This window comes from Lissotriton helveticus, chromosome 8 (assembly GCF_964261635.1).
Source record: "Lissotriton helveticus chromosome 8, aLisHel1.1, whole genome shotgun sequence".
Lineage (NCBI taxonomy): Eukaryota > Metazoa > Chordata > Amphibia > Caudata > Salamandridae > Lissotriton > Lissotriton helveticus.
The window spans coordinates 1119186678-1119475035 of NC_136069.1; the positions used below are offsets into that span (position 1 = coordinate 1119186678).

Consider the following 288358-nt stretch of genomic DNA (forward strand, 5'->3'; position numbering starts at 1 on the left):
CTTAAAGGAAAACAAGCATTTGCAATGCAATAGGACTCTCAAACCCCACACACACACAACCCCCCACACACAACCCCACACCCACACACACCCCCACCACCACCCCCACACACACACAACCACACACACACACAACCACACACACACAACCACAACACACAACCACACACACAACCCCAAACACAACACACACAACCCCACACATACAACCACACACACAACCACACACAGAACGACAACCACACACACAACTACACCCACACACACAACTACAACCACACACACAACAACCAAACACACAACCATCTATCTATCTATCTATCTATCTATCTACCTATTGCCCTCACTCTATCTATTGCCCTCACTCTATCTATCGCCCTCACTCTATCTATCGCCCTCACACTATCTATCGCCCTCACTCTATCTATCGCCCTCACTCTATCTATTTATCGCCCTCACTCTATCTATTGCCCTCACTCTATCTATCGCCCTCACTCTATATATCTATCTATCTATCGCCCTCACTCTATCGCCCTCACTCTATCTGTCTATCTATCTGTCGCCCTCCACTCTATCTATTGCCCTCTCTCTATCTATCTATCGCCCTTCTATCTATCTATCTATCTATCTATCCATCTATCTATCCATCTATCTATCTCCCTCACTCTATGTATCGCCCTCACTCTATCGCCTTCACTCTATCTATCGCCCTCATTCTATCTATCGCCCTCATTCTATCGCCCTCACTCTATCTATCTATCTATCTATCTATCGCCCTCACTCTATCTATCGCCCTCACTCTATCTATCTATCACCTTTACTCTATCGCCCTGACTCTATCTATCTATCGCCCTGACTCTATCTATCGCCCTCACTCTATCGCTCCTCCCTCTATCAATGTATCTATCTATCGACCTTTCTCTCTCTATCTATCTCACTCTATCTATCGCCCTCAATCTATCTATCGCACTGACTCTATCTATCTATCTATCTATCTATCTATCACCCTCACTCTATCGCCCTCACTCTATCGCCCTCACTCTATCTATCAACCTCACTCTATCTATCTATCAACCTCACTCTATCTATCAACCTCCCTCTATCTATCGCTCTCACTCTATCTATCTATCGCACTCACTCTATCGCATCACCACAGCATCACTCAGCACCACCACAGCATCACTCAGGGGCACCACAACATCACTATGCGCTACCACAGCATCACTATGCGCTACCACAGCATCACTGAACACCACAGCATCACTCGTCGCCACCACAACATCACTCAGCGCCACCACAGCATCAATCTGCGCAACAATTCAACAACAACTGGTTCAAATATGTTCTCTCAATGTTTCAAGCTTTATTACAAATGTCACATCACAAAAAGATGTTAATATTTCACTTCTGTTCTTGGATTTTAGTCACAATAAAATACACTGAACATAATCTTCACAAAAGTTATTTACAAAAGTTTAAGCTATTGCCATTGTAAATTACAATAACTAATATTTAAGTATTAATTATTTTTAAAAAATTAAAAGTCATTGTTATTTCTAATAGCAATACATCTAAGTCACGAAAATACAACACATATTGCATTAAAAATGCTATAGGTGTCACATTTGCGAAAGTTATAACTATTGGCATTGTAAATGACAAAGCTATTAATTTCGCTATTTTCAAAACCAACACATACATAAAAAAATTGTCATTTACAATACCAATAACTCAAACTTTCCTGATGCGAGACCTATTGCATTGCAAATGCTTGTTAATAACTGGCAGGGACCTAACTGGACTATCGGATCTCATCCCTCAGCAATATCGCTTCAACCACCTGTGATCACCAAACAGAAACCAATAGAAAGGTGGAAATTGCTGCCACAATGGACCGGTTAATAACCGGAATCCGGCCTCGCCCCGATTTGGGTCTTGGTGGCGTAATCATTGGACCCGGGGGAAAAAAAAAAAAAACCCGGACACTCAATGAGCCCAATTCAGTAACTGCCAAAACGCTCTTTTGTTTGAGTTACCAGACCTACCCAGGTCTTATTTGGAAACCAACAGTGCAGAGGTGTACCAGTCATCAATAGTGGGAGGTAAAGGTCTTTCCATTTTCTACATATCTCCCGTCTAGCAAGCAACATAGAATAGAAAACTAACTTCTTTGCCAAACTTTGGACCCCATCCAAGATACCAAAAATCACAAGAGGGAAATCAAGTACTATATTCGAGTCCAAAGATGATGACAGAGTTCTTCTTATGGCCACCCAAAATGGGGACAAGTAGGGGCATTCGAAGAACATATGGGAATCAGAGGCAGCCGCCAGGCCACACTTAGGGCATGCCACCACACTCCCATGAGCGAATTTCGAAAGCCTAAGAGGGGAATAATAGGCTCTATGGATTGTAAAGAGGTGGTTTCTGCGTAGCCAAGCCGGTTTCACAACATCCCATAACATTCTGCATGATGAACTCCAAAGATCTTGTAGATTACGATCACTCATAAGTGGAGACCAAAGCTCGTCTGGTAGTAAAAATACGCCATCCATTTCTTCCAAGATCAAATTATACCATGATGAAATTTCCTTCCTGACGGGAGGTTTGTCTACCAAAAGAGATATTAGATAGCTATGCCCTCCTAGGGGAAGTTTGTTTGCTCTGGTCTGCCGGGAAGTATATGCACGGGACCAGCTGGATATTTGCATATACTTAAACCTAGCAAAATTTGGGTCAATGATATTTCTCAGGCACTCCCAAGGGAGCAATTCCCCCATCCAAGAATAAATCGCTCCATACTACTAACCCGGCTTCTTTAATCGGGACAGCAAGACTGTCCCTCAACCAAGCCGGACTCTCAGGAAGATCCCATAGCGGGGTGCTACTACCGTAGTACCCTATTTTAATAGCTTTGGTTAGCTGTGCTCACATTTTAGCCATCCCCTGTAGGATCTTCAATTAGATTTTTTTGAAGAACTTAGGGTCCCCAAATTTAAACAAAAAACCTGATTGGTTAACACCCTCTCCTTTAAGCAAAGTGGAGTACAAGAACCCTACCCCATACTCAAGTGGATTCTTTAAGAGCATTCTGGCGTCGGACAGCTGGAACGCCCATGCATACGTCTGGAGGTCTGGGGCTGCAATGCCCCCCTTTTCTCTACGCCTCCTAAGCTTCTTCCAGGAGATCCTCGGAAGATGCTTACTCCAAATGAAAGAACTAATGTCAGCCTGTAGTTTTTTTTTATTAAGGATGGATCAAAATATAACGGAATAGTATTAAATAAAAAAGAAATCTTGGGTAAAATAGACATTTTGATTAAATTAGCCCTTCCCAGTAACGATAAGGGAAGTTGTGCCCACGACTGCAGCAGTTTATGGCATTCCTTTGCAACAGCTACAAAGTTTATATTGGCAATCTGATTAATGTCCTTAACAATATCAAGGCCGAGATATCTCATCTTATTACCAGGACGAATTGTAATACCAGGTGGAATCTGATCTACATTCCATACCATCATCTTGGAGGCATTGACCTCGTATCCAGAAACCTCCCCAAACTCTGAAGCCACCCTGAGAACTGCCGGGAGCGCCGTATGTACCTCTGACGTAAACACAAGAATATCATCGGCGTACAGGGCCACCTTTCTCTCCCATCCTTTATACATGAACGATCTGATGTTAGCATTGTCCTTTAAGCACTGGGCAAATGGTTCAATGTATAAATCGAATAACAACGGGGAGAGAGGGCAGCCCTGCCGGGTTCCCCTCGAGATGTTCAGTGGCACAGTTAGAGCACCGTTAACCAGAATACAGCGTTGGGGTTCCGATATAGAAGGCCAATTGCCCGCCGCAGTCTTCCACCAATATTGAACTTGGCCAAGGCCTCCGACAGGTACACCCAGTTCACCCTGTCGAAGGCCTTGGTTGCATCCAACGTAAGGACCGCCAAGGGAAGGGACTCCAGTAGAGCTATATCAATCGCCCCAATCAGATCATAAGTTTGTTCGTATAACTGTCGACCCTTCACGAAACCCTTCTGGTCAGAATGTAAGATCCCAGGAGCCACTAATGCGAATCTCTTAGCGAGTACTGTAGCAAAGATTTTGTAATCCATATTCGGGATCGATATAGGTCTATACAAAGTTATAGAGGCACTATCCCAGGATACTGGAGGACGAATACCATCCTGTAAGATTTGATTAAATAGTACTGTCAGGAAGGAGACTAGTTCTTGCTCCAATACTCTGTAAATTTCGTCCGGCAGACCATCTGGCCCCGCCGCCTTCCCCTTCTTCGCATTTTGGATGGCCTTTCTGACTTCTTCCTCTGAGATTTTACTATCCAGGAGCTCACTCTGCTCAGTAGATAGAGCCGGAAGGACGATTTGTTTCAGCCATTCCTTGATATGTTCAGGGTCAGAAATGTTATCCTCCTGATAAATGGATTGAAAAAACTCTCTAAAGGCCTGTCTTATATCAGAATCTGAGGACAGTGGAACATTATTGACAATTGAATCGATATTATTACTGGTCCGTTTTGGCTTTCCATGCCAATAACTTCCCTGCGCCTTCACTATATTGAAAGTGGGCGATCTTACTGGCCTCCCACCTTTCTTGGATTCGCTGATTTAAGACTGACCTTAATTGGCCCTTTAAAGAAAGTAACTTGCTATGAAGAGGCGTCAGGATAGCATCCGGGGAAGCCAAATTGGCATCAATATCGAGCTGAGTTTTAACTATATCTGCTTCGACAGAGGCCACCGCCTCCATATACTCCCTCCTTCTATAGGACACCTTAGATGTAATGAGACCTCTCAAAAATGCTTTTAGAGTGTCCCATACAACTCCATTGTCTGCCGACCCCACATTTACCTTAAGAAAATGCTGAACTTCGATTTTAAGGAACAAGACATCATCGGCATGAGAGAGTAAGGAGCGATCAAATGTCCAACTCCTAGCTGGTACATTGAGAGGCAATGAAAGCTCCAACACTACAGCCGAGTGGTCGGATAGGTGTAAAGGAAGATATTGAATATTCTTTACAGCTTCAACTACACTACGGCTTATTAACACAAAATCAATCCGAGATTGATGGTGGTACTTATAGTTTCTAAATGAAACACCCTGCTGTCTGCCTGACCTTTCCCTCCAAATGTCCACATACCCGAACTGTTTTATTGCATTAAGCAAGAAAGTCCTAGATTTTGAGGGGATCCGGGAGCGATTGTTTTGTGACTTGTCCAGAATTGGATCAAGTACAATATTAAAGTCCCCAGCAAATATAATTGGATCAGGAAAAGACAGAAGATGGAAAAAAATTGTCTCTAAGACCGAGGGGTCATCTTGATTCGGACCATAATAACCCACAAATGTGAGTTGGACACCCGATATGGTGAGTAAGGCGATAACCCATCTACCACCTGCGTCCACCTTAAAATATATCAACCTTGATTTTAACTGTATTTTAAAAATCAGAGACACTCCCCTAGAGTTCGTAGATTGGGAAGTGGAGACCGCAAAGTCAATCCACCTATTTTTCTTTACCAACACATCTATTTCAGACTGGATCAAGTGGGTCTCCTGGAGAATAATTACCTGTGCGTCCGTATCTCGGAGATACTGAAACAACTTTCTTGCCCTAGGTTTAGTCCGTAGGCCATTAATATTCCAGGAAAATACGTTTAAATTAGCCATAGAAAAAGACCCAGACCACGACTTTTCCCAAATAAGTGCAAAGGTTGCCGTTATACTGTTCTAACCGAAACAGGCTCAACTGCGAGTCATAGAGCACCAACTGATCGTTACAATAAGTGAAGTTACTAAAATGACAAATGAGGAATTTTTTTGTTTTTAGCCCCACCCTAACCCCCCCTCTTGCGCCACACCCTCCCCCCCCCCTCCCATGGAGAACCCTTGGTGTATCTAACCGGATCAAATCCAGTAAATGGGACCCCACTACAAACCCCCACTAGACCGCCCGAAACCTAAACCAAAACTAAAATGAATACCCTTGTGACCTACTTATGTTTGAAAACTACAATGTGTATATAATTGTCTCTTTTTTATTATTTTTTTTGTAGATTGTTTTTATTGCTTGTGATTTTTATTTTTTATTTTAACAACTTCTTCCTTTAATAGCTATATTCCTCCTCTCTACATGCCACTTCTTTATGTTATTCACAGCATATAGTATGAGTCACTCACTAATAGGAGGTCATAAGGAGAATGAAAAAAAGAAAAAAAGAGGAAGAGACCCAACCCTAATTTCTAACTAGGTCCCACTCAACTTAACCTATACAGCAGAAGCCTTATTGCCCAGCTCCAACAAAAGCTCATCAGCCGCCTGAACTGTCCTGATATTAAACATTTTGTTATTATGCATCACTTTTAATGCAGCAGGGAACGTCAGCTGTGCTATTGCTCCTAACTTCCTGAAGGCATCTAGGCGCCTACCGAACTCCCACTGCTTCTCAAGTGTAGCCCTAGCCAGATCCGACCTTATAAGAAAAGAGAACCCCTTCCCCGATAAGGACTTCTGTTTCAGGGCCAGATTAAGAATTTGCTCTTTAAGAGCATACGTGTGGAAATTGACCAGGATTTTGCGAGGTTTAGTCCTTTGTGGATTCCGTCTAAAAGGATCTCTGTGGACCCTTTGAATATCTGTGGCCAGCTCCTCCGATGAACGATCTAGGCTTAGCGAGTATTTCAATAAATGAGACAAACTGTTCAAGCTCTGATCCTTCAGACCCTTCGGGCACATTGAGAATACGAATGTTGCTTCGTCTAGCATTGTTCTCCAACACCTCCATCCTATCCAAAAGGGCCTGATCTTCTTCCCTAAGTTTGACAATAATCTCCTCGACTTTATCCACATGGAGAGACAACACTGCCATATTTTCTTCCAATTTCCCAGTTCTTGATGCCAGACCGTCAATTTCACTGTCAAGGGATTCATAATAGTTCCTTATGTCAGCCTGATTAGCAGAGGACTCTTCAAATCCCCTTTTTATTTCCTGAGACAGAGTGGAAAACATTGCCAGCAAGGACGCGGCTTAAATGCCAGAGGTAGGGTCCCCTAGCATCGGACTAGAGGAGGTGAGCAAAGCACCCTATTGTATGATATCCAGGAGCGGGCCTTCTTCCTCTTCATCCCCCCTCTCTGATTCCAATTTATCTGTAGGATCCTCAGTCCCACCTGCTGCCAGGCCTCCATTGCTACTTTCAAAAATCAAAGGATCTACCCCAACGCTAACAGGTAATCTTTGCTCTCCCTGCGCTCCCACCTCCAGGGATTTTGCACCAACCGAGCTGCAGGAAGCCCTCTCATCTCAGATTCTAGCATTACCGGTGAGCTATCTGCTGTGGGATGAGAAACTACAGATTCTGGGGGCTGGGCAGGCTCAGGAGTAACAGCAGGGGGTAGTGTGGGTGCCGGAATGGAGGCAAAAACGAAGTCCGGGATCAGGGTTAAGGCAATAGCAGGAACGAGGCTGGGGGCTAAGACTAAGGCTGTGTTATCTGCAGTAGCAACTGCCCCATCATTAAGGGCAGCCATACCCTGAGTTTCTGAGAGGTGCAACACCTGAGGTATAGCCTTGAAATAAGAATGCAAAGATGGTGTAATTTTGGTACCTACTTCTAATGCAGTATTAAGGGTTTTCTTAGCCTTAGCCTTTCTTTTGACACTATTTGAGCGTGTGCATTTAGACTTAACCTCTGTTGAGAGGAAAGAAGAGGGTTCCTTATCAGCTAAAAGAGCCACCTGTGTCTTAACCGGCGTCTTCCCCCTTTTCCGAATGTTATTCCCCTTAGATTTACCTTTAGTCTGGTGGGGGAAAGGTTTGAGACTGTCCGTTCCTTCAGCACTCTCCTTGCCGCTCCAGATCCCTCCATGACCTCCACCCTGCCACTGTCACGAGGGGGACCTCCTCAGCACACTGACCCCTCACAGAGACACTGCAGGAAGCGCGCACTAGATTGCGTGCCCTCCTCAGCTCCAGGGCGGCTGAGGACCACTGCCGCAGAACCAGCGGAAAGCCAGCGTAGCACGGTGGATTACAAGCCGCCTCCGCTCCAGTGCAAAAATCGGCACCAAGAACGCTGACAAACGCCGCTGAAACACCGCCAAGACATCCAGGCATAGAGACAGAAGAAAGACTCCCGTCCGGGGGGATGCGACGAAAAGTACTCAAAAATACCGCTTATCCTCCAAAACGTAGCTTTTAAGAGTAATCCTCATGATCCGACCGTTGTGGGGTGTATATGCTCACAAGCACTCAGTCAGGTGATCACCTATTTTCAAGACAATATACTCATTAGGAGTAAAAATCAAGAGGAACACGATCTGAGATTGCGACAAGGGTTAGGTAGAATAACAGAGATGGGGCTGACCGCAGAATTTAAAAAATTTAAATTTGCTGTAAGATCAGTAACACATTTAGGAAAACGAAGTTGGGAAGGATGGCATTACATTAAAAAAAAAAAAAATAAGACTTGGTGAAGGCAGTCAGATTGGCACCTACTCCTATTTTTAAGGAAGAGATTAGATCCTTCCTGGGGCTTGCCGAATTTTATAGCAAGTTTGTGGAGAATTTTGCTACTATAACACATGGGTTACAGCAGCTTTTGAAGGACAGGACGGGATTTATTTGGAATGAAAAATTAGGACAAGAATTTGAATGCATTAAACATGACATTTGTACAGCAGCTCCCCTACAAAGGTTTAATAATTTTGCAGTGTTTTTACTATTGACGCCAGTAGTAAGGGTTTAGGATGTGTTTTGACATAAATATCTTATGATGGCTTCAGGGTCCACTATAGCCTATGCCTCATGGTCTTTAACACCGTCTGAGGAAAAATTATCAGCAATAGAAAAAGAAATGTTAGCAACAATTTGGGCTATGGAAACATTTAGACAAAACCTATGAGGTTCAAGGTTCATTCTGAGAATGGACCATATGCCTTTGGCATAGGTTTTACCTTCAAGTGGCATTATTAAGGCAACTGCCCGGATCGCTAAAATGCCCTGAAGACTGTTAGACTATGTATATGATGTGGAACACTTACCGGGAAACAGGAATAAAGTGGCAGACTATTTAAGTGGATCACTATTACCGCTAGATAAACACTATAGTTATAGGAAGGATGAGTACATTGAGTGGGATGTGGACAAAGAAGATTTAACCGCATGCGCGCTAGCGGTTTTCCCGCTGTGCGCTGGGTTTTTGAAAAACCCGCGTTACATGACGAGCTCAGCTCGTCATCAGCGTACGACAGGCGTACCTCATGACGAGCTGAGCTCGTCATCAGCGTCGAAGGGGTTAATAAAGAGCGAGGACTGGGAAGCAGCTTATAAGACAGATAGCACTTTGTGTGTGTTGAAAGACTATATCACTGATGGATGGCGTGCAAAAAATTAATTGTCAATGGAATATAAAAACTTTTGGGAACAAAAAAAATTAATTATCAATCAGTGAGGAGGGGTTCTTTCTAAGAGGGGATAGGATAATTCCTCCTGAGACTGTGGGAACATATACTGAACTTCTCACAGGAATGCCATCAAGTTCAAAAGGAGAGTTAAGAGCTTATATTGGTGGCCTGGAATAGAGAATGACATTGAAAAGTATGTAAGAGCATGTGATTTTTATGCCAATGCTGACAAATCTTTAATGGTTCTGAGGCCTCCCTTGGGAGAGTGCAAGCGTCCTGACAAACCCTGGGATGAATTGACAGATGTGTTGGGTCCTATTCTACATTCTTGAGGTATGCCCAAATCCGTTATAGTCTTATTGGACTAGTATTCTAAATGGCCAGAGTTTGAGGCATGTGCAAAGTAGATACTGCTACCTTGGTTTCATTCCCAACTAAAGTTTTTTTGAGGGAAGGTATTCCAAGAGCTATTTAAAGTGATAATGGTCCTCAGTTTTCTCTTACAAATGGAAAGGCTCATGGCTAGGAACGGCATTAAAGAAAAAAACACTCCGGTTTATCATCCTGCTGGAAAAAGAGCTGTAGAATGTTTGGACTGTGTTGAATGTGTGGACGACATCCGAGCCCTGCTCGACAACGGGGAAACAGCGGCACTCATCCTCCTGGACCTCTCTACAGCGTTCGACACTGTCTGCCACCGCACCCTAGTTCAACGCCTCAGCAACATCGGCATCCAGGAGAAGGCCCTGGAGTGGATCGTCTCGTTCCTCGCCGGAAGAACACAGAGAGTTCGCCTCCCCCCGTTCCGATCCGAGGCCACTGAAGTCATCTGCGGCGTACCACAAGGATCATCCCTCAGCCCCACCCTCTTCAACGTCTACATGAGACCTCTTGCAGCCATCGCACGCCAACACAACCTCAACATCATCTCCTACGCCGACGACACCCAGCTGATCCTCTCCCTCACCAGGGACCCCGACACCGCCAGAACCAGCCTACATGAAGGGATGAAAGACGTCGCCGAATGGATGAAGACCAGCCGCCTGAAACTGAACTCAGACAAGACGGAAGTCCTCATCCTGGGACCATCACCCTCCGCCTGGGACGACTCCTGGTGGCCCCCCGCCCTGGGCACCACTCCCAAACCAACAGACCACGCACGCAACCTGGGCTTCATCCTTGACTCCTCCCTCTCGATGACCAGACAAGTCAACGCCGTCTCATCATCTTGCTTCCACACCCTACGCATGCTCCGCAAGATCTTCCGATGGATCCCGGCCGAAACCAGGAAGACGGTCACCCAGGCACTCATCACCAGCCGACTGGACTACGGAAACACCCTCTACACCGGAACCACAGCCAAGCTACAGAGAAGACTCCAACGCATCCAGAACGCCTCCGCCCGACTCATCCTGGACATCCCCCGACGCTGCCACATCTCCGACCACCTGAGGGACCTGCACTGGCTCCCCGTCAACAAGAGGATCATGTTCAGGCTCCTCACCCACGCACACAAGTCTCTCCACGACCTGGGCCCCAAGTACCTCAACGATCGCCTGACCTTCTACACACCCACCCGCCAGCTACGATCGACCAGCCACGCCCTCGCCGCCGTTCCACGCATCCGAAGAGCCACCGCCGGAGGATGATCCTTCTCCTACCTGGCGGCCAAAACATGGCACTCCCTCCCCATCCACCTTCAACTGACCCAGGACCATCTCGCCTTCAGAAGACAACTCAAGACCTGGCTGTTTGAACAGTAGCGGACCCCTTCCCCCAAGCGCCTTGAGACCCTCCCGGGTGAGTAGCGCGCTATACAAGTGTTATGATTGATTGATTGATTGTTGTTATGGGCTCTGTGCAAGCTGCTATAAATGCAGGTGCTTGGGGAAAAGAATTAGCTAAAACTATTTGGGCTTACTGTATCACCCTGTTACGGGCATAGTCCATTTAGGATTCTTAGAGGTAGAGAGCCATTCACTAGAGATAATACTGCATGGAGGAATATGAAGTTGCAATGTAAGTGGTCACCATCGGTCGTTAAAGGGAACCTATTGAAAGCTCAAAAAGTATAAGAGTATTATAACAAAAAACATGGTGTGAAAGATGTGAAGTTGTCAGAAGGAGACTGGCTAAGAGTGAAGCTAGAAATTAGATTGAAGAATGGCTGTAGCCGTTTTTTGGAACATCTCCAAGTGAAAGAACTTTATCCACAATCAGCATTACTGAGTGATGGGAAGATTTGGCGCTTGAATAGAATGGCCAAATGTAATAAGGTTTTGTGGTGGAAACAAGGTGATGAGTGTAGAAATTCTATAAGAGGTGATGAGTGGCTGTTGACTGAGGAGGATCAAGCATCAGAGTGTGCCCGTTTAAAATGATATGAACAAACAAACCAATGAAGAGAATATCGATGGAGAAGAAGGTATGGTGCAAGGTAATTAAGCTACTCATGATGCGGATGTACATGTTGATGATGCTGAACATGGAAGTGATGTTACTTGTGGCAAAGATGTACAAATTCCTATTAATGTGGGAAAATCTACTCGATTGGGTAGACAAGTGGCCTTAATCAACAAATACAATGGATTTGTGATTTACTTACAATATTTTGATGGGTTTTAAATAGTTCTACTTCACTTTATGTATTTATTTATTTATTTATTTATTTATGCGATTTTATATAGCGCGAACTTTACCTGAAGGTGTCAGAGCGCTTTACATAGGACCCAGTTTCAACCATAAGGACTGATGGTTACATTCGGAAAAACAGATTTGAAAATTTTTGACTTACATAAGAACCAGTTGAAAACATACGGACTTAGGATTACATGCGTTACAAAAAAAGGTACAAACAGAAAAATTGCAAATGTACAAGAGATAGAGTCACACAAGGAGGAGATACAAATGGATAAACTCTAGGCATATACTAGAGATATCTCTATCTACTTAGGGAGGGGATACACATGGATATAATCTAAGCGTTACAGAGGAATGGTAGAGAGCACAGCGGACTCCTGCATAAACTAGTGATTAGAGTTATCTCTATATACATAGGGAAGGGGTAAGACTGGATATACTCTAAAAGTCACATAGGAATGTATGTAGGTACGCTACAGTTTAATATACATTTTATTTTAATTGTTGTAGTGTTTAAGAGGTAAGATGTGGTGTTGTTATGATCTGTTGTTGGTGGTCATGGTAGATGTCATAGGTATGATGACATCTCTTGGTTTCTAGGGCGGAATGAAGAGGGAACAGTTCTGCCAAGCGTCACGCAACAGGCGTGACGCTCACGCATCTCAGTGCGGTGATCAGCATCACCGCACTGAAATGAATTGTCACGCATTTTGGCACCTGCCAGCCGCGCCACCAGCGGCGCCTGTGCCCCGGCTCTCTGCTGCTCAGAGAGAGGTGCTGGTTGCTGAGCCGAGTTCCCGAATAATTAACCAGACTGCTCTCAGCTCTGTGAAGTGGCTGAGAGCAGCGCTACAATGTGTCTCTGCACTCCAGGCAGCTGTATTGCTCTGGAAACCATGAATGCGGCGCCAGCGAGGCGACGCGCGGTCAATCACCGGCGTGGCACCATGGGGGCCGGATGTTCCGCCGTAGACTGCAGTCACGTCCGGAGTAACTAGGCAGAAGCGGCGGGGGAATCGGAAAGAGTACAGGCGATAATCGAGTCCCTCTCATACAATTGCGGGGCCGTAAGAGGGGGCCTGAATGAACTTGTGCAATGGGCGTATATGGCAGCTGGCGCTCGCAAAATAGACTGCCGCGCATTGTGTGATCCAGACGTGTCGGGATAGACCCGACCCCACCGGTCCTCTTGTGAACTTGCAGCATTTCAGGTACAGTCAGTTATGGCAAAATTATTTATAATTAGGCAGAGCTCGCATGTGCAGACGGCGGCCGCAACTTAACAAATGTCCGCACGCACATGATTGCAGCCAGTAATGGGCTCGTTAATTGCCTTGCGCCAGTCCAGGCTGCTGTAGCCACATCCCGCCCTACCAGCCCACAGCACCACCACCCCCGTGTGTGGAGGACAGGGAATCTGTTAGGCATCATCTGCCCTGCTGCCTCCAGTCACGTGTGGGCTCTTTGTTCTCCGATCCCTTGCGAGTGGCAGCACACTGACTTGGCACTAGTCTCTCAGATTGGTCTGTCTGGTCAGTCTCATCAAGGCCGGGCTTCCGACACGGCATCATCAGAGGGCTGAGGAGGATCATCGCCGGATCCCCGGCGTAGAGAGACAGTGCCTGCACTGGACATAGGACTGTGAACTTGAACAATTAAGTACTTTCTTTGCTCAGCATAAGCACCCTGATAGTACTGTTTGTGTCAGTGTTGTCTTTGTTACCTAACCTCGTTATAATGTCAGCAGCAAGGCGCGCACACTTGGCACTGCAGATCTCATGTGTGATCTAATCTGTGGGGCTGTTCTGTCTCGTCATCCTTCACACCGTAGCAGTGCGGCCCGGGAACGGGCCCGGGATATTATCATCACTGACGATGGGCAGGGGCCTGTAGGTGATCATGCTCCTGGGCAAAGCCATGTGTTTGAACACTGTCCAAGCCCAAGAGCAGACCTTCCTCACTCTGCACCCCTGTGATCCCTTAGTATGGCCCCAGTTAAAAGATTATTACAGCTATCGCCTGGCTCAACCCGTCGTGACTGTCATGCCCGGTCAGCATCAGTGTGCACAGTGTCCAAGTGTAATGTACAGGCAGTGTTCACTTTAAACTGCATAAAAAATACAGAGCACACACTTCAAAATGAAAGACAAGTGAAAGTTAAATATTCAGAAGGCAATATATTTATTTACATTACGAACGCTTTAACCTTTTCCATCATCATAATACATGAAAGACTAAGAAGAAACGTAGCATTTTATTTTGTTTTCTATTTTGTTTTCCATCTGACTGCAATATTATGTCATTCCGAATGTTGTGTAGTGTTACATGAGCTTCAGTCAAGTGCTCGCTGGCTGCAGAGCTGCCCTGTTCTTACTGGCGTTTCTTTGTACTTTCAGTTAACGTTTTCAATAACTCTAATGTGCACTCTGGTATTGTTGTTAGCATGGAAGCTGAGACTTCCAACCAGTAACAAGTGGCCTGTTGTGGACAGGGCTCTCTATGTGTCATGTTGGTTAGTGTCGTTCCGTTTCTGGTGTCTAGCAGCAGTTTTAAGATCTTTATAGAGTTTCTTGTTGCTCAGATGGGTCTAATTTCTAATATTTATATGTTTCCCTCGTCTTCATTTCATGATTTTGCTCGCGAGAAAGTGTCACTCATAGTAATTGAAATGTCACTCCTAATCACAATAAAATTATGAAAATGTCACACATAGCAATCTCAAACCTTGGCAGCTATGAGGGAACCATTGGAGTACAGTTGGTGCCGATCTTGCTTGAGGACGCATGTTCCTGCTCGTCACATTATATGGAATAAAACCTGCTGGTTTGCCTTTACTTGGTGTGCGAATCGTCTAAAAACAAAGTGGAATCATCGGATTGCTACGCTACAAAAATACTGTAAATGTACAATGATTTTTTTTGTTTAAACCTACCACCACTTTAGTGTAGTAAAACATAAACAAGCGGCCAGCATTCTCTCGCATTATGACACGCGTGTGCGCTGCGGGTCAAACTGGCACCGGCTGGCCTCGCCCAGCTCCGCGGACATAGTATGGAGGGAGATGGGGATCCGGAGTCAGCCTCGGCGCTTGAGACCCAGTCCTTCTCCCGAAGGCTAGACGGCTTCCATCAGCAACTTCTTCAGCTGGAAGCGGAGCTGCTGCGTTGGCAGCAGGAGATGCAGCAGGAGCGGCGGCAACAGTTGCAAAGACACCTACGCCGCCTTGATCCCCAAGAGCTGCGGGGTAACCACAGGCGCCATCGAGAATCAGAGCGCAACCAGCAACGCCAAACACAAATTCAACGGTACCGCCTGGGTAGAGTGGAATCCACGCAGATCATAACAGTGCCAGAGGAACAACCCTTTCCGCCGGAAGAACAGCGCCAACCACCAGAGGGCGAAGAGGCCCGACCTAGTGACTCCTGCAGCGAAGAGCGGCTAGACATAAGCGCCGCCTCCAAATCCTAAAGTGCGATGGATGTCAACGAGGGGAGGTATGCAGGGGTTAACAGGAGACATGCGAAGCATGTCCTGCTATCCAAATGTGCATTAGTCAATACATTTTCTGTAATACAGAGTTATATTTATAATTAATAGTTGCAAAATGATGCCGCAAATATATTTATATTGTGGCAGTTTATATTAAATATTTGTCCTTTTTCCTTTGTGGTTACAAAACCTCGTTGGATTGGCGTTTGTTCATGGGTTTTTGCCTAAAGGAAAACGTTATTCTGGCTGTTGAAATGGCTGCTGGTTATGACCTGGTGCACTGGCAGCATCCGATGGTACAGCCATTTTCAGGTCAGGCATGCGCCACTCGTCCAGTAGGCGCGTAGTGAAATTGCCTCATGCAGTCTAGTAGCCGGCAAAGCTCGTGTTCCTGTGTTTCTTGAGCTTTTAGTGTCTTTGGTCGGTGAATAATGGCCGTTTTTCACGATGAGGTGGAGATCGAAGACTTCGAATATGACGAGGAGACGGAGACCTACTTCTACCCCTGCCCGTGCGGTGATCGATTCGCTATTAGCAAGGTACGCAGTGCGTGCCCCCAAGAGAGGGGCCTGACAACCTGTCCCGTCACCTAGTTTGAGGTACATATTTGTAGGACGAAAAGCATAGGGCCTAGTGGACATATAGGGAACAGTTTATCCTGGCGGCCATATTGGAATAGTAATTGTCCCCCAACATTCACTCTGGCACACACTCCTCATCCTTTTCCAACAGAGGTACACTGTTCATGCTTCACTACTACAGGCACACCACCCATCCTGCACTCGCATAGCATTCCTCCCAACGTACTCTCATGCACACTACACTGAGAGAGGGTTGTCTCAACTTGCCCTCACAACACACTGCTTATCTTGATATTCAAAGTAAAGTTCCAGGCCACCCAAAAGAACTCTTAGTTAGAATAGGCCTATGCCTGGTTAACTTGTGATTTGTGGTAACGCCATCTCAATTAGGAGTTTGGCGGTTAACCCCTAATTTCTACAATTTTCTGTCAATACATCATGGCAGGTCAAACCTTTAGGAACATTTCAGGGAAAGATGCCCTATATTTATCGTGGCATGCGCACACCAAAATCTGCATATTATTCCCTTCTTCAGGGATAAACTCCTAGTACAGAGTTATATTGGTCCACTAATGAGGTGTATATATATATATATATATATATATATATATATATATATATATATATATATATATATTCACTGAATAAACCATAGGTTTCAGGCCTTATATAGTTAGGAATTAGCATATAAAAAACCATTGAAATTGCTCCTATATAGTTAGCTGTACTAACTATATTTGGCGCACCCGCAATGCACTGCTGATGATGTCACATATTACATCATTCATGACATGGTCAGTGACATCACTGATGACATCTGAAATGACATCACTGATCACATCACTGATCACATCACTGATGACATCATTCATGTGATAATACGATGCACCTCCTCACACTCTAATATAACCTTTGATACACCCAGTGTTAAATACAGACTACCATTCTTGAAACCATTGACACACCAATACCAGTTACTACACAGGCACTCACTGATTCCTAGGTCTACACACACATCTACTCACTCACCCATACACTCACTCATGCAGACAGTCATCAATACAACACTATCATATGCACTCATACACCTATGCAGACACTCACACACTGCCACTCATCCATGGAGTTACTCACACACCTAGTCAGTCATGTAAAGAATCAACCACACTTCCATTTCCTCATCTATACAGTTATACACACAACACCTTACTTATTCACACATATAATAACACATACTTACTCTCTTATACAATCACTGATACAAGTACACATTGATCTGCACAGAGTCACACACCTCCCAGCCAGCCACACACACACACAACAAATACTTGGGCAACCAATCAATAACCTATATAGCCACTCATATAGCTACTGATCAACACATGCAGCAGCTTACACACCAACAGACATACTGATGCACACATTCAGACAGTTTAGTCACTAACCTATGCATTCAGTAAGACACATTTAATCACTCACTCATACAGTCAGTCACACACCTACTAAATCCTTCATCCAGACACTTATACATCCACTCATTCTTCAATATGTAAAACATATTTAAACTTTACAGAAAAACACAGTCACTGGATGATGTCATTAGTGATGTCATCAGTGATGTCATTTGAGATGTCATCAGTGATGTCACTGACCATGTCATGAATGATGAAATATGTGACATCATCAGCAGTGGATTGCGGGTGCGCCAAATATAGTTAGTACAACTAACTATATAGGAGCAATTTCAATGGTTTTTTATATGCTAATTCCTAACTATATAAGGCCTGAAACCTATGGTTTTTTTCTGTGAATTTGCAAGGTTTTTTAAATGCTAATACCTAACTATATAAGGCCTGAAACCTACGTTTTTTTCACTGCATTTCAAAGGTTTTTTAAATGCTAATTCCTGACTATATAAGGCCTGAAACCTATGTTTTTTCAGTGAATTTGCAAGGTTTTTAAAATGCTAATTCTATTAGCGGATAATGTTTAAATATGTTAATATCCTTGTGGGACCACCTGAGCAGCCCTAGGGATCCTATTTTTGGACCGGAGCAAGATGCTCTCTGATTGTGCCGTATTTCTTGCCTTCTGCCCCCCTGATTGTGCCGTATTTCTTGCCTTCTGCCCCCCTGATTGTGCCGTATTTCTTGCTTCTGCCCCCCTGATTGTGCCATATTTCTTGGCTTCTGCCCTCCTGATTGTGCCGTATTTCTTGCTTCTGCCCCCCTGATTGCGCCATATTTCTTGGCTTCTGCCCTCCTGATTGTGCCGTATTTCTTGCCTTCTGCACCCTGATTGTGCCATATTTCTTGCCTTCTGCACCCTGATTGTGCCATATTTCTTGCCTTCTGCTCCCTGATTGTGCCGTATTTGTTGCCTTCTGCCCACTAATTGTGCCGTTTTTTCTTGCCTTCTGCCCCCTGATTGTGCCGTTTGGCGGGCCTTCTGTCCCCTGATTGTGCCGTTTTTCGTGCCCCTGCCCCCCTGATTGTATTATCTTTGCCAGTGTTTGTTCTCTGCTGGTATTGCCTTTGCCTGTGTTTCTTTGCTGCCGTTATTGTCTTTGCCAGTGTTTCTTTGCTGCCGTTATTGGCTTTGCCAGTGTTTGTTTGCTGCCGTTATTGTCTTTGCTAGTGCTTGTTCGCTGCTGGTATTATCTTTGCCAGAGCTGTGTGGGCTGTGTGGGCTGTGAGAGCTGTGTGGGCTGTGAGAGCTGTGTGGGCTGTGAGAGCTGTGTGGGCTGTGAGAGCAATGTGGGCTGTGAGAGCGATGTGGGCTGTGAGAGCTGTGTGGGCTGTGAGAGCTGTGTGGGCTGTGAGAGCTGTGTGGGCTGTGAGAGCTGTGTGGGCTGTGAGAGCTGTGTGGGCTGTGAGAGCTGTGTGGGCTGTGAGAGCTCTATGGGCTGTGTGCTGTGAGAGCTGTATGGGCTGTGAGACCTGTGAGAGCTGTGTGGGATTGAGCTGTGTGGGATGTGAGAGCTGTGAGAGCTGTGTGGGCTGTGAGAGCTGTGAGAGCTGTGTGGGCTGTGAGAGCTGTGTGGGCTGTGAGAGCTGTGTGGGCTGTGAGAGCTGTGTGGGCTGTGAGAGCTGTGTGGGCTGTGAGAGCTGTGTGGGCTGTGAGAGCTGTGTGGGCTGTGAGCTGTGTGGGATGTGAGGGCTGTGTGAGCTGTGAGAGCTGTGTGGGCTGTGAGAGTGTGGGCTGTGTGGGCTGTGAGCTGTGTGGGGTGTGGGCTGTGAGAGCTGTGTGGGCTGTGAGAGCTGTGTGGGCTGTGAGAGCTGTATGGGCTGTGAGAGCTGTAAGGGCTGTGAGCTGTGAGAGCTGTGTGGGCTGTGAGAGCTGTGTGGGCTGTGAGAGCTGTGTGGGCTGTGAGAGCTGTGTGGGCTGTGAGAGCTGTGTGGGCTGTGTGGGCTGTGAGGGATGTGAGGCCTGTGAGAGCTGTGTGGGCTGTGAGAGCTGTGTGGGCTGTGAGAGCTGTATGGGCTGTGAGCTGTGAGAGCTGTGTGGGATGTGAGCTGTGTGGGCTGTGTGAGCTGTGTGGGCTGTGTGAGCTGTGTGGGCTGTGTGAGCTGTGTGGGCTGTGAGAGCTGTGTGGGCTGTGAGAGCTGTGTGGGCTGTGAGAGCTGTGAGAGCTCTATGGGCTGTGAGCGGTGAGAGCTGTATGGGCTGTGAGACCTGTGAGAGCTGTGTGGGATTGAGCTGTGTGGGATGTGAGAGCTATGAGAGCTGTGTGGGCTGTGAGAGCTGTGAGAGCTGTGTGGGCTGTGAGAGCTGTGTGGGCTGTGAGAGCTGTGTGGCCTGTGAGAGCTGTGTGGGCTGTGAGAGCTGTGTGGGCTGTGAGAGCTGTGTGGGCTGTGAGAGCTGTGTGGGCTGTGAGCTGTGTGGGATGTGAGGGCTGTGTGAGCTGTGAGAGCTGTGTGGGCTGTGAGAGTGTGGGCTGTGTGGGCTGTGAGCTGTGTGGGGTGTGGGCTGTGAGAGCTGTGTGGGCTGTGAGAGCTGTGTGGGCTGTGAGAGCTGTATGGGCTGTGAGAGCTGTAAGGGCTGTGAGCTGTGTGGGCTGTGAGAGCTGTGTGGGCTGTGAGAGCTGTGTGGGCTGTGAGAGCTGTGTGGGCTGTGTGGGCTGTGAGGGATGTGAGGCCTGTGAGAGCTGTGTGGGCTGTGAGAGCTGTGTGGGCTGTGAGAGCTGTGTGGGCTGTGAGAGCTGTATGGGCTGTGAGCTGTGAGAGCTGTGTGGGATGTGGGCTGTGTGGGCTGTGTGAGCTGTGTGGGCTGTGTGAGCTGTGTGGGCTGTGAGAGCTGCGTGGGCTGTGAGAGCTGTGAGAGCTGTGAGAGCTGTGTGGGCTGTGTGGGCTGTGTGGGCTGTGAGGGCTGTGAGAGCTGTGTGGGCTGTGAGAGCTGTATGGGCTGTGAGAGCTGTATGGGCTGTGAGAGCTGTATGGGATGTGAGCTGTGTGGGCTGTGAGAGCTGTGTGGGCTGTGAGAGCTGTGTGGGCTGTGAGAGTGCTACCTGTGTGGGCTGTGAGAGCTGTGAGAGCTGTGTGGGCTGTGAGAGCTGTATGGGCTTTGAGCTGTGCGAGCTGTGTGGGCTGTGAGGGCTGTGTGGGCTGTGAGGGCTGTTTGGGCTGTGAGGGATGTGAGGCCTGTGAGAGCTGTGTGGGCTGTGAGAGCTGTGTGGGCTGTGAGAGCTGTGTGGGCTGTGAGAGCTGTGTGGGCTGTGAGAGCTGTGTGGGCTGTGAGAGCTGTGTGGGCTGTGAGAGCTGTATGGGCTGCGAGCTGTGAGGGCTGTGTGAGCTGTGTGGGCTGTGTGAGCTGTGTGGGCTGTGTGAGCTGTGTGGGCTGTGAGAGCTGTGTGGGCTGTGAGCTGTGTGGGCTGTGTGGGCTGTGAGAGCTGTGTGGGCTGTGAGAGCTGTGTGGGCTGTGAGAGCTGTGTGGGCTATGTGGGCTGTGAGAGCTGTGTGGGCTGTGAGAGCTGTGTGGGCTGTGAGAGCTGTGTGGGCTGTGAGAGCTGTGAGAGCTGTGTGGGCTGTGAGGGCTGTGAGAGCTGTGTGGGCTTTGAGAGCTGTGTGGGCTATGTGGGCTGTGAGAGCTGTGTGGGCTTTGAGAGCTGTGTGGGCTGTGAGAGCTGTGTGGGCTGTGAGAGCTGTGTGGGCTGTGAGAGCTGTGTGGGCTGTGAGAGCTGTGTGGGCTGTGAGAGCTGTGTGGGCTGTGAGAGCTGTGTGGGCTGTGAGAGCTGTGTGGGCTGTGAGAGCTGTAAGGGCTGTGAGAGCTGTGTGGGGTGTGAGCTGTTTGGGCTGTGAGGGCTGTGTGGGCTGTGAGAGCTGTGTGGGATGTGAGGGCTGTATGAGCTGTGACAGCTGTGTGGGCTGTGAGAGCTGTATGGGCTGTGAGAGCTGTATGGGCTATGAGAGCTGTGTGAGCTGTGAGAGCTGTGTGGGCTGTGTGGGCTGTGAGAGCTGTGTGGGCTGTGAGAGCTGTGTGGGCTGTGAGAGCTGTGTGGGCTGTGAGAGCTGTGTGGGCTGTGAGAGCTGTGTGGGCTGTGAGAGCTGTGTGGGCTGTGAGAGCTGTGTGGGCTGTGAGAGCGGTATGGGCTGTGAGAGCTGCGAGAGCTGTGTGGGATGTGAGCTGTGTGGGATGTGAGGGCTGTATGAGCTGTGACAGCTGTGTGGGCTGTGAGAGCTGTATGGTGGCCGTGAGAGCTGTATGGGCTGTGAGAGCTGTATGGGCTGTGAGAGCTGTGAGAGCTGTGAGAGCTGTGTGAGCTGTGTGGGCTGTGAGAGCTGTGTGGGCTGTGAGAGCTGTGTGGGCTGTGAGAGCTGTGTGGGCTGTGAGAGCTGTGTGGGCTGTGAGAGCTGTGTGGGCTGTGAGAGCTGTGTGGGCTGTGAGAGCTGTGTGGGCCGTGAGAGCTGTGTGGGCTGTGAGAGCTGCGTGGGCTGTGAGAGCTGTGTGGGCTGTGAGAGCTGTGTGGGCTGCGAGAGCTGTGTGGGCTGTGAGAGCTCTATGGGCTGTGAGCTGTGAGAGCTGTATGGGCTGTGAGACCTGTGAGAGCTGTGTGGGATTGAGCTGTGTGGGATGTGAGAGCTGTGAGAGCTGTGTGGGCTGTGAGAGCTGTGAGAGCTGTGTGGGCTGTGAGAGCTGTGTGGGCTGTGAGAGCTGTGTGGGCTGTGAGAGCTGTGTAGGCTGTAGAGCTGTGTAGGCTGTGAGAGCTGTGTGGGCTGTGAGAGCTGTGAGAGCTGTGAGAGCTGTGTGGGCTGTGAGAGCTGTGTGGGCTGTGAGAGCTGTGTGGGCTGTGAGAGCTGTGTGGGCTGTGAGAGCTGTGTGGGCTGTGAGAGCTGTGTGGGCTGTGAGAGCTGTGTGGGCTGTGTGGGCTGTGTGGGCTGTGTGGGCTGTGTGAGCTGTGAGGGCTGTGTGAGCTGTGAGGGCTGTGTGAGCTGTGAGGGCTGTGAGGGCTGTGTGAGCTGTGTGGGCTGTGAGAGCTGTGTGGGCTGTAAGAGCTGTGTGGGCTTTGAGAGCTGTGAGAGCTGTGTGGGCTGTGAGAGCTGTGTGGGCTGTGAGAGCTGTGTGGGCTGTGAGAGCTGTGTGGGCTGTGAGAGCTGTAAGGGCTGTGAGAGCTGTGTGGGGTGTGAGCTGTTTGGGCTGTGAGGGCTCTGTGGGCTGTGAGAGCTGTGTGGGATGTGAGGGCTGTATGAGCTGTGACAGCTGTGTGGGCTGTGAGAGCTGTATGGGCTGTGAGAGCTGTATGGGCTGTGAGAGCTGTGTGAGCTGTGAGAGCTGTGTGGGCTGTGAGAGCTGTGTGGGCTGTGAGAGCTGTGTGGGCTGTGAGAGCTGTGTGGGCTGTGAGAGCTGTGTGGGCTGTGAGAGCGGTATGGGCTGTAAGAGCTGCGAGAGCTGTGTGGGATGTGAGCTGTGTGGGATGTGAGGGCTGTATGAGCTGTGACAGCTGTGTGGGCTGTGAGAGCTGTATGGGGGCCGTGAGAGCTGTATGGGCTGTGAGAGCTGTATGGGCTGTGAGAGCTGTGAGAGCTGTGTGAGCTGTGAGAGCTGTGTGAGCTGTGTGGGCTGTGAGAGCTGTGTGGGCTGTGAGAGCTGTGTGGGCTGTGAGAGCTGTGTGGGCTGTGAGAGCTGTGTGGGCTGTGAGAGCTGTGTGGGCTGTGAGAGCTGTGTGGGCCGTGAGAGCTGTGTGGGCTGTGAGAGCTGTGTGGGCTGTGAGAGCTGTGTGGGCTGTGAGAGCTGTGTGGGCTGTGAGAGCTGTGTGGGCTGTGAGAGCTGTGTGGGCTGTGAGAGCTGTGTGGGCTGCGAGAGCTGTGTGGGCTGTGAGAGCTCTATGGGCTGTGAGCTGTGAGAGCTGTATGGGCTGTGAGACCTGTGAGAGCTGTGTGGGATTGAGCTGTGTGGGATGTGAGAGCTGTGAGAGCTGTGTGGGCTGTGAGAGCTGTGAGAGCTGTGTGGGCTGTGAGAGCTGTGTGGGCTGTGAGAGCTGTGTGGGCTGTGAGAGCTGTGTGGGCTGTGAGAGCTGTGTGGGCTGTGAGAGCTGTGTAGGCTGTGAGAGCTGTGTGGGCTGTGAGCTGTGAGAGCTGTGTGGGCTGTGAGAGCTGTGTGGGCTGTGAGAGCTGTGTGGGCTGTGAGAGCTGTGTGGGCGGTGAGAGCTGTGTAGGCTGTGAGAGCTGTGTGGGCTGTGAGAGCTGTGTGGGCTGTGAGAGCTGTGTGGGCTGTGAGGGCTGTGTGGGCTGTGAGGGCTGTGTGGGCTGTGAGGGCTGTGTGGGCTGTGAGGGCTGTGTGAGCTGTGTGGGCTGTGAGAGCTGTGTGGGCTGTGAGAGCTGTGGGGGCTGTGAGAGCTGTGTGGGCTGTGAGAGCTGTGGGGGCTGTGAGAGCTGTGTGGTCTGTGAGAGATGTGTGCTCTGTGAGAGCTGTGTGCTCTGTGAGAGCTGTGTTGTCTGTGAGAGCTGTGTTGTCTGTGAGAGCTGTGTGGGCTGTGAGAGCTGTGTGGGCTGTGAGAGCTGTGTGGGCTGTGAGAGTGTTGGCTGTGAGAGCTGTGTGGTCTGTGTGAGCTGTGAGAGCTATATGAGCTGTGTGGGCTGTGAGGGCTGTGTGAGGTGTAAGAGCTGTGTGGTCTGTGTGAGCTGTGAGAGCTATATGAGCTGTGTGGGCTGTGAGGGCTGTGTGAGGTGTGAGAGCTGTGAGAGCTGTGTGGGCTGTGAGAGCTGTGTGGGCTGTGAGAGCTGTGTGGGCTGTGAGAGCTGTGTGGGCTGTGAGAGCTGTGGGCTGTGAGAGCTGTGTGGGCTGTGAGAGCTGTGTGGGCTGTGAGAGCTGCTCATTTTTCCTACCGGGTCACACTGTGCTTTCACCGGAAGTGAGGTCTGCAGGATTCTAGTAATTCAAAGTGAGGCTGGCGCCGACGTCCCGCGGATACAGTTTCGTCACTCCACGGGTGATCATGGCAGTCATTCCCCATCGGGGGTCGGAGACTCCCGCGGCTCCTCTAGAATCTTCAAGGTCGTGGAGGACTACGGTGGTGGAGTCAACCAGTGACCGGGCCATTTCTTTATGCTGGGCCCGCTCTTGCCAGGTCGACCGCCATTTTGAGAGTTCGGTAGCTACTGGCGATCGCGGGGTCAAATGAGCGGACGGGCTCCACCCTGCCGGGCGAGACGTTGCAGCATGGCCACAGTGGAAGAACCCTTTTCCGGGCGCCTGGAGCGCTCAGGGTGCAGGTGGGAAGCCTCCACCTGGGGAGGCGGGAGAGGCCTGTTCGCACCGTCTCTCCCTCCCAGTGCACCCCACGGCGTCTCGCTTGAGATTTGTTATGGCCGGACCAGGCGATGAGGACGAGGGGGGTGGGGGGGTCGGAGGCATGTGCAAGACATCCCCCCCCAGGGTTGTTGCAGCAATTATACAAGAAAGAAGAAGTGTCCCGTCCGTCTTCGGGCCGGGCTTCCGGTAGATGTCGGCCGGACGCCCCTGGCTCTGGCCCCATGAACGGGTTTCTTGGTTTATTGGCTGCAGCCGGATCCCGTCGGCCTCGGCCCCCCGACCGTTGGTGGCCGGACCGGAAGAGCATGTGGCGGGACTACCTGCAACTCTCAAGGGCCACCGCGGCCGGACTGGGAGAGAGAGGGGAGGGTCGAGGAGACATTCCCCCCCCCCTGCAACTGTTCAGCGTTGTAAAGGCAATCCCCTGGCCGGGTCCCGCTGGTCTCGGCCTCTCCTCCGGCTACACCCTACGTTAGGATCTCCTGGCCGAGGCGTGGCAGCAGGACCTGCCTTATATGGGCTGCTCCCGGCTGGGCGTAGCCGGAACCCTGCCCCACCTTGGAAGTTTCCAGAGTGGGGGCGGATGTTCTACTGACTTGCATTTTCCCTAGTCTATCGATTTTTTTTGGCGTGGCAGGCGGTGGGACAGCGAGGGGTGATTTGGTTTCTCTTACTGTTTTTCTGGTCTCTCACCACTGGCATATTTCTAACGTTTTCTTGTTTCTAGGACATTAATAGGTTTTATCATCACGTTATGTTATCGTTTCTTTGTTCGTTGTTTAATAAAAGTTCATGTTCATCAGTGGCCTACTGATTTTCGATTTCCTATTCTTTTCTTTCCAGGTTGTTTCATGCTAAAGTTTCTGTTAACAGGATACAGTGATCACTTCGTTATTATTGCATATGTCCTTTTCACTAGGGGTGCTCTCTGGTCGGGCCAGATGACGTATGTCTAGTAAATGGTCCGGGTGAAACAGGTGCATCAATCAGTGGGGAGTAGATAGGCATGACAGATTACAACGGGGAGAAAGGTCCGCATTACGTACCCTTTCACTACTTGCAAAGATTTTCCTACATTTATTTGCAAACAGGGAATACCTCCAAAAAGAACTAATTCCCAAACAGTCAATGTTCGGACAATCAATCAATCAATGAGGAATGAAATAGGTACGACGTGTTAAAGGCTTGCGTTACCTACCCTTCACTATCTGCAAAGGGAGAGAGAATATTCCTATTCTTCCTCGTTTGCAGGCAGAGAAGATCCTTAAGAGAACCAACTTCGAACAATTCAATGCTCGATTCAAACAATCAACAAGGGGTACTGTGAACACAAATGAACGCCGCTTATGTACATACGCATTGCTATTTTCAACAGGTTGTTCCTAATGTTTCTATTTTAGCGAGGTCAAAAAGAGATCCCATTAGTGGCCTACTGATTTTGCTCGATTCCTTTTGTTTTTTTACACGGTTTTTCGCTATCTGCAAAGACTAAACAGAGTATTTTGACTCTGTGCTTGTTTGTAAATAGAGAATGAACCAAAGAGAACAATCAATCAAATGGAGAGAGAAGCAGGCACGACGGATTACAAAGGGGGCAAAGGGCTGCGTTAACTACCCTTCACTATCTGCAAAGAGAGAGTACTCCTAATAGAAATGAGGGGTGGGGGGCAGCATTCAAAGCAGATCAGTGTGCATAAACACGAAAATGTTTTTACTTACCACGTACTTGACATTCGACAGCTTATGATATTTGCTATTAAAAAACCATTGAAATTCACTGAAAAAACCATAGGTTATAGACCATATATAGTTAGGAATTAGCATTTACAAAACCTTGAAAATTCACTGAAAAAACCATAGGTTATAGACCATATATAGTTAGGAATTAGCATTTAAAAAACCTTATTTTATTCACACAAAACCATTGAAATTCCATATATAGTTAGTTGCACTAACTATATATCGCGCACCCGCAATCCACTGCTGATGATGTCACATATTACATCATTCATGACATGGTCAGTGACATCACTGATGACATCACTGATGACATCTCAAATGACATCACTGATGACATCTCACTTGACATCAATGATCACATCACTGATGATATCATTCATGTGATAATACAATGCATCTCCTCACACTGTAATATAACCTCCGTTACACCCAGTGTTAAATAGAGAGTATCATTTTTGAAACCATTGACACACCAATACTAGTTACTACATACGCACTCACTGATTCCTATGTCTACACACACATTCACTCATACAATCATTCATACATACAATCACTCATCTTTACAACACTATCATATGCACTCATACACCTATACAGACACTCACACTCTGCCACTCATCCATGGAGTTACTCACACACCTAGTCAGTCCTGAAAAGAATCAATCACACTTCCATTTTCTCATCTATACAGTTAAACACAGAACACCTTACATTTTTGAAACATATACTAACACATAGTTACTCTCTTATAGAATCACTGATACAAGTACACATTGATCTGCACAGAGTCACACACCTCCCAGCCAGCCATACACACACTCAGTCTCCCATACAAATACTTGTGCAACCAATCAATAACCCATATAGCTACTTATATAGCTACTGATCAACACATGCAGCAGCTTGCACAACAACAGACATACTGATGCACACTTTCAGACAGTTTAGTCACTAACCCGTGCATTCAGTAAGACGCATTTAATCACTCACTCATACAGTCAATCACGCACCTACTAAAACCTTCATTCAGACACTTATACATCCACTCATTCTTCAATATGTAAAACATATTTAAACTTTACAGAAACACATAATCACTGGATGTTGTCATCAGTGATGTCATCAGTGATGTCACTGACCATGTCATGAATGATGTAATATGTGACATCATCAGCAGTGGATTGCGGGTGCGCGATATATAGTTAGTGCAACTAACTATATATGGAATTTCAATGGTTTTGTGTGAATAAAATAAGGTTTTTTAAATGCTAATTCCTAACTATATATGGTCTATAACCTATGGTTTTTTCAGTGAATATATATATATATATATATATATATATATATATATATATATATATATATATATATATATATATATATATATATATATATATCCTACATATCCTACTGGCGGTCGCCAGTAGGTATATATAGTTAGGATTTTTTCTCTATGGGATTTTTGAAAATTCTATGTCTAATAACTTTGGCGTTTGTGGACGGAATTGGCTGAAATTTTCAGGAAAATAACACATTTCGTTTCTGAGCAGCCCCTGAAAATTGGGGGGGGGTTCGTCCAGGGGGGGTCGAGAAAAAAGGGGGGTCCCAAAACGTGTTTTTAACATTGAGTTTTCCATAGGGCGGTGTGCCTCACTTTTAGCCCGAACGGCTGAATGGATTTGCACGAAACTTGGCAAAATTGTAGGGACTGGTAGCCCGATGTGCCTTTTGTAGGTCTCAATATATGTGCTACAGTGGATTTTGAGAAATTAACGTTTAAAAAAAGATATATATCTGTAACAGCGGACCGGGCAGCGCTCCAGTACGCGTACTTTTCGCGCAACGGAGCTTTGTGAAGCGAAGCTGATTGGTTCTCCGGCGTCTGTAAACATTCCAAACAGTCCGTAGCGGCCGCCATCTTGTCTCTCGGTAGGATCGAGAGACAAGAGGAGGCCAAAGCGAAGGGGCAAATGACCATAAGGGGGCATAGTAGATCCTCGCTGACCCCCTAGGTTTGATGTGGAGGTTTTAAAAAGGGCCCGCGGGGCAAAAAAAAAAAATAATAATAATAATCGAACGGCTGAATGGATTTGCACGAAACTTGGTAAAATATTAGGGACTGGTAGCCCGATGTGCCTTTGCTAGGTCTCAATATATGTGCTCCAGTGGATTTTGAGAAATTAACGTTCAAAAAAAGATATATATCTGTAACAGCGCTCCGCTTCGCGTAACGGAGGTTTGCGAAGCTGATTGGTCATTCTGTCACTGGGCTATAGTTGGGCTACATCTGGCTGATATTTGGGCTACATTTGTTTTTTTTGTCTCTGGCGGCCATCTTTGGGCTACATTGGGCTACATTGGGCTTCATTGGGCTACATTTGGGCTCCAACATATATATAGGCCAATGTAGCCCAATATATATTTTTCAAAGTTAATTTTCGTAAAAACCACTGGAGCATATATCTTGAGACATAGCAAAGGCACATCGGGCTACCAGTCCCTACAATTTTGCCAAGTTTCGTGCAAATCCATTCAGCCGTTCGAGCTAAAAGTGAGTCCAACCGCCCTATGGAAATGAAGGAAATGAATGGGTAATTTGTAATTAGCAAATAGCTCATCGCAAACTAGGAATGGTAAAGAATCGCTATTTATTCCTTAAAGTTCGCTATTTAGGAAATGCAAAAAACTTTGATGATACATATGGCGGTTCATCTCTAACAAGATAAGAAGCATAGGGATAGATTTATGATGACTGGCGCATCACCAGGGATGTGTTAGTCATTCTGTGCCGCTGTTCCGTCACCTATGGTGTGCTGCATTTACAATGCGGCGCATCATGGGGCAAAAACAGCACAGATGCGTGATGTATCTGTGCCGTAAAGGTGGCGCATTGCTGGAGTTGTATCGCAAGTGTGATGAAGCTCCAGCAAGGGTCGGGGGTGCCCCTGTCGCAGGGTTTCTGTTCTCACACAGAACTGTGGACAGAGGATTGGAACCTCGGCGAATTAGGGTGTCCCAAAACTCACCTTAGTAATCAAAAACCCTTTAGCAAGCTAGGTACAGTGTCACATTGGATATAACAAACTCTCAATGTTTAGACAATCCAGAATATGAACTTATAGTACCTCAGGATACGTGGAACTCATGAACAGTCGGTCGTTATATATTTCTTAGAAACCAGAACATGGAGTTAAGAAGAACACATGTGTATTTGAAATGTTTATTTACTAATGCCGTCTTCTCAGGCGTAGTATCTTAGATAATACAAGTACACATATTATCAGTAGCAAAATTACCAGCATAGTTACTAGTACATAAAAAGCGAATGGTGACAGTATGTTAACATGCTGTAAATGAATAAGAGTTAGCAACACTTATAAGCAGCCCGTTTAAAATGATATGAACAAACAAACCAATGAAGAGAATATCGATGGAGAAGAAGGTATGGTGCAAGGTAATTAAGCTACTCATGATGCGGATGTACATGTTGATGATGCTGAACATGGAAGTGATGTTACTTGTGGCAAAGATGTACAAATTCCTATTAATGTGGGAAAATCTACTCGATTGGGTAGACAAGTGGCCTTAATCAACAAATACAATGGATTTGTGATTTACTTACAATATTTTGATGGGTTTTAAATAGTTCTACTTCACTTTATGTATTTATTTATTTATTTATTTATTTATGCGATTTTATATAGCGCGAACTTTACCTGAAGGTGTCAGAGCGCTTTACATAGGACCCAGTTTCAACCATAAGGACTGATGGTTACATTCGGAAAAACAGATTTGAAAATTTTTGACTTACATAAGAACCAGTTGAAAACATACGGACTTAGGATTACATGCGTTACAAAAAAAGGTACAAACAGAAAAATTGCAAATGTACAAGAGATAGAGTCACACAAGGAGGAGATACAAATGGATAAACTCTAGGCATATACTAGAGATATCTCTATCTACTTAGGGAGGGGATACACATGGATATAATCTAAGCGTTACAGAGGAATGGTAGAGAGCACAGCGGACTCCTGCATAAACTAGTGATTAGAGTTATCTCTATATACATAGGGAAGGGGTAAGACTGGATATACTCTAAAAGTCACATAGGAATGTATGTAGGTACGCTACAGTTTAATATACATTTTATTTTAATTGTTGTAGTGTTTAAGAGGTAAGATGTGGTGTTGTTATGATCTGTTGTTGGTGGTCATGGTAGATGTCATAGGTATGATGACATCTCTTGGTTTCTAGGGCGGAATGAAGAGGGAACAGTTCTGCCAAGCGTCACGCAACAGGCGTGACGCTCACGCATCTCAGTGCGGTGATCAGCATCACCGCACTGAAATGAATTGTCACACATTTTGGCACCTGCCAGCCGCGCCACCAGCGGCGCCTGTGCCCCGGCTCTCTGCTGCTCAGAGAGAGGTGCTGGTTGCTGAGCCGAGTTCCCGAATAATTAACCAGACTGCTCTCAGCTCTGTGAAGTGGCTGAGAGCAGCGCTACAATGTGTCTCTGCACTCCAGGCAGCTGTATTGCTCTGGAAACCATGAATGCGGCGCCAGCGAGGCGACGCGCGGTCAATCACCGGCGTGGCACCATGGGGGCCGGATGTTCCGCCGTAGACTGCAGTCACGTCCGGAGTAACTAGGCAGAAGCGGCGGGGGAATCGGAAAGAGTACAGGCGATAATCGAGTCCCTCTCATACAATTGCGGGGCCGTAAGAGGGGGCCTGAATGAACTTGTGCAATGGGCGTATATGGCAGCTGGCGCTCGCAAAATAGACTGCCGCGCATTGTGTGATCCAGACGTGTCGGGATAGACCCGACCCCACCGGTCCTCTTGTGAACTTGCAGCATTTCAGGTACAGTCAGTTATGGCAAAATTATTTATAATTAGGCAGAGCTCGCATGTGCAGACGGCGGCCGCAACTTAACAAATGTCCGCACGCACATGATTGCAGCCAGTAATGGGCTCGTTAATTGCCTTGCGCCAGTCCAGGCTGCTGTAGCCACATCCCGCCCTACCAGCCCACAGCACCACCACCCCCGTGTGTGGAGGACAGGGAATCTGTTAGGCATCATCTGCCCTGCTGCCTCCAGTCACGTGTGGGCTCTTTGTTCTCCGATCCCTTGCGAGTGGCAGCACACTGACTTGGCACTAGTCTCTCAGATTGGTCTGTCTGGTCAGTCTCATCAAGGCCGGGCTTCCGACACGGCATCATCAGAGGGCTGAGGAGGATCATCGCCGGATCCCCGGCGTAGAGAGACAGTGCCTGCACTGGACATAGGACTGTGAACTTGAACAATTAAGTACTTTCTTTGCTCAGCATAAGCACCCTGATAGTACTGTTTGTGTCAGTGTTGTCTTTGTTACCTAACCTCGTTATAATGTCAGCAGCAAGGCGCGCACACTTGGCACTGCAGATCTCATGTGTGATCTAATCTGTGGGGCTGTTCTGTCTCGTCATCCTTCACACCGTAGCAGTGCGGCCCGGGAACGGGCCCGGGATATTATCATCACTGACGATGGGCAGGGGCCTGTAGGTGATCATGCTCCTGGGCAAAGCCATGTGTTTGAACACTGTCCAAGCCCAAGAGCAGACCTTCCTCACTCTGCACCCCTGTGATCCCTTAGTATGGCCCCAGTTAAAAGATTATTACAGCTATCGCCTGGCTCAACCCGTCGTGACTGTCATGCCCGGTCAGCATCAGTGTGCACAGTGTCCAAGTGTAATGTACAGGCAGTGTTCACTTTAAACTGCATAAAAAATACAGAGCACACACTTCAAAATGAAAGACAAGTGAAAGTTAAATATTCAGAAGGCAATATATTTATTTACATTACGAACGCTTTAACCTTTTCCATCATCATAATACATGAAAGACTAAGAAGAAACGTAGCATTTTATTTTGTTTTCTATTTTGTTTTCCATCTGACTGCAATATTATGTCATTCCGAATGTTGTGTAGTGTTACATGAGCTTCAGTCAAGTGCTCGCTGGCTGCAGAGCTGCCCTGTTCTTACTGGCGTTTCTTTGTACTTTCAGTTAACGTTTTCAATAACTCTAATGTGCACTCTGGTATTGTTGTTAGCATGGAAGCTGAGACTTCCAACCAGTAACAAGTGGCCTGTTGTGGACAGGGCTCTCTATGTGTCATGTTGGTTAGTGTCGTTCCGTTTCTGGTGTCTAGCAGCAGTTTTAAGATCTTTATAGAGTTTCTTGTTGCTCAGATGGGTCTAATTTCTAATATTTATATGTTTCCCTCGTCTTCATTTCATGATTTTGCTCGCGAGAAAGTGTCACTCATAGTAATTGAAATGTCACTCCTAATCACAATAAAATTATGAAAATGTCACACATAGCAATCTCAAACCTTGGCAGCTATGAGGGAACCATTGGAGTACAGTTGGTGCCGATCTTGCTTGAGGACGCATGTTCCTGCTCGTCACATTATATGGAATAAAACCTGCTGGTTTGCCTTTACTTGGTGTGCGAATCGTCTAAAAACAAAGTGGAATCATCGGATTGCTACGCTACAAAAATACTGTAAATGTACAATGATTTTTTTTGTTTAAACCTACCACCACTTTAGTGTAGTAAAACATAAACAAGCGGCCAGCATTCTCTCGCATTATGACACGCGTGTGCGCTGCGGGTCAAACTGGCACCGGCTGGCCTCGCCCAGCTCCGCGGACATAGTATGGAGGGAGATGGGGATCCGGAGTCAGCCTCGGCGCTTGAGACCCAGTCCTTCTCCCGAAGGCTAGACGGCTTCCATCAGCAACTTCTTCAGCTGGAAGCGGAGCTGCTGCGTTGGCAGCAGGAGATGCAGCAGGAGCGGCGGCAACAGTTGCAAAGACACCTACGCCGCCTTGATCCCCAAGAGCTGCGGGGTAACCACAGGCGCCATCGAGAATCAGAGCGCAACCAGCAACGCCAAACACAAATTCAACGGTACCGCCTGGGTAGAGTGGAATCCACGCAGATCATAACAGTGCCAGAGGAACAACCCTTTCCGCCGGAAGAACAGCGCCAACCACCAGAGGGCGAAGAGGCCCGACCTAGTGACTCCTGCAGCGAAGAGCGGCTAGACATAAGCGCCGCCTCCAAATCCTAAAGTGCGATGGATGTCAACGAGGGGAGGTATGCAGGGGTTAACAGGAGACATGCGAAGCATGTCCTGCTATCCAAATGTGCGTTAGTCAATACATTTTCTGTAATACAGAGTTATATTTATAATTAATAGTTGCAAAATGATGCCGCAAATATATTTATATTGTGGCAGTTTATATTAAATATTTGTCCTTTTTCCTTTGTGGTTACAAAACCTCGTTGGATTGGCGTTTGTTCATGGGTTTTTGCCTAAAGGAAAACGTTATTCTGGCTGTTGAAATGGCTGCTGGTTATGACCTGGTGCACTGGCAGCATCCGATGGTACAGCCATTTTCAGGTCAGGCATGCGCCACTCGTCCAGTAGGCGCGTAGTGAAATTGCCTCATGCAGTCTAGTAGCCGGCAAAGCTCGTGTTCCTGTGTTTCTTGAGCTTTTAGTGTCTTTGGTCGGTGAATAATGGCCGTTTTTCACGATGAGGTGGAGATCGAAGACTTCGAATATGACGAGGAGACGGAGACCTACTTCTACCCCTGCCCGTGCGGTGATCGATTCGCTATTAGCAAGGTACGCAGTGCGTGCCCCCAAGAGAGGGGCCTGACAACCTGTCCCGTCACCTAGTTTGAGGTACATATTTGTAGGACGAAAAGCATAGGGCCTAGTGGACATATAGGGAACAGTTTATCCTGGCGGCCATATTGGAATAGTAATTGTCCCCCAACATTCACTCTGGCACACACTCCTCATCCTTTTCCAACAGAGGTACACTGTTCATGCTTCACTACTACAGGCACACCACCCATCCTGCACTCGCATAGCATTCCTCCCAACGTACTCTCATGCACACTACACTGAGAGAGGGTTGTCTCAACTTGCCCTCACAACACACTGCTTATCTTGATATTCAAAGTAAAGTTCCAGGCCACCCAAAAGAACTCTTAGTTAGAATAGGCCTATGCCTGGTTAACTTGTGATTTGTGGTAACGCCATCTCAATTAGGAGTTTGGCGGTTAACCCCTAATTTCTACAATTTTCTGTCAATACATCATGGCAGGTCAAACCTTTAGGAACATTTCAGGGAAAGATGCCCTATATTTATCGTGGCATGCGCACACCAAAATCTGCATATTATTCCCTTCTTCAGGGATAAACTCCTAGTACAGAGTTATATTGGTCCACTAATGAGGTGTATATATATATATATATATATATATATATATATATATATATATATATATTCACTGAATAAACCATAGGTTTCAGGCCTTATATAGTTAGGAATTAGCATATAAAAAACCATTGAAATTGCTCCTATATAGTTAGCTGTACTAACTATATTTGGCGCACCCGCAATGCACTGCTGATGATGACACATATTACATCATTCATGACATGGTCAGTGACATCACTGATGACATCTGAAATGACATCACTGATCACATCACTGATCACATCACTGATGACATCATTCATGTGATAATACGATGCACCTCCTCACACTCTAATATAACCTTTGATACACCCAGTGTTAAATACAGACTACCATTCTTGAAACCATTGACACACCAATACCAGTTACTACACAGGCACTCACTGATTCCTAGGTCTACACACACATCTACTCACTCACCCATACACTCACTCATGCAGACAGTCATCAATACAACACTATCATATGCACTCATACACCTATGCAGACACTCACACACTGCCACTCATCCATGGAGTTACTCACACACCTAGTCAGTCATGTAAAGAATCAACCACACTTCCATTTCCTCATCTATACAGTTATACACACAACACCTTACTTATTCACACATATAATAACACATACTTACTCTCTTATACAATCACTGATACAAGTACACATTGATCTGCACAGAGTCACACACCTCCCAGCCAGCCACACACACACACAGTCTCCCATACAAATACTTGGGCAACCAATCAATAACCTATATAGCCACTCATATAGCTACTGATCAACACATGCAGCAGCTTACACACCAACAGACATACTGATGCACACATTCAGACAGTTTAGTCACTAACCTATGCATTCAGTAAGACACATTTAATCACTCACTCATACAGTCAGTCACACACCTACTAAATCCTTCATCCAGACACTTATACATCCACTCATTCTTCAATATGTAAAACATATTTAAACTTTACAGAAAAACACAGTCACTGGATGATGTCATTAGTGATGTCATCAGTGATGTCATTTGAGATGTCATCAGTGATGTCACTGACCATGTCATGAATGATGAAATATGTGACATCATCAGCAGTGGATTGCGGGTGCGCCAAATATAGTTAGTACAACTAACTATATAGGAGCAATTTCAATGGTTTTTTATATGCTAATTCCTAACTATATAAGGCCTGAAACCTATGGTTTTTTTCTGTGAATTTGCAAGGTTTTTTAAATGCTAATACCTAACTATATAAGGCCTGAAACCTACGTTTTTTTCACTGCATTTCAAAGGTTTTTTAAATGCTAATTCCTGACTATATAAGGCCTGAAACCTATGTTTTTTCAGTGAATTTGCAAGGTTTTTAAAATGCTAATTCTATTAGCGGATAATGTTTAAATATGTTAATATCCTTGTGGGACCACCTGAGCAGCCCTAGGGATCCTATTTTTGGACCGGAGCAAGATGCTCTCTGATTGTGCCGTATTTCTTGCCTTCTGCCCCCCTGATTGTGCCGTATTTCTTGCCTTCTGCCCCCCTGATTGTGCCGTATTTCTTGCTTCTGCCCCCCTGATTGTGCCATATTTCTTGGCTTCTGCCCTCCTGATTGTGCCGTATTTCTTGCTTCTGCCCCCCTGATTGCGCCATATTTCTTGGCTTCTGCCCTCCTGATTGTGCCGTATTTCTTGCCTTCTGCACCCTGATTGTGCCATATTTCTTGCCTTCTGCACCCTGATTGTGCCATATTTCTTGCCTTCTGCTCCCTGATTGTGCCGTATTTGTTGCCTTCTGCCCACTAATTGTGCCGTTTTTTCTTGCCTTCTGCCCCCTGATTGTGCCGTTTGGCGGGCCTTCTGTCCCCTGATTGTGCCGTTTTTCGTGCCCCTGCCCCCCTGATTGTATTATCTTTGCCAGTGTTTGTTCTCTGCTGGTATTGCCTTTGCCTGTGTTTCTTTGCTGCCGTTATTGTCTTTGCCAGTGTTTCTTTGCTGCCGTTATTGGCTTTGCCAGTGTTTGTTTGCTGCCGTTATTGTCTTTGCTAGTGCTTGTTCGCTGCTGGTATTATCTTTGCCAGAGCTGTGTGGGCTGTGTGGGCTGTGAGAGCTGTGTGGGCTGTGAGAGCTGTGTGGGCTGTGAGAGCTGTGTGGGCTGTGAGAGCAATGTGGGCTGTGAGAGCGATGTGGGCTGTGAGAGCTGTGTGGGCTGTGAGAGCTGTGTGGGCTGTGAGAGCTGTGTGGGCTGTGAGAGCTGTGTGGGCTGTGAGAGCTGTGTGGGCTGTGAGAGCTGTGTGGGCTGTGAGAGCTCTATGGGCTGTGTGCTGTGAGAGCTGTATGGGCTGTGAGACCTGTGAGAGCTGTGTGGGATTGAGCTGTGTGGGATGTGAGAGCTGTGAGAGCTGTGTGGGCTGTGAGAGCTGTGAGAGCTGTGTGGGCTGTGAGAGCTGTGTGGGCTGTGAGAGCTGTGTGGGCTGTGAGAGCTGTGTGGGCTGTGAGAGCTGTGTGGGCTGTGAGAGCTGTGTGGGCTGTGAGCTGTGTGGGATGTGAGGGCTGTGTGAGCTGTGAGAGCTGTGTGGGCTGTGAGAGTGTGGGCTGTGTGGGCTGTGAGCTGTGTGGGGTGTGGGCTGTGAGAGCTGTGTGGGCTGTGAGAGCTGTGTGGGCTGTGAGAGCTGTATGGGCTGTGAGAGCTGTAAGGGCTGTGAGCTGTGAGAGCTGTGTGGGCTGTGAGAGCTGTGTGGGCTGTGAGAGCTGTGTGGGCTGTGAGAGCTGTGTGGGCTGTGAGAGCTGTGTGGGCTGTGTGGGCTGTGAGGGATGTGAGGCCTGTGAGAGCTGTGTGGGCTGTGAGAGCTGTGTGGGCTGTGAGAGCTGTATGGGCTGTGAGCTGTGAGAGCTGTGTGGGATGTGAGCTGTGTGGGCTGTGTGAGCTGTGTGGGCTGTGTGAGCTGTGTGGGCTGTGTGAGCTGTGTGGGCTGTGAGAGCTGTGTGGGCTGTGAGAGCTGTGTGGGCTGTGAGAGCTGTGAGAGCTCTATGGGCTGTGAGCGGTGAGAGCTGTATGGGCTGTGAGACCTGTGAGAGCTGTGTGGGATTGAGCTGTGTGGGATGTGAGAGCTATGAGAGCTGTGTGGGCTGTGAGAGCTGTGAGAGCTGTGTGGGCTGTGAGAGCTGTGTGGGCTGTGAGAGCTGTGTGGCCTGTGAGAGCTGTGTGGGCTGTGAGAGCTGTGTGGGCTGTGAGAGCTGTGTGGGCTGTGAGAGCTGTGTGGGCTGTGAGCTGTGTGGGATGTGAGGGCTGTGTGAGCTGTGAGAGCTGTGTGGGCTGTGAGAGTGTGGGCTGTGTGGGCTGTGAGCTGTGTGGGGTGTGGGCTGTGAGAGCTGTGTGGGCTGTGAGAGCTGTGTGGGCTGTGAGAGCTGTATGGGCTGTGAGAGCTGTAAGGGCTGTGAGCTGTGAGAGCTGTGTGGGCTGTGAGAGCTGTGTGGGCTGTGAGAGCTGTGTGGGCTGTGAGAGCTGTGTGGGCTGTGTGGGCTGTGAGGGATGTGAGGCCTGTGAGAGCTGTGTGGGCTGTGAGAGCTGTGTGGGCTGTGAGAGCTGTGTGGGCTGTGAGAGCTGTATGGGCTGTGAGCTGTGAGAGCTGTGTGGGATGTGGGCTGTGTGGGCTGTGTGAGCTGTGTGGGCTGTGTGAGCTGTGTGGGCTGTGAGAGCTGCGTGGGCTGTGAGAGCTGTGAGAGCTGTGAGAGCTGTGTGGGCTGTGTGGGCTGTGTGGGCTGTGAGGGCTGTGAGAGCTGTGTGGGCTGTGAGAGCTGTATGGGCTGTGAGAGCTGTATGGGCTGTGAGAGCTGTATGGGATGTGAGCTGTGTGGGCTGTGAGAGCTGTGTGGGCTGTGAGAGCTGTGTGGGCTGTGAGAGTGCTACCTGTGTGGGCTGTGAGAGCTGTGAGAGCTGTGTGGGCTGTGAGAGCTGTATGGGCTTTGAGCTGTGCGAGCTGTGTGGGCTGTGAGGGCTGTGTGGGCTGTGAGGGCTGTTTGGGCTGTGAGGGATGTGAGGCCTGTGAGAGCTGTGTGGGCTGTGAGAGCTGTGTGGGCTGTGAGAGCTGTGTGGGCTGTGAGAGCTGTGTGGGCTGTGAGAGCTGTGTGGGCTGTGAGAGCTGTGTGGGCTGTGAGAGCTGTATGGGCTGCGAGCTGTGAGGGCTGTGTGAGCTGTGTGGGCTGTGTGAGCTGTGTGGGCTGTGTGAGCTGTGTGGGCTGTGAGAGCTGTGTGGGCTGTGAGCTGTGTGGGCTGTGTGGGCTGTGAGAGCTGTGTGGGCTGTGAGAGCTGTGTGGGCTGTGAGAGCTGTGTGGGCTATGTGGGCTGTGAGAGCTGTGTGGGCTGTGAGAGCTGTGTGGGCTGTGAGAGCTGTGTGGGCTGTGAGAGCTGTGAGAGCTGTGTGGGCTGTGAGGGCTGTGAGAGCTGTGTGGGCTTTGAGAGCTGTGTGGGCTATGTGGGCTGTGAGAGCTGTGTGGGCTTTGAGAGCTGTGTGGGCTGTGAGAGCTGTGTGGGCTGTGAGAGCTGTGTGGGCTGTGAGAGCTGTGTGGGCTGTGAGAGCTGTGTGGGCTGTGAGAGCTGTGTGGGCTGTGAGAGCTGTGTGGGCTGTGAGAGCTGTGTGGGCTGTGAGAGCTGTAAGGGCTGTGAGAGCTGTGTGGGGTGTGAGCTGTTTGGGCTGTGAGGGCTGTGTGGGCTGTGAGAGCTGTGTGGGATGTGAGGGCTGTATGAGCTGTGACAGCTGTGTGGGCTGTGAGAGCTGTATGGGCTGTGAGAGCTGTATGGGCTATGAGAGCTGTGTGAGCTGTGAGAGCTGTGTGGGCTGTGTGGGCTGTGAGAGCTGTGTGGGCTGTGAGAGCTGTGTGGGCTGTGAGAGCTGTGTGGGCTGTGAGAGCTGTGTGGGCTGTGAGAGCTGTGTGGGCTGTGAGAGCTGTGTGGGCTGTGAGAGCTGTGTGGGCTGTGAGAGCGGTATGGGCTGTGAGAGCTGCGAGAGCTGTGTGGGATGTGAGCTGTGTGGGATGTGAGGGCTGTATGAGCTGTGACAGCTGTGTGGGCTGTGAGAGCTGTATGGTGGCCGTGAGAGCTGTATGGGCTGTGAGAGCTGTATGGGCTGTGAGAGCTGTGAGAGCTGTGAGAGCTGTGAGAGCTGTGAGAGCTGTGTGAGCTGTGTGGGCTGTGAGAGCTGTGTGGGCTGTGAGAGCTGTGTGGGCTGTGAGAGCTGTGTGGGCTGTGAGAGCTGTGTGGGCTGTGAGAGCTGTGTGGGCTGTGAGAGCTGTGTGGGCTGTGAGAGCTGTGTGGGCCGTGAGAGCTGTGTGGGCTGTGAGAGCTGCGTGGGCTGTGAGAGCTGTGTGGGCTGTGAGAGCTGTGTGGGCTGCGAGAGCTGTGTGGGCTGTGAGAGCTCTATGGGCTGTGAGCTGTGAGAGCTGTATGGGCTGTGAGACCTGTGAGAGCTGTGTGGGATTGAGCTGTGTGGGATGTGAGAGCTGTGAGAGCTGTGTGGGCTGTGAGAGCTGTGAGAGCTGTGTGGGCTGTGAGAGCTGTGTGGGCTGTGAGAGCTGTGTGGGCTGTGAGAGCTGTGTAGGCTGTAGAGCTGTGTAGGCTGTGAGAGCTGTGTGGGCTGTGAGAGCTGTGAGAGCTGTGTGGGCTGTGAGAGCTGTGTGGGCTGTGAGAGCTGTGTGGGCTGTGAGAGCTGTGTGGGCTGTGAGAGCTGTGTGGGCTGTGAGAGCTGTGTGGGCTGTGTGGGCTGTGTGGGCTGTGTGGGCTGTGTGAGCTGTGTGAGCTGTGAGGGCTGTGTGAGCTGTGAGGGCTGTGAGGGCTGTGTGAGCTGTGTGGGCTGTGAGAGCTGTGTGGGCTGTAAGAGCTGTGTGGGCTTTGAGAGCTGTGAGAGCTGTGTGGGCTGTGAGAGCTGTGTGGGCTGTGAGAGCTGTGTGGGCTGTGAGAGCTGTGTGGGCTGTGAGAGCTGTAAGGGCTGTGAGAGCTGTGTGGGGTGTGAGCTGTTTGGGCTGTGAGGGCTCTGTGGGCTGTGAGAGCTGTGTGGGATGTGAGGGCTGTATGAGCTGTGACAGCTGTGTGGGCTGTGAGAGCTGTATGGGCTGTGAGAGCTGTATGGGCTGTGAGAGCTGTGTGAGCTGTGAGAGCTGTGTGGGCTGTGAGAGCTGTGTGGGCTGTGAGAGCTGTGTGGGCTGTGAGAGCTGTGTGGGCTGTGAGAGCTGTGTGGGCTGTGAGAGCGGTATGGGCTGTAAGAGCTGCGAGAGCTGTGTGGGATGTGAGCTGTGTGGGATGTGAGGGCTGTATGAGCTGTGACAGCTGTGTGGGCTGTGAGAGCTGTATGGGGGCCGTGAGAGCTGTATGGGCTGTGAGAGCTGTATGGGCTGTGAGAGCTGTGAGAGCTGTGTGAGCTGTGAGAGCTGTGTGAGCTGTGTGGGCTGTGAGAGCTGTGTGGGCTGTGAGAGCTGTGTGGGCTGTGAGAGCTGTGTGGGCTGTGAGAGCTGTGTGGGCTGTGAGAGCTGTGTGGGCTGTGAGAGCTGTGTGGGCCGTGAGAGCTGTGTGGGCCGTGAGAGCTGTGTGGGCTGTGAGAGCTGTGTGGGCTGTGAGAGCTGTGTGGGCTGTGAGAGCTGTGTGGGCTGTGAGAGCTGTGTGGGCTGTGAGAGCTGTGTGGGCTGTGAGAGCTGTGTGGGCTGCGAGAGCTGTGTGGGCTGTGAGAGCTCTATGGGCTGTGAGCTGTGAGAGCTGTATGGGCTGTGAGACCTGTGAGAGCTGTGTGGGATTGAGCTGTGTGGGATGTGAGAGCTGTGAGAGCTGTGTGGGCTGTGAGAGCTGTGAGAGCTGTGTGGGCTGTGAGAGCTGTGTGGGCTGTGAGAGCTGTGTGGGCTGTGAGAGCTGTGTGGGCTGTGAGAGCTGTGTGGGCTGTGAGAGCTGTGTAGGCTGTGAGAGCTGTGTGGGCTGTGAGCTGTGAGAGCTGTGTGGGCTGTGAGAGCTGTGTGGGCTGTGAGAGCTGTGTGGGCTGTGAGAGCTGTGTGGGCGGTGAGAGCTGTGTAGGCTGTGAGAGCTGTGTGGGCTGTGAGAGCTGTGTGGGCTGTGAGAGCTGTGTGGGCTGTGAGGGCTGTGTGGGCTGTGAGGGCTGTGTGGGCTGTGAGGGCTGTGTGGGCTGTGAGGGCTGTGTGAGCTGTGTGGGCTGTGAGAGCTGTGTGGGCTGTGAGAGCTGTGGGGGCTGTGAGAGCTGTGTGGGCTGTGAGAGCTGTGGGGGCTGTGAGAGCTGTGTGGTCTGTGAGAGATGTGTGCTCTGTGAGAGCTGTGTGCTCTGTGAGAGCTGTGTTGTCTGTGAGAGCTGTGTTGTCTGTGAGAGCTGTGTGGGCTGTGAGAGCTGTGTGGGCTGTGAGAGCTGTGTGGGCTGTGAGAGTGTTGGCTGTGAGAGCTGTGTGGTCTGTGTTAGCTGTGAGAGCTATATGAGCTGTGTGGGCTGTGAGGGCTGTGTGAGGTGTAAGAGCTGTGTGGTCTGTGTGAGCTGTGAGAGCTATATGAGCTGTGTGGGCTGTGAGGGCTGTGTGAGGTGTGAGAGCTGTGAGAGCTGTGTGGGCTGTGAGAGCTGTGTGGGCTGTGAGAGCTGTGTGGGCTGTGAGAGCTGTGTGGGCTGTGAGAGCTGTGGGCTGTGAGAGCTGTGTGGGCTGTGAGAGCTGTGTGGGCTGTGAGAGCTGTGAGAGCTGTGTGGGCTGTATGGGCTGTGAGAGCTGTGTGGAATGTGAGCTGTGTGGGCTGTGAGGGCTGTGTGAGCTGTGAGAGCTGTGTGGGCTGTGTGGGCTTTGAGAGCTGTGTGGGTTGTGTGGGCTGTGAGAGCTGTCTGGGCTGTGAGAGCTGTCTGGGCTGTGAGAGCTGTGTGGGCTGTGAGAGCTGTGTGGGCTGTGAGAGTGTGGGCTGTGAGAGTTGTGAGCGCTGGTTGGGCTGTGAGAGCTGTGAGGGCTGTGAGAGCTGTATGGGCTGTGAGAGCTGTGTGAGCTGTATGGGCTGTGAGAGCTGTGAGAGCTGTGTGGGATGTGAGCTGTGTGGGCTGTGAGGGCTGTGAGAGCTGTGTGGGCTGTGAGAGCTGTGAGAGCTGTGTGGGATGTGAGCTGCGTGGGCTGTGAGGGCTGTGAGCTGTGAGAGCTGTGTGGGCTGTGAGAGCTGTGTGGGCTGTGAGAGCTGTGTGGGCTGTGAGAGCTGCGTGGGCTGTGAGAGCTGTGTGGGCTGTGGGAGTGTGGGCTGTGAGAGCTGTGTGGGCTGTGAGAGCTGTGTGGGCTGTGAGGGCTGTGAGAGCTGTATGGGCTGTGAGAGCTGTGTGGGATGTGGGCTGTGAGGGCTGTGAGGCCTGTGTGAGCTGTGTGGGCTGTGAGAGCTGTGTGGGCTGTGAGAGCTGTGTGGGCTGTGAGAGCTGTATGGGCTGTGAGAGCTGTGTGGGCTGTGAGAGCTGTGTGGGCTGTGAGAGCTGTGTGGGCTGTGAGAGCTGTGTGGGCTGTGAGGGCTGTGTGGGCTGTGAGGGCTGTGTGGGCTGTGAGGGATGTGTGAGCTGTGAGGGCTGTGTGAGCTGTGAGGGCTGTGTGAGCTGTGAGGGCTGTGTGAGCTGTGAGGGCTGTGTGAGCTGTGTGGGCTGTGAGAGCTGTGTGGGCTGTGAGAGCTGTGTGGGCTGTGAGAGCTGTGTGGGCTGTGAGAGCTGTGGGGGCTGTGAGAGCTGTGTGGTCTGTGAGAGCTGTGTGCTCTGTGAGAGCTGTGTGGTCTGTGAGAGCTGTGTTGTCTGTGAGAGCTGTGTGGTCTGTGAGAGCTGTGTGGTCTGTGAGAGCTGTGTGGGCTGTGAGAGCTGTGTGGGCTGTGAGAGCTGTGTGGGCTGTGAGAGCTGTGTGGGCTGTGAGAGCTGTGTGGGCTGTGAGAGCTGTGTGGGCTGTGAGAGCTGTGTGGGCTGTGAGAGCTGTGTGGGCTGTGAGAGCTGTATGGGCGGTGAGAGCTGTATGGGTTGTGAGAGCTTTAGGGCTGTGTGAGGGCTGTGTGGGCTGTGAGAGCTGTGTGGGCTGTGAGAGCTGTGTGGGCTGTGGGAGTGTGGGCTGTGAGAGCTGTGTGGGCTGTGAGAGTGTGGGCTGTGAGGCCTTTGAGAGCTGTGTGGGCTGTGAGAGTGTGGGCTGTGAGGCCTTTAAGAGCTGTGTGGGCTGTGAGAGCTGTGTGGGCTGTGAGAGCTGTGTGGGCTGTGAGAGCTGTGTGGGCTGTGAGAGCTGTATGGGCTGTGAGAGCTGTGTGGGATGTGGGCTGTGAGGCCTGTGTGAGCTGTGTGGGCTGTGTGGGCTGTGTGGGCTGTGTGGGCTGTGAGAGCTGTGAGAGCTGTGTGGGATGTGAGCTGCGTGGGCTGTGAGGGCTGTGAGCTGTGAGAGCTGTGTGGGCTGTGAGAGCTGTGTGGGCTGTGAGAGCTGTGTGGGCTGTGAGAGCTGTGTGGGCTGTGGGAGTGTGGGCTGTGAGAGCTGTGTGGGCTGTGAGAGTGTGGGCTGTGAGGCCTTTGAGAGCTGTGTGGGCTGTGAGAGCTGTGTGGGCTGTGAGAGCTGTATGGGCTGTGAGAGCTGTGTGGGATGTGGGCTGTGAGGGCTGTGAGGCCTGTGTGAGCTGTGTGGGCTGTGAGAGCTGTGTGGGCTGTGAGAGCTGTGTGGGCTGTGAGAGCTGTATGGGCTGTGAGAGCTGTGTGGGCTGTGAGAGCTGTGTGGGCTGTGAGAGCTGTGTGGGCTGTGAGAGCTGTGTGGGCTGTGAGAGCTGTGTGGGCTGTGAGAGCTGTGTGGGCTGTGAGAGCTGTGAGAGCTGTGTGGGCTGTGAGAGCTGTGTGGGCTGTGAGAGCTGTATGGGCGGTGAGAGCTGTATGGGTTGTGAGAGCTTTAGGGCTGTGTGAGGGCTGTGTGGGCTGTGAGAGCTGTGTGGGCTGTGAGAGCTGTGTGGGCTGTGGGAGTGTGGGCTGTGAGAGCTGTGTGGGCTGTGAGAGTGTGGGCTGTGAGGCCTTTGAGAGCTGTGTGGGCTGTGAGAGCTGTGTGGGCTGTGAGAGCTGTGTGGGCTGTGAGAGCTGTGTGGGCTGTGAGAGCTGTGTGGGCTGTGAGAGCTGTGTGGGCTGTGGGCTGTGAGGGCTGTGAGGCCTGTGTGAGCTGTGTGGGCTGTGAGAGCTGTGTGGGCTGTGAGAGCTGTGTGGGCTGTGAGAGCTGTGTGGGCTGTGAGAGCTGTGTGGGCTGTAAGAGCTGTGTGGGCTGTGAGAGCTGTGTGGGATGTGGGCTGTGAGGGCTGTGTGGGCTGTGAGAGCTTTGTGGGCTGTGAGAGCTGTGTGGGCTGTGAGAGCTGTGTGGGCTGTGAGAGCTGTGTGGGCTGTGAGAGCTGTGTGGGCTGTGAGAGCTGTATGGGCTGTGAGAGCTGTGTGGGCTGTCTGAGCTGTGTGGGCTGTGTGGGCTGTGAGAGCTGTGTGGGCTGTGAGAGCTGTGTGGGCTGTGAGAGCTGTGTGGGCTGTGAGAGCTGTGTGGGCTGTGAGAGCTGTGTGGGCTGTGAGAGCTGTGAGAGCTGTGTGGGCTGTGAGAGCTGTATGGGCGGTGAGAGCTGTATGGGTTGTGAGAGCTTTAGGGCTGTGTGAGGGCTGTGTGGGCTGTGAGAGCTGTGTGGGCTGTGAGAGCTGTGTGGGCTGTGGGAGTGTGGGCTGTGAGAGCTGTGTGGGCTGTGAGAGTGTGGGCTGTGAGGCCTTTGAGAGCTGTGTGGGCTGTGAGAGCTGTGTGGGCTGTGAGAGCTGTGTGGGCTGTGAGAGCTGTGTGGGCTGTGAGAGCTGTGTGGGCTGTGAGAGCTGTGTGGGATGTGGGCTGTGAGGGCTGTGAGGCCTGTGTGAGCTGTGTGGGCTGTGAGAGCTGTGTGGGCTGTGAGAGCTGTGTGGGCTGTGAGAGCTGTGTGGGCTGTGAGAGCTGTGTGGGCTGTGAGAGCTGTGTGGGCTGTAAGAGCTGTGTGGGCTGTGAGAGCTGTGTGGGATGTGGGCTGTGAGGGCTGTGTGGGCTGTGAGAGCTGTGTGGGCTGTGAGAGTGTGGGCTGTGAGGGCTGTGAGGCCTGTGAGAGCTGTGTGGGCTGTGTGGGCTGTGAGAGCTGTGTGGGCTGTGAGAGCTGTGTGGGCTGTGAGAGCTGTGTGGGCTGTGAGAGCTGTGTGGGCTGTGAGAGCTGTGTGGGCTGTGAGAGCTGTGAGAGCTGTGTGGGCTGTGAGGGCTGTGAGGCCTGTGAGAGCTGTGAGGGCTGTGAGGCCTGTGAGGGCTGTGAGAGCTGTGTGGGCTGTGAGAGCTGTGTGGGCTGTGAGAGCTGTGTGGGCTGTGAGAGCTGTGTGGGCTGTGAGAGTTTGGGCTGTGAGTGCTGTGTGGTTTGTGTGAGAGCTGTGTGGGCTGTGTGTGGGCTGTGTGGGCTGTGTGGGCTGTGAGAGCTGTGTGGGCTGTGTGGGCTGTGTGGGCTGTGAGAGCTGTGTTGGCTGTGAGAGCTGTGTTGGCTGTGAGAGCTGTGTGGGCTGTGAGAGCTGTGTGGGGTGTGAGAGCTGTGTGGGCTGTGAGAGCTGTGTGGGCTGTGAGAGCTGTGTGGGCTGTGAGCTCTGCTTCTTTTGTGTCTCGGTCTACCTAGCACAAGATGAATGCCAACACTTCCTGGTTAGAAGTGTTGACAGCCAATGAGCATGCTGCTTTCCTGTGAAATGCATGCTGATTGGCTGCCACTGTCTGTCAACACTCCAAACCAGGAAGTGTTGGCAGCCATCTTGTGCCTCGGTAGAACCAAGGCACAAGAAAGCAGTGAAACAAAGGTGCAAAACACGCAAAGGGGGCAGGGTAGAAGCACCCTGACCCCCTAGGCCTGCTCAGGGGGTCCCACAAGGCCCCCCCCCCGACCCCCCCCCCCCCCAATGTTTTTTTTTCGAAAAATCGCGAGGGTACGCGCACCGTGCCCCCTTTTTGAGTACTACAAGTTTGTTTTTCTGCTTTCCTGTGCCTCAGTCTACCAAGGCACAAGATGGCTGCCAACAATTTCTGTTTTAGAATGTTCACAGACAGTAGCAGCCAATCAGCATGCAGCTTGTACTCTGGAAGGTACAGAGTACAGTAAGTTTACAGTGCACTCACGTGTGCCACCTATAGATATATAATTTGAACAAATTCGATTTTCTCAACAACTACTGGAGGGATTTTCACCAAATATACAAAAGGCACTTCTGCATACCAGGCTCTACCATTTTGCTAAGTTTGGTGTAATTCCATTCAGCCGTACGGGCTGTAGCCGTGTCTAAAGGTCCTATGGAAAATTGCATTGGACTCAATTTCACATTCAATTTTCTCAAAAAATACTGGGGGGATTTACACCAAACATACAAAAGGCACTGCTGCATACCAGTCCCTACCATTTTGCCAAATCTGGTGTAATTCCATTCAGCCGTTCGAGCTGTAGCCTTGTCAGAATGTCCCTATGGAAATTAACATGGGGAAAACACGTTTTGGGACCCCCCTTTTTTCTCGGCCCCCGCTTGACGAATCCCCCCGAAACTTTCAGGGAAGGAGCGGAGCGCAGCGAGGCAAATTTAAGGAAAATTACAGGCAGATCCCTCAATCGGCGCCAAAGTTATTCCCAATAGAATGTTCGGAATTTCCTTTGGTAACTAGGTCCTAACTATATATACCTACTGGCGACCGCCAGTAGGTAATTAATATATATATATATATATATATATATATATATATATATATATATATATACCTACTGGCGGTCGCCAGTAGGTATATATAGTTAGGATTTTTTCTCTATGGGTTTTTTGAAAATTCTATGTCTAATAACTTTGGCGTTTGTGGACGGAATTGGCTGAAATTTTCAGGAAAATGGCACATTTTGTTTCTGAGCAGCCCCTGAAAATTTTGGGGGGGTTCGTCAAGGGGGGGCCGAGAAAAAAGGGGGGTCCCAAAACGCGTTTTTCCCATGTTAATTTCCATAGGGCGGTTGGCCTCACTTTTAGCCCGAACGGCTGAATGGATTTGCACGAAACTTGGCAAAATTGTAGGGACTGGTAGCCCGATGTGCCTTTTGTAGGTCTCAATATATGTGCTCCAGTGGATTTTGAGAAATTAACGTTTAAAAAAAGATATATATCTGTAACAGCGGACCGGGCAGCGGCCCAGGACGCGTACTTGTCGCGCAACGGAGCTTTGTGAAGCGAAGCTGATTGGTTCTCCGGCGTCTGTCAACATTCCAAACAGTCCGTAGCGGCCGCCATCTTGTCTCTCGGTAGGATCGAGAGACAAGAGGAGGCCGAAGCGAAGGGGCAAATGACCATAAGGGGGAATAGTAGATCCTCGCTGACCCCCTAGGTTTGATGTGGAGGTTTTAAAAGGGCCCCGCGGGGCAAAAAAAAAAAATAATAATAATAATCGAACGGCTGAATGGATTTGCACGAAACTTGGTAAAATATTAGGGACTGGTAGCCCGATGTGCCTTTGCTAGGTCTCAATATATGTGCTCCAGTGGATTTTGAGAAATTAACGTTCAAAAAAAGATATATATCTGTAACAGCGCTCCGCTTCGCGTACTTTTCGCGTTACGGAGCTTTGCGAAGCTGATTGGTTCTCCGGCGTCTGTCAACATTCCAAACAGTCCGTAGCGGCCGCCATCTTGTCTCTCGGTAGGATTGAGAGACAAGAGGAGGTCAAAGCGAAGGGGGAAATGACCATAAGGGGGCATAGTAGATCCTTCCTGACCTCTTAGGTTTGATGTACCATTTTGCCAAGTTTGGTGTAATTCCGTTCAGCCATTCAGGCTGTAGACGTATGTAAATGTCCTATGGAAAATTGCATGGGGAAAACACATTTGAAAGTGTTGAAATTTAGAACCAATTAAAATGTTACTTTGGTTTTGTATTTGTGTGTGATGAAAGTTAATTGGTTATGTATATATGTCAAATGAGAGGAAACCACAGCCATTTTGTGATACTACTGTCTGAGGTACATTTGTGAGGAATTTTTGGTGGTGAATTTCTGGTGTTTGATTTACACAGTACTAACACTTTTCCTACTTTTAAAAAGGTGAGTTGTTAATTTGTAAGGGGAACTATGTTGTACACTTGAAGATAATTTGAAAAATGTTTTCTGTTATTTATTTGCAGTCCTTCTGTTATACTAAATACTTGATAAAGTTAGTTTTATATTATGTATTACTAAAAACGATAAATGAAAGTGATTATTTTTTCTGCAATTTACAGCAAGCAATTTCAAAATAAAATGGCTCACAATGAAGAGACCGTGGCAATTTCTTTTGAATTGTCCACTACATTGATTGAAATTGAGAGCACCAATAATGAAATATTGTCACAAGGAGGACATGACTTGTATGATTCCATTAGATTGATTGAAATGGACAGCACCAAGAATGAAATATTGTCACAAGGAGATGACTTGAATGATTCCACTACGTTGATTGAAATTGAGAGCAGCAATAATGAAATATTGTCACAAGGAGGAGATGACTTGTATGATTCCATTAGATTGATTGAAATGGACAGCACCAATAATGAAATATTGTCACAAGGAGGAGATGACTTGAATGATTCCACTACATTGATTGAAATTGAGAGCACCAATAATGAAATATTGTCACGAGGAGATGACTTGAATGATTCCACTACATTGATTGAAATTGACAGCACCAAAAATGAAATATTGTCAGAAGGAGGAGATGACTTGAATGATTTTTTTGATCAATCTCTTGATGGCGAATTTATCGAGTGTTTGGAGACCATAGAGTTACAAGAATCATTATTGGAGACTTTTCATGAGGACATTGCTGATGAGGACATGTTACTAGTTCTTTCAAATTTAGAAAATTCTGAAGAATAAATTTATATTTAGAAATCAAAAATTGTTTGAGACATTATTCATTTTTATTTTTAATTTATGAGGTTGTAGCGAAGTGATTGTAGTATAAAATGAGACTTATAGTATAGAGTGCAACATTTTTATGTTACATGGTAAGTTTACTCATATTTACTTCCCTTCTGCCACTATATTATCTCCAATGTGTATTTGACATCTCTTCTTCATCTCCGGCCTTCTTTCTCTCACTGTGTGTCTCCGATGCATCTTATCGCTGCTATTTTGTGTAATTACAGAAGAGAGTAAAATAAAATAGTTCGGAACGTGAAAAGGGGGCAAAGTAGAGTACTCCTCACCCCCTAGGCCTTTTTAGGCGGTCCCAAAAGGATCAGTTTCTGCTTTCCTGAGAGATTATGGTATGAGTTCCATATACCACAATAACTTGCATTACAACATGCAAGATATCTATCTCCTATTACCAACTTTTGGAGATATTCGCGCTAAGCGCGAATATCTCCAAAAAGTAACACCTGCCCTGAGCAGTTCTTAGCCATGTTATCCAATGGGAGGTGGATAACATGGCTAAGAGCATTAGCTCGGTAATGTATGAATATCGCTGAGTTTTTAGCGATATTCATGCATTGCGGCCGTTTATTATCGCATTTGCGATAAACCTTGATAATAGCAAGGTTTATCTTCGATAATTTCTGACGATGCTTAGTGGTAAAAAATTCGTTGGTAAGCATCGTTAGCGATAAATATCGCTTAACTTTGGTAATATGCCCCAACGTCTGTTAACGTTCGATTCGAAGGAAATGAGGAAGTGTTGAAAAACATTGTCTGCGCCATCTTGCCTTTTTTGAAATGCCACACTTTTGTCGTGCACGGCAGCCATTTTAGATGTCTTGACCAGACCCACTCTCTGCACGCTGTCGATTCGTGGCTCCTCACCCTCGCAAGCATCTTCCCCAGGCACTGGTCACCCCCGCTCTCTGTCTTATGCATGGGCAATAAACCTCCCCCCATCTGCGCTGCTCTTCCCTGAGAATCACACTGTGCCCGCCCGACACCTCCCTTTCGCCCTATTCACTACCGCACCCTCTGACACTCCTCTTCCTCTGTGTCCGATTGTCCAGGCTATCAGCTAGCCCTGCAGATGTAGTTTATGGCCCCAGCTGTAAAGAATCACCCCTCTTCAAAGGAGTTATAGTAGATCAAGGCCACACCCGATGAGATCCGTCACACCACACGTGTTCCTACTATCTGAAAACTATCCTGTATTGTGATTGGGGAGGGGACCGAGCCTGAAGCGGAAGATTCCAGGAATCACTCTTTGTACATCAAAGTTTTTACAATTATGTGTCACATTAAAAATATATAGCACTCCAACAAAGTAGTAGGAATATAAAACTTTAATAACATATAAATATATACAACAAAACAAAAACAGTAAAAACATTTAAACAACGAAGAGACCGTGGCAATTTCTTTTGAATTATCCAATAGATTTATTGAAATTGACAGCACCAATAATTAAATATTCTTGTCAGTAGCGGTCTGTTGTGCGAATAGTTCCAAGGCAGCAGAACGCTCTGAAATCTAGATGGCACGAAAGTGATGTCTAGCAAGTTGCCGCCCAGCAAATAACGGCGTGGGGCGCCGCGGGGGTGAGTGAGTCCAGTAGGCACCACAGCTATTCTTACCGGCATTGCAGAATTACTGCTGGGGACAATGCCTGTGCTGTAGCAGGGTCACAGCAGAAACAAAAAGGATTCTGTTGAAGATGTTGTTGGTTTTCAATTTGAAAACAGTTCTGGTGTCAACTGCTATGTTATTGTAGTGTTTAATGTTTTGTTTTCTCTAGAAAATGTAAAAGAGGGGGAGGCAGTCCAAAGTTCCGTTAAAAGGGCAAAGGAAAGGATCGGTGGTTTGAACTATCAGTCAAAAAGGGGAGGGGGTGCAACAATTTTTCCTACCGGGTCACACTGTGCTTTCACCGGAAGTGAGGTCTGCAGGATTCTAGTAATTCAAAGTGAGGCTGGCGCCGACGTCCCGCGGATACAGTTTCGTCACTCCACGGGTGATCATGGCAGTCATTCCCCATCGGGGGTCGGAGACTCCCGCGGCTCCTCTAGAATCTTCAAGGTCGTGGAGGACTACGGTGGTGGAGTCAACCAGTGACCGGGCCATTTCTTTATGCTGGGCCCGCTCTTGCCAGGTCGACCGCCATTTTGAGAGTTCGGTAGCTACTGGCGATCGCGGGGTCAAATGAGCGGACGGGCTCCACCCTGCCGGGCGAGACGTTGCAGCATGGCCACAGTGGAAGAACCCTTTTCCGGGCGCCTGGAGCGCTCAGGGTGCAGGTGGGAAGCCTCCACCTGGGGAGGCGGGAGAGGCCTGTTCGCACCGTCTCTCCCTCCCAGTGCACCCCACGGCGTCTCGCTTGAGATTTGTTATGGCCGGACCAGGCGATGAGGACGAGGGGGGTGGGGGGGTCGGAGGCATGTGCAAGACATCCCCCCCCAGGGTTGTTGCAGCAATTATACAAGAAAGAAGAAGTGTCCCGTCCGTCTTCGGGCCGGGCTTCCGGTAGATGTCGGCCGGACGCCCCTGGCTCTGGCCCCATGAACGGGTTTCTTGGTTTATTGGCTGCAGCCGGATCCCGTCGGCCTCGGCCCCCCGACCGTTGGTGGCCGGACCGGAAGAGCATGTGGCGGGACTACCTGCAACTCTCAAGGGCCACCGCGGCCGGACTGGGAGAGAGAGGGGAGGGTCGAGGAGACATTCCCCCCCCCCTGCAACTGTTCAGCGTTGTAAAGGCAATCCCCTGGCCGGGTCCCGCTGGTCTCGGCCTCTCCTCCGGCTACACCCTACGTTAGGATCTCCTGGCCGAGGCGTGGCAGCAGGACCTGCCTTATATGGGCTGCTCCCGGCTGGGCGTAGCCGGAACCCTGCCCCACCTTGGAAGTTTCCAGAGTGGGGGCGGATGTTCTACTGACTTGCATTTTCCCTAGTCTATCGATTTTTTTTGGCGTGGCAGGCGGTGGGACAGCGAGGGGTGATTTGGTTTCTCTTACTGTTTTTCTGGTCTCTCACCACTGGCATATTTCTAACGTTTTCTTGTTTCTAGGACATTAATAGGTTTTATCATCACGTTATGTTATCGTTTCTTTGTTCGTTGTTTAATAAAAGTTCATGTTCATCAGTGGCCTACTGATTTTCGATTTCCTATTCTTTTCTTTCCAGGTTGTTTCATGCTAAAGTTTCTGTTAACAGGATACAGTGATCACTTCGTTATTATTGCATATGTCCTTTTCACTAGGGGTGCTCTCTGGTCGGGCCAGATGACGTATGTCTAGTAAATGGTCCGGGTGAAACAGGTGCATCAATCAGTGGGGAGTAGATAGGCATGACAGATTACAACGGGGAGAAAGGTCCGCATTACGTACCCTTTCACTACTTGCAAAGATTTTCCTACATTTATTTGCAAACAGGGAATACCTCCAAAAAGAACTAATTCCCAAACAGTCAATGTTCGGACAATCAATCAATCAATGAGGAATGAAATAGGTACGACGTGTTAAAGGCTTGCGTTACCTACCCTTCACTATCTGCAAAGGGAGAGAGAATATTCCTATTCTTCCTCGTTTGCAGGCAGAGAAGATCCTTAAGAGAACCAACTTCGAACAATTCAATGCTCGATTCAAACAATCAACAAGGGGTACTGTGAACACAAATGAACGCCGCTTATGTACATACGCATTGCTATTTTCAACAGGTTGTTCCTAATGTTTCTATTTTAGCGAGGTCAAAAAGAGATCCCATTAGTGGCCTACTGATTTTGCTCGATTCCTTTTGTTTTTTTACACGGTTTTTCGCTATCTGCAAAGACTAAACAGAGTATTTTGACTCTGTGCTTGTTTGTAAATAGAGAATGAACCAAAGAGAACAATCAATCAAATGGAGAGAGAAGCAGGCACGACGGATTACAAAGGGGGCAAAGGGCTGCGTTAACTACCCTTCACTATCTGCAAAGAGAGAGTACTCCTAATAGAAATGAGGGGTGGGGGGCAGCATTCAAAGCAGATCAGTGTGCATAAACACGAAAATGTTTTTACTTACCACGTACTTGACATTCGACAGCTTATGATATTTGCTATTAAAAAACCATTGAAATTCACTGAAAAAACCATAGGTTATAGACCATATATAGTTAGGAATTAGCATTTACAAAACCTTGAAAATTCACTGAAAAAACCATAGGTTATAGACCATATATAGTTAGGAATTAGCATTTAAAAAACCTTATTTTATTCACACAAAACCATTGAAATTCCATATATAGTTAGTTGCACTAACTATATATCGCGCACCCGCAATCCACTGCTGATGATGTCACATATTACATCATTCATGACATGGTCAGTGACATCACTGATGACATCACTGATGACATCTCAAATGACATCACTGATGACATCTCACTTGACATCAATGATCACATCACTGATGATATCATTCATGTGATAATACAATGCATCTCCTCACACTGTAATATAACCTCCGTTACACCCAGTGTTAAATAGAGAGTATCATTTTTGAAACCATTGACACACCAATACTAGTTACTACATACGCACTCACTGATTCCTATGTCTACACACACATTCACTCATACAATCATTCATACATACAATCACTCATCTTTACAACACTATCATATGCACTCATACACCTATACAGACACTCACACTCTGCCACTCATCCATGGAGTTACTCACACACCTAGTCAGTCCTGAAAAGAATCAATCACACTTCCATTTTCTCATCTATACAGTTAAACACAGAACACCTTACATTTTTGAAACATATACTAACACATAGTTACTCTCTTATAGAATCACTGATACAAGTACACATTGATCTGCACAGAGTCACACACCTCCCAGCCAGCCATACACACACTCAGTCTCCCATACAAATACTTGTGCAACCAATCAATAACCCATATAGCTACTTATATAGCTACTGATCAACACATGCAGCAGCTTGCACAACAACAGACATACTGATGCACACTTTCAGACAGTTTAGTCACTAACCCGTGCATTCAGTAAGACGCATTTAATCACTCACTCATACAGTCAATCACGCACCTACTAAAACCTTCATTCAGACACTTATACATCCACTCATTCTTCAATATGTAAAACATATTTAAACTTTACAGAAACACATAATCACTGGATGTTGTCATCAGTGATGTCATCAGTGATGTCACTGACCATGTCATGAATGATGTAATATGTGACATCATCAGCAGTGGATTGCGGGTGCGCGATATATAGTTAGTGCAACTAACTATATATGGAATTTCAATGGTTTTGTGTGAATAAAATAAGGTTTTTTAAATGCTAATTCCTAACTATATATGGTCTATAACCTATGGTTTTTTCAGTGAATATATATATATATATATATATATATATATATATATATATATATATATATATATATATATATATATATATATATATATATATATATATATATATATATATATATATATATATATATATATATCCTACATATCCTACTGGCGGTCGCCAGTAGGTATATATAGTTAGGATTTTTTCTCTATGGGATTTTTGAAAATTCTATGTCTAATAACTTTGGCGTTTGTGGACGGAATTGGCTGAAATTTTCAGGAAAATAACACATTTCGTTTCTGAGCAGCCCCTGAAAATTGGGGGGGGGGTTCGTCCAGGGGGGGTCGAGAAAAAAGGGGGGTCCCAAAACGTGTTTTTAACATTGAGTTTTCCATAGGGCGGTGTGCCTCACTTTTAGCCCGAACGGCTGAATGGATTTGCACGAAACTTGGCAAAATTGTAGGGACTGGTAGCCCGATGTGCCTTTTGTAGGTCTCAATATATGTGCTACAGTGGATTTTGAGAAATTAACGTTTAAAAAAAGATATATATCTGTAACAGCGGACCGGGCAGCGCTCCAGTACGCGTACTTTTCGCGCAACGGAGCTTTGTGAAGCGAAGCTGATTGGTTCTCCGGCGTCTGTAAACATTCCAAACAGTCCGTAGCGGCCGCCATCTTGTCTCTCGGTAGGATCGAGAGACAAGAGGAGGCCAAAGCGAAGGGGCAAATGACCATAAGGGGGCATAGTAGATCCTCGCTGACCCCCTAGGTTTGATGTGGAGGTTTTAAAAAGGGCCCGCGGGGCAAAAAAAAAAAATAATAATAATAATCGAACGGCTGAATGGATTTGCACGAAACTTGGTAAAATATTAGGGACTGGTAGCCCGATGTGCCTTTGCTAGGTCTCAATATATGTGCTCCAGTGGATTTTGAGAAATTAACGTTCAAAAAAAGATATATATCTGTAACAGCGCTCCGCTTCGCGTAACGGAGGTTTGCGAAGCTGATTGGTCATTCTGTCACTGGGCTATAGTTGGGCTACATCTGGCTGATATTTGGGCTACATTTGTTTTTTTTGTCTCTGGCGGCCATCTTTGGGCTACATTGGGCTACATTGGGCTTCATTGGGCTACATTTGGGCTCCAACATATATATAGGCCAATGTAGCCCAATATATATTTTTCAAAGTTAATTTTCGTAAAAACCACTGGAGCATATATCTTGAGACATAGCAAAGGCACATCGGGCTACCAGTCCCTACAATTTTGCCAAGTTTCGTGCAAATCCATTCAGCCGTTCGAGCTAAAAGTGAGTCCAACCGCCCTATGGAAATGAAGGAAATGAATGGGTAATTTGTAATTAGCAAATAGCTCATCGCAAACTAGGAATGGTAAAGAATCGCTATTTATTCCTTAAAGTTCGCTATTTAGGAAATGCAAAAAACTTTGATGATACATATGGCGGTTCATCTCTAACAAGATAAGAAGCATAGGGATAGATTTATGATGACTGGCGCATCACCAGGGATGTGTTAGTCATTCTGTGCCGCTGTTCCGTCACCTATGGTGTGCTGCATTTACAATGCGGCGCATCATGGGGCAAAAACAGCACAGATGCGTGATGTATCTGTGCCGTAAAGGTGGCGCATTGCTGGAGTTGTATCGCAAGTGTGATGAAGCTCCAGCAAGGGTCGGGGGTGCCCCTGTCGCAGGGTTTCTGTTCTCACACAGAACTGTGGACAGAGGATTGGAACCTCGGCGAATTAGGGTGTCCCAAAACTCACCTTAGTAATCAAAAACCCTTTAGCAAGCTAGGTACAGTGTCACATTGGATATAACAAACTCTCAATGTTTAGACAATCCAGAATATGAACTTATAGTACCTCAGGATACGTGGAACTCATGAACAGTCGGTCGTTATATATTTCTTAGAAACCAGAACATGGAGTTAAGAAGAACACATGTGTATTTGAAATGTTTATTTACTAATGCCGTCTTCTCAGGCGTAGTATCTTAGATAATACAAGTACACATATTATCAGTAGCAAAATTACCAGCATAGTTACTAGTACATAAAAAGCGAATGGTGACAGTATGTTAACATGCTGTAAATGAATAAGAGTTAGCAACACTTATAAGCAGCCACGGGCCGTGGAGGGAGTTACGGTGGGGCGGGGAGGGGGAGGGGCAGGGTGGAGAGGGCTCCACCCTGCCCCTCCCCCTCCCCGCCTCCCTGCCCCACCGTAACTCCCTCCACGGCCCGCGGCTGCTTATATCTCACCCTCCCTAATACACATATTATATTATTTGCTAAAAGAAGGTCTGTTTGTGTTGGTTTAGGGCGTGCCCATACTTTAGTGTCTTAGATTTGAAGGAATCACATCAGCATACACCAGCTCTCTCTTCATGTGAACCGCATCAACTGTTGTGTATGTGTGTTCGGCAAAGCAATATAAAACCCGCCTCATGCCCAGAATTGGCAGAAGCTGCACTTATGTTATGAGTATGAAGTCGTGGAGATCAGACCTCATAACAATTCTGTATCGTGTTGTTCTTGAAACTTCAGCACTCGCTGTACAGATATAGTTTAACAAGCAAAGCAGATAGTAGAGCAATAACATATTATTCTCATGTAAACCACGATGAACTACTAGGTTGAAAGCTAAAGCAACAACTAAGTGTCGTGTGCAGAAAAATGGCGTTTAAACCGGTAATGAGCCCATGCTAACTTAACAAGGTGTAAAGATATCCAGGACCTAGATGACACCTCCCCATGATCCGGAAACTAACTGAATAAGATAATAGAAGTGCCATCTCATGAGAGCAGATTGCAACTTTATATGTGGACGGTCCGCAAGGTAAAACATTAAAAACTAGGAAAATTTAATGCTAAAGAAAAATAAAACAGCCAAGTACTTTATCGAGTCTTAAGCCAATAGGCAAGCTAAATAATAAAAACTTGACAAATAAGTCAATGAATTAAATAGAATAGTATAAACTTTATTCGGATTATTACAATCCATAAAAGCATTACAGTTAAAAATCTTCAATGAGATCTAATTTTACCAGTTAATTTAAAAACAGCAAAAAGAAATTACAGTACTATTATAATTTAAAGGTTGTTCCGATGTCTATATATACATTTTAGAAAATTCAGGACATGGTAACATGTGGCTTCGGTGTCCAAAAGCTGCAAACTCAACATGGCTGCTCTGCATTGTCTAAGACCCCACGTTTTTAGGAGGGTCAGTAGCCAGAGTTTTCGGTGGTCCTGATAAAATTTACAGAACAGAACTGTATGAATGGTGGATTGACCTGATATCCCATCACATGGACACGGGGGTGCATTTGAATCCCAAACATTTGGTGTTGGGAAAACCACCAGTTTATGAAATAAGTTCAGTCTGAATCTTATCAGGAGAAATCGTTCAAAGGTGCCAATGTCAAGATTTAGATAAGGCTGCATTGAAAGGGTAGATTGGACCAGCATAGCATGCTGCACCGACTGTTTTCCGGCTTCTGTCTGAAGTCTCAATTTTGTCAGATGATCCAACGCTCGCTTTTTTAAATTGTCGTTTGCGAGTTCTCCAATTTTTTCGGGATTTAGATAATATTTTTCCATTCCAAGATCGCTAAGAAAGGTCCGGATATAGGCCAGCCATTTGATTTTTAAAGCGTAGTCCAGAGACATTGCGTCCGCCAATATTGATTTTGTGAGGTCGTTTTTGTCTGACACCCAAATACGTCGCCAAAGTAGGAGTGGTTGGATTCTGGCAAGATCTTCAATGTATGGTGCCCCTAATTCTAAGTGGCAGGCGTAAACGGAGGAAGTTTTGGGGGCAGATAGGATGAATCTAAAAAACTTATTTTCTGCGGTTTGCAGAGAAGTGACGTCCGTGTATCCCCATAGTCCTGCTCCATATAAAGCTGTAGATTGACACTTGGCTTGATATATGGTTAGCAGTTCCCTGGGTGGACGTTTTCCTAATTTTTGAGAAAACGACACCAATGCGGCTAGTGCTCTTTTAAAACAATGTTTTCTGGCTTCCACTGCTGGTTTCCAGGAGAGTTTATTGTCTATCATGACCCCCAAATAACAGTATTCATTTGTTGAGTCAATTTTTTGACTGTCGAGGTAGATGGATTTTTGCTGTTTTTTCCCGACTCCAGCCTTCATTACGAAAGTCTTTTTTACATTTATATGGAGGTCAAGAGTTCTCATGAACTGGGAATATCTATTAAGGGACCTTTGGAGTTCACGGGGAGTTTGTGCGAGGAGGACGGCGTCATCCGCATACAGCAGAGCGGGGATCGGGCGATGTTTGGCCAGTGGGAGGTCACGGGCACCCTTTAGCAGCTCGACCTCCAAGTTGTTGGTATAGAGGGAGAAAAGAAAGGGTGCCAGGACACAACCCTGTCTAACCCCACGCTCTACTGTGAAGGACGCCGTCAGTTCTCCCTTTATCCCGTAGCGAACTCTTGCGGATGGATTGGAATAGAGTTCCCTTAAAAAATTCAGGAGTGGTTGGTCTATCCCCATCTGTGCTAAAAGGGACCACAATTTTGTGTGGGAGACACAGTCGAAGGCCGCGGACAGATCTACATAGGTCATATAAAGTTTTGCTTTCTTTGCATGCACATATTTTCCGAAGATTATTGATAAATTTAGGGCTTGTTCCACAGTACCTAATCCTTTTCTGAATCCGAATTGAAGATCGGATAGGACACCTCTTTCTTCCGCCCAGTCCTGCAGTCTTTCTAATATCACTCTTCCTGCTATTTTCCCCAGTGAGTCCAGCAGGGAAATTGGGCGATAGCAGGCGGGGTCCATACGGTTACCTTTTTTAAAAATCGGCACCATAATGGACCTAGTCCAAGATTCTAGAATTCCTATTTTTGCTGTAGCGCTACAGACCCTTGTTAAAATTGGTGCCCAAAGTGCTGTTTGGTATTTAAAAAGGTCTGCCGGGACACCATCCGGCCCTGGTGCTTTCCCTTTTTTGGTAGAGTTCAATGCCACAAGAATTTCAGAAATTTCGAAATTTATATCTATCGGGTATAGTGGGAGTATTTTTTTCTCATCTTCCAGCTCTTGATCATAGATTGGTTTTTGGAAGATACTGGTAAAATGTGTTACCCAAGTTACAGCATCTATGGCGGCTTCGATTTTTGGGGAAGTGTCGTCCGCCAAAAAGGGAGATCTTATAATTCTCCAGAAGGCTGTAGAGTTTTTTTCCTGGGCACTAGTGTGGAGTTCGTGCCACAGCGCTTGCTTCAATTCCTCTTTCCTCTTTTTCCTTGTTTTTTGATACTCACTTCTAAGAGTGGCTATTGTTCTGGGATCCCTTTCGTTTTTATTTAAGGCTAATTTTAGTTTTGTATGTGCCTTAGTGCACTCTTGATTAAACCAGCCAATGGCCCGGGATGAATCAGATTTTTGTTTTCTTGTAAGTAACAACTTAATTTTTTCCATAATTTGGGCGAAGTTAGTTAAAAGCTCCGTGTCACTAGTAGCTAGATCCAGACAGATTTCAATTTGGGGATAGACTGATCTTATTAGCTCTTTGGTAAGTTCCTCTGGATTTATCCTCTCCCACTTTATAGTATACCCATTTACTTTATCCACGTTGATATTTTCCTGAGCCAATGCATTAGCTATTATTACTGGAGAAGAATTTTGATAGGTTAGTAAGACTTCCAGAGTTAGTATTGCATGGTCACTTTGGGAATTTGGTGATACTTCAAAGGTCTTAACTCTTGATTGTAAGGAAGCTGATATAATTATAAAGTCCACCGTAGTTTGGTAACCTCTTCCTATATAGGTGGGTGCAAGTGAGTTTTCCCCATAGTCCAAGGTGTTTACTATCTGGAGATCCAGATCGGATAGGAGATCATTCATTTGCCTTCCCATTTTGTTGTGCGAAAAATGGGTAAGTAGGAGGCCGTCTTCTGTCACCATGCCAGGGCATTTTCTTTTTAATTGGGTACAGGCGTGGAGATTGAAATCGCCTGCCCATACTATTATTGCCGGGCCTCTTTCTCCTTGCTGCATTATGAGGGTGGTTAGTTTTTCGTGGAGGTGGGCCAAAACTCTCTCGAAGTCCAATTCATCCAGATTGTTATAAAAATAATAATGATCATTGACTCTCTTTTCTGGAAGTAAAGACCAAGGATCTGCAAATTTGATGCCAGTTCAATAACCTTTATTTTAACGTTTTGGATAGTGTTCGCTATGTAAGTGCACAGACCTCCCTTTGGTCTGCCTGAGTGTCCCGACTGCGCGAGGGACGAGTACGTCTTGTACCCCTGCAGGTAATATTCTTTTAGTGACCATGTCTCCTGTATACACAGTACTTGATGGTTAAGCATGTGGTACAGGATTGTCCCATCCTCTATTTTTGTCCTTAATCCAGCGATGTTCCACGAGCTCAAGTTCAGGGTTGTTAAGCTATCCCTTGAGCTTTTTGTTCTTTTTAATTCATTTAGTTTGTTGGGAATAGGTGGAATCTCTGGGTCTGGAGGGACTGATGGGGGTTCAACGGGTTCCAAGCGGTCTGTGTGATTTTGGGAGTATTCCTGAGGTTGTGGTAGTCAGTCAACGCACTCCAGGGGACTATATCTGTTTGCTAATTGGAGGCCGTTCCAACTATCCCAACGTATGGGATCGTTATGCTTTGTCCAATGATCCTGTCCACTCCATTCACTCCTATCTCTGCCTTGATGATTTGGGCCTAGTGGGTTGAATGGGGGAAACCATCCTTGCCGCGGCTGTTGCCATGAATTGGTGTTATAGTGCGTATATTGCTGGGGTAGCCACCATTGTTGGGTGGTATGATGTGGATGTTGAGGTGGGTTTATGGAAGGTTGGGTGACAGGGTGTGTGGGTTGGGCAAATAAGGCCTGTGGTTGCCACTGGAAAGCAGAATGCTGTAAATTTTGGAAGGAACTTGATCTATTTGGGTAGCGTTGGGGGTGATACATATTGTATTCTGAGGGGTTTATAGGGCCGGTGTTTGGTGGGTGTACATGCGAGGAAAAATTTTGCCTCGAGGAAAAGGGTAGGAAGTAAGACAAGGGAAGGGGATTTATTTGTGTGGCAGGTCCTCTGTTGGGCGAATTGCAAATATAGTTTGATGCCCCTATCTCCCTAAATTTGATACTGATGACGTCCCCCGCTAATGCCTTCGTGCTTCTACCAACCCAATCTCCTCTACGGGCAGAGAGGATGTCGCCCCTAATGTGGGCAGGTAGTGGTCTATGGAGTTGGAGCCACTGGGCACATTTATTTCTCAGCTCTACGAAAGTTTCTCTTGCGCCCTCCTTTAGTGGGGGAACTGCTGTTAACACCACCACGAAGGGAGAAGCTTCCGGGGGTAAGTTAATTATTTTGGGCCGAGGTTGCTTAGTCTTCAGATCTGATGGTTTTTCTTGGGAGGGTGTCTCTGCTGGAATGGTGGAGTTTCCTTTCGTTTGTCTATTATTTGTTTTTGGTTGAGCTTCTGGGCCTGTTTGTATGGCGGAGGAGGAATCTACCGCCTCCGGGGTGTTTTGGGGGGCGTCCAGATTGCTCCCTTTTTTGGCAAACGAGTGTATTGCTGCCACTTTTTTGATTAGTGAGGTGTTAGACTTGTCTATTATGTCTGTTATTTGTTTGGTGCTGGATGGTTTATTTTGAGGTGTTTCCTTTGCTCCTTGCATTGGGGCGGGACCATTCCTGCTTGGTTTACAACTGCATTTGGTATTGATTAATGACGTGAGTCTGTCCAACTTTGATATAAGTGGTTTGATCTGCGCTGTGATTTTGGCCTCAAGGTCTGATTTTAAATCCATAACCATATTTTCCACCCAACAGGGGATGCCTGCCGTGGAATTTGGGGTAGGTGTGATCAAATTGTGGTTCTTTATTTTTGACTTTGGTTTTTCCTTATTGATTGGCATTGCCTTGGAGTGGGTGGAAATATTTTCCCTTGGTTTTGTTGTTTCTAGGGTCGTTTCTGGAATAGGTGATAAAGGATTACTGACGGCACTCTGGTCTAATTTCTCAACCAGTGATTGGCAGGCTTCTAAGTCTGGGGTTGCGTCGAGATCGACGTATGATTGATCAGGATCCGATTGGGTTACGGATAAATCTACAGAGTTTGGAACAGTGAACGTGGGAGCGATAATTAATGGCAATGGCAAAGAGCAATTATTAGCCACCTGGTGAACGGGGGAATTTGCGGTGGCAAGTGAACCGAGCGAAGATCGTTTTGCCTGCATAAGGTCCAGAGAGACTCTTTTCTCCAGTAAGATGATACTTTTGTCAATGGTGTCATTGACCCTGGATATGAAAAGGTCTATAGGGCCGGTCACTTGCGTCACCAAAGTCGCTTTCTTAGACGCACTTCTTGTTTTGGGACGCATCCTGAGTCCCAATAATGTGCGTTAAATTTCGTGGGGAGCTAGGGGATCGACGTGGAGTTCAGGGTGACAGGGCCGTGGCCGTCCTCTGCCGTCCTCGAACGGCCTCAAACGGCCCTGTCTTTGCCCTGTCTTCGCCCGAGCTGCGTCCCGCGCTGCGGGAGGGAAAGATTGTTAAGTAGGAGGCGTAAAGGGCGGGGGGCGGGCCAGCAGGGAGAGCGGACCGGAAGCTCTTCCTTGGTCTTGCAGGGACTTCTGGGAAATGAAGTCCCCGCACGCTCGCAGCCCCGCTGGTCCCTCGCGCCCCTTACCGCCTTGCTGTCTTGGTGCTGGTGTCCTCGCCTCAGTTCTTCAGGAAGCCGCCTCTACCAGCACCCACCAACGAAGCGGCACCCGCGGAGCGGGTGCGGCGAGAGGTGGGCTGGGAGGCTGATGCGCTGTTTGGCTGGTGCGTGACCGCTAGAGTGAAGCCTTCCGCTTGGATTGCAGAGTAGGTAGGTGTCCCACAAGATGGAGGGAGAGGGGCGCTTTTAGCGGACTTGGATGGGCGGGGGGCGGGCCAGCAGGGAGAGCGGACCGGAAGCTCTTCCTTGGTCTTGCAGGGACTTCTGGGAAATGAAGTCCCCGCACGCTCGCAGCCCCGCTGGTCCCTCGCGCCCCTTACCGCCTTGCTGTCTTGGTGCTGGTGTCCTCGCCTCAGTTCTTCAGGAAGCCGCCTCTACCAGCACCCACCAACGAAGCGGCACCCGCGGAGCGGGTGCGGCGAGAGGTGGGCTGGGAGGCTGATGCGCTGTTTGGCTGGTGCGTGACCGCTAGAGTGAAGCCTTCCGCTTGGATTGCAGAGTAGGTAGGTGTAGGTGTAGGTAGTCAATGAATTGTCAATGAAATGCTAGTACTCAGCATATCAAACATGAAAAAGGTCTATGACATAACTGTGTATGCAAAATAAGCTGCAACAGCCTCCAATAGGAAGTCACCGTCTTCATCCGAAAAGAGTTCAGCCATCCAATTTAAAAGCGAAAAAGAACATACGTGCTCTCCCAGCACCGGATCCTCTATCACCATCAGAGGACAGCTCGGTGGGTTTTCAAGAAAGCTCTGTTCCAAGAAAGACTGTGTTGCCGCCAGTAAATTCCAGGGACCAATTAGTCCATGCATCAATGCCACAGCCATAATCCTTTCGCCAGGACAAACCAACTCGTGAGTAATGATAGGAGTCATCAGCTGATTAAAGTCGACGTCAGGAGAAACCGGTCCGCAGAGACACAAATCAATGGCCCAATCGAAATCACAGGTCAGGCAGTGAAATACAGGCTGGACACAGGTGAAGTAGGAGAATCGAAAAGATAATCCATATGCCGTGCTTAATATCGCCAACGGCATTGTGCCATAATATTCTAGCATGCGATTGCGGAACAGTGTCAGCAGCTGCAGGGCGGGAGCTTGCACAGGAGGGACATCCATATTTAAAAATGTAAAAAAGCACAAGAGCGTCCGCTGGTAATGCAAGTAAAAATGGGAATCCACGAAGCAGAGTGGAAAAAATAGAATGAAAGAAAGCAGGGATGACTCCAAAGATTTTCTCAAATGAAGTCACGAGACCACTGGTAACAACTTTAAAAAAGTGCGCCAGGGCCTTTGTGGAGGACGCGTCAAAGATAGTCCGAACCATGTCGCTGAAATGCAAAGGCGAATCAGTATTTAAAAGGGTCTGCACCTCTGTACGGGTGTTCGCTATGTGAAGCACGAAAGTTTCACGGGCCGAACTCAAGGCCACCTCTCTCTGAGACAAAAGAGCTCTTATTCTTGCCATGCCGTTGAAATGTGCTCCCAAGGTTGGTATTTGTGGCCAGATTGAAAACTCCCTATGTTCATGTGTGGGAGGAAATAGAACATTTCTGCAGCAAATAACCCGTTCACTTACTGTTACGATAAAAGGAATACTTTTAATTAACCCAGAACAATCTTCATTATTGAGCATCAAATAACTACCATTTTCCAACAACTTGAACGTGGGGATGATAGCAGGAACTGGCGTGCCTTGCAACACGCAAGCCATATTTGGTCGGTGTTTGTTGCATGAACCGTGTAACTGTATGTGCCTACACATTAGTGAATGATCTGGCGTCTCAGTGCATTCCTCTCCATTCAGATAAACTTCTTGATCATCTTTGAAACATCTGTATGTGTATGGAAGCGACCAGACCTCATGAAGAAAAGCACTACCTAAAGGTTCATAACGACCTATTGGTATATATTTCATACAATTTGAAAACTTATATAAAGCAAAAGGCAGCGTTATTAAACCGTGGATAAGGCACGTTGCCAATAAACCTGCAATCCTCTGCTGATGATGTCACTGAGCATGTCATGAATGATGTAATATGTGACATCATCAGCAGTGGATTACGGGTAATAGTATCTCTAGTTTACTCCCCTATAGCTGTCTTTCTTTTAACATAAGTGTCTGTTTCCTTCCCTTATACTTACTGTTTTTTTTATTTTTTTTTATTTTGGTTCACTTCCGGTTCGCGTACCGGCGAGCGAACTGGGAAGCGAACTACGAGAAATAGAGGTTGGCACAGTTCCAAATATTGTACCAATTTTTTAATAACGGGGAGGTAGTTCTGAAAAGAACTTTTTTTTTAATTGTTTTTGTTGTTTTATATTTTTTTTATTATTTTTCTGAACATTTTTTTACTTTTTTTGAATTTTTCTGAACAGTTTTATATTTTTTGGGGTTTTTCTTGCAGGGGGCAATGAAAACGATTCATTGTAAAGGGCTCAACAGGAGCAACAAAACAAAAAAAAAAGTATTTATTATTTGGGGCGTTTCGTACAAACTTGCATATGATAGTCAATAGCTCTGTTGATCAGAGTGATGCTTCTTTCTCCGTAGCAAATGAATCCATTGCAATGTACGCAGACGTGTTTTACTTCATGAAATCTCGTTTGAATATTTGGCACCATCTCCCTGCCCTCTGGTCCCGTTACTTCCGGTACAACAGATCTTCTGGCCATAATAGGGAGATTATCTAGGTCGTTACGAAACTGTGCAGCACTGTAGTTGTTAGGATGCCACCTAGTCATATGGCGATGCATTGTGTAGTTTCCGAAACTGTATTTTTTGTCGGTCCCTCTGGACAGTCTATCTTGACATATAAGGCAAGTTACGTATCTTGCATTTACTTTTTTCTGACCTTTGGGAATTTTAAAAAATTGCCAAATGAAGTTTTCTTTCCGGTGAGACGTCCTGGGCTCCTCAGGCAAAAAGTGCCTCTCTTCGTGCTCGTCGTCCTGTTCTTCTTCTTCCTCTTCTTGCTGAATTATAACTTGAGCAGGTGGTCCACTCTTCCTTGGATGTGGTGGAGGTGGTGGGGAAGCACCAGCTGAAGCTACTAAAGAAGCCATTGCTCACTGGTAACAAAGGGTCTTTCTCTCACAAAGATGAAAGTCAGAGTGAGGAAAGAAGGAGGGGTTTTCATCATTTGGGAAAAACAATAGTTCTCAACCAATGAAAAGTGTTCATTTTAGATTATATGACCTAGTCTTACATCATTAGGAAACCAAAAGCGAAATGAACCAATGAAAAGTGTTATTACCAAGTCACATGACCTGCTGTGTTTACGTTAAGCGCTTTGCAGGGCCTCCAGGTTTGCTTCCAGAAACCTGTGCTTTGCGACTCGGTAAGCGTACCAGTTCGCTAACGTAGCACGTCATATGACGTATCACGCGACAACGCGAAACGTCATGCGGACGGGAGGCGTCACGATGTTGTTTTCTAACGCGGCAGTTGTGGTAAAGAAACGTTTACCGGCTCGCGGTCTATTTCGCGGCATCAAGGTCAGCTAACGGGAAGCTTCCCGATTCGCGAAGCGGGAACGAAGAAAAAAAAATATTTTCAAAAAAAATTATTAATAAACATATAAAATATATTTTTGGATTTAAAGAAGAATACATTTTACAGCTACAGATATTAGCTGTTAAAAAACCAATGAAATTCACTGAAAAAACCATAGGTTATAGACCATATATAGTTAGGAATTAGCATTTACAAAACCTTGAAAATTCACTGAAAAAACCATAGGTTATAGACCATATATAGTTAGGAATTAGCATTTAGAAAACCTTATTTTACTCACACAAAACCATTGAAATTCCATATATAGTTAGTTGCACTAACTATATATCGCGCACCCGCAATCCACTGCTGATGATGTCACATATTACATCATTCATGACATGGTCAGTGACATCACTGATGACATCACTGATGACATCTCAAATGACATCACTGATGACATCTCACTTGACATCAATGATCACATCACTGATGATATCATTCATGTGATAATACAATGCATCTCCTCACACTCTAATATAACCTCCGTTACACCCAGTGTTAAATAGAGAGTATAATTTTTGAAACCATTGACACACCAATACTAGTTACTACATACGCACTCACTGATTCCTATGTCTACACACACATTCACTCATACAATCATTCATACATACAATCACTCATCTTTACAACACTATCATATGCACTCATACACCTATACAGACACTCACACTCTGCCACTCATCCATGGAGTTACTCACACACCTAGTCAGTCCTGAAAAGAATCAATCACACTTCCATTTTCTCATCTATACAGTTAAACACAGAACACCTTACATTTTTGAAACATATACTAACACATACTTACTCTCTTATAGAATCACTGATACAAGTACACATTGATCTGCACAGAGTCACACACCTCCCAGCCAGCCATACACACACTCAGTCTCCCATACAAATACTTGTGCAACCAATCAATAACCCATATAGCTACTTATATAGCTACTGATCAACACATGCAGCAGCTTGCACAACAACAGACATACTGATGCACACTTTCAGACAGTTTAGTAACTAACCCGTGCATTCAGTAAGACGCATTTAATCACTCACTCATACAGTCACTCACGCACCTACTAAAACCTTCATTCAGACACTTATACATCCACTCATTCTTCAATATGTAAAACATATTTAAACTTTACAGAAACACATAATCACTGGATGTTGTCATCAGTGATGTCATCAGTGATGTCACTGACCATGTCATGAATGATGTAATATGTGACATCATCAGCAGTGGATTGCGGGTGCGCGATATATAGTTAGTGCAACTAACTATATATGGAATTTCAATGGTTTTGTGTGAGTAAAATAAGGTTTTCTAAATGCTAATTCCTAACTATATATGGTCTATAACCTATGGTTTTTTCAGTGAATATATATATATATATATATATATATTACCTACTGGCGGTCGCCAGTAGGTATATATAGTTAGGATTTTTTCTCTATGGGTTTTTTGAAAATTCTATGTCTAATAACTTTGGCGTTTGTGGACGGAATTGGCTGAAATTTTCAGGAAAATGGCACATTTTGTTTCTGAGCAGCCCTTGAAAATTTGGGGGGGGTTCGTCAAGGGGGGGCTGAGAAAAAAGGGGGGTCCCAAAACGTGTTTTTAACATTGAGTTTTCCATAGGGCGGTTGGCCTCACTTTTAGCCCGAACGGGTGAATGGATTTGCACGAAACTTGGCAAAATTGTAGGGACTGGTAGCCCAATGTGCCTTTTGTAGGTCTCAATATATGTGCTACAGTGGATTTTGAGAAATTAACGTTTAAAAAAAGATATATATCTGTAACAGCGGACCGGGCAGCGCTCCAGGACGCGTACTTTTCGCGCAACGGAGCTTTGTGAAGCGAAGCTGATTGGTTCTCCGGCGTCTGTCAACATTCCAAACAGTCCGTAGCGGCCGCCATCTTGTCTCTCGGTAGGATCGAGAGACAAGAGGAGGCCAAAGCGAAGGGGCAAATGACCATAAGGGGGAATAGTAGATCCTCGCTGACCCCCTACGTTTGATGTGGAGGTTTTAAAAGGGCCCCGCGGGGCAAAAAATAAATAAATAATAATAATCGAACGGCTGAATGGATTTGCACGAAACTTGGCAAAATATTAGGGACTGGTAGCCCGATGTGCCTTTGCTAGGTCTCAATATATGTGCTCCAGTGGATTTTGAGAAATTAACGTTCAAAAAAAGATATATATCTGTAACAGCGCTCCGCTTCGCGTACTTTTCGCGTTACGGAGCTTTGCGAAGCTGATTGGTTCTCCGGCGTCTGTCAACATTCCAAACAGTCCGTAGCGGCCGCCATCTTGTCTCTCGGTAGGATTGAGAGACAAGAGGAGGCCAAAGCGAAGGGGGAAATGACCATAAGGGGGCATAGTAGATCCTTCCTGACCTCTTAGGTTTGATGTACCATTTTGCCAAGTTTGGTGTAATTTCGTTCAGCCATTCAGGCTGTAGACGTATGTAAATGTCCTATGGAAAATTGCATGGGGAAAACACATTTGAAAGTGTTGAAATTTAGAACCAATTAAAATGTTACTTTGGTTTTGTATTTGTGTGTGATGAAAGTTAATTGGTTATGTATATATTTCAAATGAGAGGAAACCACAGCCATTTTGTGATACTACTGTCTGAGGTACATTTGTGAGGAATTTTTGGTGGTGAATTTCTGGTGTTTGATTTACACAGTACTAACACTTCTCCTACTTTTAAAAAGGTGAGTTGTTAATTTGTAAGGGGAACTATGTTGTACACTTGAAGATAATTTGAAAAATGTTTTCTGTTATTTATTTGCAGTCCTTCTGTTATACTAAATACTTGATAAAGTTAGTTTTATATTATGTATTACTAAAAACGATAAATGAAAGTGATTATTTTTTTTCTGCAATTTACAGCAAGCAATTTCAAAATAAAATGGCTCACAATGAAGAGACCGTGGCAATTTCTTTTGAATTGTCCACTACATTGATTGAAATTGAGAGCACCAATAATGAAATATTGTCACAAGGAGGACATGACTTGTATGATTCCATTAGATTGATTGAAATGGACAGCACCAAGAATGAAATATTGTCACAAGGAGATGACTTGAATGATTCCACTACATTGATTGAAATTGAGAGCACCAATAATGAAATATTGTCACAAGGAGGAGATGACTTGTATGATTCCATTAGATTGATTGAAATGGACAGCACCAATAATGAAATATTGTCACAAGGAGGAGATGACTTGAATGATTCCACTACATTGATTGAAATTGAGAGCACCAATAATGAAATATTGTCACGAGGAGATGACTTGAATGATTCCACTACATTGATTGAAATTGACAGCACCAATAATGAAATATTGTCACAAGGAGGAGATGACTTGAATGATTTTTTTGATCAATCTCTTGATGGCGAATTTATCGAGTGTTTGGAGACCATAGAGTTACAAGAATCATCATTGGAGACTTTTCATGAGGACATTGCTGATGAGGACAAGTTACTAGTTCTTTCAAATTTAGAAAATTCTGAAGAATAAATTTATATTTAGAAATCAAAAATTGTTTGAGACATTATTCATTTTTATTTTTAATTTATGAGGTTGTAGCGAAGTGATTGTAGTATAAAATGAGACTTATAGTATAGAGTGCAACATTTTTATGTTACATGGTAAGTTTACTCATATTTACTTCCCTTCTGCCACTATATTATCTCCAATGTGTATTTGACATCTCTTCTTCATCTCCGGCCTCCTTTCTCTCACTGTCTGTCTCTGATGCATCTTATCGCTGCCATTTTGTGTAATTACAGAAGAGAGTAAAATAAAATAGTTCGGAACGTGAAAAGGGGGCAAAGTAGAGTACTCCTCACCCCCTAGGCCTTTTTAGGCGGTCCCAAAAGGATCAGTTTCTGCTTTCCTGAGAGATTATGGTATGAGTTCCATATACCACAATAACTTGCATTACAACATGCAAGATATCTATCTCCTATTACCAACTTTTGGAGATATTCGCGCTAAGCGTGAATATCTCCAAAAAGTAACACCTGCCCTGAGCAGTTCTTAGCCATGTTATCCAATGGGAGGTGGATAACATGGCTAAGAGCATTAGCTCGGTAATGCATGAATATCGCTGAGTTTTTAGCGATATTCATGCATTGCGGCCGTTTATTATCGCATTTGCGATAAACCTTGATAATAGCAAGGTTTATCTTCGATAATTTCTGACGATGCTTAGTGGTAAAAAATTCGTTGGTAAGCATCGTTAGCGATAAATATCGCTTAACTTTGGTAATATGCCCCAACGTCTGTTAACGTTCGATTCGAAGGAAATGAGGAAGTGTTGAAAAACATTGTCTGCGCCATCTTGCCTTTTTTGAAATGCCACACTTTTGTCGTGCACGGCAGCCATTTTAGATGTCTTGACCAGACCCACTCTCTGCACGCTGTCGATTCGTAGCATGGCTCCTCACCCACGCAAGCATCTTCCCCAGGCACTGGTCACCACCGCTCTCTGTCTTATGCATGGGCAATAAACCTCCCCCCATCTGCGCTGCTCTTCCCTGAGAATCACACTCTGTGCCCGCCCGACACCTCCCTTTCGCCCTATTCACTACCGCACCCTCTGACACTCCTCTTCCTCTGTGTCCGATTGTCCAGGCTATCAGCTAGCCCTGCAGATGTAGTTTATGGCCCCAGCTGTAAAGAATCACCCCTCTTCAAAGGAGTTATAGTAGATCAAGGCCCACACCCGATGAGATCCGTCACACCACACGTGTTCCTACTATCTGAAAACCATCCTGTATTGTGATTGGGGAGGGGACCGAGCCTGAAGCGGAAGATTCCAGGAATGACTCTTTGTACATCAAAGTTTTTACAATTATGTGTCACATTAAAAATATATAGCACTCCAACAAAGTAGTAGGAATATAAAACTTTAATAACATATAAATATATACAACAAAACAAAAACAGTAAAAACATTTAACCCCTTAATTGCTGCCGTCGGCCAACGGTCGTCACGGCCACTACCTCCCCAGTGCTGCGCACGACCGTTGGACGTCCAGTTCAGCACTGGATAATGGACAGCGCAGCACTGGGGAGGTTTGTTTACAAGCTCTAAAGGGGTTAAACAACGAAGAGACCGTGGCAATTTCTTTTGAATTATCCAATAGATTTATTGAAATTGACAGCACCAATAATGAAATATTCTTGTCAGTAGCGGTCTGTTGTGCGAATAGTTCCAAGGCAGGAGAACGCGCTGAAATCTAGATGGCACGAAGGTGATGTCTAGTAAGTTGCCGCCCAGCAAATAACGGCGTGGGGCGCCGCGGGGGTGAGTGAGTCCAGTAGGCACCACAGCTATTCTTACCGGCATTGCAGAATTACTGCTGGGGACAATGCCTGTGCTGTAGCAGGGTCACAGCAGAAACAAAAAGGATTCTGTTGAAGATGTTGTTGGTTTTCAATTTGAAAACAGTTCTGGTGTCAACTGCTATGCTAATGTAGTGGTTAATGTTTTGTTTTCTCTAGAAAATGTAAAAGAGGGGGAGGCAGTCCAAAGTTCCGTTAAAAGGGCAAAGGAAAGGATCGGTGGTTTGAACTATCAGTCAAAAAGGGGAGGGGGTGCAATAATTTTTCCTACCGGGTCACACTGTGCTTTCACCGGAAGTGAGGTCTGCAGGATTCTAGTAATTCAAAGTGAGGCTGGCGCCAGCATGGGAGCGCCGACGTCCCGCGGATACAGTTTCGTCACTCCACGGGCGATCATGGCAGTCATTCCCCATCGGGGGTCGGAGACTCCCGCGGCTCCTCTAGAATCTTCAAGGTCGTGGAGGACTACGGTGGTGGAGTCAACCAGTGACCGGGCCATTTCTTTATGCTGGGCCCGCTCTTGCCAGGTCGACCGCCATTTTGAGAGTTCGGCAGCTACCGGCGATCGCGGGGTCACATGAGCGGACGGGCTCCACCCTGCCGGGCGAGACGTTGCAGCATGGCCACAGTGGAAGAACCCTTTTCCGGGCGCCTGGAGCGCTGAGGGTGCAGCTGGGAAGCCTCCACCTGGGGAGGCGGGAGAGGCCTGTTCGCACCGTCTCTCCCTCCCAGTGCACCCCACGGCGTCTCGCTTGAGATTTGTTATGGCCGGACCAGGCGATGAGGACGAGGGGGGGGGGGGGGGGTCGGAGGCATGTGCAAGACATCCCCCCCCAGTGTTGTCGCAGCCATTATTCAAGAAAGAAGAAGTGTCCCGTCCGTCTTCGGGCCGGGCTTCCGGTAGATGTCGGCCGGACGCCCCTGGCTCTGGCCCCATGAACGGGTTTCTTGGTTTATCGGCTGCAGCCGGATCCCGTCGGCCTCGGCCCCCCGACCGTTGGTGGCCGAACCGGAAGAGCATGTGGCGGGACTACCTGCAACTCTCAAGGGCCACCGCGGCCGGACTGGGAGAGAGAGGGGAGGGTCGAGGAGACATTCCCCCCCCCTGCAACTGTTCAGCGTTGTAAAGGCAATCCCCTGGCCGGGTCCCGCTGGCCTCGGCCTCTCCTCCGGCTACACCCTACGTTAGGATCTCCTGGCCGAGGCGTGGCAGCAGGACCTGCCTTATATAGGCTGCTCCCGGCTGGGCGTAGCCGGAACCCTGCCCCACCTTGGAAGTTTCCAGAGTGGGGGCGGATGTTCTACTGACTTGCATTTTCCCTAGTCTATCGATTTTTTTGGCGTGGCAGGCGGTGGGACAGCGAGGGGTGATTTGGTTTCTCTTACTGTTTTTCTGGTCTCTCACCACTGGCATATTTTAACGTTTTCTTGTTTCTAGGACATTAATAGGTTTTATCATTACGTTATGTTATCGTTTCTTTGTTCGTTGTTTAATAAAAGTTCATGTTCATCAGTGGCCTACTGATTTTCGTTTTCCTATTCTTTTCTTTCCAGGTTGTTTCATGCTAAAGTTTCTGTTAACAGGATACAGTGATCACTTCGTTATTATTGCATATGTCCTTTTCACTAGGGGTGCTCTCTGGTCGGGCCAGATGACGTATCTCTAGTAAATGGTCCGGGTGAAACAGGTGCATCAATCAGTGGGGAGTAGATAGGCATGACAGATTACAACGGGGGAGAAAGGTCCGCATTACGTACCCTTTCACTACTTGCAAAGATTTTCCTACGTTTATTTGCAAACAGGGAATACCTCCAAAAAGAACTAATTCCCAAACAGTCAATGTTCGGACAATCAATCAATCAATGAGGAATGAAATAGGTACGACGTGTTAAAGGCTTGCGTTACCTACCCTTCACTATCTGCAAAGGGAGAGAGAATATTCCTATTCTTCCTCGTTTGCAGGCAGAGAAGATCCTTAAGAGAATTAACTTCGAACAATTCAATGCTCGATTCAAACAATCAACAAGGGGTACTGTGAACACAAATGAACGCCGCTTATGTACATACGCATTGCTATTTTCAACAGGTTGTTCCTAATGTTTCTATTTTAGCGAGGTCAAAAAGAGATCCCATTAGTGGCCTACTGATTTTGCTCGATTCCTTTTGTTTTTTTACACGATTTTTCGCTATCTCTAAAGACTAAACAGAGTATTGCGACTCTGTGCTTGTTTGTAAATAGAGAATGAACCAAAGAGAACAATCAATCAAATGGAGAGAGAAGCAGGCACGACGGATTACAAAGGGGGCAAAGGGCTGCGTTAACTACCCTTCACTATCTGCAAAGAGAGAGTACTCCTAATAGAAATGAGGGGTGGGGGGCAGCATTCAAAGCAGATCAGTGTGCATAAACACGAAAATGTTTTTACTTACCACGTACTTGACATTCGACAGCTTATGATATTTGCTATTAAAAAACCATTGAAATTCACTGAAAAAACCATAGGTTATAGACCATATATAGTTAGGAATTAGCATTTACAAAACCTTGAAAATTCACTGAAAAAACCATAGGTTATACACCATATATAGTTAGGAATTAGCATTTAAAAAACCTTATTTTACTCACACAAAACCATTGAAATTCCATATATAGTTAGTTGCACTAACTATATATCGCGCACCCGCAATCCACTGCTGATCATGTCACATATTACATCATTCATGACATGGTCAGTGACATCACTGATGACATCACTGATGACATCTCAAATGACATCACTGATGAGATCACTGATGACATCTCATTTGACATCAATGACCACATCACTGATGATATCATTCATGTGACAATACAATGCATCTCCTCACGTTTTAATATAACCTCTGTTTCACCCAGTGTTAAATACAGAGTATAATTTTTGAAACCATTGACACACCAATACTAGTTACTACATACGTACTCACTGATTCCTACGTCTACACACACATTCACTCATTCACCCATACAATCATTCATACATACAATCACTCATCTTTACAACACTATCATATGCACTCATACACCTATACAGACACTTACACTCTGTCACTCATCCATGGAGTTACTCACACACCTAGTCAGTCCTGTAAAGAATCAATCACACTTCCATTTTCTTGTCTATACAGTTAAACATAGAGCACCTTACATTTTCAAACATATACTAACACATACTTACTTTCTTATACAATCATTGATACAAGTACACATTGATCTGCACAGAGTCACACACCTCCCAGCCAGCCACACACACACTCAGTCTCCTATACAAATACTTGGACAATCAATCAATAACCCATATAGTTAATCATATAGCTACTGATCAACACATGCAGCAGTTTACAGAACAACAGACATAATGATGCACAAATTAAGACAGTTTAGTCACTAACCCATGCACTCAGTGAGACACATTTAATCACTCACTCATACATTCAGTCATGCACCTACTAAATCCTTCGTCCAGACACTTATACATCTACTCATTCTTCAATATGTAAAACATATTTAAACTTTACAGAAACACACAGTCACTGGATGATGTCATCAGTGATCTCATCAGTGATGTCATTTGAGATGTCATCAGTGATGTCATCAGTGATGTCACTGACCATGTCATGAATGATGTAATATGTGACATGATCAGCAGTGGATTGCGGGTGCGCGATATATAGTTAGTGCAACTAACTATATATGGAATTTCAATGGTTTTGTGTGAGTAAAATAAGGTTTTTTAAATGCTAATTCCTAACTATATATGGTGTATAACCTATGGTTTTTTCAGTGAATTTTCAAGGTTTTGTAAATGCTAATTCCTAACTATATATGGTCTATAACCTATGGTTTTTTCAGGGAATATATATATATATATATATATATATATATATATATATATATATATATATCCTTATTTCCACCCGGGTACAACTTGGGCATCTATTGTTGACAAGTGAGTCACTTGGAGTGGGAGAGAAAGGAAGGTAGAGATTTGGCTTGACTACTGTGATAGTAGAATATTTCTCTTGTGATAGTAGAATATTTCTCTTATTGTATTCTTTCTCCATGACTACATACTCCCTTTATCTACAATGCCCTGTCTGTATCTTTTGAATATCTTGTTGTCGTTCTGCATTCTGAAGAGCAGTTCCAACTCTGTTACACTACTGCTCTTCAGGAGGTGGACGCTCCAATAAACTACTCTTCATCTTCAAGAGAGTCTCTGTGGATTTCTTTTCTTATTTCAACTACCTGGTCAGTTCATTTGTATTCTGGCTGATGAACAGGTCTCTTGGAATTATGTGTTCCTGCATCAGCTGTATTTTAGGAATAATTATGGATTTGCCACATTCACAACACAATCCATCATATCCTGCATGATCTGTAGGTTTTATCAAAAAATGTTTCTAGCTAATATGGATAAAAAGCTACCAACAGTGTTGCAACATGTTTTTCTGTGCAGTGGAAGGGCCCTTCACAGAAACTGATTAGTCGCCTTTCAGTTGCATATCGCTGCATTTGATTGTTCCCTGCGTACTGTTGAGCTGGACCCTTTGCCCAGACAGTGTAACCCTTAGTAAAAAAAATTAATAAGAATAATAATGAAGTAGTAAAATCACAAAATGTGCTGCAATATGCTGCATAATTTGTCTTTTCTTGCTGCATAATTCTGTCAACCCCGCCAAATAATTTGGTCCTTCATTGCCACATAATTCCAGTGGTCCAGATGATGAGGGATTTGTAGTGATAAAACTTGCACAGTTCCCCGCGCCTTACAGCATTGTGGATGGGATGGAATTGTATTGGCAATGGCTCTGGAATGGTAGAATTATCCCACTCACTGGGGCAGTAGTAGTATTGGAAGTGTCCCTGGAACAGTGACCCCCACACCAAGGGTGCAGGGAAGTGTTTGCAGTGCCTTGTTACAATACATTATCATATTGTAAGTAGGATGGAGGAACTTTCAAAGACTGGTAGTGGTGGTAAATCAGCTTTTATTGGTTTTAAGAGCTTTTTTCGCCTGGGGCTGGCTCTATAATAAGGAAGAGTGTTCTCTGGCTCCTTGTTGGGGGAAAGGCGCCCTCTCAGCAGAGATTTTCTGCGTTTCTTCCACTCCAGGGTGCTCACGGGGTCAGCCGCCACCCAGAAATATGGGAAATGAAAAGACAAAACAGACTTGGAGTCAGTCTGGGGTCCTGCAATATTCTGTGTAAGGGAGGGGAAGTGAGGAATCACACAACCAAAATAAGAACACAAGCAGGCAAGAATTCTGTGCTGGTGGTGCTCGGGAAGGGGGAAGTGTGTGGGATGTTTGGCCGGTGCAAATACGGGGGTTTAAAACCCTTCCTCCCCACCCAGCCCGAGATGCGCGCCTGTACCTGGGTGAGCCACGCTTCTCCAGAAGCGTGGCTGGGCGAGGTGCTGTATCGTTGGCCTCCTGGCTCTGTCGCAGGCCGGCCGGGATCCTCTCCAGTACCTTCCTCCTTCAGCAGTCTTTTCGGAACCTTGTCAAGTTCACCACCTTCGCGTTCTTCTCCAGGTGTAGGACACGCCGCCTTGCTCTCGCTTCCGGGTTTTACCAGGTCCGGCTCTGTGACGTTCCAGTGGGCGGGGCTTTCCGTCAACTCGGCCCAGTTAAAGAAACAGGGTCCTGGTTCCTCATCCGGGCGGAAGAGGTTTGTTTCTGCCCGGTTCCAATTCTCGGGTTGCTGTGGGAATAGAGGTGAGACGGGTATATTTTTTGTCCCTATGCTCATAGAGTTTCTATTTTTGTGTTTGTACTGGCTTTCCTCGTCACACATATACTCCTGCAGAATTGTAACCTTAGATAATAGGAGTGTGTGTTCTGCAAAAGGCTCTTGACACATAGTACATCTCCTCCCTGTAAATGAGCATTGGCACAAAACTGATGGGTCAATGTTGAGAGCAGTCAAAAAGTTCCTAATTTACCTGCCAGTGATCCTCACCAGCTGGGTTGGACTGAGGACTCGCACCATTTGTGCCTTCCTACTAAATGCCTTCTAGGAGTCCAGAGTCTGTCACAACATCCAAGCCAGCCAGAAGCACTGCCATGTAGCTGCAGTCTACACCAAGAGCAAGGTTTCCATTGCCGTTGGTGGTGCTCCACTCTTACCTCGACATGCTTCACCTGGGGCTGCAGAACCGTAAGACTCCACATAATTCCTGGACTGCTGCCTCTCACTGCAGACTCCCCATGCTCGAAAGACAGGGAAGAATGCATGCCTCCTCTGTGGCTCCACCACTTCTTCTCTCCTACTCCGACAGTCTGTCTGGGTCAGACTGGGACAGAAAATTGGCCCAGGTACCAAAATAAGTTTCCCACATTAGTGAATGAGTTTGCTTAAAAAGTGGGCCATGTTTGTAAATTGGGGCAGTTTTGAACTTGTAGAGACATGCTGTGTTTTGCAAAGTATGGAAGACTGCATGGATTTGACCTTGCTCCAGGCAATGTTTAATATCTGGGAAATCAACAGCAAAAGCCCGCCCCATGCATCATAAAACAGGCCACAAAAAAGTCCAAAAACTGGCTCACTCACTGAGCTGTCGGATCAGCCCATAGGACAGCCTGACCCTGGAGTCTGACAGGCTTATAGCTATCTCTGGTCCTGTGATACAGCTGCGTGGGTCAAAGCAACCCCAACTGCTCAAACCCATACCTGCCAGCAGATACTGATCACGAAACCCCTGCCCAGCTGGTTACCCTCCCTTCCTTGAAAAATGTTTAAAGCCGTAAAAGTGCTCGCCATATACTAATAGTTGCGCTGCAGATTCAGTCTGATAACTCGGCTATTATTGAAGATCAGCAGAGATGACAGTGATACCCGCCAGGTTATGTGTCAGTACAGAGGCAGTGTAAAATAGGTTGGAATGGGATTTCTTTTTTTATCACACCAGAGGTAGATATTCTGGTTAAAATAACAGATTTTATATATTTTTATCAAACATCAATTGTTCTAACTGGGATGGGCGTTTCAATGCGTTATTCGCTACAATAACAAAATTGGCCTCAGAAGTCACACTCATTGGTGACGCGAAATGTATAAAATCATCACTCTACACTTTAACATTATGCTGCTATATGTGACGGAAGACATCAAGCAAGAGGGAAACAGCATCTTTAATCAATAAGGGAAACTGTATAATTCCTCTCTGTCTCCTAGATGCGATCATGGCCATCATGCCTGAGGGAAATGATCTTTAATCAATAAAGAAAGCTGTATAATTCTGTCTGTGCTTTAGCCTCTGCAGAAATAACCATAGAGTTTGTCTTCTAACTGGTTGTTGCTGGAAGAGAAACTACTTTTAAATATAGACTGACACAACTGCTGCCCAGTCAAAAACGTGTAGAAAAGATCAACGCTTGAGCATAGCCAAAGCCCCTCTCTTGGTAAGGCTTCTTAATGATTTTTTTCTGATGATCACATGAGTGCCGCAACCTAAACCTAACAATTCATACGTGAAGATAGTTATTCTCTGTACAACAGGGCAACCTAATCTTCCCCCAGGGAGCTGGGTAATATGGTTAGAAAATAAACGTGTTCCTGGAGGAGTTATTTATATTCAAATCAGTAGTAGTACAGTAGTCATTCATTGTAATGATCCAACTGCAGACTATCAGTAAATCACTCATGTATTCCATCAACAACTTATTATTGGCAGAAATGTGTGTGTATATATGTGTGTGTGCGTGTATGTATATATATATATATATATATATATATATATATATATATATATATATATATATATATATATTCACTGAAAAAACCATAGGTTATACACCATATATAGTTAGGAATTAGCATTTAAAAAACCTTATTTTACTCACACAAAACCATTGAAATTCCATATATAGTTAGTTGCACTAACTATATATCGCGCACCCGCAATCCACTGCTGATCATGTCACATATTACATCATTCATGACATGGTCAGTGACATCACTGATGACATCACTGATGACATCTCAAATGACATCACTGATGAGATCACTGATGACATCATCCAGTGACTGTGTGTTTCTGTAAAGTTTAAATATGTTTTACATATTGAAGAATGAGTAGATGTATAAGTGTCTGGACGAAGGATTTAGTAGGTGCATGACTGAATGTATGAGTGAGTGATTAAATGTGTCTCACTGAGTGCATGGGTTAGTGACTAAACTGTCTTAATTTGTGCATCATTATGTCTGTTGTTCTGTAAACTGCTGCATGTGTTGATCAGTAGCTATATGATTAACTATATGGGTTATTGATTGATTGTCCAAGTATTTGTATAGGAGACTGAGTGTGTGTGTGGCTGGCTGGGAGGTGTGTGACTCTGTGCAGATCAATGTGTACTTGTATCAATGATTGTATAAGAAAGTAAGTATGTGTTAGTATATGTTTGAAAATGTAAGGTGCTCTATGTTTAACTGTATAGACAAGAAAATGGAAGTGTGATTGATTCTTTACAGGACTGACTAGGTGTGTGAGTAACTCCATGGATGAGTGACAGAGTGTAAGTGTCTGTATAGGTGTATGAGTGCATATGATAGTGTTGTAAAGATGAGTGATTGCATGTATGAATGATTGTATGGGTGAATGAGTGAATGTGTGTGTAGACGTAGGAATCAGTGAGTACGTATGTAGTAACTAGTATTGGTGTGTCAATGGTTTCAAAAATTATACTCTGTATTTAACACTGGGTGAAACAGAGGTTATATTAAAACGTGAGGAGATGCATTGTATTGTCACATGAATGATATCATCAGTGATGTGGTCATTGATGTCAAATGAGATGTCATCAGTGATCTCATCAGTGATGTCATTTGAGATGTCATCAGTGATGTCATCAGTGATGTCACTGACCATGTCATGAATGATGTAATATGTGACATGATCAGCAGTGGATTGCGGGTGCGCGATATATAGTTAGTGCAACTAACTATATATGGAATTTCAATGGTTTTGTGTGAGTAAAATAAGGTTTTTTAAATGCTAATTCCTAACTATATATGGTGTATAACCTATGGTTTTTTCAGTGAATTTTCAAGGTTTTGTAAATGCTAATTCCTAACTATATATGGTCTATAACCTATGGTTTTTTCAGTGAATTTCAATGGTTTTTTAATAGCAAATATCATAAGCTGTCGAATGTCAAGTACGTGGTAAGTAAAAACATTTTCGTGTTTATGCACACTGATCTGCTTTGAATGCTGCCCCCCACCCCTCATTTCTATTAGGAGTACTCTCTCTTTGCAGATAGTGAAGGGTAGTTAACGCAGCCCTTTGCCCCCTTTGTAATCCGTCGTGCCTGCTTCTCTCTCCATTTGATTGATTGTTCTCTTTGGTTCATTCTCTATTTACAAACAAGCACAGAGTCGCAATACTCTGTTTAGTCTTTAGAGATAGCGAAAAATCGTGTAAAAAAACAAAAGGAATCGAGCAAAATCAGTAGGCCACTAATGGGATCTCTTTTTGACCTCGCTAAAATAGAAACATTAGGAACAACCTGTTGAAAATAGCAATGCGTATGTACATAAGCGGCGTTCATTTGTGTTCACAGTACCCCTTGTTGATTGTTTGAATCGAGCATTGAATTGTTCGAAGTTAATTCTCTTAAGGATCTTCTCTGCCTGCAAACGAGGAAGAATAGGAATATTCTCTCTCCCTTTGCAGATAGTGAAGGGTAGGTAACGCAAGCCTTTAACACGTCGTACCTATTTCATTCCTCATTGATTGATTGATTGTCCGAACATTGACTGTTTGGGAATTAGTTCTTTTTGGAGGTATTCCCTGTTTGCAAATAAACGTAGGAAAATCTTTGCAAGTAGTGAAAGGGTACGTAATGCGGACCTTTCTCCCCCGTTGTAATCTGTCATGCCTATCTACTCCCCACTGATTGATGCACCTGTTTCACCCGGACCATTTACTAGAGATACGTCATCTGGCCCGACCAGAGAGCACCCCTAGTGAAAAGGACATATGCAATAATAACGAAGTGATCACTGTATCCTGTTAACAGAAACTTTAGCATGAAACAACCTGGAAAGAAAAGAATAGGAAAACGAAAATCAGTTGGCCACTGATGAACATGAACTTTTATTAAACAACGAACAAAGAAACGATAACATAACGTAATGATAAAACCTATTAATGTCCTAGAAACAAGAAAACGTTAAAATATGCCAGTGGTGAGAGACCAGAAAAACAGTAAGAGAAACCAAATCACCCCTCGCTGTCCCACCGCCTGCCACGCCAAAAAAATCGATAGACTAGGGAAAATGCAAGTCAGTAGAACATCCGCCCCCACTCTGGAAACTTCCAAGGTGGGGCAGGGTTCCGGCTACGCCCAGCCGGGAGCAGCCCATATAAGGCAGGTCCTGCTGCCACGCCTCGGCCAGGAGATCCTAACGTAGGGTGTAGCCGGAGGAGAGGCCGAGGCCAGCGGGACCCGGCCAGGGGATTGCCTTTACAACGCTGAACAGTTGCAGGGGGGGGGAATGTCTCCTCGACCCTCCCCTCTCTCTCCCAGTCCGGCCGCGGTGGCCCTTGAGAGTTGCAGGTAGTCCCGCCACATGCTCTTCCGGTCCGGCCACCAACGGTCGGGGGGCCGAGGCCGACGGGATCCGGCTGCAGCCGATAAACCAAGAAACCCGTTCATGGGGCCAGAGCCAGGGGCGTCCGGCCGACATCTACTGGAAGCCCGGCCCGAAGACGGACGGGACACTTCTTCTTTCTTGAATAATGGCTGCGACAACACTGGGGGGGGATGTCTTGCACATGCCTCCGACCCCCCCCCCCTCGTCCTCATCGCCTGGTCCGGCCATAACAAATCTCAAGCGAGACGCCGTGGGGTGCACTGGGAGGGAGAGACGGTGCGAACAGGCCTCTCCCGCCTCCCCAGGTGGAGGCTTCCCAGCTGCACCCTCAGCGCTCCAGGTGCCCGGAAAAGGGTTCTTCCACTGTGGCCATGCTGCAACGTCTCGCCCGGCAGGGTGGAGCCCGTCCGCTCATGTGACCCCGCGATCGCCGGTAGCTGCCGAACTCTCAAAATGGCGGTCGACCTGGCAAGAGCGGGCCCAGCATAAAGAAATGGCCCGGTCACTGGTTGACTCCACCACCGTAGTCCTCCACGACCTTGAAGATTCTAGAGGAGCCGCGGGAGTCTCCGACCCCCGATGGGGAATGACTGCCATGATCGCCCGTGGAGTGACGAAACTGTATCCGCGGGACGTCGGCGCTCCCATGCTGGCGCCAGCCTCACTTTGAATTACTAGAATCCTGCAGACCTCACTTCCGGTGAAAGCACAGTGTGACCCGGTAGGAAAAATTATTGCACCCCCTCCCCTTTTTGACTGATAGTTCAAACCACCGATCCTTTCCTTTGCCCTTTTAACGGAACTTTGGACTGCCTCCCCCTCTTTTACATTTTCCAGAGAAAACAAAACATTAACCACTACATTAGCATAGCAGTTGACACCAGAACTGTTTTCAAATTGAAAACCAACAACATCTTCAACAGAATCCTTTTTGTTTCTGCTGTGACCCTGCTACAGCACAGGCATTGTCCCCAGCAGTAATTCTGCAATGCCGGTAAGAATAGCTGTGGTGCCTACTGGACTCACTCACCCCCGCGGCGCCCCACGCCGTTATTTGCTGGGCGGCAACTTACTAGACATCACCTTCGTGCCATCTAGATTTCAGCGCGTTCTGCTGCCTTGGAACTATTCGCACAACAGACCGCTACTGACAAGAATATTTCATTATTGGTGCTGTCAATTTCAATAAATCTATTGGATAATTCAAAAGAAATTGCCACGGTCTCTTCGTTGTTTAAATGTTTTTACTGTTTTTGTTTTGTTGTATATATTTATATGTTATTAAAGTTTTATATTCCTACTACTTTGTTGGAGTGCTATATATTTTTAATGTGACACATAATTGTAAAAACTTTGATGTACAAAGAGTCATTCCTGGAATCTTCCGCTTCAGGCTCGGTCCCCTCCCCAATCACAATACAGGATGGTTTTCAGATAGTAGGAACACGTGTGGTGTGACGGATCTCATCGGGTGTGGGCCTTGATCTACTATAACTCCTTTGAAGAGGGGTGATTCTTTACAGCTGGGGCCATAAACTACATCTGCAGGGCTAGCTGATAGCCTGGACAATCGGACACAGAGGAAGAGGAGTGTCAGAGGGTGCGGTAGTGAATAGGGCGAAAGGGAGGTGTCGGGCGGGCACAGAGTGTGATTCTCAGGGAAGAGCAGCGCAGATGGGGGGAGGTTTATTGCCCATGCATAAGACAGAGAGCGGTGGTGACCAGTGCCTGGGGAAGATGCTTGCGTGGGTGAGGAGCCATGCTACGAATCGACAGCGTGCAGAGAGTGGGTCTGGTCAAGACATCTAAAATGGCTGCCGTGCACGACAAAAGTGTGGCATTTCAAAAAAGGCAAGATGGCGCAGACAATGTTTTTCAACACTTCCTCATTTCCTTCTAATCGAACGTTAACAGACGTTGGGGCATATTACCAAAGTTAAGCGATATTTATCGCTAACGATGCTTACCAACGAATTTTTTACCACTAAGCATCGTCAGAAATTATCGAAGATAAACCTTGCTATTATCAAGGTTTTTCGCAAATGCGATAATAAACGGCCGCAATGCATGAATATCGCTAAAAACTCAGCGATATTCATGCATTACCGAGCTAATGCTCTTAGCCATGTTATCCACCTCCCATTGGATAACATGGCTAAGAACTGCTCAGGGCAGGTGTTACTTTTTGGAGATATTCGCGCTTAGCGCGAATATCTCCAAAAGTTGGTAATAGGAGATAGATATCTTGCATGTTGTAATGCAAGTTATTGTGGTATATGGAACTCATACCATAATCTCTCAGGAAAGCAGAAACTGATCCTTTTGGGACCGCCTAAAAAGGCCTAGGGGGTGAGGAGTACTCTACTTTGCCCCCTTTTCACGTTCCGAACTATTTTATTTTACTCTCTTCTGTAATTACACAAAATGGCAGCGATAAGATGCATCAGAGACAGACAGTGAGAGAAAGAAGGCCGGAGATGAAGAAGAGATGTCAAATACACATTGGAGATAATATAGTGGCAGAAGGGAAGTAAATATGAGTAAACTTACCATGTAACATAAAAATGTTGCACTCTATACTATAAGTCTCATTTTATACTACAATCACTTCGCTACAACCTCATAAATTAAAAATAAAAATGAATAATGTCTCAAACAATTTTTGATTTCTAAATATAAATTTATTCTTCAGAATTTTCTAAATTTGAAAGAACTAGTAACATGTCCTCATCAGCAATGTCCTCATGAAAAGTCTCCAATGATGATTCTTGTAACTCTATGGTCTCCAAACACTCGATAAATTCGCCATCAAGAGATTGATCAAAAAAATCATTCAAGTCATCTCCTCCTTGTGACAATATTTCATTATTGGTGCTGTCAATTTCAATCAATGTAGTGGAATCATTCAAGTCATCTCCTCGTGACAATATTTCATTATTGGTGCTCTCAATTTCAATCAATGTAGTGGAATCATTCAAGTCATCTCCTCCTTGTGACAATATTTCATTATTGGTGCTGTCCATTTCAATCAATCTAAGGGAATCATACAAGTCATCTCCTCCTTGTGACAATATTTCATTATTGGTGCTCTCAATTTCAATCAATGTAGTGGAATAATTCAAGTCATCTCCTTGTGACAATATTTCATTTCAACACTTTCAAATGTGTTTTCCCCATGCAATTTTCCATAGGACATTTACATACGTCTACAGCCTGAATGGCTGAACGGCTGAACGGAATTACACCAAACTTGGCAAAATGGTACATCAAACCTAAGAGGTCAGGAAGGATCTACTATGCCCCCTTATGGTCATTTCCCCCTTCGCTTTGGCCTCCTCTTGTCTCTCAATCCTACCGAGAGACAAGATGGCGGCCGCTACGGACTGTTTGGAATGTTGACAGACGCCGGAGAACCAATCAGCTTCGCAAAGCTCCGTAACGCGAAAAGTACGCGAAGCGGAGCGCTGTTACAGATATATATCTTTTTTTGAACGTTAATTTCTCAAAATCCACTGTAGCACATATATTGAGACCTACAAAAGGCACATCGGGCTACCAGTCCCTACAATTTTGCCAAGTTTCGTGCAAATCCATTCACCCGTTCGGGCTAAAAGTGAGGCCAACCGCCCTATGGAAAACTCAATGTTAAAAACACGTTTTGGGACCCCCCTTTTTTCTCAGCCCCCCCTTGACGAACCCCCCCCAAATTTTCAAGGGCTGCTCAGAAACAAAATGTGCCATTTTCCTGAAAATTTCAGCCAATTCCGTCCACAAACGCCAAAGTTATTAGACATAGAATTTTCAAAAAACCCATAGAGAAAAAATCCTAACTATATATACCTACTGGCGACCGCCAGTAGGTAATATATATATATATATATATATATATATATATATATATATATATATATATATATATATATATATATATATATATATATATATATATATATATATATATATATATATATATATATATATATATATATATATATATATATATATATATATATATATATATATATATATATATATATATATATATATATATATATATATATATATATATATATATATATATATAGATTACTCGAATTTGCCCTGCAAGCAAGTCCGCACTCAAAAAAACAGTAAGTTGCACAACAAATTTATTTTCAGATGAAGCAAGCCTTTTAGTCCGGATTCTCCCTTAACCTGCCTGACGCGTTTCAAAGATACCAATCCCCTTTTTCAAAGGCATGCGAAGTTCCAATCCTTTCTCCTCACAGTGCCGCTTTCATGCTCTGGTCGTTAATCAAGCCTCCTGTGCGCTCATGCACGGCTTCCTTTTATTGTTCAATTAAGTCCGAATATCGTGCAAGGCATTGCGGTACTTGTAGTTTTAATGTTTTTTGCCCTCCATTGGATTTGTATGCAACTTCGAATTTTAAAGAGGGGAGCAGCCCTCCAGTGGGCTTAGGGCTGAAAGTCCCGCTTCCATCAAGTTTAAATACTAGTTTTTCCCTCGTAGGTCTGGTTAGGTTCCAAACCAGGGCCCTATCTTTTCTGGGTGGTGCGTCGACTTAACGGCTGGACCTGCCGTGTGAAATATTACTCAAATTCGCCCTGCAAGCAAGTCCGCACTCAAAAAACCAGTACGTTGCACAACAACTTTATTTTCAGATGAAGCAAGCCTTTTAGTCCGGATTCTCCCTTAAACTGCCTGACGCGTTTCAAAGATACCAATCTCCTTTTTCAAAGGCGTGCGAAGTTCCAATCCTTTCTCCTCACAGTGCCGCTTTCATGCTCTGGTCGTTAATCAAGCCTCCTGTGCGCTCATGCACTGCTTCCTTTTATTGTTCAATTAAGCATCCAGAAAAGATGGGGCCCTGATTTCGAACCATACCGAACCTACTATGGAAAAACTGGTATTTAAACTTGATGGAAGCGCGACTTTCAGCCCTAAGCCCACTGGAGGGCTGCTATCCTCTTTAAAATTCAAAGTTGTATACAAACACAATGGAGGGCAAAAAACAGTAAAACTACAAGTACCGCAATGCCTTGCACGATATTGGGGCTTAATTGAACAATAAAAGAAATCCGTGCATGAGCGCACAGGACAGGGCTTGACAAATCCGAAAAATGGTACTAGTCCTGCAGGTCTAGTAGCATGGAAAATCCCCTCGACCTGACAGCAACCCACTTGACCTCCGTCTCTGAAAACGGAGCAAAAGTGACAAGATAACAAGATTTAAAGGCATCTTTATTGCTCATTCCCTTTGTGAGCAATAAAAATGCCTGTAAATCATGTTATCTTGTCACTTTTGCTCTGTTTTCAAAGACAGAGGACAAAAGTTAGTTTGACTTCCTACTCGCCAGAAAGGGCGAGTAGGACCTAAAAATAGCTCGTCCTCATCCATTCTCCCTCGCAAATGCGAGCGGGCGAGTGGATTTGTCGAGCCCTGCAGGAGGCTTGCATAACGACCAGAGCATGAAAGCGGCACTGTGAGGAGAAAGGATTGGAACTTCGCACGCCTTTGAAAAAGGAGATTGGTATCTTTGAAACGAGTCAGGCAGTTTAAGGAAGAATCCGGACTAAAAGGCTTGCTTCATCTGAAAATAAAGTTGTTGTGCAACTTACTGTTTTTTTGCAGGGCAGGGCAAATTCGAAATATATATATATATATATATAATCTATCTCTGTCCTTTATGCATTACTACACCATTCATCCGATCGCCATGAAACTTTGGGAAGTTGTTGACTACACTCCAGCGAAGTGTTCTGCCACACATTTGTTTTAAATATCGGCCCCCCAGGGCCCTCATAATCTTTCGAATACTGATGTACCACCAGACGTAAAAACAACAAATCGTGTATCCACAAGCACTCGAATAAATAAATAGAATGAAAACACCATTCATCCGATCGCCAGGAAACTTTGGGAAGTGGTTGAGTACACTCCAGCGAAGTGTTCTGCCATACATCTTTTTTAAATATCGGCCACCCAGGGCCCTCATAATCTTTTGAATACTGATGTACCACCAGACGGAAAAACAACAAATCGTGTATCCACAAGCACTCGAATAAATAAATAGAATTAAAACGACACTTTGAAATGTTTTCCATATTAAAATGAATAAGTTTCAATAAAAATGACACAGTGTAAATTGAATGTTATCATGACGGGTTTCCTTGAATTTCCTTTCTTCGGAGATCGCAGCAACGCGTAAGCTAGTATATATATATATATATATATATATAATGGATCAATATTACATTAAATACATTATAAAAAATTCAGCTAAAAAATAGGGCAGTGTATACAACCATACATCAATATTACAACACTGGCTCCACCACAGTTTCCCTGTACATTTTATGGCACATGTGCAATTTAGTAAATAATATCACATTGTTATTAACCATACTGGTACGTTAGCCAACCTCTTTCTCTCAACAGGTGGTGGTGGGGGTGTGGGGGGGGTCTGTGAACACCGAGTCTGCACTGCATGACCCATTTTAAAGCACATTTCCGGAAACATGTACCTACCATGTGATTCAAAACGACTAGACTGTGTATTAAAGTTGTGGCCAGGCAATACAAACTGCATCCATTAGTGGGGTACACACATGGAGCTTATCACAATGTTAAATGTGAAACAAAGAATATAAAAATAGACATTGTGTGATTTATTTGGGGGGGGGGAATCTAAAATCAACATAATCTACCAAGCTACATTAACTGTACAATGAAACAATGTGATAATGCATCGAAAAGTAAAAGAACCGAGAGTGCAACGAATACCGCCAATGAATATCATATAACTAAAATATGTCCGGTTGAAACAAAGTGACAGCCAACGATTGGGCATATTAAAATAAGGGTCAATTAATTTGATATTATCTGAGCTGAAAAGTATGACTCATTATGTATTCAACAGCTATTTATATTCTTATATTCCATACATAAGTCAAAAATCTCCAAATATTTATTAGAATGAAAAATTTCCTAACTATCGGAATGGAAAGTTTAAATTCTATTAAGGACTCGGAGGCGAGGATTATGCCTTCTCCCTTCACTTTTATTAACAGCAGTCAATTTTAATAACAAGACTACATTTCCCATGAACCCTTGGGAAAATTGTAGTAAAGAAAAATGTCCAATTAAGAACAGTCCTGGATCCTCCCATTAGGTTACTCCATCCTCACATAGTCCGTCCTCACTGGCCCTTCGTCCTCTTTCGTCACGCGAAGTCAGCCGTTCGATCCCACTCATGCGTACTGCTTACTCGTATCAGAACCTACGAGGTCAGTCAACGAACAGGTATACGTTAAGCCTGTAAACCAAAAGCAGTGAGGCAGACTTCACAAATGACAACAAATCAAAATTCTCAACAGAATTTAGACACAAACTGAGTTACTTACTGCAATATGGGGTGGGAAATCTTCATCCAAAACCCTAGGGGTGGATAATCCTCGGCTCCGAGTCATTAATAGAATTGAAACTTTCCGCTACGATAGCTAGAACATTTTTCATTCTATGTCAAGACTGGAGGCGAGGATTATGCTAGTTTAAAGCCTGCTCACCATGAGGTGAGCCATGTCCAGCACTGGCTTGAAGTAGAACCTTTTGAAGGTAGTCCGGAGACCAATCTGCTGCATTGAGGATATCCTCTAAACGGGCACCCAAGCCAAATGCTTTGGAGGCCATAATCCCCGAACTGAGTGAGCTCCAAAGTCTCTGAGGCTTATACCTGCCTCTTGCACAACCCACCTAACTCATCTGGTTATTGTGTGAGAGAACACCGCCGTAAATTTTTTGAGCAATGCAATTAGAAATTGACGCTTTCTCGACGGTCGGTATTCCTCTGTCATTTCTTCATAGACCTTTAGGCACCAAACCACGCACAACTTAGGTGAATCTGGAAATTCCGGGTATGAGATCACTCTTGTGTGACACTTAGTCCTTCTATGTAGAGTAACAGTTACTCCATTAGGGCTAAAAATCCGGGATGTGACGTCCAGAGCACTCACATCCGATACGCGTCGACAGGAAATAAGGCAGAGCAACATAGCCAGTTTAGCTGACAACTCTTTCTGTGACCAAAAATGATTAGGTTGCCAAGATCAGAACAAGTTTAGAACCTGGTTCACATCCCATAGAACTGAGTACCGAGGTTCCGGAGGCAGAGATAGTCTAATACCCCGGAGAAGTTTGCACACAAGGGGGTGTTCTCCGTATGCAGCATTATTAAGCAGCAGGTGGCCTGCTGAAATGGCAGAAAGAAAGGTGTTTATAGACCTGTAAGCCAAACTGCCATAGGCTAGGTGAGCCAAGAAATTCAGGATGTGAACTACATCTGCCTTCAGAGGTTTGAGACCTCGTCACGCACACCAGCGGGACCATCTGCTCCAAGTGGACCTGTAGCGTTTGACTGTCCTGTCCGCCCAAGCCTTAGACATGTGCTCCTCAGCCTTTGCCGAAAGGCCCGGGACTTCCCATCGTTCCCGGTAATCCTCCACGCCATGAGCCATAACTAAGAACCAGTGGATGTTGAACCCTGTGGGGATCCAGAAGAAGATAAGGAAAGAGGGAGAGTAGGATTGGAGCAAGTTTCAGAAGGACCGGAAACTAGACTTGAGATCTCGAAAAAGGGGTGAGAATCACCACTTCCACTCTCTGTCTTCTAATCCAGACTGTAACCCTCGTGATCATAGTGAAGGGGGAATGGCATACCCGTTCTCCTAGTCCTAATCCTAGAGGAAGGCGTCCGTGCATACTGCCAACGGGTCCAGTCTCCAGCTGAAAAACCGTGGGAGTTGGTGGTCGAGTCTCGAGGCAAAAAGGTCTATCGCAAAAGGACCCCAAAGTTCGTTCAACCTCCGAAAAAGGTCTCGGTCCAACTTCCACAGACTGGAGTCCCTGAAATTGCGGGATTGAAAATCCGCCACCAAGTTCTCCCATCCGGAAAAGTACTCCACCGTGACTGACACTTGATTGTCCAGGCAGTACTGCCAAAAACCGGCAGCCAGATCGGAGAGGGCTTTGGCCCTCGTGCCCTAAATGTTTGATATAGCGGACTGCGGATATGTTGTCCATTTTCAGAAGAACCGAAAACTGAATGGACTCTCTCGTCCAACAGCAAAGGAGCCTGCCAGGAGTTCCAAACAGTTGATATGTAACCTCCGTTCTTCTGGAGACCACAACCCTCCTATCGAAATTTGCTGCACCGGGCTCCCCAGCCTATTGTGCTGGCATCGGATTCTATTACTAAATCTGGCGCGGAACCAAAGATTGCTTGACCGTTCCTGGCTTCCATGTGTTGTAACCACCATTGGATCTCTTCCCGGGCTTCCTCGGAGAGGATCACCTTGTGCAAGTTGGGGCACTCCCTGCGCAAATACAATGCTTTGAGACGTTGCAGTGCTCTGTAATGGAGGGGCCCTAGGAAGATGGCCTGGATGGAAGCTGAGAGGAGACCTACTATTCAGGCTAGGTCTCTGAGAGACACCTTACGCTTGGTGAGGGACCGTCTCAATTCGTGTCAAATCATTGAGACCTTCCTGGCCGGCAAGCTAAGCGCGGAGGACATGGAGTCTATCACGATGCCTAGAAACGTAAGAGATTGAGAGGGCGTGAGAACCAACTTTGCTTTGTTGACAACAAACCCCAGACTCTGGAGTAGATCCACCGCCATCCGAAGATGACATAGAAGCTGAATAGGGCACACCTCCATCAGGAGAAGTTAGTCTAGGTAAGCGATCATTTGAATGCCCCGTGCTCTCAAACATTCCACTACAAGCTTGAGAACCTTGTACATCTGCGCTTGCCAGACGAACTGAATGAAACGTCGATGGGGAAGAAAGACTGGGATGGCCAGGTAAGCATCCTTTAGGTCCAGGCGTACCATCCAGTCTGAGGGACGACGAACATCCCAGGTGAGATGGATTCCCACCATCCTGAAGTGACGGTAGAGCAGCCACTCGTTGAACTCGCTGAGATTGATGACTGGTCGCTTGCCTCCATCTGTTTTGTCCACCAGAAAGATGTTGCTGAGGAAACCTCTGGGATGGGGAGTAGAGGGGACGATAGCCTGTTTGGCCTGGAGGGATTCGACCTCTGCGTCTACTCAGAAGGCCTCCTGTAGGGAGAACTGGATGGGACGGGGTCTTCTCTGCTGAACAGGTTTGCCCACATACTCTATGTGGAAACCCTGAACCGTCTGCAATACCCATGGATCCCCTGTGATAGAAGCCCAGGTATGGAAAAAATTCCCCAGTCTCCCTCCTACTTTTAACTGGGACGAAGGGAGAACACTCACCGGCAGTGGAAGAGGCTGCCGCTCCTCTATACCCTCGGCCCTTGCCACGACGACCTCTTGCATGGTAGAAGTTGCAGAAACGGCACTGGTCCTGGTACTGTCCCTGTCTGGTGCCGTGCCCTCTTGGGTGTTGGTTGGAAGCGCGGCCAGTCGACCGTCCCCTACCTCAACCGGGCCCTCGGAAAAACCGGGGGAAATCTTTTTTAATGATGTCTTTGCCTCTTCGACCATGTCCAAGATCTTTGTGAGAGGCCCCAAAACGTCCAGGAGTTTGTCCTGGCATGCACGCCAGGACCTATCATTCCCTTTTTTGAAGCCATGAGGGTATCAATTTCAGGGATGAGGGCTACTTTGCTGTCTAGGGAAGGCCACGGGCATTCTACCCTGAGGAGTTACGTGCCTCTTTCTCTAAGGGCTTCCTAATTCGTATTGCCACATAACTGGCTAAATTATCCGCTGGGGCCCAGTCTGAAGAGCGGGGATGAATAGTATCGTCTGGGTTGAACATGTCAGAGGAGTCCTGAGGTGGGGCCTCATCTAGAAGGATGTAGAAGGACCGGGCTCAGCGCCAGTGTCCCCTGCATCATTATGTTGGTTTGACAATTCGTCCCCTGCAGGTGGCAAATGTGGTTGTGTAGCTAGAAAAGCTTGTTTTAGCCTGTCAAAGGCAGTAAGATCCACCCTGTGTCGCATGCACGTTTGTTGGGGGAGGGAGCAGGGTCTGCCTTCAGGTTAGTCGCTGGGGGCCCAGTTTGGGGGTGGGGGCCATAAGGAGGTTATTCAGTCGTGCTAGCGCCTGGTCAATTTTGCATGATAGCCTCTCTTCTAGGAGCGAGATGGCATCACCCACTGCATTCTAAATTTAAGCGCCCACAGCTTCGTAGTAGTCATCATCCCAAGGGAGGTCTGCCAGGGGGTTTTCACCTCCCTGGAAGTTTTCCTCGTAGTCCATTTCCATATTTTGACAAAATGTGGATCTACCGGCATTGGTTAGGCTTATTTGAGGTGTCTGGGGGAGAGACGTATGTGCCTTAGATGTTAGTCGGTATTATTTTTTGGGGGGGGGCGGCTGGGTGTCAACCTACACTCATACGTGAGAAAAGCTCCCTGACATTTTAGGGCGAATCCCTGGGCATGTAGTATCTGGTGCAAGTTGTACAATAAATGCTGCCGGCCTGGGTAAGTACCCAACAGGCGTTAGAATGCTAGAATACAGACCCACAGGGGCGTAGGGAAGAAAAGGTAATATCGACTCTGCTGGGTGATGTACAGTGCCTGAAGGCAGCAGAGCGTACAACAACAGGGATCTGCCGCTAATTATTCCTCACTTGGCTCGATCCAATACTCACCGGTAAGGGGTCTTCCTCAGGCCGATGCTCGCGGGTAATCTACGGTGCGCTGCTCAAACCCCTCAGGATTTGAAAGTGCGTGCTGTTTCCCTCTGCCTCACATGCCCCCTGGTGGCAAGAGGTCTGCAAACGCACCAGAAGTCAGCCGCATAGGAGCGGAAACGCCCCTGCAGTCCTCAAAAACAAAGGACGCAGTACTCCGTCCATCAAAACAGAAAACACGGCAATCCTAAGACAGCGGTGAAGCTCCAATGAAACAGGAGGAAAGGGGCATTCTCGTCACCGCTGCCTCAGCCGCTAGTAAAGCGCTATAAATAAACCATGCCAAAATAAGATTTGCAAAGGTACAAGCAACAAAGCAACCTAAGCGCATTAACACGCGTCAAGCAATGCGCAATAAACTACAAGCAATCAATGAAACACACAATGACCAAAGTGACAATCACACGGTGTAGGAAAATATATACTTATCTCGGCTGCGCAGCAGCGAAGAAAGAGGACGAATGTCCAGTGAGGAGGGACTATGTTGAGGATGGAGTAACCTGATTGGAGGATCCAGGACTGTTCCTAATTGGACATTTTTCTTTACTACAATGTTGCCTCCAGTCCTGACATAGAATTTAAGACATACATAAGTAAAAAAAATCCCCAATATTATTTAGAATTTAATTTACACTAGTATGTGAGCTCTTGCTGTCTCTATGAACCATATAAACTCACAGGACTATTCAGGTGTATATAAGTATGTGAACATCATATCTCAAAGACCAATTAATTTATCAATTTTCCACCAACAGGCTTGCTACTATAAAAGGATCTAGAAAAACGTGCTGCTTCGTATTCAGGGTTACTTAATGTATCCTATATGTTCTGATGCAAGGCAAAGAAATAAACACTAACAACTTAGGGGCCGATTACGATGTCTGTCGGAAAGCCTCCGACTGACAACTGGATTTCCCTAAACCGTCTCGGAACCTATGTTTCCGAGCGAATCGGAGAAGTTTCCAACCGCCCGATTACGATGCAGGGAAACCGTTCGGGATGTCCGACTCGGTTCCCATTGGCACTTGGAGTCCCCGAGTCGTTCGGAGCCAAATCGTACAGCTCTATGTTTACCATCTCCGACCCACCGATTACAATGTCAGATTCTGATAGCCTTTCCGAATCAGGCTGTCCGACACAAAAAGGCTGTCGTAGACTGACTTTTGGGGGCCCGTAGCAAGCCCCCCTTCACCTGGAAGCCCCTGGTTGGGGCCCATAGGGGTACCCATGGGACCTCTCTGTAAAACCATGCACGGCTGGGTGCCTGCGACAGGATGCAAGTTTTCCACAACCGCCCCTTTTTAGGTCTGGCTATAGCCATTGTCAGTATGCTGCTACTCGTATCGTACCATCCGCTCAGGCTCCCCGTCTGACCCGCTCCCCCACCACATCGCCAACAAAGCCGTCAGCATCATCGCACCCCACCTGCATAACATCATCAACCTCTCCTTCGAGACCGCTACCTTCCCGAAGAGCTGGAAACACGCCGAGATCAACGCCCTCCTGAAGAACCCCAAGGCTGACCCGAGCGACCTCAAGAACTTCCGGCCCATCTCTCTGCTTCCGCTCCCTGCGAAAGTCATGGAAAAGATCGTCAACACCCAGCTCACCCACTACCTAGAAGACAACCGCATCCTGGACCCCTCCCAGTCAGGCTTCCGCAGCAACTACAGCACCGAGACCGTCCTCATCGCCGCCACAGATGACATCAGAATCCTACTCGACAACGGCGAGACAGCGGCCCTCATCCTCCTGGACCTCTCTGCCGCCTTCGACACCATCTGCCACCACACACTGCGCACACGCCTCTACGATGCTGGGATCCGAGACAAGACCCTGGACTGGACCACCTCCTTCCTCAACGACAGAACCCAGAGAGTCCGCCTCCCCCCGTTCCACTCAGGAACCACCTCTACCATCTGCGGCGTCCCCCAGGGAACCTCACTCAGCCCGACTCTGTTCAACGTCTACATGGCCCCCCTCGCTCGCATCGCCAGACTACACGACCTCAACATAATCTCCTACGCCGACGACACCCAACTGATCCTCTCCCTCACCAAAGACCCCCTCACCACCAAATCCAACCTACACCAGGGCATGAAGGCCGTCGCCGAGTGGATGGAGGCAAGCCGACTCAAACTGAACACGGACAAGACGGAGGTCCTCATCCTTGGGCCCAATCCCTCAGCGTGGGACGACTCCTGGTGGCCAGCATCACTGGGAACCCCCAGCACCAACAAACCACGCACGCAACCTAGGGGTCATCCTCGACTCCAAGTTCAGCATGACCAACCAAGTCAACGCAGTCTCCTCCTCCTGCTTCCACACCCTTCGCAGGCTCCGCAAGATCTACAGATGGATCCCGACGGACAATCGGAAAACCGTCACCCACGCCCTTGTCAGCAGCCGACTCGACTACGGAAACGCCCTCTACGCCGGAGCCCCGTCCAAACTCATCAACAGACTCCAAAGAATCCAGAACGCCTCCGCACGCCTGATCCTCAACGTTCCACGCCGGGACCACATCACCCCGCACCTGAGAGAACTGCACTGGCTCCCCGTCGACAAAAGAATCACATTCAAACTCATGATCCTCGCACACAAGGCACTCCACAACACCGGCTCAGCCTACCTCAACGACAGACTCTTTTTCTACATACCCAACAGGAAACTCCGCTCCGCCGACCTGTCCCTGGCCGCCGTCCCGCGCATCCACAAAACCACCGCCGGGGGCAGATCCTTCTCCCACCGCACCGCCAAGTCCTGGAACGCCCTCCCCCTCCCCCTACGACAGACCGCAGACCTCCCGGCATTCAGAAGACTGCTCAAGACCTGGCTCTTCGACCACTAGCTGCAGCCGTCAGTGCACGCTTTCACCAGACACAAACACCACCAGCCGTTAGTGCACGCTCCCACCAGGCACACACCACCAGATGTCAGTGCGCGTTTTCACCAGGCACATACACACCACCAGCCGTCAGTGCACGCTTTCACAAGGCACACACACCATCAGCCGTCAGTGCACGCTTCCACCAGGCACACACACCACCAGCCGACAGTGCACACTTCCAGCAGGCACACACACTACTAGCCATCAGTGCACAATTTCTACAGACGCACACACCACCAGCCATCAATGCGCACATCAATTGTTAACGCATCCACAATTAACTATTGTAACAATAGCAGTAAGGCGCACTTTACTTTTAAACATATTCATTTAAAGCGCACATGCCACCATTGCTACAAAAATAAATACAAATTTTTTTGGCCTACAATTTATAGACTTTTGTTGCAATTGGTGTTGCAATATTTAGCAATGCCAATAGCTCAAAGACCTATTGCATTGTAAATGCTTGTTTCAGTGGGAGCCTGTGTTGTCGGTTGGAACACAGGCTCCCATTGAAGTCAATGGGAATCAGACTGAACGCTGTTCGGAAACATCTTAATCGGTCTGTCAGACTCGTCGGAAACGATTCTGAGACCGAGTCAGTCGGAAGAGTTTCCAACCAACATCGTTATCAGCTCCTAAGTTTGTATTCACTCTTTAAGTGATGTGGTTGGAGAAAATTACTCCATCATAACATAAGAAGGCGGATAGATTTAAAAAAAAAATAATACGTAATGTGATTCCTCTTTTTTGTTAAAAACTAACTTACATACATTTTTTGACAGACCCATGTGATCGCATAGATACGAAATTGTGTAGTACAGTTAATAAAATCCTTAATTGTCACAGTTTCTGTTTTTCAAGATCACTGAATTGAGTCTATTTACTCTAAGTAAACTCGCAAAACATACAATTACCTCATTTAAATAAAAACTGGTACATGTCTGATGGCCCTCCGAGTTTATATAGTTCATAGAGACAGCAACAGCGCACCGACTGTTGTGAGTTCAATTCTAATGAATATTGTAGTGACTCTCTTATAAAAACATTACCGAAGATCATATAAGCCTATTGAATAAAGGTTTAGCATTCGGCCCTAATGCAAGATTTAATTTTGTGGATGCCAGAATTGATCTCTACAAAGTTATGAGAAAAGTTAAAGTAAAAAAATATTATGCACAAAAGGAACAAAAACAAAGAAAGGAGAAAGCCAAACCTATGTTATCAGAAATTACAACCAAGGAGTTGACATCTTTACGTTCTCTACCTTGGAAATGGAAGCACCTGGGATAACAGCTCAGTCGATAGAACAGCTATCAGAAACGGCTTTATGTGAATATTTGGAGCTCCCACATAGATCTGGCTCCGGAGAGTGGATGTAGATCCAAATCGAAATGTTCTCCTTGGGGGGGACCAAAAACGCACTTCTCCGTTTACATGGGTAACGAGTTGCATAGTTCCAAGATGGATACAAATTACATGTACTGTTTTAAGGTATCAGAATAGTAGTGCCTAAGACTACAATAGGTCATGATTGGGTCAATCACACCAAAAGGATAAACATAAGTGGGCACACTGCACAGACACCGCCATGTTTTCTAAACTTTTTCTTATCTAAAACGAGCCACCAGAAACCTGTCCCTTTCGCTACTAAGAAGAGAAAGGTAAATCTCCATTCTCTTCACAGTTTTCAACAATAAATGTACCCTCACTGCAGGCTTCACAAGCTCTATGCATTCACAATGAGAAAAGGCATGCTCAGAAAACAAGTCTCTTACATGCCTAAGCTCTTGAGAGCTCAGGGAATCATTATTATGAAAGATATATCCGCCCTGCATAAAAGACACCTTTACTTAAGAGATCCAGGGAATTTTATGAACTTTGTCAAGTGACAAACAGTCTGTCAGGATCAACCGACTTAACTGGGCGCCCTCTCTGAATCATATCAACACAGCAGAGTCTTTACAGCCACCAAGTCAGCAATCAATATACTTTATTTTTTTTAACTTTTATTTAAAGATTCTCCCCAACAGAGACAATCAATATATCTTGAAATCAACAATTATACCCTGTTTGCCACAACACAACAGTTCAAATCATACAGTAAACCTGGTGTCATACACAGTAAAGTAGGAGAAATACCACAAGTACAACATTACTGCGAGATGGTGGGAACTGGGTAAGTCAGCAATATACTTGACGCCAAGCTCTTCATGGACAGAAAAGGACGGAGGGCTTTGGGGAACCCTCCAGATCCGCCGTAAAAACTTGTTTTGTGCTAGCTGAATCATATGCACAGAAGTGTACCCCCCACTTCCCTGCCATATATGACCTTGAAGAGGCATTTGGACTGATAAAGCTTTATTAGAACACTTGGCGACCAATAACCCAGTCTCTGGGCATAGCTAGCTATGACCCCTATTGACTTGTTAATATCACACTACTTTCCCTGAACCAAAGGTTTCCAACTCAGGTTTGCATCAAAAGGCATTCCCAGATATGAGAAAACCGGAAACTTAGCCAGGGTATGGCTCTCCACCTTAAAACCTTTGGACCTAGTCGACAAGGGCCTACTATCAAAACGTATGATTTTGTGAAGTTGATCGTCGGATCCAAACTGTCCATAAAGGATACAAACCTGTATATTAGAGCCTGTAAACCCACTGCTGTGTGGGCCATAAGCTCTGCATCGTCTGCATACAGTAAAGCTGGCAGTGATTTTGCATCTACTGTAGGCCAGTCAGCATGTGCTGATTAGAAGAGCATGTTCTAAGCTGTTAATGTACAAGGTGAACAGGAAGGGCTCAAGTATGCACCCTTGAAGAACACCCCTTACACATTTAAACTGTTCTGTAAGACCCACCCCCGTGAGTATCTAACCTCTGCTGTGGTGTGAGCATGGAGGTTCTTTAGTAGGATTACAATATCAGGGTCAGCACTCAGTGAAAGGAGCAAGTCCCATAACATCTTCCGATTTACCCTGTTTAAAGCGGATGTAAGGTCCATAAATGCTCAAAACAAAGAGCCAGGCTGGGCCACAGTATATTTATTAACTATTAGATAGGGGTTTAGACACTGATCAATCTTTGATTTACCCGGCCGGAAACTATACTGGACCTCTGTTAATATCTCAATAGTGTCTACCCATAGCCAGTCTCTCTAATTGGACCCTACCAAGGACTTTCACGACTGCATCAATATGAGAAATGGGACGATAATACTGTGGGTTATCCTTGTCACCTTTCTTGAAAACCGGAACGATAATGGCAAAAGACCAAGATAACGGAACTCCCTCCCTCCCTCCCTTACTGCTGCGTTTAGAACCAGGGTTAAAACTGAACCCCAAACTTTGATGTTGTCGCAAAAAAGGTCCGGTAGAATACCTTCAGGTCCTGGAGCCTTATTGCGGAACAGAGCCTGGATTCCCTGACATACTTCCTCAAGGGAAAAAGTAGCATTAGTTCTCCCCAGTACCAGGTCTACCTCCTCCTCAGTCACTTCAGTGAGTCCAAAATTATACGCACCCGTAAAATGTTCTACCCATTGCTGAGCAGTGATATGACATAAGGCTGGCACAAAAGGCTCCAGAAAGCAAGGCCTATTTATGACCCGCCAAAAAAGTGCACTATGCCTCAACTCACCAGCTTGTATAAGATCTTCCCAGGCCAACATCTGTAGAGTTTACTTCCGTTTCTTAAGTGCCCGCTTATAATGTATACTACAACGAGCCAAAAGCTTCTAGTCGCGAGGAGATTGCTTAAGAGCTGACTTCGGAATGCAAAGAGCCCTTGAGCACTTGCTGTCAAACCATTTAGGGCATTGTGAGAGACCCTTACCTCCAGGGACCGTTAGCAAGGCGGAAACCTTCTGTGAGATTGTTACAAAAGAACTTAAAATCTCTCTCCCTAAAACGGAGGGATCCGGGCAGATAATCTTCTGCTGGCAAGCTGAAAAAAGTGACTGATTGAAGGCCTTAGGATCTACCTGCAACCACCTCAAACGCCTCCGTCTGTCAGATAGGGTGAGTTAACCTAGCATCTTACGAGAGGACCCCAGCCCACACCTCACCCCCTCAACTACTAGGGACAAGGGGTTATGGTCACTGAAAGAGCTGTGCATAATATTAAAGGTTACAGTAGACCAGTTCAGGCGAGCGGAAACAAAAATAAAATCAATTATTGTAAGACTACCCTTCCCTTTGAATGTGGTCGGGAACTGCTGCCTTGATGAGTTTATCAGCTTATATAAGGTAAAAAACAGATTATGGGTATGTTAGAAACTGTTTAATTCAGAACCTTCAGGAGTGTGTTCCATGTGAAGACCATTCAAACTCGTTCATCTTGATTTAATATGAGTAGATGTTAAGGGGTTAAAAAAAAGATGGCAGTTAAAGCCCCCCTACTAAGACAAGCTTCTCCTGCTCAAGGCCGCCCCCAACAATGACTCAATAGCACCACTTAAAGCTGCAAGATTTTGCATTGTAATAATTGATCAAGACAAAAGAGATAGATCTCACAACATGCATCTTAAGGCCCTGAAAAACCTGAGAGTCTCACTTAAGATCCTTAACGGAGCTACAAATCTCTAAAGCAACAAATATAATTAACCTCCCCCCTTAGCCTTCCCTGAAACTGACTCCACTGCAGGACAGAAAAATGTTTTATACACCTCCAGGAAAAAAAATTGGGAACTTCCCGTGTTTCCTGCAAACAAATAATGGTATAAGACGTAACAAACAAGATCCCAGATTAAGTCTTTTAAAGATTAACAGGCACATGCATCAATGTTGGCTTTTACGATTCCTTAATTGCTATTTTTAAGGAATCACAATTAAGGAATCGCAAAAGCCTATGCATGTAGAAATCGCATAAAAAAATAGCGATTTCTACACATTCCTTAATTGCGACTCGCAAATTGCAAGTCGCAATTAAGGAATACCCCCCCATTCATTCCTATGGGCCTAGAGGCCCAAAGGAATAAATGGGAAGACATTCTCAATTTGCGATCCTCAATTCGAGAATCGCAAATTGAGAATGCAATTTCAAGGGTGCCAGGGTGTCAAAAGACACCCTGTTGCACCCCTGAAATTGATCTGTGCACATATGTTGCACACACACATGCCCTAAGGGCATGTGTGTGCGCAACGTGAAACTTTGAGAAATGCACAAAAGTGCATTTTTCAAAGTTTTTGCAAATTACCATTGAAGTTCAACTTCATGGTAATTTGCTTCCCCTATTAGCGAAATTGCTGATTTTTTTACTTAAATGCGATCGCAATTTGAGAACTCGCAATTAATTGCGAATTCTCAGATTGCGAGGGCCTTTACCCTTGATGCATTGCAAAACCTAATTTTGCAATCGCAAACAGCCGATTTTTGCAAATCGCACCATTTGCGATCGCAAAAGGCTTTGATGCATGTGCCTGTAAGTCTCTAATGGTATCCCAGCCTGACTGAATGCCAGACTTAACTCACTACCTTTGCTCATAGTTGCTAAATGGTTACCAGTTTGGCTTGGGCTGAAAGGGCCTTGCATGCTTTGGATAATGCCTGCAACTGTCTTGCACATTAACTGACTCTGTCGTCGGGCATCTCAAGGCCACTGTTTTCTATATACTTCTCTACTTGGACCCTTTTTCAGTCCAGGTGGATGCCATTGTTTTGCTTTTGACGTGAAATTACCATAGTGTTAACTCCTCTTGGTGCCCCCAATCTAGCCCAGCTCTTACTTTACAGGTAATCTACGATTTCCAGTGCTCCTGAGATGTTCAGGAGGCACATATGCAACCCTATCTTGACAAATATGTACCCGCCTCCTTCTGATTGCCTTTTTTACATTTATTAAACTGAGTCTAATGAAAAGCATTCTAGCAAAATTGACGCATTGCAATGTTGAATTTTTTTACAAGATGTATCCACTACGTTGTGCGACGCAGCCCCCATCTATTGAAATCTAGGAACTATTTCAGATCACTTCAGTGTGTTCACAGACATAAGCTTTGTAATGTAATCATGTCTGCTCTCATTGTCGTTTAAAGCCCCTTTCTTCCAAGGCTAGTTTAGTCCTTCTCTCAGATGTATGACCGTAATATCTGCTCTTGTTTTGGCATCCCTTTACTCTTGACACTAATTGTCCCCGCTTCGTGCCTGGTGTTCCAAACCTCTTGACACCTGTCTAAGGTAGTGTGTATATGAAATGTCACCTCTTGGTTGCCCATTTGTGCGCCCTGGTAACAAGAGTGGCAATGAACAATTGATTGTTTCTGCTTACTGTTAAAATAAAACAGAAATGTAGCAACTCGAAGAGCAGAATTATAGCATGCCATATCTGGTAGAACTTTGGTAGGCTTTGGAGTGCCAGCTTCCGTCTTCATGATCCTCTTTTGGTAGACCGCATTGCACAACTGTAGTTGCTGCTAATAGGCGAGAGAGTGAGTTATGAATTTCTTGACTGGGATCCCGTATTGTTTAGTGACTTGGATATTAATTCTGTACATTGGAATTTACTGAGGTGTATACTTCTGAATGCTTGCAGAGAGTTTTAACTGCCGTAGGCTTGATGCTAACATAATCCCTCAAAAGCCAAAGTGGGCAGGATCTGGGTCTGCTACACAACAGAGCTATACTACAATACACAACACCTCCTGGTCTGTGTTGGAATTCTGACCTTCTGCGCCACTGATTCAATGCCTCATTAAACATCCCTCTGTGGGAGGATTTCCTCCTGCATCAGAAGTGGCTAGAGCCATGAGCTTGCTCACCCCGAAGCCCCATAGAAGATGATTGCGAAGGCTGACTTAAACAGCACCTCATCAAATTGAGTGTGTTACCATTCCATTCACCCATAGCAATGCCATCTACTTGCCAAAGTCAGTGAGCAACATCTTGTCTTTTGCTGGCCCCTCTAGTTACCTCATTCTTTCAGGGCTGCTGTTAAGTAGTTTTTTTTGTTGAATCGCATCCCACCTGTTGCCCGGTGAAGCATACCACTGGGGCTATGTGGGCTTCAATCTCTTCCCTGGGTTTACCGCTATCAAATGCTTACCACCATGAATTGCTCCACTGTCCTCTCTGTGATGAGCTGTGAGTTCAGCTCTTTCATGACCATGATTGATTTGAATATCAACAAATTCCTTGGGTATCTCTCTGCCGTCACTGCCGTCAGTGCTTTGCCAACCGGATATCACAGGACAGGTCATTCAGGTTCCAGATCTCACGTGGGAAGACCTTATCTGGTCCGCCGAGCAGAGGCAGCATCCTGAATCTATCAAGCTATAGGTGTCAAAGCAAGTCCTCAATTAAGTTAGTAGTGCCACATACATGTCTTTCTTTTACCTCAAGGTTTGGCCTGAGTTTGCCTTTTTATCACATGACACACAATCCTCTGTGTTATGGGGCATTTAGCTAACCTTCAGTGAATCACCTGATAGGCCTGATCTGCAATGCTGCAGCTATGCGCAAGAGCTCAATTAGTGTTATGTTGTTGGTCAGGTCTTTCTTCTTCCACCTAGTCTGCCACCTCATGCAATACTATGAATCACTGAATACTTCACTGCCTGCTACATCAGTGAAAAGCTGTATTTGTCTCGAGGCGACTCACAATTCCCTCCCTATCTGTGTGCCATTAAAGGGTGTGAGAAAATTGTGCCATGTGTCGAGGTAATGCTTTACTCCCTCCATCAAGCAGGTGTGGTAGTGCTTTCTTATGAGGCCAGCTGCGAATTGTGCGAGCTTTGTCATGAACACTTTGATGATGGAATGAATTTAGATGCAAAGTTCAATTTGTCTTGCACCATTTGAATCTCGCCTAGCAGTGCCTTCTCCTTTGCCATCACTCTACTGGCTTCCTTCTTCAAGGCTGCCAGCTTGTCCTCGGTTAGCCTGAAAAACACTTCTACTGAGTCTAAATAAATACCTAAGAATACCGGGTTAGTTATGGGACACTCAGTCTACTCTCTAACCAATTGTACACAGCGTGAGGCGGTTAACATTTTGAAGGCTCCAGTAGTGTGGTGAATTGGTCAGAGTCTGTCTCTTCCACAGAGAGATAATCATTCAGGTAATGTAGTTTCCGACATTGAAGACGCTGCCTGTTCTGAGTTTGAAGGTAAAATAGTACCCCTTTGGCATACCCTTGTCAAAGTAGGATTGGCTGTGTACTTAAAAGTCTAGGAGGTGGTAGCTGCTATGTGGACTGTTGAAATGCTTACTCTGTGCTTGCCTTTGCCATTAGTGCCCTTTTCCCTTAGCCTTTAACAATTCAGTTGCATCATCAATGGAGTTGTAAGATACCAAGTAGTGCACTTGGTCTATCTCACCATTCACTGACTCCCCTCTGGAAATGAGAGGTGTATCTGTCATTGTAATGACCAGAATGTTTTCTGTACAGCTGCTAACAGTAACACAATGAAGTTACATAATGGCTGCTACTTGAAAGAACATTCTTTCTGGCCCAATCATGATGATTTTTTGCCTTGCCACTGATGCGTTGTTGGGTGCATATATAAGGTTCCTGCTTACTCTAATAGTCGGGTCTTCTTGTGAAATTGTGAAACTTGTCTCCAAACTTGTCGGCTGTTGAGCATCACTCTTTAGTGGTAATTGGTCAATAGTCTCAAGTAAGTCTTCAAAATGGTTGACACTGCCTGTTTGAATTCATCGGGGCATCAACCTTGTCTCTGCCTATCACTATGCTCTTGTCACATGTCTGTGTTAAAAGCAGGATGCTGCACTTCTGTATGGATTTGCGTTTTTTGTGGACGTCTTTGTTTTCACCGAATGCCTTGTCTTTGGTGCATATAGATGCTACGGGTTCCCCCATATGTAGAACAGAAATGGAAAATTCACATGCTGGACCCCACTTGCATTCACCTTTTATCGAACTTCCAGCATATCTTCCAGCACTATTTCTCTTGGACCTCTCAGCTGCCTTTGACACAGTTGACCATGACACTCTAATTCAAAGACTCTACGAAGTCGTCATAGAGGGGACTGCTCCTGACTGGATCACACCCTACCTTCAAAACAGAACAAATGTCATCCATACCCCCTTTATCATCCAAACTGTACTTCACAAAATCAGGGGTCGCTCTAGGCTATCCTGTTGCCCATGCTTTTCAACATCTACATGAATTAATTACCGGCAATGATTATTGAATTTTACCTCACATTCTATAACTATGCAGATGGCACACAAATACTCCTTAAACTGGAAAGCCCCAAAGACATTGGAAACTCACACATTTTCACTTACCTCAGAGCTGTTAATCAGTGGATGACATGGAGCTTTCTCAAATTGAATGCTTCCAAACTGGAAACACTCACATGTGGCGATTGGAAAAATTATGACCCACTCTCTGCCTGGCCTGATGTTCTGAGAACACTGCCCAAAGTATCTAAGGAAGTAAGAAACCTCTAGATTACCATTAATGAATGCCCAAGTGGACGAACTAGCAAGATCAAACTTTTTTTTTTTTTTTTACTATAAAAACTCTGACGCATGTTCACCACGTAGGATTTCCCCACAAGGTCCAGGCTACTTTCTTTTTCTGTAGTGTCTAAACTCGATTACGCCAAAAGCATCTACCATGGATCATCTTTAACAACTATAAAAAGACTACCACAGTTTTGGAACTCTGCTGCCCGTCTACTCCTACATGTAAAGCCACAAACCCACATCTCCCCTGCCGTGAAGGCCCTACATTGGTTACTGGTTGCCAGAAGATCCACATTCAAGCTGCTTTGTATCACTCAAGGAGCAATACATGGAACAGGGCCGATATTCATCAGGAAAAAATCACCAAATACATTCAACAAAGGAACCTCCGCTCTGTTTTGGCACCTCGCCTCAAAATCCCACCACATAAGATAAAAACCATAGGTAGCACATCCTTTGTTCAAGCAGCCAAACTATGGAACTCTTTACCCCAAACATAAGATCTACGACTAACTATCTTATCTTTAAAAGACTACGAAAGAGTTCACTCGTCCCCACTTAACTACCATACTCAAACATAAATGTACAGCATACCCCTGTGTGTGTATATAAGCATTTGTTTAGACTATATGCATGTATCTAGGTATGTGTATTCTTTTGTACAAATGTTTATAATAATTATGTTTATAAATATATTGATATTCGTTAGGTCTGCCTAAATTGTTTACATATTACCTATGGTTATATCCTATGTTCAACTTTTATATAGATCACTGCATAGATAAGAACATGTTTATCATAATTATTTATCTACAATTGTTTTACAATTGAATTATTAAAAAGAATATATATATATGTGTGTATATATATACATACATATATACACATGCATATAACCAAATAATAAATTAAAGTACAGCAACACTTGAAACTCTGAGTTTATTAAATACAACTTAAATCTAGATATATTACCTTTCTTATACATAAATACCATCCATGTACTTATGTATCTTTATATTTATTACTCTACTCTTAATTCAGTATCTCCAATTCACTACCCTATATCTCACCCTATACCCCTCTCAATATATCCTTTACCTCCACTCTTTGACTCATTTCAAATCTCATTCTACTACTCTCTCCGATATACTACCCTCTCCGATATACTACCCTATTTCCCACCCTATACCTCTCAATATATCCCTTATCTCCACTCTGACTTATCCCAAATCCCATTCTACTACGTTGATCCCTAAAATAACCTTTCTAGACTTTTCCCTCCTCTACTGCTTTTTCATCATCTCAAACCTCTTTTACTATTCAGATCTCCTAAACAAGCCTTTCTAAGCCCTCCCCTCATGTATCCCTCCTAGACTCATCCGATACCTCATCTTTCTCCATAACCCACTTCTGGAGACTCTTTCCCCCCTCCATCTCTCCTTTATGTATGTATGTATGTATGTAGGCATACTTATATAGCGCGTCTGTCACCCAGAGGGCATCCTGGCGCTTTGACCACAGACATTCATTACTCATCCCGAACCTCCCCCTACTGCTATAAGCTCCAAATAAATACTTTCTAGACCCTTTTCTCTTCTATCCACCCACAATCCTTTTCAACCCAACTAACAGACTTGCATGTCCACCACTAAATTATATTTCATATTTCCTTATAGTAATTCACCACTAATCCTTTTTGGGTTCCAGAGTAGCATGCTACTTGCCGAAATGTTCTTAGAGTCCTTGTGAGGGGTTGTAAGTGCTATATGAATACATTTTTCAGCGCCTGTACAGCTTTTAAGTGCCATCGCTTTTTAGGTTTTGCCTGGCGAAAAGATGCGCTCTGCGCATCTTTTTCGCGCAGGCGAAAACCTGATGAGAACTGTAGTGTGGGTTTGGGTCGGCCCTCGTCATTCATTGGCTGGCTCCATAAATGGAGCCTAGCCATTGGACGAGGGGCCTGTCCGTCAATGCCGGACCAGATTCGGGGGCGTTCCCGAGATTCTTTGGCTTTTGCCGACGTCACGCTACGTCAGCCGAAAGCCGATTCTCGGGAACGCCCCCGAATCTGGTAAGGCACTAGTGGCACCCCGAGCGCTCGGCCGCCTCCTACTACGGCGCAAACGCTGCCTCCCTGATTGCCGCCGCTGCCCGGGGCCGAGAATAACTTGAGGATCTCGCCGGGGCCGCGGAGAGCAAGAACGAAGGAGGCTGCCCTCCCATTGGCTGAGGCGGTCGAGCCCCCTCAGTGCCGCCGCGCTAGGAGTGGTTATTGAGCCGCCACGTCATCGCTGGAGCCGCGCTGCGATTGGCCGCAGCTTCGCCACCATCGGAGGCTCGCCCTGAGAGCGGCGCATCCATCGGGAAACTTCGCCGCCCGCCTGCCTGAGCTAGAGACGGGCCGCCGCGCTGCCCGCGGCGACCCGGAAGTGACTAGCCGGCCGGCCAATCCTAGCGCGGCCGGCCGGAAGTGCCCGCCCCCCTCCCACCCCCCCCAGCCCGGGGGAAGAAGGAAGACGGCAGCCCAGGAGGAGAAGAAGTATGGCGGCCCACGCGGGGCTCCCGTGGCCTGGAGGGAGCCCCGGGAGAAGCGGAGGACGTTGCCGGTCTCCCATGCTGAAGAGGGAGACCGGAGAAGTGCCCAGGAGATTGCCGCCATCGCAAGGAGCCCCCGCCAGGACGGCGGCCCAGGAGAAGAAGTATGGCGGTCCACGCGGGGCTCCAGTGGCCTGGAGGGAGCCCCGGGAGAAGCGGAGGACGTTGCCGGTCTCCCATGCCGAAGAGGGAGACCGGAGAAGTGCCCAGGAGATTGCCGCCGTCGCAAGGAGCCCCCACCAGAGTGCCCGGTAAGTTAAATGGGCTACCGAGCGCAGCAGCACCACCACCAGAGGCTTGGGGCTCGGAGCCGCACCATGGTGGACCTGGGCGGCTGCCCCAGGAAACACCTCTGCGAGCCCCTGCTGCCCCCCGCCCTGCTCTGCTGGGCCCTGCTGCTGCTCTGCCAGCATTTGTATGGGCACAATACTCACATTCCGAGATAGCACACTTGGTAAGAGCGAAAGTACAGTGTATTCCCGCAGTATTCCTAAATAGGAGGCGCAGAAACCAGAATACGTTAAACCCACCCCTGGGTAATAGGACACCCATAATATCTGTATTTACCAGGTGCGGTATTACCGCACCAAAATACCGAGGCAGATCTAACGAGGCTCTTAGTAGGGCCTACGCCTGATAGGGGAGAGGCAGGTGTAAATCACGGGTGTCATCCTAAACGCTTTACATTGTGCATAACAGAAAGAACCCCTAAATCATTCTGTATCCAGTGAAGAAGGCCAAGTTAGATCCAGGCATACAATGTACAGCGCTGCGAGGCGTCCTATTATAAACTAGGCTCTTTATAAGCATACACGTGAGAGGGCCTGGTGGTCTGTCATGAATTAGAGCACCTGGTGTATCTAGCACAATCTATTAGTGGGATAAGGCGAAGGAATGCCATATTTCCTCTCAAATGACCTAGGCTCGTTCCTCACAATTAGCAATGCACCGGCTGTGCACGAGGAGCTAAGCAGCAGAATGAATGCAAACAGTTACCATGACAATGTGACATGGCATTCCCTATTGTTGTCATTATTGTTTTCTTTACAATGTTTGTCTTGTTTTCCGCTGACTGGGCTGAGGTCCCTGGCTGTGTTTGCTAAAAGCCACTGTCAGGAATAACAGCTGTGGCATCTGACAGCCTTAGACGGGTGTCTGAGGTCCCGCCTGGGGAGCAGTGTATCTGACACGTCACAACGAGAGAGAGGGCGAGGGAGGGAGAGAGAAAAAAGAGGGACAGCAGGAGAAAGGCAGAGAGAGAGAGAGAGATAGAGATTGAGTGAGAGACAAGAAAGACAAAGATGGCGAGACATAAAGTGAAAGGGAGGGGTGTGTAAGTGAGAGGACAGAAAAGAAGCAAGAGGAGGGATCAAGATAAGTGGTGCATGTGAGAGAAATAATGAGGGAAAGAAAGAGAGCGGAGAGAAACGAGACAGAAAGGGAAAATAAATATCGAGAGGATGTGGCCTAATGGCCAGACCTGGCGATTTTGGCGCCGGTAAACCAGATTCGTGTCTCGGCTTCGGCTCAACCTCCAGTGATTCTGGGCACATCACTTAATCTCAACTTGCCTACCTAAAATGAATGCGTCCTTGTGTAAGGTAACTGGTGCTCATGTAAAGCTCTCCAATACCTTCTGGTCGAGTTCGCACTATATAAAACTGCAACAAAAAAAGAGAGAAGGGGACAAAGAGGTGAGTAGGTGAGTGAGGGAGTGTAAGAGCAGGGTTAAAGAAAGAATGTCAGAGAGAAAAAAGAAAGGAAGAATGATAGATACAGATCAAGAGAGGGTCCTGTTAAAGAGAAACACAGAGAGAGGTAGAAAGAGGGGGAGGAGAGAGAAAGGGAGAAGAAGAATGAGAAGGAGAGAGAGAGAGAGAGAGAGGTATAAGGAACAAAAAGAAAACGCGAATGGGTGGGACAGGTAGAAGGAGGGGGAAGAGAGACAGACTGAGACGGACTGAAAAAGAGAAAGAATGAATGTCAGGTAGCTAGATCGATCAATAGATAGGTCGATAGATAGATAGATAGATAGATAGGAAGATAGATAGATAGATAGATAGATAGATAGATAGATAGATAGATAATGCGGAAAATTCAGAGAGAAAGAGTGAGAGCAAAATAGACAGAGATAGACACAGAGAACAAGACAAGGAAAAGGAGCAAGAAGGAAGTTGGAAATCTCCCAACAAGCATTTGTATTTTGCTGAAGGCTGCTTGGTTCTGTGGTAGGTTTTAATGACATTCTGCACTCCAGCCTGCAGCACTCTTCACCGATGCATCAATGCTCTGCTGGTAAATGTACCAAGATGAGAAGAGCGTGGAGAAATCGGTCGGTCTGCTTAAGGGATTTGATCTATATATGGAAGAAACAGAATCAAGTTGACTCATAGTTCAAGATTTAGGTTTCTTGTACAGGGAGTGCTTTATTTGCTTCTTTATTTTAGTTAACATACTGTACATTTCTTCATAAATATACACTTGAAAACCTACAATAATATTTAAAATTTAAAATAATCAATCGATAACAGATCTAGTCGTCAACAACCCTCGTAATCACACTATGTATTTTCTCCTGTGTCTGCAAATCCCTCTCTCCTGATTGGTCACATTAACTTTGATCGTTGGGCATCTAAAAAGAATAAATTGCACATATTCTATCTCCTGTCACACAACCTACTCATCTAGTTTGCATACTTGAAAGCCACCCCAGAACCCTCAGTTTCACGAACTGGAATCAATCCCAGTGGGTACCAGGTACAATCATGTTGCTTCGACAGAGTGGGCCATTCAGAGCAGAGAACATGAAATAACTTCTCATGATTATATTTTTACAAGATGGTCAATGTTTGATGATGAGCCATAAAATACCAACTTGTCTCATTAGCAATTTGCAGCATCCTCCAAGTTATACCCAAATCGCAAGACCCGATCAACCAAGGGTGTCTTACAACACCTAGTACTCCTTCACTGCTTGTTTGCCACCATGAGCCATAGTCTCTTTCAACTAGTAAACACGTAGGCGGCTATTGAGAATTTAATTGTATAAAGACAGGAGATGCTGCACCACCATTGTTGTACAAGAAGTGAGTCCCTTTTCAGATCGAATCAGGGCACAGCTGGTCTTGCGTTGCTTCTTTTCCAGTTCGGGGAGTACCCGTCCTGGCAGTTCAGGCTGGACTGTTCTTACTGATTTACATATAGCTGAGTCCAAAATGAAATGGCATGATGAGCAAAGAAGGAACGATAGATTGGGATGCAAGCATTCCTCCCATCATCTTTGGTGTGTTTATTTTTGGTTACTGGCATTAGTATTGTGCTCCCAAGGAATTACTTTTATGCATTTGGTCCTGTTTCCTAGTGGTAGATTAGATTAATAGGCGTTGGGTGTGATCAATAGTGGGGGTTGTGTAAGGTCATGAATATGGTTGGTGGGATGAGTAGATAGGATGGAGATGATTATGCACTGTAAGAGTGCAGGATATAGTCCCCAAAAGGGGGTGGTTGAAGGTTTTCAGCCAAGTTTACATTTTTATGCAGGGTGCCTCCGTGTGCCCCTGTTGCCTGCTTGTGCTGTGTGGGTGTGTGTGGAAGGCTCTGTGTGGTTGTGTGGAGGGCTCTGTGTGGCTGTGTGTGTGGGGGGCTCTGTGTGTGTTTGTGTGTGTCATTTGCGAGAGATAAAGCTAGTGGGATTGTAAATGACAATGCCATTTATTTATGTTAAAAAAAAACATAAATAAAAATAATGTCAAGAGCAATGCCAATAGCTCTAACTTTAACAAAGGCAAAACCATTGCATTGTAAATGCTTGTTCTTTCTTTCCTTGGCCATTTTCTGGTGAAAGTGCTGCTCTGGCTTATTCACCCACTCTCCAGCTACCACCGTAATGAGCACTTAACCTAATATGTCCTCATCCATGTTGGGCTGCAGCCACATTTTAAACTGAATTATTGATCATTCTGCAACTGTGCTTGACCCCCATGCACTCTCTGCACCTGCTGCATTGTGACTCCTACAAAAGCAGGTCAACTGCATAGTGTGGTTACTTTTTATGTTTTGCCTACACAGCGATTGTGCTGTGCTTGAGAAATCTCTTGGAACAAAACAAAAGTCTTAAAAGGTGCTTAGAGCTTGCCCATTACTTACCTTTACTTGCCTCCCATGTCATTCTCGTTTCCTTTCTTCCTGTTGGTCAGTGCCTCCTCCTGCCTCCTTTCTTACTCTGCTTCACGTCTTTATTCTTGGTGTGGAGTGTGGACCAAGTTCTGCTTCTGAGGCCAGTATCCTTCCACTGGCCGCACACTTGTACATACTTTATTATTATTCTGTTCGTTGCTTGCCCATCCCTCCCACCCACCTCACTTATGTTGATAAAATGTCCCATCCCTGCTCGTTACAGGCCTGTCTCTCCCACCACTTCGCTTTCGTCAGAGCATGCCCTTTCCCTACTCAGTCGCTAGTCAAAGCTTGTTTTATAAAGCACAAAGTCGACTGAAAGGACTTGAAGCACTTTTCATGAGCGCTAGTTACTTTACAGGAGGACACATTCATTTATACAGGCATAGGATAATAAGTGATTTGCCCAGAATCACAGGCTGTTGAGCCAGGGCCGAGACTCAAACCTGGTTCCCAAGCTTAAAAGTCAGCAGCTCTGACCATAGAGCCATTGCCTCTCCATGCTCTATCTTCCATCTAGCTTCACTTTGACACGCTGGTAACTGCAATGGGCATTTGTTCAAGAATATACACTGCATATTAAGTATGGGAAAATATTTGTTTTTACTTGTTTGCATGCGCTTAAAGTAAAAATAACCATTACATGAATGGGGTGGCCCATAAGGTATGGACCTGGACAATTGTAATTATAAACAAACAGTGGACTTGACCTATAGATTATAGTGTTAGATCAAATCCAGAATAAATCAATATTCAAATCAAAAAGCAACAATAATCAGTCTGCTATCTGTAACTCAAAGACTATATTATCTTTGAAAGGAACCTTACACCACGGTTAAAGAAAAATATATTCCTGTTTAATATTTCTCTGTATTCATTTTTTACATTATTTTTGTCGATAAAAACGTAGGTTGCCCCAAGACAGGAGCGTGCAAAAGAAAAGATGTGATCCAGAAAGTGAAAACAAGTGAAGAGGAGAAGGAATTACACAGTAGTGATTAAGAAATGGTTTGCATAATTTTACAATCAATACTGGATACAAAGTTCACCGTATTGAACACCTGGCCAACAACGTAATTCATATAATTGTGATCAGCACCATTTGTAGTACATAAACATAGATGTTCTCAGTCTTGCACTGTCTACAATATTGGCAAATGAATGGTCCTAGGTGTATATATTGAAAATGTCGACGTTTCGACTCAACTTATTCCCAACCGGTGATTTGTACCTGGGGATGGCGAGTCTTCATCAGGACAAAGGGTAAACGAGGCAACCAAGGGATATTGAATAACCCCTTCGTGATAGAGAAAACGATGTAGGGTGATCAGAATTTACCACATCTCAAACGGAGTCCTTCGATTCATATCTTGGTCCATGTCCGATTGACACTAATTCATATTTGACATGGTGGGCGGTACCTTATTGCTGTGAAAATCAATGCCCCCAAGTCGGTAATTTTGTGAACTTCCACTCCGGAATGTAACGAACACTGGGTTAAAATATACTGTTTCTCAAATAATTAAAGGCAGTGGTACTCCAATTCAATTTGGAAAAGGCCGCTATATTGAAGATATCGGCGTATACATCCGAGCCTCACGGTGCTTCCGGATGTCCAGGCATGTTAATGTAAAAGATGCTCCTACTCGACTTCAGAAAGCCGCTCTGCCTTACGAGAAAAATTGTCTGCATCCGAGCCTCATGGTGCTGCAGGATGCCGGCGGCCTTTTCCAAATTGAATTTGAGTACCACTGCCTTTAATTATTTGAGAAACAGTATATTTTAACCCAGTGTTCGTTACATTCCGGAGTGGAAGTTCACAAAATTACCGACTCCGTTTGAGATGTGGTAAATTCTGATCACCCTACATCGTTTTCTCTATCACGAAGGGGTTATTCAATATCCCTTGGTTGCCTCGTTTACCCTTTGTCCTGATGAAGACTCGCCATCCCCAGGTCCAAATCACCGGTTGGGAATAAGTCGAGTCGAAACGTCGACATTTTCAATATATACACCTAGGACCATTCATTTGCCAATATTGTAGACAGTGCAAGACTGAGAACATCTATGTTTATGTACTACAAATGGTGCTGATCACAATTATATGAATTACGTTGTTGGCCAGGTGTTCAATACGGTGAACTTTGTATCCAGTATTGATTGTAAAATTATGCAAACCATTTCTTAATCACTACTGTGTAATTCCTTCTCCTCTTCACTTGTTTTCACTTTCTGGATCACATCTTTTCTTTTGCACGCTCCTGTCTTGGGGCAACCTACGTTTTTATCGACAAAAATAATGTAAAAAATGAATACAGAGAAATATTAAACAGGAATATATTTTTCTTTAACCGTGGTGTAAGGTTCCTTTCAAAGATAATATAGTCTTTGAGTTACAGATAGCAGACTGATTATTGTTGCTTTTTGATTTGAATATTGATTTATTCTGGATTTGATCTAACACTATAATCTATAGGTCTAGGACCACTGTTCGTTTATAAAGTAAAAATAAAGCGCTATTATGCAGTCTGACTACATCATATTGCTTTTTTAAAAAACTTTAAGCTATGTAGCACAGGAGCTCACAACGCTGTGTAACATTTAAAAAAACATTGACAAAGGCAATCGATCTTGCATAGTGGAATCCTTTTGACTTTGCCAATGCTTTTTTTATTAGAATACCTTCCAAAACTCTCAATGCCACATCCAGCAAGTTCTCTCTTTCTGTCGCTCACCGATTCTTACTGACCTCTCTTTAAATTGGTTAGTTGCCTTTTCTGGTTGGCCAATTTATATACTGTGGGCCACTGGTTTGGCTTCTTTTTCTCACCCTAGACGTTTCTAGTTCCTTCTAGACACTTTACGGTGCCTATAGGCTCTGGATCTTATTCCAGTCAGCCCTCTGCCGGAGGCATTTTTTGTGTGCACCATTCCTGTGCACACTGCATCCTTCAGTTGGCCTTCTGGGGCCTCCAGCAGCTCTACCCTCTGGCCCCCTGCATGGGCAGGCCTTCAGTATGTCCAGTAAATGTCAGTCTTACTTTATGGCGTGGGAACGATACCTATAGTTCCCTAAAGCTTGGATTGTTATGGCATGCAGGTGCAAGTTTGGATGAGTAGTGTACCTATCGCATGTGGAGCATTAATCTGCAGCTGAGCTGTATATGTACTAAGAGAAGAGCAGGAGTACAACAAACACAATGCGTTCAATGTGAGACTGATGTGTACTGGGCAAGCAGTTTACTCCAAACTTAATCAGTGTGTCAGTAAAATACCCACCTCTTTCTTGCCATATCTGCATTAGAGGCAAAGCTAGCAGTAGCTTTGCTCAATAATATAATATACATATTTGTATTAATATTCCATTGTTACCGTTTTGACATAAAATACCTTATTTCCTGGCTCATAGTCCTTCACAGGATGCAAGGCTCCAGTGGTAGAAGTTCCCAGACTGAATCTGGGATTTGCTGAAGGTGGTTTAAATGGAGCCCAGATGGCAGAGCCTGGATAGTCAGTTGGGGGTAGGCGAACATCTCCAATTGAATGGTCGAAAAGTCACAATTGTATTCAGATTAAAAACGTTATTCACTTAGTGGGTGGACAATAAGCAGTCATGAAATCCCCACAGCCATACCCGTGTATCATTCTATTACTCCGACCATAAATCACGCACTTAAAACCATTGCGTACAGCTAGACAGTCATTTCTTGGATTCCTCCACTTCGTTTCATAATCTAAAATGATCCAGGCCTGGAGCCAGACAGAGGATTAAGAGAGTTGGAGACCTCATTCAGGGTTCAAAGGCTGATATACTCTGTAAAGATTAAACAAGCTTTGCAAGGTTTCATTAAAAAAGTTAGTTTTATTTTGAGCAATATAGTGGCAAGAAAAAACCCCATGTATTTCCCTCTTTAACATTCTCAACCTATGATGCAGTTTTGGACATTTTATTTCATGTTAAGTATTATTATTTCTTTGTACACGTTGACTTGGAGATTATTTACCTTTGACCTTATATGTTGCAGGAAGATTTGGAAAATGGAGAGGAGGTTGCTACATGTCCAAGCTGCTCTTTGATCGTGCGAGTAATTTATGACAAAGTAAGTTTATATTTGCATTTTTTAGACTGATAATGTTTATTTTTTTTTTAAAACATGTTTTTATTTGTTATAATACTGAAATCAGAAAGACAATATGCACTTATGAAGATCAAGGTTACAATCAATCGGAAATATTTGCGACATTTATTCAGTTTTGTCCCCGCTCCACCCCTCGTCGTCATATTTACCACCATGTAGAACCCCCCCCCCCCCCGCTTCTTCAATCATCGACAGATTCATCGTCCGAACTTTCAGCATCTGACTCAGGAATAGGATCGCAGATGTCCCCCCTGTATGTGTTTCAGTCTTTCCAGAGTTTTGTCCACTTGCGGGGCATTTCCTATTCATATAAACAGCCCTTTCCGTAATCATGGCGATGTCCATATCTCTGCACCAAATCTCCTAAGAGGGCGATTCAGCAGACCCCCACTTTTGTGCCACATTTCTTTTAGCCACCATGAGGCCCAATGTCGCCCAGGTTTGCCCGTGTCGAGATAAATCGTTTGGCTCCCAGATATTGAGAAGGCACCTTCTCGGCTCAGGCAGCAGTGAAACATGCAGTGTTTGGGAGATTGTACACAGTATCTTGCGCCAATAATCCGCTAATGGAGGACAATTCCAGAGTGTGTGGAAAAAAGACCCCTCTTCCCCACAACCCCTAAGGCAATATGGATGCTGCACCCTACCAATTCTGTGAAGTGTAGTTCTTGTGAGGTAGGCTCTATGTAGGATTTTAAGTTGCACCAATCTGAGCCTGGCCGATATTCCCACCTCTCTAGGTGAAGCGAGCGCCATCTGCCAGTCTGCCTCATCCATGACACCAATGTCTGCTGACCATCTCTCGTTCAAAATTGCTGTGGGGTCTGACATATTATTAATTAATTTGCGATATACAAAGGAGGTGGCACGCTTAGGCATAAAATCAGTGAGAAGCCTATCTTCCAGAGGGGAAGCCTCGGGTACAGTCTCGGTCTGTGGCAGAGCCGCTAGGAGTGCGTGTCTGATTTGCATGTATCGGAATGACTCAGTTGGTGCAAGTTCGTATTGTTGTCTAAGTTGTTCAAACGAGATGACCGTCCCTTTATCCCAGAGGTCACCCACGGTGGAGATACCAATGCTATCCCAGTGATCAAACCCTTTGCTCTTCCTAAGGGTCCCTAGTTGTTTCGTGTCCCACAGGGGCGTGAGTTTGGTCATGACCTCCTTCCATCCCAATTGCGCCTGAGCTGTGTACGATAGTGCGACAGTGTGATTTGTTGGACCCTCCAGCTTCAGTGCTCGCTGTCTATTATACAGGGCTGCCAACATATTGTCTGTTCCCAGCTGTGCTCTATCCGCCCTGTATGCCGGGTCCGACTGTGGGGCGTGTATCCAATGATTTATGACTTTGAGGTGTGCCGCCCAATAGTAAAAGATGAATAATGAGGAGGGAGAACCCAATATACCCTTATAGGTTTGGGCAATGCGATAATGAAGTAAAAAATACCTGCAAGGGATTTTGTTTAGGCAAAAAACTTCTAATCAATTGTATGACTTAATCTGAGGTTTCACTCCACCAGGAGATTACTTCGTAGTGTCAAGACAACAAAACAGCAATGCAGAAGAAAAGAAAGAACAACACGGGAAGGCTTAGATATTTTGAATATGTCAGTCTTATTTAAACATTCAATATCTGAAATAGGGTACAGAATATAAGTGGATATTTACAGCAACATAATTATGCAAAGAAGCCAAATTCACATTGTGCTAACAATACTTAACAAGAACTATTCCAAATGTGATAACTGAAGTCACAAAAAATCAACAAATGAAAATATGTAACTCTCAGAAACATGAATTTCCACTTGGAAATAAATGTAGTAGTCGACGTTTCGGTCTGTTCCGCTTTCGTTTCTCAGACCATCTTCAGGACAGTTTATTTTGAGTTTGTCTGGTAAACCATTCGAATGACAAAGAATCACTGTCTGAGTGAATTCTTGTTTTTTGATATACTGTCTGCAGCAACAGCTGTCTAGATTCCACTTTGGGCGCTGCAATCGTTTGTGACTTTGTAGATAACTTCTTAATTCTTTGAAGATAAATCAATGCTCTCTGAAAAATGCGGCAAGGATCTCGCCCCTCACAACAGGGTCCACTTCACTCATTTCCAGCCCACTCATTTGACTAAGTATCCACCTCAAGATAGAGCTTGTTTTCGACTCAAAATCCCACGATGCTCTTAAATCAACCAGCTTCTGTAGCACCTTACTTAGTAGACGTCGCATCATTGACACAGACCTCAATGGCCTTGGTAGAAACTGCAAAACGTTCACTGGTTACACACTTAGGGCAAGTCTTTTTTGACAGGACAATTCACGTAGAAAGTGCTCTGTAAGAACTTTGTAGGTGCTGCATTCCTTTACCTAAATGAGATTTGCCAAAAGTATCTCTAGTTCTAAGGCCACTAACATCCTGCATTGAAGTAAGGGACAGAAAGACAAGTGTGGAAATTCCTCTCAAAGGGCCCCATTAGGATGATGGTCGAACTTGTATCCGACTGCCATCCGTTCGGAAACGGGACCGCCCAACTACAAGTCGGCGGTCCGCAAGCTGAATTAGGATGCGACCGCCATCACAGCAGTCGCAATGTCTATATTTGTATTGCATTAAATAAACAAATAATGCCTGAACTCGAATTTGAATCAAGCTGCTGGGGACCGCCATGGGGTGTCCTTATGCCCCAGAAATGGTGCTCCTCTTCATGGCCCTGTATGAGGATCGCTACGTGTACCAAAATAACCCTTACAGACAGCAAATAACAACATGGTATCGCTACATTGACCATATCTGGTGTCAGTGGAATGGTTCGGAAGAAATGCTCATCCAATTCCACCAGTGGCTTAACACCAGACATCCAGACATAAAGTTTACTTTAACCTACAGCACAACATGTCTAACCTTCTTGGATGTAGTAGTTTTCCCGCAAGATCGAAAGTTAACTACCACCTTACATCGAAAATCAACAGACAAAAAACCATACTCCATTATCAAAGTAATCACCCCAAAAGTCTTAAAGCCAACCTCCTCTACAGTCAAATGTTGAGAATTAGGAGGAACTGTTCTAGAAAAGAAGACTTTATGGCACATTCTCAAATCCTAAGTAACCAGTTAAAAGCGAGAGGTTATCCGAGTAAAATGTTGAAACACTCAACCAAGCGAGCTTGGTTTACACCAAGAGAAGAATTATTGAAGAAAAAAGAAAAAAAGATTGGAGAGGCCTGTTTGTGTAACAACGTTTGGTCCATACACAAACACGTTTAAAGCAATCATCTTGAAAAACTGGCATCTACTTTCCAACTTAGAGGTCCTAATGGAAAAACCATTGTTTGCATTGAAGAAAAACAAAAGCATAGGCCAGCAGATAGTCCGCGCAGACATGGGGATCAGTCAGGCCAAAACAGACTTACGCACCCTCTGGAAGTTGAAACCAGTTGAGGGCCACCATAAATGTGGCAACTGTGTTTCATGTGCCAACACGATAGAAGGGGTTGAGTTTCAGTTCAATTCCACAAAAAGGTCACACAAAGAATTCACTAATTGCAAAAGCCGAAATGTGGTTTATGCAATAACTTGTACTTGTCCAAAACTGTACATTGGGAAAACCGCTCAGCATATAAAACAAAGAGTAGCACACCACCTCTCCAGAATCAGACAAAAAGTGTTGACCGACCCTATGGTGCAACACTTTGTACAGAGCAATCACACAGAGAAAGATTTTAAGTGGACAGTACTGTCCGGTATAAAAATCCCCCCACGTGGGGGTAATATTGACACCATGCTGTTGAGAAAAGAAGCATATTTAATCTTAAAGTTCAACTGTGTGGTGGATGGGATGAACGAAATGTCAGAATTACAGAGAACTATTCACGGAGTCCTCTGTTTCGATCACTGGCTATGAGCAACAGTTGTGCCACGTTGCTTTTCAATCATTTGAATACAGGAAATGGCCTTTAATTATGCTTCAAACCAAATGGGAATCCCTACAACTCCCAGAAGCCAGGGCAACGATCACAACCATGTGACCGGATAGGTTACTTCTGGGTGCTCGTGAAGGGAAACAGTTGCGCAGCGGCTATCAGGACGCCAGTCGAACACCTGAAACCGGAGTGATTAAATCGCTGAAGCTTTATGAACAACACGAGGTGAGACAAGCAAACAATATCTTAATGCCCTATTACGCATTGCCAGCAACATTGTAGCCATAAAACAAACGTAGATTTTAATGTTGCAGATTCCACGAGTCTGTGGAAGTATAACGGAGAAGAGTTATTGCTAACGGATGAATAATTTCTACATAGTGCGGACTTCTCTCCTCGTGCACAAGTAAGGTTAAGTGTTATTACTCATAATTCCTACGTTCTCAGTCAGGGAACTTCTATAAAACTGAATCCTTGACTTTATTAATTTTAACAGAAAAGAGCACCCGTGAAGAAAAGAGCCATAAAGCAAATCGAGACCACATATGAGTCACCGAACAGTTCATAAAGTAAGTGCATTGCGGCACCGGTATAACAACTAAAAGCTGTGCATTAAGAATGCAAAGTTTTCTTTTTTTTAAAAAAAACACGAGGCAATAGCATGTCTCTTTCTTTTCGCCCAGGCATTCCAAAAAAGGTTTTGCGAAAGACGCCTAAAAAGAGTATTGACGAAAATAGTCGCCTTGAAAACAAAGGTAACATTTGAATGATATAGCCCGAATGCTACTAAAAATTATTTGGAAGCAGGAGAAGTAGATATATATAAAAACTCTTTTTTGCTTTTTATTTGGTAGGTACCCAGCCTTGCCCTGAGGAAAAACCAGAGAAATTAAGAACGGGTTTGGAAACGCGTCGGCTTTTCCAAGGAGACTCATACCTTAAACTCACTAAGGGCTATAAATTGAACAAACATCCACCTTTTGTGGACACAGTCGAACTTATAAACATTAAAGGCCCCTTGTGAGATTAGTCCTGGAATATGAAAGGAAACCAAAACGTCAGGACTAGAGTGTGAACAATTTCTGGTGTACCGATACAATGTTTATGTACCAGCTGTATTGAATATGTTTATTTTTTATATGCACTCAATTGATTATTGTTTGTATTGAATTGTTTATGATTTATTTTAATCATGTTTGGATGTGTCAAAACCTTAGACAAGCAACAATGAGATATGGAATCCTCACAATATGAAAAATCAATGTATGAATGAAATACAGGAGCTTCAGAATTAATTAAATGAAGCCCCCAGTCTGCTTTAAATAAAGAGCAGCTTGATTGAAATTTGAGTTCAGGCATTATTTGTTTATTTAATTCTGGTGTCCTGCCTGGTCTCGTAGGACAAAACCCCTCCAGTGTATAAAAAGTATATTTGTATTGCGGCGGGTGCTGACATGACACATATCCCTGCACTACGTGGCAGACACCATGCGGTGCCTGCTACATGGTGCGGGGTTCTGTAGGGGGGCACCATAGGTGTCCCCCAGGCCTATGTCAGAGGCCCAGGGAGCAAGGGGGGCCCACTACAACCCCTCAATATCCATTTCCGTCTGCCTTTTCATAGCGGGTTCACCACCATGAAAGGGCCGGCGGAAAGGGACATTGAAATACCTACAGCGGTGCCTGCCAGGCACCACCACCATTGTAGGTATTACTTCACCTCCGACAAACAGCTTGTCGGATCTGTGGCGATCGGTCTCTCTGACCGCCACCCCTCCGCCCGCCATCCTGATGTGGGGATACTACACTCCATTACGATGGCAGTGGGGCCGCCCCACAGTCATCGTGATCAGGCCCTAAATATCTAGTTGAGGAAGAGGTAGTCTCCATTGCACCAGTGACTTCTCAGAGGGCCTATAATGCCCACATGAGAATCGCTTGAGACATTTGCACCAAAATAAATAATCATTGTGAAGATAACTTGCCAGTGACCTTTTTCCCCACATTGGCTAGGCCCTCTACCAACTCATCACCCCCAAGTTCTATATCTGTCAGAAGGATTCTTTTTTCTCAAACAGTATCATTGCTATAGACTTTAATTGATTCAATTCATGCCTTTTAGTGGTATCCAGGTAATAGATTTTTAGTTAAAATTTTCTTTGCCTGGAACTTAAGTTCTCTTCCAGGGGATACTCATTAATAGTCATAAGCACAGAATTATCTCCGCCCATGAGCGGGAACCCGGAACACATAACAATATACATATATATTTGTAAATATATCAAAAAGTACATAGTACTAAACTAATTATACACATATACATGTATAATAACCACAATATGCAGCCTAACATATATACATAGGCTAATAAAGCCAAAATTACACACGTTCTGAAGCATGAAAATATGCTGTATATAAATGCAATAAACAGGCATGAGCCCAGAATGCATTTCATAACCATGAAAAAAAACTTTTATTTTCATCAAAGAACCTGTTGTAAACAGTTATTAGCCTAAAAGGCTGCATATGAGAAAAAAATGTCTGTGTACAGAAAATCAGACTGGCACCCTGCCTTTAAGGCCCCAGAGAATCTGCACACTTTGCCTTTAAGGCCTCTAGGAGAACTCTGTTCCCATCATGCACCACAGGTGACAGTTAGGTCAGTTCTTTTTTCCGGCTTGTTCTGTGAGGAACCTGGAACTTGAGCTCTGCTCATTTGTAGTATTTTTCTGTCAGAAGTTAGTTTTTTCTTGACTTTTTTGGCAAAAGATTGTTTTGGTGGTGTTTTATATTTTGTTCTGACTAAACTGTTGGTGATTTTTTAGTCAAAATGCCACCTTTATTTTACAAATGTCCTTCCTGCGGGAAGAAGATGTCAAAAACTGATCCACACTCTGTTTGTGTGGTGTGTCTTCCAGCTTCTCATAAGGTGGAAGATTGTTATCACTGCCTCAACCTTTCTAGTAGAACTTTAAAAGAAAGGGAGAAAATGAGGTTGCTGGGCCTTCTGGAGAGAGAAAACCGTGGTGAGAAGAGTTTCAAAGGCTTATTTTCATCTGCTAAGCCATCTTCTCAACCTAAACGTCGAAGATCAGCGTCTCCAGAAGGTAGAACTAAGAAAAATCGACTCCAGGGAGCGTCGCCGTCAAAAAAGGTGCGTTCGACGTCGAGATCCAGATCGCCGTCAGCATTGTCGGCGTCGAAGATGGCTCCGTCGACGTCGAGAACTTCACCGGTGAGGCAAGGTTCGGCGTCTCGACAGTCGCCGCCGAAATCCTTGTCGACGTCGAGACATCTGGTGTCGGTTGCAGTAAGGCGCCACGTTCGACGTCGAGGGAAGAGAGGCGTCCGACGTCGAAGGATGGTGTGTCGACGTCGAAGGGTAAAGTGTCGACGTCGAAGGATAGACCGAGGTCGAGAGAGAGACGTACGACGTCGTCGAAGAAGAGGTCGACGTCGAGAGAAAGGACGGCGTCGAAGGATTTGACGTCGAGACCTAAAAAGAGAAGATCAAGATCTCCATCGCGGCATAAGTCGATGTCGAAGCTTGCTTAGGGCTCGAAGCATGGAGTGTCTAGGTCTCCCCCACCTGAACACAGGTCGGCGTCGAGACTATCAAGACCAGCCTCTCGGACCTCACTTAGGTCTTTGTCGGGATCAGAAATAAGTCCAGAACATATAGTGGTGTCTTCTCCGCGAGACCAGCAAGACGACAGGTCTGCGGTGGGGCAAGAGACAGTGCACCAGGACTCTTCTGTGGTGGCTTATTAGGGCTCAACCTCAGGGCAGGTGTCGGATGACAGACAATTGGTGCCCAGACAACGGACTCCATCTGGCTCATTGGTCTCTGAGCACAGTGTAGTTTCCAGAGCCTCCAAGTCTTCAGCAGGGCTGCATATCGTGCAGGTGTCACCTGACGCTTCACCTGAGCGTGTAGGGCGGCCTATTAACTTGTCACCGAGGTGGCTGGAAAGACTGAGACATTGGAAGATGCGTCCAGATGCAGGACTGATGGGGATGAGCGCTCCGGTCCCTCAAACGGAGCTGCATAGAAGATCACGCTCGAGGTCCTTAGTAAGAGAGAAATCACGTTCAAGGGAGCGGAGGAGGCAGCGATCGGCAACTCCTCAGCGAGGGCGTAGATCCCCTTCACCATCTTCTACGTCAACTAAGTCTTCTTTAAGATCTTCATATAGAGACTATTCTCCCACTATTTCATCTACTCCTCCGTCCAGAGTGTCTCCAGTGGATGATTTGGGCACATTTAATGATGTGTTGTGTCGTGGGGCGAATAAGTTCAAGATCAAGATGGCAGTTCCCCAAGTAGCAACGTCAGTCATCTTTGAAACCCTGCATCACAAGATGACTGGTAGGCCTCTTCTGCCGTTAGTGCCCGGGTTGATAGAACCAGCAATGAGAACATTCCTAACTCAGGCCACGGTGGGTTCAGGTCCTTCTAGGATTGCAAAGAAATACAGGGCTCCCGAAGAAGAACCTTTATTTTTGCGTTCTGACCCTCCTCCAGACTCACTTATTGTGGCGGCAGTCAGAAAAGCACATTCTGCAGCATCTACTTCTTCTGCTCCACCTGAAAAGGATAGTAAGAGTATGGATTCCTTGGGGAGAAGAATGTGCAACACCTCTGGTTCGGTCATGAGAGTGGCCAGTGCGGCAGCCTTATTGGGCCGCTATGATCGTCTGCTCTGGGACTCAGTGGCTCATTTTGCAGATAAACTCCCTAAGGAGGATCAGAAAGACTTCCTGGAAATAGTGGAAGAAGGAGGATTGGTGGCTAACCAGAGCATTAGTGCGGCTGCTGATGCGGCGGATCTGTCAGCTCATGGTTATGAACATGGTGTTTGTGCTAGACGTACGGCTTGGCTGCGCCTTACGGGGCTAAAGCCGGAGACTCAGAGGAAAATGGTAAATTTACCTTTTAATGGTTCGACTCTGTTTGGATCTCACGCTGACGACGAAATGTCTAAAATGAAAGTGGAGTTGGACACTCTGAAGGCCGTAGGTCTTGAAAAGAAAAAAGAATTTAAACGTCGGGGTAATTTTCATCCCTTTGACAAAAGATCTTTTCAGCAGAGGAGCCAACAGACGAATTGGTCTTCGCAAAATCAGGGCCAGAGTCAACAAAGGTCGCAATTCCAACAGCGACGACCTGGACGAGGCAGAGGCAATGGAAACAGGCAGCAATCATCTGCTACCAAGCAGCCTCAAAAACAATGAACGGACGCTTCCTCCACAACCGTGTGCCACTCCGGTTGGAGGAAGTATTGTGTGGTATCTGGACGAGTGGAAACAGATCACAAAGGACAGATGGGTGCTGAGTATTATTCAGAGCGGGTACCTTTTGAGATTCAAGAAGCCACCTCCTGTCATGCGTCCTCTAAAGATGGTACAGTGGAATATAAAGCGCTTGCAACAGGAAGCGAACGTCCTTCTGAAGAAGAACGCCATAGAACCAGTACCATTTCAACAGAGATGTCAAGGCCTATACTCTCGATTCTTTCTAGTAAAGAAAAAAGGTCCAGCTACGGAGTTCAGACCCATTCTGGATTTGAGACGATTGAACAAATTAATTTGGAAGGAGAGGTTTCGAATGCTGGCTCTTCATCAGATCTTCCCTCAATTACACCAAGGGGATTGGATGTGCTCCATCGATCTGAAAGATGCTTACTTTCATATTCCGGTATCCAGAAAACCTCGCAAGTTCCTCAGGTTTCAAGTAGGGGCTCATCATTACCAGTACGCAGTACTCCCTTTTGGCCTGAGATCAGCTCCCAGAACATTTTCAAAATGTATGGCGGTAGTGGCTGCTTGTCTTCGAAAGAGAAGGATTTTCATATATCCGTACTTAGACGACTGGCTTCTGAAGAGTTCATCCCCGTCGCTACTAGAAGAGCATCTATCGATATGCCTCCAACTCATGTGCAAGTTGGGTCTGCAAGTCAACTACAAGAAGTCCATAATGAATCCCACCCAGAAGATCCACTACCTGGGTGCTCTACTGGACACGGAAAAAGAAAACGTGTGTCCTTCGGAGGAGAGATGGTCATCTATCAAGGCGAAGTGCGTGCTTCTCCTTCAGTCTGCAAGTCCGACAGTTCGGCAAGTGTCCTCTCTCCTGGGGTCCATAGCATCATGCATCTTCATCGTACCAAACGCACGTTTGCAGATGCGTCCTCTACAGCAGTGTCTGGAAGATCAGTGGAAACAGAGGACGGGATGCTGGGAGGATCAAATTCATCTCCAACAGTCTGCAAGAGATTCAATTCGGTGGTGGATGAAGAAGGCACGTTAATGAAGGGAGTTCCTTTTCATCGGGACCCACCAACGCAGACGCTGATCACAGATGCCTCTCTCCAAGGTTGGGGGGCACATATGGGCCCTCTGCAGGTACAAGGGCTATGGTCAGACTTCGAGAAAGGATATCACATCAATCTACTCGAACTCAGAGCGGTCCATCTTGCTCTCAAGTCCCTGGCTCCATCTCTACAGACTCGGTCCCTCCTGGTACAAACAGACAATACAACTACCATGTATTACTTAAACAAGCAGGGGGGTACCAGATCCAGGACTCTGTCCATAGAAGCCCAGACCATCTGGCATTGGTTACTGGCACGAGACCTGTCCATAACAGCAGTTCACCTACCAGGGAGTCTCAACTTACAGGCGGACGGCCTCAGCAGAGACTTCGTCGAAGCGCACGACTGGGTTCTCAACGAAGACGTCGCGCACAGCATTTTCCAGGCTTGGGGAACACCAGACATCGATCTGTTCGCAGACGCGGCAAACACAAAATGCCCCGCCTTCGCGTCCAGGTTCTCCCAGAAAGGGTCTCAAGGGAATGCCCTTTTGATAGACTGGTGTCAAAATTTGCTGTACGCCTTTCCACCGACACCGTTGATATCAGCAGTGATCAATCGGCTGTACAAGACCGACTCCAGAATGATATTGATTTGCCCAGAATGGCCACGCCAGTGGTGGTTCCCAGATCTCCTCCAGTTGTCAATCATGCCACACAGGAGATTACCTTGTCGCCCGGATCTTCTGTCCAAACAGGAGGGGCGAGTGTTTCATCCCAATCTGCCCTCCCTGCGCTTGGCAGCATGGCTCCTGAAGTCATCCAGTACGGGCATTTACAGCTGAATCCGGAGTGTATGAACATCCTTAAGGAGGCAAAGCGGCCTTCTACAAGACAATCTTACGGATTTAAGTGGAAACGCTTTTACCTTTGGTGTCAGAGTAAGGGTCTTGACCCTATTCATGGTCAAGAACAGGTGATCTTGCCTTATCTGCTTTACCTTGCTGAGTCTGGTTTGCAGTTTAGTTCTATCAAAGTCCATCTTGCTGCAATAACTGCTTATAGAAAATCACCAACACAGATATCGTTTTTTCGGATGCCTGTGATGAAGGATTTTCTAGAGGGGTTAAAGAAGGTGTTTCCTCCAGTCAGGTCTCCTTCTCCACCTTGGGAGCTTAATGTGGTGTTGACTAAGTTGATGGGTCCACCTTTTGAGCCCATACATAAAGCGTCTTTGCAACACTTATCTTGGAAAGTAGCGTTCCTGGTGGCCATCACTTCTGCTCGTAGAGTGAGCGAAATTCAGGCTCTGTGTTGCAATGAACCGTACACAGTTTTTCATGGAAACAGAGTGGTGCTCAGGACTCATCCTGCTTTTCTGCCTAAGGTGGTGTCGGATTTTCATATTAACCAATCCATAACATTGCCTACTTTCTTTCCAAACCCTTCGAGTCCGGCTGAGCGGACTTTGCATTCATTAGATCTAAAGAGGGTTTTGAAATTTTACTTAGATAAAACGAAGTCTTTGAGACACACGGACCGTTTGTTTGTGAACTATGGTCCTACGAATACTGGTTTGGCAGCATCCAAGAGATCCATTTCTAGATGGATAGTGTCATGTATCTTACTGGCTTATCAGCTAGCCCATAAGTCGTTATCAGGTAGACCTAGGGCTCATTCTACGAGGGGGAAAGCTTCTACCACAGCTCTTCTTAGGAATGTGGCTATGTCAGAGATATGTAAAGCAGCTACTTGGCGTTCAGTGCATACGTTTACACGCCATTACTGCTTGGATTCTGATGCGCAGACTGATGCACAAGTGGGACAAGCATCACTCAGAAATTTGTTTGCTAATTCTAGTTAAATACTGTGTTTTAAAAGTGTGGTTATGCATTTATCTGTTCGCCCGCTTCTAGTGGGTATGAGCTTGCTACTCTATTCAGTGCTTATGACTATTAATGAGTATCCCCTGGAAGAGAAGGATTAGTTACTTACCTCTAATCCTAGTTCTCTTCCAGGGGTATACTCATTAAAGTCATAAGCACCCTCCCGCCTCCCCGGGCGAGCAGTAGCATTGAGATTTTTTCAATATTTATTATGAAGTTTTTAAGTGCAGATTCCTGCTAAAGTTTACTGTACCGTACAAAAGAACTGACCTAATTGTCACCTGTGGTGCATGATGGGAACAGAGTTCTCCTAGAGGCCTTAAAGGCAAAGTGTGCAGATTCTCTGGGGCCTTAAAGGCAGGGTGCCAGTCTGATTTTCTGTACACAGACATTTTTTTTCATATGCAGCCTTTTAGGCTAATAACTGTTTACAACAGGTTCTTTGATGAAAATAAAAGTTTTTTTTCATGGTTATGAAATGCATTCTGGGCTCATGCCTGTTTATTGCATTTATATACAGCATATTTTCATGCTTCAGAACGTGTGTAATTTTGGCTTTATTAGCCTATGTATATATGTTAGGCTGCATATTGTGGTTATTATACATGTATATGTGTACAATTAGTTTAGTACTATGTACTTTTTGATATATTTACACATATATATGTATATTGTTATGTGTTCCGGGTTCCCGCTCATGGGCGGAGATAATTCAGTGCTTATGACTTTAATGAGTATACCCCTGAAAGAGAACTAGGATTACAGGTAAGTAACTAATCCTTCTTTGTTTAATGGATTTTTTGCATTCAGATTGCTGTTTCCTGAATCCCTCAAAACCTCTTTGTAGTATGCAGCTTTGGATTCAGCCCTGGCTCCAGAAGTCGAGTCAAGGTGTACATTTGAAAGTATTTAAACATTTATTGTTAATAGCAAGATTGAGATGTTGTGAGCATGTGAATGCTCAGCTAAACTGTAATGGCCTGCCTTGAAAAATCATAAAAATATTACCAGACCTACAGGTCTAGTGATTTTAATAATCTACTTGACCTAACTGTAATGTACTGGCCTTTAACTGTGTGATCCTAGACAAATATTTTATTTCACATGGACCCTCTTTTCTACATTATCCTTCAAATATGCAAGTTCAGCATTTCTGCTGAACAGAAAACTATTTCGGTTGATGTAATAGACTTGCTGCATGTATAAAGGTACACATGACCCTAACTTGCCTGTTACTTTACTTGGTGTACTAATAGCATGGTCATCAGGGCGAGGCGGGAATGTTTCTCAGTTCATGTTTAAAAACTCACTTTTAATAAATACATGACTAAAGCATGATGTGGTAGGGCACTGTCATTTACAAACAGCATATTTTCCATTAAAACGCACAATTTTACCAATAGCATAATATAGCTTACAAACAATCTGTGGACACTGGGTTTCAGCAACAATATTTATATTATGCACATCACCAAGTAAAGAGATCTGATGTGTTTTAATCCTATTAAGCTCTTTTTGATCTGTTTGGTTTCCATCCTATTAAAATCTTTGTTTTCATTATACAGAATTACTAAAATGTGCTTTCATTACAACTGCAATATAGTTTGAAATGTTTGTACTGTCCATTTACAAGCTATTTAAATGTTGTGTTGGGAATACAAACTTGACACCCCACACCCTTTCGTGTCACAGTGTTTGTACAGCACAATTGTCAGACTGTTCACTTTTACAAAATCTTCTATTTTTGCAGTCCGAGAAAGAAAAGTAAATAACAACCACCAGGATAAAATAAGCAGCAAATTGCAACAAGACATAAGCTGGCATTTGACCTCTGTCTCTGAACGCAGAGCAAATGTAACAAGATGAAAACAAGATTTTCTTGTGCAGTTTACCACTCAAGAGTCGTTAATCGTACTTCATTATGAAGCTTATCATACAACCTAAGTTCCAAACCCCTATTTGATGGTTAACCCTATATTTATCGTAAGTGAGGCATCGGTGCTATATTATATTAGCGGTCATTTCTAGTGAAGGATTATTATTTCTATTTCCTGGACTTTGGTTCTGTACAACAGTTTTGAATTGGAAATGTTTGTTCTTACGTTCCTCTTCTACCTCTTCAACTGCAAGCACATTCTTTACCTTTTAAAAGGCTGCTCACTTCAAAGTTGTCCTCCCTTGTAGTGGTATCAAAATGACTTTTCCAATTTGAGCTAGCCATGCTGCCTAAGGCTTGCTCTATTTTAAGGTTTGAGTAGCTCCCCTCTTCTTAAAAAGCCCCTTTTGGAGTTGATAAACCAAGATCTTCTTGCTGTCTTCAATATACTGCCTTTGGAGTGTGAAAAGAGACTTCAAGTTCACATAGAGCCTAACCCTTTTTAGTGTTTAATTAATTCTTGACTGTATTCACTTGGATCTGGGCAGGTTACTAGACCTTCCTTTGTGCCCATCCTCCTTAACCTCAGAACCTGCTGCACACATACGTTAGCCATACCCACCCATCAGGAATTTGTAAAGTAATGGGAAAGGGTTGAGACTAGCAGGAGATTAAGACAAGGGAAAGTCAGGGTGCTATGTTACGGCTATGCCAGACATTCGGTATATACAAAAACCCAGGGCATTCCTTATTACAAGCTGGCAGCCTCCCTCGCTACTACTCATGCCACCAAAAAGACCAGAACATGCTCCACCAGAAAGCAGGCAACAAGAAGTAGAAACTGAATCAGAATCCCAGAGAAGACAGCATTTCATATAGACATCAGCACAAAAGAGAATAAGTTGCAAGATAATGAGCATTATAAGCACAGTAGGTGGAAATCTGCAGTGACCCATGTGAGTTTAATTCTTCCGGCTCCCACTCTGGGAGGAGCATAGCAGAAATATTAGATGAGGCTTTTCTCTGGACTTAGGGTGTGGCCAAAAGCCATACCTCTGCTTAACCACCAGGCCACCTCAAACTCTTCATTTGACTCTGCTTTCAGGGTGCATCCATCTGCCAAGTACTGCAACCAGTGTCCCTTTCCTTAGTGCCCGTTTTGTCAATGAGGTTTATGGTTTTTAATTTATTTTATTCTATCTGTGCTTTAAATGTCATTCTCTCAGCCACCATCTTAGATTAAACGTAAACTATTTTAAAGATGGCAGATGCTTGTGCGCTGTGATCCCAACTAGCAAAATTAGTCACCTTCTTAATCGCAGTCATAGCATGATGGTGGCAGTGCTTGTAGCCCTACTGACGTGTGAGCTCAACCACTATCTTGCTTGATTGCATCACTTCCAAACAGGGACTTGCTTCCCGCTATCACTTCTGGATCTGCAAGCTGATGGCTATTGCAAACATTTGAAAGTGATGACCCTGGACTACCATCTTAAAACGGGGGACAGGACTTCTGTACATCCCAGCTAGACCATGAATCCCTTCGCAAAAATGTGGCATAACATTTTTCATGCTTTGCCCTCCCCAAACTCATTTCTTTATTTTATGGTGTATGGGTGTGCTACCTTCCCGGGCACCTCCTACTTCAGATTTCTTTCCATCACATGGTAAATCGTCCCAAGGGAAAGCAAAGAACTATACTTGAGAGAACCGTGCCTCGGCCAAATTGTGTCCAGATTTCTCAGACAATAACAGTTAATAATAAACCAAATATTGCATTGGCTATGGAATACCCAAAATAATCATAACTACAAAGTCGCTTTCAGAAACTTTGCCATCATTTCTGAAACATCAGGTGATGAGATGGTATGGTTACAATCTAAAATCCACAGAAATTCTCAATTTTATTAAACTCTTCAACCATAACATCCTCCCCATCACTGTTTGGATCTAATTTGTGGGAGGACAAGTCACCTCATAATGATATCCCTGAGGTTTTACTCTGGATTCTTATAACCATACATCGTATAAACCTTATTAGTACAATTGTGTACACAATGTGGTTACGAAAGCTGTTGCAGAAGCATGTTGTGAAACTATAATGCCACGTTCATCCACAGTTACTGTTGCATCTATTGGATTTTAAACCTGCTATCCAGTCTTGCTGCAGGCTTTGGATGTGAGTTGAAGACTGCTACATATATGAAGCTTTCCATTTTTGTTTTGTTGCTGTGGTTATTTTTGTAGAATATTATTTTGTATCGATAATTGTTTATGAATTGCCAAATGGTATTCAAAATATAAGTTCAGTTTATTGAATAATGAGAGTAATTTAAAAAAATTGTTATCTCACCTTTTGAGATAGTTTTTTCTAGAATCATTACCCGCCCACAGGGCTTAAAATTGTTAGTAGTAGCCCTTTGAATATCCTACGGTCCAGATTCACCAATCCATGGTACATTGGTGAATATACTTATTCCTTGTCTTATAGTGTTTGATTTATTTATTCAAACTAATGTATACCTTTTCATTTTTCCAAAAGTATTATTTCTTATATTGCTAGTATTACCTCCGTATTAGGACTGATAGATTAGTAAAATCATGTGAATTCAATATTCTTGAATTCTACACTATTCTTGGATCATTTTGAGATATTGTGTATCTTATCCTTTCTCAGTTTAGCCTAATGTTTAAAACAGTTTTGCAGCAAGGTACAGCGTAATGTTTCAATTGCAGAATCTGTGAATTTGGCAAAGTAACAACAGCAACTGATGGATTTATGTATTTTCATTCTAGGAACTGTTCATGACCGGTGAAGTCGTCTCTGCTTCTTCCTCCAGCAAAACTGATTTGGTGAAATGTTAAACATCTTTTAAGTAAAAAAAAAAACTTGAAAAGTTAGCTGCTGGTGATATTCAGTTGGAAACAATAATGCTGGCAAAATTGTCAAGGACCCCGGGAATCTTGAAAATAATGTGGGAAAATGGACTGCTCCGAAACTTTATTTACGAGCACCTCTTAAGACATTGTAAATGTAGCTTATGGGGGTGCTGGAAACGGTTCAGCAGGTGTACTTTATCGGACAAGGCAAGATATGTGGAATTTTTATATTATCCACAATTTCTATATGCACATATTTTTTTCTGAAAATTTCCTTTTAGCTCATCCCAAGTGAAGACTGAAAACGTTTTCATGTGGTGGTTTGAGTACACATGTGTTATGTGTTATTCCCTGTTTAACTAAGTACTTTTTGCTCAGGCCACATTTATCTTTCAACAACAAAATGGTCATGGAGTATTTATTGCCAAATAGGTTTCGCTGTATCATGAAAGGGGAGCTTTACATCAGTTGTCTTGCGAAAGCTGGCAAGGAATGTCTCCTGCACATAATTTGACTTGGCTTCCTCCGCACTAAGTTCATGATTTTAAGCATCACTGTACCCCCATATAGGTCCTAATGATTTGTTTTATTTAGAGAACTGGCCTTAAAGCATATATATTATATATGCATATTTTGCAACATTGTTCCATGATCTGCAAATATGTAATATTTGTTGTATGTTTGGGACTCCCTGGAATACTTTTGAAATTACTTTGTTAAAAATATGCAGAACTAAAGCAAGAAAACATGAGTGATAACTACTTCTGCCTTTTGAAATTGTTTTAGTTTGAAATGCAGTTGGGTTTTTTATGTTGAAAAGTAAGCCAAATTTTAGATCAGAGAAAGGGAGCACAAGGTTCAAGCATAGCTATCAATTCTTAATTTTCGTACAGTAGACTCTTGGATATATTTGGAATATAAGATGTTCAAATGACTAAAATGCATTTTCGCATGAACTAAAATCAATAGAGCTTGCATTTAACAATCAGTCTTGCCTAGAATAGGTCATTCAGACAAAAAATATTCTTTTTATTACCACAAATTGTATTAGTTACTCTGATCTTTTCCTTCCACTTCTGTTAGACCCCTTTCAGCTTCGGTTTAAACTTGGAATAATTTGTTTTGTAAGCATATTTATCTTTCAGTATGTTTGCCTCTGTGCTTTCTAGAGAAAGGTTTACAAACATTGCTTTTTCAGTTATCTGCTGTGCAGTTGCTGTTAAGAGACTGAATTTCTTTAAAATGTGTATCTGATTTACAGGCACAATGTACACTGTTATGTAAATGGTTTGAAATTCTATTCCTCCTCTGTTTCAAAAATACTAGGATCTCAGTTTGGAAAATAGTGCATGTTCACTCACATGCAAATCTAAACTATGGAATAGCATAGACGCACAATCTTTGACAAGAAAACCAGATGAAATATTGTTGCAAAACCATGGGGCATATGTACAAGCCCCCATCGCCACCACAACATCACCCTTCTCGAAGTTGTGGTAGAGATAGGGGCTTAGCCTTATTTATAAGGCAGTGTTAAGCCACTGAACGTAGCATACCGTTGCCTCCCTTTCACGCTATGGTTAGCGTAAAATGGGTGAGTAGTGGGTGTTAAGGTGGACGTTCCTCTGCAACACCCATTGATTTTGATGCTGCCCCCTATGTACAAGGGCAGCGTACATAGGAGGCAGCGCCAAATTAAGACCAGTTAAAACCTGGTTGTGAGTTGGCGAAACGAGGAATGTATTATTTCTCTTCATTTTTGCTTTTTCCATGTGTGCTGCCTTGTGCAGCATAACATGGAAAAAGTTAAATGCCATGGATTGTTTATGTACAAGAAGGTCCCGCTTCCCGGACATAAACATTATTTTTTTAATGCCATTTTGTGACTTTCATGTGTGCTGCATTAAGCAGCACACATGAAATAATGGCATTTCAGGATTGTTTATGTGCAGGAAGGGACACCTTCCTACACATAAACAATTCTCCCTTGCACGCAGACACCCTTGCACTATGGTGAAAGGGTGACTGCATTGGTGCTATACTGCTAAGTGTAGCATCATCGCAGGGGAAAACGCAAGGCTGCACCATATCGTAGTAAATATGGTGCAGCCTTGTGTTTTAGAAGTGGCGGAGTGAGGCGTTAAGCCATGATGGCTAATGTCTCACTCCACCACTTCTGTTGTACATATCCCCCTATGTATCTTGATTTTGGTTTTGTAGACCATGCAACCTCCTCACCCCCCCATTCAAAGTTTAAATACCTTTGTTCATAGTAAATGAATGAAAGTATAACATGAAATTAAAAAATCCTCTTTGTTTAATCAAAATTTTTACTTTTGATATTTGATGAGTATTTTTTGCTAATTAGAACATGCATTTTACGAAGCAAGAGGTCCATGGCTGGAATCTTTTGTGGGTGTTTGCTGCTTTTTGGTTTTTATTTAAATTTAGAAAGCAGTTCTACAGAATGAACATTTTTATTTAGTTTCAACTGTGATATTCATTAGTTGTGACTCCACCATTGAACAGAAAGTGCAGAGGCTTATACATTTAAATATATATTTATCATTTTTCTCATGTGAAAAATAAAGAATAATACTGTACTTTTCAGGTATTTGCTTGAACCTCTTTTTTTATGTTATTTTTTTCTTCCAGGTTTTTTTTCAAATATATGCTGCATGGTAATGTCTAAATGTAAATGGATCTTTACTATTTCTCTCCATTAAAACCTAAGAGCCCTAGTTACAACGTCCCTTGCACGAATGTCAGAAATATACAGCATTAGGATTATTCGACATCTGCAGCAAATTCTCAGATGTTTATGGGTTAAAAGAGAATTCCAGGAGTGCTCAAGAAAACTAAGACTGGGCAAAATTGAAATTACGCCGGCATTCATGGAATTTCTTACCAATATTTTGCCATAATACCACTTTATGTAATATATGCCAGTTGTGCTAAAAACTCACAGTGAACTCGCAGAAACATCAGATTTTGAGTGACTGTTGTTCACAGTGCTTTGTGCTCAATTGTTTTGTGCAAAATGCATCCCTGCATCAAAAATTGATCTAAAGATACATTTTTCTCTGAAATATAGCACAAACTGTCAGTTTTTCTTTTCACACAATTATTTGAATGCGGATTATGCAAATTTTGCTACCTTGAGTACTCCAAGGGCTAAAATTTAGAAATGCATGTTTTCCACCAGAGGGAAAAATCTGCATGCATAAATTTGATGGGAACGTGTTAGTACATTTAGTGTCCTCTTATTTTTATTTCTCCACAGAGAAAACATGTTCTTCTGTGGAGAAATATTTTTCCTTCCTATTAAATGATGAAGTTTCCTTCATGGTCACTCCCATGAAATATAATTATACAATTGACAGGAGTTTCCTTGTGTGCGTTACACGGTGAGAAAGTGCTTGTCACTATACCAAAATGTTCAAATGTTTTATTGTTTTTCAGGAAGAATCGTGCCTTACTAATCTACAACAACCCTACTTTTGTAAATGTAAAATATTCACCATTTTGACAGAATTCTGCATTTGCAAATTCATTATACTCCCCCCAATCCTAATTCTGATTATGTAATTCTCTGCAATGTTTCTGGGAAGTTTGTGCACTGTTCGAGACACCCTGCCCAGTCTTATTTTTTCAAGCAACCCGAACAATCTCAATGTCTTCCATCTCAGTGACTTTATTATATAGGAACTGTGTTAGTCTCCTCCGTGGGTCTAGTACTTCCATCGTCAAATCTCCCCCCCCCCCCCCCCGCCCCCCCTTAACACCTTTTTTTACCTCTAGCCAAGGCGTCGTTTCTGGTTCAGATACATCAATCTGGGGGTGAATATTTTGATTTGTTCTGCATTCCGTCCATCAATTGTGTGTCTTTTGCTTTCTGGCCCTAAGTGCACCGTGTATGCCCAGACGTGGGTCCTGGGCTCACTGTGCCACTGGATTCAAGCTATACTGGCTGATGAGGGGTAAAACCCCGAAACCAGTCCTAGGATGCTTGTTTCCGGTCCAGGGAGGACCTGGCTTAGCAGTTCGGGCTGAACTGTTCCCATGAGGCACAGGGTCAAGATCAAGACTGATTTTCATATGACCAGGTCTAAACTGGGGTGGCAGTGTGAGCAAAAGAATGATGGATTTAACCCAGATCTCTTGACTGGGGGTGAATGTTTTAATTTCCGTCCATCTATTGTGTGTCTTTCAGCTACATCAATCGTCACCTTCCACAACACCCTATTTATTCGTCAGTCGTTGGTAACAAACTTGGCAACAAGTGCTCAAGCTATCCCATTGCTCTTTTACCTGTGAAGGGAAGCGGTCACATTAGTCAAATACATACAGTAAATAACTACATTAACTCCACCTGCCATCATCCGCCTTCTCCTCTCCCCTGTCGTCAACTGGTTCCTGTGTTAAAGAAAAAACGACAAAAATAGATTAGTGACTCCTCCAGGGTACCCCCCGTGTTAGAGTACTATGGAACCCCTTTGGGTCCTCAGTCGTCGTCATCATCATCTGATCCGTCCAGTAGTCATGCAGGAAGCTGTGGATCATCTTACGGCACACCAGAGTCGATGTCTCCTTCTTCCCTACTACCAGGCGGTTTCTGGAAAACAGGAGAACATCTTTAAAACCGCACAGGAGCCACCAGCAGTCCTGGGGTCCCCTAGTGCATGTGTCCCTGGGAACGAACCATACATCATAGAGTGTGCGGTGATGCATGAAGTAGGAATCATGGCCCTAAGCTCCGTGCCTAGGGCCTTCAGCAGGTCCTGTGCATACTTGCACTCCCAGAAGAGATGGTATGTCCCACGGTGCACCCTCTCGGGCAGGACTTGTATCAGTTGAGTCCTCTTGCGTGCATGAAGGCTCTCACAGGAAGTCCTTCTTGCATGGCCATCCAGGCAATGTCTTTGTGCTGGTTCGTCAGGCGCTTGGATGCAACGTTTCCCCACACATGGTCCGCTGTGACAGAGGGGAGGGTGCCAATCAGCTCGCTGATGTCCCTTGCACGTATCTGGCATTGGACAAGCTTCGGGGTCCATGTGGCAGGGGTGGCAGCCTCCAATCCAAACTCCTTCATGACCTTCTCCACTTTCTTGTAAAACCACGGGGTCTCCTAGTTGTACGGGACAGCGCTCACGCACTCTGCCCATCCGAGGCACCTTCACATTGGCAACAGGAAGTAGCGTGCCATCAGAAAACCGACATGGCTCTCACCTTCGGTCCTCGGGGTGTTCCTCAAGCAGGGGCACACGAAGATTCCCCTCAGGTTTGGCACTGTTGATCTTTGCTCCTGACGCTTTCCCAAATTCTATACAATTCCTCTCCAGCTCTTTCACAGATTTTCCGTCCGCGCAGAAGATTGAGACGTCGTCCATGTAGAGGCAGCACTTCACTTCGCCTTGTCCCCTGCTTCCTGGTGCCCTTACTTCTTTTATGTTCTTGTTCTGCCGGCTGCGTTCTGCGAGGAGCTTGATCACACAGATGAACAGGAGGAGGGAAAGCGGGCAGCCCTGCCTCACCCCTGACAGGACTGGGAAGGGGTCGGTTCTCCAGCCATTCACCAGCGCTGTGCTGGAGATGTCTCTATACATTGTGGTCACCACGTCACAGAAGAAGTCCCCCAGTCCCAGTGCTCTTAGTGTCCGGTCCATTATCTCATGGGAAACGCTGTCGAAAGCCTTTTCCTGATCCAGACTGACCAAAGCCGTCCGGACCTTGCGGCCCATGACGTACTCAATCGTGCCCCGAACCAGGGCCAGACTGTCCGCAATTTGCCTATCCTGTATCCCACAGGACTGGTCAGGGTGAACTATCTTCGCAATCACTTTCTTTAGGCGGTTGGCCATCCTCTTCGCGGAGAATCTTGTAATCCACATTGCTACCTATTTTGGGGAATATAGAAACGAATAGCGAGACTAGCTGTTGGTAATTCTGTGGTTACTGTTACTTCTGCCACTGCTACTATTTCTGCATTGACCTTGGCTAAGCAAACTGCCAAACAAACTAAGCAAACTAATTATAGCACTCAAGTAGGTGAGCTGGTTGAGACCGAGCTGGATATGTTACTTACAACTCCGGCTCAAGAGGTACTCCCATTGACGCAATCTACTCTTACTGAGCCGCTGAATGGTGCTTCAACTCCTTTGGCATTCTCTGCTGGGGACATGTTATCTACCCAATCAGCAGATTCAGCGCCAGTACCTTTCGAGCCTATTGATTCTAGTATCACTAACATCGATGACTCGCTTGATCTTTCGACTGGAGACGTTGAAGAGGTCGAAGAGGCTGACTCTCCGCCCTCTAAAAAGGGGGGGGAAAAAGCTTAATGCCAAAATCTCTAAACAAAGCAAAACAGTTTGTAAAGTTACACCAGTAAAGGGTGTAAAGGGTGCAAACTCGACTCAACAGCAAGGGTATCCTATCGGCTCAACACAGCCTAAGGTACCTGTTAAAGCTCAAGATAGCCCACTCCATAAATGGGTGACTGCGAAGGGAGACTTTAAAGCGATTGTTTCTAGGCTTTCAGGGGGGGTGGGAATCCACCGGTTGCTGGCGTTTTCCCTACCCCATTACCTGTAGTTACAACTAATGGCAATAAGACAAAGAGCTGGCAAGGGGCAGATCCTCTGGATATGATACACTTATCTAATGACGCTCCTGCATCTGTAGAGTCGGTAGGCTCTACAAATAAATCAAGCACAACACCAACCTTGGAACCAACCACAGAACCTTCATTAACTTCAATCATGCAGGTATTAATTACACAAAGAGCTGAAGCACAGGAACACTTTAAAAAGCTTAAGGTGGATAATATCTTAATACAGCAATCTCTGGTGGCAGTAACTGGTCAGGTGGCGCAACTTACAACTGATCTCTCTGTCGTACAGCAAAGACTATCTGATAATGAAGATGCTGTATCATGCTCTACCAAATTAATCCAGGAACACAATACTAAACTCTCTGCTGTACTAGGGAAAGAAGAAGACCTTGAAAGCCGTCAACGCTGGAACAACCTGCAAGTATTTGGGATACCAGAAGGTAGAGAAGGGGCAGACCCTCGGACATTTATGGTACAGACTTTCCAGAAGGCTTTCCCTGATCTGGCAGAATGGGATTGGGATTCTCAAATCCAACACGCTCACCGGTTACCTATTTTCCTGAATAAATCTAATCAGTCTAATTTCAGCCGCTCACAACCTATTCTCATTTATGTGGGCAATTTTCTTCTCCGTCAAGCCATTGCTATTAGAGCTCGACCTACCTCACCAGTCGCTGTCTACTCATTATCTATTGTTGCTAGATTGGACCTGTGTAAAACTGCAATGGATAAAAGGTGACGGAAGAAACAACTTATCAATCCATGGAAAGCTTTAGGAGCTACCAGCAGGAACCAGCTCGCTTGAAGGGTCATCAAGGATGGCCGCTCACAGGTTTTTCACATAGAACAGGAAGCAAAATTAGCGCTTAATAACTCTCAACGGAACTCTAAATAGATATGCAGATTGTAATTTCTGAATTATAATGTCTTGGGATACTTGCTGGGATTCCTCTTAAAAAGCTTGAACTTATTTAACGCAGGGTCGCCCTTTCTTAATTATTATTTTTTTTTTATATATGTTCTCTAGCCTCCACTACAGGGTTTCCAATATATATGTACTATAGAGCCTCTTAGGGGCACTTGCTTCCGTATGTTGTCCACGGTGGACAACAGGTTGGAAGGGCAGATTCCTGTTAGATTTGGGGGTCTCTAGTTTGCACTTGTGACAAATAGGGACCCTTGCCTCTAGTCAGGGTAGGGGGGTACACTCCTAAAATACCTCCTGCTCACCCCCTTGGTAACTTGGCACGAGCAGACGGGCTTATCTCAGAGGCAGTGTGTAAAGCATTTGTGACCACATACAGTAATCAAGTGACAACACTACAGATGGACACCACACAGGTTTTATATAAAAAATAAGTATTCTTTATATAGATTTAACACAAGACCATAAACGACAAAAATCCACAATACTGGACTTAAAATGGTAGTTTTAGCTTAGTTCTGTTCAGTTCTTAAAATGCGACACTTTGAGTCAATGTACCTTACAATGCGTTGCACTTCCACAACAAAAGTGTTGCAGTGATGGAAATGCGGCAAAGTTCCGGTGCAAAGAAATAAAGACGTGAAGATGTTCCTGATGCAGCACGCTTCTCCGATGATGCGAGAAGTCTCGATTCGATGCGTCAGCTGCAGCGATGACACCCTTGTTCCGCGATGCAACTGTGGTAAATATTTTAGTAATTTACCTTGATCGGAATTTCTATAATTATCAATAAGATCAAGTATGAAGAGCAGAGTCCGTGGTGGTTCGAAATCAGGGTCTGTAGTCAGTAACTCAAGTTAAGGGAGAGCCCCGTCACCTGAGGAGGATCGGAAGAATCTCTAACTTTATCATCAGAACACAGTGTATTTATACATAGAAAAGAGGAAGGAGCTTCCCTTTAATGCAGGCACGTGTCATATGTTGCAATAAAACAGAAGTCATGACTAAAAAGAGGCTGCGTCATGAAAAGAGGGAAACATGGCAGAGGAGGTGAGGCTGCGTCATGATTAAAATTAGGAAGCACAAGAGAAGAAGAAATGTGGAGAAATAACCCTAGGCTGGTTCCTTAGATAAGAGAGAGAGATGTCATGACAGGATGTCTGTTTGTCGTGTTTCAGCATTCGGGGGCTCTTCTTCTCGGAATTGGTTGTCGTGGTTTAGCAAAACGGGGCCTATTTCTCGGAATCGGCCCGATTATAGGGAAATGGTTACAAACGGGGGGTCTTCTTCTCGGAATTGGCTTGACCATAGGAGTGTACAGTTTGAGTGAGGAAGCTGGTTCTCGGAATCGCCCTGACCATAAGAATGTTTCTTTGAATTTTAGAGGAAGGAGAGTGCGTGTGCAACTTTGTGTGCGCGTGATCGGGTTTGCTCGTGTGTTTGTTTCCGACATGATGGGCTCGGGGAAGTGACTGAGAGGGTGTATGATGGGACATAAACTACGAGAAATAATCATTTTCCACACAACGACAACAGCTTCGGCTGCAACACTCTTCTCCGACGTTGCGAGACGCTTCCGCACAATGCGACAACTACAGCGGCAACATTCAAGATGCGATGGCAGCAGCTCCAATCACCACCCCCTTTTGTACCGCTTTTGGCCACCATAAGTGTGGCAGGGTATGCTCAGACGTGAGTCCCTTGCTCACTTTGCCACTGGATTCAAGCAAGCCGGGCTGAAAACGGCTAGAATGCCAGAAACCGGTCCTCTGAAGCTTGTTTCCGGTCCAGGGAAGACATGGCTTGGCAGTTCGGACTGGACTGTTCCCATGAGGCACAGGGTCAGACTGATTTGCATATAGCCATGTCTGAACTGGGGTGGCAGAGTGGGCTAAAGAACAGATCTTTTGACTGGGTGTGAGTGTTTGATTGATTCAGATGCTCCGTCCATCACCACCCCCTTTTGTACCGCAGCTTCAATGGCGGCACGCTTCTCCGTGGATGCGAGGTGCTTTTCTTAATGCGGTGCAATACGACAGCTACAGCGGCGACATCCAAGAAGCGACGGCAGCAGCAGCGACGGCGACCCGCTTCCTTTTCATTGTGAGACGCTTCTCTCAATGCGGTGCAATATGACAGCTACAGTGGCGACATCCGGGATGCGACAGCAGCGACAGCGACAGGCTTCTTCCTCTTGAGTCACGCTTCCAGCTCCTTGGGACACGCAGTCCCTCAGAAGGTCTAAAACAGCAGCAGGCACTTCCAAAGAACTCTGGGGAGCTGGGGGTTGAAGTCTGTTGTCCCTGAGACTTCAGCAGGAGGCAAGCTCTGTTCCAAGCCCTTGGAGATCCTTGCAAGTTGATGAAAGTACACAAAGTCCCTTTCTCCTCTCTTTGGCCATCAGGCAACCATTGCAGGCCAATCCCCCAAGCAACATTTCACCTTAGGGATAGTCTCTCCTCAGTTTCTTCAGGTTCCTCTCCTCAGCAAAAGTTTCTTCTTGTTGTCCAAAAGTGATCTAATTTCTTGGGATCAGGGTCCCAATATTTATACCCCAAAATCCTTTGTCCTCTGAGGGCAGAGGGACCTTTGCCTAGTCCAAACCAGTTCTGGAGCACTCTGTTTACATGACTCCTTCTTTTCTTTCACAGTGCAGGGCAGAAACGTCAGACGCCCACAGGAGGTGGAGCCAGCATTGTGGAGGAAAAGCACAGCCCTGGAGCACTCTGATGACATGATTCCTTCTCTCCTTTCACAGTGCAGGGCAGAGACATCAGACGCACCACAGGGGGTGGAGCCAGCACTGTGGGGGGCAGGCACAGTCCTTTTCAGGTACCAGGTGCAACTCCTCCCTCCCATCTAGATGCAGATCTCTCTATTCACCACTGGCTGACTCATCCTGTCTCTTGGAATCCCCCAGCCCTGTCACTCAAACGCCAGACAAGGAATACACAACCTAGCAGAGTCAGGTTGGATAGTTGGACAAGAAAATACCTACTTTCTAAAAGTGGTATTTTCAAACACAGAGTGTTAAAACCAACTTCACTAAAATATGTATTTTATCATTCTGTCAGGCATACTAAACTCGAATTTCTACCATGTTCCCTGAGTCAGTTAGGATTATAAGATTTAATAATGTACCTGCCCATTCTGCCCTATGGAGAACAGGTAGCCTTGCAATAGTGAAAAACGAAAATGGCTGTAATTTACTATTAGGACATGGCACACACACCAGGGCATGTCCTACCTTATACTTACAATGCACCCTGCCCTTGGGTCTACCATAGGGGTGTCTGATATGAAGAAAAGGGAAGGTTTAGGGACTGGCAAGTGGGTGCACTTGCCCAGTCAGCATGGCAGTACCAGACTGCACACAGGCTCTGCAATGGCAAACCTGAGACACACTTTTACAGGCTGCCTCTGTGGGTGGCACAACCAGTGCTGCAAGCCCACTAGCAACATTTGGTTTACCAGCCCTGGGCACAATCAGTGCACTGTACTAGGGTCTGACCAGTAAACCAAATCAGCCAATCATGGAATCACTAATTCATACAGCAATTTACAACAGGGAGTGCATATGCTCTTTAGCACTGATCAGCAGTGGTAAAGTGCCCAGAGTCATAAAACCAACAAAAACAGGTCAGAAAGAATACATTAGGATGGCAAAAAGTTCAGGGATGACCCTCCAAAAAGGGCCAAGTTCAACAATTCCTTTCTTGGGACACAGGGTGGTCAGGTGGGCAATTGCTCATGGGATGGGGGGGGGGGGGGTAATCGGTGCTCTATAAGTGTTCTACTGATATCTTCTCACACCGGGAGAGTAAAAGACAAAGGGGTCATATTAAAATAATGGATCAAAGCGAGACAAAAAGATATAACTGTTAATTTTGTGAATATAGTACTCTTACTTTCTATCAGAGAACGCTCCAAAACTTTATGATTTAATTTATAGTTTCTAAATCTTTGTGTAGAAATATAATGTATGCATGCATCGATGGTGACAATAAATTGTATTAGCTGGAATGTTTCCAGCTTAAATTCAACTGTTAAATGTCAATTGGTTAGAGAGGAGCTTAGGACATACAAGCCACATTTGGTAGTACTGGTGGAGACGCATTTTATTTATAAGGATCAGGCCTTGTATAAACGGTTAGGGTTTGAACTGTTAGAGTGCAGTTCACAGGGGGTAGCTATTAGAGGGGTAGCACTCCTTAAAGATAAACACTTGATTTGTACAATACTTAAACAAGCTTCTGACCCAGGTGGCAGATGGGTCGTATTACAGCTTGAAATATATAATAGAATGATTGTCCTCTGTGCAATATATGGTCCGAATCAGGACGACCCTTCTTTATTTAATAAATTAATGCTGGAATTGTTGGATTGGCAGGGGGAATTCATTGTTACTGGTGATTTTAACTGGACTCCGAACTATGCTATTGACTCAACAAATCGCTTTGCTTCACCCAGAATGAGCAGAGTACGGCAATCAATTTATGAGTTTCCTCGACTACATGGTCTATCGGATCTATGGCGTACATTATACCCCACATTGCCTGGGTTCACGTATTATTCTGGGCCACATCACCATTATTCGAGAATTGATTTAACCCTCGTTAGTAACAACCTTTTAGCAACATCTCAAATAGAAGTATGCCCCTGCATAAAATCATTCCATAATCCGCTGCTGATCAGCTTTCAGTTTCCATCTGTGACTAAGCACAGTTGGCCATTTTCATTTCCTAGATATCTGCTTTCTGACCAACAGTACATGGCATATACTCAAGGGATTCTTACTGAATTTTTACAAATTAATATGGAAACTGCACCTCCCCTCACTGTCTGGGATACAATGAAAGCTTTTATACACTGTACCACTCAGGAATATATCCATTGCTCAAATAAGATCTCTCCAGGGAGGTGGAAAGACGCTTCTGACACTCTTAAAAGATTAGAACTTGCTCACGCAGAGGAGATTATGTCTAAAGGTCCTAATAGTGAGGCAATATACTGCTCCTTAATCAATGCAAGGGCATTTTTGACTCGCCAGTTTAAAGAAAAAGCTGCAGCCGCCTATAATAGAACCTGCCTGAGTCAATATGAGTATGGCGATCAAATGGGCAAGACGTGAGTCCCTTGCTCACTTTGCCACTGGATTCAAGCAAGCCGGGCTGAAGACGGCTGGAATGCCAGAAACCGGTCCTCGGATGCTTGTTTCCGGTCCAGGGAAGGCATGGCTTGGCAGTTCGGGCTGGACTGTTCCCACGAGGCACAGGGTCTGACTGATTTGTATATAGCCATGTCTGAACTGGGGTGGCAGAGTGGGCTAAAGAACGGTGATGGATCAAACCCAGATCTTTTGACTGGGTGTGAGTGTTTGATTGGTTCAGATGCTCCGTCCATCACCAACCCCTTTGGTACCGCTTTTGGCCGCCATAAGTGTGGCAGGGTATGCTCCGACGTGACTCCCTTGCTCACTTTACCACTGAATTCAAGCAAGCCGGGTTGAAGACGGCTGGAATGCCAGAAACCGGTCCTCGGAAGCTTGTTTCCGGTCCTGGGAAGGCATGGCTTGGCAGTTCGGGCTGGACTGTTCCCATGAGGCACAGGGTCTGACTGATTTGCATATAGCCATGTCTGAACTGGGGTGGCAGAGTGGGCTAAAGAACGGTGATGGATCAAACCCAGATCTTTTGACTGGGTGTGAGTGTTTGATTGGTTCAGATGCTCCGTCCATCACCTCCCCCTTTTGTACCGCTTTTGGCCGCCATAAGTGTGGCAGGGTATGCTCAGACGCGAGTCCCTTGCTCACTTTGCCACTGGATTCAAGCAAGCCGGGCTGAAGACGGCTGGAATGCCAGAAACCGGTCCTCGGAAGCTTGTTTCCGGTCCAGGGAAGGCATGGCTTGGCAGTTCGGGCTGGACTGTTCCCATGAGGCACAAGGTCTGACTGATTTGCATATAGCCATGTCTGAACTGGGGTGGCAGAGTGGGCTAAAGAACGGTGATGGATCAAACCCAGATCTTTTGACTGGGTGTGAGTGTTTGATTGGTTCAGATGCTCCGTCCATCACCACCCACTTTTGTACCGCTTTTGGCCGCCATAAGTGTGGCAGGGTATGCTCAGACGCAAGTCCCTTGCTCACTTTGCCACTGGATTCAAGCAAGCCGGGCTGAAGACGGCTGGAATGCCAGAAACTAGTCCTCGGAAGCTTGTTTCCGGTCCAGGGAAGGCATGGCTTGGCAGTTCGGGCTGGACTGTTCCCATGAGGCACAGGGTCTGACTGATTTGCATATAGCCATGTCTGAACTGGGGTGGCAGAGTGGGCTAAAGAACGGTGATGGATCAAACCCAGATCTTTTAACTGGGTGTGAGTGTTTGATTGGTTCAGATGCTCCGTCCATCACCACCCCCTTTTGTACCGCTTTTGGCCGCCATAAGTGTGGCAGGGTATGCTCAGACGTGAGTCCCTTGCTCACTTTGCCACTGGATTCAAGCAAGCCGGGCTGAAGGCGGCTGGAATGCCAGAAACCGGTCCTCGGAAGCTTGTTTCCGGTCCAGGGAAGGCATGGCTTGACAGTTCGGGCTGGACTGTTCCCATGAGGCACAGGGTCTGACTGATTTGCATATAGCCATGTCTGAACTACCTAGCTTTGCCCTATTTGGGGATTTTAATTATTGGTTTGAGGACACCAACGCTGGGGCACATGCCACAGCATTATCTGAGATTCTGACTAGTCTGAATTTGAGTCAGCAAGTCACCTCTCCGACGCACGCAAAAGGCCACATACTAGACCAGGTCTGGACCTCGAATATATCCCTTTCAACCCCTTCTACACTCCCATGCGTTTGGTCAGACCACTTCTTAGTCGACCTGACCATCACACTCAGTGGGCGAATTAAGGCCCCACTAAGGGCAGGTGGCTCTGCACGCAATTGGAAGAACTACGATACCAAGGGTTTTATAACTACCCTGGCCTCTACCTGTCCGAGCACCCTCCCTTGTGAGGATATCAATAGGCTCGACTCTAACATCTGCAGCTGGTTGAAAGTGGCTAGTGACCTATTTGCCCCTGTAGTCAAATTCCCCTGTACCAGACATCCTAATGCCAACCGATGGTTCTCGGCCAACCTCAAGCTAATGAAACTTGAGGTACGCCAATGGGAACGTATCTGGAGACGGGATTATTCCTTGTCTTCCAGACAGTTGTTTGTTACTGCTCGGAGGGAATATAAATTGGCTATTTTATCAGCCAAATCGGAGCATATTTCCGACAGAATCCTCACTGCTACCAACAAATCTCGTGAGGTGTTCAGGATTATGAACGAACTGACCACGGATGATAGGACTCTTCCAGCTCAAACCCCTTCTAAAGAGACCTGTGATGCTCTCAACCTCTTTTTTTCTGAAAAAATCATTAAAATAAAAAATTCTATCATCTTTACTCCTCGGCCGTCACTATCCCTGGACACCCCCCCGGGTAATCTATCCTCTTTCACTTCAATTCCCATTCTGGATCCCCCCTCCCTGGCGAAGCTAGCCAATCGTGTAAAATCGGGCTCGCCGGAGGATCATTGTCCTCCCGCGGTACTGCGTGAGGTTTGCTTAAAATTGCCGGAGTGTGTACTTCCCTTTCTGAATGCCTCGCTCACTTCTGGCACAGTCCCTGGAACCTTCAAGGAGGCTATTCTCTTGCCTCTTCTGAAGAAGCCAGGGGCTGATGCGGCCGAACTCTCCAACTACCGCCCAATATCGTTACTGCCCTACTTGTCAAAACTCCTTGAGGCCCATGTCACCGGATGTCTCTCCACTTTCATCGAGAGCTCGGGCTTCCTTGAGCCCAATCAGGCCGGCTTCAGGCCGGCCCATTCCACGGAAGCAGTCATCCTGGCAGTCATGGATACCTTGAGAGAGAACGCAGATGCCAAGAGACCGCAGGCTCTGGTTCTCTTGGACTTGTCTGCCGCGTTCGACACGGTGGATCATGACATCCTTCTCCACCGTGTCGAACAAGCTGGCATCCGGGGCATGGCTCTCAAGTGGGTGGAGTCATTCCTGACGGGAAGATCACAAGCCGTGCGCCTTGGCCCCTTCACTGCAACCAAATCCCCCATCACTTGCGGTGTTCCTCAGGGTTCTTCACTCTCCCCGTTATTGTTTAATCTTTATTTGCGTCCTTTAATTTCCTCCCTTCACAACTGGGACGTCAGCGTCTTCAATTACGCTGACGACTTGCAGCTCGTCTTTCCACTTGATTCTCTTCAGGCAACTAACAACTTCCACGCCGCTATGATCCATATCCATCAATGGATGAATGAGAATCAATTGAAACTCAATCCTGGAAAGACTGAGCTACTCCTTCCTGGTGCCAGTGCCGCTTTTTGGGGCCCGCAGTTTTGGCCTCCTGACTTGGGTTCCCCCCCCGACACCCCTCAAGTCCGTCAGGAGTCTGGGGGTGACAATCGATGCCGAACTGTCACTTAAGGCCCAAGTGGGTGCCACGATTTCTTCGTGTATGTTTCAACTCCGAAAAATCCGGAAGATCAGGCACCTACTTCCACACGCGGCCCTGTGTCAGGTCATCTTGTCCCTTGTCATATCGCGCCTGGATTTTTCTAATTCCCTTTATCATGCACTCCCACGCTTCCTCTTACACCGTCTTCAGGTGGTCCAAAACCAGGCAGCCCGCCTCATATTCAAGATCCCTAAGTGGCAATCGGCAAGGCCCCTGCTTCGCAGGCTCCATTGGTTGCCAGTGAAGGAGAGAGCGGCCTTCAAGATGGGCTGCCTGGCATTCAAATCCCTTCACTGTCCTTGCCCTGCTTTTTTGAAATCCCGGATTACCCTGTACCAACCTGCCCTGTACCAACCTGCCCGCTCCCTTCGCTCAGCTTCCCATCACTTGGTTGTCATCCCCAAATTTAAACTTCATAAATTTGGAGGCCGTCGTTTTGCTTTCCTTGCCCCCAGGCTCTGGAACTCCCTTCCTCTGACTATTAAATCTAGCAACTCCCTTTTTCAGTTTAGGAAACTCCTTAAGACTTTTCTGTTTACCCTTCCTGAATAAATTCTTTTCTGCTCATTCACATGTTTTTCCAGTTAGCGCCAAGAAACCTTCGGGTGTTAGTGCGCTCAATAAGCCTCAATTAACTTAACTTAACTTAACTTAACTGAACTGGGGCGGCAGAGTGGGCTAAAGAACGGTGATGGATCAAACCCAGATCTTTTGACTGGGTGTGAGTGTTTGATTGGTTCAGATGCTCCGTCCATCACCACCCCCTTTTGTACCGCTTTTGGCCGCCATAAGTGTGGCAGGGTATGCTCAGACGTGAGTCCCTTGCTCACTTTGCCACTGGATTCAAGCAAGCCGGGCTGAAGGCGGCTGGAATGCCAGAAACCGGTCCTCGGAAGCTTGTTTCCGGTCCAGGGAAGGCATGGCTTGACAGTTCGGGCTGGACTGTTCCCATGAGGCACAGGGTCTGACTGATTTGCATATAGCCATGTCTGAACTGGGGCGGCAGAGTGGGCTAAAGAACGGTGATGGATCAAACCCAGATCTTTTGACTGGGTGTGAGTGTTTGATTGGTTCAGATGCTCCGTCCATCACCACCCCCTTTTGTACCGCTTTTGGCCGCCATAAGTGTGGCAGGGTATGCTCAGACGTGAGTCCCTTGCTCACTTTGCCACTGGATTCAAGCAAGCCGGGCTGAAGACGGCTGGAATGCCAGAAACCGGTCCTCGGAACCTTGTTTCCGGTCCAGGGAAGGCATGGCTTGGCAGTTCGGGCTGGTCTGTTCCCATGAGGCACAGGGTCTGACTGATTTGCATATAGCCATGTCTGAACTGGGGTGGCAGAGTGGGCTAAAGAACGGTGATGGATCAAACCCAGATCTTTTGACTGGGTGTGAGTGTTTGATTGGTTCAGATGCTCCATCCACCACCACCCCCTTTTGTACCACTTTGTTCACCATAAGTTGGCAGGGTATGCTCAGACGTGAGTCCCTTGCTCACTTTGCTGCTGGATTCAAGCAAGCCTGGCTGAAGACGGCTGGAATGCCAGAAACCGGTCCTAGGAAGCTTGATTCTGGTCCAGGGAAGGCATGGCTTGGCAGTTCGGGCTGGACTGTTCCCATGAGGCAAAGGGTCAGACTGATTTGCATATGGCCATGTCTGAACTGGGGTGGCAGAGTGGGCTAAAGAACGGTGATGGATCAAACCCAGATCTGTTGACTGGGTGTGAGTGTTTGATTGGTTCAGATACTCCTGAAGGAATGAGAATTCGACCCCCCCTTTCTGCGACATTAGACATAGTTATATACATATTTGTTAGCATGATGTATCTATCTATATACCTAATCTATTTCACGTCTATCATAGTTTAGAATGATCAGTTATATTATTACAGGGAACTCCTTCCCCACTCTTGTGTAGTATTCTTTGTCTTCAAACAGAGAACCAAACTGACGCCATTTTGGTGTACATGTCTGAGATTCATGCAGCAGTAACGTGGTGTCCTTCAGCAGTCAAGCAGGCCCCGTTAGCTGAGTTACACAGACAGCTGAATTCCTTTTATTCTCCCACTGTTCTGAGGCCCAAGGTTGCATCTGGTTTCAGAGTTGATAAGCACATTCCTGGAGGCGCCGTGCGTACCCTCCCAAAGCTCCAAGACGAAAGGGAGTCACCCTTCCTGACTCGCCCAGTAATGAATAGCTAAGCTTTGAACTAATCATGTATGCCATATATGGTTTCTTCCTGGAGCGAAGGGGCCAAGTGGTGTTCTTCCTTTTCAAGTGATTATGTGTGTTGAACTGAAAGTACATAATGACCTGTTTGAATATGAACTGGCAGTCTGCTTGTCACACTGACTTGGTGTGGACGGGGAGGCTCCTCTGCGCAGAGTCCATTTAAAATAAATGATTGGAACTTCTTCACTGCCAAATGACTGATTATTATTTGATAATTGGAATTGGGGCTATTGGAGGGTATGGCTCTATTAGACTTATTTTTTGTAGTACAACAGTTTGGGGGCTCGTCCGGGATTCCGCATATGGGGTTGTCCTCCCGTACTACGGGGTGAATTTAGGACATTAGGGGGAGCGCTCTAGTCGAGGGGGTGGACTGGCTAATAATTCTGGCTGAACTCCGCTCAAGCGATCAGGGAGCCCCAACTGCCAGTGACCCCTCGCCGGAATCCTACGGGTGTAACCTGGGAACTGACCGTGTTGGTCTTCAGGAGCTGGCAGTAGAGAACCTGCAATCAGACCTGAGTGCACCAGGTGAGTGAATTGTATTGTTAGTCCGTTGACGACTTTGGAACAAGCACTTTGGAGAAGTGGCCTAAAGAAACAGTTAACTGTAAATGGAATTTGGTGGTTAGTGAACAACAGGGAATCTGGGGGTCTGACGTGGCAGTGGAGTGACTGCACGGGCGGATGCCCCACAGACTTGTTTGGTGACTATTTGAGCCAACTTCGGACGCCTTAGTGTTGCACGAGGGGTGCTCACTTGGCCGGATCCTCTTCGGAAAAGCCCTAGGAGCAACTGGGTAAGCTTGGGTTCTGGAGCTACGCGCCCAGTCGCCCCGGCCCAATCAGCACAGGACTATGGGATGGTCTGTAAGAGGGTTCGTGGTTCGCCTGTCTGATGATCTCAGGGCAGTCTTTGGACTGTCTTTTTTGTGAATCTTTGTGGTCTGGAATCCGGCGTGATCGATTCCCCGAACAGGAGTCGACGGGCTCTGTTCTATTTGGAAGACATGTCATTTTGTTGCCTTGTATTAAGAACCGTGACGGAATAGCATTTATCGATCGAAATTTATGAAGTTTATGTATGAGTGGCGAGTGAGTCTGTATGATTTAGGAGCAAATGGGTATGAAACAAACAGAGAAAAAGAAAAATAATGTTTCCCTTCTTTTTGTGATACATTGTGTGTAACTTCAATGTGTATGGTTGGTGCAAGGTTAATGATATGTGGAGAGTGAATGAAATATGGCCATGTTTGAAAGTTGGTTGATATGATTTAATGAAGAATATGTGACAGCACTCATTATGCTATGTGTTGCTAAATTGAGCTGTTTTGGATATTGTTGCCGCCTTAATGATATGTATTTGGTTGAGAATTGACCTGCCCTGTCTGAGGGCAGCCTGAGTCAGGATATGTATGTAAATAATGGTATTACAATTTGTTTTGTTTAAAGAATTGTGGTTATGAATGTATGAGAGTATGGGAGAAGTGCGAGGAATGAGTTTAATTTGGCCTCATTGCCATCAATGCGTCGAAAAAGATAATTGAAAAGGGGTGTAGTTAGGAAAAAAAGGCAACCCTTTACCTTCACTCCCTTTACTCTGCTCTACTTCTCCCTCTCCATCTCTTACTCCCCTTCCCTGTTTCCGTTCCATGCTCTCATTTTCTCACTCCTCCTCCCTCACTTCCTCCCTGTGGAGAAGTGTGGCTCACCGACTAGAGCGGCAGACCCTGAGGCAGAGGTCTGGCCCAGGACCAGGGTTCAATTCCCGACGCGGCAGGGTCTTGGACTCAGTGTCCATGGACTCGATAATTCTCGCCTAGGTGCCTAATCTAATCATGGGTCCCACTCTGCAACTCTGGGCAATAGCTTGCTTAATCTCCACAACGCCCCCGAAAGCGCTAGGATGCCTGGCCTCACCTTGGAGGTGCCCAGTAAGGGGCATCTCACAGGGAAAGCCAGGAAGGGTTCCACAGCGGTATACAGCGCCAAGATACCTTCTAGGTGATAGTGCGCTTTACAAGTATACACACATTTACACATTTACATTACATTTACATTTGATGATACCCTTGATGTACACCAGGACTAATGTAAAGTAAACATGGATAGATCAAAAGTTCAGTTTAAAAGGAAAAGAAAATGTGTGCATTTTGAATTTGCAGGTTGCTCCCATTTGGGGCTGTTTTTAATGGCTCAGTGAGCCAATGTGCCCGGTGCAGAGGTTTGTGTTTAATATCAGGGATGAAGGTTCTAACTCTAGCTGGACCTACTGAGACGTTCATCCATTTAAGATTGATGAAATGTGTACCATTGCATAGGGTAGTAACAAACATTTGTTCTAAAAACTGGTATGTCATATCATATCAAAAATCTTTATTTCGATCTATGCGATCATAAAAGATATACAAACAACAGCATCACAGTATTTAAGAAGTGGGTTAAAACCATAACATGTAAAAAATACATTTTTAAAACACATTCATTCCCAATATTACAGATTGGTTCATAAATGTATTAAGAAGAATTTTATCACGACACAGTGCAGTCTCTTAAAAGTCTTGCGCGTACTCTCCACATAGCTGCTAAAAATTTAGCCATTACAAATACTGTCAGAGGTGAAAGATCAGTTTTGAGGACTCTATAGGCTGGGACATAATTTCGAAAGCCCATGTTCCTTAGATGTGGTTTTAGCCAAAGTTTCCTGATGTTAGAGTAGGCTTTGCAGAATAGAACTACATGAACGTCGTTTTCCAGTTTATAATTACAAGCTGGACATTTGGGTGAAGCATCCTTTTCGTCCCAATTTTTTGTAAGCGCCCTCAGGGGTAGAGAACCATATCTCCACTGCAAATAAATTTTCCTAACATGTACAGGGGACATTGCATCAAGGACATATTCAAAACTGTAGATGTCCTTTATTTTGATGAATGTATCAGTTAGCGAACCCTCTCGAGTTGAGGTAATAGTTCTCTGAAGCATAAAACCATAAAAAAGTTTGGAGAGTGCTTTCCTGGGAAGCCTTAGCGATGTTGCTTGTGGATCATTCCATAGCTCTGGGACTCCAAGAGTCAAACACATATCTCTAATGTACTTGAGCCATTGAATTTTGGATGCAGAAATTGATCTAAGAAGCTCTTGCAACTCAGTTCTATAGTGGCTCAAATCTTGGCTGCTCCACAGACGTCTCCAGTAGGTCAATGGTTTGAGGCTCACTTCTTCGCTGATTGGGCGTATGGCCAAGTCCATTCTCAGGGGGAGTAGAGGTGTACTTAGTGGAAGGGCCGTCAGCTGCCTAATAAAGTTATTCTCCGCAACTTGAATGGAATGGAGGGGTGTGTGGCCCCAGAGTTCAGCCCCGTATATAATGCCACCCCGCGCTTGGGCCCTATAAATTTGTATTGCAGGGGCCAGTGGGCGAAAGGGGGATTTGTTAGCGATTCTAGTGATAGCACCCGCCCTCTGAATTAGTTTAGTGGTTGCTTTTGTTTTATGCGGCAACCAAGTTAAATTGTGGTTAAGTGTTATGCCCAAATACTCAATCACATTAACTCGCTCCAGAGGTGTGTGCCCTAAACGTGGGTTTGGGCAGTTTTTATATTTGCGGCTTAGAATCATGAATTTCGTTTTTGTTGGGTTTATTTCTAAGCCCCTTTTATTACAGAAATCCAAAAACCCATCCAAGATCCTTTGCAGGCCCATTGGCGTTTTGGACAACAGCAGGGTGTCATCTGCAAACATAATCGCAGGCACCCTGCTGTTGTTCAATAGTGGCGCGTCGATGTTGGCGATTTTACAGAGATGCTCTATCACCCCATTTGTAAACAGGCAGAACAGGGTCGGCGCCAACACACACCCCTGTCTTACGCCACGTTGAACAGGAAACCTATCTGTAAGCCTCCCTCCCTTACCGTACCTTACTCGCGCATAGTTGTTGGAGTGGAGCCTAACGAGAATCTGCAAGATATCCTCAGGGACGCCCATATCCTCCAACACCGCCCACAACCTGGTCCGAGGAACCAGGTCGAAGGCGGCGCGGAGATCCACGAAGACTGCATACAGTGACCCTCCTTCAATGTAAGCAGTCTTCCAGAATATAATGTTTAGTCTCAATATTTGGTCTACTGTAGAGACACCCTTCCTAAAGCCTGCCTGGAGAGGGCTCAAGATCTCATTCTGTTCCATCCAGCATTGGAGTCTGTCCAGAATCAGCCTTCCGAATAGTTTTTGACTGACATCAATGAGGCTGATTGGCCGATAGTTGGCGGGCAGCAGAGGCGAGCCCTTTTTATATATCGGTACCACCTCTGCTCCCAGCCAAGTATCCGGTAGCCTCATGCCCTCCAAAACTGCATTAAACAAGACCATCAAATATGGGGCCCAGATCCCAGGTTCCTGCCTAAAGAGATCGCCAGGGATCCCATCTAATCCCGGGGCTTTTCCTGATGACAGGCCCGCTATGGCCATCTCGACGTCTTTCAAGGTGAAGGGGAGTGAATTACATATATTGGAAGAGCTAGCTTCGGGTTGTTGTGGCTCCTCTGCCTCGGGGGCGTATAGCCCCTGATAGTGATCTTGCCAGGCATTGGCTGCAATGTTTGGTTCTCTTGCAGACGGAAGGTCTGCGCAGCCATGATTAATGATTCTCCAGAATCTACGAGAATCCCTGCTAGCTAGAGACTCAGCCAAGTTCTCCCAGTAGTGTATGTCCCACTCCAATCTTGCGTTGACTAAGAGTAGCTTGTAGGCACGTCTTTTAAATTGGATCTGCGCTAAACTACCTCCCTCTTTTATGGTCTTAATGAGGTCTCGTTTTGCTAGACGGCATGAACGATTGTACCAGGAATTATTAAACTGCCTTTGTGTTTTCGGGCGTACCTTGGTAAAGAAAGCTGGTTCAAGCTTCTGGGTCAGACGGAGATGATTCTGGACTAAGACCTCGTTTCTTTCCCTATTAGATGGTAGACCCCCTAGTTCAAAAGCCTCCTCAAGAAAAGGGATGATCCCAGCGTAAAGAGAGGTAAGCCTATCTTCGCTGGAGGCGATAGTGTCCCATTTTATCCGCCTCCTGTTGTTCTCTAGAAGGAGTCCCCCTATCGATTTCTCCTCGCCAAGTGCTTTCTCGCAAGGGATCATATACTCTAGCTCCAAGGTGTTATGGTCGCTATCCTGTCTTGTTGCTATTTTGAAATCAACCACCCATTTCCATGATTTTAACTGTACAAGGAAGTAGTCGGTCCTAGATTCCCTCCCTTGTCTATTAAAAGTACATTGAGAGGGGATGTCGGACCGAGTGCGACCATTGCAAGCCCTCAGCCCATGTGTCAGATTGAGGGTGTTAATCTGCACAGCCAATGTTGTCCATGCTCTGGGTGGAGGTGCTTCCGTCCGAGGAACCTGCCAACTCGAATCCTCCTCAAGGGAGGGTCCATCGAGAAGACCAGGTAGAGGCTCGAAATGGGAATTGAAATCGCCCCCAATTAAATAGGAAAATTTCTCTGGGATACTTTCCAAAGTACCAGAAAGGAGCTCTATAGTTTTAGAGGTGGACCCATTTTTGACAGGCCTTGAATAGATATTGATGACCATCAGCTTCAATTTGCCTGGCCATTCAAGGACCACAGCCAGTATATCTGGAGAGTCTACTGGGTATCTTGAGGCTCGGCATCCTATATCCGAAGCCACCCAGGTTTCTAAGCCTCCAGATGGTCTACCTTTTCCGCCCCATACTGCCGGAATTGAGAATATGTGGAAGCCCCGACAATGGGACTCCTCCCTTAGCCAAGTTTCTTGGAAGAGGCAGACACTTTTTGATTGGATTAATTCCACCCATTCATCTGTGTCAACTTTATTTGCCAAACCTGCAACATTCCATGAAAGAATGTTCATGGAATGCGACAGTTTTTGGGTAGGTAGATTCGTTGACATAGAGATTGTATTTCCAGGGGAGAGGGGTCTAGCTGTTTCCCTCTCATCTGCCCGCAGGGAATCTCTAGTGGTGTCCAATTGATATTGGACTTCACAGTTTTCTATTGCTATTGCTCTTGAAGTGCCCATCTTCCGTTTGCCACCTGAGCTGGGCTGCCTCTTAGGGTTGATTCCTTCATCATATTTTCGGGGTGTGTTGGCCAGCTGTCAATCAACCAAATCGAGGGAATCGTAATGATTGTACAGCGGCAAAGGTGGTGGGTGATAGACTCCTTGGGACCATGGGACATCTCTCGCAAATCCACCCCCTCCCATCCTCCTTCTTGGGACAGTTTCCCATCCATAGGAGTCACTAAATATGTTTGGGCGGAAAGGGGGTATCTGTGGTTGAATAAAGGGGGTCCTCCTTCTTTCTTGGTTGCCCTGCCAGTTCCCCCTAAAGTTCTGGTGATTTCCTCTACTAGGCGGTTTGGCCATACGATCATTGGACGGATAGAAAAAGATAATTGAAAAGGGGTGTAGTAGGGAAAAAAAGGCAACCCTTTACCTTCACTCCCTTTACTCTGCTCTACTTCTCCCTCTCCATCTCTTACTCCCCTTCCCTGTTTCCGTTCCATGCTCTCATTTTCTCACTCCTCCTCCCTCACTTCCTCCCTGTGGAGAAGTGTGGCTCACCGACTAGAGCGGCAGACCCTGAGGCAGAGGTCTGGCCCAGGACCAGGGTTCAATTCCCGACGCGGCAGGGTCTTGGACTCAGTGTCCATGGACTCGATAATTCTCGCCTAGGTGCCTAATCTAATCATGGGTCCCACTCTGCAACTCTGGGCAATAGCTTGCTTAATCTCCACAACGCCCCCGAAAGCGCTAGGATGCCTGGCCTCACCTTGGAGGTGCCCAGTAAGGGGCATCTCACAGGGAAAGCCAGGAAGGGTTCCACAGCGGTATACAGCGCCAAGATACCTTCTAGGTGATAGTGCGCTTTACAAGTATACACACATTTACACATTTACATTACATTTACATTTGATGATACCCTTGATGTACACCAGGACTAATGTAAAGTAAACATGGATAGATCAAAAGTTCAGTTTAAAAGGAAAAGAAAATGTGTGCATTTTGAATTTGCAGGTTGCTCCCATTTGGGGCTGTTTTGTGCCCGGTGCAGAGGTTTGTGTTTAATATCAGGGATGAAGGTTCTAACTCTAGCTGGACCTACTGAGACGTTCATCCATTTAAGATTGATGAAATGTGTACCATTGCATAGGGTAGTAACAAACATTTGTTCTAAAAACTGGTATGTGTGTTATTGGGTTCTGTGAATTATTCACAGTAAATATTTTTAATAATCTGAGAATAGAGATAACTTTTTGCCTCTAAATGAGAAATGTATTTGTTAAAATAGGGTTCATTATTGCAGGTTAGAAAGAGTTAGGAAGGCTTTTTGTCTTTGACAGCTTCAGAGTGAGGAGATAGAGGGGGCTGAGGAGCACAGAGTACGAGGCAGAGATTGCAGGCAGATTTTGACCTTGAGGCCTGTAAGGTGGAGGTTAGGAGCGAGTGAAACAGAAGGAGAAATTACTGCTTGGGAAGCTTCTCTGACACAGGGATGTGTGAAGCTTGCACATGGAAGGAACCTTGAAAAGTGGTGGGGGCCAGGAGAGCTGCAGAGGCTGGCTCACAGCCCAGAAAAGTTCAGCGCTGAGGTGCTATTTTTAGTTTCTCTGTAAGCAATGGAAGGAGGCTGTCATGTCGACATCTGTGGCCTCATCATTTAGGGCCTTGTCTCCGGAGAAGTGCATTCCTGAACGGCCTTGCTAAAACAGGGCCCCCCAAATGGAAAATTTATGATGAAGGGTTTCTTTCTGAAAATCCCAACACCATGCTATATGCTGTGAAGAAAGTGATACATTCGTATCTCTGCTCTTGAAAGATAATGTCCACGCAGTTGCCTTTTATTTAACAGAAAATAAAATGTTGCATTAGTCTTAGACAGAAAATAAGATGAAGCTCTTTCTTAGAATTTTGTTGGCTACATGCCTAGGTAAAAACAATTAGCAAATTCAGATTTATTTTTCACAAGAAAAGTTGTGGCGCAAGGAAGGGAAAGTCAAAATTAAGGTGGCTTAACATGCTTACATGTTTTAGTCATTGCAAATTGACAAGACGGTTACAGTTAAGTAAATTTTTCGATTTTGTGGTTGGTTAATGTGTATTATGTTTTGTCTTCTGATTAAAAGTTACAGTTGATATTTTTGTGCGTTATGTGAAGTGTTTCTTTTTTTTTGTGGTGTGTATTTTTGCTTCTGCCCACAGATCATTCATGGATTGTTCTTGGTGGTTTTATGGCTGACAAGACACATGAGTTGGATTGACAAACAAAATAAAACGTCATAGTTGTGAGAGGAAAAAGGTGAAATGTGTGCCCTGAATGGTTATAGGTAGGAAATAAGGGTAAAAGAAGGGCGGTGTCAGCGATGTGTTGAAACAGATGTAGTTTTGGCATAACCCATTTGAAAAGAAATGTTCATGTGTTTTTCATGTTTGTGCATTTTGTCCTTTTATGAATTGTTCTTGCTGGTCCTGTGTGTCAGAAGCGACACAGTAAGTTGGGCCGACAGCAGATCATCACAAAGGTGACCTGCAGTCTGATGAGAGAGAGAAAAGTGAAGAAATTGAATATTTATTTTAAGCCTGACAAATTAAGGGCTGCAGGTTCACTGTGTATAAAGTACATGACATAGTGTTGTGCGTCACTGCTCATTTGAATATGTTATTGTGATTTGTTTATGCTTTTTGTGCTTGGTATACAGAAAGTATACCTGATGGCTTGGCATATGTGTTTTTATTTTATGTATGATTTTGTCTTTGTGTCGTATTGACAATTCTATTTTTTTTAAATACTAGTACAAGCTCCCCTGTGTTGTGAGGGGATGGTCATGACGATGCCCATCGCTGCGCAACAGTTGGTTGGACTTGTTCTGGTTACTAAATTCCACAGATATGATATTTCATGCTGTGAGCATGAGAGGCAACACTTCACCAGTGCTTGTCTATCTGGCTATAATGGTATTGAAGAAAAGCAAAAGAGATATACTGGATTAAAAGTGTGTCACTTGCAGTTAGCCATGTTACTGCTCCTTCCCTTATGGGACGGGCAGCCCATGATTAAAAGTTCCCTGATTGGATCCTAGGGAGGACACTATAAATTTGTGGCTCTTGCTAAAGGTGACCTGAACTTTTCTGAGTTGCACTAGCTAATCCTGTTCTGCTTCCTAGGTAGTGTATGGTATGCCTTTGTTCCTTAAAGGAAACCAGGTTTCCTTTTCCGTATTCATTAATAGGGATAAAAGGCCTCAAAAACGAAATTGCGTGTTCTATAATAAAATAAACAATTATAAAGAATTTTCCTTAGATATATTGTATTAGATATTAATAGGCAAACACATTATCTGAATAACTTGGATTTCGCTGTACTGCACACGCATTTTAAAACTAGGACTGTCTTAGTTTTAAAATAGACTGCCACCGCTAAGCAAACAGCTGTCGTTTTTGTAGGCCACGAATAGACAGGAATGTTCCCTCAGCCAGGACTTCGAAAAATTAAAACACGTGTGAAACTCTGCATTTTAGAATGCTGTAAAGGGGTTACACAAATAAGGTTCATTATTTTAGATATGAGGAAAAAGTTTGAGGTGGGGATTTCCCTTGTTAAAAGTTTTTATAAGCTGTTGCTAAATATGAATTGTCCTTTTTTTTAAAAAAAGGTGGCGCAAAATTTGTCATGTTTCAAGTTAGGCTTCTGTGTTAGGCTTATGAATGGGTGCGTCTAAATATGATAGGCAAGGGATGCAGCTTGCTTTTATAGGTGGAATTGTCGAAGAATGATTGTTTTTTATTAAAAGACAAATTATTAATTGTGACAATTATTAAAATTAATAAGTGCTTTTAGATTCGTGTTTTAATATTTATGAAGCTTAATACTCATACTATGACCTCCTAGCATTAAAATGTTGTTTAAGTCGGGGTGTCACATAATGAAGACATTTGCATATGGAATTTCACTCGGCACAGGCATAAAAAAGTCATTTTTCTAAGGATTTACATGAGATATATCTAATGTCCAATCTCTGCAGTTTGTAGAAAACATTCTGAGGATGTTTAATATGTAAAAAATGTATAGGATATTCAAAAGTGCTATGTACCTCCTATAATTTTGTTTATACCCAGTTGCTACACAAAGGGATTGATAGTGTTGACAGAAGTGAAACCTGTTTCAGATTTCCTCCTGTCAAACTGGAGGAAGGGGGCTAGCTCCCCGCTAGCTACCTTCAAAATTAAGGCTAGGTAATATGTATGTTGCTCTCTCCTTTTCTCATGTTTTATTTTGATTTTTAAGGGGAATTAGTTGTGTGTAGTTTTGTTCTACAAATCTTAGGTGATAACACCATTATTGTAGTCTTGCAAGTGTATTGCTAGTTCTTTATTAGCTAGTCTGTGTAAATAAACTCACAGTCCTTATTCGAAGCTGATGTTGCATAGTTTGGATTAGGGAAAGTAGAATGTAGGAAGATGCCCATGTGACCCTTAGCAAAAATGTTTTGAAGAACATGTTGTTTTATAGATAAGAGCCCTGTGAAATTAGCAGTTTTAGATCTTTCCTGCTGCTCCTATAGCATGAGAGCATGGTCCCAAGCGTCCAATCTAGGTGCTTTTTTTTTATTAAGAAGAATTATTTTAGAAGTGTCCGCAGTTCAGTACAAGTAATGTAAAGATGTATGAGCGAAAGTGTAGAACATTTCCTTTTTTAAGAGTTTTTTCAGCAGATAGACTTCCCATGTCGCTATCTACCCTTGAATGACAGGATAATGCTCCCACGTTGAAATTAGTGAGAATAATAAAGGGCACCCAATTGAAGAGACTTGCCTTTGTATCCTATGAGAGTGACAGTGTATTCTAGATTACAGTAGTCCCATAGCGACTGGCCACTCCCTCGAAGATTGCAGGCCACCTGCTTGCAGTCACATTGTTAAATACAATTAATTGTTTTTACGTTAATTTGAAGAAAACTAACAACTGTGTCACATTTCCTACATCCCTAGGTTCTGCGGGATCTTCCAGAGTAAAAAGAAGAGTCATAAAAAACCCTGCAGAACAGGTGATAAAGATGAGTTCTAAACTCCCATCAGTGACAGCTACAGATGAGGGGCGGACGTCTTGGACCTACAGTCCCAGCACCCAGAAAGTAGCAAAGCTGGACAGAGATTGCCAGCGCTTCATCAATGTCATCTCCAAAGCATTGTTCTTGCTCCATCAGACGGCGTTGGACATCAGAGAAGAAGGAGGAGCTGCTTCCCTGTTTGTTACAGAACAAGAGTTTCAGTGCAAAAGTGCGGAAGAAGAAGGATCCCTGTTGTTGATGGCAGGGCTGGTTTGAAGCTTCAGTTTTCTACCTGTCATGTGCTGGTAACCTCTGACAGCGCGCGGTCCCTTGAGCCACTTGGCCTAAGTTTGGGCCACCCCTTTCCTTTGCTTTGTTCCAACAGAAGGGCAGTGCACCGGAGGATCTGAGATTGGCAAACGGCACTATATTTGTGATACCCATGCTGAAAGGAAAATTAGAATGAAAGAGCAGCCCGAGTGTCCTCTGACACTGAATAACAAGTGTTGGAGCCTGAGAGTGTTGCTGAACGCGAAAGCCTGTTGTTCTTTCCTGATTAACAGTACCTGGGTCTGCACGATATGATCTGCGCCCGCGACCACCGAAGAGTATGGTATCTGTAGTACCTGCCGCAGAGGAGAGACATCGGTGCACTGCCTAGAGACATTGAGACTTTCGAGTGAGCTGTTAGCGTTTGCCAGGAGGGCACTCCAACAGATACTAAGAAGAACTATTTTCATGGAAAGGCCTGAATCGAGAGGCCCGACGCGGAGGAAGAAAATGGAAGAAGATTTGATGGACGATAGAAGCCTACCAAAGAGGCTTAGAATGGACTTTGGGCATAGTTGCTTGCACAAGCGATTTCAGTACATTTTTATAAAGTAGATGCTAGATAAGTTTCCATTTGATTAAATTGCTATGGAAGAGGAAGTGGCTCTGCCCCCAGTATTCAAAATGGTCCAAAAGAATTGAATGTGTGTGATTGTCCTTAACAATGTTTTAGAGTAGTGTTCTGTTTAGTAGAACAATATCAAGCCCGTACTCAGACAAATAGTATCACCATTTCATCTGAGAGCATTGATAATCCCTATGATCCGTTTGGTACCACAGAAGGACTGACACAGATGTAGTAATGATAGTCTCTAATAGCTGTAGGGCCCATGGATTGCTTCTCATTCTGATTAGCAACGGATGATCTGGTCTTGTCCCTATTTTTGCTGCATGTGTATAGGTTGAGAGGCCTAATTATGGTAGTATATATATATTTACTACACTCCGAGTTAAGTAATTATGTAATAAAGATGTCCTGGAGTACAGTGCATCTGCATTAGAGTTAGGTTCTGAGAGATGACCGAGAAAAAGGTATCATGCATCTAAGTGCTTGCCTGAATGTAATGAAGGAAGCATGAAGGTGTCCTGGCTAGATAAGAAAAAAAATGAAGTGTAGGGTTTCCAATGGTTCAACATCGCTGAGTACTCTAGTTCTTTCCATTGAGCAGAATGTTTCCCATGAGCAAGTCAGTGTTTTTGTGTAATAACGTGTGTATTCAGTTGAATCAATCAGACATATATAATAAGAAAATGTCATTAATAGAATATGTATCCGAATATCTGTATATAATCAAGCAGAACATATAATTTCATATATGTCATCCAATAGTATAAGTTGACTTAGGTCTTAGGCCTCAATTTGTATTTTTCTCATGAAAAATCCTTGGCTTTCATTGAACTGATTAATCAAATGAATAATGGTTTTGTGCAAGGTAGTGGTGATCTCACCTTCTGCAGGCAATGGAATGTCAACTAGTTAGTTTTAATGGAACTGATAGAGAGAATGGTTAAAGACTGCATTATTTAGCTTCAGAAATACATGTTGAAAATGGCACCTGGTCCCTGACTGGGAGGTTTTGGGAACACTTATCCGCCTGGGGTTGGAAGTTGTTAATGATCTTTGCAGGTATAGTTGGTGTCATCTTCACCTGCTGGTTTTGTATACAGTGTGTACCAGCGTGTCGTTCCTATTATGACACTACACCTTCCTGTGCAATGGTTCCGTCTCCGTCAGCTGTAAAAATTCAAATGATTCAGCAAGAGATAAATGACATGATGAAGATTGATGAAGGCATTTTTGAAGACTGACCCCTAGTTAGTTAGATACATCATGATAAAAAGGGTGGACTGAAGGAATGAGAATTCGACCCCCCCCTTTCTGCGACATTAGACATAGTTATATATATATTTGATAGCATGATGTATCTATCTATATACCTAATCTATTTCACGTTTATCATAGTTTAGAATGATCAGTTATATTATTACAGGGAACTCCTTCCCCACTCTTGCGTAGTATTCTTTGTCTTCAAACAGAGAACCAAACTGATGCCATTTTGGTGTACATGTCTGAGATTCAGGCAGCAGTAAGGTGGTGTCCTTCAGCAGTCAAGCAGGCCCCGTTAGCTGAGTTACACAGACAGCTGAATTCCTGTTATTCTCCCACTGTTCTGAGGCCCAGGGTTGCATCTGGTTTCAGAGTTGATAAGGACATTCCTGGAGGTGCCGTGCGTACCCTCCCAAAGCTCGTACCCTCCCAAAGCTCCAAGACGAAAGGGTGTCACCCTTTCTGACTCGCCCAGTAATGAATAGCTAAGCTTTGAACTAATCATGTGTGCCATATATGGTTTCTTCCTGGAGCGAAGGGGCCAAGTGGTGTTCTTCCGTTTCAAGTGATTATGTGTGTTGAACTGAAAGTATATAATGACCTGTTTGAATATGAACTGGCAGTCTTCTTGTCACACTGACTGGTAATGGACGGGGAGGCTCCTCTGCGCAGAGTCCATTTAAAATAAATGATTGGAACTTCTTCACTGCCAACTGACTGATTATTATTTGATAATTGGTATTGGGGCTATTGGAGGGTATGGCTCTATTAGACTTATTTTTTGTAGTACAACACTCCGTCCATCACCACCCCCTTTTGTACCGCTTTGTTCGCCATAAGTTGGCAGGATATGCTCAGATGTGAGTCCCTTGCTCATTTTGCCACTGGATTCAAGCAAGCCTGGCTGAAGACGGCTGGAATGCCAGAAACCGGTCCTAGGAAGCTTGATTCCGGTCCAGGGAAGGCATGGCTTGGCAGTTCGGGCTGGACTGTTCCCATGAGGCACAGGGTCAGACTGATTTGCATATGGCCGTGTCTGAACTGGGGTGACAGAGTGGGTTAAAGGACGGTGATGGATCAAACCCAGATCTGTTGACTGGGTGTGAGTCCCTTGCTCACTTTGCCACTGAATTCAATGCTCCGTCCATCACCACCCCCTTTTGTACCGCAGAGCTACGGGACAGGCAGCAAGGTACATTTAAAATATATTTTTAATTGTGCACTAGACCCCCTTGCACTCGACTCACCCGTGTCACCCCTTCCCCTGTGTCACCCCTTCCCCCCGTGTCACACCCTTCCTCCCACGTCACCCCCTTCCTCCCGTGATTCCCCCTTCTCCCTGTGACACCCCTTTCCCCTCCGCGCCCCCCTCCCCCGGCCCACCACCCGCGAGCTATGCCGGCTGCCACTGCTCTATCTGGAAATGCATCCAGCTAGTAATGTCGTCGATCAGGCACAGAGACGGCACTGAAGTTGAACTCAATTTCCAGGCCTCAATTATGCCCTGGGTTGCAATAGCCTGCCCCGAATTGGGAGCTGTGCTAGAGCATCCCACAGATGCTACTACCCATGGGGCTAGCAAACCCTGGCTGTGCAACTCCTTTTGGAAAAGTAAAACTCCTTTGATGGAGGATCACAAGCAGATGTTGATGCACATTTTCTGCAGGAACTTGTAATCTGCACACTTACAAACGTTATTTTTCTCTTCTATAGTTGTGAAATATTTCAGAGAAATTGTGAAACCTTCTAAATAATGCTGAAAACATTTAGGGCACAGCTGCAATTCATAGAGCTTTACATATGTTGCAAGACTAGTATTTGCGAAACAAGTCACAGATTTGTTGATTTATAGTTGTTTATTCAGAAGGCTCAAGCCAAAGCTTTGTAACAAACATAACACAACCTCCATGTCTTTTGGCTGGGCTGCAGTCTGCATACTTCAACATACAACAATGCCAGGTGGAGAAGGGATGCAGGGGTGACAGTGGCTTTGTGTTAAACAGAGCATGACACTGCAAGAAACACCAGCCCGTGCTGCCTGTCACCTAAAATTCAGAATATCTCTGATAAACATTGTTTCAACTGAAAACGGACTCTGTAGCAACTAGTAAAATCACACTGAGGTTGCACAAATCCGTAGTTATGGCTAATATGCATGTCATCAAGGGTTTAGTCACTCTTGTATACAATAAATGTCCTTCGTAGTACATTCGTTGCCTGAAAATAAAAAATGGATAAACCTCTTGACATTACCAATGAACATCATCTTAAACGTTGTGGTTGCGCAACGTGTTTTTGTCCCTCCCCCATTCTCTGAATAAACATGCATGTTTTGGCTTTTTTTTTATTCTCAAAGAGAACAATCATTCCTTTCTTTTCACTGCTAAATTCATTGTTCTGTGCAATAGGGTTGGATTTTACTTTCTGAAAGGTATTTTTTGCTCAGAATGTTTTATGGATGAAATAATGGCAAATGTGTTGAGTGGGTGAAAGTCATCTTCTGTGGCTTCTAAATGTCGACAAATGTGCTGCTTTAAGTGTTTTGATGCTGCTAAAAGCTTTTCCTTACATGTGCTATGTTCTGATCTTGCTTTTTGTCCCCTGAAGTAGCACGCTACATTTTGGCAACGTGCATTAGCACCTCGTTAGGGGCAGAAAGCGCTATATAAATGCCAGTACAGTACAATATGTTGCTGTTTTACTTCAGGAGTATTAGTATTCCACTAACTTACATGATGTCATGTGATACTGTACAATCAAAGAAGCCTTAGATGCTAACACCATTTATCAACATTTACTGCTCAGGTGCATAAAATCACACACCCAATAAACATAGTCCTGATGTTACATGAGTTATTTTATATCTGTTTTCCCTATTTTTATTATTTAACAGTCGCTTATTTTGTATTAACAACACACTGACTGAAAAAATAAAATATTTTCTCACAAGATACTGAAAGCCCATTTTCAGACAAGTTAAGATATTCATTTTTGTCTTCTCATACGCTATAAAATCAGTCTGAAGCAAAAATGCAGCTTTATATTTGTAAAACGCAAGTGGAAACTACCTAAAGTGGTGACAGTTGTCTTAGTTGGTGAGAAAAAGTTACTCAAATTCTTAAGTGACTCCCATAGTAAAGGAGCGGAAAGCAGTATATTTCAGCTTGTTTCTGAGTATTGAAATACAACATTGGCACTCCACTCTTTAAGTATTTTGCAATGGAGATCCAGGGTAATATTAAGTGCTTTGCTACAGCAGTTTTGACCATTCAGGCCTGTTTGTCTTCATTCAGACGAACTGAGACTCCCCTGTCATTTGTGATGACATCAACATGGTCCTTGGAGATTGTGCAACCTGGACACTACAACTATTTGGTGTTCTAATGTTCTCTTCTTAAGACAAAAGTAAAACTTCATGGTACAGCAGCTTGTCTCCGATAGCCCGTTTGGCCTTTTCCTGTATCACAAGTTGTCAACTCCTCTCACAACGTTTGTGATCTTCTCGGTTTCGCTTCACCGGCTGGTCGCCCTATCCCATCTTTCTAGTTGACCCCTTCGCTTCGACAGTCACTTTTAGGTCCTGTGTTCTAATGTCCTTTTCACAAGAGATGGTTTTACACCGATATACTTTACATGCAAATGGGCCTGCTACTTCTATGCGTGAGCAGAAGATCTTCATGGTTGTGGATGACAAATAAACTCTTTTATTGGTCGCAGAATGGCATAATTGAAAATATGGCTAGTGGGAAGTTGCAGTTTCTGATCCTTCCACTTTATATGCTTTGGGAGACTGGGTGCCAGTCAATGAATCAGAGAAGACAGCAATTAACGTAATGCTTAATGACTTTATTGACAAAGATCACCCAATGAATCTGAAGTAGCACGCTCAAAAATCAAAGCATATTCATCTGGAACATTGTATTTTTTTAGACTGACAGTAGAGTTCTGGTGTGAAGAAATATGGAGATTTTCTGCAAAGCCTGACAGAGAATTAAATGAATACTTCAAGTGTTGCGTCATGTGGATTGCGTTAAGGTTAATATACTCTTTTCTGGACAGGCTAGCGCTAAGTCCGACAAAACTTCAAGTTAGAGGAAGTTCCAGAGTGCCTGCAGCTGACCTAGAGTTTGCAATCAGCCTTTAGGAAATCACAAAGGAATTTTCTTGAGACATGGGGAAACGAAGAAAGAGATAAAAGCTTAAGGTTAATGAAACCAGTATATAAAATTGCAAGATTCAAAACGGAGCACCAAGTGAGTGGTTCTATTTGTGGAAATCAAGAATAGGAAGTCAAATAGCTGTAGCGTATTGTAGGCTGCAGCGCAGGATTCTACAGTACTATATTGACTATTCAATTATCTTAATTTCTGCCTGCTACAAACTTTAACTACCATCAAAAGACAGTGTTCAGTATTCGAACAGAAACTTTTATAACTAGGATGAAATATGCTTGTATGAAGTGGAGATATTTTCTGCTCATACTGTAAGAACCTTCTGATTGGCATAATGACCACCAAAACATGCACATCCTATGTAACTTCCAGTGCAGAAGCAGAAAATAAGGCAGTTGTGTTTCTGACACATTTTGACTCTGGGCGCACCTGTTTACCAGGGTAAAGGAATATACATAGGTTCTCTCTTGCAAACACCCTGATATCTTCAACAGAGTGCAAAAAAATATGAAACCTTCTTGGAAGATCTTCAGATTAGTGCGAATATTCTTGGATTAAATCAAGACTGCCTATGTTCAGCTTTCAGATGCGAATGTAAAACAGATCCAGGTGAGTTGCCACATTAATTCGATTTTTAACATGCCTACCAAGATATTATATTATATAAACTATCCATTTCCTGTGACTCTAGGTGCTCTAGTAGGTCTGCCTGTCACGTCTCTAAACAACATGGGTCCAGACAGCTGGGTCATGTGAGCTTACTGTCAAAAAGAATCCCCTTGGGAACCGTTTAAGGACTGTTTTAATCAGACATACCACTCCATCAAAGCTAAATTCATACTCCAATCACATATGATCTCCACACAGTGAGCCAGATAAATTAATCAGTGCAAAACACAATAGCAAAAAGTTGCATACAATTTATTCCCAACGTTGTAGTTAGCAACTTTACACATTAAAAATATTTATACACAATAAGCAATTAAAACATGATAAAAAACAATTAATAAAAAAGTGGGACATTAAAAGGGCAAGCAAGAACAAATAGTTCCAGATCAGGAAAGAACACAGTAATTGAATATGTCAGTATGTAAACAGAGCTTTGGCACAATACAAGATAATTGCTAAAATGATCATAAAGCAAATGTTTGCATTCCTTGATTATCTGTGATCATTTCCATATAACCAAGGTGTCGACGCGTTTCAGTGGGTCCAATCGGAGTATGAGTATAGCTTTGATGGAGTGGTATGTCTGATTAAAACAGTCCTTAAACGGTTCCCAAGGGGATTCTTTTTGACAATTGTCCTTCGGCACCCTATTTATACATTTACACTTTGGACAGTGGACCTATCGGAAAGACAAGAGAAGGGGCACCAACCCTATGTTTTCACAAAGCAAAGTATTTCCAACGTTTAGCGTGCCATTTCCAAATGCCCTCTGTCCTAAGGGCACCACCCCAAACATAGGGTGAGTGTCAATTTTGTTTCCGGTTTGGAAAAGCACCGCTTGGTGAATCAGTCCAATCAAATGAGAGCACTAGATAACTCTCTTAGTATCCTTATATATATAAACGCTGAGTCTTGGTGTATATTTCGATGCTTATTTAATATTCCATTTTAGACAAAGCCAGCCAACGCGTTTCGTTCTGAAACAGAACTTCTTCAGGGCAAGGAAACTGTCCCAAGCGCGGTATAATCCAAAAAAAGGGGGGAAATCCTTTATATCCAACTCCCCGCAAAAAACTCCATGTTAAGAGTGGAAAATATATTCCATGAAATTGTCCATCATCTAGTGCAATGTTTGCATAAACAATGCTTACTAAATAAACACGATTCCTTCTATTATGACTGCAATCTTGAAATGCAAGTCCGTGAGATTTCAAGGTATGGATATAAATTATTCAAAATCCCAAAAGACGAATATTTCACGGTAGTAACCTAGTTTGTTGATCACGATAAACCAACACCGCGACGTTCCACCAGTTTAGAAACCCGCCGCCTCTGCCCTAGCACTACCGTGAAATATTCGTCTTTTGGGATTTTGAATAAAATAACAATGAATAAGCATCGAAATATACACCAAGACTCAGTGTTTATATATATAAGGATACTAAGAGAGTTATCTAGTGCTCTCATTTGATTGGACTGATTCACCAAGCGGTGCTTTTCCAAACCGGAAACAAAATCCTTAGGCACCCTACCCCTGTGGTGATTTGGATCCCTCTCTCTTTGTTTTGTCATGTGAGCTTACTACATTAACTCCCTGAGCCAACAACACCTAAATAAACTATCGCCATTGTTTTTTATTGGACAATTACCACTCACCATCCTCAGAATGCTTTTAAGACTCTCCAGGATGGCTTAGGCCTTCCTTTTTTGGCAAATTCCCAACAGCTCCATAAATGGCACAGGAATTCTGTACTTGTGTTAACTAATAGTCAAGTGTATAAAGTATCTTAGTTTAAGTTCTAGATCAGGAAAGTGATTTTTAGAGGTTTCTTTAAAGTAGACTGAGCTTCACCTGTTAGTTATAATTCCTAGACCAACAGTCAAATGGGAAGACTAAATTAAAAGTTGGAATAATACCTAATCTGTTAAAGAATTTAGTCGCAAAAGTGATTGTCATACCTCCATTAAGGCAGAACTCTTTTAAAGATGTTAGGAATCCATCCTCAAATGCATCCTGGTTCATCTATCTTTTCTTGTTTCGTTCTGATAGAGGAATGAACTGTTAAACTACAATTACAGATTGTTAATACAATAGCAAGAAGCAAGAGCTGAATGGATGATGTACAGAGTATCCTTATGATTTGATTTTTGCTCTAAAATGTATTGCCTATGAAACTCAAACACCCTCTTTAAGGTTTTTCTTCATAACACACCACAAAAATCGAGTAATGGTATAATCGCGTTTGACTTCCACATGGCATGTATGTCATATTCTCTTTAGTCTTAAGTAAAGTAGTGTGCATCTGAAGTCTATAGTCACTCCAGTCAGCCACTGCCTCCTGCCATAATGAATGGAGTGCAGGATTAGAGGCTCAAGCCTTTTGTAACACCTGATTTTTACAAGGCAAACTTAATTTGCTTTCTGTGCAAGGGAAAAGGTCTGCGGCAATGAGGAAGAAGTTGTGAAGGAAGGAAGGAGAAGGGGTGAGGAAAGGTATTATAAGAATGTAGCTGGTGTATTAATTTGCTGAAATCATTTAATTATTAAATGACACACTATTCTCAGTTAATTTTAAAGACTGCTATATTATTTCCAACATTTGACCTAATACAATGAAGCAATGAGTGTGTAGAATTTGGATTCAGCGACAGGACGCCCCTTCGCTGGGGCAGCTGAGCGCTTTATAAGACTTTATAACATAACATAACATAAATTTTCAAATAAGCTTGCAATAATTACATTACAATCAGGAACATGTTTGTGGCCCTATTAATCCAGTAAGAAATTCTAGCATTCCAAACTTTAATACGTTTTTATGGTATAATGGGGAAATGATTATGCTTTCACACCCATTCCAGCAGCTTGTCATCTCATGTGTAGATTCCGGCATAGACCACTGTGCCTTAAAGGAACACTCAACTAATTTCAATGATCTTTATTCTTGTTTTGTAAAGCATGTCCTGCGAGGGTGTCATATTGTTTTCAGCTCTCATATTCTTGGCTTTGTAAGCAGCCACAAAGAAACCAAACTTAACCAGGACTGTGCTTACATTTTTTTTATTTGGTAGATAAAATAAAATGCCTGTATGTCTCGCAGAGCATCAATCTCTTTTCTCCCTTGTTTTTAAAATTCCATTACGAGATTAAACTTCAAAGTTTATCTGTGTTTTTAAAAGCTTGCTTCTCAAGGCCAATCTCACTAGGCTGCCGCTATCTCCAAAAGGAGACTGTGTAACTTGTAAAGCTTATGACGTAACTATTATAGGACCGTTTGTTGACCCTAAAAAGCCAAATCATGTTGAGACCCATAAAAGAAGTGAATACAACTGCAGTCATCTTTTATAATGTTTGCCTTTTTAGCACTATGACTGCGTGCAATACTGTAACAAAGAATGCGCAAATCTTTCCCCTGCGAGGATGGGTTTGAATAAATTGCTAAAGTGTATGCTCCTATAAAATGAAAGGTTTCAACACAGAGCAGTTGAGGACCATTTGAGGGCTTATGTATGATGCCGGGAAAGGTTTAGAGAGGCTCACACATACAATGGAAGGCGGTGTCATTTGTAGCTTGACTTGTCAGAGCATAAATCTAGGTCGAAGATGTGGCTGGCCCTCCATGCTACCTAAATGGCTAATACTTCCGCAAGTGCCTGAGGTGAGATGAAAGGGAGTGGTAGAAGGCCAGCCATTTCCTTTCAATTGTAAACATGGGTTTTGACAAATTGCTGAAAATCATGTTCATATAGGATGAAGGGTTTCCATATATAACGTGTCAGTGCCTTTCACTGGCTACTGTGTGCCTGTGCAGAATGTCTGCCTGGTAAGGCTTAAATATATGATCGATACTGGTGTGCTCTGTGGCCTGTCCAGTGCCAGCATGTTCCTTGGCAAGGCTGACGGTATGTTTGATCCTCTGCAGCTCAAATGGCTGATGTTTCTGCACGTGCGATGTGTTAGACGTGATGTTTACACAAAAAAAGCGTGCTGCAAAACCACTGTGTACAAATAGTAATACAAGCAGCCATGGTACAATGCATATGATGTGTTAAAAAATAGGATATCTTTAGAAGAGGTGCCCCGTTATCTTTGTTTGGGGTTAATCATAACTCTGTTTCTTACCACTCATTCTGGATTCCTGTTGATATTTATTTATCATCTTAATATTATATGTATTGCTTGTTCCCCTTTTTAATGTTCTTATATTATATTAATTGATATATCATAGTAGCTCTATTTATAGCTCAAACAATAGTTTGTTATTGGATGTTACCTTCCCCTTTTTAGTTTTCTTTGAATAGGATTAATTTCATATCTATTGAAATGAATATGAGAATATTGTGAAGTACGTATTTTAATCGATATTATAGCTTAATAATTTTCTTTTTATATGTCTATGTTTATTGTTCATTAAGAAAATTCTATAAAATATTTTGAACACAACAAATAGGATACCTTTGAAAATTGCATAACTGTTGCATTTAATATCTCCCATGTCTATTCTGTGTGAGAAAGTTCTCCATTATGTATTGCAAAAGTTCTGTTGAAATTTTACATGTTCTTAAAATTGTACTAACAGTAAGTATAGCTAAAATGACAAAGTATTAAAAGAATTAGAAAATGGTTATAATGTTACAGATCAAATTGCACAAATAACATTACTGATGGCATCTGTCCACTAGACCATATGAATATAGATTGTATAAATTGATTTTGATAAGATGCTAGCCCAAGGCAAATAAATAAAACATGAATTAAATTCATAGCCTCAATACATTTTCCAGTCTTTACTATGTACCTAAATATTTTCACCTATCGGAAGTTTTCCAAACTTAAAATTCATATGACATTTTCGATCTCTGTACTAGGATTAGATATCAAATAAAAATGCATTTATTCCAAAATTACAATTATACAATAAAAATGGTTTTATAATAATTACACAATGTTCAAATTTGATAAAGCTGTTATGTTGAGCAATTTTTCAACTGTACTTTCATTATTAACAAATTAGTTTGACTAAAACATCCAGTTGAGTTATATCTAGAGATTTTTAACAAAATGATACATATTTGGTATACTAGTAGTTTCCCTCTGTATTATCTGAAACTTCACACCATATTCACATTTTTCAAAAAGAATCATGGAGATTAAAAAAAAATGATAGAAATATCAGATCACTTGAGAGGAAGCTACTAAAGTTTTTATTGTCAATTCAATTTCCAATCTTAAAACGTTGCAATCAAAAGTGTGCCTTCCACAGTTACGATTCTACTTATTTAATTTTTCAAGCAAAGTGGATTGTACTTCAGTAGTATAAAGTGCGATGGCAGGAAATTTGGCAGTATAACATTTCTTTAGGGAGGAAACATCTCTCTTTACCTTGGACCCTTAAAAAGTTGAGTAGGCCCATGCCAACAGAACTAGCTTTTGCTAGTTGGATTTACAATGGCTGGACTAAAATATATTTTTATTGATTGTAACTCCCATGTAAATATGTTTTTTTACAATCTCAAGACATTTATTAGTAAAATAGGAGAGGAGAAGCGTGGCACAGTGGTTAGAGGCAGCAGACCCGGAAGCTGAGATCGGCTGTGGACCAGGGTTCGATTCCCCGCCTCGGCGGGTCTCGGGCTCAAAAATTCCACGGACTCGACAATTCTCGCTCTGGTGCCTACTCGACTCACGGGGTCACACTCTGCGACTCTGGGCAATAGCTTGCTTAATCTCCACTACGGCCCCTCGCGGCGGGATGCCTGGCTTTCACCTTGTGGATACCCTGCCGGGGTATCTCACAGGGGAATACCAGGACGGGTTCCCTAAGCAAGCGCTTAGATACCGTGTGAAATCGGTGATTTGTGCTATATAAATACATGTACATGTACATTTACTGTTTGTGCAGAGCTGACAATGAGGCCTCATGATCATTATCTTAGTCTTATTTTCATTGACCAATAAATAATGTGAATCCATGTGTATTCTAATGTATCTAACTGTCTTTGTACTCCCATTGAAGTAAGAGCTATTAAAACCAAATCAGATGCAAACATTAAGATCGAAATGTCTTTATCTTACAATCTTGTCAGAAAGGGGTGGGATGATTTTATATAGGTTGGTAGTTCTGATAAGTGCACTGAAAAAAGTAGTTGTTCTAATACACAACCTTGTTTCCTGATTAAGGGTGCCAGATGGGAATGTATTTGTTGATTCCAATAATACACAGTCCCAGTTATTCGAATGAAGACTCATTAATAGAAATAGGTGATCAGGAATCCCTAAGACCTTATGCCATAACTTAGGATGAGTCTCACAATCAAATGCACTACTAAAATCAACAAAAGCAACAACATTTTTAATTTTGCCTTTTTAAAATACATATTTTTCGCATAGCAATTGGAACATATAAAACTGTCAATTGTGGAACGTGAAGAGAGAAAAACACACTTTTTCAAAGGATAAATGTTTGTCATTCATCCAGTTTACCATTTGGAACATAATTGTTTCAGCAAATATTTTCCCTGAGCTATCCAGCGGGCAATAGGTTGATAGTTTGGATCGATCTACCATTTTATATAAAGGAATTTTATGGATACCTTTCCTGGAGTCAGGAACACAGTTTGGAAGAGCACAGAATGTTCTTCCAAACAGGGGCCATTTAAACAATGTAATGGGTAAACCATCAGGTCCCTGGGCATGAGAATTATTCATAGATGCAATTATATCAACAATTCCTTCAATAATTATCTGTTCCATGCTACATGAAGTAGGCCTATACTTCGTTAAAGCAAAAGGAATATTTGAGATCTTACATGTCTCGATAAAGTATTATACCATGTTTCAGTATCTTTTGGAACTCCTTTTTTGGTTTTATGTTTGTCCTAGACTTTAGCTACAATAAACCAGAAATCATGGCGAACCAACATCTTTCTTCTTGAGTTCTCTTTCCAATTAAATTCGTTGCTGCGGATTTGCTCTATTAAAAATTATTTTATTTTTGACTAAGATGAGTAGATTAAGCATGAAAGAACTCCAAACATATCAAATACCAAAAATACATTTCGGAATAAGATTCAGAGTTAGCCATATTCGAGTGAATAAAATAGAGGACAAATTGAATAAGCCAGCATTTTTGTGGTGTCCCAGGAACAGAGTTAGGTGTTTGTGTGTGTTTGTCTGTATATATATCTCTTTGTGTCCAGTGGTACGGGATATCGAGACGAAGTTCTTGGAATATATATATATATATATATATAACGCTCCAAATCCTCCCAGACTCGTGGAAAGAATATCACAGCACTCGAAGGTGGAGGGTTTCAACACGCTAGATTTTATTTAGCAAGGGGGTGCACACAGACGCGTTTCGGCGTCTATATATATATATCCAAACTCCTTTTCTTGCAAAAAGGCAGAGACCCACAAGAGGATTGCTTGGAAGGCTTTATTGCTGGCTTCACAGGGGAGTACAACACAAATGTCTCTTCGGCGTATGCATTTCGGCTCCCGCCTCGTCAGCGCCGTTTGTGTCCACAGGGGAGGGATTTCTATGATGGATTTAAATATCCTGTTTCCTCCCCTGCATTTCGAGCTGCTCCGCCCCAGGTGGTGATGTTGACCACCTGTATTCCTCCTGGCGCGCCTTTTACCAATGGCGCCTCCAAGTCCCAGGGTGCATTGTTCTTACTGCATCCAGGGTGTGAGGTCGGAGTCGCGTGCTCGCACTGGATCCTCCCGCTTCAAGCCGCCATCCAGCCTCCCGAATCCTCAGCACACCAACCTCCAGATCCATCGGAAATTATGTCCGCGGGGGCCCAAGCGCAATGCTTTACCCATCGTGCAGACAATCTGCCATCTCGCCTCCGTCCTTCCCAATGTCTGTAGGTGAGTTCTCGGCAAATCCAGTACCCTGGAGAAAAAGTCCACATGAAGCGGTGACCAGTACAGCCGGACTGCTTGTGGTGTGGAGGTCCAAAAGCGCGATTCTGGTCACTCGCGCAAATGTATATCCAAACTCCTTTTCTTGCAAAAAGGCAGAGACCCACAAGAGGATTGCTTGGAAGGCTTTATTGCTGGCTTCACAGGGGAGTACAACACAAATGTCTCTTCGGCGTATGCATTTCGGCTCCCGCCTCGTCAGCGCCGTTTGTGTCCACAGGGGAGGGATTTCTATGACGGATTTAAATATCCTGTTTCCTCCCCTGCATTTCGAGCTGCTCCGCCCCAGGTGGTGATGTTGACCACCTGTATTCCTCCTGGCGCGCCTTTTACCAATGGCGCCTCCAAGTCCCAGGGTGCATTGTTCTTACTGCATCCCGGGTGCGAGGTCGGAGTCGCGTGCTCGCACTGGATCCTCCCGCTTCAAGCCGCCATCCAGCCTCCCGAATCCTCAGCACACCAACCTCCAGATTCATCGGAAATTATGTCCGCGGGGGCCCAAGCGCAATGCTTTACCCATCGTGCAGACAATCTGCCATCTCGCCTCCGTCCTTCCCAATGTCTGTAGGTGAGTTCTCGGCAAATCCAGTACCCTGGAGAAAAAGTCCACATGAAGCGGTGACCAGTACAGCCGGACTGCTTGTGGTGTGGAGGTCTCAAAGCGCGATTCTGGTCACTCGTGCAAATGTATATCCAAACTCCTTTTCTTGCAAAAAGGCAGAGACTCACAAGAGGATTGCTTGGAAGGCTTTATTGCTGGCTTCACAGGGGAGTACAACACAAATGTCTCTTTGGCGTATGCATTTCGGCTCCCGCCTCGTCAGCGCCGTTTGTGTCCACAGGGGAGGGATTTCTATGACGGATTTAAATATCCTGTTTCCTCCCCTGCATTTCGAGCTGCTCCGCCCCAGGTGGTGATGTTGACCACCTGTATTCCTCCTGGCGCGCCTTTTACCAATGGCGCCTCCAAGTCCCAGGGTGCATTGTTCTTACTGCATCCCGGGTGCGAGGTCGGAGTCGCGTGCTCGCACTGGATCCTCCCGCTTCAAGCCGCCATCCAGCCTCCCAAATCCTCAGCACACCAACCTCCAGATCCATCGTAAATTATGTCCGCGGGGGCCCAAGCGCAATGCTTTACCCATCGTGCAGACAATCTGCCATCTCGCCTCCGTCCTTCCCAATGTCTGTAGGTGAGTTCTCGGCAAATCCAGTACCCTGGAGAAAAAGTCCACATGAAGCGGTGACCAGTACAGCCGGACTGCTTGTGGTGTGGAGGTCCCAAAGCGCGATTCTGGTCACTCGCGCAAATGTATATCCAAACTCCTTTTCTTGCAAAAAGGCAGAGACCCACAAGAGGATTGCTTGGAAGGCTTTATTGCTGGCTTCACAGGGGAGTACAACACAAATGTCTCTTCGGCGTATGCATTTCGGCTCCCGCCTCGTCAGCGCCGTTTGTGTCCACAGGGGAGGGATTTCTATGACGGATTTAAATATCCTGTTTCCTCCCCTGCATTTCGAGCTGCTCCGCCCCATATATATATATACACATCATGAATTTTACCTGCTTAATATCGACAGTTCTCAATTATACAATATATCTTGTGTCTATCATAACAAATACATGGATGGTATAGCATCCCATGAATTGCCACTAGAGAGCATCGGGGATAATTGTTTCAGTTAAGCATTCTCAAATTGAATAAAGTGTCTCCACTCAAAATTACTGGTTCCAGTGATAAACACTAAGATCATTCTCACTGATGTATTGATATTCTCAACTGTCTTCTAATCCACAATATAAACATCTTTATCCTCATAAATGACCATTGATACATAATGGTACCTAATTATTGAAGAACTCAAAAAACATTGTCAACACCAACTATATGTAACCCATCTCATAACTAATTTTTTACCTCCTTATTATAATTTTATCCTTAACTAAAACATCCACATGCGCAACAATGATCAAGCTTTATGGTAAGGGAACGTGAAGTGTGACAATAACATATCAGTAGAAATTCTACTAAATAAAAATTCAGCCTTTATTTTAGAATATCCAATGTAATCACCTAAAATATAATGGTACCTATTGCCTAAAGACTTTAAAACATTATACAACGCCAACTGCATATAACCAATCAGACAACCGGAAGATTCAAATCCCTTCTTATTCCAATGTTATCCTTGAAAAAACGTTTGCTCATACAACAATTATCTAAAACCCCATGATAAGGGAACCTGAAATATAAAAATAAAGATAAAGTATTACCAAAACTCCTCAATATAAGAGTTCAGCTTTCAACTTATAATGTCCAGCATTATCATAATTACTCTTACCCATAAGTAACAAAGACCGTTGAGAACCAACGTCATCATCTAACTAAATGAAATCAGTCTCCATCTTGTAGTCGCTATTTATACTATATTTGAAAGCCCGCCAAACATTGACCATGCGATCCAACCTCGGAATGTGACCTCCAAATTACTTCAGGTATCTTAAAATAAAGAATCCAATTCAAACGTAAAGACAACTTTATTAATGTTTTTTAAAACAAAATTGACATACTCTCCTGTAACAATATTCACCCAATTTAAAATTACCCTGAAACAAAACGATTCAAATGTTAACCGTTATTCATTGTTTAAACCCAAAATGTGAAAAAGTCCATCAAACATTGACCATGTGGTCCGACCTTAAAGCAGGATCTCAAAATTACTTCTGGTATCTTTTAAGCAACACCTATACATTCTACATAATTCAACAATCTGCAATGCCTCAAAAGTTTCAGAGAAGTTCTGTAAATAAACACCCACACAGTATGAATATCCTGGCTACACAGAATTTATTTAACACAAGCATATGCTCTGATATCGACTGGTTGATAATCTGTTGTCTACAGAATCATTGACGTTTCTCACAGTGTTTTGGAACAGGCTTTGACTTTATGCCACTATCAAATATACGTCTCCAACCCACATCAGATACACTCAGCCTTTATCTTGGTTAACATGGAGTAATAATGAGAAAGAAGGGGACCCCCTGGGACGGATAAAGGCAGGTCAGAGGGGAAATAATTGAACTACAAAAGAGAGCAAGAGTGACCTGCCACCTTAATGAACACAAGGTCCTATACTAGGATCCTAACATATAGGTCAAACTATGGAGCAACCATCAAGAAAGAGAAATAACATAAGACCCAACAGTCCATCAAAATATTTATTTATATATTTTATTCCTTTTGCTCAGTATTTTTTATATATGTATTCTTTTACAAAAATAGATAAAAACTTGTATTCTCAATAGACTATCAAACAGTCCCGCTAAACTCCGTGGAGATCTAAAAAATACCATCATCACACATTCAGAATATACACATACCTAAAATCTCACGTTCATATCTCTACATTCATTCACACACGTAAATAAGGGCCACACGATGAATGGACAATGGATGGAATGAAATTGTCCATGATGTATACAGGTGGGCTAGAAGATGTTAAAGGGACTGCACAAATGACACAAAATCCTGTTGCCCACACTGACAACGCCAATGCGCGTTTCGGTGTATGGCCCACCGGGGCCACACCTTCATCTGGGCGAAAAGAATGAACCACGGGGAGGGGGACAAATCTGTAAAACAGAAAAAACACGGTATACACATTTGCAATTTCATTGTATGGACCAATACAGTCATTCTATATTGTCAGGAGTAAACCTGAATGTTAATCTCTCTATATGTTAAACTCAAATCCTGGTGGGTGCTCCGAAAACTGATAATCAATAGATGAATCAAAACACAAAATAGGATGTCTAACGGCACAGAATAGGGAGAACAACAGTAAGTTCAACAGCACATATATAGATTTATTCTCACTAAAATAGTCAAGACACTTATCAAAAAACTCTCTCCACAGTTGTTCAACAAAAATATTCAATGCAAAGCATCAATAGGTAATCCCTCATGTCGAATGGGGACATGAGGGATTACGATTCGAACTTTGGATGCTGCCCCCTGTTATTACTTTAAATAAAAGCTTCCCGTGTTTTTGTTGGCCCCCAGGGATGATTCATTAAATAGAATATTGAGCTCTTGCCTAATTGTGCTTGTATTTATTTATCTGGAGCCGATAATTGCCGACGCATCTGGGCCCCTGCCTTTTCTAAATATATCCGCTAGTGGACCAAGCCTTATTTCGAGCACCCTCCAATCTGGGACGCTTCTTCTTAAGACTAGCCTTGGTAAATTGGTATCATCTGGCTATGAGTGGTAATATTCACGCTCACCTAGGGGCCATACCTCAATTGAGGGTTGTGTTATACACCCATCTAGGTATATAGATGTCACGCTAAAGTGTGCCCTGTATGTGTTTTTGTGTCTCCAGCCCTGCAGTAACCCCTATACCTACCGTAACTAAAATAACAGGGTCTAGCCTGGACCGCACTTTTTCAATAGGTATGACACTGCTCTTCTTATCTGTGTTACTATCCCCCTCACCTTGGTGGCGTGTTTTCTATTTCCTGAATATTTTCCTTCAAGGTGTATTAATTTAATGTTCACTGTCATGAATGAGAGTAGGGCCTATAGCCTCTTTCAAATTCACCCTGTAAGCAGGCATAAAGTGGTAGTATCTTTTTTGATAACCTATTGAATGCTTTGCCTTGAATATTTTTGTTGAACAACTGTGGAGAGAGTTTTTGATAAGTGTCTTGACTATTTTAGTGAAAATGAATCTATATATGTGCTGTTGAACTTACTGTTGTTCTCCCTATTCCGTGCCGTTAGACATCCTATTTTTTGTTTTGATTGATCTATTGATTATCCGTTTTCGGAGCACCCACCAGGATTTGAGTTTAACATATAGAGAGATTAACATTCAGGTTTACTCCTGACAATATAAAATGACTGTATTGGTCCATACAATGAAATTGCAAACGTGTATACTGTGTTTTTTCTGTTTTACAGATTTGTCCCCCTCCCTGTGGTTCATTCTTTTTGCCCTGATGAAGGTGTGGCCCTGGTGGGCCATACACCGAAACGCGCATTGGCGTTGTCAGTGTGGGCAACAGGATTTTGTGTCATTTGTGCAGTCCCTTTAACATCTTCTAGCCCACCTGTATACATCATGGACAATTTCATTCCATCCATTGTCCATTCATCGTGTGGCCCTTATTTACGTGTGTGAATGAATGTAGAGATATGAATGTGAGATTTTAGGTATGTGTTTATTCTGAATATATGATGATGGTATTTTTTTAGATCTCCACGGAGTTTAGCGGGACCTTTTGATAGTCTATTGAGAATACAAGTTTTTATCTATTTTTGTAAAAGAATACATATATAAAAAATACTGAGCAAAATGAATAAAATATATAAATAAATATTTCGATGGACTGTTGGGTCTGATGTTATTTCTCTTTCTTGATGGTTGCTTCATAGTTTGACCTATATGTTAGGATCCTAGTATAGGACCTTGTGTTCATTAAGGTGGCAGGTCCCTCTTGCTCTCTTTTGTAGTAACATGGAGTAATACTTTCAGCCCTAACTTTATTGATTTGAAAATTATGCACCATATATCTTTTTTCATGATAAACCACAGTTACATCCAGAACCTATGTTATTTCCATGCTATGGACCCAAATGTGTACAATCAATAACTCTGTGCTGTATATGACTATGGTGTTATCAGTCATGTCGTCAATGATGCCATGCAACGTCATGTCTGATGTAATATGTAAGGTCATAAGCAGTGCATTGCAGGGGTGCAAGTTCTAATTGCTCAGTAAAAGTATAACTGATTCATCTCTTTTTCATAGTTTTTTAAATGTCACTTTTTTTTAAATTCCAGCACCTAACTATAACATTACTCTGACCTTCATTTTATTTCAGTGAATTTCTAGTTTTTTTAAAAATATATTTGGCCAACCTCCACCACTGGGCACAGTCTTTGTCCATGTGCCACAGGTCCTGTAAAATCCTGTTTCTGCAACCCCAAAGCTGCCTAACCCACATTTTGTTTTTTGTTTATTTATTTACTTTTACTGGTACTGACGTAATCCCTCAGTCCCACCACTCAAGCTTCACGCCCATGGTCCTGACGTACCCTGCAAGCTTTCTCAGAGAAGCTTGCATGATACTAAGGCAGTAAAGCTTTAGTGGTGGCTCCCTCTGAAATACCCCAGCACCTCACCAGAGGACCACAAGAGAACTGTGGTACCTCATGGGAGGGCCATGCTGGGCCCTGTGGGAGAACTGTGCTACACGCAGCATGATTTCATTTTTTAGTTTGTTTTTAAACTTTGTCCTCTGAGCCCCTCAGGCCTCCACCCCCACACCCCTCAACAAGTGCCTGGAAGTCGGGGTTAACCTACCCAGCCCTCTTATATCCCAATTTTTAAACTTTTTGCCCCCCTTTTACTTGGCTCCACCTGATGAATCGGCGGAAAACCTTCCATGAAAATAAGGTAGATGAAATTTGTTTCTTGAAAGTTTCGCACAGATTCTTCAAACGGTGCCAAAAGTTATTAGCAAAATAAAAAACTCTCTTCCTATGGAAACTCTGACCTAACTATAACTATACAGTGGTGCTTCCACTGTGTAATATATGTATTCCGGTGGTGGTAGTCTGTGGGGGTGTGGGAGGCGTATGGTGAAATTGATGAGGGCGTGGTCTGTCCAAGTCATGGTTGCTGGCTTGTCAACTGTTATTTTGCTGATAGGCCCGAGTGGGATGTTAAGTCTACAAGCGGAATTGGAGAATTTTGGTGACTCCGTATTACTCTTGTAAAATTGAGTTCTTGTCGAATTCCACCAAACGCTTTGTGGCAGAAGCTTTTTTTTCCTGTTCGAGTAACAGAATGACAGCTGGAACAACGCAAGGCACCAGAATATGAGCTGGCAAGCCCAAATGAAATTTGGCATCCCCTAGCATGGTTCCCAGTTGCTAGGAGGACTTCAGGTGAGATTTTACAAACGCAGGGGGTAACGAGCGGTCGCAGTCAGAGGGCTGCTTCCAGTGTAAATGTTCTACTCCAGTGGCAGCTTGCTCTACTGGTGCTAAAATCAGAGCATGAGTTTGGGTCTGTTATATCTTTTCAGTGAAAGTTAAGGTCTCAAAGGAGGATAGAAGAGCTGGCATTGATGATGATGGGTGCGACAAAGTCTGTGAAGTCGCTGGTGAAATTGGTGCAGTCCTGTTGGTCTGTAAATGAGGGTTCCACCCAGGAAGAACTTTGCTGTGAGGCATATCTTGAAAGTGAAGTGCTCCATGTAGCTGTTGAGGGAGTCCATGTAGGTCGTGCAGCTGATGGTATTGAATTTGATAGTGACTCCACCTCGAGCTTTGTGCTGATTTACTTGCCTGGCGATCTTGTAGCAGTTGGGGATGGCTGTAGTGATGTCAGGTGCAGAGGTGTGGTTTTACATTGTTTCTGTGAGGAAGAACAGGTCCGGAGTGTGTTCATGTAGTAGGTCCCATATATCTGTAGCGTGCTTGATGAACAAGCGAGTTTTGAGCAGCATGCATGAGAATGTGGCATTTGTTTTGGGTGGTGTTCGGTCTGTGTTGAGCATATGCGTGTGGCTGGTTTGTATGAGTGTCAGCTAATATGGTTCTGGGTGCCGTTGGTGCAGGAGTGGTGTATATAGGGTGTAGGAGAATGCATGAAAAGGTTGGAGGAGTGACATGTGAATGTTCCTTCCATTTTGTCTGGTATGGAGTGAAGGTAGTGCGACGAGAGGTGGCCAGGGTTGAGGGGACAGAGAAGCTCAGGAGGTTAGCAATAAGTAGAGGGAGATCCACAGTCCCTAGTGCTGGGAGCGGAGCACAGACAGGCTTGATTTTGGTACAACTTTGGTATGCCAGCAGTCACGCTTCATCCACCATTACGTTGATTCATGGAGAGTGAGGCAGAAAACCAGAAATGTCACTGTGTGAATATGGATGGAGAGAAATCCAGTGATGTCACTTCCTTTGCAGAGGATTATGGTCCAGTGATGTTATTTCCTGTGCAGATGGGTGCTGCAAAATGAAGTCCCCTTGCGTGGCTTCTTCTTGAAACAAGGGTTTGACAGGAACACAGAATTGTCACTTCCTGTGCAGATGGATCATTGCAAATCCTGTGATGTCAGTTTATGTGGATGATGGAAAATCCAGTGATGTCCCTTTGTATGCAGGTGGGTGCTGGGAAACGAAGTCCTCGTGCTTGGTTTCTTCTTTTAAAGATGGTTTTGACAGGAAACCAAAAATGTAATTTCCTGTGCAGATGGATGATAAGAAATCTAGTGATGTCACTTCCTGTGTGGATGGATGAAGGGAAATCCAGTTATGTCACTTCCTATGCAGATGGGTTATGAGAAATTAATTCTCTTGCTTAGTTTCTTCTTTTAAGACTTGTTTCCATTGACATCTACACAACGATTAGAGACAATATCTTGAGAAAAATCCTTATCCTTTCCTTGAAAATATTCTGACCTAGTGCACTTTTTTGGGGGTAGATTTAACTACATAGCCTAAACTAATTGTCTCTCTAGTTTGAGCTACATTTGGTGTCCCACTCTAGACTGCAGTGTGGTGCCTTAACTGGATAGTACCAAAAATCAGACCCTGTGATTTTATCAGAAAAAAATTCAGAATGCTGACTATAAGGAAATGTGTGAGAGAAAATAGCCTGAGGAGAGTCCCTGACATTTACTGAGCTATGATGAAAAAATTATATTGTGGAGTTGTGTCACTGTATATCAAAACATTAAGTAATAAACATATACAACAAAGATATTAAAAGCGATTTGCACAATTTATTTCCATATAGTCAGCATTCTGAATTTTTTCTGATAAAATCACAGGGTCTGATTTTTGGTACTGTCTACTCCCCTCCCTGTGAAAGTCACCAGGGGAACCTTCCATAAAACGTTTGTGCCTTAACTGGATAAACATAATTCACCCAAGAGTCACAGCTTCTTACACAATTTACATTGAATTAAAACTGAATTGAATTTAGATTGGATAAAGAAGCATCACAAAATAGATAGATACAATTTGCAGCCTCATCTCCTTTGAACAAAAAGATAAATGCAGCCTGCCTCCTGGAGTGCCGACTTTGTGATCTTTTCCTTCTTTCTTTAGCTTTAGTTACTTCTCACAGTCACAAATTGTCAAATAATGCAATGGTGCTGTGTTGCCAAATATCCCTCAATATTGCAGATGAGATAGGTCGTGAAGCCTTGACCCCTTTAACCTGGCTCCCACACCCAGGTCTGCCACTGGTGGATCTTGCCATTCAGCTTACAATTGTAGCAGAACCACACTGCACTGACTGTACTTCATTTGGCATTGGGTATGCTAGGGGACAGAATTCTAGATCAGTACGGGTCGGGAAATCCATTAACAGACAGCAGGAAATTGCATTATTAGCTATAAAGTGTGTGAGTCCTTAATAAGTATGCAAGTGTCTCTGTACTGGGAATCCAGTTCTCCATTGTAGCCCTTGACTCTCTCAGGGTAGCAAAGCTGAACAGTCCAGTGCCTACTGAGCAGATGTGGTGTGGGCTAGTAACCCGAGCTCACTAGTATGCAACAACAACAACAACACTCAATAAATGGTTATCCAGTCAGTGTCTTTCTTGATAAAGAGCAAAAGTACTTTTATTGCACACACAACTAGATACTATGCATTAAATTACAAATGTGTACAATCCGGTAGACAGAAATACATTTGGTGACACCTACACCTTGCTATAACCTTACACCCCTAATAGGTCCTGACCACACTACTCCTCACCTGTACTAGATGCAATGTCTCCATATTAGTGGGTGTCATTATCAATAAGGCAGGCCTACTGACTTTGTCAGGGTGTCTAAACACTACCAAAAGCAGCAGCATGTTAAATTTCACCTTTGCAACATTGAAATCAATGGAGACAGTATCAATAGTTAATACACGCTATAACCCACCATTAAAATAAATGAGGTAGCACTAACATTCCATAGCATTCACTACAATTGAAAACCTTGCATTTTCCACTATCAGTAGTCTTAATAAAGCTGTTAATTCAATAACATGTCCAAGAGTATTTCTTTCACTTTTACTATGCTTTTACTGCAATTGACAGATGTGTATGCACTCTAGAGCCTCCGTACAAAAATACAGGCTCCAGAAGTGCATTTAATGATCAAAAACCTTTCCCAGGTTAATGCCTATAACCACCTGGTAGACTCAGGGTTCCTTTTTGAGGGTGCTCAGGGGGGGACTGTGCTCCTGCCAACCCCAGACCCTTTAAGAAACACTGGTGGTGCCCTTGTACCTCCTGGAGCATGTGGGGGCTAATGGGGCGCTCCTAGGTGGTGAACAACTAATGAGTGGCTTGCCCGCTCTTGGCTTTTCATTTGAAGCTGACCCATGCCATTCTTTTATTTTCGTAATGCTGCATTGCACCACACTTTATTCATTGTTGCCTTTGTTCCATACAGGGCACCTACAGCCTCATTTTTCTTTGGGGGCTGAGGAGGGAGGCCCAAAGGACACAGACAGCTGTCCATACAGGCCAAATTAAGGCTAAGGGAGGGGTTCTACACATGTCCCAACCCCCATCAAAATATTGTAAATTGGGTTTGTGCGGATCCCAGGAGTCTTGACCCTTTCCGGGGACATTTTCCGTAATCGCTGCAAAAATGCCACAATCTTTGTCTTCTGCTTGGCCCCTGGGGGACCAGGCTATGCCTCACACCCCGTAGGACTGATTTGCACAATTGTTGGCTCATTTTGCTCCTGGTGGCACACTTGCCCACCAATCCTAGCCCTGGGGATTAGCTGGAGTTAAAGTTTTGCAATCCGTCCTTGCAGTGGCTTCAGATGGCTACTCCTTCTAGCTGGGCTTTCTTTTCCCGTTGTCACTCTCAGGCCCAGTATCTTCTCATCAGTCTCTCCCCTGTGTTGGGGTTTTCAAGTGGGGGTAGAAAGTTCTAGGAGCCAAGCATCCCTGTTCAATCCTTAGATGCCATATCATCACTCCACTCCTGTCCCAAACCTCCTGCACAGCATTCTGGGACATTCCAATATGGCAACTTTAGGCAGTCTCTGGAAACAACTTCCATGAGGGCCTCAGCTCTGAACCTAGAAGACACCGCTGCCAGGTCCCAGGGATCAAGCTGTATCATAGGCCTCGTATGGCCGATTTGGACAATTTTGGACTCATTTTGCTCCTGGTGGCCAGCCCTAGCTACCAGCCACCCATTCAAGACCTAGGGGCAGCTGGAGTTACAATCCTCCAGCCCATACTCGCAGTGGCATCAGATGGCTTCTCTTCCCAGCTGGGCATTCTTTCTCTGTCATCACTCCTAGATCCAGTGTCTTCTCATTACTCTCTCCGTTGTATAGGCATTTTTGAGTGGGGTGGAAAGTTCTTGAAGCCAGACACTTCTAGCCAATCCTACAGTGCCACATCATCACTCCACACCTCTCCCATCCCTCATGCACAGCGTTCTGAGACATTATAATATGTCAACTTCAAGGTATCTGTGGAAGAAAGATTCTCCGAGAGCCTCAGCGCTTCCCCTACCTGATACAACTATCTAATCCCTTCCCAAGAAAGCTTCAAAGGCGAGCCCCTTATGAGTTGGTTCCAGAAGTCTGGCTCTCCTCCTTTGTTTCTGGGGACTGAGCTGTCCTAGCCCAGGTGCAGTGTGATAACTAATTAACAGATGTAGATTTCCTCCCCACATCTTCCTTTCCCAGGAACTAGGTCAAGCACTGTTAATGTGGGAAGGCCTTTTGATTCTCCTGCTGGAGGGCAGAGTAGTTACCTTGGCCCAGTAGAAGGGACAAAGGCCTGGAATATGCTGGTGAACTGAGACAGGGATATATGACAATTAATGTGTCACAATGAGTGTAGGTATGGTGTTCAGGGCTGTGGATCTAACTCTGGGAGTATGTGTAACCGTAGATTGATACCTTACTTCTCCCTATCAGCCTAAGTAGTGCAAAACTATACTTTAGTGCAGATTTTGCCTAAATGTGTAATACAGTTTAAGCCACACAGACCTCCTGCAAGTACTACAGACCTACACTATGAATGCCCCTCTCACATTATAAGGCCTAGGACCAGGCCAGTACTGATCTTTATGAGTCCCTTCTGCAAGAGGCAATCTGTACGCAGATACCAAGCTGCGGCAAACTGTAGTTTCACATGCACATCCTGCATTCTAGCCTCATAGTGATAGTACAGGTACGATTTTGGCACCCGTCCAAAGGAGGTCCACAATGGCATCAGCGTTATCAGAGACAGGGATTGGCAAATGGTTAACGCACCAGAGTCAATTGTCAGCATCTTTGGGAATATTATCAAAACCCTTACAAGGAGGATCAGTCCCCAACTGAGTACGATTCAGGAATATCTTGATGCAGTCAATGAAGGGGTGCTAAAAGCTAGTGAGCACTGAGCAGGCAGTTTTAGATCCGCCTATAACATTAGAGGTTGTGAAATTGGCTTTTGATTCTCTGGCTTCAAGGAAGGCAGCAGGACCAGATAAGATCCCGCTGGAATTTTATCAAGTGTTTTATCCAGTATTGGCAATGGATCTGCTTGATACAATCTTGAAGCTCAGTGGGGGTTGAATATGTGACGTTTTTCCGCATACAAATACCCCGCATACCAACACTCCGCAAAAATGATTCCGCAAATACTATCACTCCGCAAATTAACACAACGCAAACTTTTACAACGAATATGCCTTTACCAGGCATGCCTTTACAACGCAAAGGCATGCATGTTAAAGGTATACTCATTGTAAAAGTTTTAAAGGTAAGTGAGAGTACCCTGCAAAAAACATTAACCTAAACTACACAAACACTACCCTACACTACACCAACACCAAAACACTACCCACTACCCTACACTACATTACACTACACTAACACTACCCTAAAGCCTAAAACACTACCTACACTACACAAACACTACCCTACACTACACCAACACTACCCTACACCTTAAAACACTACACTACACATACACTACCCTACACTACACAAACACTACCATAAACCCTAAAACACTACCCTATACTCCAAAAAGACTACCCTACACTACACCAACACCACAACACTACCCTAACCCCTAAAACACTACCCTACACTACACATACACTACACTACCACGACCTTAAACCCTAAAACACTACCCTACACTACACATACACTACCCTACACAAACACAACCCTAAACCCTAAAACACTCCACTCCACACTACACATACACTACCCTACACTACACAAACACTACCATAAACCCTAAAACACTACCTACACTACACAAACACTACCCTACACTACACAAACACGACCCTAAACCCTAAAACACTACCCTACACTACACATGCACTACCCTACACTACACAAACACGACCCTAAACCCTAAAACACTACCCTACACTACGCATACACGACCCTAAAACCTAAAATACTACCCTACATTACACATACACTAACCTACACTACACCAACACTACCCTACACTACACCCACACCACAACACTACCGTAACTCCTAAAACACTACCCTACACTACACATACACTACCCTACACTACACAAACATGACCCTAAACCCTAAAACACTACCCTACACTACACATACACTACCCTACACAAACACGACCCTAAAACCTAAAATACTACCCTACATTACACATACACTAACCTACACTACACAAACACTACCCTACACTACACCAACACCAAAACACTACCCACTACCCTATACTACCCTACACTACACAAACATTACCATAAACCCTAAAACACTACCTACACTACACAAACACTACCCTACACTACACAAACACGACCCTAAACCGTAAAGCACTACCCTACACTACACATACACTACCCTACACTACACAAACACGACCCTAAACCCTAAAACACTACCCTACACTACACATACACTACCCTACACTACACAAACACGACCCTAAACCCTACAACACTACCCTACACTACACATACACTACCCTACACTACTCAAACTCTACCCTACACTACACCCACACCACAACACTACCCTAACCCCTAAAACACTACCCTACACTACACATACACTACCCTACACTACTCAAACTCTACCCTACACTACACCCACACCACAACACTACCCTAACCCCTAAAACACTACCCTACACTACACATACACTACCCTACACTACACAAACACGACCCTAAACCCTAAAACACTACCCTACACATACACTACCCTACACTACACAAACACGACCCTAAAACCTAAAATACTACCCTACATTACACATACACTAACCTACACTACACAAACACTACCCTACACTACACCCACACCACAACACTACCCTAACCCCTAAAACACTATCCTACACTACACATACACTACCCTACACTACACAAACACGACCCTAAAACCTAAAACACTACCTTGCACTACACATACATTACCCTACACTACATATACACTACCCTACACAACACTAAAACTACCCTAACCCTTAAAACACTACCTTACACTACACATACACTACACAAACACTACCCTAATCCCTTAAAAATTAACAACCACCCCAGGCCCATTCCCCCTTACCTCTCTCTCCTCGTGGTTTCTCTCTTTTTCTTCTCATATTTTCTCACTGCTTCTGCTTCCTCATCACGTCCCCTTTCTGTCATGGGCGGTGCACATCGATGTGAGGAAACGGAAAAGTCTGATTCCTCACAATGACGTGGATCGCCCAAATTCTTTTTTTTTTACATCGTATGTACATTTACCATACATACCTTTACAACGATTTTCGTTGTAAAGGCATGCGTGATAAATGCACATGCGATGTAAAAAAATGCGGAGTAATGGTATGCAGGGTAGGGGACAATGCGGAGAAAAGGTATGCGGAGTCAAAGTCTGCGTGATCAAAAATTCATAATAAAGGATATTTACCATGGGGGGTTTCAGCTCCAGCTTCATGGGCAGCCACCAACATTGTAGTATTCCTAAAGAAAGGGAAGACCCTGCATATAGGCCGATCTCGTTGATTAATAGAGATGGGAAGATATACTCTAAAATTCTTGCTACCCATCAGGGTAGGTTTATGGCAAAATTTGTCTCGACCTGGCAGTAAGGTTTTATCCTGGGACACAGAATAACGGATCATATAAACCAGGTCATCACGTTATTTGATGTAGACACCCAACGCCCTGATCCAGCTCGACGCAGACAAGCCGTTTGACCGGGTCTCATGCAGTTATCTCTGGGAGATCCTTGAGAGGAGGGGACTGGACCTTGGGTTTTGTACAGCTATTCGAATGCTATATCAAAAGCCTACAGCCAGACTGCAAATGATGGGGAGGGAATTAGAAGTAATTGGGATTACAAGGGGAACCAGACAGTGGTGTCTCTGCTCTCCTCTTTTATTCACGTCCAATATTAAACCTCTGCTACTTCATTTTGAGTGGAATAATGTTATAAGCCCTCTGGCTACGAATGGTTATAGTACCAAGGTATTAGCATTTGCTGATGATGTCGCTCTTGTGACATTGGACCCTGGTAACTATTGATGAAGTAGAAAGTGAGGTCGAGATTTTCGGGAATATGTCAGGCTATTTGTTAAAAAAGAGCAACACTTAAATAGTATGCAATGATGCAGAATGCCTGGTGGATGCTGGGTAGGTGCATAGTGAGACATATCTGGGAGTTACTGTTACAGCCAGCGTTGGAGATATACAGGCACATGCATCAACATTTTTTCGCGACCGCAATTGGTGCGATTCGCAAAAATCATCCGTTTGCACCCGCACAAAGGACTTTTGCGATGCATCAAGGTGTAAGGCACTCGCAATTTAAGAAATCGCAATGTATTGCAATTTCTTAAATTGTGATTGCAATTAAGGAATCACAATTTACGATTCCTTAAATGCAATGCAAGAATCACTTTTAAATATCGAGTTTGCTATTTGGGGCAGCAAATTGCCGAGCAATTAAACTGGTCGGTAATTTGCAAAAACTTTGAAAAATGCACTAAAGTGCATTTTTCAAAGTTTCAAGTTGCGCACACACATGCCCTTGGGGAATGTGTGTTCGCAACATAGGTGCACATCACGATTTCAGGGGTGCAACATGGTGTCCTTTTGACACCTATTGGTAATCGCAAATTGCGCATGCAATCTCCCATTCATTCCTATGGGCCTGAATGGGGAGCCATTCCTTAATTGTGACTCGCAAATTGCGAGTCGCAATTAAGGATCGTTTAGGAATCACTATTTTATAGCGATTCCTACATGCATAGGCTTTTGAGAGTCCTTAATTGCGATTCCTTAATAATCGCAATTAAGGACTCGCAAAATCCTACCTTGATGCATGTGCCCCAAAGTGTCATTAATCTTTTTATTTGGAAATACAAAAGGGCAAGGCGGTCCTTAAAAATGTGAGTGCTCTTTGGGGATAGAAGTGGTCAGGCAGTTCCTAACTCTAGGTATTGTTATTGGGTGGCCATGTTGTAGTAAATGGGCATCCTTATAACAGGGAGACAGATCCGGGGTGCAGGTTTGGAGGGACTCCCTTCTATCTATGAATTAATGTTAGGCACTGAAGTTAGAGGGTTCTTTTTAACCCCTTGGCTGTGGGGCATTTTCACCTGCTTTGCGGGGGGAGGGGCGCCGCGCGCGGCGCCACCGTGCTTGTGACGAGCTCAGCTCGTCATGAGGCACAGTGGAGCTGCACTCATGACGAGCTGAGATCGTCACGACCACACCCGTTTTGGAACATTCAGCACAGCGGGGAAATTATCCCCGCGTGTGAACGTTCCAATGGTCATGACGAGCTCAGCTCGTCATGAGTGCAGCTCAACCGTGCCTCATGACGAGCTCAGCTCGTCATGAGCACGCAACGGGTTAAGAATGCTAAAACTAAGCTACAACAAAAAGGTAAAATTCTTAAAACGTTGAAGGCAGCTTTTTACAATCTAGAGCCAAATAAGGCAATATTGGGTATGGCTCGGTATAATTTAATTACTCCTCTCTCGCAATCACTGCTCAATCCAAATATTTTTCATGATAATTCTTTTTTAGCATGGGAACGGACAGAAATAAGAAAAGTAGGTGATTTATTTGCAATGGATAGCATTTGCTCTTACGAGGATATACAGCAAAAATTTGACTTCACCAAACAAAACTTTTGTAAGTACCTGCAAATTAGGGATTTTTTCTCGAAAGTGGATAATCATCAATGCTCATTAGAGCAGCTTCCAATTCTTGAATTAATTAGTCAGTCTGGGAGAGGGAAGGTTGGGCTCATTTATACAGCTTTATCCGTCTACATTGTGAATGACTTGGAATTGCAGAAAGATAATAGATCTAGGAGACTAACAATGAGTCCTAGTAATAAAGAGTTTAAACAGTCACTGGAGTAAGGGCAGGAGATTTTATTATCAGCAGGGTTGAAGAGCCAGCTTTATAAAACTATATATAACTTATATTATACTCTTGCTAAACTGAATAGGTGGGGGAAATTGCCTAACTCCAACTGCCCGAGTTGTGGAGGAACTGAAGCAGACATTGTGCAGGTTTTGCGATTATGTAAAATTAAGAGCTTTTAAGGAAGGTATCAGTAGTTTCCTGCAAGGTATTCTAAATATGCAGGTTATGATCACCCCACAGCTCATGCTGCTTGGAGTAGATGGACTAATTAAGATGGATAAGGGGAAGCTATACATTATAATTGTAGCTATGGCAATAGCTTGCTTTTGTACTGAAGCAGTTTGGAGGGATGCAGAGCCCCCTTCCTATCAGCAATGGTTAGCTGGGTTATGCCCTACTTATCATCTGGAGAGTAATCTATAGCAATGTAAGGATAGAAGGGCGGAAGAGAGGTTCTTTGATTTGGACCCAGTAACTATCTGGGTAGCTAGGGTAAACTGTGGAGCATGAGGTTGGCTCAGTAAGAATTTATTTTGTCTCTTTGTTTTGGATTTGTTAATGAACTAGATAATGAATTATATATAACTAGTCAACTCTTGCTACATTGAATGTGTTAAGTCAGAAGCTCAACAAATAAATGAAATGATAAATGATTAAGGAAACTGTACCACCCTCCTTATGTAAACCCATTTGCCCCTTTTTGTTGTCATGTTGGAAATAAAATAAATAATTTAAAACAGAGGAGACCAGGTGCTGAAACACAAAGCTCAAGGCCAAGGAAGGCAGGAGCATGACAATCCAGTTGTTTCCTATACTTTCTCTCATCATTAATACTTGAACAGCTATTTTTGAATGTCATCTGCAAACGAGATTATCCATTAAACAAATGCCTGGGTAAATTAGGGGCAAAAAGTGCATTTTAAGGTACAATATTAAAGTCTCCCAGCTCAGTGGTGGGATAAGTGGGTGAGTTGAGAGAAAGAGAGAGCGAAAGAGAAATTTACAAAGAATTGATGCAACTTAGCACTGCAGCCAAAGTTGCTGCACTGTGTTGTGTGAAAGGGAAAGACCAGCTATAGTACTGATTTTCTCCCTCTCGTCTCTAGTGCACATTGGCGGCATTGTGGCAGCTCACCCATCATTGAGCCTTAGTGTAAGGGTGTGTGTGCTGTTAAGCATAGGTATTGTACTGGAAAGCCAACCTTCTAGTACACAATTCTGTGCTTTGACATACAGAACAAGCAGTGGTGGCTATAGTCCACTGCACAAGTTGGACGTTTCTAAATGATCACAAATATGGTGCTAACACCTCGGAGGTCCCAGTGCCCAAAGACCCCCTAAGGCTCAACAAAATGCAATCAAAAAAGAGGAGCGCGTCTAAAAAATAATCAAAAACAAAATCCAATTGTTGGCAACCAATGAGGTAATATTCTTTCCAAGTTTAAATGTATGATTATTTTCGTAGTTCAGTCCATTGATTCAAGAAGCATGGTGAATTATGTATCCATCTTTATTCTTTAATCTGCAACACGTTATTTCAATCCACCTAAATTTACCAGTGGACTTCGTTTCTGATTATTTTTGAGAGAGCGCTACTCTTTGTTGCTTGTACTATGACTTCGCATAGTTTAACACTTTCATAACTGTGCTTAGCGATCCTTTTGTTATCGCAGGCTATCTCTGGAATTTATCGCCTTGGTAGCATGTTATTAACAACGCGTTTCTCCAGGGCGATAAAAGTTCCAGAGATATCGAGGTTATCGCCGTTTTGCAGGGAAAATTGCTGGTTTTCCAGTGATGTTCCCTGCAACACGGCGTTAACCTTGCTGATACGACCCACAGGGTCGTATCAGCATAATCCACCCCAATGATAGGGATAGGTGAGTCTGCATTTTATCAGACGTTGGTTTTTGGAGAAAACAGCGGTTTTCTCCAAAAACTAACGTGTGCTAAAATGCTGGGGCAGCCTTGTAAATATCGCAATGTGAACATCAGTGATATTTGCAAGGTAGTCCATTCGGGGTATGCCCAGTGATGCCCACTTTGCATCTCATTAGCGATGCAAAGGGAGGCGTTGGGAAAAAGGGTGCTAACATGCGATTATGCATGTTAGCACCCACTTGTAAATAGGGTGCTGGTTTTATCTCCGCTTTTTTGGCTTTTTAAGCCACAAAAGCAGAGATAAAGCCCTTGTAAATATGCCCCTTGGAAAGTTAGAAAAGTTTTGAGAAAAGAAAACTTTTCTCACATATTACATCTGCCTCAACAAGGTGTGATTTTTTTACACAAATCCTTGTTTATCCTTTTTAACAGACAGGGATATGCATCAAAAGCCAAGGGTGGTTGTGTGGGGACAGCACCCATGTATCGCCCATGGTACTCCCGCTTGACATGAAATATGGTAAAGTAGTTCATAGCGCTACCTAGTGTTACTTTAGATCAACTTTCCAGCACAGAACAATGTTTAACCCAGAAGGTAAATACCAAAAACTCTTTGTGCCGGTTTATGGCAAAGTGTTAATACATTTGGGCCTGTGTGTTTGTGCTTTGTCTATGTCTGTCACTTCCTCCAGTCTGCTTGCCTACAAACAGACGTCCCTATCACTAGGCGTCCATTTTAATTAGTGGTCTTACAGTATAATGTGCTAACCATTACGAAAACAACCCGCCAATGCAACAAACCCATCCCACCCATCCTGTGTTGGGCTCTTTCGACATTGTTCTTTTAGCAGAGAGCTCGATTCAGAAAGCTAATGCATTATTTTTCTGTTGAGTTTTTATCTCCAGTTGGTGCAATGACTTCCACATTAGTATCTGTTTTTGTATTTCAATACCCATTTTATCCAGAAGATGGCAGGGCTGGCTAAATGTAGGCCCAGCTTTCTTCAATACATCACTTATGAATTCTCTCCTGCCTGTCCAATATTCAAAGCATTTGAAAAGACGAAATCTGGAAGGGCGCGCTGGTCTATGTTATCATTTGAATTTTCTTAGAACCAGGATTGCCTATTGTGAAACGATTTTAAAATGAATTTAATTCATGCTATCTTTAATGTAGAGTTTAAATAATTCTTCTCTCGTATGGTACTGTGCATACTGCCTGACTGTACAGCAATGCCAGATAGATTCTAGACACTGTTACAGTGTCTAGAATCTATCTGGCATTGCGCATTGTTTAAAACAGGAGGAAGAGAACACAGCATAAGATTGTTTACAAATAGGATTTAGTGTCTTGCAATAGATGACCAGCCAATCCCGTTTCCTCTCTATGCCTCATATCCCTGTACTAACAATAACTGTGGAGAGGTGTGGCGCAGCAGCCAGAGCGTCTGACTCCGGATCGCGGGACCGCGGTTTCATCGCCGGCGGCAGCTTACCGTCATATGACTCTAGGCAGGTCCTGACTGCCCCCCGCGCCTTGAAACCTTTGAGGTCTGATATGTTCGCGCTTTACAAATACGAATTTATTATAAATGTGAGCTTAGTCTATTCATCCAGAACGGGGAATGTAGGCAAATTCCTCCCTCCTACTTGCTTTAACGTTCTACGAAGTTGGCTCATATAAAATAATATTACTTATTGCTTCAACGGAACACACACTACACACGTGGTTGTCTTTTGACTCGATTATCGGAATAGCACTCAAATACGTTTAATTAGATTGTATGCCGTCATAGAAAAAAACCCAGATACAACTAAGCAATGTATCCTACTTATTTGTGCATTAAAGAGTGTATCAGGAGGAGGGGCGGGCGTGCCTGCTTAACGTGTGGAAAGGTATGGTAAATAGTAGGATGCTGCAAAAAATGTTCCTTCCTCCCTATGTTATCAAAATACCTCGACCCGACCCTGCTGGTATTCCAGGGGGTGATACCATTTTCCTTCTAAAAATAGGGGGAATACATAAATGTAAATGAAGCCAATTGTGTCATTGCAGAAAAAAAGGTACTTCAAATTCCACCATTGTTCAACAAGGTGTAAGAATTTGAATACTAAAGATGCTACTGTAAAGAAAATCAGCTAGAAAAAAATCTATATTGTGCCTTTGAGCATTTCACCAGAGTAGTTGATTGGTTTACTAACGAGCTGTTTGCATACTTAAGGCATTGACCAACGTGTGATTGGATTAACTAGTTAAATGCAGCACAGTAACGATCAGCAAAATCGAATTATGCTTCACTCTGTGGCACTCTAAGCACTGCTTGGCAGACGCGCACAGGAACTTTCAGAAGCAAATCATCACCTCTCAAGGACAAAAGACAATGGACGTACAACGTGCGATATCTCATCTCCTTTGAAAGGGCTGGCAGTGATTACTGAGTGTGGAAGCCTGAAAGGGACAAACTGGAGAGCCGGGCGGACGCAATAATCCATATCTGTTCAAAGTGCAATGTGAAATCTTAGACAAGAGCGTGACAGTAATGCCTAACACTGTCCAAAAATGGGAAGGAATGATGTACGAGTGTGTACCCTACAAAGAGGAAGCGGCCCGCAGCAGGAAAACCAATAAAAAGTCAGTGTTGCATTAACCTGAAGTATTCACAGGCCAGAAAAGCACAAGGGTGACTTCAGCTAAAGAAGAGTTTTCTGTTGTGGCAGGAAGAGAAATGGGCGTATTTTAGTGGAAGCCAAGGGTTAGCAGCAGCTATTACGTTAGCTAGCCATCAATTCAGCGGCGGCTCCTCTGCTAAGGCGGAGGAGCGTCTCCCCACTGCTTTGTAGCAGTGAAACAAAGGAAACATAAAATGATAATCACTCGGTTATTATCATTTTATGTTTTCCTGCTGCAGCAGGTTTGCGGGCGGGGCTGCTCCGATGACAGAGGAGCAGGGGGAGGAGTAGTTTGCCCACTCCAATTGCGCTTGAATGTTTGGCCGGATGCGCACTTTGCATGTTCTCCACCCAGCCTGCATTACACCCTGTGTGGAGAACATGCCAGGCTCCCATTCCCTGGCTGAGCATCAAACCACAGCGCTCAGCCCGATTACAACGCTGCATTGTGATTGGCTCAGGGAAGCCTGGGTGCATCCTATTCCGGCCCTAAGGGAGAGACGGTGGAGGAGTGACGTGGCGGTCGGGTAAGTTTATTTTTTATTTTTAAACCCCCTAACTCCAGGGCCGGACTGGCCGTAGCGGGCACCGGGCAATCCCTCGGTGCGCCGTATGGGTGGGGGGCGGTTTTGGGCCCCTGGGGGTCGTTTTTGTTACAGGGCAGTTTTTGCAGCCCTGTAACAAAATCGGCTGAACACCGGCCCTGGAAAAGTGCTCAGCGGCACCCCCAAACTCCGGTGGGGGGGGGGGGGCGCGGCCGAGCACTTTGCCAGGGCCCCTTTTGGTTCCCAGTCCGGCCCTACCTAAACCCCCGCCCCGATCCGTGCCGGCCGTCACTGCCCTTTCACCTCCTGTCTCATGAGCCATGAAGGCAGCAGAAAGGACATAAGTAAACAGGGCTCATAGAGCCCTGTAGTTATGTTAGGACCAAGTCAGTACCAGAAAAATAAAATATCCTCCACTTCGATCCATACCTTAAATGTCATTGGGTGAGGGAAGCAAGTAAGCCCTACCCACCCTAGAAAGGGGTCCCTTCACTCCCTTCTGTCCTTCTCTCTGTCCTTTAAGCCTTCTGTCCATCCTTCCTTTCATGTTTCCACCCATTCATCTTTTCACCATTCCATCCATCCATCCATCCATCAATGCAGGCTTTCATCCATCTTTCCACTCAGCCTTCCAACCATCCATCCATCCTTTCTTCCATCATCCGTTCTATTTCCTCAATCCATAATTTCACCCTTCTTTAATCAATCCACCCATCAATACTTTCATCTTTCCATCCAGGTTCCCATTCATCCACCTATTCATCCTGCTTTTCATCATTGCATCAATTCTTTCTTTTACTCACCCATGCAAATGCTTTTTACCATTCCATCCATCAATCCTTTGTTCTTTGCATCTTTTCTTTCATCCTTTTGACCCTTACTTATTGTGATTTTTTTCTTTTTTTATAGTCTTTCCTTCCTGAATCCCCTTTCTTTCCATCTCTTTTTCTCATCAGTTCTTCTTCTGGATCTCCTTTAGTATTTTAGGCTTTGCAACCCTCACCTCTATTATAATTTCCCCTTTGTGCTTTCATAGCTTCTATGTGCAAAAGTGCAGACAGAACAGTCTCATAAATAACTAATCAGCATTTCTAGGTTCAATGCAACCCCTGCTTAAGCTGTTAAAGACTACGAACAAGCAGTGGCAATGCCAATAGGTCTGGCTTTAAAGGAATGTTGCATGGTAATGTGAAGCATTACAAGCAAATATCATGGGAATTAATATGTATTTGTGTGGAAGCAAAGAACTGTAGAATAGTATAGGTGTAAGGTAAAAGGCCAAATGATAATTGAACTGTCATTCCAGACCTAAAAATCCATGTAGGGTAATGTCTGCCCTCCTCCCATCTGTTCTGCTGCCAAAGACAAATAACATAAATTATCTAATTATCTATGATAGTTTATTACCATTACAATGTCATTTGTTTGCCCCTGAAAGTTCAAAATTAAAAATCTGGATACATTATAAAAGGATCATAGCTGAGTAGAGGGCAAGCACTTTTATGTGGAAGCACACAACTTCTGCCCAATCAAAGCTTGTACTCCTGGCTCCCAACATGTGAGCGGGTCTAAAGCCCCTCTGCTGGTGATCCTCACATAATTGCCTGGCGACAGCTGCACTGCCAAGCCAGACCATAAAACAGCAGTGGCTTCATTGGCTGTCATGTTGACCCACAGACTGACCTCCAACTACGATTAGTTCATATTAAGGCAAGCACAACAAAAGTAAAGTATGAACCAGGATAACTTCAATGTGTGGCTGCAAGACATCTCCAGCACCTTAACAAATGGCCAAAACAAAGAAAGTCAGAACTCAGATCATATAGGGCTTCAGGTCGTCTGCGCTAAGAAGGCTCATGCGAAATGAGCTTGGAATCACTTGTACTATTAAGGATCATTCTACACAAGTTCAGAATGAGCCTAGAAGACAGTTTGACACTACACTGCTCTGGAGTACTATCCCATATCAGAGAAATCCACCTGAAATATTTGCTGGCATACATGCCAACAAACAAGAGCCATTTGATAGCGAATGGGATATGGTGGAGTGCATTGATAAGGCTGGATGCTATTGGTTGCCTGAATATGGATGCCACAAAGATTAAATAGAAGCGATAAAGAGACTCCTGTGCGGAAACTCAGCTTGAAGCACACTTTAAGGGAATGCACTGGGTATTGGAAGACCTGCTAGCCATGTGGGTGTAAACATTTCTTTGTGCATGCTTGTTTTGCTACCTGGGGCAGCTGAGGAAGCTCCTGCCACAGACCAACTCGAAGGAGAATAATAATGATAGAGGACAAAGCTAACAACTGGAGCACAGATCTCCCCATGCCTTTCAGACTGACTCAGAGGACAATGAAGAGCTGGAAATCCTTCCAGTTGTGCTTGTTGACAGATGCCATCAAAGAGGCCTCAACAAAAAACCAGAATAAATGTGCATGATCTAGATGTTATCACGCTCATCAACGCGGATATCAGCAAATGTGATGGACAACAGACAATTCAAAGCTTTGAAACCTTGCCCCAAAAATCAAGAAGACATTACCAGGATATATGCCTAAGGAGGCCTTGAATCCTTCCCAATAGCAGGCCCATTCATAAAAGAGGTAATATATCATTCAGACCACAAGCACGCTGATCGGCTGCCCTGTGGACCTTCCCCTCAGCTCAGAGGGGCTGGGAGGTACCGATGGACAGAGCGGGGCCTCATTACCTGAGCGAGTGCCAGGCGAGGTGAGGCCACTCCCAAGCAGATTTTGGGAGAGGTGATTCTACATCCATGACCTTCGAAGCTACCACTCACTAACTTGTCAGATGGTAGGCTATGTATGCATGGTATGTAATTCTCACTACACCCTTTTTGTTATAGTTGCAGTAGTGTTGTTATCATAGGTCCTGAAGAAAGCCATTTCTGGCTGAAACATGTCGACCAGTTAACTTACCACCTGGATAGAAGTATTTGCTTAAACTCTATCCACACTCTGTTTTTTAACCTTGTCATCATGGTGACCACCAGAATAAAAGTTACCCTCCGGCACCATGTTAGTCAATTTTAACACACTATTTTTTCACTGATCCACATTTCTCGAGCACTGCAACCTGTCTACCCACAGCTCTTTACACCATTACTCCTTTTGGCCTTTTTTCCATCACTGGTGGATCCGTTACTAGAACCTACTCACAATAACAACAGTGAGTAATCTAGTGGATACCAGTTCAGATTAAAAAAAATCCCAGATGATGAAGCTCCGCCAATGGGTGGGATGATGGGTTTTCTTATCTTCTCTCACTACTCTTCAGTCTATATATATATACACACACTATCTAGGAGAAAGCAGACACTCTCAGTTCCACATAGACCAATAGCACCCCTTTTGTGTTTCTTACTAGTTAGATTTGGGGATAGGGTGCATTTCGGTCGGTAATCTTGTTTCCCCTTTAGACCCTCCTTTACCCTTGTGTTTTTTGTCAATAAATCATTCAGACCACAAGCACGCTGATCGGCTGCCCTGCGGAAGAAATACAACTATACCCTGTGTCTCAATGTATGGACCTGTGAGACTGAAGAACTGCTGCAAGGCTATGATCACTTATTTTTAGGTCTAAGTGGCAAATGTACAAGGAAATGGAGTGCGGAGCTGCGGCAAATTTGGCAGCACCGCGCTCTAACATTACCAAAATGCAGGGATGTGGCGTATTTACAGCAATACAAGCACAAAGCACACCCCTTTGTTTTCTCTGGATCTATGACAACATACCGAAACCAAAAAAATCGACCTACTAAATTATCGAGTACTAAATGTCGATGACAAATAAATCGACCTCCTATATTTAACTAACAAACAACATAAATATTGAGTTAACAATATCGTTAAACACAAATATCGACCACAAAAAAATCGTAAGCACACATTTCGAAATCAATTATATCGACAGTCTTAAATAAATATAGCACATATCAAAAATATCGTTAACAAAAATATGGACAGCAATATTATCGAAAATACATAAATATCGACAGCTAGAAAATACAAATCAATTCTTCGTTTACACACTATAATTGTAAATAATTAAATATACACTCATAAAAAATGTAATACACATAACAAACACAACTAAAATGAAACATTCACAATAAAAATAAATAACCATACTAAATAAACTAAAACATTTTAAATAAACACATTTAATTTATAAAACAATTATAAACAATATAATACCTTTTCAAAAAGAACTCCACCTTAAAAAGACCTTTCATAAAATGAGAAAAAACACAGCACAATTCGACATTACAAATTCACATACAATTAACATAATTAACAAAGTGAAAAAAATTCAAACTAACCAATAGAAACACATTTAAATATAACTAACCAATACAACTCAACAACTAATTAAATACTCACTATGTAAAGAACTAAACTGAAAACTCTTACACATTCAAGGAAAGAAACAAGGAGAAAATCTACCACATCTGCTACAACATTAAGGACTAATGCGAAAACGAGACAACTACAAATATCAAAAAGTAGGTAAATAAAACTTTATAAATAAACTAACAATTTACTTGTAACCCGCCTTTCATCATCAAAACATAAATACAAATTTATATTTCTATCTCTCTATATAGCCACAACAGACCCAACTACAAAAAACAGAAGAACATTTTCTACCTACAAAAACAACAAACCTAAAAAGTAAGTATACTATTCCAATTACTTAAAACACTAAATAAAAGACAACTAAACAGCTAAAATGTTCCAACTATCAAACACATGCCATTCTGACTTTTAATATTTTCTAAAAATGTGAACACATTTTTTAAACACAAATAAAATAAATCTAGTCTTTAAAAAATGCTAAATGTATATAAAAATCAAATTCAACGCATAAAATACAGATTACTTTCTTTCCACAGCCAACTGAATAAATTAAGCAGAAACATATTACAAGAACATCAACATTGAAGTGCAAAGAAAGAACACTTGGTAAGTATATAATAAAAAACACATGTACTACTAATAATGTTTAATATTTAAAAATGTCTAAAGTTAACTTAATGAAACAACTTTTCCATGTTTTTAAATACTTTTATTAACTGCTTATAAAAGAAAATTAATATGCTAGTCATAAAACATTGAATCTTTCAAAATGCTAACACCAAAAAAACATTTAAACATGAACTAAAATGTAATTCACTTTATTTCCACAGATCACTAACATACAAAAAAGCATCAACCAAAGAAGACCAAAACTACATTCAAAATCTTCTAAAATATAATTGGTAAGTATATATTAAAAATTCATATATTATTAATAATGCCTAAAATATATAAACATTTGCTTATAATGTTTTATACATTTTTTCTAGAAATAAGAAATCCACAATGACTGAAGATGCAAAATTTATTACATCTCAAAAAGGCAAATTTCTGTTATGCTATATGGGGTATATTTATTCTCAAGAGAAACAAAAAGACCTTAAAGTAAATTGGAAATGTACAAAGTATTACTCTAATAATTGTTATGGTCATGCAACAACTAGGGAAACAAGTGTGATAAATACAACTGAACACAACCATCCACCTAATCTATCAGAAATAGAAATTAGATCTACTATGGAAAATATTAAAGAATTAAGCAGCCCCTCAGAACTACCAACAAGTGTAATACTTTTAAAAAAAAATGTGTTTATTGAAAATTGCATAGTAAAATACAGCAGTTACACATTACATCATATGTACGTAAAAAAAAGTCGAGCACTATGGGCTCTGCTGCAGCACATTTCGGAAGGATAGGAATTTTGTAAGTAACTAACAAAACAGGCTCACGTCAGTACAGATATGAAACAAATCAATTTATGCCAGCATTTCCTGTCAAAAGCAGGGTCGTCTTGATAGATGAGCGTGTCACATGGAGTCAATACACATTGTGGTGGACAAATCTTATAACGATACATACAGAAACAAGTGAGTGCATATCACATATTATACCAGTGTTAGGCTTGAGCGGAGAGTATCATGTTCTTAGGCTCACCTCAGCATATTATAGTGCCATCGTGGCATGATGCGGTTCATTTGCACAGACGCAGTTAAGGGGTAACCCCAACTCAGCAATACGGAGCTACGTTTCCGGGCCATCGGGCTCAGATGGGGGGACTCCGCTCTGTTCCTTGACCATTGTAAGAACGGCTCCCAAATATCCCTTGGCCTCGAGGCAGTTGGCATCTGATCCCAGTATGCACCTAGTTGTGTGTGGCCATATGTCACATCCAACAGCCAGTCCGCAAATTTAGGCCGGGCTCTACGTCCCCATTTCATAGCCACCTGCCGTTTAGCATATAACAACAACAAGGCATGCAATTTCCGACTTTTGGGTTCCGTGTTTGGCACCCACCCAAGGATGCCAAGGAGTGGGGAGGGAGCGTCCGCTCTATTCAGAATTTGGTTTATGGCGACAAAGATTTCTGACCAGAAATCAAACAGAGCCGGGCAGTTCCAAGCCACGTGCATAAAGGAAGCTCCTTCCACCCCACATTTCCAGCATTTGTCATCTTCCCTAATACCCATGTGATGGAGAGCTAGTGGGGTGCGGTAGAACCTGTGAAGAAACTTAAAGTGTATTAGTCGAAGCTTGTAGTTGGGGGAGAGTTCCAACAGCTGCCTACAACAGAACGACCACTGGTCGTCAGTTAAGGGCGTCTCCAGTTCCACATTCCACAATTGCACAGACTTAGGCACCACAATGGGGGATTGCTCCTGCATGGAGTTGTACAATCGTGACACCAGTTTCTTCCGGGATGCCCTCGCTAGTATGTTTTGGAGTGCGTGTAGGTGTGGCGGCTCCTCCGGGAATTGACCCCACATCGCTTTGCATGCAGATTTGAGTTTGTGATATGTGACCATGTCCCTAAAAGACAAAGGCTGGTCCTCCTCCGCAACCTGCAGATCACGGAACATGCCATCTGGGTATATATCAGCAAAGGTGTGTAATGTAGATCCAGCAATGGATACTTCTCCCCGGCCTTCTTCTAGACATGGGAGCATAGGGTTCTGCCTGAGGGGGATCACAGGCGCGTATAAGAGGGGTAGGGCAGCTCGCTTTTGCAGTTCACGCCATGTCCAGCGAAGCATGTTTTCTGAGTCAATATCCTGTGTTGCCCTGGGAGTTTTGCAGTACAGGGCTACCCCCAGGGGTAATGGAGCCACCGTGTCTAGTTCTACCGCCACATGTGGTTGATAAGGTGTGGGGTAGGCCCAGAAGTGTAGATATTGGGCCTGTGCGCACAGTGCGTATAATTGCATGTCTGGAGCTCCCATACCTCCTTACCTAAGCGGTAGCGTTAACAATGCCCATGAAAGTCTAGCCTGACTCCCTGCCCACACCAATGACAGTAAATGCGAGCGCAAACAGGTGAAGAAGTGCTGTGTCAGTGGGATGGGTATGTTAGCAAACAGATAAAGGAATTTGGGCAGTACGATCATTTTGCAAGTACAATTCTACCAGCCAGAGAAAGAGGGAGTTTCATCCATATTGCCACCTTACTTTTCAGAGATCCTGAAGATTCCGACTAATCCAAATGTCTAGGTACTTAACTTCAGTAGCTTCCCAACGTAAAGGGTAATCAGAGTGCACTTCGGGAGTATTGTCCGTTAAGGGAAACATTACTGACTTAGACCAATTTATGGAAACACCCGATAGCCCCCCGAATTTAACAAACTCTCTCAATAATGGATTCAGGTTCTCAGCTGGATTACGCACATACAGAGTGACGTCATCAGCATAGAGCGAGATCAGCAAGCTCCGGGTGCTGAAACCTATACCTCTGGCGGTATGGTGTTGCCTGATTCTGGCCGCTAATGGCTCCATGGCGATTGCGAATAATAGTGGGGACAATGGGCAGCCTTGCCTGGTGCCCCTGGAAATAGGAAATGGGCCCGATATCATGCCATTGACTCTCACCCTAGCTTTGGGGGAAGTATAGAGCAAGCGAATTTGATTAATGAACAATGGACTGAATCCCATATGCTCCAGTATGGTAAAAAGATATGGCCATTCAAGAGAATCAAATGCTTTTGTGGCATCTAAAATATCACTGCTGCTTGCACATCTGGATGCAGATAATGCAATACCGAGAACACAGTTCTCAGGTTGTGCGTGGTTGCTCGGCCTGGTATGAAGCCTGATTGGTCCGGGAGGGCCACCATTGGGAGCAGAGGTTGTAATCGATCTGCTATTATTTTCGCATACATTTTCACATCTACATTGATGAGTGACATGGGTCTGTAGGAATCCAGGTCTTGGCTGTCTTTATCTGGCTTTAGCAAGGTTATGATTAGGGCTTCTCTCATGGATTCCGGCACTATTCCCTCCTCTAGAGCTTCAGCAAATACAGCATGTAGCCGTGGGGCAAGTTCATCCACATAAGTTTTATAGAACGCTGCCGTAAGACCATCAGATCCTGGAGCTTTATTCAGCGGAAGGGCCTTAATAGTTTTAGCAATGTCTTGGATTGTCACTGGTTGGTCCATGTACTTTCTATGCGCATTATTAAACCATACTAGCGCTATGGACTCCAAATATGACTTAAGAGCGTCCTGCGGTGTACCATGCGTGGACTCATACAAGTTGGAGAAGTATGTAGTGAAAGCCTGCAATATCTCACTATGCCCCGTTGTCGTGTCACCTGTTGTGTTAATGATTGTGTGCACGTGCGTGGGTGGTGCGGTGGTGTTGATCATTCTAGCTAGGGTTCGACTGGGCCTGTCGCCCTCACCATATCTCCGCGCTTTGGCCTGCTTGCCTAGGAATTGTAGCTCGCGCTTAGCTTCCTCAGCGAAGTCTAGTAGTTTAGCTTTAATTTGTGAGGCTAGGTCAGGTGTGGGGTCATCGCAGAACGATTGTTCAAGTGCTTTAAGCTCTCTCTCTATCTCGGCTACGGTGTTCCTAATGGAGATATGGTGTTCCTAATGGCCTTTAAATCCCCTGCATTGCGTGCTATACATTGCCCCCTTATGACCACCTTAAAGGCGTCCCACAGGACTGATTCTGTAGCAACGGAGCCTTCATTGTTAGCAAAGTAATCTGTTATGTCTCGCCTTATCTCTTCGGCGAAGGCTGCATCTTGAAGCGCATGCAGTGGGAGACGCCAGGTGAAAGCTCTAGTGGGGGGCCCTGGTATTTCAAGCTCTAAAAGACAGGGAGCATGGTCTGAGAGTGAGCGGGCTAAAATCTCAACACCCACAGTCCAGGTGGCCACATCTTGCGACACCAGCCAAAAGTCCAATCTAGACCAGGCGGCGTGGTGAGCAGATATGCACGTGCCTACCTTGGTGTGTGTGTTTCGTGACCTCCATATATCGAGAAGTGAGCCTTCATTAATTATGTCACTCAGTGCCTGACTGGCGTGCGGGTGTAGTGGTCTGGACGCGCTCTTTCTGTCTAAAGAATCACTTAGCACCACGTTGAAGTCACCTCCCCAAATAATCGTAGGGCAATCTAGAACTGTTATCTGTGTCCACACTTCCCTGAAAAACTCCGGGTCATCTACGTTTGGTCCATATATAGCCACTAATACCACTCTTTTGCCAAGCAGGGTTCCGTGCAGCACCACATATCTGCCATTTTTATCACTAGTCACCGTATGCTCTTTCCAGTCGATACCTCTACGCACAAGTACAGTCACACCCATGGCATAATTGGAAAAAATAGCTGAGTATGCGGATCCCCATCTGGAATGTTTGAGCTTGGGTGATGTCGTGGAGTTTATGTGCGTTTCTTGCAGGAAACAGATGTCTATGTTGTGTCTGAGTAGGTAGCTGTGCATCAATCTGACCTTTCTGCCATCGTTCAAGCCTCATATGTTCCATGTTAGAACCTTGGTCACACCCATTGCATCTTGTCTAGAGTAGTGTACGTGTATGCTGATTGACTCATAATATAACATTGCACATCAAAAATGACAAGCACGTTCATGTAGTACTGACAACTCGCCAAACATCCCAGTTTCCCAAACCACCCCCCTCCCACACCAACCCCCCAATTAGGTTGGGTCAAGACCCCCCTAACACGCCAGCGGCGTTAGAACAGTAGAACTTTTGAATTGCGGGAGACACCCCTCGGAGGCGTGGCATCTCGGGCATACACCCCTGCTTGCACAGGGTGGCTGTAGTATTGTAAGCTGTTTTTCCAGCATTAAGAAAGAACCAAGGACCATCTAACAAGTATAAATAACAATTGAAATAACGTGCATTAGGAATCAAATGGAGAAGCAACCTGCAGCCCTCAACTTGGACAGCAGTGCCGACATATAGGGCAAAGGCGGCTGTCTTCTGTATCGCTAATGTACAGGCGCCATTACAGCCCGATCAGGCTCGGTTCGTGCAGCCTCCGACACCCACTTATATGGTGTGAGCAATGTTGGTGCCCTGCTGTGTGGGTCTATTGGGTCTGGCCGCACTTGCATTCGTATTCTCTGGTGAGTCAGCCCGAACCAAGATGGCGGCCTGACACACTTACGATCCACCCAGCCAGGCGAATCCTACGAGGAAAGGTCACTTATTCCACAAGGGTGCTCTGTTTTGGAGGGTCGCCAGTAGCGATAGCAGTGTCCATAACCCACCTTAGCATGCGTGGGCCCCAGGATACTCCTCGTTGTTACACCGTCCAATCGGGCAGGCCTCCACAACCTCGGCCTCGGGTAACGCCAGACGCCCGGGCGGACTTCCACAGCTGTTGGATCGCGTTGCGATCTTATCTCGGTCAGGAAAGCGGAAGCATATAGTTTCCGTTCTGTGCGTGCCAGAGCTTCAAAAATCAGGTCGATCATGCCCCAGCGCTTGCGAAGTCACTTCAGCTGGAAATCGGATGTTTGCCTCCCGAAACAGCTAGGATTTTAGCAGGATAAATATTACAGCCGGCGGAGTTCGCTTTCTAAGCGGCCATTTCGCTGGTCGTTTGGCCATCTCGGGAATACACCCCTGCTTGCACAGGGTGGCTGTAGTATTGTAAGTGTAATACTTAAAGAAGTACTTCCTAAAGTACCTAGAGAAGCTAGAGGTCAACTACCAACAATAGCTTTTATAAAAAGAACTAGAACTAGAACAAAAAAAATCTACAAGACCAACAATACCAACAGCTAAAACTTTTAAAGAGATAATAATTCCCCCTGACCTTACCGTAACTCATAATTACGAACCTTTTATCTTTTATGATAACAACAATAAAGATAAAAGAATTATTATGTTTTCTACAATAAACAATATAAACAAATTAAAACAAAGCCAAACATGGATGATGGATGGCACCTTTAGTATATGTCCCAAGCCATTCTACCAATTATATACAATACATGGACAATACCATAACACCCGCATTCCATTTATCTATTGTTTGTTACCAAACAAACAAACTTCAACATACACAGAAATGTTGAACAAAATAAAAGAAGAAACAGCAGACTTCTTTCCCCTAAAAATAATAATTGACTTTGAACAAGCCATGATAAATACCATCCTTAAAATATACCCTCACACATCCATAGAGGGATGTTACTTTCACTTCAATCAATGTCTATGGAGACATTTACAAAAATCAACACTAAGGGGTCGATTAGGATTGCGGTGAATCTGCATCCTCCGGGCCGGCGGAAGCCACCGCCGGCCCGGAGGATGCGGATTCACCGCTGCGGTACATGAAAAGACCCCCCGCCACATTAGGATGGCTGGGTGGGTCATCGGTGGACGGGCAGACCGTCCGCGTCTTTCCGCCGCGGTCGCCTTCTGACCGTGGCGGAAAAGCTCTAATATGGTGGCGGTGCCTATCAGACACCGCCAGCCATATTAGGATGTGCTTCAGGACATGCCTTTCTGTGGCGGCAATGCCGCCACGGAAAGGCATACGGTCTTTTCTTTGGGGGTGGGGGGTGCACATGGGGGGTACCTATGGTACCCCCCTGCATTTGCATGCACAAAGCAGCAGGCACCGCGCGGTGCCTGCCGCTTTGTGCATGTAAATGCAAAGCATGCATTTTTAACCTTGCGGCGGGTGCTGCTTGAAGCAGCACCCGCCGCAAGGTTAAAGATACGGGATGTGACCACTAGGGTGGCGGTCACATCCTAATTGCACCGGAGAGACCGCCGCTGCCCCTGCGGACGGTCCCTCCACCTCGGGGGTGGCGGACGGACGCAGGTCCGTCCGCCATTCTAATAGGCCTCTAAGTGTTGATTATGCAACCAACATGACATTCGCATACCATATAAAACACCAAATAGTCCTAGCGTACGTGCCAGTCACAGACGTAGCTGAGCACTACAACATTCTAATAGAAAGTCCATTCTACACCAAAAATGAACAAAAACTAGCTCCCCTTTTAAACTATTTCGAGGACACCTGGGTGGGGAGACTACACAGATCAGGCCATAGACAACCAAAGTTCCAAATCCGTTGGTGGAATGTATATCTATCAACCCTAAACCAAGAAGCAAAAACAAACAACGCAGTTGAGGGTTGGCATAATGCCTTCCTATCTTCAACAGGCCGAACTACTCCTACCCTACACAAACTCCTAATAGCAATCCAAAAAGAACAAAGCTTTCAAGAACTAAGAATGGAGCAATCTGTCTTACAATTAAAACCCAAACTATCACGACAAACTGCTCAAATGTACCAATATTTACAACAACAAGTCCAACTTTATCCAACAACAAAAGGACTAGAATACTTAAGAATGATTGCCAAAACCCTAATCTAAAATTTAAAACTAAATAAACTAAAAACAAACAAAAATATTTCTAAAATATAAACAAACCCTTTTCATTTAAAAAAATGAAGAATTATTTTGTCTAAAATATTTATCATTTTTATTAAATATATAGACAAAAGAATTATACAACACAACACCAACAATTAAAAATAACACTTTTTCCCACCCACAATAAAATATATTTAAAATAACTTACCTTTAACACAGATGTAAATCGACCATCCAACTTCTCCAAAATAATCCAGATAGTTATAAATCCATGGAAAATAAAAATAAACCCCAACAAAATGGAAAAATACAACTGTGCCAAATCCATCGTATATCCATAAAAAATCAATAATCCACAATCCATTAAAAACCCGAAAACGTAAAAAAAGACGAAAAAACGCTCCAGGAAACCCGAATAATAAAGGAAGTTGAAACCACTACAATACACTTCCTTTTATAAAAAAACACAAAACTTCCAGAAATGAAAACGCTTTCTCCAAAAACCTAGAATAGAAAAACAAAAATTCCCACCCACATAAAACGTAAATTGACACATTTTAAAACACCATAACATGCATCATAGAAACAAAAACTAACTAAATACATACAAACACAATAATACTAAGTATGCCGTAAATCCCAAAAACGCACTAAAATGTAACACCTAAATAAACGACTACAAACATCACAATTTCTAAAACATGACTCCACACACCCTAAATATGAAACTACTACCTTCCAAACACACTTAAAAAATAAAGAAAATAGCTCTTACCTTCTCAAACGCGAAGACGCTTCCAACCGTGAGCTTGAATCTTCCCAAATGACCCAAAAAGACAGAGCGGTTACAAAATAAAACACCCAAATAATAATATCAATGCAATAATAGTTAAATATATGAATAATAATAAAACAAAAAAAAGAAAAAATATAGAAACATTGTTCCAATTTTCTAAAATTGTATATAATGTATTACATGTTTTTCTTCATATATTGTAAAATTATAAAACTAAATATTAACACATTATAATATTTAATATTATAATTAAAAAATATGTATGTTACAAAAAATTGAAAAATAACATATACATTAAACAAAATTCAAATAATAATTTTCCTACTATTTGAAAATTATTAATATTAATAAAAAAAACTATTAATAAAATGTAACCATTTAATCCATACAGAAATGCTGAAATGTTAATATATAAAAACTGTATAGTATAACATTTACAATATATGATTTCATCGATTTACTTTACATTTATATTGACATATATATCATAATTGTTTGAGAAAAATAATATGCAAAATGTATAAAAAAATATATAGTAATACAAATTTTGTAATAGAAAAATAAAAATTCATCCAAAATACATCCAAAAATTCAATCAGATTCATCCAAAATTCATTTATCCATACTATTTCTATATCCCTATAATGTACTTGTCTCAAAAACTATACAAATGAAAATTAATTTGTATTAAATTAAAAAATACAAAAACTGATATATTTGTTAAAAATGCATACTATTATTTATAATAAATATTTGCTTTAATTTATGTACTCTTTGAATATTCTAATAAAAATTTTTTTTTAAATGTGTAATTTATTTTAATACCAAAAAATAACTAACACTAGCATTGTACAAAAATGTGTATCTTTTTAGAATTTTAAAATATATGTACTCCAGACTACATTTAATTGGGGTAGGTGCTGGATAGTAAACCTAATTAATTTACTATTCCCACTCCAATCTACATTTAATTGGGGTAGGTGCTGGATAATAAATCTAATTAATTTACTATTCCCACTCCAATCTACATTTAATTGGGGTAGGTGCTGGACACTGAACCTAATTACTTTACTATTCCCACTCCAGTCTACATTTAATTGGGATAGATGCTGGATAGTAAACCTAATTAATTTACTATTCCCACTCCAGTCTAAATGTAATTGATGTAGGTGCTGGACACTGAACCTAATTAATTTACTATTCCCACTCCAGTCTAAATGTAATTGATGTAGGTGCTGGACACTGAACCTAATTAATTTACTATTCCCACTCCAGTCTACATTTAATTGGGGTAAGTGCTGGATTGTAAACCTAATTAATTTACTACTCCCACTCCAGTCTACATTTAATTGAGGTAGGTGCTGGATAATAAACCTAATTAATTTACTATTCCCACTCCAGTCTAAATTTAATTGGGGTAGGTGCTGGACACTGAACCTAATTACTTTACTATTCCCACTCCAGTCTACATTTAATTGGGATAGATGCTGGATAGTAAACCTAATTAATTTACTATTCCCACTCCAGTCTAAATGTAATTGATGTAGGTGCTGGACACTGAACCTAATTAATTTACTATTCCCACTCCAGTCTAAATGTAATTGATGTAGGTGCTGGACACTGAACCTAATTAATTTACTATTCCCACTCCAGTCTACATTTAATTGGGGTAAGTGCTGGATTGTAAACCTAATTAATTTACTACTCCCACTCCAGTCTACATTTAATTGAGGTAGGTGCTGGATAATAAACCTAATTAATTTACTATTCCCACTCCAGTCTAAATTTAATTGGGGTAGGTGCTGGACACTGAACCTAATTAATTTACTATTCCCACTCCAGTCTACATTTAATTGGGATATATACTGGATAGTAAACCTAATTCATTTACTTTTCCCACTCCAGTCTACATTTAATTGAAGTAGGTGCTGGATAATAAACCTAATTAATGTACTATTCCCACTCCAATATACATTTAATTGGGGTAGGTGCTGGAAAATAAACCTAATTAATTTACTATTCCCCCTCCAATATACATTTAATTGGGATAGGTGCTGTACACTGAACCTAATTAATTTACTATTCCCACTCCAATCTACATTTAATTGGGGTAGGTGCTGGATTGTAAACCTAATCAATTTACTATTCCCACTCCAGTCTACATTTAATTGGGGTAGGTGCTGGACACTGAACATAATTAATTTACTATTCAAACTCCAGTCTACATTTAATTGTGGTAGGTGCTGGAAAATAAACCTAATTAATGTACTATTCCCACTCCAATCTACATTTAATTGGGGTAGGTGCTGGATAATAAGCCTAATTAATTTGCTATTCCCACTCCAATCTACATTTAATAGTGGTAGATGCTGGACACTGAACCTAATTAATTTACTATTCCCACCCCAGTCTAAATTTAATTGGATAGGTACTGGACACTGAACCTAATTAATTTACTATTCCCACTCCAGTCTACATTTAATTAAGGTACATGCTGGATAGTAAACCTAATTAATTTACTATTACCACACCAATATACATTAACTTACTATTCACACTCACATTTAAAATATATAATAAATTTATCAATTTAAAAAATCTAATTTCCTCTTCCAATAAAAACTACATTATTAAAAAAAAATTCTAAAAATGCAAACACTTACCCACTATAAACTCAACACCCCACTTATATTATATTCTAATATTTATAAAAATATATTTTTTTATTTCATATTTTTTTGAAATTATACTAATAACTCGCAATCCCCACATTTTAGATTCATATTTCAATTAAATTTATAAAAATATATATTTTTAAAACACTCCCCACCCTTATCCCCTATAAACCCAACATCCCGCTCCTAAAATTTTAAAATTAATTTCTAAATTCTAAATTTTAATTTCCTATTTCAAATAAATGTATTAAAATAATTATATATTTTTAAAACACTCCCCACCCTTATCCCCTATAAACCCAACATTCCGCTCCTAAAGTTTTAAAATTAATTTCTAAATTCTAAATTTTAATTTCCTATTTCAAATAAATTTTCAAAGAAATTATATATTTTTAAAACACTCCCCACCCTTATCCCCTATAAACTCAAAATCCCGCTCCTAAAACATTTATGAAATATAAAATTTCTTTAATACTTCTTAGAAAAAAAAAACATAAAAAATAAACTATTACAATGTACAAAACATAATACAACGATATTTTTACTTTTTCGATATTTTGTATATCGACATTACCTACATCGATATTACATACACTAATCAAAAACCGATATTTAATACATCGATATTAAGAAAATCAATATTTTTTACCTGCGATATTTAGGTGTCGATATTACTGCATGTCGACATCATTGACTCGATATTTTGACAGTGCACCGTTTTCTCTAGCACTGGTGGTTAAAATGGCTGCCTAGCGCCAATTCTTGCACCCTTGCATCATAGGCAAGGGTGCCTGCCTTGAAGGGAATGATTGCTTATATGCACAAAGGTGTCCCTTCCTTCACATAAACAATCCATAATGGCGATTTGTTACTTCTATGTGTGCTGAAGAATGTAGCAAATCGCCATTATTTAATGATTGTTTATGTGCAGGAAGAAACACCTTCCTGCACATAAACAATCATTCAATGCATTGCGCTCTTTCTGTGTGTGCTGCAGAATAGAGCACACATAGAAAAAGTAGAAACGAGGAGAATAAAATTATTTCTCTCATATCGCCATTCTAATGCCTGGTCTTGTATGGCGTTCGTTTTTGGTGCTGCCTCAGATTTACACTTCCTTGTAAATCTGGGGCAGCATCATTAGCAATGGGTGTTGCGGTGGAGAGCCCATAGCAACACCCATTGCACCCCCACTGTCATGCAGTTACTTGCTTGAAAGGGTAGCATATTTACAATGTGGCGTTAAGCCACAAAAAGTGGAAGCTGAACTGGACAAGCTCAAGAAGCGGGATGACGCCCTGAGAATGTAACTGAACTATGCAGTTTTTTAGGGCTAGCCCCCTACTGAGTATTCATTCAGGCCCGGACTGGCCATAGTGGGCACCTGGCAATCCCCCGTGCGCCGCATGGGTGGGGGCCGTTTTTGTTACAGGGCCAAAATCGGCCCTGTACCAAAATCGGCCAAAAACCAGACCCGTCAAAGAGCTCGGCGGCACTCCCAACCCCCCCCCTCCCCGAGTGGGGAGGGGGAGCCGGCCTGGCACTTTGCCGGGGCCGGTTTTGTTTCCCAGTCCGGCCCTGTATTCATTCCCAATTTGGTCAGAGCTGACATACCCAGTAAGAAACCTAACCAAATCTAGCATGCCAAAGTAGTATTCTTTAGCTTATCATGCCCCATTTCAAGTCACCACACCATCTTGAAATACATTCATACCAAAAAAAGAGGTTAAGGCAGTGCATTTAGTAGAAGAGCGCCCAAGTGAGTGGGTTGCTTTGGCAAGCAGAAGCCTGACTGGGAGTGAAATTAGATACTGTCGGTAGAGAGGGAGAAAAGACTCCCTTAAGTGGGGATGACATCATTTCCACATGCACCAATATGGACACAGATTCTGGGTCATCACTGACCATCAACAACTCAGCCCCTTCTTCCAATGGAAGGCATCACACCCTCTGACAAACTCTGACAAGCGCCTGCTACAATTCCATGATTTTGACAATATCTACCATCTGGAGCTGACAACGCATTTTGTAATCTGCCATGCCATCCCGTGAATGCCAACTGAGTGCCAGCAGGTGGGGGAAAGCAAACAGGATGTACACATGATGTCTCATGGTGCATGCCCCATCATGCTGTGCCTCGCTGAAATTGCAAAAGGGAACATCACTGATGAATACCCTCAAGCAGGCATCAGAGCATTCAAATTCACATGTGGAAATCTTTTCTTGAAGGCGACTGGCACCACGCGCATCCAGTTCTAGCCCAGCTGAGGTCTCTCTAGTGGGTGCAACATGAACTGAGCCTACATAAAGTGATTTGTTCATAGAATTGCCCAACTGTTATATCAGGGCCACCAGGGTGTGGTCTGCATCAAAGATTGGCTAAGGGAAAAAGTTTGGTTGCCCAACATGTACAAGTCCAGTCAAAGAACTGGTAGGAGCCTGTATACTGTGTCAGGCTAAAGGTCTTGAAAGTATTGAAGAAATGAAATCTTCATTCTCAGGGAATACTTACTAATAGAAAGAAGAACTTGGCACAGAAGCTGCAATATGAAAAGACATATTTATTAAGTGAAACTACGTCACACAGGAGCCGTAGCAACTGAATGAGGCAGTCTGAGGAGTACAGAGAACAGAGGCCCTATATATGCTCAGGGATACAAAACTCAGCATAAAAGTAAGGGGCAGTCCTTGCTTTTGCAAGCATGCAAAATATTGAACAAACCCAACATTCTTCTTTAGACAAGCCGGACAAACCCATAATAAAAAGGACCACAACCCATATCGTAAATAGACCATAAAAGAAGAAACAGAAACAGATAGAAGTAGGATAAGGCATGTTTGTGTGCAGTAAAACTTTATGATGTCCTATGCTCTGATCCTTAATCTTGATCAGCTAAAGGGCAGGAACTGGTTTAACAAGGTCAGCTTCAGGCAACAGGGTCAGTTCACTCAGTTCAAACAGGAGTCAGCACGAACTCGAGCTAAGGTGTACATGTCCTTAAAAGACTAGTTCAGCCACAATCATTGGCCTATGTGAGGGCAACCACAAAATGGCTGCCATACACAAAATGGAACCCACGGGTTCAGAATTCACAGAACCTCAGTATGCCTTAACCCATCATCACATAGGATAAAAATAACATGCCCTGAGGAAAGGTGAACATGGACTTTTGTAATAATCTAGATAAAAGGAAGGCACTTTTTAGTGGTTGTTGACAGGTACACCAGACATTTGTCAGAATAGTGAGGGCCTCAGCATTTGTAAAAGCAGCTAGTAGCTTGAAAAAAGATGGGCCACTCATGCATCATATAAATAGGTAAAATACAAAGAATCCCCCATCACCATTTCAAAGAACTTACTTTCCTAAATATATAATCAATTTAATCGTACAATACCAGAAAAATCACTCTGCCATAGCTCCAAGCAAACAGCGAGGTGGAGAGGTTTATGAGGATGGTAAAATCCATAAGATTCGGGCTGGTGCAGCAAGGGAACCTTGAGTGGTCCTTCCACAGACTCCTACAAATGTAATGTAACACCACCCACTGTGCTACTCCCTGCATGCAAGCTTCCCCATATCTTTGCTAATTAAAAACACCCCTAAAGACACTACCCCTGAAGACCTATCATCACCATCATAGAACAGTGCAAACAGAGAAAGAGACCAGGAAAACTTGGATGTCATGCTAGACCAACAGTCTGGAGGAAAATTTAGGATCCGTATCAAAGTTTCCCCGGACTCTCATTGAAGGGAAGGGCACAATGGTCGGTGCTGTACAACATGGTGAAGAGCAACCAGAAATTGTATACATGTCCAAAGGCATAAAAATGTCCCAGAAGGCATCAGAGATCCCGAGTCACCCATTATGGAAGGCCTAATGACATGGACCAGTGAGACAATGAACCAATGGAGGGAGTCAACATCCTCTGCTCTATACTCACCAGCAGGGCTTCTTCTGTGCCAACCCCAGGTGGGATTTTGGATGACATTGACTTCAATCCCATTCTTGCCCACTACAAAAATAGTCTATTAACTATTTTGAGGAAGGAAGACTTAACCGACAGATGTGCGTATAAACTATTTATTGTTTTTCTCTCAGTTGAGGAGGGATACAATGCCCAAGAGCTCAACTAAATGTTTGGCATTACGTTAAACTCCACCATATACATGCAACAACCTTTCAGCTGGGATCCACCTCCACAGAACAATAAAAGGATACTGTGCACAATCAATTGCCAGTTCTAGTCCTCTGCTAAGTGTGAGTGTGTAGAGGGTGGGGGATGGCATCAATACAAGACTGAACACTTGTTTACTTTCTCTGGTTTCCACTCCCGCATTTCCCCTAATTCCTAAGCAATACAAATAGTTTTATGTCTGGCGTGGGTTTTATATTGTTATATTGTTGTATTTTGTACTTTTATGGCTGCATGCTCAGCTGAATAAAGTTGATTTGACTGACTTGATGTAGAAGGCTCTTGAGGGCCTGTAAGTGGGATAAAGGATAAACACCGTGTAGTTACCAAGATTAAAAAAATGCCTGATTTCACTTTGGCTACGGTTGCATGTTGGTGAGTTTACCTACTTGGAAATAATGTTTGGTTGTGTGCACATACGCCAAAAGGTTTGTGTTATATTGTTTTATAATGGTACTTGGGGTTGAAATGGTTTATGTTCCTTTAATTTTTGGATTTAGGTTGAAGGGCAGTTATATCAAAGCGTTGTGTTCTGTTACTATTCTTGGAATAAACTTCTCTCTGTTTTGATCACCATCTTCCAGTGTTTCCTTCTAGAGTGCATAGCATATTTTGGCAAAGAGCAGGCAAACCCTCCTAAACCCTTGAGGAATGGCACAAACTGGTTTCGGCGGGAAATGGTATTTACAAGGTGGGCAGAACCACGTGTTCAGTTCTCACAATTGCCTTTACCATGCACCTTTACTACGCATTTGCGTGGTAAAGGCCTTCAGCGCTCTAGATTAAGAGCGGATGGGCGGGGAGAGCGGGAAGAGGAACAGGAGGGATTGGGACACGGCTTGGTAAGTTAGGCTCAGTGCGGGGGTTTGGGCCGGTTTTGGGTTCAGGGTGGAGATCTGTGGTCTGGGTAGTTTTAGGGCTTGGGGCCGGGTTTTTGGATTTAGGGTAGGGGTGTTGGGCAGTTTTTAGGGCTGGGGGCTGGTTTAAGGGCTTAGGGCGGGGCCTGGGGTCTGGGTAGTTTTAGGGCTGGGGTGTGGGTTTTAGGGTTCAGGGTGGGGAGTTGGGGTAGTTTTAAGGCTGGGAAGGGGTTGTTTGCAGGGCTGCAGGGCTGAGGGCTGGGTTTTAGGGCTGAGGACTGGGTTTTAGGGCTCAGGGCTGGATGCTCGGGTGTAATCTTTACCATGCATATGCCTTTACCGATGAAACCTTTACGGCAAAACTAAAGAAATAATTACTTTTATAACATGCACATTCACTCTGCTGTGTTTCTGGTGCTTTATTACAGAGTGCATCTTAAGACAGAGGCAAATTGCTCACATTTTGCACACAGTGATGGTTCCAGAGTGCGACCCCAGCCTAATCAAAAGTGCTGCACCTCTCCTGCACGTTGAAGCAGCAGGGGACAGCAACTCGGTGACTATAGCACCTGCTGCTGAGTATTGTGCGAGCTCGTTCTTATCCCTTCAACTGAGTGTGGTAATAATATAACCAATTATTAAACTGCCAAAAGGCACAAAATAAGCACCCATGGCCCTGACACCCACTATTGCCCTGTGCACATGGATCCAGGCTCAGACAGATGAGACAGAATGAAAGACGAACTTAGAATTGAGGCAGGTGCACAGCTTCCCTTCGTCGTTCCTTTATCACAGATTTAGAGTTGATTTAAAGGTGCTCCACAAGTGGCGTCCAAACGCCCTATGATGCCTAAAATGAATCAAATTAACGTGCTCCTAATGAGTCATTAGTTGCATCCTTGCAGGCACACAATCACCCCTCAATAACAAATGAGGGTTCTGAACACAGTATTCCTTCAATATTTCTTCATGTTTTATTTCACAAAATATCAATGCGTTTACGTTTTGCTTTCATTTGTTCCATTCATTAGCTGATTTCACTGTTATACATGCAGCATATATTGCGTCAACATCCAATGCATTTCGGGCATATATGACTGCCCTTCATCAGGGTGCAATACTAAAGAAAATTAAAAAAAATGAAAATAATCAACATATAAACTATACATCAGCAAATTGTTCGTACATGCGACTTGTGTGACTTTGTGTTCAATGTTAAAGTGTGATACTAGAGTGTAAATATCCTACATGTCACCGCACGACAACTATTAATCCTGTGGAGTCCAAAAAATCCTTCTAAGTATCGAGTTTATAAGGTATGCACACTGTAAAAATTATTAGTGTATTATATATTCGAACCCTTATAACCTTATAACCTGTGGGAGTAACTTACAAAATTCAAAAAAACTCACATGCCGGTGTCACAGCGTATAGCGAGAACTCTTCTAAGAAAAAACGGGGTAACCAAATTGTAACACCTGTACTCATGTGGATTATCGCATTCAGATTTTTCAAAAAATCTAATCTCCAACAACAAACAAACTGACCTGTTCTTAACTCACACCAAAGTTTCTTCGAAGTTCCCAAAAGTTCCAGCTTGTTTGGACTATCAGTTTGCTTTCAAAAATAATCTCATTTGCCTTCTCATTGGCCATGAGACCGATCATGTGACAAAAAACAAGCTAGACAACATACTCATGCACTAAATAGTCTCCCTCCAGGAGTCTCACACTGTCTGTTGCAAAATAAAAATCCATAAAGTATCACCTTCTAATACATGAAATAACGCAAAAAATTCTGCAAATTCAAAAATTATAACTGCTCCTCCCAATGCAGATAGGGGGCGTGAGGTTCCGTGAGAATCGTCATGATGTTTTGGGCATGACTGAATATGGGCAAGTTTGGTATCTATGAACCGTAAATGACGAGCTTAGTAAATGTACGCGTTTTCGCTACACTACTTGGCAGGGTTCGCTTTATTTACGCGTTTCTTCTACTGAACCCTCGGGTTCCATTTTAGATACGGCATCCATTTTGTTTCTTGCCCTCACGTAGTCAGCGAACAGGCAAATGTCCGCATCATGACCCTTAGTTCCCAAGCCTTACGGAAGACGCATATTCCTTTCATGCGTCTTTTATGACCAAGGGATGACACGGCAGAGGCAGATGGCTCCGCTCGAGTGTAATCTTCCCACGTTGGCCTATTGTTTCAGCCTTGCATGCGCCCGGCTCAAATCCTTTGATCCTGGGACTGCGCTTCCGATATTACCCCCACACTCCTTCTCCTTCTGTTGTCTGACTTCCTTACACCTGTTCTGTCTCTTACTCTCGTCCTTTTACAACTAGAGTGGAATGTGCCTAGCAGCAGGATAATGTGCTTTTACAGTTGGGAACCGGCAATGTTACTATAATTATGTTCCGGGTTTCAGAAAAGCCCTTTTTGAAGTTTACTGTGGGAACTAAAATTGTAACCGTTTGTTCGTATGCTGTACAAAGACGAACCAGTGTATAAAAAGGAGCGATCCACATTTGCAATTTGAAGCAGACTCTCAGAACCTACACTCTGTTGTACTTCTTGTGACTTTTGCCTCCCTGCAGTAATAAACGCTGATCTTTGACGCCGAAGGAAGTGTCCCGTGTCTCTGTAATTAGTGCGCCAGAACAGGTAACCCACAAAGGTTTTAGGTGTTGTCCCCTGGCACCGCTGGGCCTTAATTAGCCCAGTCCTTCAGTTGGCGCCCAACGTGGGGCGACATCAGCGGTACCGGTCCAAAGCCTGACGATTGTGAGGAACTTCGTGTGAAATCTCCGAGGGAAGGTGCACCCCGCCTCATCGATCCTGTTGTCGAAATAAGGGGTCCGAAGATTTTTCCCGCGAAGATTCCCGCCTCCTGACGGCTGCGACGGACCGATGCCCTGACTGTCGACCTGTTTTCGGCACCTGGCGTAGTCCTTTCGTATGGCGAGACGATAGACGGGCCTTCCTGGTGACGCCATTGTGTTCTCAGTTAAGTATTTGTGGGTCGCTCCCAGTGTCCTTGGTTGTTGTTGAAGCTTAGTTATCTGCATGGTTCCATTGCATTTGTGGTTCTTAGTTGTTGGTTCTTAGTTGTTATTTGACAGTTGCAATTGCCAAAAACCGAGGGTTTTGTCTTTCACGAAGATTTAGCGTTTCGGTAACCCTTGAAGTTTGATACTAGGTTAGTGTGCACGATGCCTAGCCATAGTGGTTTTCTTGGTTTCTTTCAATGTTACAATATGGATTCCCGGTTGGAGGACTCGTGTCCGATACCTCCAGTTGGAACTCCGATATATGAGCTCTATAGTCGACATGGTGTGGGCCCTATTATATATAATGAATATTGGGTCCGTTATACGAAAAAAGATGGTGTCCCTAGTTGGCCACCACATGGAAGTTTTGAACTTACGATTTTAGATAATCTTGAAGCTAAATTGTTTAAAAGGAAAGCTAGGCCCGCTATGTTTGATTCCTTTCGGTTGTGGCGTAAAGAGGCCAAACAGAAAGAAATCAAACAGCTTAAAAAGAATCGGAGAGAAGGTATCGTCCCGATAATGCAAGTTGTACAACAATGTCAGCGAGATAAAGAAGAAAAAGAAATAGAAGTTTCCACTAGACTACATCACATGAGGATAGACAAATGTTATCCGGTTTTACCAACTAGTCTTGATAAGAAAAAAGAGGATTCAAAGGAGGATCCTCTGTTAGCGTATTTGATGAAATCGCCACCTCCTTATGCACAGGGTGCTACAGCCCCTGTAGTTCCTCCTGTAGTTCCTCTTGTTCTCCCTCCTGTCGTTCCAGCGGCTGCTGGTCAGCCCGTTGTTGGTCCTATGTTTGTCCCACCACCTGTTTCTATTCCTACTGCTCCTTTGCCTGTACCTCCTCAGTCCATTGTTCCTGTTACCTCAGCTGTCCCGGCAACCTCTGTTGTCCCTACGTTCACTTCTAATGTTGTTGCTCCCGTTCTTCTTTCTCCTTCTGTTCGTAATCGTATCCCTAACGCTGTTGCTACCCTTTATTCACCGCTTTCTGGACAGTTATTTCCATCCGATATTTCTGAAACTCCCCAAAGACGGAGTCAGATCCCTAGTGGAAGGGAGAAAGAGACGTTAGTGACTATGGCACATAGGTGGATAAGACACCCTGCTAACTACACTCCACGCATGGTTTTCGACACGTTTTCTCAGTTTAATGAGCCTACACAGAGATTTGTGTTTGAAGAAATGTGTAACTCTTTGAGGGAAGAATGGTATAATGATGATTTAGATAATGTACCGCCCGATATGACTGAACTTCAGAGTCAATTTTCGAACGGTATGATTGTAGGTGGAGATGTACGACGTGCATTAGAGCGATTGTTAGCCCTTAGATCCACAGTGCCTTCTCGTGTGTCATTTGATGATGACGCTGATAATACGAAAACGAACGCTGGTCAGTATCCTATGAGAGAGGTTCCGCCAGTATGGATGCCAGGTGATCCTGCTGCTAATCCTCCGATTCTTCCACATTTCCAAAGAGTTTGGATACACCTCCCATGGAAGCGATCAGAAGTCTTGCAGGTGAAACAATCTTTGCCTGATCCGCGTAAGAATCCAGCAGGTTATTATAAGGAGTTATCCCAATTGGTGGAGGCTTCTATTATGAACCTTGCTGACATCGACATGCTGTTTGGTAATGTCGTACCGCAACCAATTTGGGCGAAAATTCGCCAAACGAATCATGTGAATGAGTTAGGTGGTGACTGGGCTGCACTAATAGCGGCTGATGGACTACAAGTTGGTGGGGCTAAGCCTGAGCAGTTAATTTTGGATCTACCTCAGAAAATCATTACACTTATGAAAACACTCATGCCAGCGATGAGGGTGAACTGGGATAAATTATCGGCTTGTAAGCAAAAGAAAGACGAGAGTGTCTCGGATTTCTTTACTAGGTTTGAGGAAGCGTTTGTCGACCATAGTGGTCAGGACATGAGCACCGAGGGAGGTCAGCGGTTATTTGTTGATAAGTTTGTGTTAAATTTGTTGCCTGAACTATGCAACAAATTGAAAAATTCAGAAAGTGCATGGGCTGTTTCGACCACCGCACAGATATTAGCGACGGCTCAATATTATGAGAATAGGGAAAAGGAAGAAAGTGATCGTGCAGACAAGAAAACGAAGAAGCTTAAAACGAAGGTTTTGTTGCAGCAAGCGTATCCTCCACGTTCCAATCAAAATGATTCGCAACAGCAGTATCGACCACGAGCCCAGTCCACTAGGATGCAGTCGCGCTCTGACTCCCCTGACTTTAGATCTACGCTTGGGTATAATCAGTGTGCATATTGTAGAAGAGAGGGCCATATAAAGTTCGATTGTCCCGCTTTACGTGATCGTTACAATAATGTTTCGGCTCGGGGAGGTCGTGGTGGTCCTCAACAGGCCTCTCGGGGTAGAGGTCGAGGTTTCGTTCAAAATCATGAGCGCTCTACTGTTTCATCGACCGCCAATAATTGTTTTGACCAGCCAAATGCGAGGTCCGATAGATCTGCACAGTACCATGTGGACGACTATTACACTGAACATGAGATTGTGGCAGACGACCGTTACTAGGATAGCCATCGACAAAGAGAGGGAGTAGTGTCAGTTCCGGTTGATCAGAGAGGGCCTTACGTCGCAGTTGCCACATCTGGCGTAGTTGAGCCTTTTCTGTTGGACACTGGTGCAGCAAAAAGTTCGATCATGCATTCAAAACTCCCTGACGCACCTTTGTCCGGCTTAACGAATGTTTCCATTGGATTCTCTGGCGCCCCGGTTAGCAATCCTGTCTCTAGCCCTTTGCCCCTTACGATTGGTCCTCGTGAGCTGGAGGCTCCATTGATTCTATCTACTGGTTGTGGTGAGAATCTTTTGGGTCTGGATTTGTTAAAACGGTTATATGCGACTTTGTATTGCTCTCCTGAAGGAGTGGAGCTTACACTAGGTCGGAGAGTAATCTCTCCTATGTACTTGTCGATCGATAAATTCCCACCGGAATTGAGCTCCCTTCCTGCGTCTCTATGGGCCACAGGTCCCAATGATGTGGGTCTATTGGACATCCCACCTTATGTGATCAAACTGAAACCAAATGTGCGATTGCCACGTATACCTCAGTATCGTATCTCTCTTGATGGTGAGCGAGCGCTATTAGCGATTATTTATGACCTGATTCAGAGGGATGTCATTGAAGAAACTCGGGGAAATGTGTGTAACAGTCCTGTGTTACCCATTTTAAAACGAACTGATCCATCTCAACCTCCTGTGTACCGTTTTATAATCGATTTGAGAGAAGTGAATAAAATCGTGATTCCACAGTTTCCCGTGGTCCCTGATATCACGGCCTTGTTGACCCTGATTCCAGCTTCTGCCTCCTGGTTCACGGTGATCGACCTAAAGAATGCTTTCTTTAGTATCCCGATCGCTGAGGAAAGCAGAGATCTATTCGGATTCTCAATAGGTGGTAGTAGTTTTAGATTGAAACGCGCACCACAGGGCTATTGTGAGAGTCCGTCGATCTACAGTCAAGCCCTTAAAAGTCAACTTGATGCATTTGTATTACCGGCAGGCGCGGCTTTGATTCAGTACGTTGACGACCTGTTGGTAGCTGCTGATACTGAGAATATTTGCAGAACTGCTACCGTTTTATTGTTACACCATTTATGTGCTTTACATCATAAGGTGTCACCTTCTAAGCTGCAATATTGTTGTCAGGAAGTAACCTACTTAGGTCACTTATTGTCAAAAGAGGGGAGAAGGTTGACCCCAGAAAGAATCGCAGCGATTGCTCGAATGACTGTGCCAAAAACTCAGAGAGATATACGTGCCTTTTTAGGTATTACGTCTTACTGCAGACAATGGATTCCGAATTTTTCATTGCTAGCGAAACCATTGTTAGCTCTCACGTGCAAGGATGTTCCGACTCCTTTACCATGGACTGAAGAGTGTCAGAAAGGTTTTTCTGAATTGCGTGATGCGTTGTGTTCGGCTCCTGTGTTAGGTACCCCTGACTACAGTAAGCCGTTTACACTATACGTTCACGAGAGGGATGGTTGTGCGTTGAGTGTTTTGACGCAACAATTTGGCGACAAACAACGTCCATGTGCATATTTCTCATCAACCTTAGATCCAGTGGCTAGAGCTTTGCCAAGTTGTTTAAGAGCAACAGCGGCAGCTGCGGTGTCCATTCGACAGTCCGCTGGTTTGGTCATGGATAATATGCTTACGGTGATGGTCCCACATGCAGTCGATACTCTCTTGAACCGGACAAAAACTCAGCACTTGACGAGTGCAAGGTTGTCTGGTTATGAGCTGACGCTCTTGGCAAGTCATATACGGATAAAACGTTGCAATGTGTTGAATCCAGCAACATTGTTGCCAATCAACATCGAATTGGGTGATGTAGCACCACATGATTGTTACTTGAGAACTGAAGAAGAGACGAAGGGTCGTATTGACCTGAAAAACACTCCAATGGTAGATCCCGATGGTACTTTGTATGTTGATGGTTCATGCTTTAAGTTGCTGAATGGTGATGTAACGACTGCGTATGCTGTAGTAACGTTGAGTACGGTTGTGGAAACTGCGAGATTGAGTCAGAATTCGGCTCAAGCGGCCGAATTGATTGCGTTGACGAGAGCGTGTGTGTTAGCTAGAGGAAAGCGGGTGAATGTGTTTACCGATAGCCAGTATGCATTTGGTGTAGCGCATAGTTTTGGTCGATTGTGGAGAGAATGAGGATTCTTTACGTCGCATGGCACGAAGATTCAGCATGGACAGCTTGTGAATGACCTTTTAGATGCACTTACATTGCCTAAGCAGGTGGCTATAATTAAATGCAGTGCGCATCGGAAAGTGACAGATGATGTGGGCCGTGGTAATGCGTTTGCGGATGAGACTGCTAAGGAGACAGCTAGAGATCTGACAAATCGAATGTATGTTGCGAGTCCAGTAAGATGGCCGGAAGAAACTAGTATTTGTGAGGACACAGTTGAGAGTGTGAAGGAGATACAGAATGAGGCTACTGATATGGAAAAGACTCAGTGGAAAGAAAGCACTGGGAAGTTAGACGAGAATGGATGTTGGGTAGATTTGTCGGAAAAGCAGAGATGGATGTTACCGGATGCATATGTGCTTGCCGTTGTTACAATGGCCCATGGCACAGCACATATTAGCTCGAAAGGCATATGTAAGTTGTTATCTCCTGTATGGAAGAATGATGGGATTACTAAGTGTGCGGAGAGAGTGGTCAAGAATTGTATGGTGTGTTTGATGTATAATCCCGGTAAGGGCACTCCCACTCCACCTGGTCACTTTGCTCCCCCTACATGTCCCTTTGAAGTTATCCAATTGGACTTCATCCACATGGAGAGACGCAATAATCTGAAATACGTTCTAGTTGTGGTTTGTGCATTCTCCAGATGGATTGAAGCCTACCCTCTTAAGGATAATACTGCCCTGTCAACAGCAAAAGTTCTGCTCAAAGAATATTTCCCTAGGTATGGAATGCCTCGGGTTGTATGGTCAGACAACGGAAGTGAGTTTGTGGGAAGTGTGATGAAGAGTGTTTGTCGTGGCCTTGGTATATGTCAGAAATTTCACAGTGCTAATCATCCACAATCAGCGGGTTTGGTGGAAGGATACAATGGTACCCTGAAACTGAAACTTGCCAAAATTCAGGCAACAACTGGTTTATCATGGCCTGACGCTTTGCCTCTAGCTCTCTTATCGACTAGGGCGACTGTGCACTCTCGAGTAGGGCTTAGCCCATATGAAATTGTGTTCGGTCGTCCTGCTAATGTTTGGGGGGTTCCGAGGCCTAAGGAGTTTGATAGAATTGAATATCCAATGTTGATTGACTATCTCTATGATCTGACTGCTAAATTGAGTTTGATTCATCAACAGGTCTTTGAGGCACTACCGGCACAAACAGAGGGTCCTGGTCATCGGCTTCAACCAGGTGACTGGGTACTTACCCGGAATTTCGGACGAAAACGGAATCTTGAGCCGAGGTTCGTGGGCCCCCATCAGGTGCTACTGGCGACGAGGACAGCAGTTCGGCTGGAAGGCAGGAAGCATTGGGTGCATGCCACCCACACCAAGAAGGTTCCGCTTCCCTTGCCAGCTGATACGTGGGTGAAGAAAGGAATTGCCTCGTCTCAGACTGATGTTCCTCTGCGGTTTGTGCCATTTAGCGATGCTCAGTTTATGAAGAACGAATCAGTGCAATCAGACATTCCTATCAAATTAGCAGAAACTTTGTCTTCGTCATCAGCATTGGAGAATACAAGCTCTGAATTGTTACCCGAACACTCGAACACTGTTTTGCCACCAGAACCATTGTTTGAAGAGCAGACTCGATCTGGGAGAAGTCGATATTTTCTTCGATCACGCCATAAAGACTAATAAAATCCTCTTTATTATTTTTTCTTTTTTGGTTTTACATTACCCCCTCACATTTGCCTTGAATATTGTGGACATTTTATATTGTGTGTACCCTTTTTCTTTTCATGCAGCTACAAGACTTATATTAAAGTGAATGTAACTTATTAAACCTATCATCTGGGTTGGCCGTAGGGCCGTGCGGGTACTTCCTTCTGTTTAGCAGGTTATTGACACTAGGTCAATTTCTTTTATCAATTTCTGGGAACTCCTGGGAATTGATAATCGCTACTCAGAACAAAGTGCGTCAAGAACCTCACGGACGGTCTTTAGAGGATGGAATTTTCAAAGCTGTCGGAAAGAGAGGAAATGTCGGCGCGATGATCTAAACTGCATGAGGTGTTTCGCACTAAATGTTTTTTGTTTCAGATTTTTATGTTATTCCTAACTGTATCTATGCTACTGATGGGTGGAGTATATTTTGGGATTCAATTATTATTGCCTTCCATTTCACCTACTCCTCCTTCTCATGATCTGAATTTTTCCTCCACTGTTTCTCCACATTCCTTTCATTTTCTGCCTCACCATGAACAAGTCAGACGTGCGGAATTTAGGAACAATTCCTTCGTCCAACTACTGCATCAGCATCAGTTGGTGGTAAATACTACCAATTGTTGGGTGTGTGGGCTAATGCCACATACCATGGATAGGGGTATTCCATATTTGGTTCTTCCTTACAGCTCCCAAGGGTCAGCTCGAGCATTCCAAACCATGTTCCGTAGTGCACTAGATTCCTACCCCCATCGAGAGCCACGCTCAGCAAGCTTTGGTCTTGGCCCGTACCACAAGTCTCTGGCGATAGCTATTGCTGATTTAGATAGAGAAATTTTTGATGCATCGCTTATCCCAGAGGAGGAAGTGCAAGCCTATAAATACCTTAGTGAGGCTGAGTATAGTGTATCAGTGGGTGATAGACAGCTTAAGAGCTCATCTCCAATCTGGATCGTACCTCACCTAGGCCGCTTTTGTCTGCAAGGTCATGGCCGAAATCCGAGAGCTCAGCTCGGGAAGAGCGCTTGTGTTGATACTTACGTTCTACCAATGCTCTCTTCTCCTGTCTTCCTGACTGCCAAGGGTACCTATTTTGTGTGTTATGATCGCGCATATGCTTGGTTACCCCATGACTTCTCGGGTACATGTTATATCGCGAATCTTTTACCTCCGACTTTCACTGTTGCCTCAGATTATCACAAGACTAGAGTTGTGAGAGGCGTTGTTAGTAAAGAAGATACTTCCGGTCAAGAAGCAGGAGACTTCTTTAAGGGTTTCCTCCCATTTTGGGGCCCTATGGTTAATAGCAGGAATCTGAGACAGTTAACTCGCGTGGTAGAGTCAACTGCCAACATAACTGCAAGTGCCCTTGGTAACCTGACAGCAGAGCTTCAAGCGGATAGGCTTATGACGTTACAGAACCGTATGGTTCTAGACGTTGTACTAGCAGATAGAGGTGGTGTGTGTAAGGTCATCCCTTCGAGTTGTTGCATTTTTATACCTGATAATGCTCCAACTGTCTATCAAGCCATCTCAAAGCTGCATAAAATCTCAGAGTCCATACACGTGGATGAGGGAGATTGGACGCTTCTAGGATGGTTTTGGGGCCTGATGTCGACCTGGGGTTGGAAGATTCTGATGATTATAGGGATTGTTGTGATGTTTCTGTTCACGTGTTGTCTTTGTGTGCAGTGTGGTCCTGCCTTATGTGGCCTCTGTGCTACTACGTGTATAAGATGGCCATCTGTTACCAAACAGGCATTGATGGATAAGATAATGTTCCAGCAACACCTGAATGATCTGATGAATATTGAGATCGATTCTGATTCCGACTAGTGCTTGCCTACATGAGGGCAAAAGGAGCGTCTGAGGTTCCGTGAGAATCGTCATTATGTTTTGGGCATGACTAAATATGGGCAAGTTTGGTATCTATGAACCGTAAATGACGAGCTTAGTAAGTGTACGCGCTTTCGCTACACTACTTGGCAGGGTTCGCTTTATTTACGCGTTTCTTCTACTGAACCCTCGGGTTCCATTTTAGATACGGCATCCATTTTGTTTCTTGCCCTCACGTAGTCAGCGAACAGGCAAATGTCCGCATCATGACCCTTAGTTCCCAAGCCTTACGGAAGATGCATATTCCTTTCATGCGTCTTTTATGACCAAGGGATGACACGGCAGAGGCAGATGGCTCCACTCGAGGGTAATCTTCCCACGTTGGCCTATTGTTTCAGCCTTGCATGCGCCCGGCTCAAATCCTTTGATCCTGGGACTGCGCTTCCGATATCACCCCCACACTCCTTCTCCTTCTGTTGTCTGACTTCCTTACACCTGTTCTGTCTCTTACTCTCGTCCTTTTACAACTAGAGTGGAATGTGCCTAGCAGCAGGATAATGTGCTTTTACAGTTGGGAACCGGCAATGTTACTATAATTATGTTCCGGGTTTCAGAAAAGCCCTTTTTGAAGTTTACTGTGGGAACTAAAATTGTAACCGTTTGTTCGTATGCTGTACAAAGACGAACCAGTGTATAAAAAGGAGCGATCCACATTTGCAATTTGAAGCAGACTCTCAGAACCTACACTCTGTTGTACTTCTTGTGACTTTTGCCTCCCTGCAGTAATAAACGCTGATCTTTGACGCCGAAGGAAGTGTCCCGTGTCTCTGTAATTAGTGCGCCAGAACAGGTAACCCACGAAGGTTTTAGGTGTTGTCCCCTGGCACCGCTGGGCCTTAATTAGCCCAGTCCTTCAGGCGCGAACCCTCAATAGCAAAAAAACGGACTCCAACGTCTGATGTCCTATGTGTAGAGCTATCTAGTGTGTCTGGGTGAATGTGCCTATTAACTAAAGCTATCCACAAGTCTAACGATAACATTCAATATACAAATATATAGTTCATACAAAGTAAAATTACACAAGAGTCATCCATTTGATCAAGGAGCATTAAAGTCTTTATAGGTAACATGATAGTTCTGTGCGATCATTGAGACCATTAGGTTTTTGGGTAAATAATTTGTGCGCCAGAACAGGTAACCCACGAAGGTTTTAGGTGTTGTCCCCTGGCACCGCTGGGCCTTAATTAGCCCAGTCCTTCAGGCGCGAACCCTCAATAGCAAAAAAACGGACTCCAACGTCTGATGTCCTATGTGTAGAGCTATCTAGTGTGTCTGGGTGAATGTGCCTATTAACTAAAGCTATCCACAAGTCTAACGATAACATTCAATATACAGATATATAGTTCATACAAAGTAAAATTACACAAGAGTCATCCATTTGATCAAGGAGCATTAAAGTCTTTATAGGTAACATGATAGTTCTGTGCGATCATTGAGACCATTAGGTTTTTGGGTAAATAATTTCTGAATCCAATGGTTTTCTCGCTGTAACATATGTTTAGTATTGTCTCTCCCTTCTTTTTTCTCCACAATCTCCAGAATCATGAATTTCAATTGCGATATATTGTGTTTTTCCTCTATTTTCTTTTTTTGCAGAGTTTTATATAGCGCGAACTAGAACCGAACCGAATCAGTTATCAGAGCGCTTTACATAGCACCAGTTACATTACATGAGGACACACTTTCATTTTAGGCACGGGGAGATTAAGTCATTTGCCCAGAATCACAGGGGGTGTTTGGCGTCGTTACCGAGACTCAAACCCAGATCCCCAGGTCCGAGGTCGAGCGCCTTAGCCGTTAGGCTAATCCCTCTCCCCTCTCTATGAAATGTGTAGCAACTGAGGACTTTATGTTTTTCGTACGTATATTGGATTCATGTTCCGTGAGTCTTATTCTCATACGTCTTTCAGTTTTCCCAATATACAATTTTCCACAGGGACATACACTAATAATTTTTACAGTGTGCATACCTTATAAACACGATACTTAGAAGGATTTTTTGGACTCCACGGGATTAATAGTGGTCGTGCGGTGACATGTAGGATATTTACACTCTAATATCACACTTTAACATTGCTGATGTATAGTTTATATGTTGATTATTTTCATTTTTTTTAAATTTTCTTTAGTATTGTACCCTGATGAAGGGCAGTCATATATGCCCGAAATGCATTGGATGTTGACGCAATATATGCCACATGTATAACAGTGAAATCAGCTAATGAATGGAACAAATGAAAGCAAAACGTAAAAGCATTGATATTTTGTGAAATAAAACATGAAGAAATATTGAAGGAATACTGTGTTCAGAACCCTCATTTGTTATTACAGAATGAAAGACCCCATCCTGCCTTATGCTGCACTGCCAACCTGGACCGTCTTTAGTCTCTGTTCCCCGCCAGCAGTGTCTCTAGCCTCATGTGCGCTCAACCTCAGAGTGCAGGCCGCATCCTGTATCCTGTGCTGCCTGTCAACCGCCCTCCAGGAAAAGGAACTTTTCCTCCCTCCCCATCTCTTCCTTTCTCCCCACCACTTCTTCCCTGAGAACTTGGCCTACACGGAGAGCCTCTTAGGCCAGGAAACTCTACCAGGGAGCATCAAGTATTGCAAATGCTGGTCTTTAATTATTTTTTGATTACTAGAATTCGTGCTGATCACATGGCTTCCAAGCTCAAAAGAACTAGACTACTTAATAGCAACAAGTACAAAAACTATGGATACCACTTTTAAATGGAAGTTTCTAAACTCGCGTAACAGTTTAAGTAATGAGGTGGGCGGTAAACTATGCCATGCAGCAGTTGGCGGAATGTTTGCCCAACTCCCCACTGGGCAGACTCTGCAAATTCTGCTGGCAGAGCAAAGTTTACCACCCACCCCTTGTATTAACCATTCTAGAACTGTATGAGGTTACAGTTAAGCGAGTCAGCTGTCATTTCTTGTTGTATGAAGTCGATTATTTGGGACATTATCTAATGGCCCAAGGCATTAAACCAAAAAAAGACATAATTGAAGCAATAAGAGATCGATATGTTCCTTAAGATGGGGACCAGGTCAAAACGTTTCTGGGGTTTTGTGAGCACTATTTCGTGCTTTGTTGATGACTTCGCCCTGTACGCTAAACCCTTGAGGAGTCTACTAAGCAGTGGTGTACAATTAATAATAATAATAATAAAGGGGCTTATAAAGCGCATTGGTGACGCCATCCCGGCGTGTCCCCGCGCTGTGGTGAGAGTGACGGAGCAGGCAGTAACCGAGGCTACTGGGTGAACAAGTGAGTTTTTAGTAGCTTCCTAAATACCGTTTCGGTCTTGGCCAGCCTAATATCGATGGGAAGAATGTTCCACTGATTGGCTGCCAGCACTCGGAAGGAGCGACCACCCATTCTGGCCTTCTTAATGCGAGGTACTTTCAGAAGGCCCATGCCCAGGGAGCGAAGTGCTCTGGTGGGCTGGTAGGGGATGGCTAAATCCTTCAGATAATCAGGGGCTTTTGAAACGGTAATCCTGTAGCAGAATAACAGAGCCTTAAACAGGATCCTTTTTTTTATAGGAAGCCAATGAAGGGCAGACAGAGTGGGTTTAGATGCCGTTCTTTTGGGGAGTCTGAGAACTAGCCGTGCTGCAGTGTTTTGATTCCATTAAGGAGCTGAAAAGAGTGAAGCATGTGAGAAGTTGAAACCTCTATCATAGAAGTCCAAGCTCTCCAAACATTTATAGATAATTCCCCTTCAACTCTTACAGTGAATGCCAGTAGTGTTGGCTTGGATGCTGTTCGGAGTCAAGATAATAATGACAAAGAAAATAGAGGGTGTTTTCCTCCAGTTGCCTTTCAGGTGCTGAATGTAGTTACAGCACAATTGAAATTGGCGCTCTAGCTTGTGTCTGGTGTGTCAAATAGCTTACTTATGGAGCAGAGGGGTTGTGTTGGATATGGAGCACAACCCTTTGTTATATCTATTATGTAACAAGGGCATGTGAAACGCTAGTGCTACGTTAATCAGGCTTTAAGCCAAGATGTATGAGTTCAATGTTAAAACCAAACACATTCCTCATGGTAGGAATGCTAGAGCAGATTTCTTTGTCTTGGTGTCTGATTGACAACATTGGGAGGGCAATCATGAAGATCAGACAAGGTGAATTCTTGATGCTGTGGCATACCAAATGTGATCATGCAGCAGGAATGGGAGGAATGCTGTGGGGGAGACATGTCTGACCAAGCCTAAAGAGTTCATCATTCGTGGTTGGCCCAGAGAGAATAGTTTTTCAATTTTTTTTTGTGTCATTTTCCAAAGTGCGCTGGAGCTTTGGTTCTCAGAGGTAGTATGTTACTCCCGTTGACAAAGTTAAGAATCCTGTTGATTGGGCTAACTTACTGAGATAATATAGGATGTACATAGACTAAGAAAATATGATGGTCTGGAATAGACCTGGAGGTGAGCATGTTAGTGGCTGGTTGTACCATTTGGGGGTTCTGATAAACTGCTGAGAACTCACAAGACACCTTTGTGTCCTGTAGAGTTTCCCTGGTCCCCTTAGTAGAAGTTGGGCATGAATTTTGTGAGACTGATGTAGCAATTGAATGAAAATACGAGGCATGCTTTAGTGATGGAGGATTATCACTTCAAGTGGATGTCTTGTAATTTCATGAAAGAGCCAACCACAGGAAATTTGATGAAATACCTGCAGATGTTATTTAATTGCTAGGGAGCTCCGAAGATACTGATAACTGACAATGAAGCACAGTTTAAATCTCAGCAGATGGAGTCTTTCTTGAGAAGACTGGACATTTAGCCTTTGTCAACGACCTTATATAGCCCTCAGACCAATGGTGTGGTGGAGAGAGTAAATGTTGTGTAGAAGGAGACTATTCTGTTGGCATGTAATTCAATGTTGGATGTTACGCATGCTGTTTTTGACAGAATTTGAAATGATAATAACACTACTCTTTCCACTACTGTGTGACTCTGTTTATGCTTTTGCGTGGAAGGAGTTATTTAAACAGGTTCTCTCCTGGTTGGTTACTTCAGAAGACAGAGGCAACTGATATATGTCTGAGGTGGATAAAAGAGTTAGAGCTGCACAGGAGAGAAATACAGAGAGAAGTAAGGATCTGAATAGAGTTAAACAGCTGGAGTTTCAAGTCGGGATGTTGTTAAAATCAAGAAACCGTCCAGTTACAAGAAGGGGTCCTCAAATGTTATCCAATCATTATAGTTGTTTGGTTTGCTAAACCCCCATTCTCTGTAGAAAATGGTAAATGTCAGAGCAAGAGAAGAGTTGCAGTAATACAAAAAGCAAAAGCATGGTTGAATGATAAGCATGGTTAGACCCCTCGTAAACACTAAACAGCTATTGCTAGGAAGTAAAAGGAGTGAGTGTTTCACTTTTGATATAAGTGCTGGAGAGTATCTACTGAGGGGTTCTCCCCTCGTGTCAGATGGAGGTGGTCAGAACAGATGACCTGTCTTGTGGCATGATGAATGGCCATGCTGGTAATATGATGGATGGTCTTTCTGGCAATGTGATCCAGAAGGACAATGCTGCAGAACAGTCTATGGTAAATTAAAGATCCAAAACATTAAAAAAAATGTATTATAGTAGTATTTGGGGCTGAAATGCTTATTTTCCTTGTATTACTGAAATATTTGTGGATGACACACCAAGGCTCTTGGTCCACGTTCTAAACTCCAGTCAATGATTTGAGTTGAAGAGCAGCTTTACAAGAGAAGTTGGAATAAACATCCCTAATTAACCCAAGACAACACATCTTTGATCTCCCAGAATGGTCTCACAGCCACACTCAACTTTTTTTTCTCAGGCCATTCTTTTTCCATGTATTCCTTCACTTCATGCAACACACTATCCGACTCATAACCTTCCATCCATTCTTGCCCAATGATGTCAAGGATAATCTAGTGAGCGAGGTGTTGCTTTTTCCATACCACTAGTTGTAGAAATTAGACCCCCACACGTATTACCTAAATTGGTCAATGCCCCCACACACACCAGCATCTCTCTGTCAATAGTGGAACATTTTTCTTGAACTGGAGATAGTAAACATGAAGCACAGGAAATGGTAACTTCATGAGTTTTTTCATCAACCTGTGACAACACAACAGCCAACCCATTCCAGCAACAGTGGTAAAGATAGTTTTAGTAGAAGGAACAAACCTATTCAAGGGAATTGCATTGGAAATGTCATCCTTGACATGTTGGAAGCACTTTTCGTGTACACTATTGCATTCAAATTCACATGAGTTTTTAAATATTTGTCTTATCTCAAAAGTTTTAATCGCAACATCTTTGACAAATTTAGCATAAAACTCTGCTAGACGTAGAAGAGGTCTAACATCATCTTTAGACTTAGTGTGGCTGGGGTATTTCTAATGGCCTAAACTAGTTTTTTTTTAACCAGAGATTCCCAGTACGAAATCTCATGCTCCAAATAAGTGACAGAACTAACCACATATCTGTACTTCATCTCCACAGTGAGTCCAGTATCCCTCAGAACTCTCAACACTTTCCTTACTCTAAGGTTGTGTTCATATTGATCTTTGTCTAAGATGAGAATGTCGTTTTGAAGAAATAAAGCCCCATCTTGATTTCTTAAAAATAAACTTTATTTATAGATTTTAAAGAGATAATATAAGGACAAGAGCCCATATACACAGGCAAATTGTACATCTGTCCATTAGGGAAGGCCTGGAGGGGACAAGCCATTGATAATACCAGCAGATACAATAAACAAAGCATACCATTCGAGGGCAGAGTACACACATTAAGCAAATCAATAACGTCAAAAGGAGCAGACGTTGTTATTTAGCTTTGTGTCAATGGAGTTCAATTGTACTTAGGTGAGATTAGCAGTGTGAATCTGTGCCAATGGTTAACAGATAGTCCCTGAGGGGCTGCCAGATATCCTTCGGCAGTGAGGTAAGGGGTTGCGGCGTGGCATATTCTTCACTGGTGGAGTTGCAATAAACCATATTGTTAACCTACCCCTTCGTAGTGCGACGAATCCCACTACCCCAGTGCAACACCACCTCTTTTTTGGCTAGTAACAATGCAATGGCTGTATTTCTACGAATCGATTTAGGGATGTATGCTACGTAGCCAGAAGTGCCAGAAGGGGGTCTGGGTTAAGCTTAATGTTTGTCAGTCAAATATCACACTCCGATAAGCCCCAATGTGTGGACAAGTCCATGTAAGATGTGCAAAGTCAGCTTCAGGCGTGTTGCATTTAGGGCAGCTGGAGGACCTGGTGAAATAAACTGCCCGAGTGCTGCTAGGTAGTAAATTTGGAAGTAGGGGACACCAAAACCACTCCTGTCATAAGGAAGCACAGGTGTATCCCATCAAATTCTTGGCTGCTCAAATGTCAATTTTGTCAGCAAAATGCCACCTGTGTAGGACGTGTGCTCACGTTGCTCCCGACCTTGTTGGAGGCACCATCAAAGATCTCTGCCTGTGTTCTCGGCTTTGGTTTTCTCTGCTCCGGGGCTGTCTTGGAGCCGATACATTTTGCAAAATGCCTGCCCGCGGGACACAGAAGACCGGCTCTGCTGCACGTTCAACAAGTCGACCCCCTCCCAAAGGGGTGAGGGGTGGCATAAACCAGGTGGGGGCTCCTGAAAAGGGTAGCTCCAAACCCAGTGCTCTGGGAAGCGGGGCTAAGACACGGCTGGGGAAATTTAGCGCTCCTGGGGAAGTTAAAGGGCCCCAACCCCTAATTCCAATGTTGTTTTCTGGCAATCGCAAAGTCCCTCCCATGGTTCAAGGACTTGGTAAGGGGCATGGGGTGAATTTGGTCAGCATGCAGGCTAAGGAAAATGTGGATTCCCCCCTCCGGAGCAACAGAATGTATCAGTGGCACTGACTAACCCCAACTCACCTCAGAGTGAGCTACCATCTCAAGCAGATGATCCCAAAATATTTTCCATGTCCAATGAAGGGTCTGGAACAGACGCAGCACCAATCCTGGTTGCCATAGGAAGCACTACTGGGGGCATCCCCAATGAAGAGAGCAACAAGGAGGGCTAGGGACATGAGCGGGACAATCAGCTACCACTGAGCGAGGGGTATGGGGATGTTTGTTGTACTGCTCAGTGTGCAACTGCAGCTCAACAGGAGACTCACACAGAAGAGGCCGCCGGGACTGTTTTGGAAGAGGTACGAGGGCTGGGGAGGGTCATGAGCCAGTTACCCCTAACACGTACAGCCAAGTCTCCCGAAGCTGGGGACAAATTCTCCTAATTTACGGATGACTCCGATCTCTCTAATATGAAGGAGTCATCTTCTTCTGTAACAGATGGGCCAGTCTCTGACTTTTCCTCCAGTGATGCTTTGGAAGATATTACTTGTGCAACCCAACATAAAGTGTCTGGAAGAGCCTCTCGGGGGAAGAAAAAGAGGAACAAGAAAAAATGGGGAGCCTGTGCTGAAGCTTCCAAAGGCAGTAGTGGGGACGATTCCATGGATAATCTTCAATGGGACTACTCTACAGCCCGGCTGGTTTTCTCAGGAGAGGAATGTGAAATATCTTCAAAAGAACACATTGCTGAAGCCTCTGGGTTACACCTGCAACCTCCCACCGCGTAGGGGTCTCTGGCGACTATTCCTCAAATGCTAAAGCATGTCCAGGAAGAAGTTAGGAGCTCAAGTCGTCGAGCAAGGCTTGCCACAAAAAACCCTCATGGGACTGTTAAAATAATTAATAAAACCTGCTCAGACATCGTGGGTAGAATTACAATGGTTGAGGAGCAGAGGCTTTAAAGTTGCAGGAATCATCACAGGAGCAACGATGGCTGATGTCCTCTGGAAGCTGGAAGACTAGGAAAATAGGCAGAGGCGTAACAATTTGAGAATCCTGGGAGTACCAGAGGGAGTTGAAGGGTCTGACACAAGGGCCTACATTATATCACTCTTTAAGGGCACCTTTCCAGAGAAAAACAATTGGAATTGGAGCCCAGAGATCCACCGTGCCCACAGGTTCTCCTTATTGTTAAAGAAATCTCGACCTAACGAAGATGTGAGACCCAGGGCAATACTGGTCTACTTTAGGAACTTTCTGCTGCGCCAAGACATGTTCGAGCAAGCACATCCTAACGCAAAGAAGGATTTTGGGGGCATCTCGTTTTTTGTAAGGCCAGACTTTGCCCATGCCACTGTAGAGAGGCGATGGCAGATGCCGCGGCTGTTCAATCCTTTCCAGCAATTAGGAGCGGAAGTCTATCTCCAAAATCCTGCCCGTTTAAAAGAGATTTACCAAGGACAAACGTGTAACTTTGCCTCTGAGATTGCGGCTCAGGAGTATAAGAAAGAAGTCGGTGGGGGGAAAACAATTAACGTATAGGTCATATATTGTTTAGTTACTGCCGCTGCTCCCTTTCACCTGATTGATATTAGGTTGTGACTTTCCAGCCGGGTAGAAACACTATTGGGCTTAAAGATTAGCTTAGCCCAATTTACAGCGGTTATGTAGGATGATAGTTTGATGTTTTTCTTATGGAGGGACTGCGGGTTGGGAGTGACTGGTATGCATTTTTCCACAGACACCATCATTCAGGCCTTTTGCCTGATTGCTCATTTGGTGGGGGTGAGGGATGGGATTCTGGGAGGGGGGATACTGGTGGTGAGATTGGGAGGGAGCTACACTGGTGACAAATGGGTACACAAAACTATAAGCGGAGTTGGTGAATGAAGAGGAAGATTTTAGAGGGCGATCAGTGTCAGATGTTACATGAGATATCGGAAAGGCTATGTAGTAAGCTGGGGCAATGAGTAAATTAAGAATTGCCTCGGTGAACATCTGTGACCTCAATGATAAGAAAAAGAGGGCAAGGTGGCCCTGGAATTGCAATCTTTAGAGGCGGATATAATATGCCTTCAAGAGACTCATATAGAGGAAGAACAATTGCCCTTTATTGGATACTCTGGGCTTTATTCTGGTTGTGGGCACGTGCCAAAGTACGCGGACCAGTGGGGTTGCAATCTTGACTAAAAAGGACTTGATTCAGTTTTTTACACATGTTTGTTCTGATCGATTGGGGAGATGGGTTATGTCAGAGTATCAGTCAATCACCTTTACGCTGTGCTCCGTATATGGCCCAATTCTGGATGATGCAGAGTTGTATGACTGGCTGACTAATAAACTCATGTCTTGGCCATCCCCTATTGTTTTATGCAGAGACTTAAAGATCAATTTATCTAATAGCTGGTCTTGCGAGGAGCAGAATAAATATAGTGACAGGAAGCCTAGGGTATTCCAGTCACTTAAAAGCCTCTGTAAAGATCACACCCTGATGGATGTGTGGCAGATCAGGAGACCAACTGAACACAGCTTTACCTACTTTTCCTCTCCCCACCAGACACATGCCTGCCTAGACTCTTTTTTGGTTTCACACTCCATGATTCAAGAGTGTGACATCGAAATTTTCCCCCGGGTCATGTCTGATCATAATCCCCTAGTTTTGTAATCAAACAAGGTGGGTCCTGCAAAAAGGGTAGTAAATGGAGCTTTGAGTGGGCATTGTTATTTATTAACGAGTATATTACCCATATGGGGACATGGATTGCGACCTTCCTCAGAGAAAACCTGGGTAGTACTTCCCTAGAAATCATTTAGGATACATTGAAAGGAGGGATTTGGGGAGAAACCCTGCAGTTTATGCTACATAGGGTAAAGAAGGAAAAACAAAAAATACAAGAGTTAAATGCCACACTAGCTTTGGAAGAAAAGAAATTAATAACTGCTACACTACAGGGGGATGATTTTCAAGAGGCCCAGGAGGGGTTTATGATCGCTAAAGCAGCTATAAATGACATCATGATAGCCAAGGCAGCAGCTAAATTTCTAGCTCATAGGGAACAAGACTATGAATATGGAGAATCAGTCAGCCATACACTTGCTATAAGGACTAGGCAAAAGAGTGGCCAGAATGCAGTTAGGGAAATAAGGGATCCTGTTCAGGGCATGATCTATGACCCAATAGGAATAAGATCAGCATTTAAAAGATTTTTTCTCACATTGTATTTGGACACCGGGAAGGAAGAGTATGATGACGTCTGTGATTATTTAGATCTATCTGTATTCCCTAGATTAGAGGCATAGGATCAGGCAGCCCTAGAAGGCCCCCCTCCATCGGAAGAGATTATAACGGCGAACACGTCTCTAGCCTCAGGGAAGGCAACTGGTAATAATGGTTTACCCATGTAGTTTTATAGAGTATTTGCTCCAGAATTGAGAGACTGCCTCAACAGACTATTTACGGAAGTATTTAAAGGCAATAGACCTCCCCCTTCATGGTCGCAAGCTAAGATTGTGGTTTTCCCAAAGAAGAACAAACCTGCAAGTGAGCCTGGGTCATATAGACCTGTTACTTTAATTAATGGGGACTCTAAAACTTATGCTAAAATCTTAGCCTCCAGGCAACCAGGTGGCAACATGATCTTATTCCGGGAAGAGGCAGCACTCACAATATTAGACAGGTAATCACATTGTTTGATGCTGCCCAGGTAGCAGAAGACCCTATGGCCCTGATTCTCCTAGATGCCCAGAAGGCTTTTGATCGGGTCTCCTGGGACTACCTGCGGACTGTGTTGGAAAACGTAAATATAGGTCCTGAATTCCGGCAAGCACTTAAGGCACTATATTTTAAACCAAAAGCTAGAGTTTTTGTTGCGGGTGAACTCTTGGAGTCATTTGCGAACTCAAGAGGGACCAGGCAGTGTTATCCCTGCTCCACGCTATTGTTTGCCCTCTACATAGGCCCTTTTATCCGTAGGCTCTAGGCTAATGTGAAGATCCTCCCCATGGTATGTAACGGCTGGGATAAAAACGCTCGCCTATGCGGATGATATCGCCTTAGTTACGCCCGAACCTGCTAAAGCAATTGTAGAGATCAAGAAAGAAGCTACAGGGTTCGGACGGATTTAGGGCTACCCCCTGAATAGGGACAAAACAGTAATCCTGGTAAATACTCAGCTATCCTTGCAAGATCCAGTGGTAGCCACGAGTGCAAGTTACTTGGGAGTCACCATCACCCCTGATCTGGATTGTGTCATTAGGGACAATCTCGAACCTCTACTTAAAAAATCCAAGAAAGATTTGCAAAGGTTGAATAATCTGCACCTATCCCTCGCAGGTCAATGCCACGTTATTTAAATTATTTTTTTCCCAAAAATTCTTTTTTCTTTTTGTGCCATCCCCTTGGAGATTGGGAATTTGTTGTTCAAAAGCTGGATGAACTGATATCTCGTTTTGTGTGGTCTTATGGTAAACCAAGGCGAGCCCTGGAATTCCAGACCCTCCCTAAAGAACACGGAGGCTGGGGACTCCCATACTTAAAATTATATTATTGGGCTAAAGTTTTACAGAATCTCAGACCCCTATTACTTAAAAAAAACGCCCCAGCAATCAGGAGTCGATTACTTTCCTTCTCCTTATGAGCTACTGGTAGGTGATGGGGCGTGGGGGGACTTATTGGAGGCAAATCGAGCTGAATTACTTCAAGCGTGTCTGCTTTAAGACTTTACTGAATGCCTTCAAAATCTGGTCAATAGTTCGCAATCAATGGGCTTGGGTCAATTTAATTTTTATACCCCTCTAGAGGACAATATTTTTCTCCCAGGAATCTTATCTTTGGGGATCCATATATTTTACGCTGGGCCAAGGCTGGTTTAAATAAGTTAGGCCCTTTTTACTCCACTGTTGGTTTAAAATCTTTTCAAGAGATCAGAGACAAATTTGACCTTAGTCATAAAGAGTTCTGTAAGTTTTTACAAATCAGGGACTTTCTTTACCGTAAGGCTGGAGGTGCGATTAGATTCCAAAAGTACGATCTGGCTTCCGCCTTGCTAGCAAGACGTAAACCTGCAATTGGTTTCATTTATTCCCTGCTTAACAAATACATGAAGGACGACCTGGTCAAACAGTCTTTGAGATGGCAAGAACAGCTGGCCATTTCAGACGCTTGCTTTTGGGAATCTTTGTTTCTGGCTCAGTCAGCATTTTTATCCTCCAAATTACACATGCTGTACTATAAAACATGTTTTAATCTTTACTACACACCCAGCAGGATTATTAAATGGGGGACGGTAAAGGTACCAGATGCCCTAGATGTCAACTAAGGGGCGTTAATGTAGTACATCATTTTGCTACCTGCCCGTCCCTATCTCTCATAACGTATCAGATCACTGATTTCCTTACCAACAAATTAAATATCCAGGTATCCCTAAACCCAGCTGCGATTCTCCTGGTAGTGTCTGAAATTGAGAGACCGATAGAGGTAGAAGGTTGGTCTTCATCACCATGAGCATTTTCTGCGTATTTATCGCCTCGGCTTGGTTAGAGAGTAATCCACCAGTGTTACAAAAATGACTAGCCAGGGTGTTAGCAATTTGTAATCTAGAAAAGGCAATTTTTCTACGGAAAGAGATTCAGAGTAAGAGGAAGGGCCTTAGGAGATGGGGTCCGCTTCTGGACTAGTTAGAACCAAGGAGGTATTGTTGTTAGGCATGTTGCACTTTATTCCAGTATGTAAAAGGATTCTATGCACGTTGTCTATCCGTTTTGGACTTGTTTACATCTTCTTCTTTTTTTAATTGTTTTTTTCGGTCTTCTGTATATTCTCTTATTTTTTTTTCCTGTTTCGCCTTCCATTCCTTTCTCTCCTTGTGGTGTATTGATTTGTACGGACTGAATTAGTTAGTCTTATAGCTACTCCTGTATCACCAATTAAATAGTGCCATTTAAATGTGTAGCTGGGGTGGGTGGGTTGTGGGGTTTTATTGGGATAAAATGATGGTTTGTTTTTCTCAAATCATGTATTATGTGACTGTTATTGACAATAAAAAAAAACAAAAAAACAACAATAACAAATACAAATTTGTGGCTGCTGGCCTGCCCAAACAAGGGGCAGCAGTACACACTGGAGTGTGAGGAAAAATGAGTTAGGTAGAGGTATTGGAATATTTAGAAAGAGATAAAGGAAAAGGGGTAAGACTACCATTTGCCCATCTTCATTTCTGAACAACCAATACATTACGCATTGGAATACTGCGGCAGGTGAGGCATGTAAAGTCTTTTTTTTTTTAAATGTCAACTATATTAAACATTGCAACTCGAACCTGTGGTGTAAGAAAAAAAAAATGGAACCAAGTACAGTACAGTACAGTTAATGATGTCCAACACGTTTCATCTGTTGTAACTGCACCCATGACCCATAACAATAACTACCACACAAAGACACTGTGTTAAAAGGGTTCCATTCTGAAAATGCTATGTTTCAACTGAAATGATGATACATTAATTATGGTGTTTGATCCAAATCAAAGATTGCAGCACATAAGGTCATGCATTTGACCCATGTGTAAAGTCACTTAAAGGATTCTGTGGCAAGTCACTGTTCATCTACGGTGAGACATTGTCTGTAGAGTGTTTCCACGCACCACCAGTCACACTCGTGCCACCAGTCATGCTTGCTAAGTATGAATGCCTCCACGCACTACAAACGGCAGTCCTCACACATCGTAAAGTGCATGTGAGCCCCAATTTACGGTTGGGTCTAAAAAATGGGTATGACAGCCAATGTTTAATTAATAAGCTTTGAACAGTACTTACAATGTCCACTGTTAGTCTGACACAAACAGAATTACACACGTTCCAGTTTTTCCCTGATTTTCCCTGATAGGTCAAACCTGTAAAATGTATCAGGGGAAAAGGCCTGTAAAAGGTTCTGCATGCTGAATTTGGTGCGTTAAATAGGTTTTTAGAATGTTATGTTCTATTTGCAAGTTGAAAACTCAGAATAGAAGGTAATTACCACATGTGGCAAATACCTCGGGGTAATAAATTTGCCAAGTGTGATAAATACCTCACCCTAGTCTGCCTAAAATGTAATGAAGTCCACAGATACCCATATCCAGGCCTATCATACACAAGACTAGGTTGATATATCAGGCATGGATTCTGCATAAAATAGAGGATAGACAGTTGCAACATTGGTGGCTTCATTGTCACTCTTATTTGTTGCCTTCTAATCGGCCAGCAGGGCTGGCTTCAGTTCCTCTACTTTCAGCTGGAGCATGGATCAAGTTGCTTCTGATTGATTGCTCGCCTTCCGCTAATCGCAATGTAATTGAAGTACTACTTTTTTTTTTATTCTTCTCTGTCATGCTTGTTGAACCTTTTGTCATTTGCCACCATGTTTTACTATGTATGCCACATGCACTTCAAAGAAGCCCTTTTCTCCTTTTGAAATGAAAGTTTAATGTGACAATTGATAGTATCTGCTTTTATTGTGACAACAGATGGTCTCTGCTTCAAAATGCATTGTTACTAAGACATGAATTTGGACGCAATTGCTTTCTTTATGTGATAGGATTTTTTTTGCAACACAAAAAGATGATGGACGGAATGCTGAACATTGTCAAACATTCACTACCAGTCACAGATCTGGGTTAAGTTCATTGATTGTTTGCACACCATGACACCCCAGTTGGGCCGAGCCATATATAAAACTGTCTAAACCCTTCACCCCATGGCAAAAATCCAGCTCTAGGCCTGCCAGACTAAGTCCTCCCTGGATTGAAAAACAAGCATCCTGGGACCAGTTTTGAGGTATCACCCCTCACCAGTCAGACCATCTTGAATCCAGTGACATATGAGCACTAAACCAACGTTTGGGCATACCTATCCCACTTAGGGCAATTCGAACATCACAAAAAAGATGATGGACGGAATGCTGATGTTAGAGCACAAATTTCGCTCTTCCATTTGTCTGGGAGCATTATAATCATGGGTGTTTTCCACCTACATATATTCCTTTATTGTATTACCTTAGAACCTTAGAATGTGAATTGTAATAACATGAAAGGGGACGTAATAGGGATATCTTGTGTGAATGTGAAGAAATTAACGTTGCAACTACATGTGTTTACCTGAAACATTAATGTTCAGAATTCGTGGATGTTGCCTACAAGTATTCACAATTGATGTGCTTATGTAACGTGTTAATGTAGAGATGCTTAGTAAATAATGTTCATTTTATATGTGTAGGTTCATGAGGCCTTTGTGCCGTTTCTTATGTTTGGGGATTTCTGTAGGCCTGAATTATATTTTTTCCTGTAAACTCTCGCACTAGATTAAATAAGTGAATTTCATGTGCATGTTAGATTTGTTCTTTCTCACGTTTTTGTTGCAGGTGGAGAATTCACTCTTTTTAGCTAGAATAATGTCTTTGTTTTAGAGGTTAGGCTTCGAGAGGAGAGGATACATTGAAAGTTGATACTGATAATAAATAACTGATTTCTCATATGTGTAAGCCTAGGAATCAAGTTCATCTCACCAAGGCCTGGGAGCATCGCTGCCTTGCCGAAAATCAATTATAAGGAGGTGGCTTCACTGGATTGTGTGATGCTGTAATGCATCTTGGGATACTAAATGCGAAAGTGAAGTATCGAAGTTAGGGACAGTGTCCGGGGACCTCTGAATTGCCTTGATAGAGAGAGAGAGCATCCTAGAACGAGCTCTATAAATTTATGCTACGTGACCTATCTAACGTGAAGAGACTTTTTAGGAAGACGTCACGCGCTTACACCTTTATGGATCTTGCCTTGGGAAATGCTAAGAAGGGATGTCACGTTAGTGTAGTGTAGGGAAAAACTAATGCTTTATACCCACAAACCTCCAATGAAGGGGAATCTTGATGTTTGCGCAGTTATTTTCTTTGTTCTGGTCCTTGAACTGATTATTCTGTGCATGTTGCACCGCCTTAACTTCACCCGTAGGTTTGGCTTGGTAATATTTCAAATGTATTTCTACACATTCATTTTAAGGTGCTCGTATGCCTAACTGTTCTTGGCTTTGCAATAAAGTAAGTATACCTAATTGGGAGTCTGTGATTCTTTGGAGTCATAGTTCATTGGAACTTTAATGATTGATAGGCTAACGATTTCTCTCCCCTCCACGCTTTCATACTGATAAAAAGAGCCATCGTCCAGGGGTTCCAAAACAGATCTAGAATGTGGAACCTGACTCCTTCAATGAACATTTGTCAAACATTCACCCCCAGTAACAGACCTGGGTTAAATCCATTGTTTTTTTTCTACCCATGCCACCCCAGTGTGTACCCAGCCATTTGCAAATCGCTCTTGGCCCTGCTCCCCATGGGAACAGTCCAGCCCAACCTGCCAGGCCTGGACTGGAAAACAAGCATCCTGGGACCGGTTTGGGGTTATCACCCCTCATCAGCCAGGCCAGCTTGAATCCAGTGGCATAGTGAGCACAAAACCCACGTCTGGGCAAACGCTTCCCTCTTAGGGTGACTATAGCAACACAAAAAGATAATTGACTGAATTTTGATACATTGTCAAACTTTCACCCCAGTCACACATCTGGGTTAAATCCGTTTTATGTTTTTTTGTGCTCACCTTCCCACCTCAATTTGGACCCAGCCATACGCTAATCAGTCTCGAACCATCTCCCCATGGGAACAGTGCAGCCCAACCTGCCAAGCCAAGGCATCCCTGGACTGGAAAAACATGCATCCAGGTACCGCAAATGTCATATTTGTTCATTTTAATGCATGCAAATGAGATTAACTGATGTGCTCAGAATCACATGGGTGTAAGCAGAGACATAACAAGCATTGCCAAAGCCAATAGATCTCTCCTTTGAGACTGTTAGCTCTGCCATTTTCTTTTGCTGCTGTTATACAGCATGGGCATTGCAGACTCTGGCAATGATTTGTTGCCATGCTGCATTGAAATGCGGTTGCTGTGCAGCATGGCTAAAAATAATAATAATAAAGCACTATGATGCATCTAGCACTAATGCACTTTAAAACAAAATGTGTGTTAACCATGGCTGCATCATAGTGCTTTTTAAATTAGTTTTTGCCTCACTCCAAAGCATCCGCGCTGCAGTACAGCATGGCTACAAAAAATTGCCCAAACCAATAGCTCTCATGGGTGAGACCTATTGGGTTTGGCAATGCTTGTTAGGTCTGGCATTAGCTAAGTGTTTTTGGTTTTTATTTAAAAAACCTTAAATAATACACGCATCTGTTAATACACAGCAAGGTTTTCAGTCAGTCCTTTTCATCTATTGGTCTGTTGCCATGTAATCCACAGTTTCTTTCCACCCAAAACTGCTTGCAGCATTGGAGAAGGGGTCTGTTCATTTCAGCCATTGCCTCCCCATCTCTGTGAGTGATACCATTTTGATCTGGACAGTGTGCAAATCCATATTAAAGTATTATCCTTCATGCAAGTGGTTGTATCAATGACTATACTCGATTAAATAAATAAAAATGTATTTGCCTGTTTTATACATCAAAAATACTTTCAAATGTAAACATATTTTAAAGATGATATAAACCAGTGGTTTGCATTTATTAAGACTTTGTGCTCGAACAGAATGATTAAAAACTAGACAAAGTGATGCAAAGTCTAGCAAGGGAATTTTTTCTATCCAATGCAAAAGGTGTTTTGAGCTGCTTTTCATCGAGGGGGTCTTACTGACACACTAGTGGTGTGGATTAGCACATAGTCAATGTGTGGGATTCTTCATAGTATGTCCTGGCATATAAATGTATACAGTAAAGGTAAGCTTCCATTGCAAATCCTATGCTCGGTAGCTCACACAAACCTATGCACCTTGGTTTATGGCTGTGCCATACGCACAGCAGTCTATTTGCGCTCCTCCTCACGAGATGACAGCAGAAGCCGGGAAATCTTAGTAGAAATCGCTCTGTACTGGGGGTTCCCTCGTGCAAAGCAGCAAATTTGGTTGCTGCCTTGCATTGTGTAAAAAATTAAAATATTTCACACAAAGTTTACTTTAACCACTTTGTGGTCATTTTTGTTAATTAGTTAAGTATACTGCAAAAAGGCTCTTACATTGACAAAATGAGGTTATCTTTGGAGGTTGCTTTATTTCACTTTTTCTTATAGTTTACAGTAAAAGGTCCATACAGCAGTTTTATGCATGAATGGTCATTATATTGCATCAGTGAAGGGAAGTAGGGAGAAAGGAAGCACTCAGGCTTCCAGAGGTTTGGCTTTACAATTGCTAATGCATTGAATTTGGGATCATTCATCCTGCCCTCTGCAATGGAAGTTTGTAGGCGCCTGAGGAATAAAAGAAGTTAGGATCAAGTGTAATTTCATCATTACAGTGTATCCATTTTGCCACACAGTAAAACTCTGAGTCGGAAAATGGGATTATGTATGGGTTTATTAGGAATTCAATGTCAAGTTTATATAAATTAGTCTCAGAAACTTAGTATAAAAATACAGAATCACTAATGGATATCCAAAAAGTCGGACAAAATTGATCCTCAAGCAAGCAAATGAGGAATTCTGTAGCAGCAATACAAAGAATGAGAAACGAAGTCTGATGAGCAGATTGAAAGTTTTGATCCTCCTACCTACAGATGAGTTTGTCTAAGAAAACTATTAAGCCCTATCCAACCTAGTGATCAGTTAAACCTTGTTTACGTCAGGGAAACAAGAAAGGTGTCAACATAGCAGAACCTCTGTAGAAATTCTCTAAAGGGAATAATATTGCATAGCATGAAACCACACAACAGAGATGTAGCAAAGTGATCGGTACCTCCTAAAGTCTAAAGAGTATCTGAATAAAGCTGAAGTGTGTTCATCAATTATACCCACAAAAGAACCTTCGAGAATCCCATGTCATATGTCTTATTTTCCATCTTCAAACAATTAAGCTTGACAACTACACTCAAGATTTTTTTCATTTGGTCCACACATTAGAACGTCCTTGGTTTTCTCCTGTCTCTCAGTTCCGTCTAAATGCATGTTTACAGATACATATATGGTTACAATTTGAATGTAGAGTACTATTCAACTAGATACTTGTTCAGACATAAAATAAATACAAAGAGTTATTCAAATGGGCACGCAAATATATAAGAATAAAAAATATTATTCAAATTAAACAATGCAGATATGTGTGAAAACCACAATTCATTGTTACTGTAAAGAAAACGTTAATATGCACACTCATATAAATGTCAAGATTATACATTGAATGTACTTTCTGTACTGTTAGTGCACCACATCACATTAATAATGTTGTCACACAAATACATGGGGCCTTACATAAACATTTGCAGCCTCGTCAAACACAAAAGGCTGGAGCCAAAATGATGCTGCTCCACTGTGAAAACACACTTTTCTGTCTGATATGCTAATGATATGTGTGTGTTTTCAGGGCCTAGGGGATACAGTTATTGGCCTGCACTGCTTAATAGCTGCTCAGCTTTTGGATGCCAGCCAGCAGGGATTTGAGGCACCCTTGCAGGGAGTGGAATAGCTCTCACGAGGCAATGACACAGCAAATCCTGTTCCTTAGAGAGAAACTATAGTTGCAGAGATTTGTTTTATTTTTTAAATCTATCCTTGATTTCATTGGGAAGGGACTCTAAACCACATCTTTGGGTTGCATATATTTGCACACTTGCATTTTGTGTGTTCTTTTTGTGTGGTTAGTATTGTTGGCTCCTATGGTAACAGGATGTACTCAGTTTCCAAAGTGTACATTTTCAAATTATTCAGGGCACTCATTTAAACTAGTATTTTCCACTCAGCACTGCCCATATGCGTACACTTTCAAAAACAGACTTTTTGCTACCTAGTTGAGAAGGACTGAGGGTATGTGCTAATTTAGTTAATAGTTCTTTGTGTATATGTAGAGCCTATGGAAACATGTGGTGGGGAGGACCAAATTATGAGAAAATGTTGACTAAATTATGTGGCAAGAAACAATGAATGCAGAACATTTTGTGATAGTATTACTTCATGATTTTGTCTCATTTTTACACACGCTAACATTGTCAGGGTACATGTTTCAACTCGTTATTCTCAGTTTAACACTCACATACAGAAATAAGCATCTGAAAGGTGATCAGTTTTGCAAAGGGTTTTCCATTGCGCATTAACACGTTACCACGTTTTTAGTACTTTCTGATCTGTTTGAGCTTGAAACTATTTTTGTTAAAACTTGCAGATTATGCAACAGATAATGTACTGTGTGACAAATGATAAAAAATCCTTAGCTATGGGAAAAAAAGACGCGGCTGCAGAATTGCATAATTTCAGTGACCCTGAATTCATCATTAGACTGATGTTAACACATGGAAATTATTTCAAATAGCATAATGTACAATTATGGAAAACTCTAATTATTATGTATACTTCCTAAAGTGAAAGACAATGCTAAAGCATGGCTTGTTCAAAGCTGATGCACTCTTTCTGAATAGCAAGCGTGATTCTAAGAAAAATGTGATAATGGAAACTAAACAGCATGGCTTCACTTTATTGCATGTATGGCTGTATACGTTGAAAGCGGTAGCAATTTTGCATGCTAGCGAATACAGATGTTGTAAATATCCAAGCTGGTCAGGCGAAACAATACCCACGAGTTCATCTATGACGGAAAATGCAGTAAAACACAAGGAAGCTATGTCTATATGCCATCAGCCTCCTACCGTCCTGCCTGCTTTTGTCATGAAACTGAAAAACTGGCATATTCAGGATTCCTGGCTTTAATGTGCTCTGTGGTAACAGCATTTGTGGATGTCTGTGTTTGCATTCATTAACGCATAAAAGCCGGACCTATTGGCGTTGCCAATGCTTGTTTTTTTATTTTGTCAGGATTTTGCATGTCTGGTTGTGGGCATTGTGGGATTTATTCCCTTGAGACACAGGTGCTTTTATTCAGGAGGAGGTCTGCAGCAACATTGGAAAGGTATGCCAATCCCAATTTAGAGGGGAGACTGGAAACATTTTCCAAGCCCTAAATGGCCTCTTAGACATGTCTCTTATTTAGTTACTTTTGGGTCGTCGTCCAATATTCTGTGCTCCAAAGATTCAAAGCTTTGTGATTTACAAATACCATTACATACATACATATGTACAGTGCATTAAGCAATGTCCGCTTCTTCTGAGGCAATTGCATATCCCCTTCGACGCTCATGACGAGCTGGGCTCGTCATGGCGTAGCCTCCTCGCACGCTCATGACGAGCCCAGCTCGTCACGTAAAGTGCGCTTTTTAAAAACCCAGCGTACGGGCGGAATTCCGCCCGCACGCATGCGGTTAAATGAACAGCCTGGCTTTAAAACAACTAGATTAAACTGTACTTGAAACTAACTACCTGCCTGCCTTCACTCTCCATGTTCCGTAGACATCTTAAAACTTGGGTGTTTCAACCATCGGAACTTTCCCAAATTCGGCACTCCTTTAGATAGTTTTCTGGTTAAGACTTCCTTCCATACTGAGCCTAGCGCTGGGAAACCTTTTTTAGGTAGCCATGTGCTCTATAAAATATGTATAATAATAATAAGCCACTATTTCTGGCGTGAATGCAATATAAGCAATCTAGAAAACTAAGGTTTTCTAGAGCTGAAGATGTCCAGTTAGAACACCAGTTAGAACACCCACTTTAGAAGCTACTAGATATCACAGAAGCAGAACAGTCTCCACCAGTCCCAAGTACCATCTGGAATCCCTAGAAGGAGGAACTTTCATAGCAGAGAGACTGTGCTGTTATTTCATGGAACTGATAAGCATTTTATTTGCAGCATCGGGAGTATGAAAGGACTGCTGAGAAGAAGAAGCAGTGCCACCTGAAGCAAGGGTCATGGGGTGCAATATAGTTAGTGAGCTGCTTTTGAGATCTGATGCCCTGTGATACACATCAATTACCATCATGATGTCCTGATTTTAGTATGTTATGCCATCTTAGCACTAGTGTAGATTGACCTTGCAATTAGTCAGTTCTTATCTGTCCTATACCTTTGCTGTTTTTCAGTAGGACAGTTTTGCCAGAGAATAGAAACTATGGGATGTTGAGGTGCAGTGTCGTGGGTGGTGGTACACACATATGCTCCATAGTGGATACTGAGGGATTTGGTACATACTGTTCTTTGGGTTAGATGAGTTATGACTTCTGCCTATTGCCTTTGGCGTGGTCTACTATCACTATCACTCTGTTTTCCAAGTCTGAACCTCTTAGTTCAGTTATTTCAGTTGTAGGGACTTCTGGACAGACAATTTATGTCTGGCTTATCTTCTAGATAAATATATGCACTACACTTAGATACTTTTCTCTGATTTCCTGCTTGATATGCATAGTGCTACACCAGCTATTTTGTAGAAATGGGGTTGTTCTTCTTCTTTCTTGTTAATGAGCTTAAGGGACCCTTAATAAAAGACTGTGGGTTTAGTTCCTAGGGTGGTTACCTGATGTTTTGATCTATTTTAGGTGGTGTATCCCTTGGTTCTTTGTTTTTAGTTGCATTTTGTTGTCGTTTTCCTTGTGTGCCAGGTCTTTTGGTCCTCCTAAGCCTTAAAACAAAAGATAACACCAACAGAATAGTTTGTGTTACGACATTCTCCCCTGTTTCCAATCCTGTGCGAAAATCAATACTCAGACACTAGTCAATACTGAATGCAGGGACTCTGAATATTGAACGTCCCATGTTTGCCTTCCGCAAAAGCCGCAATTTAAAGGGTCATCTTTTAAGAGCAGCACTACCCAATCCCACATCACACTCTACCCTGGATGCACATTGGGGGTTGGAACCACTGGTCGGGCACTCTAAAAGTGGATGTTGTAATGTCTGTGATTATACCATGGAAGGGAAAATCTTTAATTTCAATAACACCACAGTGAAATGTGGTACGTTTTCCAACTGTAATACATGTAATGTCATCTACTTGATCCAGTGTCCATGTCTTAAAGTATATATTGGTCAGACAACACAGAAAATTAAAACCCGGATTGGCCAACATAGGAGCAGAGTGAGGTGCAAAACTCCCAATGCACCATTGGTTGAACACTTTTCATTGGCAGCTCACAATGAGGACGACATCAAATGGACAGTCTTGAATGCTCTCAAACTTCCCCAAAGAGGCGGAGACATGGCTCAACTACTCAACAAGGAGGTAACTCGTATTCCTTATGTTTGCACCTTCGCCCATCACCTTGATTTAAGTTGGTCAAGTAACACTTCCCATTTTTTAGGAAATCACTTGCGTCGATTCGGACCGTATTCAACCAGGACCAGAACATTAGAGCCCTAGCATGCTCTAAGGTTGGTTTATCTTAATTTACATGCATGCTACAGTCTGATTAGTTTTGATAGGCACGTCAGGCTCTCATGCGCAGATTTCAAAATTCACGGCATGCATGCCACATCACTACACCGCGCCCCATGATTTATCCCTTATTTCCTTGCATGCCCCAGACAATTAGTATCGATAGGCACGTTAGTTGGACTCAAGTCATTTTTCAAACCTCGCGACATAGCAGGCCACAACACTACGTTGCTCTCTCCTCACCGCACGGTTTTCACTTTTTCCACTCGCTGCTTAAGGCGCATGGCCTTTCCATTTATCTTGGAGCTTAGCCTTCTCGCATTGCACCACTATTTCACCAATCCATGCATACACACATGAGTTAGGCCGTAAGTACACCTTTTTCTTCTAAACACATGGCACCACCAATATCAGTGCATTCTAGCAAGCTGTCCCTTTTTTTTCCTACTCATTTCTCTGCCTTAATACCCCCTCTTTCTCCCCACAGGCAGCTTTGTTATATTCAGGCATGTTAAACATAGAGTCTTGATCATGATCCCACTATCTTTTAAAAGGAATGGAAACGTCGTCGACCAATAGAATAGTTTCACACGTAAAACCATTGTGTTATGTAAGTGTGTAAACTATTATGGATAGCTTCACATGTATTATCACTGACTTAAAGCTGCCCTTGTTTTTTGCCTGAAAAATCTTTTTGTTTATGTATATCTGTCCTCTTGTTTTTATGTACTGGATGCAGGACTGCGTCCCACTCTATTGTTGGTTGTTTTCGGTTAAAAAGATAATACATTTATCTAACTAATTAAATCGTGTGTCCGGCTGGATAAGGTGAAATATAGCACTTATCTTGGTCTATATTTATTGAATATTTCTAAATGCTTCTTTAAGGACCATTGTGACAAATTAATAATTGACACCCAAGGTCCTTATTTACCTATTGGGTTCCCTTGTTCTTCCCAAAACTTAAAGAGACTTCGGGCATATTTACAAGGGCGTTATCTCTGCTTTTTTGGCTTACAAAGCCAAAAAAGTGGAGATAAAACCAGCGCCCTATTTACAATAGGGTGCTAACATGCATAATCGCATGTAGCACCCTTTTTCCCAACGCCTCCCTTTGCATCTCCAATGAGATGCAAAGTGGGCAATACTGGGCGGACCCCGGATGGACTACCTTGCAAATATTGCTGATGTTTACATAGCGATATTTACAAGGCAGCCCACATGATTTTAGAACACATTAGATTTTGGCGAAAACAGCTGTTTTCGCCAAAATCTAATGTCTGCTAAAATCCTGACTTAGTCATACATAGGGGGTGGATTGTGCTGATACGACCCTCTGGGTCGTATCAGCAAGGTTATCTCATTTTTGCAGGGAACATCACTTGAAAACCAGCGATGTTTCCTGCAAAAGGGCGATAACCTCGCTATCTCTGGAATTTGTATCGCCCTGAAGTAACGCGTTGTTAATTACGCGCTACCACAGCGATAAATACCAGAGATAGCCTGCGATAATATAATTATCGCTAAGCACGGCCAGCGATGAATATCGCTGGCCGTTGTTAATATGCCCCTTAGTTACTGCATTGTAAAAGCATGCAGAAAAGAGTGGATAAGATGAAATGTATCATTTGATTAATATAAGGTTTGTGCTTACTAAGATTCCATGGTTCTCTCTTAACGTGAAATAGAAATGTGACAGTAATGACTCACATGCGTGGAAGGTTGTTAACTAGTTTTCTTTGAATAATGACACACATATATATGTGATGAATTAACAGAATTAAATGTAACCCAGATAACTTTGTGAACGATTATTAAAGAGTTGTCTTAATACTTTTCTTGCTCATGTGAAAAGGTGCACCAAATGAGAGAAAGTAAAATTGGTGCTGCACTTATGCACTACATAATAATGACCTAAAACTTTCACAGTATGAGTTTATATATGTACTAATGTAATGTGCCTAAAACAAAATTGGTTTTTAAGTTTTTTAGATAAAGTTACATGTTGGTACTTTCCAAATGCATTAGTACGTTATAGTTACACATGTCTTTCACAATGGAGACTAACTTGCTTCAAGTACATTTTTACACTGAAAATCACATTTGAATGTCATAATTCACAATGAAAATGCATATTTGAATGCTTAAATTCTTGCTTATATTAGCCTATATTCAAATAGGCCTGTTTGCTTATTCATGCATAATTTTCCTTTCATCTTGCTTGACTCTGTCTCCATGGGAAAACATTTCAGTATTTCAAAATGTACTGCGACTGTATCCTGTTTCAGGAGTTCTCATGCGCCAACAAGGGCCATTGAATACAATTATTGTTACACCGGGAATATCTGCCTGGGAAACTGCTCTTTTGAACTTGTTGATGTGCTTTGTTAAAGGTTCTTAGTTTAAAGGTCCACCTCTACTGGATGATCTGATCATTTATGTTACCTGAAACGCCTATATTTCTGTAAAATGTGTCTTCTTTGTTTCTCACGACAAGCATTCAATATACAAACTGACCAATGGACTGTGTGGTCTGATCTGATTAGGTGACCTAGGAGGTGCCAACCCCTGATCTGAGAAATGATATCACCATTGGATTGATGATTGGAGGGCGACATTATTTTTGCTACTTTTCCCATGAGGATTACTTTCTATTGGACTTAGAGAGAACTATCGGACTGGCGGACTCTCCTGTCTGGTGCATAAGCTGTGTGAACTATTATCGGACTTCTTTCCGCCTGTTATGACATTTTTCATCCACATTTTTTATTGGTTATTTTTGTTGTAAGATTAGAAACAGTGCTCTGATTTATATAGTTTAAGTGGTGCTGTTTTGATAACATTTACATATTTCCATTCATTTTCACTTCTTTCTCTTTCCCTTTATATTTATACTTTTACTGTGATTCTGTAACGCAAATGCTGTGGAGGTTTTCAGTTTGCTTGGTGCTCATGGTGCACAGCAAATCTCCCTGAGTATCGACCTTGATGGGAGAGGTACTGTTGGAAAATGAACATTTTCCTCTTTACAAAGGCACTGCTCTCTTGTGGATTCCTGCTAAGGGAGTGCCTCAGCAATGTGATTCCTGAGGAGGAATCCAGACCTTTATACCATCAGGATGATCATTACAGGTGGAGTGGCCCTGGCCCAAGGCTTATGCTCCCCCATAACTCAGGGCTCACACAGTCATTTTGCCATAAATGTTTACCTGCCAATCAGCAGGTCCCAGATAGGAAGACAAACAAAATTCCAACAGGAATATGATTAGCAAAAATGAATGGGGTGGGAGATGATGGCTTCTGGCATTGGTCTGTGCCCGTGTCTAAAAGTATTTGCACATATTGGGTGGGCAGATTGGGGTTTTACTCCCAATATGTCCACCCTGGGTGTGGATGGGGGAAGAAAGCTCAATAGACACTTTTTGTTTCTTTTGTAAATGGGGTGGGCTGCCACACAGTACAGCATTGGACAGCACTCAATTACTCAGACCCCAGAAAGTCTACCTGCCACCCTGGGGGATAAGAATTGGGTTTTACATATAGCCTGCACACACCAAGGGTATAACAAGCATTTGCAATGCAATAGGTCTCGCATTAGGAAAGTTTGAGCTATTGGTATTTTAAATGACACATTTTTTATTTATGTTTTGTTTTTGAAAATAGCTAAATTAATAGCTTTGTCATTTACAATGCCAATAGTTATAACTTTCGCAAATGTGACACCGATAGCATTTGTAATGCAATATGTGTTGTATTTACGTGACTTACATGTATTGATATTACAAATAACAATGGCTTTTAATTTTTCTAATTAATTAATACTTAAATAAAAGTTATTGTAATTTCTAATGGCAATAGCTTAAACTTTTGTAAATAACTTTTGTGAAGATTATGTTCAGTGTATTTTATTGTGACGAAAATCCAAAAGCAGAAGTGAAATATTAACATTTTTTTGTTACATTTGTAATAAAGCTTGAAACATTGAGAGAACATATTTGAACCAGTTGTTGTTGAATGGTTGCACAGATTGATGCTGTGGTGGCGCTGAGTGATGTTGTGATGGCGAAGGAGTGATGCTGTGGCGTTCAGTGATGCTGTGGTAGTGCATAGTGATGTTGTGGTGCCCCTGAGTGATGCTGTGGTGGTGCTGAGTGATGCTGTATTCTATGCTATGTTTTGTTTTGCTTTCCTATGTTTTGTTTTGTTATGCTATGCTATGTTTTGCTATCCTATGCTTTTGATTTGTTATGCTATGCTGTGTTTTGTTATGCTATGCTATGTTTTGTTATGCTATGTTTTGCTATTCTATGCTTTGCTATGCTATGTTGTGTTTTATTATGCTATGCTTTGTTTTGCTATGTTATGTTTTGTTATGCTATGCTATGCTTTGTTGTGTTTGGTATGCTATGCTTTGCTATGCTATTATATGTTTTGCTATGCTATGTTTTGTTATGTTTTGTTATGCTATGCTATGCTTTGTTGTGTTTGGTATGCTATGCTTTGCTATGCTATTATATGTTTTGCTATGCTATGTTTTGTTGTGTTTTGTTAAGCTATGCTATGTTTTGTTATGTTATGCTATGTTTTGTTATTCTATGCTATGTTAAGTTTTGCTATCCTATGCTTTGTTTTATTATGATATGCTATGTTAAGGTTTGCTATCCTATGCTTTGATTTGTTATGCTATGCTATGTTTTGTTATGCTATGCTATGTTTTGTTGTGTTTTGTTATGCTATGTTTTGTTATGTTATGCTATGTTTTGTTATGTTATGCAATGTTTTGTTCTGCTATGTTTTGTTGTGTTTTGTTATACTATGCTATGATTTGTTGTGTTTTGCTATGCTATGTTTTGTTTTGTTATGCTATGTTTTGTTTTGCTATCCAATGCTTTGTTTTGTTATCCTATGCTTTGTTTTGTCATGCTATGTTTTGTTATCCTATGCTTTTTTGTTGTTATGCTATGCTGTGTATTGTTAATCTATGCTTTGTTTTGTTATGCTATGCTGGTGAGGGTGTGTGAGGGTCAGTGAGAGTGAGGGTGAGTGAGAGTGAGGGTGAGTGAGAATGAGGGTGTGTGAGGGTGAGAGGGTTGTGAGGGGGTGTGAGGGTGAGTGAGGGTGTGTGTGGGTGTGTGAGGGTGAGGGGGTGTGAGGGTGAGAGGGTGTGAGAGTGTGAGGGTGAGGGTGTGTGAGGGTGAGGGCGTGTGAGGGTGAGGGCGTGTGAGGGTGAGTGAGGGTGTGTGAGGATGAGAGGGGGTGTGAGGGGGTGTGAGGGTGAGTGGGGTGAGGGGGTGAGGGTGAGGGGTGTGAGGGTGAGGGGGAGAAAGACATGTTTGCAGGACAGAGAAGGATTTGTAGCAGACCTCTTAATGGGAGAGAAAGAGGCCGAGCATTTGACTGGGGATCAGAGCAGCTGTCCGCCCTCAAACATGCATCTCTGGGGCAGGAAATGCTGCTGTCTCCGATTGAGACGTTCCCTGCAGATCGCCACTGTAATTGCGCATATATTTACTCAAATGGCTGTCCTATTTGAGCTGTTTTCCAAGGGTCAGCTCGCTAATGTAGTCTTTACGAATTACAGTTTAGGAGCCCACACAGCCCCCAATAACTAAACAATTTTAACGCATGCCTATGGACATTTTAAATGTTAAAAATAGGGACGATGATGGCTTAAAGGGATACTAGCATATTAAGCCACAGATAAAATAAAGCACGGTCACTAGACACACATAGTAAAAGACTAGGGGAGCTGCCAGCAAAAAAATTGTTAGGGGAATCAAAGTCGGCGACTTGTTATTCACGGAGTCAGCAACCAAGCAGGAAAAACAAGGTCCCGGTAAATAATGGCCAACTAAAGTGGTCACGAAGCACGAAAAAAAGGATTTACAATAACACAAGTAAAGTTCCAAAAGACCGCAAAAATGAGAACAAGGGAATGATCCAATGAGACCCCTGGGACGACGTTAGGTGCGGCGGGAGGGGGCGGGGGAGGGTGTGCTACGGAATGAGTCCTCGACTCGTGCTACAAAGGTGAGGTGAGAGGAATGCAATACTGAGGGAAGGCGCGTGCTGCGAACACTAAATCCTAAAGGAACCTGGCACTGTGACCAATGTCTGTTTGAAAATAGTTAAAGGAAATCACATGTATAACAGCAACAGTAACAACACATTAAACATTTTGATTTTCGCGGTTCGGGCTGTGGTAATGCTCTCCTTGTTAGTGAGGAGGACCAGAAGGCTTGGAGGGGCAGGGGGCGTGCTGGGGGCAGGCGGCGTGACAGCAAAGCTCTTAAGCTGTCAGCATTCGAGAGGGGCCACTGCCGGGAGAAGTGTTTATCCAGCGTGAACTTTGTACTGGCATGCAGCAGGTTAGATTAAAGCCCGAGGGTCGCCGCAGGAAATGGGGTGAACTCTTACAGGAAAACAAGCAGGGGGCAGGGGAGGAGGGTTCCGCGCGTGAAGGAGCCTGACCAGAGGTGTTCGGTTAAACATGAGATTTTCTTTCTCATCCGAAAGAAAGACAGGCGAGGAACACATGATGTGAGGAAACAAACACGGAGGTGTGAAACTTCCGATGTTTGTCCTGAGACGCACACAGCCGTGTGAAGTGCCGTCTGTGCCTTTAAAGCAGATTTACCTTTGAAGCAGATTTACAGTGAAGTGTGCAACCCGAAGCCTGACTTTCATGTGCACGCGCTTTTTATGTCAATGCGCTTGCGCATTGAGCTTGCTTTTCACGGGCACTGCATGGAATCGCCCGATGGTTAAGCTCTGGATAAGCCCCTATATTCTCGCAAGCTCAATGCGCAAGCGCATTGACAGGCGAGACCTAAAAAAGAGCATTAGATGCCAGGGATGTGATTATTAAATAGGAGTGGGGGGTGGGCAGTCCGTCCTGTCATTAGATGTTTCCATTTACCTCGGGTCTAAGAGAGTCTTACTACCCCTTTGGGGCACACACAGAGTTTACCCCACGCTACCTGCTCCAGGGACCAAAATGGTCTCTGTACATCAGAGATTTCTTATGTAAGGCAGTACTTCTGTCCACTTCCCTCCAGGTAGCTAAAAGTCACTGGTACTAGGGAAAACATGTCAAAAGAAAGAAATGGGTCAGGTTTGGCCTTCTGATTTAAGGGAGGGCACCCAAATCCTCGAGTCACAAGCACTTTTTATGCCCCTCTGCAGGAAAGATTGGATAGTTACCCACATTCTGCTTCCCCAGGGGAGAGGTGGAGGAGACGAGGGGAGCAAAAAGCCCATTAGACTACCGGGTAAATAAATGTCAAAAAGAAATGGTGTGGAAGCCAGACAGTCATGCATCAAGCACTTTCCCCAAATTCTTCGGGAGCAAAACAGTATTTCCACTCCCATTGGGGGCAGATGATCAAAGAAACCCCAATTCCTGCAGATTTTCCAAGAAGGGGTGGTTGCGGTATTGTGGCTGAGGCTAGCCATTACCCAGAGAACCCTACAAACTGAGGCATTTCTGAAACCTAGATATCCTTTTTTAACCCAGTGTGGTGTGTCCTGCAAGTATCCCAACACATTTTCTTCACCAGAATCCCTTGCAAATTTCAAAGTGAGGGTAACAATCTCAATCTCTCATATTTATGTGATAGAAATACATGGAACTTGCAGCCAATAGCAAACATCTGACCACCTTGCATTCCCATGTTTATCCTGATTAAAACAATACCTGACATTTGTAGTTGGGCCTAATGCTTCTGACAGGAATGAACCACATTGACCATTTTGACACTATATTGACTTCATATATTCTTAGTTTTGACTTGTTCCTGTCCTGTATGATAGGCCCAACCACAAACGTGCGGGACAATTTTAATCAGAATTTTGCAGTTTGGTACCAATTCTGGAATTTCCTGTCACATGAGTGAGAGGAGAATGAAATTGGTGGAAACATCCACAGCAAGATAGTAGGACTTTTGCCGTTGACTGCAAAGCTCGTTCTAGAACTTTCTTTCACATAAATATGAGTAGATGGGAATTGAGGGGGAAATCCTTAGCAATTAAGGTCCAGTTTTTGGGTTTGGTGTAAAATATCTTAGTTTCTTTTTTAACTGATGGATTTACTTCTACTATTCAAGATAATGTATTGTTTTTGTCATTTTTTTGTATTTCATTTTATATAAAATGCTTACATTTGAAAGCTTTTTTTTTTAACTTTATTTTTTCAGTTTATGTAACAGATACCAAAAAAAAACTCAATTGGCATCGTTACAACACATGTACACAGTTCGACCATCTCATTATGGCACTTGGGGATATAGGCTTCACCTGGATAGGCACGGACACGTGAGGAATAACAGATTAGCAGGCAATTAAATACATTTGAAAATGTTTAAGTCTGCCACCCTAGCACTGCGGCTCGACGCACATCAACTAGGAGCCTCCAGAACAAGCACCTGCCCCACCGAGCATGCCGTGTGGCACTTACTACCACTGCCCTCCCAACCCCCGCACTCAGGCTTTAGGATGGCAGTGACAGGAACAGAAATTATACAAGGCTCAAAGATCATGTTTCCTTTTTGTTGTTTCACTACTTGCCATCACACCTCCCAACAGTGGTGAGGTGCAGCTTATTGCCATGCAGCCATCTGCAGTTTATTTAACAGACTTCCTGTACAGACTTTATTTAATGTAAGTGACTATCTGGGGTTTGGAGCAAGAATCTAGAAATACAGCGGAGTGTGGGGTAAATAGCTAGACATAAGCAGGTGCATAGAAAAATGGGGAGTATGAGGAAAAGGAATAGAGAGTGAAGAGAAAAGGGGGAAAGAATGGCCGCTAAAGGGAGTAACCGCAGAAGAGATTAAGGGGGAAAGGCTAAGGGCTTCATTTATGAGATTCCTTGCGCCTCCGGAACTTTTTGTGACGTTCCGTGGCGCAGAAGCCTGCGCGATATTTATCAGGCAGCACGAAGTCACTTTTATTAGCTTAATGCTGCTTGATGAATATCAGCTCCTTTAATGCAGTGTTCTGAGTAAAAGGGGCGTGCAATGGGTGTTGTTGGGGGCGTTCTCAGCAACATCCATTGCCTTTTGACACTGCCCCAGATTTACGAGAAATTGTAAAACTGAGGCAGTGCCAAAAGCTTACGCTTCCCCAGGGGAGGCGTAAGGGAGGCACAACGAGGAGAAATATCTTTATTTCTCCTAGTTTTTCCTTTTTCTATGTGTGCTGCATTCTGCAGCACACATAGAAAGAGGAAAAAGCCTCTTGTGAATATTTATGTACAGAAAGGTTTCCCTTCCTGTACAAAAATAATCATCCCCACAAAGCAGGCACCCTTGCACCATGGTGCAAAGGTGCCTGCGTTGGCGCACAGCAGCCCATTGTCTGCCGGCGCAGGGGAAAAGGTCCGGAATGCGCCGTATCTTATAGATACCGCGCATTCTTGCATTTTTCTTTTGCCATAGGGAAGCCCAGCAGAAAGGCCTGCTGCGCTGCCCTACTGCAAAACCTCATAAATGTGGCCCTAAGTATCATATTGTACAATGGGAACATCAGTTGGGAAAGGGAAGAGAACATGAAAAGATACAGGTGCAAGTGGAAATGGGGGAGTACCAAGCCTTGGTGGCTTCATTTGGGCCCACTGACACTCATTTTCGGTGACTGGCACCTATGGGGTTACAAGGTATGGGATACTCATTTGAAATGTAAAAAACAGAGGGTAACCAATCCCTCATTCCTCAAAAATAAATAAATGATGGAACTTGGTGACATTGCTTTCATGCTATATCAGCATTTGTATTTTTAAATAATTACACTGAATTTGTATGACTAAATAGTTAAAATCAGAAGTGTTGTTATCAGTACCTGGTTACACTGTGTAACGTGAAATGTAGGACGGTTGTAGCATGCGCATACATTGGAAGGTAGTGGTGGGCTGTTGGGAGTGGAAAGTGGTAGGCAGTGGTTGGCAGAGGTAGGTGGTGGGTGACGGCAGGGTCAGGTGACAGGCAGTGGAAAGAGCATGTTAGTCATAAGGATGATTAGCTCTTCATAAAAGTCATTACGTTTGTCAAAATGAATCCTTACAATGGTCACATAGTCGTAGATTTTTCTCTGACACTTCAAATTGGTTTACACTTTTATAGAGCATTTATTACGACTTTCTTATTACTTCTCTGGCCTATGTGGCAATCGAATTTGGGTCTGAATAGAAACTAAAATATTGTGGTCATATTTACAAGCACCTAGCGGAAGCCTCATCCTCATCTTGCTTTTCTGTGTCAACTGTAACTTTGTGCTATCTTGGTGTTAACGATAAATGACTTAAGAATGTGAGACCGAAGTGGGTTTTACGAGCCGTGTTTTACTACCAAATAGTTTGTTGCTAGTAAACCTCTCAAACATGACAAAGTAATAGACACTGTGGGGCGAGCCAAGTAAACATGCCCTGCCGTGATTAATAGCGACCCCAACAACTGGAGAGCTGCTTTTAGCAGGGCGTTTGACTTGCGTCACCTGCTAAGAGTAACATAGCTATTTTTAAGAGACAATGGTCCCCTATAAGGTAAATAATTATGATTAAGCCACAATTTTGCAGTGAAGATTGGGTCTCTTTGTGTCAGAAATTGACAGTGTCAACGATGTAGTCACAATTTAATCAAAGCATAACAGAAATCGGTGAGTGAGCAGGACGTGACAGGGTATTGGGAAATCAGCCGATTTCCTTACCACAGGCAGGTGACTTAAAAGTGACTTCTTAGTGCAAAAAATGTAAAATAGCAAAAGTCACAATCAACATTACATCTTGTACTCCACATATTTAAAGAATTACAGTTTAGAGTTAAGATTTGGGTGTCTACGACTTTTCGACCCCAACAGAGTAACATAGTGGCATTAGACCCAGAGTAAAGTAGCTCTAGGAAGATTAACTTTGGTGCTTTAGCTAAGCAATATCACCTAGAAGGAAGAGTTGACCATTTCCCATGAAATTATGTGATTCTGCATCCATTTTCACATTAAATTGCTATGGCTCAGTTTTGGATTTTACATATTAGAATGTTTCTATCACTATAATATTTATTGTGTCTGGGGTGGTTTTATTTTTTAAACGTTGGTGCATCCCCCCAGTTAGTACTATGAGAAGGAGAACTTCCATGTGGGTAATAAACGAATTGCTTACTGGTGATCTTTATTACCCTTAAGAAAATCCTCCTCGTCATAGTAGGCTCCCTTCCTATGGCACAATTATATGTGCTGTGAAACGACAGGAAGTTGGAGTAGAGGGGCGGGATTATATGAAAAAGGAAGAACAACTTGGAGAAGCGATTCTGTCTTGAGGTAGGACGGCCTCTCACGTCGTTAGTATTATGACAAGAAGCACTTTCCTAAGGATAATGAAGAGTACTAGTAAGTGACTAATTCATTAATATCAGTGGTGGCCGGTTAGTTTTGGGGGGAGGGGGCAGACGGGACACACACATACGCTCACATACACATAACACTCACAACCAGGTGCACACACACACACAAACACATTAATTCACAACACTCTTTCCACTAACATTCATACATGCATGCACGCACTCGCACACCAAACAACGTAAAAGGAAAATAAATCACACTTACCATCAGCCAGCTCTGCTCTGCCTCGGACGTTCCAGGAGGCTTGGGACTGCTGCCTTCCCTCATCGCGCAACAACTACACTCCACGCTGTTACTTGAAGCGTAAAAGGCCATTTTATTAGGACAAAGTTGCAATCATTTAGACTTATTAACAGTACATCAATGCAAGAAATATACATTCCCATCCCCATACCCAGGCATTCTCCATTCTGCCTTCTCAAAACCATCTCACCTGTTTGACTCTTCCCCATTCACTCGATAACCTCCTTCCTTTCCCCATTCTCACCTTCACTTGCCCTCCAAGCATCCTGTGTTGACTTTGCCTTCATTGCTCATTGCCTCCCGTGCCCCGCTATCAGTCACCTGCGTACTGTTCTCCCGCCCGTATGTGACTCCCCACCCCTCCAAAGTACCGCCAACCAGGGAACCTCCGTAGGGCGGTTACCTGCCGCCCCCCCACTGTCCTGGGCACCTTTCGCCTCCTGCCCGCCGACCCTGCAGCTTCCTAGTGAACGACCATCCACCACCTCACCCAGCGTCCTGCAGCAAAGTACCATTCAGGTACACACGGGAATCGCGAAAGGTGCCCATCCAACGGGCCCATGTGCCCACCAGTCCTGTGCGCCTAAAGGCTGCCCCACTCTGCAGCACCCGGCGAACGACAATCCACCCAAACATGCGTCCCCTAAAGTCAGGAACATTCCCGGGACAATACCTGCGTTCCGGGTAAGCAATTAACACCCATGGGGCCACTCCCTGCCGCAACCGGCGCCCCAACGCGGTGGACGACCATCCACCACCAATACCAATGCCCGTATAAAGCAGCAACATGTCCGGGCCCAATCATTCAACCGCAAAGTTGCCCCCTCCACGGATAACAGCCATCCACCACCTGGCCCGCATCCTGTGGAAACGGTAATCTTGCAGGGCCAAAAAAAACCCGTCCGCAAAAATACACCCCCTCGCCGTGAACAAACAGACACCGCCTGGACCTGTGTCCCATGTACATGCAAACTTCAGTTGGGGCCAATCCTCGCGGCGAACGACCGTCCACCACTTGTACCTGTGCCCCAGCAAAACAAGCAAACCTCTCCGACCACTCTATTGGCCACCCAAGGCGCACCCCCCCTCACCGAGGTGAACGACCATCCACCCCTAGTACCTTCGTCCTTTGCATCTCTCGATAAACAAATGCAGGCTGGTGACCACTCCTGGTCCAGAAAGGTGCCCCCCCTCCCCAACTCCGTGTAGCATGACAGTTCTGTTCCCCTTCCATATGTGATGGCACCCCCTCTGTTAGGAATGATTAACCTTAGAAGTTCTGATGACCAGGAAGAATTCTAGAGCGTGACGTGGTCCGCAGGCGATCATAGGACTCCAATGTAAACAGCTTTTGGTCTCAACTTAAGCATCAAACTCCTGCATATACCTCCTCACTTCATCTCTGATATCATTGTGCATTGTATAATTGCACCCCCCTCGCGGCAAACGACTGTTCACCACTTGTACTGTTGCTCAGTAAAACAATCAAACCGTCCCGGACCAATCTATTGGTCCTCCACGGTGCCCCCCCCACATTCTAGGTGAACGACCATCCACCCCTTGTACCTCCGTCCTTGGCATCTCTCGATAAACAATGCAGGTTTGTGACCACTCCTCGTCCAAAAAGGTGCCCCCGCCCCAACTCCGTGTAGCATGCCAGTTCTGGTCCCCTTCCATATGTAATGGCATCACCTCTGTTAGAAATGATTAACCTTAGAAGTTCCTGGTGACCAGGAAGCATTCTAGAGCATGACGTGCTCCGCAGATTATCATAGGACCCCAATGGGAACAAACTTTGGTCCTAATGAAGCATCAACTCCTGCCTTTACCTCCTCCCTTCATCTTTCATATCTCCGTGCATTGTATAATTGCACCCCCCCTCGCGGTAAACGACAGTTCACTCTTTGTACTGTTGCTCAGCAAAACAATCAAACCGCCCGGACCATCAATTGGTCCTCCAAGGTGCCCCTCCCCAATTCGAGGTGAACGACCATCCACCCCTTGTAATCCGTCCTCTGCATCCCCTGATAAACAATAAGATGTGTAGCCCGCTCCTGATCCATCACACAGTGCCCCCAGCCCAGCACTGTAGTGTGTAAGTCAGTTCGCCCTCTATATGTGATTGCACCGTACCTTTAAGGAATATTTAACCTTGGGATTCCTGATGACCAAAAAACACTCCAAAGCATGATGTTCTCTGCAGATGAACATATAAGCTCACCGTGAACAACTCTTGGTCTTTGATAAGAATCAAGACGCCTGCATAGTCATCCCCACCTCATCTCTCACAACTCAGAGCGTCAGATGTTGCACAGTGGATCCCACTACACGCAGTGAACGACTATTCACCACCCAGGCCTGTATCCCGCACACAGAACGATTGTCGGGCCAAACTCCCGCCAGGCGACTTGCCCCCCCCCCCCGTGGACGACCATCCACTATCTGCACCACTGACCTAGTGTAAGTGAATAACCATACCCGACCATCCATGTACGGGGACAGGTGCCTCCCCTTGACAAAAGGGGGCCCCACCTTCAATCTCCCACAAACAGGCCCATTACCAGGGTGCCACGGCCTGGACCTCCAACTCCTCAAACCCCCAGGCCGTCATCCCCCAAGCACCAACCATGCGTTTGACCAGGATACCCCCTGCCCCAGTCACCATTAACACATCCCCCGCCAGCATCCCGGGATAACGCCAGACCTGACATATCCCAGTAACAGTTCTCCCCCTTTTGTATCCTCAAATCAGGGCAACCATATTTCCTGTGACCCAACGGCCACCGTACTGGCACAAACATCACCGTTACCACATCCCCCGCCAGCATCCCCAGGATAACGCCAGACCTGACATATCCCAGTATAAGTGCTCCCCCTCCTGTATCCCCCAAGCAGGGCAACCATATTTCTTGTGACCCAACAGCCATCGTACTGGCACAAACGTCACCGTTAACACATCCCCCGCCAGCATCCCCGGGATAACGCCAGACCTGACATATCCCAGTAACAGTTCTCCCCCTCCTGTATCCTCAAATCAGGGCAACCATATGTCTTGTGACGCAACGGCCGTCGTGCTGGCACAAACGTCACTGTTAACCCATCCCCGCCAACATCCCCGGGATAACGCCAGACCTGACATATCCCAGTAAAAGTTCTACCCCTCCTGTATCCCCAAAACAGGGTAACCATATTTCCTGTGACCCAACGGCCATCGTACTGGCACAAACTTCCCCCCCACATTCTCATTTGACCGGGTCCCCCTCATCTCACAGCTTACGATTGCGGTCCCTGCCCCTGGGACGCCTACACATCCGCTAGTGCCTCTAGCACCATCCAAATGCAGTGAGAAAACCACCCGATCCAGGCGACCGCCCGGTTCCCACTCAACTTCCAGATCCTAATGATAGAAAAGGAAAATGAGCCCGCAAGACCTGCCTCGTGGTCCCTATCCCTCGTACGCAGTCGTCCTAACACCTCTGCAAAAAACCCCTGCCCAAGTACCTTTCTCGCCACCGACCCATACTGTCCTCCCGGCACCCCGAGTCAGCAGCCCCCCATCCCTCCAGGACCCCCAGAAACCATACGCCTCTGCAGATAACCCTGCCACAAACACAGCCTGCCAACACCCAAGGCCATTAAAATCAGGAGGAACGCCTCTCCCCTTCTGAATGAAAAAACACAACCCCCCCAATGTCCTTTACCCTCCCTACGATATGTTCGACACACACCCCAGTGCCCCCCCAAACACACCGACACTAATAATGCCGCAAGTGTACCCACCACCGCTCTCCGCTCGAAATGTGCGCGCCCCAACAGGGCACCGCCCAGCGCAACCCCACCTGGCCCATTACAGCCCCCATTTATCCGCAGCTCCCTCTAAACCATAAAGTCTCACCTCCAGAGTGTGCAGTACCAAGCGCCCAGCAACGGAAAAACTCATAAACCGTCTAACACTGCAGGCAATGCGACAAATCCAGGAACCAAGACCTGTAACCATCCGTTATAACCCTTCACAACCGGCCAACACCCTGGTGTGGTTAGCCCAACCCCCCAAGGCCACCTACAACGCACAACCAAAATCAGGCTGCTTCCCAGTAAGCCTCCAATGCCACGACCCCCTGACCCCCGGTTACCCAGCCGCAGCAAAACCCACTCAGCCCCAGCCCTTCCCACACAACAACCATTCCACACGCAATCCCCTTCACACACCCCTTCACACATTACCTTCAAACTCCATGCCCACACTCGTGCATTATTTACATAACATTATATGTGACATTGTCTGAGTAAGAAACTGTTTTGATCACTGCGCGATCCCCCGACGGAGGGCAGGCCACCGCGGACCCCCCTACTGCTTCTGACCAGCGTTAGGAGGCCGTTATGCGCCCCACTGGCATCGCACCTCCTGCCGGGCTCGACCCCCAGCCTCATTTTCTCCCCCAACCGGGTCGTCATAACCAGGTGGGTCCAAGCACCACCAGGCCTCGTGCCGTGCTGGCAGTCCCTCACCCCTGACCCCCATACCGCACACCGCGCCACTTTCAACCTCCGACAAGAAAAAACCCGACGTCCGCCCCCCCCATACCACCCATGCCCCAAACCCCAAGCTATCTCCAATGCCCTTGATCAACCAACTGGCGCATGTTACAAAGCTGGATGGGCCCATCCCTCAAGCTCGCAGCTACACAGGAGAGTCCCTGAAGGAACCGGTATCAGCCGCCAAGTATCGTCGTTAACAGATGCCCCACAGGCCACCACCTGACCACACCTGGAAAAACCCGCTACAGAATCGAGGCGCCCTTCCCTGTAGCAGGGGATGGGCTTCCCCTGCAAAACAGGAAAACAGCTGTCATCCACATGCAATCCCGGGGCCAGAGGGCCCCAAACGCCCCCCCCCCCCTCTAGGGAAACCCCGGCCCCACCCCCAGACCAGAAAGCGGGCCTCCCCGCCGCACCAAAACTCTCACGCAGCCGCGCACTCAGTCCAAATCCCAAGCCCCCCCCCGCCCGAAACCGCGCGTGCAGCAGCCTCCACCGCCCGCCCCCAGAACAGGGTGCCCCCCTACCTGCCAGCTCTGACGCGTCCAGCTGCGAGTCCCGACGTGTCCCAATGCTGCCTGCCTGTATGCCTAGTCGCCATTTACCCCTGAAGTGCGAGTGGCTTACAGTCAGTCCTCGTGTTCACCCATTAACCTCTCTCAGCTTGCTGGTGGTTGACAAGGCATTTCCCCAGCCACGCACTCAGTCCCCCCCCCCGCCGAAGGCGCGCGTGCAGCAGACTCCACCACCCGCCCCCAGAACATGATGCCCCCCCCCTACCTGCACCTCTGACGGGACCAGCGGCGAGTCCCCCACACGTACAACCACCATCGCTGCAGCACCCGGCCACAGCACACCTCTCTGGGGACACCGCAAACGAAAACGATCTCCCCGGCCTTGCCGCGCCACGCAGCAGGCCCACAAACTTAAAAAAACCTCCACAAACTTTCTCAACCCTCCCGGTGGTGCTCAGGTGTCAGGAAGAGGCCGGATCTTCCTCTCCTGACACCTTATATGGCCTCCCCAACCCACCCCTTCCTTTGACCCCTCTAGCCCCGCCCCCCACCTTGTCCTTCCGCTATAGCGCGAAAACCCTGGGGGAAGACTGGTCTGCGACCTTCACTTCCCCCAGGGGCCGCATTGGCCGACCTAAGGTCAGCCAGTGAGGAAAGGCAGCAGTCCTATCATCATCACAGAGTGGTATGGTGCCAGGGAGACTACTGACCCTACCCCCACTCTGTAATGAAGTGTCACTGATTGACACTCGACCCTGGGCGCTTCAGAGCTTAAATCTGAAGCGCCCAGGTGCGAGGCAATCAGTGACGCCATCCCTCGTCACTGAGGGGAGGGCCTCAGAAACCTCTGCTGAGCTGAGAAAGTCACACCCAATGGAGCTGTGACTTTCTCAGCCCAGCAAAGTTCAGATCAGGCAGCCAGGAGCCAGCGCTAAATGTGCATGTGTGTCTCCTGGCTGTTTAAACTGAAAGTGAGTAGTGTCTGTCAGGCTGACTTTTGTTCAGCCTGACAGACACTGTTCCTACGATAAAAAGGGGGAGGGCCGGGGCCCTTCCGCCCAAATGAACCAGTCGCGCCTGATTAATATGCTGCATCTCAGTTTGGGATCCTCCTTGTTATGTACTCGTTTTGAGATTTGTAATCCACAGGAAATCAGAAAAAATGGAGCAGGTATCCTTCTGAGCAAGTTGTGATTCAGTCTGTGTCCTCCCACAATCTTTAGACAAACAAAGGGTAAGAAGCTCAGAATCAGTGGACCGGGGAATGGGGAAGTGTGTAGCTTGGTACTGTAGGCAAGGTTAGATTATGCTCACAGACAGTGCAATGGAAGTTTTTTTTTAAATTATAATTGTAAATTTATTTTCGGAGTTCATAAAAACTGTTGCCAGTCAAAGGAACGATTGTGGTAAACCACAGCCTTTAAAATAAAAAATTAAAAAGAGATAAGTCACTAGAGCATCGAATTGTAACTAAGCCGAACATACATTTAAACATAGAAAAAAAATATTTTATTGACTAATTAAACGTTTCAAAACATAATCCATAAATCTCACAAAGCAGTTGTCATCTGTGAATAATTCTCTTTCAGGCTCATAGTACTAGTATCATCACATGCCTTAATACCCAAGCGATTAATAAGGGCTTCAAAAGTCGCTGTCAGTGCTGAGCCAAGACGATTAACACATACCTTGCCTGAGTCTGCTTTGATCTTGAAGCAAGTTTTTACAAGATGTGCTTCCCTCACTAAAACCTGGGCCCACTAATCAAATTCGAGAATGGGGTTTGGAGTTTGATAATGCAAATATTAGCCCATAGACGCAACACTGTATCAGCCCAACATTGTTGTAATGGAAACCTTTAGTCTATATGTGGCTGCGTGGGGGCAAAGCTCTCCTCTTTCATCGAATGCAATTCCCAATTACTTTAAGGCAGTAACATTTTTTTAATGCTTTACCATTCAAGAACCATGTTAGAAATGGGGGTCTCTAGTTGGCAGATGTAGGTACCTTTGTCCAAATAGGGACCCTTGCTTATAGTCAGGGAAAGGGGGATACACTCCTAAAATAACCCTTGCTCACCCCCTTGATAGCTTGGCACGAGCAGACAGGCTTATCTCAGAGGCAGTGTGTGAAGCATTTGTGAACACATACAGTAATATAATGAAAACACTACAAATGGACACCACACCAGTTTAGAGAAATAAGTAATCGTTATCTAAACCCAAAACAAGACCAAACGATAAAAATCCACAATACAGTATTAAAAATAAGGCTTTCAAATTGTAGAAATAGTTTAGTTCAATGCAAGTTGTAAATGCAATACTTTTCTCACAAAGTACCTTGGATGCGTCACGCAAAGCAAACAAAATGGCCACAGGGAAGGTGATGAGTCAGTTCCTTACTCTCAGGGGAGGTGATGCGTCGGTTCCTTACTGCAGCGCAGGGTAGGTGATGCGTTGATTCCTTACTGCGTGGGGAGTTGATGCATGTGTTTCTTACTGCGGCCCCCAACGATGCGACAGTCTTGGCGCCTGGATGCGATGTGTCGATCCAGTACGATGCGTGATTTCATGCAGCAGGCTTGTGTCGGAATCGGTGTGGCGATCTCGGACTTCGGAGATCGTTAGACCCGATGCGTGGTGTGGCGAATTCTCGAGCCGCAGCAGGCTCTGTGACGGTTTCTTCGGCGATGCGTCGCAAACAGGTACAGATACGCCCCGCTTCTTTAACGTTGCGTACATTTTCCAGCTCCCAGCGACAAACAGTCCCCAGAGGTCTTAAACAGCAGCAGGCACCTTTTTGTAGGTTGGAATTCCCAGCAAGGACATTCAGGGGAGCTGGTGGTGAAGTTTTTGTGTCCCTGAGACTTCAGAACAGGAGGCAAGCTCAGTTTCAAACCCTTGGAGATCTTTTCTTCAAGCAGGTGGCAAAGCAAACAGCAAAGTCCTTTTTCTCCTTTCCTTGGCAGCAAGCAGCCACTGCAGGCCAACCCCAGACAGCAGACAGCACAGGGGCAGTATTCCTCCTCAGCTTATCTGTCTCTTATCCTTGTCAAAGGTTCCTCTTGATTTCCTAGATGTAATCTAAAAGTCTGGGCCCCTCTTATTATACCCAAACATCATTTGTTCTCAGAAGGCAGCCAAAACCAGTTCCGTGGGGCACTTTGCAAGTGCACAACAACCTCCATTGTAAGTGTGAGCCCTGGCCCCAGACACACCACAGGGGGGAAGAGCCATCATTGTGGAAGGCAGGCACAGCCCAATTCAGGGGCAGGTATTACTCCTCCCACCACTCCAATTGCAGACCATATATATTCAGCCTTCTTTAAGTGGGCATACATGTAACCATTGTGTATCAATTTGCATGCTCCACTCTGGAGAACACTGCTTACACTGATTTAAAAGTGTCCAGTTTGCTCTTTTCCTTGCCTGCAAATTTTTCTGCTCCAATTCTTGTTTCTATTTTCTGTCTCTTTTACTGCTTGGGTACAGGATTGTGCCCTACCACAAGTAATCACTTTTTGTATTTCTTTCATTGTCCTTGATTGTAACAAAATAAAAATCCTGGTCCGGCTGGACAGGTCAAATATATAGTCCCTATTGTGTTCTATATCTAAAAATTGCTCATATTTCTAATTAAGCTCAGGACCGTTGTTCCTATCCAGCCCCTGTCATCCAAAAGCCAGACATTGCAATACACAAACCTAGCAGAGGCACACTGGATGGTTAGGCAAGAAAATCCCTACTTTCTAAAAAGTGGTATTTTCAAACAAACACAGAGTGTAAAAATCACCCTCACTAAAAGATGCACTTTAACATTCTGAGTTCAGGCATACTAAACTTTATTTTTCTACCTTGTTCCCAGGGTCGGCTATGTTTATAAGATGTTATAAACAAACTCCCCATTCAGTCCTATGAGAACAGGTAGCCTTGCAATAGTGAGAAACAGAATTGGCAGTATTTCACTATGAGGACATGCCACACACATCAGGGCATGTCCTACCTTGCACATACAATGCACCCTGCCCACAGGGGTACATTGGGCCTACCTTAGGGTTGACTAATATGTAGAAAAGGTAAGGTTTAGGAACTGGCAAGTGTGAGCACTTGCCAAGTCGATGTTGCAGTCCCAGACTGCACACAGGCTCTGCAATGGCAGGCCAGAGTTACAATTTACAGGCTGCATCTGTGGGTGGCACAATCAGTGCTACAGCCCACTAGCAGCATTTGATTTGTAGGCCCTGGGCACACACGGTGCACTGTACTAGGGACTGACTAGTAAATGAAATAGCCAATCATGGAAACACCAATCCATAACCGTAATTTACAAAGGGAGCACTTGCACTTTGGCACTGAACAGCAGTTGCAAAGTGCCCAAAGCATCAAGACCAGTAAAACAGAGTTCAACATACAGCAAAAACACAAGAGGCAAAGGCAAAAAATGCAGGGGAGACCCACGCCAATGGTGCCAAGTATAACAAACCACTTGCCAGATTTTAGAGATATTGCAGCCAAAGGATCATGATTTTAGTCTTCTCTGTATAAATAAGTTGTCGGTAGCACAATAGTCACTTAGGGGCATATTTACAAGCCCCTATTGCCACAGAAATGTCACTTTTAGTGACGTTCCTATGGTGATAGGGACTTTGCCCTATTTACAAGGCGGTGTTAAACGACTTAGCGTGGCTTAACGCAGCCTTGTAAATAAGGCACCCTTTCACGCTATACTTAGTGTGAAAGGGGTGGGCAGTGGGTGTTGCTGTGGGCGTTCCACCACAACACCCATGGATTTTGGCGCTGCCCCCTATTTACAAGGGCGGCGTAAACAGGAGGCAGTTCTAAAATTAAGACCAGGGAAAACCTGGTCTTAACATGGAAAAACGAGGAGAAATGCTTCTTTACTCCTCATTTCTGCTGTTTCTAGTGTGCTGCGTTGACCAGCACACATAGAAACAACAAAACATCATGAAAGATTGTTTATATGCAGGAAGGTGTCCCTTCCTGCGCATAAACAATCATTAAAAAAATGGCAATTTGCAACTTCTATGTGTGCTGCATACATAGAAGTTACAAATCACCATTCTGGATTGTTTATGTGCAGGAAGGTACATCTTCCTGCACATAAACAATCTTTGCCTCAACGTAGGCACCCTTGCACTATGGTGCCTGCGTTGGTGCTAGGCAACTTAATTTAGCACCAGCAGAGGGAGAAATGCAGGGGTGCACCGTATTTTTGTAAATACGGCACATCCCTGCATTTCTAAAGTGATGGAGCTTGGCGTTAGCTACTTTGGAGCTAACCCGCACTGCGCCACTTTATTGTAAATATGCCTCTTCGTCAATTAAGGGCTCTGTAAGCCTACCCCAGTTCTGTCCAGCAGGATGATGTTGGTGCATATTTTAAGATGGACAAAGGTGCATTGAATTGTTTTGAAGAAGTACCCATTTGTGTCAGCCATTTATAGGATAAATAGAGGGGGCATTAGGACACATTCCTGCTCCAGCCTTGTGTTGTATAGATTTGCTTAGTAGAAGCTGTACAGGGTCTATATAAAGCGCTACTATTGATCATACAAACGTTGTTTGAATCCCCAGCCAGCTAGTTTGTGCCAGTTTTAGTCCATACTATGAAATGCACTTCTGAAATTGCTAAATGACGCATACAAGAGAAACCCTTTGTATAGATTGTACGAATTATCACCATGATAATGTAATCAAAATGTCTTCGGGTTCACATTTCTGCTGAAACCCTGTTTGACAGGGTAGAATTCATTTATTTCTAGTAGTCTAATATTCCATTTAATGTACAGTATGTTAGAAAAACTGTGCATCCACATCTTGTAGCAGTAATTAGTGGGGAGCTGGTGGTAGCTTATTTAAGTCTGTCTATGGACAACTTTAATGTCTGAAAGACCTATTATCGGCACACACACACACACAAGTGGATTCACATACATATATAGACAGGGGGCTTTTGTTTGGAGTTTTCACTGATTGGTTTATAATGCCAATTCACTTTCAGGCATTGGCTTGCTGAGTTATCCATAATAATGTGGGACCAGCCCATGGCATTTGGTAGATATTTACATCTCATTTAAAATTGTCTTTGATTTTTTTGATGCACAGATGAGTCGGTGTGCTCCTCCTTCACTTCCTAGCATATTGCTGCTTTTCTTTCCCTCGACTGTGAGCCAGGCTCCATACTTTTGAGGCCCAGTATAAAATGTCTGCTAGATATGCTTGCGGATCTATGACAAAATATAGAAAGGCAAAATATCGACCTACAAAAATATCGGAGCAATAATATCGATGTCAACAATATCTACATCCTATCTACAAAAAGGTAAGTACAAAAATATCGAAAAAAATATCGATGTCAAAAATATCGTTTGTTAAAAAATATCGTTTTTTTAAATAAAAAATATGTAAAATTAATAAAAAAATACTTAAGAATATAATTAACATGGTACAAAATATATTATATTATTTAAAATTAATAAGTAATATACATAATGTAATAAATAATAATTAAACATATACATATAATATATAATATATATATACGTAATAATCAGTTGTAATATTTATTGTAATAACTTATAAATAATAACAAATATTATATATTACAAATTCATCTATACACATAAAATAATAACAAATAAAAATTAAATAATTATGCAAAACAAATAAAGAAATATATATTTTTAATATTTTTTAAATTAATTATATACTACATTAACTAAAACAATACAAAAAATATTAAGTAACAGAGGGAATAAAATACTATTCCAACTCCCAAAAAAACAACAATAAAGAAAATGTTGGATAGCGTAGGGGTAAAAATTACTATTCCCACTCCAGAGAGTGCAACAGTAGGGAAAGTGTTGGATAGCGTAGGGGTAAAAATTACTAATCCCACTCCAGAGAGTGCAACAGTAGGGAAAGTGTTGGATAGCGTAGGGGTAAAAATTATTATTCCCACTCCAGAGAGTGCAACAGTAGGGAAAGTGTTGGATAGCGTAGGGTTAAAAATTACTATTCCAACTCCTGAGAGTGCAACAGTGGGGAAAGTGTTGAATAGCGTAGGGGTAAAAATGACTATTCCCACTCCAAAGAGTGCAACAGTAGAGAAAGTGATGGATAGTGTAGGGGTAAAAATTACGATTCCCACTCCAGAGAGTGCAAAAGTAGGGAAAGTGTTGGATAGCATAGAAGTTAAAAATAATATACTTATAAATAAACTAATATTTTAAAATATTAAAAAAAATATTTATCAAATTAATCTAAACTATTTACAAATACCAATAAATAATTATTAAAAAATAATTACCAATTAATAATTAATATACAATAAATTAATTATCAATACCCAACTATAAATGTAATACCTACTTAATTATTTATCAATTACTTTACACACTATAAACGCACAACAAACACCAATAATAAAATAATACACTTAACATAATTATCAATAAATCAATTAATTAAAATTAATTACCAATTAACAAAAATGAATTAACAATTAATAATTAATTAACAACAATATAATTAGCAAAAACGATTAATAAATATAAATTATGACTTAATTACATTTATATTACTTCCCACCCTATTCCCCTATAAACCCACAATGCACTACAGAACATAATTATCAATTAATTAAAATAAATTACCAATTAATAAAAAATGATTACCAATTAATTAAAATTAATTTATAATTACTAAAAAATAAAAAAAATATTTAGTATAATTAAATAACTTCCCACCCTATTCCCTTATAAACCCACAACTCGCTACAGTACTAAAATACAACATTTACTTAAATTACATTTAAAAAAAATAATACATATTAAATACATAATAATATACATAAAAATCATATAAAAATCGATATTATTATCGATATTACTTACATCGATATTAACAAAATCGATATTACTTACCTCCGAAATTCTGTTCCTTCGATATTAAAAAAATCAATATTACTTACCTTCTATATTCTGTCCCTTCGATATTAAAACATCGCTATTATGGTAGGTCGATATTAAAAAATCGACATTTTGTCTGCCCACCATGCTTGCTGTGCAAGTCCTGGAATGCACCTGTCTGGCGGCTATGTCACCCCAGGAGTCCCAAGATAGGAAAGGATCATTTTTCTGCAGTAACAATCCCTGACTGTGTCTTCCTCTTGTGACACTGCTGCTACTAAATACAGTTTTTTCTTATTTTCTGATATCGTTGACCTCGCATTTATAAAGGCAGCAGGTGGGAAAGGCGGATTTCTTACTTTTGATGACCATACAAAATACCAGCTAGACATGTTTGGTATGTTATGCAGATTTGTGGAGCACACTATCACTAGTGGAGGGTATCCTGGTGCTGAGCAGTTGTGAGTTGAAGCACATGTAGGGTTTAGTGGGACTACTGAAAAGCTAGGTCTTCAATGTCTTGTGAAATTCAAGACGTGAGACGGAGGCTCCTAAGTGTGACAGCAAGTCATTTTATGCTTTAGAAGGGATGTAGCATAAGCCTCAACTGCTGGATCTGGTTTTCTATATGTGTGAGATTTGTGCAAGCAGGAGTCTGGATGATCAGAGGTGTCTTGAAGGTATGTGAAAGCAGATGCGATAGTTGAGGTATGCTGGGCTGGTGTTATGTTGTGTCTTGAAAGTGTAGGTGAGGAGTTTGACTTATGCAATGTTTGTGAATAGGAACCAGCTCCTTCAGGTGTGATGTGATGTGAGTGCAGTGTGGGAGTTTGAGAGTGATTCTGGCCACCAAGTTCTGAATGATATAAAGCCTTCTGGTGAGTTTTTATGTTGATCTTGGCATAGAGGGTGTTCCCGTAGTCCACTTTGCCTGTGACCAGGGCACACATGACGGTTACCGGGTGCTGATTGGGAGCCATTTGAAAATCTTCCTCAGCATCTTCAGGTTATGGAAGAATGAAGCGGAGACAGCATTGACTTGGGTGGTCATGGCGAGTTTGTCATCGATGATGAGCCTGAGGTTCTTGGTGTGGGTGGTGGGTTAGGTGTGGGGTGGGTGTCAGTACTTGCTCCGTTGGCCCCTAAGTGGGGTCCCATGATGATGTTCTCTTCCTAAAGATCATGATTTCAGTCTTTTAGGTGTTCATATTTAGACAGTTGGTCTTCATTTAGTGGGTGATTTAAATCATGCAGGCATTAACCTTGATCCAGGTACTGGGAGAGAAGGAGATGCGTGTTCTCAGAATAAGAGAGGACATTGGTCTCGAGATAGTGGATGATTCTGGCTAGAGGTATCATACATGCATTGAAGAGGGTCGGGATTAGGGAGGATCCTTACGGAACTCCACAGATGAGGTCACAGGCTCCTGAGGTGTACTGTGCCAGGCTGACTAACTGGGTCCTTCCAGTAAGGAAGGAGCAGATCCATCAGAGTGCATGTCCTTGGATTCTGATGTTGCGTAAGCATTGGATGATGATGATGAGGTGGAAGACTGTGTCAAATTCTGCCAAGAGGTCCAGGAGGATGAGGTCCACCGTGTCTCCTCTGTCCAGAGTCATGCAGATGTCATCCGTGGCAGAGATGAGGGCAGTTCCTGTTCTGTGGTTGGGTCTGAAACAAGACTGAGTGGTGATGAGGAGTTGGTGTTATTGAGGTATTCAGTGAGGTGTCTGTTAAAACCTTGGCCGGGAATGGTAGCAGAGAGTTTGGTCTACAGAGGGTTTCTTCAGCAATGAGAGGACAGTTACGTGTTTCCAAGTATCGGAATGGCCACGGAAAAGGTGGACACATTTAGAATGGGTGTGATCATGTGTCTGATGGGTTGCAGACCTCTGGAGCAGGCATGCATACTATTTAAGGACAGCAATGCCCATGTTTGTAGGCTTGCCTCCTCACAGCAGAAAGGACAGTGAATACAAAATAATCATGCTATCATTTGCTAACCATGTTTAAGTTTGTGTTTACCTAATAGTGAAATGTCTTTGCAACAGTATCATTTACAAAGCAATTGCTCTTGGGCATGAGCTAGCAAATCTGATCCTTTGTGAATTCTTAGTGTTATACACCTGTGGTTACCTTCAGGATATAAACGTTGGAACTTACACCACAGAGCCTGTCCTTTAAGAAGGGCATGCTGCAGTTACCCTCATAAGATGAGATATAACCTTTAACTGACACCCAGGATCCTGTTCTTTGTGAAGGGTCTTGATGCAATTACCCTTAGGACTTGTAATTTAAGCCCAGGAGCCTGTCCTTTGTGAAGGGCCAGCTGCGGTTACCCTCAAGCCATATAGTTTATAACTGGTACTCAGGAGCCTGTCCTTTGTGAAGGGCCCACTGCACGTACCATCATAACTTTTAACTTCCTCCAAGTAGCGTGTCCTCTATGAAGGTATAGAGTCAAAATATCGAGTTTTTAATATCGACTAGACACAATATTGAGTAAAAAATATAGAATGGACATAATATCGACTAGACATAATATAGACAACAAAAATATCGACTAGAAAAAATTAATATCGAATAGAATGGTCATAATATAGAATCAAAAATATAGAATGGACATAATATCGAATCAAAAATATAGAATGGACATAATATCGACTAGACATAATATAGACAACAAAAATATCGAATTTAAGGTAAGTTACTATTATTTTTTATTTTTTGTGTAATATAATTCTCTAGCGGGTTGTGGGTTTATAGGGGAATAGGGTGGGAAGTAATTTAATTATAATTAATTAAATATGTTAATTTATTTATTGATATTTATTTAGAATTAATTGTTACTTAATTATTAATTGTTAATTAATTAAAATAATTGGTAATTAATTATAATTCATTAATTGATAAATATTTTAATTTTAGTAATTTATTTTCTGTAGCGGTTGTGAGTTTATAGGGGAATAGGGTGGGAAGTAATTTAATTATAATTAATTAAATATGTTAATTTATTTATTGATATTTATTTATAATTGATTGTTACTTAAGTATTAATTGTTAATTAATTAAAATATAATTGGTAATTAATTATAAATAATTAATTGATAAATATTTTAATTTTAGTAATTTATTTTCTGTAGCGGGTTGTGGGTTTATAGGGGAATAGGGTGGGAAGTAATTTAATTATAATGAATTAAATTTGTTAATTTATTTATTGATATTTATTTAGAAATATTTGTTAATTAATTATTAATTGGTAATTAATTAAAATATAATTGGTAATTAATTATAATTGAATAATTGATAAATATGTTAATTATTTTTAAATATTTTCTGTAGTGGGTTGTGGGTTTATAGGGGAATATGGTGGGAAGTAATTTAATTATAATTAATTAAATATGTTAATTTATTTATTGATATTTATTTAGAATTAATTGTTAATTAATTATTATTTGGTAATTAATTAAAATATAATTGGTAATTAATTATAATTGATTAATTTATAAATATGTTAATTATTTATAATTATTTTCTGTATCGGGTTGTGGATTTATAGGGGAATAGGGTGGGAAGTAATTTAATTATAATTAATTAAATATGTTATTTAATTTATTGGCATTTATTGTGAATTAATTGTTAATTAATTACTAATAGGTAATTAATTAAAATATAATTGGTAAATAAAATTAATTGATTAATTTTTAAATTGTAAAATCATTTTTTGTTAGTAGGTAATTAATTAGGATTAGTAGGTAATTTTTATAATTAAATAATTAAAATTTTTATTTATAAAGAATTATTTAATATATTTTATACAATTGTAAAATATTATAATTAAGTTGTAATTGGTATTACTATTTATGTTATTTATATTTATATATGAAGTATTTACTTTCCCTACTATTGCACTCACTGGAGTTGGAATAGTAATTTTTACCCCTACACTATCCAACTCTTTCCCTACTGTTGCACTCTCTGGAGTTGGAATAGTAATTTTAACCCCTACGCTATCCAACGCTTTCCTTACTGTTGCACTCTCTGGAGTTGGAATAGTAATTTTAACCCCTACGCTATCCAACTCTTTCCCTACTGTTGCACTCTCTGGAGTTGGAATAGTAATTTTAACCCCTACGCTAGCCAACGCTTGCCCTACTGTTGCACTCTCTGGAGTGGGAATAGTAATTTGTACCCCTACGCTATCCTACGCTTTCCCTACTGTTGCACTCTCTGGAGTGGGAATAGTAATTTTAACCCCTACGCTATCCAACTCTTTCCCTACTGTTGCACTCTCTGGAGTGGGAATAGTAATTTTTACCCCTACGCTATCCAACGCTTTCCCTACTGTTGCACTCTCTGGAGTGGGAATAGTCATTTTTACCCCTACGCTATCCTACGCTTTCCCTACTGTTGTACTCTCTGGAGTGGGAATAGTAATTTTTACCCCTACGCTATCCAACGTTTTCCCTACTGTTGCACTCTCTGGAGTGGGAATAGTAATTTTAACCCCTAAGATATCCAACGCTTTCCCTACTGTTGCACTCTCTGGAGTGGGAATAGTAATTTTCACCCCTACGCTATCCAACTCTTTCCCTACTGTTGCACTCTCTGGAGTGGGAATAGTAATTTTTACCCCTACGCTATCCAACGCTTTCCATACTGTTGCACTCTCTGGAGTGGGAATAGTAATTTTTACCTCTACGCTATCCAATGCTTTCCCTACTGTTGCACTCGCTGGAGTGGGAATAGTAATTTTTACCCCTACGCTATCCAACTCTTTCCCTACTGTTGCACTCT

At 44.1% G+C, this 288358-nt stretch overlaps 2 protein-coding genes across 2 annotated transcripts; both read left to right on the forward strand.

Moving 5' to 3' along the window:
- The first annotated feature begins 15855 nt into the window (after nt 1-15855).
- LOC144771885 (diphthamide biosynthesis protein 3-like) lies at nt 15856-16185 on the forward strand. The gene has a single exon (XM_078656127.1). The coding sequence runs from the start codon at nt 15993-15995 to the stop codon at nt 16152-16154; it is 162 nt and encodes a 53-aa protein (XP_078512253.1). The 5' UTR covers nt 15856-15992; the 3' UTR covers nt 16155-16185.
- Nucleotides 16186-34066: 17881 nt separating this feature from the next.
- Nucleotides 34067-137956, forward strand: LOC144773136 (diphthamide biosynthesis protein 3-like). The gene is made up of 3 exons (XM_078657993.1): nt 34067-34318; nt 118368-118442; nt 135270-137956. The coding sequence occupies exons 1-3, from the start codon at nt 34211-34213 to the stop codon at nt 135336-135338; spliced, it is 252 nt and encodes an 83-aa protein (XP_078514119.1). The 5' UTR covers nt 34067-34210; the 3' UTR covers nt 135339-137956.
- The last annotated feature ends 150402 nt before the right edge of the window (nt 137957-288358 follow it).

What these genes read in the sequence shown, in the direction of transcription:
- LOC144771885 (XM_078656127.1), top strand. Translation starts at nt 15,993, where the DNA reads ATGGCCGTTTTTCACGATGAGGTGGAGATCGAAGACTTCGAATATGAC.
- LOC144773136 (XM_078657993.1), top strand. Translation starts at nt 34,211, where the DNA reads ATGGCCGTTTTTCACGATGAGGTGGAGATCGAAGACTTCGAATATGAC. An exon ending in ATCGATTCGCTATTAGCAAG is followed by an intron (nt 34,319 to 118,367) that starts GTACGCAGTGCG and finishes TATATGTTGCAG; the next exon opens with GAAGATTTGGAAAATGGAGA. An exon ending in TGCGAGTAATTTATGACAAA is followed by an intron (nt 118,443 to 135,269) that starts GTAAGTTTATAT and finishes TTTTCATTCTAG; the next exon opens with GAACTGTTCATGACCGGTGA.